Consider the following 283,644-nt stretch of genomic DNA (forward strand, 5'->3'; position numbering starts at 1 on the left):
GACAATAAGTTGGGATTATTTTCTAATAGATATTTTTGAAATCTTGCTATCTCACAATTAAAACCTTTCTTATTGTCTTTTAAAAATATCATTTAGTTGGTGAAACTCTAACCAATCCATTAATAAATCCCTTATCTCCTCATAGTGTTTTAGTTTTACTTGGTGTTCTACTTTGGTTAACAGCTCTTTATGTCAGCCAATTACTTCTCATATTCAGTTTTTTCCTGAGATATTGCTTCTAAAGGGGAGAGCCACCAAGGTGGTTTTTTTGTTCTAGTAAGTTTTTATATTTTCCCCATAACATAAAAAATGATTTTCTTATTAAATGATTCTGAAAATCTTTGTGTACCTTTGCTTTTTCATACCATAAATATGCATGCCATCCAAATCTATTATCATGTCCTTCTAAATCTAAAATATCTGCATTTTTCAATGTTATCCATTCCTGGATCCAGCAAATTCAGGATGCCTTATAGTAGAATTTTTAATCTGGTAAGGCGAAAGCATCTGTTAGCAATTTATATTTTATCCTTGGTTTCTTCCCCTGCCAAATAAATCTAGAAATATCTTTTTGCCATTCCTTGAAGTGTCCTGCACTGCCGATCACCAGTATCGACTGAAATAAAAATAACATTCTTGGCAATACATTCATTTTTATCACTGATACTCTTCCCCAAAGAGATAAATTCATCCTACCTCAAATCTCTCTTTGTTTCTTTCAAAGTACTTTTAAAAGACATCTGAAGGCAGCCCTGTTTAGGGAAGTTTTTAATGTTTAATGCTGTATTTTGTTTTTAATATTTGATTGGGACCCTCCCAGAGTGGCTGGGGAAACCCAGCCAGATGGGTGGGGTGTTAATAAATTCTTCTTCTTCTTCTTCTTCTTCTTCTTCTTCTTCTTCTTCTTCTTCTTCTATTTATGCCCTGTTTTTTCCTTAGCTGCCATGCTAGTAATTTACCTGGCTTATTGGCACATTCAAAAATTTGCTGTTTCCTCCTTTTTATTTTGCACTCTATTTCCAGATTTATTATAATTGAATATTGTGTTTGTAGCATCTTTATTGTTTGTTTTATTGACTTTCCCTGGTTTTTTAACCAACTCAATTCTTCCAATACTTCTTTCTTTTCTCCTTCGCTAATTTTTTTCTTATTGGCATTTTGTTGGATAAAGAATCCTCTCTACAGCTTTACTAGCATCCCAGACCATCTTTCTACCTGTTTCTTGATTTAAATTTAGCTCAAAATATTCCCTCAGGGCTTTTTCTGCTTTTTGTAAGATGTTCTCGTTATCTAGAAGTCCCTCATTTAATCTCCATCTACACAGGGTATTTCTCTCCCTTTAATTCAAGCATTATTAAATTATGGTTCAAAAGTGTTCTTGGTTGTGTATCTACCTTTTAGGCCTGTATCGATAATTCTCTCGAGAGCCATACTGAGTCAATTCTTCCACTGCACTGGTGTGGTTCTGGAAAAAAATGTGAATTCCCTATCCAGTGGGTGTTTAAATCTCCAAATATCTATCAAACCAAAATTCTCCACCATTTTTAAAAAGGTTGTGGGTAGTCTCCCTTCCTTTGTTTCCGATTTTCTTATTGTTCTGTCCATCTCTAGGGAGACTACCCCATTTGTATCTCCCATTAAAATTATCTTCTGGTCCATATATTCCAACATATTATCTTCTAACATTTTTTAAAAATTCTGACTTTCTCTCATTCGGTGCATATATTCTAATTAAGATTATTTTCTCGCTTTGTGATGTTATTTGTACTGCAATCATTATTCTCTTCACATCCTTAAATAATTGTTTTGGCTCCAGTTTGGGTTTTACATATGATACCACTTTTCTTTCTCTTATCTGAGTTACAAATTCCAATTCAATTATTTTATTTATCAAGACTCTTCTATGTTTTTTTTAGCTACATGAGTGTCTTTTAAGTAAATTATATCTAAATTCTGTTTTTGCAACACATGTTCTATTTTATTTCCTTTTGCCTTACCATTAAGGCCATTTACATTCCAAGTTAATACTTTTAAATCTACCATTCTGATTTGTTTTAAAATTTTATTATTTCTAGTTATCTAATTACGAGTCTTGTTGCTTTTCTACCTCTTCTTGATTTCGCTCCCCTTCGCCTTCTGTCAAGGGCTTCACTTCTAATTCTTTTTTATACTTTCTCCAAAATTTCTGTACCTCTGATATGTCTCTGTACCTTTGTTTCTTACCCTTATATGTAAAGGAAACTCCTTCTGGGAATTCCCATCTATATGGAATTACTTTTCAGAGCATATGTCAGAAATTTGTAATTAGCTAGTTTTAAAAGTAATCCAATAGGTATCTCCTTCAGGATGATTGAATTCTGTTCTCCTATTTGTAATCTTTTTTGATAATTTGTAATCTTTTTTGATAATTCATTTTTAATATTGTATCCTTTATTACACATGGATTAAAAATTACTAGGCAATCTCCTGGCAATCAAGCATAACTTGATTTAACTGTGAAGGCTCTGTCTATCGAATTTCCCACCAATTCTTCCTGAATCCCTGTCCATTCTGACAGCTCCTTAATTAATTTGGAATTCAGGCATGGCCAAACTTGGCCCTCCAGCTGTTTTGGGACTATAATTCCCATCACCCCTGCCCACTGGTCCTGTTAGCTAGGGATGATGAGAGTTGTAGTCCCAAAACAGCTGGAGGGCCAAGTTTGGCCATGCTTGATTTAGATCCTATATCCTCCTCTCATTCTTCTGGAATTCCCCGGAAGCACATTTCCAATACTGCTATTGCATCCCAAGCTGATTCCTGCAAGGCCCTCGCTTCTGCAAACCCCTTCCTCTTGATCTTTTATCCAGTCTTTTCCCTCTGCCTGTGCTTTCTTTGTCTTTTCTTTTAAACTTTGTGTCTTAGTTTTAAGCTCCTGTACTGATATTCCCAAAGCTGTCATCTTATTTGTCAATTCTTTAATTTGTCCTGTCAAGTCTAGTACAAATTTTGTATTCTGATCCAGTTGACCCCCCCAATGTTTTTGCATTCTCCCTCATTTCCTTTCTTAAATCCATAATCATCTCTGCAATATCAGTTTTTGGTTCTAATTCCTGGGCGGAACCCCTTCTCCCCTGTCCTGGAGTTGCCACCGAGGCTCCTGTTGGAATGGGGGGGGGGGTTGCCGCCATATCTAAATATTTATAATTCTATGGTTTATTTCTATTAATTAACACAATCTTTCCGAATTTTATCACAAGTTTTATCGGATGTACTTTTTTCTGTCTGCTAGGTGTCACACTTTCTCTTTTCAACAGAGAAAACAAAAAAATAAATAAATCCAGATGCAATTACAACTTCCCATCAACAGATGTCCTCCTCCCCTCTCCTCCCCTCCCCTCCCCTCTCCTTCTATCTCCCCCTGTTTAAAAACACTTCTTCTGTTTTGCTGACTGTCCTCAAAACAAAGTTCTGCTCACCCAAAGGGAAAGGTTATTTATAGTTTTTCCTGTCATTCTCTGTAACGAAATACACAGGGGGAATGGAAGAAAGCCTGGAAAATGGCTTTACTCTCTGAGCTTTTCTTAATCCAACCAAACAACACCTTAAAAGGCAAATTCAATCCCCCCCAACAAGAAAAGGGAAAGGGTACCCTTCACTCAGGAATCAAATCCAATGTTAAACTCGCAGGATAAAAGTAAAAATAAAAAATGATAAAACCAGAGAGCCAGGAATCCAGTTTCCAGAGGAATATTTCTTCAGCTTCTTAAAGCCCAATCCAGGAGTGTTCCCAGGCTTTTTTTTAGTTTGTTCCCCATAGGCCCAAATCAATCTAGATAATGATAATGAGGAAGAAATATATTTTAAAAATTGAATTATAATAGCGAAGATTCCATTTTTTTTGGCAGGTCAGGTTACAAGATGTGTATTGGATATCTTATAATTAATGTCTAAAATGATGATCAAGCCAAGTCATTCAATATTATTCACAATTCCCTAGCAGAGAGATCAAATTCAGTGCCTCAACTTTTTTGCTAAAATAAATACATAAATCCAAAATTTATGTCTCCAGTTCAATGCCTCAACTTTCAAAGTAAAAAAGTAATTTTTTTAAAAAAAGAAATTAAAAATTGTTTAGCAAGATTTCACCTCCCAAAATTGACCTGGGTGCTCAGTTCCCCAAGAAGGTTACTCATTTCTAAATAACACAAAGGAATGGTTTTACCTTCATACCACTGCAAGATAAATTTTAAAAATATGGGGGGGGGGAGGTGGACTTGAAACCAAGTCCCCTATCTAATCTTCTTAATTAATCAATCCTTTAGCACTTAATCATTAGCAGGAAAAAAAGAAATAAAAGTCAAAAACCATAAAAAATAAAAGTAAAAACTGACCTTATAAAATTATATTAAATAAGGTCAAAGTCAAGTCCTCTATCTAAATTTTCTCAACTATTTAATCTTTTGGTAGTAGGAGAAAAGAAGTGAAAGTCAGAGATCCTCTTACACTTGCAGAATGTTCCCAGGCAGAGCAAAGGAAGCCACGGCCGGGATGGACTTCCTTTTTAACACCCCATCGCTTTGCCATATCAATCCAATTTTTCCAGGTATTCCAAATAACCCAGAAGTTTTTTATCTTCAGCTTTACAGTTTTTGGGAAAGGTAAGCGCTATTGGCTGGCGCTTGAGGCTTTTCTTCGCTGGAGCCTTTGTCCGGCGGCTCGAACTCGTCCCCTCCCCTTTTCAGAGCAGCGGGGGAGAGCAAGAGACCTCACGTCTCGGACAGCAGGACCCCGAAGAGCCTCAAATGAATCCTTTTAGGTTTTTTTAAGGGGTACGCATCATCTTTGCACTTCCCCTAACCCCGAGCCTGTCAGAGAGAGCAGGCTCCGGCTCCGTCCACCATTCGGCAGCACCCAGAAGTGGGAGTGCTTAATTTTTAGGGGCAATGTTCTAATTGGGAGTAATTTTGTTTTTGTTTATACACATTGCAGCTTGATCCCTTGTGGAGTTCAGTGTGGTTAAAAGTGTGCCCAATGATTTCAATGGGCTTCCTTACAGCATTCTTCACAGGATTGGGCTGCTGGTGCACATTTGAGGGAAACTCTGCAGAGTCAACAGTTGGAATCCTTTCATGCCAACATCATGGTGAAATTCAGGAGTAATCAGACGTGTGGCTGCAAGCTCTCAAAGCAGAAATAACTTTAAGCAGCAGTTTCACTAAACTGTATTTGGTACCATTATATGCCCTTCCTGACTTGATAGAATCCTGAGAGAAAGAAATCATAAGCTGTATGAGGAGGTAGTGGAGTTATCACATAGTATGAATTAAAAGCTGATGATTTTCTAGGGTTCCAGCCTTTTCCCATGCTTGGGCTGCATATGCCATACATTTAAAGCACATAGCTTTCCCTAAAATAAACCTTGGAACTGTACTTTGTTAAGGGTGCTGGGAACTGTAGCTCTGTGAGGGGTAAACTACACTTCCTGGTATTATTTGGGGAGAGTAATGTACTTTAAATACGCAGGGGTGTGTGTGGGGGGGGGCCTACCCTCCTTTGCTTATTCCCAACTCTTTCTCCAGCCTTGTAAGCTGAGCAGCTCTTGCACTTCCTGAGATTGGAGCTCCACTGGTGGATGAGAAAAGAAGGAGTTTTCTGATGCACTTCCCCCCTTTTATTGGGGAGTCAGGAAGAAGCAAGAACCAGAACCAGTGCTTTCCCCCCTGGGTACGCATACCCCTAAATATTTTGGGAATCTAACGGGAGAAGAAACTAAAAAAAAAGTTCTGCTGCTACCCCTGATGGCGGCCCCATTTCCTGGCACGGTGTTTCCTGAGCCTTAGACAGAAGCGAGCGTTTAATGTGTGAGGTAGGAGTTGGAATCTAGCATGGTGATGGTCAGTTTCGTTGTTACCACCTCTGATGGTGGCTTCATTTCCTTTCCTGGCGATTTTCTTGAGTTAAAATAAGAGTACCCCTACCTAAACATTTTTTTTAGAACCACATTGTTTCCTTTCTTCACCTCAGCTGAGGCCCAACCCTTCCATATATAGCCTCCTTTACGTCTCCCAAACTAACTGATCCCTTTATGTTTCATTGACATTTGAATAAAGCAACAATGGGGTACCAGGGAGTGGCTGTTATTATATAGAGAGACTAGGTAAAATCTCTGTATAATAGGCATGACGGGCAGAAGGTGAAAATTGCAGACCTTTCTCCAACCTTACCAGCTTCAATTTGCTAAGTGAAGAAGCTGGTTTAACTTCACTGGTAATTACAATATTGTATAAAGCTGCTAATAAACAAATATAATAATTGTCAAATTTCAAAGCTACGTCTGTTGGCCAGTGTGTCTGTTGAGACAGGGCCAAGCAGAAAAGTCAAGTTAAAGCAAAACAGAGTCACAGTGGGTAAAACCTTTTTGGTTGTGACTAATAAACTGAACTGAACTTAACAGTCTCGTGGCTTACAATATTGCCATACATGCTTTTAAAGACAAGTCATGAAATCAAATGGCGTCTAATGAAGTGAGTTTTAGTCAATGAAATTTTGCGCTGCACTAAATCTCTCATGGTGTTAAGGTGCCAAGAGACTTTTTGCAAAGCTTTGTTGAGGATGTAAGATCACATCTTGACCATGTCTAAATGAATAGCCTCTGGATGTGGCCATAGAGTAACGTGTGCCCAAGAGAAGGGAATGTGGTGTCTTCCTCTTTTTAAAAGGCTTGCACCAGTTCTCCCTGAGCCTCACATCACATTCAGACTGGGCTATGGGGAAGGGACTTGTACCATTGATTCCAAAATAATTTAATCTAATATATAGGAAGGGAACTTGCTGCAGTAACTAACAATTGTCCGTGGAAAGAAGTGACTTTTTTTTTTGCCTTCCTCGCTTGAACATGCTTCTGTTTGTATTTGAGGACTTGTCAATTTTGTTGGGTCTGTGCTGTTCAGGATTTCTCTTTTTATCTCAATGGCACTTTGAGTCCTACAGAGTGCCAATGTGGCAGGGACTGGTTGAGACACATGGGAAGACCCAGGCAAAATCCAGGGATTTAGCACTTTGGTCTGAAGTAGATAATCTGCTGGGATCCTGCAACATGCTGAAGTAGATGTGCTGCAGTTTCCCCCTTCCTGATCTTCTTCATTGTTGACCTGGTCTGGTGCCCTGAGCCAGGGGTGGTGGGGGTCTCTTCCTCTCTGGTTACCTCTGCACTGGGGCTTGGATCCTGTTTTATTTTTTATGATGACTCTCTCTGGGATCCTGCCCTGTAAATAAATTTATTTTTCAACAAAACCCTTTCATTGTTGACTCTTTCTTTTTTCCTAACTGTTTCCAGATCCTTTAGTCTCTTGGAAGCCTCTTTCTCCCTTGGGCTACTTAATGTAAACCACACAAAATGTCACTCTTTGTGGGAGTAGTGGCACCTACCTCAATAACCCAAAGCCATGTTACTCTGGAAGTGTACCCCAATGCACATGCTCTGGATCGGGGGCCCGGGGGCGGGGGAGACTCATTCTGGACTGGGATCCTTCCTGCAGCTAATGGCTCCTGGACAGCAGTGTCCCTCTCTACAACTTAATTTATTGAATAGAATTGATAAATTTCTCTGTGTCTGCCCCCCCCAACATGCAAATCCTCTCAGTTCTCTGCGGTCATTTCCCAGATAGCCTCAGCCTGTGCTAATATTGCTAAAAAGTGGGGGGGGGGGAGATGTCAACGGAAGAAGGTGATAAAGGGTTCCCTTTCTGCTCCCTTTCTCTGATGCAAACCATGTCTTCTTGATATCTCTCTTATGCCAAGTTGCTGCTGTGTGATGTGCAGTTTGCCCTTGTAGGGAGAGGAGTTATGAGGAATTTCTAGCTGTGGTTTTGCAGCTGATTCTTCAGCCAGGCATGGAGAGCAGAGGGAAACTATAGGCAACAAAGACACACACACCGTTTTTCACAGGGGACGCAGAGCTCTCACTACAGTTGCTCCTACCTTAGTCCACGTGAGTGTGACACAGCAATCAGGGCAACGGAGGAACCATGGGGTGGAAGCCTATCAGGGCTGCCCCATGACATTCTGCTATGGGAAGCCAAAGAGCAAATGGCTTTCCCTTCTACAAGACAGAGGAGTATCCAGGGCTGGCCAAGCTAGTTTGGAGCCGAAGGCAGAAAATTTCCTTTCCCACCCCGGTAGTAAAAATACAAAAAGAATTCATTAAATAACTAACCATTTGCTGCCATTGCCTGACACTCAAAATCAGCTGCCTGAGGCAGCTGCCTCAGCTTGCCTACTGATAGGGCTGACCTTGAGTGGCTGTCTTGCACACGTGCCTGGAGTGACGTGGCAGTAGCAGTTAGAGATAGGGAGGTTTGTTAATTTCAGTTCTCTCGGTTTCCCATTTTTCTAATCTTAAATCCAGTTTCCTACATTTCTGCTGCAAGTTGAGCATAAGAAAAACAATACAACATCCTCGTGATAATTCATCAGCATACTACACACATTTTTGTCTGCCATTTTGACTAATGTACACCTTTTTGGAAGCAATTTCCCCTAATCTACATTTAATTTTTTTCCACTAATATGTTCTTTTAATGCACACTTTACTGTAATATGTGCATTTTTGTAAATGCATTGCTTGGAGAATTAAAAAATCTGGATAACTGAATTCTGAAGGATACCTATTTTGGGTTACATATTGTTTGGGAGAGTGTGGATTCAATAGGTTTGTCTTCAAAGGCAAACAGAATCATTTCTCCCCCATCCCCAAGAGCAAAAGCTCCTCAGAGTAGAACATGTCAAGGAGGGTGGTTGCTTCCTCCTCCTCCTCTGCCTCCGTCTAGTTGGCTGAAGCCAGCAGGGCAGGAATGACGAAGATGGAACCACTGAGTAGCTGGATTACGCACACGCAGTTCCTAAAACAACTGACTTTGGGCCAGTCTAGAAAGTGTTAATTCAATATTTCTGTGTTGCTTTTCCACAGTGAGCTATGCCCAAAGCAGCACTTTCTGCTTCTTCCTTAGCAAAAAGCTAAATATGCAGAATTGAAAAACAAAACACCTATGCTAAATGTGGCTGCATCTCACTGATTAACAGAATGCTGCTTCATTTTTTGTGAATCTCTATAACTTTGACCATTACACATTTCTTTCATGCCTTAATACGCCTTGACTCAAGTATATATGCGCAATGATCTAGGAGTTTTCTCCCATTCTGTGTATTTTCTTTGGCCAGTCTCTTCTCCCCCACCCCCCCAAAAGGCCGAAGTTGGTGAGTTTGAACCCAGAGAGACGTGGCATAGTTCAGACAAACTGCTGCTCCTAAATTGCACCCAGCTCCCTATCTTGGCCACCTTGTCTGAGAGGCCTTTGCTTCGCCTCACGACGATGGTGGCCTTGAGGAGCAGAAACCATCTACAGTAACTCTTGAACAACCTTCATCTATTGCAAAGGAAAAAATAGTCGTGCTGTGTTCCCCACCACTACCTCAAAACCTAAAATTTCTTTCTCTCTTGAGAAGGGTTCCCTTTATATAATGGAGATGACACCTGAGGCAAGAAGCAGCCCTTAACCAGCCTTGCTAAAGTTTCTTTCTCAGGGCCTAACTGACTCACATTACACTGGTCAACAACAAATTTGTTGTCTGCATTTTTTCAGCTGCTTTAGGATGAATCTGATGCGCTGAATCCAAAAATCACATTGGTTTTGCTCAATCAGGTCAAGTTTTTAAGCTATGGCCACATGTCTTTTTTACATTTTTGTTCACATGTACGCTTGTGTGGAGCATTTTAGAAGAAGTTGGTGGGGGTAAAATGCCATGTCGAATAATTGTTTTGATTGGAAATGATTATTTTAATGACAAGAAGTATTCAGGTCCGATAGTTCTGGGTGATTATGTCGAAAAGGGATCAGTTTGAAGTCATAAAACCTCGAAATCTTCCATAAATTGGTCCAGCAAAGCATAAAGTTGGGGGATCAAAACTAAGTTAATGGGGCAGCTGCCCCACGAAGTATCCTGATCTTCAATCAGCACGTTGTCCTGTAGCTCATTGTGATGAAATTCCAGTGCCTATCTTCGGAGAACTTCCTGACATTAGTGACGAAGATGCCTCCAGTGTTGAAGGACATGAAGAAGAAGAAGTGGTTCTTGAAGATGATGCTCCACATCCATTTTCCCAAAAGGAGTTGAATGATCTAGTTTATGACCTCAGCTTGTCAAAAGACTCTGCCGAACTGTTGGCATCCAGATTGAAGGGGAAAAACCTCCTCTCTGACAGTGCTCGGATCAGCTTCTTGCGCAACAGGCATCAAGAGTACCTCTGTTTTTTCTCAGAAGAGAAGGACTTGGTGTACTGTGCAGATATTGCGCAGCTTCTGCTCAAGCTTGGAGTGCCACAGTACGAACCCAAAGATTGGAGACTGTTCATTGACAGCAGCAAGCGAGCACTGAAATGTGTTCTGCTACACAACGGCAACCAGTTTGCCTCTATACCCCTGGCTCACTCGAGTACACTGAAGGAGAACTATGAAGCGGTGAAGTATGTGCTGGAGAAAATTGGTTATGATCAGCATAAGTGGTTTATTTGTGTTGACCTGAAGATGGTAAACTTTTTGTTGGGACAACAGTCTGGCTTCACCAAGTAAATCTCAGAAACCTTATCAGGAGGGCTTTAAACTGACTAATGTGGGGGAGGGAGACAGTGCTCCTGAAGGTAGGAGTCTATCAATTAATGAAGATGATCATCCAAATGTCATAGACCAAATGGAGCAAACAGCACGCGGACCTAGTGGTGGGAGGAAAAAATCCTTAAATAAGAGACACGGGGGAATGATTAATGGACTTCAATGTCTGTACACTAATGCGCAAAGCATGGGAAATAAACAAGATGAGCTTGAGCTCTTGGTACAGCAAACTAAATATGACATAATAGGCATCACTGAAACCTGGTGGGATAAGTCCCACGATTGGAATGTAATAATGGGGGGATACAATCTATTTCAGAGAAACAGACCAGACAAGAAAGGAGGAGGAGTGGCGTTATATGTCAGGGATGTGTATACCTGTGAAGAGATCCAGGATTTAGATCCTCAAAGCCAAAGTGAGAGCATTTGGGTCAAAATTAAGGGAGAGAAGAATAACAGAGACCTCATTGTGGGAGTTTACTATAGATCCCCAAGCCAAACGGAGGACATAGATGATGCCTTCCTGGAACAGATGGCCAAGCATGCAAAAGGAAGGGAGATAGTAGTAATGGGGGACTTCAATTACCCGGATATTTGTTGGACGTCAAACTCAGCCAAGAGCATAAGGTCAAACAGATTCCTCACTGGCCTTGCAGACAACTTCATTGTCCAGAAAGTGGGAGAAGCAACAAGAGGAACAGCCATTTTAGATCTGGTCCTAACCAATGTTGATGACCTGGTTAGTGGGGTAGAAGTGGAAGGATCATTAGGCGCGAGTGATCATGCTCTTCTGAAGTTTACTATACAGCGGAAAGGAGCAGCCAAGCATACTAGGACTCAATTTCTTGACTTTAAGAAAGCCGACTTCATAAAACTTAGGGAAGTGCTGGGTGAGATCCCATGGACAACAATACTAAAAGGAAAGGGAGTTCATGATGCCTGGGAGTTTGTTAAGAGGGAGATAGTAAAAGCACAACGTCAGGCAATACCAATGAGACGGAAACATGGAAGGTGCCTAAAGAAGCCAGGGTGGCTATCTAAAGAACTTTTAACTGAATTAAGATTAAAAAAGGATGTGTACAAAAAATGGAAAAGGGGGGAAACCACCAAAGAGGAATTCAAACAAATAGCCAGCACGTGTAGACACAAAGTCAGAAAAGCTAAAGCACAGAATGAACTCAGGCTTGCTAGAGAGGTTAAAAGCAACAAAAAAGGCTTTTATGGGTATGTTCATAGCAAAAGGAAGAACAAAGAAACAATGGGGTCACTCAGAGGAGAAGATGGTGAAATGCAAACAGGGGACACAGAAAGGGCTGAACTACTTAATGCCTTCTTTGCCTCAGTCTTCTCCAATAAAGAAAACAATGCCCGACCTGAAGAATTTGGAGCAAATGATTCAGCAAAGGAAACACAGCCCAGAATAACTAAGGAGATAGTACAAGAATATTTGGCTAGTTTAGATGTATTCAAGTCTCCAGGGCCAGATGAACTGCATCCAAGAGTATTAAAAGAACTGGCAGATGTGATCTCAGAACCACTGGCAGTCATCTTTGAGAATTCCTGGAGAACAGGCGAAGTCCCGGCAGACTGGAGGAGGGCAAATGTTGTCCCTATTTTCAAAAAGGGGAAAAGAGAGGACCCAAAAGGGGAAAAGAGAGGACCCAAAAGGGACGCGGGTGGCGCTGTGGGCTAAAGCCTCAACGCCTAGGGCTTGCCGATCGAAAGGTCGGCGGTTCGAATCCCCGCGGCGGGGTGCGCTCCCGCTGCTCGGTCCCAGCGCCTGCCAACCTAGCAGTTCGAAAGCACCCCCGGGGGCAAGTAGATAAATAGGTACCGCTTACCAGCGGGAAGGTAAACGGCGTTCCGTGTGCGGCTCTGGCTCGCCAGAGCAGCGATGTCACGCTGGCCACGTGACCCGGAAGTGTCCCCGGACAGCGCTGGCCCCCGGCCAATAGATGTGAGATGGGCGCACAAACCCCACAGTCTGTCAAGACTGGCCCGTTCGGGCAGGGGTACCTTTACCTTTACCTTTACCTTTACCAGTCTGACATCAATAGCAGGGAACATTCTGGAGCAGATCATTAAGCAAACAGTCTGTGAGCACCTAGAAAGGAATGCTGTGATCACCAATAGTCAGCATGGATTTCTGAAAAATAAGTCATATCAGACTAACCTGATCTCATTTTTTGACAGAATTAGAAGCCTGGTAGATGAAGGGAACGCAGTGGATGTAGCCTACCTTGATTTCAGCAAGGCATTTGACAAGGTGCCCCATGATATTCTTGTAAAGAAGCTGGTAAAATGCGGTCTTGACTATGCTACCACTCAGTGGATTTGTAACTGGCTGACTGACCGAACCCAAAGGGTGCTCATCAATGGTTCCTCTTCATCCTGGAGAAGAGTGACTAGTGGGGTGCCACAGGGTTCTGTCTTGGGCCCGGTCTTATTCAACATCTTTATCAACGACTTGGATGATGGACTCAAGGGCATCCTGATCAAATTTGCAGATGACACCAAACTGGGAGGGGTGGCTAACACCCCAGAGGACAAGATCACACTTCAAAACGACCTTGACAGATTAGAGAACTGGGCAAAAATAAACAAGATGAATTTTAACAGGGAGAAATGTAAAGTATTGCACTTGGGCAAAAAAAATGAGAGGCACAAATACAAGATGGGTGACACCTGGCTTGAGAGCAGTACATGTGAAAAGGATCTAGGAGTCTTGGCTGACCACAAACTTGACATGAGCCAACAGTGTGACGTGGCAGCTAAAAAAGCCAATGCAATTCTGGGCTGCATCAATAGGAGTATAGCATCTAGATCAAGGGAAGTAATAGTGCCACTGTATTCTGCTCTGGTCAGACCACACCTGGAGTACTGTGTCCAGTTCTGGGCACCACAATTCAAGAAGGACACTGACAAACTGGAACGTGTCCAGAGGAGGGCAACCAAAATGGTCAAAGGCCTGGAAACGATGCCTTATGAGGAACGGCTAAGGGAGCTGGGCATGTTTAGCCTGGAGAAGAGGAGGTTAAGGGGTGATATGATAGCCATGTTCAAATATATAAAAGGATGTCACATAGAGGAGGGAGAAAGGTTGTTTTCTGCTGCTCCGGAGAAGCGGACACGGAGCAATGGATCCAAACTACAAGAAAGAAGATTCCACCTAAACATTAGGAAGAACTTCCTGACAGTAAGAGCTGTTTGACAGTGGAATTTGCTGCCAAGGAGTGTGGTGGAGTCTCCTACTTTGGAGGTCTTTAAGCAGAGGCTTGACAACCATATGTCAGGAGTGCTCTGATGGTGTTTCCTGCTTGGCAGGGGGTTGGACTCGATGGCCCTTGTGGTCTCTTCCAACTCTATGATTCTATGATTCTAAGTACCCATGTTTTCTGTGCATGTGGGATAGCAGGGACCGTGCTCAGCATTACACGAAGAAAGACTGGCCTGTGCGGGAGGAATTGGTGCCTTGCAAAGAAAGGAACGTCATCAACGACCCTCTGGTGGACAGAGACAGAATACTCTTCCCACCGCTGCACATCAAGCTCAGCTTAACTGTGACTGCTTCATTTACTTGTGCCAGGCTTTTCCAGGATTGACCATGGAGAAGTTGAAAGCTGGCATCTTTGACGGTCCTCAGATCCGTCAGCTCATCAGAGATCCAGAGTTCGGAAACTCAATGAACGAAGTGGAACTGGAAGCGTGGAAGGCATTTGTTCTGGTAGTGAAGAACTTTCTTGGCAACAATAAGGCCAGAAACTACGCAGAACTTGTCAATAACATGCTGACTGCTTTCAGAAACCTGGGCTGCAACATGAGCGTCAAGATGCACTACCTATTTTCACATATGGACCGGTTTCCTGAGAACCTGGGTTCAATGAGTGACGAGCAGGGGGAGAGATTCCATCAGGACATGAAAGAGATGGAGACCAGGTATCAGGGTTGCTGGGATGCAGTCATGATGGCTGACTACTGTTGGACTCTGAAGAGAGACCTCCCTGCTGCTGAGCATTCCAGGAGTTCCAAGAAACAGAAGTTCAAGCCCTGAAGTTTGAAAAATGGTGAAGCAACATGCAATTTACGTGTACTTACTTTATCAATGCCCACCATTCAGTTTACAGAAAACCTGACCTGATGGAGAGAAACGGATGCCATTTCCTGATTCAGCAGTGCAAAAATACCCTAAATCAGTTGTAGAAATCTAGACAACATTCAAAAAGTAAAAAATTGTTGCCCAGTGTTATCAGCACCTGCAGAGCTCCCTACAGCACCCCAAGAAAAGCTGCTTCAGGAAAGGGTGATTGGAAGCGGCTAAACAATGAGGTGGAAGAGAGTGCCTGGGCAGGTACATAATGTGTGTCCTCAGTAGTGTTGCCAAGCCAACACACACACACGTAAAGCCAGTGTCACTGGATTTTCTGCTTTTGGACCTGTTTCCAGGAAGACACTGAGTGAGGCCTACCCACCCTCCTGTGCTTTTAGATGTGCATCTAGCATGAGTTTTTGTAGCAGGATTCACTCCAAGATGTCAAAAACTATTGGGCACTGCTTCTCCCCCCCCAAAAAAAAACCCCTTGGGCTTTGCTGTTGGACTCACTGTATTTTTTTTATTTTGAGATTTAGCAGCCCTAACACTCAGCCTGGATGGACCCGCAGTTGCTGCACTCATTTCCCCCACTTTGAAGTTTTAAACTATTGTGTTCTCCTTACATTCACTGGAGGAAAGTAAGTCCTGTTGATTTCAAGTTTGCTCAGGTGGACTTGTGAATTTTATTGGTAGGCAGAAGTGCAGTTCAGTCGGTCTCCAGAATTTCAGAGGGAAACATGGAGCCCTTCAGATTAACACACACTCCAGATGGCGCTCCCCACGCTCAGGGATGTGTGTGGCACAAAGGAGCCACAGGTCTTGCCATAGAGGACAGAGGCTGGCTGTCCAGAGCTGCACTCGGCATGTGCTTCCTGCTGCAGAGCACCACCCTAGAGGCCTACTGAGGTACATACAGTCATAAGACCCTACCCTAAGAACCAGCCATGGGTGGTCCCAGGACTGAGGAATACCATTCCCTCTCCCAGTTGCTACCACCTGCTGTAAAGCATGGCACCTGCATGGGCAGCACCCTTAAAGGGGTGAGGCGGGACTCTTGCCCTCCCTAGTTACCTCTCTTCAAAATGCCCTTCTAGTAACTGCTGACTGGGGAGGGTGCCGTGTTGAGAGGGTGGCTCCATCCCACACTGGTTTCAAACACTGTTGGGAACATCCATTGACTAGGGTCGCCATATATACCGGAAATTTCTGGTAATGTCTGGAGTGTGTGGGCTAAATTGGAGCCCGGGGGGAATTTTCAATTAATAATAAATGTCCGTGATTTAGTTTTTCCCCCTGATGGAAGCGGAAGTGCTGTGCAGTGGTCGCTTCCTTGTTGCCTCCTAGATGGCGAGTTCAGAAGTGCACTTGCCATGCCACTGTCTGATTGCCCCAAAAGCCCAACAACAACAACATTTTGGAGCAACTGTGTCTGGATTTGTACCTCTTGAAATATGGCAATCTTGCCATTGACAGCACTTACATCTATCCATTGGTTTGTGTTGTTCATTTTTTAAAAATGTATGAGCTTATGGTATGTATGCCAAAGGCAGGAAACCCATCACTTAAAAAATATATCCTTTCATGTGTTAAAGCAACCTTGCTGTTGTTATTCTGGGGTTTGAATGTCACTGCTACCAATGCTCTTAAAATATCCTACTTTTTATTTACAGTTAATTAGTCAGGCCTCCTCTAGGGTTGTCAATTCTCATTTGGGGCAAGGCTCCTGTGCCTTTAAGCTGTGCAACCACCAGAAATTCAGCTAACGAATCTCCTTCTGGACTTGCTGTTGCAAGACTGCAGGAGTCTTCACTTGCTGAACTTCTGTTTCTGAACTTCAACTGGCCATGCAGCTGTTAAAACCTAAGCGGAGAGGCCTGTCAGCAAATAGCAGAAAAGTTGGTAATCTTGGGCCTAATGAGTGGGTGAAACCCTCGCTCCTCCTCTTCCTTTCTCCAAAGCACTCATTAGCTGTTTGCTTTAAAAGTAGCACAGATTTGTGGTTGCCATAGCCATTCTCTTTGTTCCTTAATGCACGCTGATCTATTTCTGGCTGACTGCAGTGTTGGCGGGATGTGGGGGTGGAAGCCAAATTTGGCTGCCAAGATAAAGGCCTCTACTCTCCTGGGGCTCTCCTTCATTCCAGCACACACACCCCCCCTGGCCACCCCTAGCTCCACAGTCTACTCTATCTAAAATCTTCAGTGAAGGAGATCTTCAGAGAGGTGGTGTAGCACTGTGGGGAAGAGGCTCATTCAAATCTCATTGCATACCCTCCAAGTCTCCCTATTTCCCAGGGACAGTCCCAGAATTATGAAAGCCACCCTGGCTTCTGATCTGATCCTGTAACGTTCCTAATTCCCCTGCCAGCACTAGCGCTTGTCTTGAGCAGCAGTGGCTGTGAGGGAGCATCCTGGGGGCTCTCCAAGGTCTCTCCATGGCTGCTGACCACTGCTGGCCTCCTCCCTTGGGCAGCATGTAGCGGCTGCTGGAGTGATGATAAATAACACGGGGGGGGGGGGCTTCCTGAGATGACATCTCATTGGCTGCTTAGGGATTACTTGCAAGGAGACTCCAGCTACAAGTTCAGACATCTTTCATGAGTGACTTGCCTCTGTCCCGGATGGAACCACTCCTCCTTTGTCTGGAGATTTCCTTCCTGGCCACAGGACATAGCTCCTCCTCTGTTAGGCCATGAGTGTGACTGCACCACAATCTTCTTTCTCCTTGGCTCAGAAGCACCCCATTGCCCCCAAGATTGAGGGGCCCCAGTGTGTGTTGCATGTGCATGACGTCACGCACGTCTCTCGACACTGCACAGGTCAGTGCAGCCTTCTGCTAGGCTGCACCAGTTTCTGCAGTGCCCCCCAACACTGAGGTGGCCAAAGGCACCTCGGCCCCTTGGACTTGGCACACCTTCAGTCCCATGTCTTCACCAGGTTTTTCAGCCCACTTCCTACTCTGCCCCACTTCCTGTTTATTTTAGACTTCCTCCTCCTTGGTAGGGTTGCCATATTTCAAAATGTAAAAACTAGGACAAGCAAGTTGCTGAGCTTTTTTTTTTTTTTTTTTACAAAAACACCAAGAGACCACGATTTTTCACTTGACTTGCATAAAATCAGGGGAAGTGCCACCTGGATTGTGGGATGTAATCCATGGGAACAGTCAAGTACTGTACAACATTCTTTATTTCCCCAGTGGGCACAGGGAGTGGGATGCTACTCCAGTCAGTGTAACTTCCTGTTCTGCTGGTCTGGAGCATCCTCCCTGCATGTGACCTGGGAGATGGGCGTGGCCCTGGCTGACTCCATAAAGGAGCCGAGTCATGCAGCCATTTGCTCTCTCTTGATCTCCCTCTCGTGCTGATCTCTTGCTACCATTTTGTTCTCTTAATGTAATTTTGCTGTCTGCTGGTTCTTAGCCAGCAACACATGAGCTCAATCTCCATGTGAAATGAACTCAGTTTGTTATGTAACTACTAAGTAAAGCCTGCCTTTCAGGGATCAAATCGTGAACTGAAATGTGAGTAAACTTCTTGTTACTTTTAAGGAAAGACTCTTGTGTCTTTATTCTTTTAAGAGGGATCAAAGGGGACACCAGGAATAACCCATCTGGACAAGCCAGATTAGATTACTCAACTAAAGAGATCCAAACAAATCTGCAGACCAGCTCCCTACTATATTCCCCTGCTATATTAAGGGGAATCTGCTCTGCTACATCACTCACTCCTTCACTCGTGTGAGTGAAGGAAGGAGAATACTTATTCAATATATCCTTTCCTTTTCCTTAACATTCCCACATGGATGTCAGTTCTGCCTTTGAAATTCTGGTAATGGCCGGGGAAATCCGGATGTATGGCAGCCCTACTCCTTGGTACCTTCTGTATCCTTCTACCCCCCACCCCCCAAAGGCAAGCTGATCTTAAGAATTTAGAGATTTCATCATCTGAAGCCCCTCTCTCATTAGTCCCTTTCCTTGCCTCAAGTCTTGTCCTTGGCCTATCCTTTCCCCAGGTTATTCGTTCTTATTCCATTGCTTGCATTTGACCCTTTCTTTAGCCGTCTTGCCCCTTGGCTCCCTGCCCTATACTTTTCTACCACTTAGCCTGCCCTACCAAGGTTCTTCCTGTACAATATTTTTTTATTTGCATTTGAAGTGACAATTTCCCATTACCTCGCAGGGTTTGGCCTGCAAACACCATGTCAGCATTGCTGTCAGGATTGTGATGTTGTGTGCCAGTGGACTAGCTGAGCCAAACAGTGGCTTCAGTGCTGCAAGCGCAATATCCTATCAATGGCCATATTACAGCACTCTGCATTCTGGTGTTCCTGAAGAGCAGAAGGGTGTGTACTGAGACAGCATGGTCACACTGTTGCAGCAGAAAATGCATGTTCCCCTCTGAAATTATGCATAATGTGAACCCCTGGGGTGGCCGTTCCTGTTTCTCCTGCTTCCGCCATAATGTTTTGTGAGTGGAGCATGAGACTTAATCTCGGGGTCGTGTGTTTGAGCCCCACGCTGGGCAAAAGATTCCTGCGCTGCAGGGGTTGGACTGGATGAGTCACATGGCCCCTTCCAACTCTACCATTCTACGATTCCAACCTTTTCTGTAACCTGGATTTGGTGTGAGAATCATCTTCAGTTGGTCAAGGAATTTCAAAGGACTTGAAATGATTGGGGAAATGATGACGATGGGGCCACAGGATTAGCACTCAGCAACTGCCAGCTGTCTTCTGAGGAAGCTCAGCCAACTCTCAATGGTAAAAGATGGTCAGGTCCGGCTGACTCATCACCTTCTGACAAAGAGAGTCTATGGGGTTTGGCTGAGGCTAGCCAGAAGCCAGCCAGTGGAAAACAGCATGGAGAAAGCTCACAAGATTCAGGGCTCAAACTGCAAAACCAGTTTTTAATGCCATGGCTCATAGTCCTGGAACATGAGAAGTAATGCCCTTTGAGCAAAGTGCCTTTTTTTTTGCCACTCAGGTAAGCACCATCTGTCCTTGTATGCCTGGGATCAGAACAGAGGACATACAGGCCAGAGCATGGGATTGCTGTTAACGCAATGTTGGATTATCCAACAGGCAGACTAAGCATGTGTTTAGGGCATCAGAAAAGCAGGGGTACCAAACTCCCCCTCCCCCCACACACAAATGAGATTTTTAAAAAATAAAATGACATTTGATGTTTTTTTAAAAAACATGTGAAAACTCAGAACTTTGTTAGGCTTCCTTACACTCTCCTGGGCACCCTCCCCCCATTTCCTGCTCTCTTCCTAACACCCACCTAAACCAGGGGGGGTCCTGCTACAGTAGATCACAATAATGCGGTTGCACGGGACCTATATGCTTGTGCATTTCGGCATATGTGTAACTTTTGTGTCATTTTGAAAAAACAAAAATATATTTTAGGGGATTAGTGTTGTTTTTATTTTTCATCATGAATTTGGGGGCACCAAACCCCTCCCCCAGTGCTTAGGGTCTCTAAAGGCCATGGATGCCTTGATCTGGACAGGTCTCTCTCTCCTCCTCTCTCCGGTCTGAAACTGAAGCTGCAGTCCAGCCCAGGAGGAGAAATTGGCCTGTTAATCCCCAAATGCCCACAAGAGGGAAGCATCTCAACCTTAGTTTCTAAAAGCAACTTATTTTTTACTTTGGGTAAGATGGATGCATTTCACAGCTTGCACAGGGATGTTCTGTGCTGGCTTCCTTTCCAACCAACACACCCAAACACTCTCTGTGTTCTCTAATGCCACAGCTTTATTCAAAAACTCATCTCTCCCCCCTTGCCCCCCAGGGGCTACACTGTCCCAGTTGCTCTGTCATCCACCTGTCACGCTCCCCTCCTTATTTGGCTACGACTACACAGTGAGACCTTGACTAAAGAATAAACATCTAGCTTCCTGGTGCTCTCTAGAGGCGGTGTGTGCAAAGCTGGGTGCGCAAGGAAGAAAAGTGGGAGGAAAGGGCATGGATTGGGAAGCCCCATACCCTAAAATCCATGGGGAAGGGAGTTCTCCCGCCAGGAGCAGGAGGCAGAGGTGTGTGTGCCCACCTGCCACCTGTTTCCTTCACGGCTGCTGCCACAGGTAGGTCTTGGACGTGTCAATCTGGCCTGGTGGGGGGGGCAGCAGGAGAGGGTGCCCCCCTCCTGTGGCTGGAGGAGGGGGCGGAGCTGACATGGGCGGAGCCAGTTGCGCCAGCGGTGCCATGGGCAGGGGCGGGTCCCCCTCCGCATCCCACAAGCTGATGAGGGGCGGGTAGACCTCGTTGAGCGGGATGGCCGCCGCATGCTGCATGTACTTCTTGAGCGAATGACGGCAGCCTTTCTCCTTGAGTCGCCGCGAGGCGCAGAGAAGCAGCAGCACTGCGCTCAGGGCGGCCAGCAAGGAGCCGGTGGCGGCAGCCAAGGCTGCTCCTCCAGCCCAACCTCCCATCCGTTCCACTGCGAGCGAGGCCTCCTTGGTGGTGACATTGAGGCAGGAGCGCTGGGTGCGGGGCAGCTGCAGAAGAGGCGGAGTCATGGCAGAGGTTGGCAAGGGGCTTGTTGGGGGCGCCGAGGAGCCCTTGGAAACTGCCAAAGAAACTGTGGTTGTCAGGTGACCCACAGAAGAGGCGGAAGACCCTTCTTGGGTTGCCCAGGAAGCCAGAGAAGTTGCTAAGGCAGCTTCCAAAGAGCTGGTGGAGGTCACCAAGGATGGGGGGACATCTGCGTAACCAGCAGCTGCCGAGGACCTGGGAACGGAGGACACAACAGTAAGGCAAATCTCATAGCGGGTGGCTGGCTGTAGGTGCGTGAGGTTGAACTCCTTGATGCCCACAGGGACTCGTGCTGTGTAGCTCAGGTGGGGGTTATGGATTCGCATGGTAGCTGACGACCACGGCAGCAGTGGAGGCGGTGGGTGGGCTGTGGAGGACTCATCACTCCTCTCACTCTTCCTCCCCTCCGCAAAGGATGTCGTCCACTCCACCACCACAAAGTGTGACTGAATCTTCTTAGCAAGGACCAGCAGCCGGATGGGGACAATGGGTCTGTCTTCCGTCACAGCAAGGACCACACTGCGGCTGGTAGAGCCCAGCCCATTCCACGCCACACAAGTGTAGACTCCTGAGTCTGCCGGGCTGGTGGCACTGATCTCTAGAGTTCCCCCTACCCTCAGATGGAGCCTCCCTGACCCTGTGGTCACTTTCCCCCCCGATGGCGTTATCCAGTGGAACTGCGGTGGTGGCTCCGAGCTGGCTGGGCAATCCAGAGCTGTTGTTGAGCCGGCCGATACCTCCAGCCTCTCGGAGAGAGCCTTGGAGGAGATTTCTGGCAGGCATGATCCTCCCATGACACCTTTCAGCTCTTCTTGGAGCTGTTGCCCAGCGGCTTCCAAGGGCAGGGTGCAGAGCGTGGTTTGGGACTCAATTAACCGGACATGTCCCGTGGCCAACGGCTGCCAGGCTTCTGGGCAATCACAGCGGAGCGGGTTTCCATAGAGACTGAGCTCTGCCAAAGCTGGCAAGGCCCCTGTGAGGCCTAGAGGGAAGAGGCTGAGGGCCGCATTGCTGGCCAGAAGGGTGCGAAGAGCTGGCACCTCCCGGAAGGCTCCAGGATGCAAGTAGGAGAGACGTGGGTTGTTGCACAGCTCGAGCTTTGCCAACTCTGGGAGATTCTCAAAAGCGTCTTTGTGGATGCCGGTCAGATCCTCCATGCTGTTGAGGCTCAGCTCCTCCAAGTGCAGCATGTCCTTGAAGTCCCCTGTCCGAACTTCTGCGATGGGGTTCTTGTTGAGATCCAGGAACTTCAGGAGAGGAAGGCCCTTCAGTGCCTTGGTGGGAACATGTGGAAGATGGTTGTCATAGAAGGACAAACTTTCCAGGTAATCCAGCCCTCGGAAAGCATCAGCGGGTACTTCGCTTAGCTCCATCCCAGCCAAGACGAGGCTGTGAAGCCGTCCCAGTGGCTGGAAGCTGCCCCCTTCTAGCTGCGAGATGGGGTTCTCTCCAATCATCAGGATCTCCAAATTGGGGAGAGGAAGGAACCAGCGGTGGTTAATGGCACGGAGATGATTGGCATTGAGATGCAGCCGAAGTAGGCTGCTCAAACCGGCAAAGGCCAACGGCTCGATGGAAGAGATGCGGTTGTGGTTTATGTAAAGTTCCTCAAGTGACGTGAGGTCATGCAAACAGTGGTCAGGTAGCTCCTCCACCTGGTTCTCCTCCAAGTAAAGCGTAATGAGGCGCGAGAGGTTAGCTAGCCCAGCATCGCTGATTCTGGAGAAGTGGTTCTGCGAGAGGTCCAGCTCCGTCAGGTTGAGCAAGTGCTGCAGCTCCCCGCTGACCCTGGAGATCTTGTTGCTCTGCAGCAGGAGAACCTGGGTGTCCGAAGAGAGATTCCCTGGCACTTGGGTCAGCAGCAGGTCATTGCAGTCCACTGTACGGGCCTCGTGGTAGACTGACTGTGGCGTGAACCACGGGCGAGTCTCGCAGACGCACTGTGGCGGGCAGGTGAGAGTGGCAGGCAGCAATCCTGGCAGGAGCAGCACCAGCAGAGTGCGGAGCAGGAAGGAGGGCATTGTGTCCTCCCCAGACAGGCCGGGTCCAGCTGGGGAGAAGATCTGTCAGATGTGAGCTCTAGGGCAGTCCATGGAGCAAGCTCATCTCTGGAAGGCAAAAGAGAGAATGAGTTGGACCAGAGGTTTCCAAACTTATTTGGCCTACCACCTCCATTACAGAAAAAAATTACTCCCCCCCCCCCCGGAAATCTACCTTCTTTAAGAAAGCAAACAGAAAGATGCAGTGACAAATTTGTGATCTTTTATGTGTTTATATTGCTACCTATGCTCTGCAACACTTCCCACTTTCCAGGCCTGGGTGAAGCTGGAAAGGGAGAAGCCCTTGTCTCTAGCCTCACTGCCAGATCCAGGGGAGGTACTGTTGCTGTCCTGCAATGGTGCCTGACTTGTCAGTAAGTGTCATTACACAACAGATGAAACTGTTTTTACAAACTGTTTTTCAAAATTTTCTTCTCCTCTCTTCTTACTGTATGCTTCCACTGCCCCCTTATTCAATGTCCTCCATTTGCACCCAAGGCTACTACCACTCCTGGGTCATTCCAGCGCCCCCCCCCCCGGGGTGGTGGTGGTATTGCCCACTGTGGGAAACACTGGGTTAGACAGATATGAAAGTGGGGTTTCTCAGAGCAGGCATGTATTCTGAGTTCAAATCTAGCCTCCTGTCTCTGGCTGTATTCTGCTTCCTGTTGAGACTTCCTGTATTCTGCTTCCTGTTGAGACTACGAGGCTCTCGGCAGGAAATTGAAGCAACTAAATGCACAAATTGTCATCTAGTCTGTCCTCCCAGTTGAACGACGTGGCCCAGGGAGAGAGGGGAAAATAGTGGAAGTGAACAGCTGGCTTCGCAAATGGTGTAAACAGGAACGGTTTGGATTCTTAGATCACGGACTGCAGTTTCTTGAAGATGGACTTCTGGCAAGTGATGGGCTGCACCTCACAACGGTTGGGAGAAATGTTTTTGCCAAAAATCTCAGAAACCTCATCAGGAGGGCTTTAAACTGACTAATGTGGGGGAGGGAGACAGTGCTCCTGAAGGTAGGAGTCTATCAATTAATGAAGATGATCATCCAAATGTCATAGACCAAATGGAGCAAACAGCACGCGGACCTAGTGGTGGGAGGAAAAAATCCTTAAATAAGAGACACGGGGGGATGATTAATGGACTTCAATGTCTGTACACTAATGCGCAAAGCATGGGAAATAAACAAGATGAGCTTGAGCTCTTGGTACAGCAAACAAAATATGACATAATAGGCATCACTGAAACCTGGTGGGATAAGTCCCACGATTGGAATGTAATAATGGGGGGATACAATCTATTTCAGAGAAACAGACCAGACAAGAAAGGAGGAGTGGCGTTATATGTCAGGGATGTGTATACCTGTGAAGAGATCCAAGATTTAGATCCTCAAAGCCAAAGTGAGAGCATTTGGGTCAAAATTAAGGGAGAGAAGAATAACAGAGACCTCATTGTGGGAGTTTACTATAGATCCCCAAGCCAAACGGAGGACATAGATGATGCCTTCCTGGAACAGATGGCCAAGCATGCAAAAGGAAGGGAGATAGTAGTAATGGGGGACTTCAATTACCCGGATATTTGTTGGACGTCAAACTCAGCCAAGAGCATAAGGTCAAACAGATTCCTCACTGGCCTTGCAGACAACTTCATTGTCCAGAAAGTGGGAGAAGCAACAAGAGGAACAGCCATTTTAGATCTGGTCCTAACCAATGTTGATGACCTGGTTAGTGGGGTAGAAGTGGAAGGATCATTAGGCGCGAGTGATCATGCTCTTCTGAAGTTTACTATACAGCGGAAAGGAGCAGCCAAGCATACTAGGACTCAATTTCTTGACTTTAAGAAAGCCGACTTCATAAAACTTAGGGAAGTGCTGGGTGAGATCCCATGGACAACAATACTAAAAGGAAAGGGAGTTCATGATGGCTGGGAGTTTGTTAAGAGGGAGATAGTAAAAGCACAACGTCAGGCAATACCAATGAGACGGAAACATGGAAGGTGCCTAAAGAAGCCAGGGTGGCTATCTAAAGAACTTTTAACTGAATTAAGATTAAAAAAGGATGTGTACAAAAAATGGAAAAGGGGGGAAACCACCAAAGAGGAATTCAAACAAATAGCCAGCACGTGTAGACACAAAGTCAGAAAAGCTAAAGCACAGAATGAACTCAGGCTTGCTAGAGAGGTTAAAAGCAACAAAAAAGGCTTTTATGGGTATGTTCGTAGCAAAAGGAAGAACAAAGAAACAATGGGGTCACTCAGAGGAGAAGATGGTGAAATGCAAACAGGGGACACAGAAAGGGCTGAACTACTCAATGCCTTCTTTGCCTCAGTCTTCTCCGATAAAGAAAACAATGCCCGACCTGAAGAATTTGGAGCAAATGATTCAGCAAAGGAAACACAGCCCAAAATAAATAAGGAGATAGTACAAGAATATTTGGCTAGTTTAGATGTATTCAAGTCTCCAGGGCCAGATGAACTGCATCCAAGAGTATTAAAAGAACTGGCAGATGTGATCTCAGAACCACTGGCAGTCATCTTTGAGAATTCCTGGAGAACAGGCGAAGTCCCGGCAGACTGGAGGAGGGCAAATGTTGTCCCTATTTTCAAAAAGGGGAAAAGAGAGGACCCAAATAATTACCGCCCAGTCAGTCTGACATCAATAGCAGGGAAGATTCTGGAGCAGATCATTAAGCAAACAGTCTGTGAGCACCTAGAAAGGAATGCTGTGATCACCAATAGTCAGCATGGATTTCTGAAAAATAAGTCATGTCAGACTAACCTGATCTCGTTTTTTGACAGAATTACAAGCCTGGTAGATGAAGGGAACGCAGTGGATGTAGCCTACCTTGATTTCAGCAAGGCATTTGACAAGGTGCCCCATGATATTCTTGTAAAGAAGCTGGTAAAATGTGGTCTTGACTATGCTACCACTCAGTGGATTTGTAACTGGCTGACTGACCGAACCCAAAGGGTGCTCATCAATGGTTCCTCTTCATCCTGGAGAAGAGTGACTAGTGGGGTGCCACAGGGTTCTGTCTTGGGCCCGGTCTTATTCAACATCTTTATCAACGACTTGGATGATGGACTCAAGGGCATCCTGATCAAATTTGCAGATGACACCAAACTGGGAGGGGTGGCTAACACCCCAGAGGACAGGATCACACTTCAAAACGACCTTGACAGATTAGAGAACTGGGCAAAAATAAACAAGATGAATTTTAACAGGGAGAAATGTAAAGTATTGCACTTGGGCAAAAAAAATGAGAGGCACAAATACAAGATGGGTGACACCTGGCTTGAGAGCAGTACATGTGAAAAGGATCTAGGAGTCTTGGTTGACCACAAACTTGACATGAGCCAACAGTGTGACGTGGCAGCTAAAAAAGCCAATGCAATTCTGGGCTGCATCAATAGGAGTATAGCATCTAGATCAAGGGAAGTAATAGTGCCACTGTATTCTGCTCTGGTCAGACCACACCTGGAGTACTGTGTCCAGTTCTGGGCACCACAATTCAAGAAGGACACTGACAAACTGGAACGTGTCCAGAGGAGGGCAACCAAAATGGTCAAAGGCCTGGAAACGATGCCTTATGAGGAACGGCTAAGGGAGCTGGGCATGTTTAGCCTGGAGAAGAGGAGGTTAAGGGGTGATATGATAGCCATGTTCAAATATATAAAAGGATGTCACATAGAGGAGGGAGAAAGGTTGTTTTCTGCTGCTCCGGAGAAGCGGACACGGAGCAATGGATCCAAACTACAAGAAAGAAGATTCCACCTAAACATTAGGAAGAACTTCCTGACAGTAAGAGCTGTTTGACAGTGGAATTTGCTGCCAAGGAGTGTGGTGGAGTCTCCTACTTTGGAGGTCTTTAAGCAGAGGCTTGACAACCATATGTCAGGAGTGCTCTGATGGTGTTTCCTGCTTGGCAGGGGGTTGGACTCGATGGCCCTTGTGGTCTCTTCCAACTCTATGATTCTATGATTCTATGATTCTATGACTGTGAACTCCCTGTGTTTCCAGTGCTGGTGGAGGAATTCAAGGTAGCACCATGGCAAGCCTTCTGTCCACGCCAGCTTTTCAGCTTGCTCCATGGAATGCTGCCCCCATGTGCTTCTGGAGACATTAAGCCATTCCTAGCTCATCATCTCGAGGGACGCAGGTGGCGCTGTGGGTTAAACCACAGAGCCTAGGACTTGCTGATCAGAAGGTCGGCGGTTTGAATCCCTGCAACAGGGTGAGCTCCCCTTGCTCTGTCCCTGCTCCTGCCAACCTAGCAGCTCGAAGGCACGTCAAAGTGCAGGTAGATAAATAGGTACCGCTCTGGCGGGAAGGTAAACGGCATTTCCGTGCAGTGCTCTGGTTCACCAGAAGCGGCTTAGTCATGCTGGCCAGATGACCCAGAAGCTGTACATCAGCTCCCTCGGCCAGTAAAGCAAGATGAGCGCCGCAACCCCAGAGTCGGTCACGGTTGGACCTAATGGTCAGGGGTCCCTTTACCTTTACCTTTAGCTCATCTCTAGACCAGGTGTGAACCCCTCTTCACAGAGTAAAGGCAGCCAGTGCCCCCTGGAGTGCACACAAATAGAAGAAAATGAAGCACAAGAATGTGAACAGCTGGGTGTGGGGAGAGCAGTGAAATGACAAAAAAACCCCCAAAAAAACCCTCCGCAACAACTTCACTGTGCTCTAAAGGAGTAATGTGAACACACTCTCTGTCTCTTTTTAAGAGTACATTTCTAGTTCTCAGTACTGTAGTGGACAATGTGAGCAACATCTGGTCTGAAAATCACTAGTAGGAATTTAGCTGTGGTCAGGACGTAAGCAGCCCGTGCCCTGTGCTGCTCCTTGCAGCTCTCCCCTTCCCTGTCTCTTGCCCCACCCCGACTTTTTCACATAACTATTTCTCAACTCTTCTCCGATCATCACTATTTTAGAACAGAATAAATCAGAGTAAGAAAATGTGTGCAAATATCCGTAAAGAACTTCCTGCTGCTCTCTACACAAGATCCCATTCTGAGCCCCAAAGTCTATATTCTATTTCTTAACTCAGGTTTTCTTAGTAAATGGAATTTTAGGAGCTAACAACAACATCTGTGCACACGGCACTTTTGCAAAAATGGTCACAAAAGGGCAAGACCTGATGAAAACACAGACTATACAAGCCATTGGCTAAGGCATTGCAATGTCACAGCCACGAGAAGGTCCAAGTTGGTGTCAGTTGGGAAAAGATGGAGAGAGGTCAGCAGCAGAGGGAGGGGCTCCCATGGCGCTCTCATCCGTTGCAGTTCAAAGTGGGCATGTCCAGGGCAGCAACATTTCTGGTCCTCTCCTCCACCACTCTTAAAAGGTTAAATCTGACTTCCCTGCTAAGAGGTCTATCTGGGAGAATTCCTCTTTAGGTGTGCGATATGTGCCCTTTGTTGGGAAAGCGATCGGAATTTCAAACCAAGTTTTCTGCGGTGTGTCGCTGGCGGCAACTCCTGGTTTGCTGCAGTTCAGCTGTGTCTGCTCCAAGCACACCCCCCATCCCCTTCTCTTTTTTTTATTTGTCTTGGCCATAGGCTAAAAAGTAATGAATGCCAAAGTCAAAAGTGTGCAAGGAATGTATCTGTAGAAATGTATCTGTAACTCAATACATCAATCAGAGATCAAATATGAGATGAATTATGTGTTTATACACCCCAAGAGCATTTGTGAAGCACATTGTCACTGCTGCAATCAATCACATTCATACTTATGAAAATCCTTAAGAGCTTTTGCTGCTTGAAAACAAAGTCACACTCCTACTTACATGGTTGTCTCTTCCATTTAAGAGGAATTTGATCTGGCCCAAAGCAGGTAAATTCTTGTCTCTATAAGCTGGATGACCAGATGCAAAAAAAGGAAGGGGGTCTCTAATAAGATGGAATTTTAGCAAGTGCAGCTTCTCTCTCTCTCTCTCTCTCTCTCTCTCTCTCTCTCTCTCTCTCTCCCCCCCCCCCATAACAAGCTGCACCTACTGAAATGTCCTCTGCTTTACTACCCTTAGAAGGTACCAGAATCCAGGCCAAGTACATGCCATACATTTAAAGCACATTCTCTCCTCCCAAAGAATTATGGGAACTGTGGTTTGTTAAGGGTGCTGGGAACTGTAGTTCTGCAAGGGGTGTAAACTACAGCTGCCAGGATTCTTTTGGGTTGGGTGCTTCTGATTTGTTTGCATAAATAGCAGATTAACAAAGGGACGCTCTTCCAAAGAGCCCTAGATTGTATCCAAAGAACCAGTCCTTAATTGGAGGAAGAAAAGGAGCAAGTCTTCTCAAGGAACAGGGACCTGATTGGACTTTGAAGTGGAAGGTCAGAGACTGGTGTGGTCAGCTGATGGGCTTCAGAAAGGAAGTTTAATGCCAGGTCCTTCTTTTGTGAGACAGGGGTCCATCAGAGTTGATGGAAATGGATGGAGAGCTCTTCAGAAGCAGAAAGTACTGTAGAAGGGATAAGGAAAAGGCGGAGAAAGAGGGAAAGATGCCGCCTCTGGGGTATCCAAAAGGTTCCTAGCTAGCAAGATGAACAGCATCACCTCCTATGCCTGAGTCAGGCTCAGAAATTAACACAGTGTTATGAGTTGGTGGGGGTGGGATAGGCTGTATGCAGAGACTCTTCTAATTCCTGGATATAGCAAGTGTTAAAATCTAATTCAAATTGCTGAAACAGCCAGACAAGTCTCTTGGTAAGGGCCCTCTAAGTATGGGCCATTAAGGTAACAAAGGAAATGGCTCTGTGCCAGATGATTGGACCTCCCTCCCTCAACTTGCTGGTAGTTAGAGAATCAAAGGCCAGAGCTGGGAGCTCAGGTGTGTTTGAAGTAGAAACTAGCAGGCTGCCGACTGGGCAGCTGGGAGACAGAGCTATGCCTGATTTCTGTTTGAAGCCAAGGCTGCAGCTCTGGGAGAAGCAAGACCCTTTTGGGGGGTTTAATGCTGTAAACCCCCCTCCATCGTAGGCTCAGATTCGATATATGTGTAAATAAACCATATATCCTAAAGACACCACAGTCTCCGCTGTTCCTTGTTCCAAAAGAAACACAAACTCTAGGGAAGCTCCTGGAAGCCCTGGAATCTCTCACCTCTCGATAGATAGTAAATCCTGTCTTACTGACAGTCAGTGGGTGTAAAAAGTTTTAAAGTAGTGCCAGCTAGGAAGAGTTCGTCCAATTTTTTTGGTGTGAAATGGCTTCTGTAAAAATCTTATTCTGTTTTCCAGGGAATTTTATTTGTAAGCCTTTTAGATGTTTTGAAATGTATCGTAGTTTTAGCGTGATCATTTGTTGCTGGTTTTTTTTTCTTGTTTGCCTGCTCTGGGATCTCTTTTAAGATTGAAGAGTGCAGCAGAAATGCTTGCAGCTTAAACAAACGAGCAAATGAAATATACCTGGAATGTCTCTCACCTACAGAAGATCACCTTGTTTCATGTGGGAACCAGTGACACTGCAAGCAATAGCCTCCAGAAGATCAAAAGAGACTACGAGGCTCTGGGCAGGAAATTGAAGCAATTAAATGCACAAATTGTCATCTCATCTGTCCTCCCAGTTGAACGACGTGGCCCAGGGAGAGAGGGAAAAATAGTGGAAGTGAACAGCTGGCTTCGCAAATGGTGTAAACAGGAACGGTTTGGATTCTTAGATCACAGACTGCAGTTTCTTGAAGATGGACTTCTGGCAAGCGATGGGCTGCACCTCACAACGTTTGGGAGGAATGTTTTTGCCAAAAATCTCAGAAACCTCATCAGGAGGGCTTTAAACTGACTAATGTGGGGGAGGGAGACAGTGCTCCTGAAGGTAGGAGTCTATCAATTGATGAAGATGATCATCCAAATGTCATAGACCAAATGGAGCAAACAGCACACAGACCTAGTGGTGGGAGGAAAAAATCCTTAAATAAGAGACACGGGGGAATGATTAATGGACTTCAATGTCTGTACACTAATGCGCAAAGCATGGGAAATAAACAAGATGAGCTTGAGCTCTTGGTACAGCAAACTAAATATGACATAATAGGCATCACTGAAACCTGGTGGGATAAGTCCCACGATTGGAATGTATTAATGGGGGGATACAATCTATTTCAGAGAAACAGACCAGACAAGAAAGGAGGAGGAATGGCGTTATATGTCAGGGATGTGTATACCTGTGAAGAGATCAAAGACTTAGAACCTCAAAGCCAAAGTGAGAGCATTTGGGTCAAAATTAAGGGAGAGAAGAATAACAGAGACCTCATTGTGAGAGTTTACTATAGATCCCCAAGCCAAACGGAGGACATAGATGATGCCTTCCTGGAACAGATGGCCAAGCATGCAAAAGGAAGGGAGATAGTAATAATGGGGGACTTCAATTACCCGGATATTTGTTGGATGTCAAACTCAGCCAAGAGCATAAGGTCAAAAAGATTCCTCACTGGCCTTGCAGACAACTTCATTGTCCAGAAAGTGGGAGAAGCAACAAGAGTAACAGCCATTTTAGATCTGGTCCTAACGAATGTTGATGACCTGGTTAGTGGGGTAGAAGTGGAAGAATCATTAGGCGTGAGTCATCATGCTCTTCTGAAGTTTACTATACAGCGGAAAGGAGCAGCCAAGCATACTAGGACTCAATTTCTTGACTTTAAGAAAGCCGACTTCATAAAACTTAGGGAAGTGCTGGGTGAGATCCCATGGACAGTAATACTAAAAGGAAAGGGAGTTCATGATGGCTGGGAGTTTGTTAAGAGGGAGATACTAAAAGCACAACGTCAAGCAATACCAATGAGACGGAAACATGGAAGGTGCCTAAAGAAGCCAGGGTGGCTATCTAAAGAACTTTTAACTGAGTTAAGATTAAAAAAGGATGTGTACAAAAAATGGAAAAGGGGGGAAACCACCAAAGAGGAATTCAAACAAATAGCCAGCACATGTAGACACAAAGTCAGAAAAGCTAAAGCACAGAATGAACTCAGGCTTGCTAGAGAGGTTAAAAGCAACAAAAAAGGCTTTTATGGGTATGTTCGTAGCAAAAGGAAGAACAAAGAAACAGTGGGGTAACTCAGAGGAGAAGATGGTGAAATGCAAACAGGGGACACAGAAAGGGCTGAACTACTCAATGCCTTCTTTGCCTCAGTCTTCTCCGATAAAGAAAACAATGCCCGACCTGAAGAATTTGGAGCAAATGATTCAGCAAAGGAAACACAGCCCAAAATAACTAAGGAGATAGTACAAGAATATTTGGCTAGTTTAGATGTATTCAAGTCTCCGGGGCCAGATGAACTGCATCCAAGAGTATTAAAAGAACTGGCAGATGTGATCTCAGAACCACTGGCAGTCATCTTTGAGAATTCCTGGAGAACAGGCGAAGTCCCGGCAGACTGGAGGAGGGCAAATGTTGTCCCTATTTTCAAAAAGGGGAAAAGAGAGGACCCAAATAATTACCGCCCAGTCAGTCTGACATCAATAGCAGGGAAGATTCTGGAGCAGATCATTAAGCAAACAGTCTGTGAGCACCTAGAAAGGAATGCTGTGATCACCAATAGTCAGCATGGATTTCTGAAAAATAAGTCATGTCAGACTAACCTGATCTCGTTTTTTGACAGAATTACAAGCCTGGTAGATGAAGGGAACGCAGTGGATGTAGCCTACCTTGATTTCAGCAAGGCATTTGACAAGGTGCCCCATGATATTCTTGTAAAGAAGCTGGTAAAATGTGGTCTTGACTATGCTACCACTCAGTGGATTTGTAACTGGCTGACTGACCGAACCCAAAGGGTGCTCATCAATGGTTCCTCTTCATCCTGGAGAAGAGTGACTAGTGGGGTGCCACAGGGTTCTGTCTTGGGCCCGGTCTTATTCAACATCTTTATCAACGACTTGGATGATGGCCTCAAGGGCATCCTGATCAAATTTGCAGATGACACCAAACTGGGAGGGGTGGCTAACACCCCAGAGGACAGGATCACACTTCAGAACGACCTTGACAGATTAGAGAACTGGGCCAAAACAAACAAGATGAACTTTAACAGGGAGAAATGTAAAGTATTGCACTTGGGCAAAAAATATGAGAGGCACAAATACAAGATGGGTGACACCTGGCTTGAGAGCAGTACATGTGAAAAGGATCTAGGAGTCTTGGTTGACCACAAACTTGACATGAGCCAACAGTGTGACGCGGCAGCTAAAAAAGCCAATGCAATTCTGGGCTGCATCAATAGGAGTATAGCATCTAGATCAAAGGAAGTAATAGTGCCACTGTATTCTGCTCTGGTCAGACCTCACTTGGAGTACTGTGTCCAGTTCTGGGCACCACAGTTCAAGAAGGACACTGACAAACTGGAACGTGACCAGAGGAGGGCAACCAAAATGGTCAAAGGCCTGGAAACGATGCCTTATGAGGAACGGCTAAGGGAGCTGGGCATGTTTAGCCTGGAGAAGAGGAGGTTAAGGGGTGATATGATAGCCATGTTCAAATATATAAAAGGATGTCACATAGAGGAGGGAGAAAGGTTGTTTTCTGCTGCTCCAGAGAAGCGGACACGGAGCAATGGATCCAAACTACAAGAAAGAAGATTCCACCTAAACATTAGGAACAACTTCCTGACAGTAAGAGCTGTTTGACAGTGGAATTTGCTGCCAAGGAGTGTGGTGGAGTCTCCTGCTTTGGAGGTCTTTAAGCAGAGGCTTGACAACCATATGTCAGGAGTGCTCTGATGGTGTTTCCTGCTTGGCAGGGGGTTGGACACGATGGCCCTTGTGGTCTCTTCCAAATCTATGATTCTATGATTCTACAGTCTGCAGTGGCAGCCTCAAATGCTTAATTTGAGGGGTGATCTGTGCATGGGTAGGTACACCAGCACATTGCTTGAAATAGCTGATTAGTGTGCTTGTTTGTGAGCAAATTTACTTGTAGGTTAATAATAATAGTCGTTATTTAGTCGTTTAGTCGTGTCCGACTCTTCCTGGTCCATGGGGTCACGAAGAGTCGGACATGACTAAACGACTAAACAACAACAACAATTATTATTATTATTAACCTACAAGTAAATTTGCTCACAAACAAGCACACTAATCAGCTATTTCAAGCAATGTGCTGGTGTACCTACCCATGCACAGATCACCCCTCAAATTAAGCATTTGAGGCTGCCACTGCAGACTGTAGAATCATAGAATCATAGATTTGGAAGAGACCACAAGGGCCATCGTGTCCAACCCCCTGCCAAGCAGGAAACACCATCAGAGCACTCCTGACATATGGTTGTCAAGCCTCTGCTTAAAGTAGTAGTAATAGTAATAGTAGTAGTAATAATAGTAGTAGTAATAATAATAATTTATTTCTACCCCGCCCATCTGGCTGGAGCACTTCTCCAGGAATGGAATTGTTTGTAAGTTCCCAACCATCATGTCATTATAAGTGGCAAATTTGAGGGCAGAACCATTTTCCCTGGGAGGTCTCTGGAGATGAAAAATGTCATAGGTGAGCATAATACATCTATGAGGAAGCAGTTATGGCCATGAAATAAACCTGGTTTGGTACCCTGATCAGTGCCAATACAGCAGATGAGATGCAGATTATACCAGCTTTTCTTGGGTTGTTCTGGGACTAATCCCAAGGAAAACAGCTGGGGTAGATGTTGGCGCTTCTGTTCCTGCTTTGGGGGCTTGAGGGGGGTGAGCTGTATTCTCCCAAGCTTCCCCTCCTCGTCCCTGGGAGCAAAAATCAGTGACCGGCTCCTGAACCCTGGGTGCTGTTGATCTGTCCCATCTGTGCAGGATGGGATTTTCTAGACAGTGGTGCTGGCAGCAAGAGGGCCTGTTGGGTAATTGGTGACCTAGATAAACCACTGTGTGGAACAGCTGGAGCCTGACAAGCCTTGCAGATCTCTGGGCGGGGGCACGGGGGGAGAGAGTCAGGGGACAGAAGATGAGAAAACATGACTGTGTGGATCAGGGGACTTGGTGCGATATGTGAGGAGCAGGGCAGGATTTCATAGAATCATAGAATCATAGAATCATAGAATCATAGAGTTGGAAGAGACCACAAGGGCCATGGAGTCCAACCCCCTGCCAAGCAGGAAACACCATCAGAGCACTCCTGACATATGGTTGTCAAGCCTCTGCTTAAAGACCTCCAAAGTAGGAGACTCCACCACACTCCTTGGCAGCAAATTCCACTGTCGAACAGCTCTTACTGTCAGGAAGTTCTTCCTAATGTTTAGGTGGAATCTTCTTTCTTGTAGTTTGGATCCATTGCTCCGTGTCCGCTTCTCCGGAGCAGCAGAAAACAACCTTTCTCCCTCCTCTATGTGACATCCTTTTATATATTTGAACATGGCTATCATATCACCCCTTAACCTCCTCTTCTCCAGGCTAAACATGCCCAGCTCCCTTAGCCGTTCCTCATAAGGCATCGTTTCCAGGCCTTTGACCATTTTGGTTGCCCTCCTCTGGACACGTTCCAGTTTGTCAGTGTCCTTCTTGAATTGTGGTGCCCAGAACTGGACACAGTACTCCAGGTGTGGTCTGACCAGAGCAGAATACAGTGCCACTATTACTTCCCTTGATCTAGATGCTATACTCCTATTGATGCAGCCCAGAATTGCATTGGCTTTTTTAGCTGCCGCGTCACACTGTTGGCTCATGTCAAGTTTGTGGTCAACCAAGACTCCTAGATCCTTTTAGATTTGTGGAGGGCAGGAGGAGAGAGCAAAGTAGAGGCATGGGTTTAGGATGATGGGAGCAGTAAGTCATATCCCAGCAGGAAGGATGATGGATTGCCAAATTCAGACCCCATGGGAGAGCTTTTGTCCATCTAAGTTCCGTCTGGTGCCCTTCCTCAGACTACAGCTCCCATCAGTCCTGGCTCCTGGCTCTGCTGGGAGGGGAGCTGAGTGCCACAAGTTAGCCACCTCTGTCTTGAGGGTTGCATAGAAGAGAGAACTTCACCAGGTGTGATTTTTTTCCCATCTTGGCACCACTAGGATAGGAGATGCCTGTTTATATTCACTCTCCTTTGCAATCCTTGAAGGTGGTACAGGAGCAACCAAAGCGATGGATTCTGCCTGAGGGATATTGCAGCCTGCATGTAGTCCCTTGAATCTCCCCACCCACAATCAGCTTCTGCTTGTTGTCTGCTCTGAAGTGCACAGCAATGCTGTCCCCTGCCCATATTCCCCTTGGATGACTGGACAATAGGAAGATGGGGCAAGGACTGAGCAGAGTTAGGTGCCTCTGGCCAATCTCAGGCTTCTCTCTCCCTCTTAGGATTGCAAGATGAATGCTCATGGTCATGAATCAGAACTACTGCTCAATAAATACCACACACTGTCTAGCCACCATGTGCCGTAACCTTTCTGCAAGCACCTTTCTTCTAGTCCAGCAGCTGTTCTCCCAGTGTCCTCCCAGATGCTTACAGGGAAACCCCCAAGCAAGACCCAAGCCCAAGAGTCCTCTCCTCTCTCCTGAGGTTCCCAGCATCTGGCATTCAGAAACATTGCAGACCCTCCTTTATTTCCCAGAGACAGTCCCAGATTTACAGAAGCCATCCTGGTTCCTGATTTGATCTTGGAATGTCCCACTTTCCTTAGGACATTCCTATTTTCATCAGAGACATGTTGGAGGATATGGAGTTACGCCACCCCTGAGTTAAGGAGAGGAGTAACTGGACAACTTTTAGAAGACATTTGAAAGCAGCCCTAGTTAGGAAGCTTTTTAATGCTTAATGTTTTGTTATGGGTTCATATATTCTGGAAGCCGCTCAGAGTGGCTGGGGAAACCCAGTCAGAAGGGTGGGGGCATGGTGATGACAACAACAGCAGCAGCAGCAGCAGCAACAACAACAACAACACTTTAATAGTATTTTCATTGGGGAAATGTTAGGAGGGTATGGCATTGCAGAGCCAGTTTTAGCCTTTTGCTCAATAGCGGACTCCAGTGACTGGTCCAAGTCCAGCCATCCGGCTTCGAGGCCCCCAAAGCCTCCTCAGTCCTAGCCCAATGACCAAGCCACTGTGCCACATAGGTGCCTTCCACAAGGTGTACCACTAAGCAGAGGGCCGGCAGAAGCTGGGGGATTTTTGAGACTCCTCATTCCCTGCCCCTCCTGCCCCCCTCTCCCCTGCAGCCGCAGAACTGGCGCCAGGCCTGGAAGGTACTGCGACTGAGGCATGTGAGGCAGAGCGTGAGCTCATTTGCACGAGGGCCGAGAGCAGCAACAGCAGCCAAATGCTGCCGTGAAGGGGAAGCTAAAAATAGAGATGTGTCAAAGAGAGAGAGAGGAGAGAGAGAGAAGTGGCGGACGGGGCGGGGGCGGGGGGAGGTGGAGAGTAGAATTTGTGACTAGGACTGTGACTTTAAGAGGACTTGCATTAAGGGTGAGCAGCACTGGAAAACAGCGGATGGAAGTTGTCAGCGACTCAGAACAGGCATGACACACAGATCCTGGCCCTGTGTCCTCACCTGGGTGCTTCCCTTGTTCGAATTGTGGCAGTGGCAAGGTGCAGGGCAGGGCGGTACAACTGTTCAGGATGGCTGCTTGCTGTCGCTGACAAGGCCTGTGATGAAGGCATGTTTCCCCCTCTGTCACTGATGCTCTTAATCCTGACCTCACATCCCTTCTTGTCCCCGGCTCTCTTGTTCAGAGCTGCCAGCTTTGCAGGAGAACATTGCTTTGTGGCTGGTCACTAAAGAAGAGCAGCTTTTTAAAAAAAGGTTTTGTTTTTTTTAAAAGGGAGATCTATTTAGGGAAAAGGGACGCGGGTGGCGCTGTGGGTAAAAGCCTCAGCGCCTAGGGCTTGCCGATCGAAAGGTTGGCGGTTCGAATCCCCGCGGCGGGGTGCGCTCCCGCTGCTCGGTCCCAGCGCCTGCCAACCTAGCAGTTCGAAAGCACCCCCGGGTGCAAGTAGATAAATAGGTACCGCTTACCAGCGGGAAGGTAAACGGCGTTCCGTGTGCTGCGCTGGCTCGCCAGATGCAGCTTGTCACGCTGGCCACGTGACCCGGAAATGTCTGCGGGCAGCGCTGGCTCCCAGCCTATAGAGTGAGATGAGCGCACAAACCCCAGAGTCTGTCAAGACTGGCCCGCTCGGGCAGGGGTACCTTTACCTTTTATTTAGGGAAAGTGTAGTGCTGTGCAATGTTGAAATTCCCATGAGTTCTGCTCTGGCATTCCATGGCCAGAAGTACTCCCCCTTGAGACTCTACACAGGCTGCTAATGGGCTGCCCACCAGATGAACCACAACTCCCATCAGCCCCAGGCAGCATGGCCAAAGGAACAGAGATGATGGGAGCTGTAGTCCAGCACAAATATCTGGATGGGACCCTGTTGGCTGCCCCTGAGTCACAGGGTGGGGAGATCCACACAAAGCTCTTTCAGGGTTGCAAATGTGCGTTCTACACACATTGCACAGAGTCATCTTCATGGAAGCCAAAAGCCCCTTAGTAAACCACAGGAACTGACTCTTGCCAGTTACAGCTCACAACTTACGCATTTAACTTGTGCACATTCAGCTTAACACATGTGGTAAATAATAATAATAATAATAATGATGATGATGATGATGATGATGAAAGGAAGTGGAGTTCCAGGAAAATGCCTGCCTTTGGCATTCCTGCCTGCCATTTAACCCAATGAGTTTTGACTATACACGTGATTCCTGGAACATTGTTGTGGGCTTTCTGTCCTACGACTGTTTGGTCCTTCTGCTTTCATGGATATTGTGTGTGTTTGTGTGATGGGCTTGCATGCTGCTTTAAAGATGACTTTTAGTTGGTGGAATGCTCTTGGGGCAACTAGTTCTGGGCTACGTGGCCTAATAGTCTGACTCCTTGCAAGCCACATTGCATGTGCCCAGCACTCAGCATGGTCAAATGTGTGTACACATAACATATTCCTTATTTCACATTCAAGTGCTTTGAGAACAGGCAAGTTGCCTCAGCTGCAGAAACAACTAACATCCTTCCCCCATGCCCTGCATTTTTTGTACAATGGTACCTCGGTTTACGAACTTAATTCATTCCTGAAGTCCGTTCTTAAACCAAAACTGTTCTTAAACCGAGGCATGCTTTCCCTAATGAGGCCCCCGCTGCCGGTGCCTTTCCACCATTCAGCTTCCGTTCTTAGACTGAGGTAAAGTTCGCAAACCGGGACACTATTTCCAATTTTGCGGAGTTTGTAAACTGACTCGTTCTTAAACTGGACTGTTCTTAAACTGAGGTACCGCTGTATCAGGTTGAGGTAGACTTAATAATTTGGCTTTGCAATCACAAAAAGTGACATTTTTGTAGAACAGTCATACCTCGGGTTGAATATGCTTCATGTTGAGCGTGTTCAAGTTGCACTTTGCGGCAACCCAGAAGTAACGGAGCGCGTTACTTCTGGGTTTTGCCGCTCGTGCATGCGCAGAAGCTCAAAATGACGTCACACGCATGCGCAGAAGCGGTGAAAAGCAACACGCGCGTGCACAGACGTGCCGTCGTTAGTTACGTTTGCTTTTGGATGCGAACAGGGCTCCGGAACGGATCCTGTTCACATCTCGAGGTACCACTGTAATGGCATCTCATGAATGATGAATTTGGGCACTCAAACCACTTTTTGAGTTTGACATCCCTTTGACATCTCTGTTTAACTACACTGCTTGTGAATATGGCAACTGGTGTTTAACAGGTAGAATGACGAAGGCTGGAGGAATTTTGACTTCTGCCAATTTGCAGACTGATCTGATCCACATCTCCTGGACTAATGTGTGATCAGTATGAAGATATATTTCAGACACTGCTCTTCTCCAAATTTTGTGATGTAGTTCTTGGCTCAAAAAGCAAACAAAAGTTTTTTTTAAAGCATATATAAGTCTATGTTTTAAGATAAAATACATTTAGTAATGTGTATTTTGTGAGAAAGCATACATTTAAATACAGTTTTGGGGAGCATATTTCTTTAAAACAGAAGATTGACACAAAAAGGGGATGAAGATTTATCAATGTGAAGTACAGTACTGGAAATGGACTGGATCTAGACTTATCCATCTTTCCCTGAGTAGAATGTGATCCAGAACTGGATTGAGGCTCGATTTAAAGTGGTTCACACAAGAACTGCCATGGCAATCTTCGGGAGAGAAAAGAGAGAGGAGACAGATAGACAGACAGACAGACAGAGGAAGATCTTACAGAAATTAAAGTGGGTCATACATTGCAAGTTTGACTTAAAGGTCAGTCTTTGATCTGGAAAAGTCAAAGGCTGGTGAGTCTGAGGACTAATCAGATTGAAGTGATTTTGAATGTGTGCCTAGGCTGATGGTTTCCAGAGGTACACAATCAGTGCTGTGTGCTACATGCAGAATTGCAACTGACATGAAGATAAGGGAAAGTTCACCTAGCATTCAATTTTTTTTCAGTTTTGCTGAAATTTTAAATGATTTTTCAAGTTGGCACTAAAGAGCTTCAAAAGACAACTGCTGGTATGTTTTACTTTGGTATTGTTAAAAACCAGAAGGAAAACTTTTAAAAAGCAAATACGATTCAAAAATTACACCAATAAATAAGGCAATATTTTTGGCCAAAAATGAATAAATTCAAAACTGCACTATAACATATTTAGCCATGAATACTTAGCTTTTCAAAAACTATATAGCTGAAAAATACAAATTAAAATATCAGGGTTTTTTTTAAAGAAAAACTCCATACACCTAAAACGATCCTGACCAGAAACATAACAGTGAAAGTGCACCAAGATATATGGGTTCACCCACCTGTTGCCTCGTTGCACATATCTAAGCCACAACTCTTAAGAAAGAGAAAGAAAGAAAGAAAGAAAGAAAGAAAGAAAGAAAGAAAGAAAGAAAGAAATAGAAAGAAAGAGAGAGAGAGAGAGTGCACTTGATCAGGGATGAGGAACTGGTGGGTCCCTCCAGAGGCTTCTAGACTACAGCTTCCACCATTCCTGACCATTGGTCATGCTTGCCGGGGCCGATGGGAGTTAGAGTACAACAACATTGCTCATCTCTGCACTAAAGCAATCTAACTTTTAGAAATGGCGATAAGGGCTCCATTCTCTTGACAGCAATGAAAAGAAAGTCTGCCTTCTGCAGTCTGAGAAAAGACAGAGGAAGCACATGGGACACTCCAATGATGCTGTGTCTCATTTCCCATAGGAAGTGAATGAAGACACATACACACCCCGTTCTGGCTTGGGACTAGCGTGTGAATGGTCTTCTGGGGCACTTCCTTGGCAGATTTGTTCCCTGCATGGAAGTGTGCCTGTAAACTGTAACCTTCAACATCCTCTGATCCACAGATTTTTAATGGCTGCACAAATGGTCCAGATTGCAAGGGTCACAAAGCACAAGGCTCAGTTTGAGCAGCAGATGCAACACGACAACCCACTGTTTGGCTTGCCTTTTTTTGTTTGGTAATTGCCTGCCATTATAAGAAAAAATGGCCTGTGGTGACTGGGCTGAGCAGGCACAACTCCTGCAGAAGAGCTTTGGCAGCTGCAGTTTGTGCTAGCCTTGGCAGAGCAAGCTGCACCTGCCCAACCGCTTCCTACCAGGAAAAGCATCACCTGCTGCGTCAGCCTGCTGCTGCTCAAGCCTTAGCAATAACAAATGAAAACAAAAGAGGGGAAATCCCTGGATCTGATGCAACTGAACTCAGTGGCGTAGCGTGGGTTCTCAGCACCCGGGGCAAGGCAAGTAATTTGCGCCCCCTAACCCGTGGATTTTAGCACTCGAGTCTCTTCCGCCCCCCCAGATGTTGCACCAGGTGCAGCAGGCCCCCCTGCACCCCCCACACTACGCCACTGCTCCCACCACAAGTCTTCAGGACAGCCATCCGAAGGCTGGCGCGGGGAGAAGGTCTCTCCGCCCCACTGCCAGGCTTCGGAGCAGCCATCTGAAGGCTGGCGCGGGGAGAAGGTCTCTCTGCCCCACCGCCAGGCTTCGGAGCATCCTTCCGAAGGCTGGCGCGGGGAGAAGCTCTCTCCGCCCCACCGCCAGGCTTCGGAGCAGCCATCCGAAGGCTGGCGCGGGGAGAAGGTCTCTCCGCCCCACCGCCAGGCTTCTGAGCAGCCTTCCGAAGGCTGGCGCGGGGAGAAGGTCTCTCCGCCCCACCGCCAGGCTTCGGAGCAGCCTTCCGAATGCTGGCGGCGGGAGAAGGTCTCTCCGCCCCACCGCCAGGCTTCGGAGCAGCCTTCCGAATGCTGGCGGCGGGAGAAGGTCTCTCCGCCCCACCGCCAGGCTTCGGAGGAGGTCTGAGGACAGTGGGGTTCCTGCTTCTTCGAGGAGGGCCGGCCAAAGCGCCCCCCAAATGTTGCGCCTGGTGCGGCCGGCACCCCTGGCACCCCCCACGCTACGCCACTGACTGAACTGTCCCCCTGTTTGCCATAGCCTGGTAGGGGAAGGGACATTTTTTGGCTTTGATCTAAAGTAGGCTTGCCAGCCTCTCGGATTCCTACACCTGTGGCTTTAAAAATAGCATGATCAGCAAACATTAGCAAGGGATAAGATTTGTCTCACGGCCTCTCTCAAAGGCAGCTGATCCTGTTAATTTAGTTCACAAAATCACAGAGTTGTAGAGTTGGAAGCGACCCCCAGGGGTCATCTAGTCCCTCCCCCTGCAGTGCAGGAATCTCAACTAAAGTATCCATGACAGATGGCCACCCAACCTCTGCTGTAAAACCTCCAAGGAAAGAGAGCCCCCCACTATCAAATAGCTCTTACTGTCAGAAAGTTCTTCCTGATGTTTAGTCCGAAACTCCTTTATTGCAGCTTGAAGCCACTATTTGAGTCCTAGACTCCAGAGCAGGAGAAAACAAGCTTTCTCCATTTTTTATGTGAAAACCCATTAGATGTTTGAAGATGGCTATCACTGGACCATAAAGAAGAGCCAGTGTGGTGTAGTGGTTAAGAGCGGTAGTCTCGTAATCTGGGGAACCGGGTTCGCGTCTCCGCTCCTCCACATGCAGCTGCTGGGTGACCTTGGGCCAGTCACACTTCTCTGAAGTCTCTCAGCTCCACTCACCTCACAGAGTGTTTGTTGTGGGGGAGGAAGGGAAAGGAGACTGTTAGCCGCTTTGAGACTCCTTAAAAGGGAGTGAAAGGCGGGATATCAAATCCAAACTCTTCTTCTTCTTCTAATCGCCCAGGAATTGATGCTTTTGAATTATGGTGCTGGAGGAGACACTTGAGAGTCCCATGGACTGCAAGAAGATCAAACCTCTCCATTCTGAAGGAAATCAACCCTGAGTGCTCAATGGAAGGACAGATCCTGAAGCTGAGGTTCCAATACTTTGGCCACCTCATGAGAAGAGAAGACTCCCTGGAAAAGACCCTGATGTTGGGAAAGATTGAGGGCACAAGGAGAAGGGGACGGCAGAGGACGAGATGGTGGGATGGTGTTCTCGAAGCTACCAGCATGAGGCAGTGGAAGACAGGAGTGCCTGGTGTGCTCTGGTCCAGGGGGTCACGAAGAGTCGGACACGACTAAACGACTAAACAGCAACAACAATCATATCTCCTCTCAGTCTCCTCTTTTCCAGGCTAAACATACCCAACTCCTTCAACTATTCCTCATAAGGCTTGGTTTTTTTGACCCTTCATCATCTTGGTCTCCCTCCTCTGCACACCTTCCAGCTTGTCAACATCCTTCTTAAATTGTGATGCCCAAAACTGGACAAAGGACTCCAGATGTGTCTGACCAAGGCAGAATAGAGTGGTACTATGACTTCCCTTGATCAGGACGCTAGACTTCTGTTCAGGTGTGCCGACTTGCCCCTGCAGTTGAGGGGACCTGCGCTGTGTGACATGAGCACTCTGTGCGATATGCTGATGTCACATCTGCATGCTGTGAGATGTGCTGGCCTGTCACATGCAAAAAAAAAAAAAAAGTCACAACAGGAATCCTGGATTATTCTCAGTGGTTCCCAATTGGTGGTCTGCAGCCCCCAGGAAGTCTGTGTAACCCTTGCAGGGGGTCCATGACACTGTTTGCATAACACAAACTACCATAGAGATATCATTTTTTTTTTCAAAAGTAGGGGGTCCATGGCTTGGATTTAAAAACAGGGGGATCTGTAGCCCTTAGCTTAGTGGGACCCATTGCTCTCGAAGACTAAATTTTAGCAGATAAGGGCATGCAGCAATGAGAAACTGTGTGCGTATGTGTGTTGAGCAGGGGGTTAGACCCGCAGCCACAACTAACAAAGACAAGGTTGCTTTCTTTTTGATTTACGCTCTTCTAGTTTTCTCAAACATCAATGTGACATGCAGAACATTTTAAGCTAAGTTCTTCCTATCACTTCCTCTCTGCACTCAGAAACTCTCCGCCTGCTAAATTGCTGCATGTCAGGCTGTCACTGCAAATACAAGAGCAGGGCCCTTTTATTTATTTATTTTAATGAAAAAGGCAACTTTACTAATTATGGGATAGATGCTCCACTCTCCTTTGCATCTGATTACTGCAGTGACAGAGAAGCAGGATTATATATATATATATTAACCAGCAAGCAGCATTGTAAGCCGCTGACAGGGAAGTTGGGCCTATTTTCTTACAAAGTCTGCCTGCCACATGGAAGCAGAATGTGAGGACATCCCCGCCCCCTAGGACTGTATGGATGCCAAAGAAGAGATATTTGGGGCAAGTATAAGAGAGGGAACGCAAGGAATTGCAAGTGGCAGAGAGCCAGGACAAACTGAAATTGCAGAGTTATGACAAACTTAAAGAGAAGGTGCGAGACTGGTTACATTATTTTCAAATAAGAGAGGTTTATAACTTGGATAAAAAAATTGGTTTCCAGTTGGAAAAATCAAAGTTAGAAACAGAATTGTTAGAACCCAATGCTAAGATACTTTCAAGAATGTACAATCTGCTGTTGAAATGGAATACTGAGGAAGAAACGGTAAAATCTGCAATGATAAAATGGGCACAAGATATAGGATATAATATTATGTTTGCTGACTGGGAGAAGTTGTGGACCACCGGGATTAAATTCACGGCATGTAATGCCCTAAGAGAGAATATTATGAAAATGATGTACAGGTGGTACGTGACTCTAGTCAAGCTTGCAAAAATATATCACTTGCCCGATAACAAATGTTGGAAATGTAAAGAAACTGAAGGTACATTCTTTCACCTTTGGTGGACGTGCCCAAGGATCAAGGTTTTCTGGGAAATAATACATAATGAACTGAAAAAGGTATTTAAATATACTTTCCCGAAGAAACCAGAGTCCTTTCTCCTGGGCATAGTTGGCCAATTGGTGTTAAAGGAGGATAGAATTTTCTTTATGTATGCTACAGCAGCAGCAAGAATTCTCATTGCAAAGCATTGGAAGACACAAGATCTACCCACTCTGGAAGAATGGCAGATGCAACTAATAGACTATATGGAGTTGGCGGAAATGACTGGCAGAATCCGAGACCAGGGAGAAGAGTTGGTGGAAGAAGATTGGAGGAAATTTAAAACTTATTTGCAAAAATATTGTAAAATTTTTGAATGCTGATGACATTGAAATGAACTGCAGGGGTTCCAGCAACAAGGTAAAATGCAAGATTGGATTAATAATAGATAAACTAACAGGACATGAATTTGCTGAACCAATTTTTAAAAGGGATACAAAAAATGGGAGACGTGAGGAAGTCAGGAAAGTAAGTTAACTAAAGATGAGAAATTAAGAAAGAGGGAATTTTTGTTTTCTTTTATATGTGTTTTTTCCTTTTCTTTTTTAGTGTTCAATGTCTGTATTTTTGTATTTTGTAATTTTGTATCTTTTTCGTTTTTTGTATTTTTCTAAACTTTTCTATTGACAAAACCCAATAAAATATTATATATATATATATATATATATATATGCAGGTTTTGGTGTCTTCGGGTGTCTTCCCGTGTAAGAGTCGGGGTGTCTGGGCGACGTTTCGACGAGGTCTCACTCGTCATCTTCAGGCTGGTGCTTTCGGCTTCTTGTTACTGGAACAGAGCAGAATCTGGTGTTTGAGTTCCTATAAATACTGTTGAGGGGTGTGGTGTATAGCCTCCAACGTTCTGGGCAGAGAGGAAGTTCCTAGATTAGTGTGCCTTTACGAAAGCAAATATATATATATATATATATATTTGCTTTCGTAGATTTTCACGGGTACAGGAATGCAGGTTTTGGTGTCTTCGGGTGTCTTCCCGTGTAAGAGTCGGGGTGTCTGGGCGACGTTTCGACGAGGTCTCACTCGTCATCTTCAGGCTGGTATATATAGGCTGGTATATATAGCAAGTGGCAGAGAGCCAGAGCTGGCAACATGGTGGTGACCCCCCCCCCGGGCCAGCCCTGTCATGAAGAAGGGCATTTTGGCACCTGAAGCAAACCACAAAATGGCGCCCCGCCACCAGAGAAGAAGGGGTGAGTGAAGATCCACACTTGTCTAACAGGGAAGGGGCACCATTTGTCCCCTGCACGACCCCCTAGAGAGCTGCTACCAGTCCCTAATGAGCTTAGATAGACCTAATGGTCTGAACCAGTCTAAGGCAGCTTCCCATGTTTCTATGTTCCTTGGTCTGAGGACGCTTGTTGCCAACCACTTGTCTCATGTAATTGTTCCCAGCTGCAAAGACCCTGGCGTTTGACAGCTGAGCTGTTAGCGCATCCAGTACCTGCCTGTTTGCTTCGTTCAAGGATGGGGTACCTGTGGCCTTCAAGATGCTGTCGAACTCCCATCAGCCCCAGCCAGCATGGCCAATGGCTAGGGATGATGGGTGTCACAGTCCATCAATCTCTGGAGGGCCACAGGTGCCCCATCCCTGGAAATCTTGCTCCGAATGCTCTCACCACTGGAGATAAGCAGATGCAGACTCTAGATAAGGCCTTTTCTTAGCATGCCTAAATTTCTGGAACATCATCTGCAGAGCCATCCACACCAGACATTTAAAGCACACTTACAGTGGCTGGGTTCCCCCAAAGAATCGAGGAAACTGGTTTACCCCTCACATAGCTACAATTCACAGCACCCATAACAAACTACAGCCCCCAGAGTTCTCTTGGGGGGGGGGCTAGCCATGTACTTAGAATCATAGAATCATAGAGTTGGAAGAGACCACAAGGGCCATCGAGTCCAACCCCCTGCCAAGCAGGAAACACCATCAGAGCACTCCTGACATATGGTTGTCAAGCCTCTGCTTAAAGACCTCCAAAGTAGGAGACTCCACCACACTCCTTGGCAGCAAATTCCACTGTCAAACAGCTCTTACTGTCAGGAAGTTGTTCCTAATGCTTAGGTGGAATCTTCTTTCTTGTAGTTTGGATCCACTGCTCCGTGTCCACTTCTCTGGAGCAGCAGAAAACAACCTTTCTCCCTCCTCTATGTGACATCCTTTTATATATTGGAACATGGCTATCATATCACCCCTTAACCTCCTCTTCTCCAGGCTAAACATGCCCAGCTCCCTTAGCCGTTCCTCATAAGGCATTGTTTCCAGGCCTTTGACCATTTTGGTGGCCCTCCTCTGGACACGTTCCAGTTTGTCAGTGTCCTTCTTGAACTGTGGTGCCCAGAACTGGACACAGTACTCCAGGTGAGGTCTGACCAGAGCAGAATACAGTGGCACTATTACTTCCCTTGATCTAGATGCTATACTCCTATTGATGCAGCCCAGAATTGCATTGGCTTTTTTAGCTGCCGCGTCACACTGTTGGCTCATGTCAAGTTTGTGGTCAACCAAGACTCCTAGATCCTTTTCACATGTACTGCTCTCAAGCCAGGTGTCACCCATCTTGTATTTGTGCCTCTCATTTTTTTTGCCCAAGTGCAATACTTTACATTTCTCCCTGTTAAAATTCATCTTGTTTGTTTTGGCCCAGTTCTCTAATCTGTCAAGGTCGTTTTGAAGTGTGATCCTGTCCTCTGGGGTGTTAGCCACCCCTCCCAGTTTGGTTTCATCTGCAAATTTGATCAGGATGCCCTTGAGTCCATCATCCAAGTCGTTGATAAAGATGTTGAATAAGACCGGGCCCAAGACAGAACCCTGTGGCACCCCACTAGTCACTCTTCTCCAGGATGAAGAGGAATCATTGATGAGCACCCTTTGGGTTCAGTCAGTCAGCCAGTTACAAATCCACTGAGTGGTAGCATAGTCAAGACCGCATTTTACCAGCTTCTTTACAAGAATATCATGGGGCACCTTGTCAAATGCCTTGCTGAAATCAAGGTAGGCTACATCCACTGCGTTCCCTTCATCTACCAGGCTTGTAATTCTGTCAAAAAACGAGATCAGGTTAGTCTGACATGACTTATTTTTCAGAAATCCATGCTGACTATTGGTGATCACAGCATTCCTTTCTAGGTGCTCACAGACTGTTTGCTTAATGATCTGCTCCAGAATCTTCCCTGCTATTGATGTCAGACTGACTGGGCGGTAATTATTTGGGTCCTCTCTTTCCCCCTTTTTGAAAATAGGGACAACATTTGCCCTCCTCCAGTCTGCCGGGACTTCGCCTGTTCTCCAGGAATTCTCAAAGATGACTGCCATTGGTTCTGAGATCACATCTGCCAGTTCTTTTAATACTCTTGGATGCAGTTCATCTGGCCCCGGAGACTTGAATAGAATCATAGAATCATAGAATCATAGAGTTGGAAGAGACCACAAGGGCCATCGAGTCCAACCCCCTGCCAAGCAGGAAACACCATCAGAGCACTCCTGACATATGGTTGTCAAGCCTCTGCTTAAAGACCTCCAAAGCAGGAGACTCCACCACACTCCTTGGCAGCAAATTCCACTGTCAAACAGCTCTTACTGTCAGGAAGTTCTTCCTAATGTTTAGGTGGAATCTTCTTTCTTGTAGTTTGGATCCATTGCTCTGTGTCCGCTTCTCCAGAGCAGCAGAAAACAACCTTTCTCCCTCCTCTATGTGACATCCTTTTATATATTTGAACATGGCTATCATATCACCCCTTAACCTCCTCTTCTCCAGGCTAAACATGCCCAGCTCCCTTAGCCGTTCCTCATAAGGCATCGTTTCCAGGCCCTTGACCATTTTGGTTGCCCTCCTCTGGACACGTTCCAGTTTGTCAGTGTCCTTCTTGAATTGTGGTGCCCAGAACTGGACACAGTACTCCAGGTGTGGTCTGACCAGAGCAGAATACAGTGGCACTATTATTTCCCTTGATCTAGATGCTATACTCCTATTGATGCAGCCCAGAATTGCATTGGCTTTTTTAGCTGCCGCGTCACACTGTTGGCTCATGTCAAGTTTGTGGTCAACCAAGACTCCTAGAATACATCTAAACTAGCCAAGTATTCTTGTACTATCTCCTTAGTTATTCTGGGCTGTGTTTCCTTTGCTGAATCATTTGCTCCAAATTCTTCAGGTTGGGCATTGTTTTCTTTATTGGAGAAGACTGAGGCAAAGAAGGCATTGAGGAGTTCAGCCCTTTCTGTGTCCCCTGTTTGCATTTCACCATCTTCTCCTCTGAGTGACCCCACTGTTTCTTTGTTCTTCCTTTTGCTACGAACGTACCCATAAAAGCCTTTTTTGTTGCTTTTAACCTCTCTAGCAAGCCTGAGTTCATTCTGTGCTTTAGCTTTTCTGACTTTGTGTCTACACATGCTGGCTATTTGTTTGAATTCCTCTTTGGTGGTTTCCCCCCTTTTCCATTTTTTGTACACATCCTTTTTTAATCTTAACTCAGTTAAAAGTTCTTTAGATAGCCACCCTGGCTTCTTTAGGCACATTCCATGTTTCCGTCTCATTGGTATTGCCTGACGTTGTGCTTTTACTATCTCCCTCTTAACAAACTCCCAGCCATCATGAATTCCCTTTCCTTTTAGTATTACTGTCCATGGGATCTCAGCCAGCACTTCCCTAAGTTTTATGAAGTCGACTTTCTTAAAGTCAAGAAATTGAGTCCTAGTATGCTTGGCTGCTCCTTTCCGCTGTATAGTAAACTTCAGAAGAGCATGATCACTCGCGCCTAATGATCCTTCCACTTCTACCCCACTAACCAGGTCATCAACATTGGTTATCACCAGATCTAAAATGGCTGTTCCTCTTGTTGCTTCTCCCACTTTCTGGACAATGAAGTTGTCTGCAAGGCCAGTGAGGAATCTGTTTGACATTATGCTCTTGGCTGAGTTTGATATCCAACAAATATCCGGGTAATTGAAGTCCCCCATTACTACTATCTCCCTTCCTTTTGCATGCTTGGCCATCTGTTCCAGGAAGGCATCATCTATGTCCTCCATTTGGCTTGGGGATCTATAGTAAACTCCCACAATGAGGTCTCTGTTATTCTTCTCTCCCTGAATTTTGACCCAAATGCTCTCACTTTGGCTTTGAGGTTCTAAATCTTGGATCTCTTCACAGGTATACACATCCCTGACATATAACGCCACTCCTCCTCCTTTCTTGTCTGGTCTGTTTCTCTGAAATAGATTGTATCCCCCCATTATTACATTCCAATCGTGGGACTTATCCCACCAGGTTTCAGTGATGCCTATTATGTCATATTTAGTTTGCTGTACCAAGAGCTCAAGCTCATCTTGTTTATTTCCCATGCTTTGCGCATTAGTGTACAGACATTGAAGTCCATTAATCATTCCCCCGTGTCTCTTATTTAAGGATTTTTTCCTCCCACCACTAGGTCTGTGTGCTGTTTGCTCCATTTGGTCTATGACATTTGGATGATCATCTTCATCAATTGATAGATTCCTACCTTCAGGAGCACTGTCTCCCTCCCCCACATTAGTCCGTTTAAAGCCCTCCTGATGAGGGTTCTGAGATTTTTGGCAAAAACATTCCTCCCAAACGTTGTGAGGTGCAGCCCATCACTTGCCAGAAGTCCATCTTCAAGAAACTGCAGTCCGTGATCTAAGAATCCAAACCGTTCCTGTTTACACCATTTGCGAAGCCAGCTGTTCACTTTCACTATTTTTCCCTCTCTCCCTGGGCCACGTCGTTCAACTGGGAGGACAGATGAGATGACAATTTGTGCATTTAGTTGCTTCAATTTCCTGCCGAGAACCTCGTAGTCTCTTTTGATCTTCTGGAGGCTATTGCTTGCAGTGTCATTGGTTCCCACATGAACCAAGAGGAAGGGGTATTTGTCAGTGGGTTTTATGATTCCTTGCAGTCGTTCTTGTCAGGCCCACAGATCACTGCTTCTGTTCCCCTCAGTAGGGAATCCCCTATCACCACTACACGCCTCTTCTTAGGTTTGGTCGGGGTTCTTGCGTGAGCTGTCTGTTCCAAGGTCGCCTGCACATTCCCTGAGGACTGACTTTGCTGCTCGTCTTCATTTACCTGATCGACTGAAATAAGGGAGAGATCCTCAAATGGAATCTGCTCTTCGTCTTCCATGCTAGGGGAGAGGACCTCAAAGCGATTGTGTATTTCTAAACAATCAGAGCGAACCCTGGGCCTCCTACTTCTTTGAGTCACGTTTCTCCATATATCTGGCTCCTGTGTTGGTGAACTAGCCTCCTTCTCAGGGGAGTCCCCTGTCTCCTCCTTGGTGGAGACGGTGTGCTCTGTTGCTTCCAAGAAGAGCTCCAGCTCTCTAATTCTTTGGAGCGTAGCTACACGTTCCTCCAGTTGCTGGACTTTGTCTTTTAAGAGGGCAATCAACATGCAATTGCTGCAGGTAAAGCTGCCTGCAACCTTTGGCAAGATGGCAAACATTGCGCAGGAACCGCAGGCGACTGCAGCTGTTCCCTCCCCCTCCATCTTGAGAACGTGTTGTTGGGGGTGGCTACAGCGCCCCTCCATCATAAAAAGCGTGAAGACAGGACAAATAACTCCCCCCACAAAAAAACCTAGGTCTCCCCCAACAAACGTTTGAGACTAGCTCCCCTAAATCTAAAAGATGGATCAAACTGCGCGCGCCACTAGGCGCGTGCTGCTGCCCTGCTAGGTCTGATAAGCTCCTCCCACAGCTAATCACCTGACTCAACAGAAAGCCTGCCCCCTCTGACCTTTGCACAGGGAGAACAGCTAATCAGCCACAAAGAAACACACAGACACAAGAAAACCCTTTTTGCTCCTTCTTCAACTGATGCCCTGCAAGCTCTGATAAGCTCCTCCCACAGCTAATCCCCTGCCTCAACAGAAACCCTGCCCCCTCTGACCTTTACACAGGGAAAACAGCTAATCAGCCACCAAGAAACACACACACACAAGAAAACCCTTTTTGCTCCTTCTTCAACTGCTGCCCTACAAACTCTGATAAGCTCCTCCCACAGCTAATCCCCTGCCTCAACAGAAACCCTGCCCCCTCTGACCTTTACACAGGGAAAACAGCTAATCAGCCACCAAGAAACACACACACACACACAAGAAAACCCTTTTTGCTCCTTCTTCAACTGCTGCCCTTCAGACTCTGATAAGCTCCTCCCACAGCTAATCCTCTGCCTCAACAGAAACCCTGCCCCCTCTGACCTTTACACAGGGAAAACAGCTAATCAGCCACCAAGAAACACACACACACAAGAAAACCCTTTTTGCTCCTTCTTCAACTGATGCCCTGCAAACTCTGATAAGCTCCTCCCACAGCTAATCCCCTGCCTCAACAGAAACCCTGCCCCCTCTGACCTTTACACAGGGAAAACAACTAATCAGCCACAAGGAAACACACAGACACAAGAAAACCCTTTTTGCTCCTTCTTCAACTGATGCCCTGCAAACTCTGATAAGCTCCTCCCACAGCTAATCCCCTGCCTCAACAGAAACCCTGCCCCCTCTGACCTTTACACAGGGAAAACAACTAATCAGCCACAAGGAAACACACACACACAAGAAAACCCTTTTTGCTCCTTCTTCAACTGATGCCCTGCAAACTCTGATAAGCTCCTCCCACAGCTAATCCTCTGCCTCAACAGAAACCCTGCCCCCTCTGACCTTTACACAGGGAAAACAACTAATCAGCCACAAGGAAACACACACACACAAGAAAACCCTTTTTGCTCCTTCTTCAACTGATGCCCTGCAAACTCTGATAAGCTCCTCCCACAGCTAATCCCCTGCCTCAACAGAAACCCTGCCCCCTCTGACCTTTACACAGGGAGAACAGCTAATCAGCCACAAAGAAACACACACACACAAGAAAACCCTTTTTGCTCCTCCTTCAGCTGCTGCCCTGCAAGCTCTGATAAGCTCCTCCCACAGCTAATCACCTGCCTTAAAATATATGATGTCAAGGTTCTCTCAGCACCTAGGTGAATTGTCAGAGGAAGACTATTTTATTTGCTCTGTCCTTTGTTTAATGGGTTTTTTTATTTACTGTTTTGCTGCTGCCTCATTTAGTATTTGTTGTCCCCCCCCCCCCGGTAGTTTTACTTAGAATTAAAGGTAGGCAATGCAGACATGCTGAACAGAGAAGCACTTGCACATGCCTTTTAAAGGTTTGCCACATGGCAACAGTGATTCCACTGTGGTCACAGCCCCTGGCCATGCTGCCCCCCAGTGGCTTGGAAATTTGGGAAATCTTGTACAGTAGTTGCTACTCAGTAAGGTTTTTAGTGACTCCTTTGCTCCTGCCGATTTTAATTAGTGTGTGTGAGGCTTTGGATTGCTGGTTTACCCATTTGCCCAAATATGAATCCTGACCGAGTGGTTCACTGTAAGTCTCTCTACAGCAAAGCTTTAGAACTGATCCCAGAGCACTTTGTTCAGCCTTCTTTGGAATCCCTGCAACTGGTTCCTTTGGGGCCCCAGCGATCCACTCACCCAGGTCTACATTTGGGTCTGTGGGACAGAACATGCGCAAACATAGCTTTTCTTACTCTTAATTAGGGTCATTTCTTGGGCCAAGGTTGAGAGCCCAGCTTAATGGACAGATTATTAATTCTGGGACTATTGGGTTGCAAGTACTGGGATGGAACTGCTCTTCTCTCTGCCCTGCAACACACAAACACAGCATATTGATGCTTGCTCTCATTTCCCCTCCTTGTCTTTGACAGTTTGGTGCCGGAGGTTTATGAATATTAATTGGGCCTCTTGAATAATTGATCCCCACACCCATCAATCCCGAACTTGAACTGACCCTCTTTGTACACACTCACATGCACAGCGCATCATGCCAGGACGGACCTGGCTCTAGAGTGTGTTGGTGCAGGGCCTCACATAGTTGGGGGGGGTGCACTTGTGACTGCCCACTGATGATTGTGCATTGTGGTTATTTGCATGTGTTTGCAGCGGCTGCGCTGGCAGGTAACTAGATGCAGAGAAGAACCAGGCTCCTTGTCAAATGGATCTATGAAAGCAGGGATTTTGGCAGGTGCAGCTGCTCATCCCAAAGGGGAGGAGAAAAAAACAAAACCTACCAACATTCTCTCATCCAAGTTACAGGAGCACTGCCTTCCTTTGGACCTGGTCACTTTTTATACGATAAAACAACATTACATTTACATTAAGGCATTTGAAAAAGCCCCTAGAACCAATATCTGACTGAACTAAGTCAGAGAGAGAGAGAGAGATAAAATCTTTCATCTGTTTTTCCCTTGTGTCTATTTTTAGATTGTAAGCCCCTTGGGGATCTGTCTCCCCCACTGTTTTCTTTTTGTTTTTTGCAAAACAAACAAATGCACTGTACATCTCTCCCTCAAGAACCCCAGATAGTTAGGCTGCTTCTATACCATCCAACATTTCTCATAGTGATTCCCTATATAATAATAATAATAATAATAATAATAATAATAATAATAATAATAATACTTTTATTATTTGTAGTCCACCCATCTAACTGGGCTGCCCCAGCCACTTGGGGGGCTTCCAACATATATAAAAACATAATAAAACATTAAACATGACACAAAACAGGGCTGCCTTCAGATGTCTTCTGTGGTTTAACTTTTATGTTGCCATGATACAGCATGATATAGCAAGGCTGACAAAACAAAGCTATGGTTTGTTTTAAGCAGAATTTGTTCAACAAACCATGAGTCACCTCACAGAAGAGCAAACCAGCCATGGTGTGCTTCTGCAAAGCTCGGCTTGTTTCCCCCTCATGCCTCTATAGTTTGGTGAGCATCTGGGATGGGGTGATCAAACAAACTGCAGTCAAGCAAGGCTGTTGGGTTCAGGCATAATGCCAACCTATAGTTCAAAGAAGCCATAGTTTGTAAGTCAACAACAAACCATAGTTTCACATCATAATTTGTGCTGGAAAGGTGCCAAGGTTAGTTTGCTGAACTGGTTTCAGACATTCAAACAAGCCACACTTTGGCTAAACAAACCATGGCTTAGTTTTATGAGCAAACCAAACCTGTAGTTAGTTTCCCTTGCCACTGTTCCCCCACCAGAGCCGTAGCTGGTGATCTTGCGCCTCTGGCAGAACCGTCCAGGTTGCTCCCCCCAGCCATGGACAAATTAGCTCTTCTTTCCTCCACTCCTCCAACCCCCCCTTCCACCCATTCAATTCACCCTCTATTTAAAACCATTTCTTACGAGGCAATAATCAATATTTATATTTATGGACATATTTTAGCCAATTTTGTGCCCCCCCCATCGCCTGCACCCCTGGTAGGGGCCTACCTCACCACCCTCTAGCTATGGCCCTGCCCCCCAGACCTTGCACAAGTAAAGGGCTTGTTCTAAGGTGTAATGTAGAAGTTTCAGAGTTTCAGATCTCTTTATTTCATTCATTTTCATATGTGGTACTTTAGCTTTTTAAAATTGTACAGCTGGCTGGGTTTGGAATCAAGAGTTTGCATATTTTATCTCAATATTGTGTAGTTCAAAATGTGTCTTTGTGCACTAAATATGTTTCCTTTTTGTGTGGATGTTTCACTTGTGTAGGATAGGTGATCTAACAGCATGAGCTTATTTGATGGGCATTTGTAAGACATTTTGAATGTTTTTGGGTGATCTTCCTTAAGCCCTTGAGGACAGAGGCAGGGTTTGTAATATGTCTACAAAATATTTTTTAAAGTTGTTTGTCTGTTCACCATGTATTTGGATATTTAAGATATTGTAACCAAATCTTGCATGATGGTTCCTCAGATCAAGGAGCATGTTTTTGTCCAAATTTGTATATAATTGGATGCCATTAAACAAGATGATGGGCTGAACCTTTCAAAATTGCAATGATTTTAACTCTGTATTGATTTTGTTTGTTTGTTTGTTTCTTAGAATTCTCAAGCAACACTGGGTATGAGGTTTCTTGTATAATATAAAAAATGCAACTCACGCTTTAATGAGAAGGTGCTACCTAGTTAGTAGCACAATTTGTAAATTTCTTTAAATAAATGAGCATATGTACATGAAAAGTGATGATAATGACAATGGCATGTGTGTTTTGTCCCCTTTTGAGAGAAGGACAGCCTAACTGATAAGCGAATATTGTCTGTGTGTTCCTGTTTAAACATATCACAGTCTTGAGGTTTCATTGCCCAAATGAGGGTTCTGTTATTTTGATAGTTGTTACCCTGAGGCTAATCCAGCGGGAGAACAGCTGCCAGGAGAAATTTATAGGCCTAAACAGTAAGGTCATTGCTGCAGAGGAAGAATTCTAGATCTGGAGTAGAAACTCCAGAAATAATGGAGGGGGAAAGGGCACCAGAGTTGTGGAAAGAAGCATATATCACACTTGTACTGAAAATAGAGACTGAAAAGACGCAGCTTAAGAACTATCGCCCCATATCATTGCTTAATGCGGATTACAAATTTTTTGCAGATATTTTAGCTAAAAGATTAAAAAGAGTCTTAGTGGAAGAGTCAAAATAAAAAAAATTCCTTCCAGTAGCACCTTAAAGACCAACTAAGTTAGTTCTTGGTATGAGCTTTCGTGTGCATGCACACTTCTTCAGATATTAGTGGAAGAGATACATAAGGACCAAGCAGGCTTTCTCCCAGGAAGACATCTATCTGATAATGTGAGAAACATAATTAATATTTTAGAAAAATTACAAGTGAATATAAACACTAAGGCAGTTTTAATTTTTGTGGATGCGGAGAAAGCCTTTGACAACATTTCTTGGATTTTTATGAAAAAAAACTTACAGGGTATGGGGGTAGGCCAAGGCTTTGAAAATGGAAGAATGGCAGATGAAAGTGATGGACTACATGGAATTGGCGGAAATGACTGGCAGAATCCGAGACCAGGGAGAAGAGTCGGTGGAAGAAGATTGGAGGAAATTTAAAGACTATTTACAAAAATATTGCAAAATTAAGGAATGTTAGAATGATGTTGGATTGAAGTTAAGTGGTTTCTAGCTGTAATGGTTTAAAAGAATATGGAAAAATTGAATTTTTAATAGGTAAAAATTTAATGTTATAATATATTAAGATTAAAGATCAGGATAATAAGGAGGGAAAGGAATTGCTGAACTAATAAATTGAACTGGAATACAAAAAAGGGAGGTATGAGGAGGTCCGGGAAACAAGTAAATGAAAGATAAGTGATGTAAAGATGGAATTATTTTTAACTGTTTTTTATTTCCTATTTTTTTCTTTTTTCTTTTTCATTATTGTCAGGGTTGCTTCCAGATCCTAGCTCACAGAGGATCACGCCAGCCAGCGATCATTAAATAAAAGTCTTTATTGAGTTACAGTCTCCATTCTCAAGCTGCTGCGCGCAACTCTACGTCTTATGCTTAGATCGGCGAAGCTCCGTCTGAGTCTCCGCCCCTTGTGCACCAACTTAATATCCTAGCCCTGCTCCACCTTTTCCGCCTGACAGTTCTCCTCTGGGTCCCTCTGCCCCCCGGGGTCTCTTCCTTCCGGGATTCTTCTGACGCTGACCCCCCGGACCCTTCTGTCTCCTTGCGCCGGGCTTTAGGACCTGGCTCCCTTTCCGGGCTGCCTACTGCGCCACCTTCCTGTGCATTTGAACTTGGCGCGCGCGCCCAACCTTCCACTTTCCGTCTAACCGTCTCTTCGCTCCCCGATGGAGGTGTGGCCACTCCTGACTCGTGCCCTCCCTCCTGTTGTGAGCTGCCAGCGCTTGATCCCTGGCGCCCTTCCTCATCCCTGCTCTCTGGCGGTGACGCTGGTCCCGATTTCCAACTGCTCCCCTCTGAGTCCCCTCTGGCTCTATCTTCCTGGGGTGTCCCCCTAGTCTCCCCCCTTGCCCTGGCCACTGGTGCTCCTTTTTGTGAATCTTCTGATTCACTGGAAAGACTCGGAGATCTCGGGTCGTCGTCATCACTCATCTTTTCTTCTGCCTCCTCCCCTTCGCTCTCTGTTTCCTCCCTTTCCCTCGCCTCTGCTCCTGAACCCCTGACATCCATCCCCCCCTCGAAGCCCCCTCTTCCCCCCTCCCCGCCTTCCGGTGCTGGAGCTGGGTGCTGCCGTGTCAAGGGAACGAATGTCGGGTACAGTTCGCTTCCCGTGGCGGGCCTCCATCTGAAGTCTTCCGGTTCTTCCTCCCTGCTCTCGTCGACGACGGTCACCTCTGCTTCCATCTCTGTGCCGCCGTGCTCGAAACCCTGGTCGTCCCCGAAAACGTCCATGTCCGTCTCTCCCTCGCTTCCTTCTGGAGGCGTTGCTCGTCCTGGACCCTCCAGCCACTTCCTGCGCCACTGCTCCTCTGGTCGATCATCCCACCAATACGAGGGTTCTGAAGCAGATCCCGAGGGCGACCCCTCCGGGGAACTGGCGTCTCGTGTCGGTTCCTCATCCGAGTCGAACCCCCGGAACGTGCTGGCTGAAAGCGTGGGCGTGAAAAGCCAGTCGTCGAAAAAGTCCGTTGGCATTGGCCTATGCGGGAAGAGGGCATGAAACTCTTCCTTGAGCAGAGGTTCGTCTAAAGCGTAGCCCGGCACCCAGCTGTTGGCACTGGCCGGGGTGCCCTCCTTAGCGAGAAGGTATTCTACCCCCTCTTCCCCCCATCTGGAGTCCAAAATCTCCGTGACTTCGTTGATGCGCACCTCCTGTGCCACTCCCCGTTGCCCGGTTCCCTCTCGGAGCGGACTCGGCGCCGTTCCTGGTTCCTGAAATCTGTGAGGTGCCTTGTAGGGAGTGAGCACCGATCTGTGGAACACCGGATGCATCCTGGAACCCTCCGGAAGCGCCAGCCTGAAAGCCACCGGGTTGACCTGCTCTTCGACTTGGTAGGGCCCCAGTTGCTTATGCCCTAGTTTCTTCTTGGCCAACGACCTGGCTGGCACTGCGTGGGCTGCTAACCAGACCCAGTCTCCCACATGGATCTCTTTGCCAACCCTTCTGTGTTTGTCTGCCTGCACCTTGTATGCGTGTTTGGCCAGCTCCAGGTGCCGCCGCAGCTGATCGTGGACCTCCTGCAACTCCGACGCGAACGCATCTGCTGTCTGCGGCTCCCCCTCCACCATTCTTTCCAGTCCCGGGAAGGTTCTGGGGTGCCTCCCATTGTTGGCGAAGAACGGCGTGACCCCCGTGGACACGTGCTTCGTGTTGTTGTAGGCGAACTCGGCGAGCGGCAGGTAATCCACCCACGTCGCAGGCTGTTGATTCGCATAGCATCTCAGGTACTGCTGCATGATGGCATTGACCCGCTCCGCTTGCCCGTTGGTCTGCGGGTGTCTCGCCGACGCCAGGTTGATCTTGACGTTTAGGAAGCCCATCAGCTTCTGCCAGAAATTCGAGATGAACTGCCGCCCGCGGTCGGACAGAATAGACCGTGGCAGACCGTGAACCTTGAACACGTGGTCTATGAACAGTTTGGCGGTTTGTTCCGCCGTGGCCACCTTTGCACATGGGACGAAATGTGCCATCTTGGAGAACAAGTCCACCACCACCAGCACAGCCGTCTTGCCCCTCGAGCTGGGCAGATCCGTGACGAAATCCAGGGCGACTCTCTCCCATGGTTCGACCGGAGTTTGCAGCGGTTCCAACAGTCCGGCCGGCGGTCTGTGCACTGGTTTGGCCCTCTGGCAGGTGTCGCACCTCGCCACGTAGTCCGCGACCTCCCCTCTCATTCCGGGCCACCAGAAATCCCTGGCGACTAATTCCACCGTCTTCTCCTTGCCAAAGTGCCCGGCAGTGGGCGCGTCGTGCAGCTGATGCAGTACCTTGGCGCGAAGTTCGTCTCCCGGCACGTAGATGGCCCCTTTACGGATGAGCAATCCATCTCTCAGCTGGAACCCATCGGTCGCCGCCGTGCCCCTTTGCATCTCTGCCATCTTAGCTTGCGCGAAGGAGTCATTCTGCAACGCTCGTCGCACCGCCTCCAGGTCCACTGTCGCCGCAGCGCACGCCCACACTGTTGGTGCGAAGATGTGCATGGCGGCCGCTGGCGTGGCGTCCTCCAGATACTGTGGCTTACGGGAGAGCGCGTCCGCCAAGATGTTGGTGTCCCCTGGGACATACTCTATTCGGAAGTCAAAGTTCGCAAAGAACTCAGCCCAACGTATCTGCCTCTGGTTCAGGAACTGTGCCGTGCGCCAGTGCTCCAGATTCTTGTGGTCCGTGCATACCTGCACCGTGTGCTTGGCGCCGATCAGGAAGTGCCTCCACGCTTTGAATGCTGCATGAATGGCCAGCAACTCCCTGTCCCAGATGGTGTAGTTCTGTTCGGACTTGCTGAGCTTCCTGGAGTAAAACGCTCCCGGCCTCCAAACCCCCTGCGGGTCCTTCTGCAGCAGGACGGCTCCGACGGCCCTGTCTGAGGCGTCTGTTTCAACCCTCATCGGCCTGCTGGGGTTGATATGAAGCAGCTGTTCTTCCGACGCGAAGAGACGCTTGAGTGCCTGAAAGGACTGCTCCGCCTGCGCTGTCCAGATGAACTTCTTTTTCTTGGAGCTGAGCGTGTCCGTGATGGCCGCTGTCTGCATAGCAAAGCCTTTGATAAACTTGCGATAGAAGTTCGCGAAGCCGACAAACCGTTGGACCTCCTTCCGGTTGCGTGGGCTTTTCCAATCCAACACCGCTCGAACCTTGATGCTGTCCATGGCGAGCCCCTTGTCAGACAACTTGTAGCCCAGGAAATCCACCTCCGTTACGTCGAATTGGCACTTCTCAAGCTTGGCGTACAGCCTATGTTGCTGCAGCCTGCTCAGCACTTCCCTGACGTGTCTGTCATGCTCCTGCTGCGATTCCGAAAAGATCAGGATGTCATCCAAGAAACAGACGCACGTCTTGTAGAGGAGCCCCGCCAACACGTGATGCATGAAAGCTTGAAAAACGTGGGAGCCATTTTGTAATCCAAAAGGCATAACTCTATATTCGTAGGTGCCCAGGGGCGTGAACATGGCTGTCTTCCACTCATCTCCTTCCCGCATGCGAATGAGGTTGTACGCCCCTCGCAGGTCCAACTTGGTGAACACGCTGCCCTTGCGTACTTTTGCGAGGAGGTCGTCGATTCGGGGCATGGGGAAGTCCGATGGCTTGGTCACACTGTTCAAAATGCGGTAGTCCACCACGAGTCTTTTTTGGGGCGTGTCTCGCTTCTTAACAAAGAATACCGGACTGCCCCCCGCTGCCCTGGACTCTCGGATGAAACCGCGCTCCAAATTATGATCTATGAACTCTTTGAGTTCCTGCAGTTCGTCCTCAGACATGGAATACAGCTTCCCTTTGGGCAGCGCCGCCCCCGGCAGCAGGTCAATCTTGCAGTCATATGGTCTGTGGGGGGGTAGCCTGTCTGCCTCCTTCTCGCAGAAAACCTCCAAAAATTCTGCGTACTTGTGGGGAATTGCTTGCAGCGTGCCTAGCAGCAGCTGCGACTCCTCTTGCTCCCCTTCCTGCCGGGGCATGATGCAGTGTTCAGCACAAAAGGAAGAGCCGAAGGTCAGCTGCCTCTGGTACCAAGCCAGCACCGGGCTGTGCTTGTCCAGCCAACTCATGCCCAATACAATAGGCGTGTCCGACAGTTGAGTGACGTTGAAGCTGATGATTTCCTTGTGATTTCCAAGCCGCAGCACCATAGGTGGCGTCTGCTTCACCACTTGCCCCCCTAGCAGCTCCCTGCCATCCACCGTGACAACCTGCAGGGGCAGCGTGGCAGGCAGCAACTGTATAGCGTGCCGGTCGACAAAGTCCTGCCCTATGAAGTCTGCATTGCTTCCCGAGTCGACGGTGATTGGCACGTCCATGGTGATTCCATTGGGTAGCTGGAGCGATGCGGTGAGCCTCACTACTGGCTTGGGCGGGAGGGGGTCCATGGGCGGTAAATTCCCTGGGGACTGCTTCACTGACACGTCTGGCTGGGCCCCAGTGCCTCTTCCTCCAGCCAGACATCGTCGTTTCCCTGCTGCGGTTCTCCTTGCTGCGTTGCTGCAGTCACCATTGCCGAAGCTGCAGTGTGCTTGTGGAGCCTCCGGGGACACTCTTTCGCCATATGCCCTGGATCCTCGCAGATATAACACTTCCTGTTCCCTCTAGGAGGCTTCGCTTTCACTGCTGCCGGTGCTAGGGCTCTGGCTGCTGACTGAGCCCTTGCACTCCCAACCTCCATCGGTTCCACCCCTCCCCCTGTTGGAGGCGTGGATTGCGCACGCGCTGCTTCTCTGGGAAGGAAGGAGGAGCCCCTGGCTGGTTCGCGCCCGCTGCGCCCTTCTTCCCTGCTCCACGGACGTTCTTCCAGCCGCACCCCCACCGCCAGCGCCCTCTGAACAATCTCCTGCGTGGTCCGGGGTCTCTCCCCCCTCGCAATCTCATCTTTAACCGAGCTGTGCAAGCCCTCCCAAAAAAGGTCTCTGACAGGAGCCGAATCTCTGTCCCATTCCAGGGCACTGACCAAAGCGAAAAAGCGGGCATGGTACTGCCTTACGCTGGCTCTCCCTTGCCTTAGTCCATGCACCTCCTTCCGGGCAAGATCCACGTCAATGCTTGATAAAAAACACCCATCCATCGCTTTAATAAAGGCGTCCGCATTTTGGAGCGCAGGATCCTTATCTCTCCACAAATTGCGCAGCCATGCTTTTGCGTCTCCATGCAAATGGGACATGATGAACCCCACTTTCTCTTGTTCATCTCTAAAGTCTTTGTGCAGTAGTTGCAGTGCACACATTACGTCTGCTCTAAAGTTGGGGTACTGTTGCAAATTCCCATCGAAGTGAGAGACCAGACCGCCTGTGCGTCTCCCCAACCCAATCCCCTCTGATTTGGGTGTCTGTTGCCCTTGCTTCGTAAGCACGTCCAACCTGACCTGGAGATCCCTGTAGGCGGCAGCTGCGTCCTCCTCTCTCTTCCTGGATGCCAGCGCCTCGGCATTCAGTCGTGACACTGCTTCTCTCAGTTCCGCTATTTGCTGTTCGGCCGTCATAGCGTCTGCCGTTCGTGAGCTCTCTAGTAGGCACCCGCTTTCTCTCCTCTCCGCGAGGCCGTGGATGCCCACAATTTGATGAGACGGAGCTTACTGTCAGGGTTGCTTCCAGATCCTAGCTCACAGAGGATCACGCCAGCCAGCGATCATTAAATAAAAGTCTTTATTGAGTTACAGTCTCCATTCTCAAGCTGCTGCGCGCAACTCTACGTCTTATGCTTAGATCGGCGAAGCTCCGTCTGAGTCTCCGCCCCTTGTGCACCAACTTAATATCCTAGCCCTGCTCCACCTTTTCCGCCTGACAGTTCTCCTCTGGGTCCCTCTGCCCCCCGGGGTCTCTTCCTTCTGGGATTCTTCTGACGCTGACCCCCCGGACCCTTCTGTCTCCTTGCGCCGGGCTTTAGGACCTGGCTCCCTTTCCGGGCTGCCTACTGCGCCACCTTCCTGTGCATTTGAACTTGGCGCGCGCGCCCAACCTTCCACTTTCCGTCTAACCGTCTCTTCGCTCCCCGATGGAGGTGTGGCCACTCCTGACTCGTGCCCTCCCTCCTGTTGTGAGCTGCCAGCGCTTGATCCCTGGCGCCCTTCCTCATCCCTGCTCTCTGGCGGTGACGCTGGTCCCGATTTCCAACTGCTCCCCTCTGAGTCCCCTCTGGCTCTATCTTCCTGGGGTGTCCCCCTAGTCTCCCCCCTTGCCCTGGCCACTGGTGCTCCTTTTTGTGAATCTTCTGATTCACTGGAAAGACTCGGAGATCTCGGGTCGTCGTCATCACTCATCTTTTCTTCTGCCTCCTCCCCTTCGCTCTCTGTTTCCTCCCTTTCCCTCGCCTCTGCTCCTGAACCCCTGACAATTATGTAATACTGTGAAAACTTTAATAAATATTTATATATATATATATAAAATTTCCTCCCTTAATAAAACTGCATTAAATACTGAAAGAAAAAAAAACCCCATATCATGGAAGCCATTCATTTAACTAAGCTTCCACACCCCCACACCCTGCCCATTTTCAGTTTATTTTTGTTTCCTCCACAGGCAAAAACAAAAGTCCAGGATTCAGTAAATCTGAATTGGGAAAACCTAAGAAAAAGGAGCAAGCAACATTTTGCAGAAACCTACGGGTATGTGGGCAGAGACACACATGTGAATTTGGTAGGTTTAATGGAAACTGGTGAAGACTTTTTATTTACCGTATTTTTCGCCCTATAGGACGCACTTTTTCCCTTCCAAAAATGAAGGGGAAATGTGTGTGCGTCCTATGGGGATGCATCCTATGCACACTGACCCCTCTTGCTCTCCAGGCTTCAGGAAGCTATCCGCAAGCCTGCAGGCTGCCTGCAGCCCGAAGCCCGGGGAGCGCGGCACTGTGCACCCCGGAGTTAGGGCAGCTATCTGCAAGCCTGTGGCGCCCAGTGGGAGTTCCCACCGGGCGCCGCAGGCTTGCAGATTGGTGCTTGCAGCCCGAAGTCTGGGGAGCGCGGCACTGCGCACCCCGGGCTTAGGGCAGCTATCCGCAAGCTTGCAGGCTTGCGGATAGCTGGCCTAAGCCCGGGGTGTGCAGCGGGCTACAGCACAACCTTGCCATCGCTCCCGGACCCGTTCTTTATTCCCCCCCCAAAAAAAAATAAGTGTGCCCTATGGGCCGGTGCGCCCTATAGGGCGAAAAATACGGTATTTCAGAAGGCTTTTGGATGCTAACAGTGAGTGATATTATGTTACTTAACTCTATTGACCATTGAGTTTTTTGTGTTCTTAGGATTTAGGGGGTGCAGAGAGTGGGGGAGGAACTATCCTTCAGGACTATCAGGACTACTTTAAGAGCCCCACCCCAAGGAGCTGTATAAAGCCCTGCAAGTTTAGCCCGTTAAGTCAACCAGCACACATATGGAGCCTGAATGCCATAGTCAACGGTCAACAGGTAGCAAGCAGCATCAGCCCTAAGCAGGGTCAGACTATGTGTGAGGCCAACACCTGGCACCCCCAAATGCATCTTCTCAATTTTGTGCCCCCTTGGCTCAGCACCCTATGCGAAAGAACCACCCCCACTGCACTGAATCTGGCGCTGCCCCTAAGGTGGCAAGAAACCCTGGGCTGGCTATGTCTGTCCCTCAACCCACCTCACCCAACCAAGTGGAGGAACCCAGGAAATTCCATCTGGTCTTTTAGTTCTTCTGCACTACTAGAGAACAGGAAGTTAAGTGCTGTCCATGAGGACAAATGGAGCACTGTCCCACCATAGAATCATAGAATCATAGAGTTGGAAGAGACCACAAGGGCCATCGAGTCCAACCCCCTGCCAAGCAGGAAACACCATCAGAGCACTCCTGACATATGGTTGTCAAGCCTCTGCTTAAAGACCTCCAAAGTAGGAGACTCCACCACACTCCTTGGCAGCAAATTCCACTGTCAAACAGCTCTTACTGTCAGGAAGTTCTTCCTAATGTTTAGGTGGAATCTTCTTTCTTGTAGTTTGGATCCATTGCTCCGTGTCCGCTTCTCCATTGCTCCGTGTCCGGAGCAGCAGAAAACAACCTTTCTCCCTCCTCTATGTGACATCCTTTTATATATTTGAACATGGCTATCATATCACCCCTTAACCTCCTCTTCTCCAGGCTAAACATGCCCAGCTCCCTTAGCCGTTCCTCATAAGGCATCGTTTCCAGGCCCTTGACCATTTTGGTTGCCCTCCTCTGGACACGTTCCAGTTTGTCAGTGTCCTTCTTGAATTGTGGTGCCCAGAACTGGACACAGTACTCCAGGTGAGGTCTGACCAGAGCAGAATACAGTGGCACTATTACTTCCCTTGATCTAGATGCTATACTCCTATTGATGCAGCCCAGAATTGCATTGGCTTTATTAGCTGCCGCGTCACACTGTTGGCTCATGTCAAGTTTGTGGTCAACCAAGACTCCTAGATCCTTTTCACATGTACTGCTCTCAAGCCAGGTGTCACCCATCTTGTATTTGTGCCTCTCATTTTTTTTGCCCAAGTGCAATACTTTACATTTCTCCCTGTTAAAATTCATCTTGTTTATTTTTGCCCAGTTTTCTAATCTGTCAAGGTCGTTTTGAAGTGTGATCCTGTCCTCTGGGGTGTTAGCCACCCCTCCCAGTTTGGTGTCATCTGCAAATTTGATCAGGATGCCCTTGAGTCCATCATCCAAGTCGTTGATAAAGATGTTGAATAAGACCGGGCCCAAGACAGAACCCTGTGGCACCCCACTAGTCACTCTTCTCCAGGATGAAGAGGAACCATTGATGAGCACCCTTTGGGTTCAGTCAGTCAGCCAGTTACAAATCCACTGAGTGGTAGCATAGTCAAGACCGCATTTTACCAGCTTCTTTACAAGAATATCATGGGGCACCTTGTCAAATGCCTTGCTGAAATCAAGGTAGGCTACATCCACTGCATTCCCTTCATCTACCAGGCTTGTAATTCTGTCAAAAAACAAGATCAGGTTAGTCTGACATGACTTATTTTTCAGAAATACATGCTGACTATTGGTGATCACAGCATTCCTTTCTAGGTGCTCACAGACTGTTTGCTTAATGATCTGCTCCAGAATCTTCCCTGCTATTGATGTCAGACTGACTGGGCGGTAATTATTTGGGTCCTCTCTTTTCCCCTTTTTGAAAATAGGGACAACATTCGCAAATGGTGTAAACAGGAACGGTTTGGATTCTTAGATCACGGACTGCAGTTTCTTGAAGATGGACTTCTGGCAAGTGATGGGCTGCACCTCACAACGGTTGGGAGAAATGTTTTTGCCAAAAATCTCAGAAACCTCATCAGGAGGGCTTTAAACTGACTAATGTGGGGGAGGGAGACAGTGCTCCTGAAGGTAGGAGTCTATCAATTAATGAAGATGATCATCCAAATGTCATAGACCAAATGGAGCAAACAGCACACAGACCTAGTGGTGGGAGGAAAAAATCCTTAAATAAGAGACACGGGGGAATGATTAATGGACTTCAATGTCTGTACACTAATGCGCAAAGCATGGGAAATAAACAAGATGAGCTTGAGCTCTTGGTACAGCAAACTAAATATGACATAATAGGCATCACTGAAACCTGGTGGGATAAGTCCCACGATTGGAATGTAATAATGGGGGGATACAATCTATTTCAGAGAAACAGACCAGACAAGAAAGGAGGAGGAGTGGCGTTATATGTCAGGGATGTGTATACCTGTGAAGAGATCCAAGATTTAGATCCTCAAAGCCAAAGTGAGAGCATTTGGGTCAAAATTAAGGGAGAGAAGAATAACAGAGACCTCATTGTGGGAGTTTACTATAGATCCCCAAGCCAAACGGAGGACATAGATGATGCCTTCCTGGAACAGATGGCCCAGCATGCAAAAGGAAGGGAGATAGTAGTAATGGGGGACTTCAATTACCCGGATATTTGTTGGACGTCAAACTCAGCCAAGAGCATAATGTCAAACAGATTCCTCACTGGCCTTGCAGACAACTTCATTGTCCAGAAAGTGGGAGAAGCAACAAGAGGAACAGCCATTTTAGATCTGGTCCTAACCAATGTTGATGACCTGGTTAGTGGGGTAGAAGTGGAAGGATCATTAGGCGCGAGTGATCATGCTCTTCTGAAGTTTACTATACAGCGGAAAGGAGCAGCCAAGCATACTAGGACTCAATTTCTTGACTTTAAGAAAGCCGACTTCATAAAACTTAGGGAAGTGCTGGGTGAGATCCCATGGACAACAATACTAAAAGGAAAGGGAGTTCATGATGGCTGGGAGTTTGTTAAGAGGGAGATAGTAAAAGCACAACGTCAGGCAATACCAATGAGACGGAAACATGGAAGGTGCCTAAAGAAGCCAGGGTGGCTATCTAAAGAACTTTTAACTGAATTAAGATTAAAAAAGGATGTGTACAAAAAATGGAAAAGGGGGGAAACCACCAAAGAGGAATTCAAACAAATAGCCAGCACGTGTAGAAACAAAGTCAGAAAAGCTAAAGCACAGAATGAACTCAGGCTTGCTAGAGAGGTTAAAAGCAACAAAAAAGGCTTTTATGGGTATGTTCGTAGCAAAAGGAAGAACAAAGAAACAATGGGGTCACTCAGAGGAGAAGATGGTGAAATGCAAACAGGGGACACAGAAAGGGCTGAACTCCTCAATGCCTTCTTTGCCTCAGTCTTCTCCGATAAAGAAAACAATGCCCAACCTGAAGAATTTGGAGCAAATGATTCAGCAAAGGAAACACAGCCCAGAATAACTAAGGAGATAGTACAAGAATATTTGGCTAGTTTAGATGTATTCAAGTCTCCAGGGCCAGATGAACTGCATCCAAGAGTATTAAAAGAACTGGCAGATGTGATCTCAGAACCACTGGCAGTCATCTTTGAGAATTCCTGGAGAACAGGCGAAGTCCCGGCAGACTGGAGGAGGGCAAATGTTGTCCCTATTTTCAAAAAGGGGAAAAGAGAGGACCCAAATAATTACCGCCCAGTCAGTCTGACATCAATAGCAGGGAAGATTCTGGAGCAGATCATTAAGCAAACAGTCTGTGAGCACCTAGAAAGGAATGCTGTGATCACCAATAGTCAGCATGGATTTCTGAAAAATAAGTCATGTCAGACTAACCTGATCTCGTTTTTTGACAGAATTACAAGCCTGGTAGATGAAGGGAACGCAGTGGATGTAGCCTACCTTGATTTCAGCAAGGCATTTGACAAGGTGCCCCATGATATTCTTGTCTGAGTCTGATTATGGGATGACACCACAGGCACAGGGAAGGTGCCTAAAGAAGCCAGGGAAGCCATGGAAACATGGAAGGTGCCTAAAGAAGCCAGGGTGGCTATCTAAAGAACTTTTAACTGAATTAAGATTAAAAAAGGATGTGTACAAAAAATGGAAAAGGGGGGAAACCACCAAAGAGGAATTCAAACAAATAGCCAGCACGTGTAGACACAAAGTCAGAAAAGCTAAAGCACAGAATGAACTCAGGCTTGCTAGAGAGGTTAAAAGCAACAAAAAAGGCTTTTATGGGTATGTTCGTAGCAAAAGGAAGAACAAAGAAACAATGGGGTCACTCAGAGGAGAAGATGGTGAAATGCAAACAGGGGACACAGAAAGGGCTGAACTCCTCAATGCCTTCTTTGCCTCAGTCTTCTCCGATAAAGAAAACAATGCCCAACCTGAAGAATTTGGAGCAAATGATTCAGCAAAGGAAACACAGCCCAGAATAACTAAGGAGATAGTACAAGAATATTTGGCTAGTTTAGATGTATTCAAGTCTCCAGGGCCAGATGAACTGCATCCAAGAGTATTAAAAGAACTGGCAGATGTGATCTCAGAACCACTGGCAGTCATCTTTGAGAATTCCTGGAGAACAGGCGAAGTTCCGGCAGACTGGAGGAGGGCAAATGTTGTCCCTATTTTCAAAAAGGGGAAAAGAGAGGACCCAAATAATTACCGCCCAGTCAGTCTGACATCAATAGCAGGGAAGATTCTGGAGCAGATCATTAAGCAAACAGTCTGTGAGCACCTAGAAAGGAATGCTGTGATCACCAATAGTCAGCATGGATTTCTGAAAAATAAGTCATGTCAGACTAACCTGATCTCGTTTTTTGACAGAATTACAAGCCTGGTAGATGAAGGGAACGCAGTGGATGTAGCCTACCTTGATTTCAGCAAGGCATTTGACAAGGTGCCCCATGATATTCTTGTAAAGAAGCTGGTAAAATAGCCTCAGCCTTGATTATTCTGAGCCAACCTGTTGCCTTCTTGTCTGCAACCAGCCCTACGGAGGCCCTGGCAATCAGCTCCCACCTCCATAGTCTCATGGCTGCCATTGTAGGCATCAGGGGGCAGAGGATGGGAGAGGAACAAGAATTAATTGCCATTGTCTCTGGCTCCCCCTACTGTTGGCCTCCTGACTTCTACCCTAAAAGTACCCATGGAAACCAGCCACCCCCGGTTAAGTACCAGTCTGGGCAGAGTCAGGGACAAAAGCAAGTGCATGGATGTAACCAGGCTTTATTTTCGGAGGGGGGGGGGAGAAGAGGCTTTATGGGGGGGGTGAACTGAATTATCTGCCACACAATCAGTCAGTGAAGTATTTTTATTTATTTACTTGATTTGGGGTGGGGGGAGCAGCTGCCCCCTGATTCGTCCATGAACAAGTGGGGTTTGCATTATTGTAGTCTTGCTGGTAACCAGAAGGAGGTGATTTGAGCTCACCCAGGGATGGCTGTGGGCAGGATGCCTGCCTTGCAGGGGGTTGGACTAGATGACTAGATGAAGGGAACGCAGTGGATGTAGCCTACCTTGATTTCAGCAAGGCATTGGACAAGGTGCCCCATGATATTCTTGTAAAGAAGCTGGTAAAATGCGGTCTTGACTATGCTACCACTCAGTGGATTTGTAACTGGCTGACTGACCGAACCCAAAGGGTGCTCATCAATGGTTCCTCTTCATCCTGGAGAAGAGTGACTAGTGGGGTGCCACAGGGTTCTGTCTTGGGCCCGGTCTTATTCAACATCTTTATCAACGACTTGGATGATGGACTCAAGGGCATCCTGATCAAATTTGCAGATGACACCAAACTGGGAGGGGTGGCTAACACCCCAGAGGACAGGATCACACTTCAAAACGACCTTGACAGATTAGAGAACTGGGCCAAAACAAACAAGATGAATTTTAACAGGGAGAAATGTAAAGTATTGCACTTGGGCAAAAAAAATGAGAGGCACAAATACAAGATGGGTGACACCTGGCTTGAGAGCAGTACATGTGAAAAGGATCTAGGAGTCTTGGTTGACCACAAACTTGACATGAGCCAACAGTGTGACGCGGCAGCTTAAAAAGCCAATGCAATTCTGGGCTGCATCAATAGGAGTATAGCATCTAGATCAAGGGAAGTAATAGTGCCACTGTATTCTGCTCTGGTCAGACCTCACCTGGAGTACTGTGTCCAGTTCTGGGCACCACAGTTCAAGAAGGACACTGACAAACTGGAACGTGTCCAGAGGAGGGCAACCAAAATGGTCAAGGGCCTGGAAACGATGCCTTATGAGGAACGGCTAAGGGAGCTGGGCATGTTTAGCCTGGAGAAGAGGAGGTTAAGGGGTGATATGATAGCCATGTTCAAATATATAAAAGGATGTCACATAGAGGAGGGAGAAAGGTTGTTTTCTGCTGCTCCAGAGAAGTGGACACGGAGCAATGGATCCAAACTACAAGAAAGAAGATTCCACCTAAGCATTAGGAACAACTTCCTGACAGTAAGAGCTGTTTGACAGTGGAATTTGCTGCCAAGGAGTGTGGTGGAGTCTCCTGCTTTGGAGTTCTTTAAGCAGAGGCTTGACAACCATATGTCAGGAGTGCTCTGATGGTGTTTCCTGCTTGGCAGGGGGTTGGACTCGATGGCCCTTGTGGTCTCTTCCAACTCTATGATTCTATGATTCTATGATTCTATGACCCTTGGGGTCCCTTCCCACTCTACAGTTCTATGAACCGCTTTTTCCCGTTGTACTACTCCACTCCTCCTTGGAGTGCTGCATAAAATGAGGCTGAGGGTCGCAGACAATTGTCTGCCTGCAATGACCCTCCCCAGATAGAGAAGACAAGTCCTTTCTTTCTTTCACCAGAAGTCCACCTGTATGACACTAGCATCTCACACGGGCACAAATTTTAAAAGGCATAAATAGAGACGATTATATCGCAGAGACAAGCATCAGAAAATATGGACATTCCCTGGTGAATGAGGATATCTGGAGGCTCTGCTATGGATGACAAGAATATGCAGTTCTCAGAATATTTGTAAATGAAGCAGCAGCACAGAAGACTGCACCTCAGCATGTGAAGGGTGCATTTCCTTTCCTTTATTTCTGAGTCATATATCCATGTAAAGCAATTTTTTAAATCCCACTTTTCCTCAAAAACACTTTAAGACAGCTGACAACAGCCAAGCTAAACAACACAGAAGATGTGCAAAGATTAAAAGTAGCCAAGGCTGAAGCAATCTAAAGGCATCAAATGAAACAATTAAAACAGCTTGCAACTGAATAACCCACAAAGGAAAGGCTTTTTTCTTTGCAGCGAAAGATCTCTATAGAGGTGGCAAAGTGGCCTTCCCTTGGGAGGAAGTTCACGGGGTCAGGCACCAGGCACCAGTTCTTCTTCTTTGGCAATCCCTCCTGGCTGAGTAAGATTGTCTTCCATGAACACGGTTTTAACAGTGAGTCCGTAAGTGACTGTGGATCCACACATCCTTCCACAGTGGGGACATTGGTTCCCAGGCAGGAGTTGATCATGGTGTGGATTTGCCAAGTGTGCCTTCCACTTAGCATGTTTCTCCCTTGTGTTCTGAGTTTGAGTGTCTTCAAAGTCCATGACACCTTTGGTAAAGGCTGTTCTTCAACTAGAGCGCTTGCAGGCCAGTCTTTCCCAGTTGTCAGTATTTATACTACAGTTTTAAAGATTTGCCTTGAGAAAGTCTTTGAACCTCTTTTGTTGACCACCAACATTACGCTTTCCATTTTTAAGTTCAGAATAGAGTAGTTGCTTTGGAAGACAATAATCAGGCATCTGCACAACATGACCAGTCCAACAAAGTTGATGTTGAAGAATCATTGATTTGACACTGGTGATTTTTGCTTCTTCAAGTACACTGGCATTAATTCGCCTGTCTTCCCAAGTGATATGTTGTCAGAGCTGCTACCAGGTCCCAGCTCACATAGGACCACGCCACACAGCGTCCACTTTAAAAGAGTCTTTATTGAGTTACAGGTTTCATTTCCGAACTGCAGCGTGCAGCTCTACACCTTCTGCTCTAGGTCGGCGAAGACCCGTCTGAGTCCCCGCCTCTTGCACACCAGCTTAATACCCTAGCCTTGCTCCACCTCCTTCGCCTCTCCCTACGTCTCTGGGTCCTTCTGCCCCCCTGGGCCTCCTCCCTTCTACTCTCCTCTGACGCTGACCCCCCTGATCCTTCTGCCTCCTTGCGGCGGGCTTTAGGACCTGGCTCACTCTCCGGACTGCTTACTGCTCCAGCTTCCGCTGCATTTGAACTTGGCGCGCGCGCCCAACTCTCTACTTTCCTCTTAACCGTTGCCTCGCTCTCTGAGGAGGGCGTGACCACCCCTGACTCGTGCCCTCCCTCCTGCTGACAGCCTCCGGAACCCGAAGCCTGGCTACCTTCCTCCCTGCTGCTCTCAGTCTTGAGCGTGGGTCCCGACTTCCAGCTGCTGCCGCCCTCAGTTATGAGCGTGGGTCCCGACTTCCAGCTGCTGCTCTCTGAATCTCCTCTGTTCCCTTCCTCCTGGGGTGTCCCCCCGGATCCCCCCCTTGCTCTGCTCACTGGGGCTCCCTTTTGGGAGTCCTCTGACTCACTGCTTAGGCTTGGAGATCTCGGGTCGTCATCATCACTCATTCTCCCTTCGGCTTCCTCCCCCTCGCTCTCTGTTTCCACCCTTCTCTGCGTCTCTGCTTCTGAACCCCTGACATCCATCCCCCCCTCGAAGCCCCCCCTTCCCCCCTCCCCGCTGTCAGGTGTGGGTGCTGGGCGCTCCATCATCATGGGAGGGAATGCTGGATACAGGTCGCTCCCCGTGGGTGGCCGCCAACTGAAGACCTCCGAGTCTTCCCCCTCGCGGTCGTCGACGTTGACTTGTTGCTCTTCCATCTCTGTACCGCCGTGCTCGAACCCGAGGTCCTCCCCGAACACGTCCATGTCAGTCTCTGCGTCGGTCGCTCGACCTGGCATCTCCAGCCACTTCCTGCGCCATCGCTCCTCTGGTCGATCGTCCCACCAATACGAGTTGCCTGATGCCGAACCTGCCGGTGAACCTTCTGGGGAACGGGTGCTCCGTGCGGGTTCCCCTTCTGAGTCGAATCCATGGAACGTGCTGGAAGAAAGTGTGGGTGTGAACAACCAGTCGTCGAAGAAGCTCGCTGGCATGGGTTTGTGTGGGAAGAGGGCATGAAACTCGTCCTTGAGCAGGGGTTCCTCCAAAGCGTAGTCTGGTACCCAGCTATTGGCGCTGGCCCGGGTGCCCTCTCTGGCTAAGAGGTATTCGACTCCCTCTTCCCCCCATCTGGAGTCCAAAATCTCCGTGACCTCGTTGATGTGGTCCTGGTGCTTCACCTCCCGCGTCTCCGTCCGTTCCCGGAGCGGACTTGGCGCCGTCCCTGGCTCCTGGAACCTGTGAGGTGCCTTGTAGGGAATGAGCACCGACCTGTGGAACACCGGATGCATTCTGGAACCCTCCGGCAGCGCCAGTCGGAAGGCTACCGGGTTGATCTGCGCTTCGACTTGGTACGGACCGATCTGCTTGTGCCCCAACTTCTTCTTGGCAAGCGACCTGGTCGGCACTGCGTGGGCTGCCAACCAGACCCAGTCTCCCACTTGGATCACTTCGCCAACCCGCCTGTGCTTGTCAGCTTGCACCTTGTAGGCGTGCTTAGCTAGCTCCAGCTGCCGTCTGAGTTGATCGTGGACCGCCTGCAGCTCTGACGCGAACGCGTCCGCCGTCTGTGGTTCTCCTTCCCCCACTCTCTCCAGTCCCGGGAAGGTTCTGGGATTCCTCCCATTGTTGGCAAAGAACGGCGTCACTCCTGTGGACACGTGCTTCGTGTTGTTGTAAGCGAACTCGGCTAGCGGCAGGTAATCCACCCACGTCGCAGGCTGTTGATTGGCATAGCATCTCAGGTACTGCTGCATGATGGCATTGACCCTCTCTGCTTGCCCGTTGGTCTGCGGGTGTCTTGCTGATGCCAGATTGACCTTGACATTTAGAAAACCCATCAGCTTCTGCCAGAAAGACGAGATGAACTGGCGTCCGCGGTCGGACAGGATAGACCGTGGCAGGCCATGCACTTTGAACACGTGATCTATGAACAGTTTGGCGGTTTGTTCCGCCGTGGCCACCTTCGCACACGGAATGAAATGTGCCATCTTGGTGAACAAGTCCACCACCACTAGCACAGCTGTCTTGCCTCTCGAGCTGGGTAAATCCGTCACAAAGTCCAGGGCCACCCTCTCCCACGGTTCAAACGGTGTTTGCAGCGGTTCTAACAGTCCCGCCGGTGGTCTGTGTACCGGCTTGGCCCTCTGGCAGGTGTCGCACCTCGCGACGTAGTCCGCGACCTCTCCTCTCAGCCTGGGCCACCAGAAGTCTCTCGCGACTAATTCCATCGTTTTCTCTGTGCCAAAGTGACCGGCCGTGGGTGCGTCGTGCAACTGTTGCAGTACCTTGGCGCGAAGGTCGTCTCCTGGTACATAGACCGCCCCTTTGCGTAGGAGCAAGCCGTCCCGCACCTGGAACTCGTCCGTGGTAGCCGTGCCTCTGAGCAGTTCCGCCATCTTGTCTTGCGCGAATGAGTCGTCCCGCAATGCACGTCGCACCGCATCCAGGTCTACTGTAGCTGAGGCACACGCCCACGCCGTCGGTGCGAAGATGTGCATGGCCGCCGCTGGCGTCACCTCTTCTAGGTATTGCGGTTTTCGGGACAGTGCATCCGCCATGATGTTGGTGTCGCCTGGGACGTACTCTATTCGGAAATTGAAGTCAGCAAAGAACTCCGCCCAACGTATCTGCCTCTGGTTCAGGAACTGAGCCGTGCGCCAGTGCTCCAGATTCTTGTGGTCCGTGCAGACCTGCACCGTGTGCTTGGCGCCGATTAGGAAGTGCCTCCACGCCTTGAAAGCTGCATGAATGGCCAGCAACTCCCTGTCCCAGATGGTGTAGTTCTGCTCCGACTTGCTGAGCTTTCTGGAGTAGAACGCTCCCGGCCGCCACACCCCCTGCGGGTCTCGCTGCAGCAGGACAGCTCCCACGGCTCTGTCTGACGCGTCTGTCTCTACCCTCAACGGTTTACTGGGGTCGATATGCAGCAGTTGCTTCTCCGATGCGAAGAGATGCTTGAGCGCTTGAAAGGACTGTTCCGCCTGCTCCGTCCAGATGAATTTCTTTTTTTTGGAGCTGAGCGTGTCCGTAATTGCTGCCGTCTGCATCGCGAACCCCTTGATAAACTTGCGATAGAAGTTGGCGAAGCCGACAAACCGCTGGACCTCCTTCCGGTTGCGCGGGCTTTTCCAATCCAATACCGCACGAACCTTGGTGCTGTCCATGGCTATCCCCTTGTCCGACAACTTGTATCCCAGGAAATCCACCTCCGTCGTGTCGAACTGGCACTTCTCCAGCTTGGCGTACAGTCTATGTTGTTGCAACCTGCTGAGCACCTCCCTCACGTCTCGGTCGTGAGCTTGCTGCGAGTCAGAGAAAATCAGGATGTCATCCAGGAAGCAGACGCATGTCTTGTAGAGGAGTCCCTCCAACACGTGATGCATAAAAGCTTGAAAACAGTGAGAGCCATTTTGTAATCCAAAGGGCATAACTCTGTATTCGTAGGTGCCCAGCGGTGTGAACATGGCCGTCTTCCACTCATCGCCCTCCCGCATGCGGATGAGATTGTACGCCCCTCGCAGGTCCAACTTGGTGAACACGCGTCCCTTGCGCACCGTCGCGAGGAGGTCGTCAATCCTGGGCATGGGGTAATCAGACGGTTTGGTCATCTGGTTCAAAAGGCGGTAGTCCACAACTAGTCTTTTTTGGGGCGTGTCTTTCTTTTTCACGAAGAAAACGGGACTGCCCCCCACTGCCTTGGACTCTCTGATGAAGCCACGCTCCAGATTATGCTCGATGAACTGTTTGAGTTCCTGCATTTCATCTTCAGACATGGAGTATAGCCGCCCCTTCGGCAGCGTCGCCCCCGGTAGGAGGTCAATCTTGCAGTCATATGGCCGGTGAGGGGGTAGCTTGTCCGCCTCCTTCTCGCAGAAGACCTCCAAAAAGCTCGCGTATTTGTGGGGGACCGCTTGCAACGTTCCCAACTGCAGTTGTGATTCCTCCTCCTCTCCCTCCCGTCGGGGCAGGATGCAGTGTTCTGCGCAATAAGAGGAGCCGAAGATCAGTTGTCTCTGGTACCAAGCCAGTGTCGGACTGTGCCTGTCCAGCCAACTCATGCCCAACACAATGGGCGTGTCCGACAGTTGGGTGACATTAAAACTGATGACTTCCCTGTGGTTGCCAAGGCGCATCACCATCGGTGGCGTCTGCTTCACCACCTGCCCCCCTAGCAACTCTCTGCCATCCACTGTGACGACTTGCAGGGGCAGAGTGGCAGGCAATAGCTGTATAGCGTGCTGCTCCACAAAGCTCTGCGCTATAAAGTCTGCGTTGCTTCCAGAATCCACAGAAAGCGGCACTTCGATAGTGACGCCGTCGGGTAGCTGGAGAGATGCTGTGAGCTGCACTACTGGTTTGGGTGGGAGGGGATCCGTGGGCTGCAAGATTGCTGGGGACTGCTTCACAGATGCGTCTGGCTGGGCCCCAGTGCCTCCGTCTCCAGCCAGACATCGTCGTTTCCCTGCTGTGGTTCTCCTTGCTGCGTTGCTGCAGTCACCATTGCCGAGGCTGCAGTGTGCTTGTGGAACCTCCGGGGACACTCCTTCGCCAAATGGCCTGGATCCTCGCAGATGTAACACTTCCTGTTCCCTCTAGGAGGCTTCGCTTTCACTGCTGCCGGTGCTAGGGCTCTGGCTGCTGACTGAGCCCTTGCACCTCCAACCTCCATCGGTTCCCCTCCCCCTCCTGGCGGAGGTGTGGATTGCGCACGCGCTGCTTCCCTCGGAACGAAAGAGAAACTTCTCGCTGCTTCGCGCCCTCCACGTCCTTCATCTCTGCACCATGGACGTTCTTCCAGCCTCACCCCCACAGTCAGCGCCCTTTGGACCACCTCCTGCGTGCTTCGGGGCCTCTCCCCCCTTGCAATTTCATCCTTAACCGCTGAACTTAGACCCTCCCAGAAGAGGTCTCTGACAGGGGGCGAATCCCGATCCCATTCTAAAGCACTGACCAGCGCAAAAAATCGGGCGTGATACTGCCGGACGCTCGCCCTCCCTTGTTTTAGTCCATGAATCTCCCGTCTGGCAAGATCCACATCAATAGTAGACAAAAAACACGCATCCATCGCTTTGATAAAGGCATCTGCATTCTGAAGCGCCGGATCTTTATCCCTCCACAAATTGCGCAGCCAGGCTTTGGCATCCCCATGCAAATGGGACAATATGAACCCCACCTTCTCTTCCTCATCTCTAAAGTCTTTTGCCAGCAGTTGCAGTGCGCACATTACGTCTGCTCTAAAATTAGGGTACTGTTGCAAAGTCCCATCGAAGTGAGCCACGAGCCCTCCTGCTCTCCGTGCCAATCCCACGCCCTCCGGTCTGGGTCCCGGTTGCCCTTGCTTAACAAGCATTTCAAACCTGGCGTGAAGGTCTCTGTAGGCGGCTGTAGTCTCCTCCTCCCGTTTCTTGGAAGCCAATACCTCTGAGGACAACTGGGTCACTGCCTCTTGCAGCGCGGAGATCCTCTGTTCTTCCGTCATCTTGCTAACCTTTGTGAGCTCGCTTACAGACACCCCTCTTCCTCCCCTAGCGGCTTCTGCTCCCGCTGCGAGGTTTCAGGTTTCTGAAGCTTTGAAGAGACGGGTCTTACTGTCAGAGCTGCTACCAGGTCCCAGCTCACATAGGACCACGCCACACAGCGTCCACTTTAAAAGAGTCTTTATTGAGTTACAGGTTTCATTTCCGAACTGCAGCGTGCAGCTCTACACCTTCTGCTCTAGGTCGGCGAAGACCCGTCTGAGTCCCCGCCTCTTGCACACCAGCTTAATACCCTAGCCTTGCTCCACCTCCTTCGCCTCTCCCTACGTCTCTGGGTCCTTCTGCCCCCCTGGGCCTCCTCCCTTCTACTCTCCTCTGACGCTGACCCCCCTGATCCTTCTGCCTCCTTGCGGCGGGATTTAGGACCTGGCTCACTCTCCGGACTGCTTACTGCTCCAGCTTCCGCTGCATTTGAACTTGGCGCGCGCGCCCAACTCTCTACTTTCCTCTTAACCGTTGCCTCGCTCTCTGAGGAGGGCGTGACCACCCCTGACTCGTGCCCTCCCTCCTGCTGACAGCCTCCGGAACCCGAAGCCTGGCTACCTTCCTCCCTGCTGCTCTCAGTCTTGAGCGTGGGTCCCGACTTCCAGCTGCTGCCGCCCTCAGTTATGAGCGTGGGTCCCGACTTCCAGCTGCTGCTCTCTGAATCTCCTCTGTTCCCTTCCTCCTGGGGTGTCCCCCCGGATCCCCCCCTTGCTCTGCTCACTGGGGCTCCCTTTTGGGAGTCCTCTGACTCACTGCTTAGGCTTGGAGATCTCGGGTCGTCATCATCACTCATTCTCCCTTCGGCTTCCTCCCCCTCGCTCTCTGTTTCCACCCTTCTCTGCGTCTCTGCTTCTGAACCCCTGACATATGTAAATTTTTTTGGAGACACCATTGATGGAATCTTTCAAGGAGTTGGAGATGGCGTTTGTAAGTGGTCCATGTTTCAGAAGCATGCACTAAGGTTGATAGTACAATAGCTTTGTAAACAAGCATTTTGGTTTCCCTGCAAATTTCCCGCTCCTCAAACACTCTGCACTTCAATCAGGAAAAAGCTGCACTTGCAGAGCTCAGGCGATGCTGGATTTCAGCATCAGTGTCAGCCCTTGTGGAGAGATAATTGCCCCGGTAGGAGAAGTGATCGACACTTTCCAACCTTACTCCACTGAGTTGGATTTGTGGCGCTGCAGAAGGGTTATTTTGTGCTTGTTGGTGCAGCACTTTGGTTTTTTGGATGTTGAGTGATAGGCAAACTTTTTGTATGCTTCTACAAAGATATGCTCATGCCAACCTAGCAGTTCGAAAGCACATCAAAGTGCAAGTAGATAAATAGGTACTGTTCCGGCGGGAAGGTAAACGGCATTTCCATGAGCTGCTCTGGTTCGCCAGAGGCGGCTTGGTCATGCTGGCCACATGACCCGGAAGCTGTACGCCGGCTCCCTTGGCCAATAAAGCGAGATGAGCTCCGCAACCCCAGAGTCGGCCACGACTGTACCTAATGGTCAGGGGTCCCTTTACTTTTACCTTTTACAAAGATATTGGACACGGGTGGCGCTGTGGGTTAAACCACAGAGCCTAGGACTTGCCGATCAGAAGGTCAGCGGTTCTAATCCTCGCAACGGGGTGAGCTCCCCTTGCTCGGTCCCAGCTCCTGCCAACCTAGCAGTTTGAAAGCACGTCAAGGTGCAAGTAGATAAATAGATACCGCTCCAACGGGAAGGTAAATGGCTTCCATGTGCTGCTCTGGTTCACCAGAGGTGGCTTGGTCATGCTGGCCACATGACCCGGAAGCTGTACGCTGGCTCCCTCGGCCAATAAAGTGAGATGAGCGCACAACCCCAGAGTCGGCTACGACTGGACCAAATGGTCAGGGGTCCCTTTACCTTTACTTACAAAGATATTAAGGATGGTTTGGAGGTCATCCTCTGAGTGTGAACACACTACGTTGTCATCAGCATACTGAAGCTCTATGACAGAAGTTATGGTAACCTTACTCTTTGCTTTCAGCCTGCTCAGATTGAAGAGCTTACCATCTGTTTGATATATTTCTACCCTGGTGGGGAGTTTCTCTTGGACAAAGTGTAGGATCATGACAATGAAAATAATAAATAGAGTTGGGGTGATAACACAACCCTGTGAATGGTTCACTCTGAGAGCCATTGTCAGGCGTCAGTATCATGGCATTGGTTGAAATCCTGCACTCCTTTGTGATGGATTTAGCTAAGACTCATTTGTCTCTGAAATGAATCATGTTCAGAGTCAGATGCCATTATTTTAAGGATGCTGAAAGGAAAATGGTCTCACCCTCATATAAATTAATGCCACAGAAGACAGAATTGGGATTTGAAAGGACTTTAACAAATTGGAGAACTAAATGGGCCCAAACTAACAGAATGAAATTCAATAGGGATAAATGTAAGTTTCTACACTTAGGCAGGAGCAGCCAGCTGCACAAATATAAAATGAGGGGTTGCCAGTAGTACGTATGAAAAGGATCCAGGGATCTTAGTGGATCACAAGCTTAGCATGGGCAGCTGGGTTGATGCAACAGCAAAAGACCCTAATGCTATTCTAGGATGCATCAGCAGAAGTCTGGTGTCCATATCAAGGGAAATCATAGTCCTGCTCTAGTCTGCCATGGGCAGACCATACCTGGAATACAGAGGGCAACCAAGATGATCAAGAGTCCAAGCCTCATGAGGAATGGTTGTTTAGCCTGGAAAAGAGGAGATTGAGAGGAGATGTAGCCATCTTCAAATATCTCAAGGACTGTCACATGGGAGATGGAGGAAACTTGATTTCTCCTGCTTTGGAGGGTAGGACTTGAACCAATGAATTGAAATTACAAGAAAGGAGATTTCGGCTAAACACCAGGAAGAACTTTTTGAGAGTGGAACCTTGGGAGGTTGTGGACTCTTTCCCTGGAGGTTTTGAAGCAGAGGTTGGATGGTCATCTGTCATGGGTGTATTAGTTGAGATTCCTGCAGTGTAAAGGGTTGGGCTAGGTGACCCTTGGAGTCCCTTCTAACTCCACAGAGCTATGGTTTTATAATTCTATAAGTGAATTCACAGATTGTGTATAGCAGGGCCTTATTTTTGGGAGCTCCCTTCCCTAGGAGCAGAAGATGACATCCTTCCTGTGTGTCCCAAGTGGGCAACTAATATTCTAACAAGGACCATATTTTGAACTGAGCAAGGTCTGAAAGGCCAGCGACTTTGGCTGTGGCCACTGACTCACTCCAGCATGAGCCAAATGTGGATAAAAGCCCTGCTGTCCTGCTCCCCCTCCCCACTACATTTAGCCTGAGCAGGTGAGGCATGTACTACTGAAATCATAAGCACAGGAAGATTGAGAAAACCCCACTGGCAAACTCCACCAGCAATAACCATGGCGTCTGCCAGATCTTCAACTTCTGGAAAGAAGTCGGTTACCTGGTTACCTGGCAAACATGACCTATGCTCTGATTAGCTGAATTAAGGGGTTTGATGGCAGTGATTCCTGGGTAGTTTGCAGATGCGACAGGCCTGCTTTGCAAGGCAGTTGTGCAAGGCAGAGTGTAAGCAGGCTCTCCTTGCCTCCCCCAAGAAGCACAATCCAAAGGCACTTTCACCCTCCCATGGCCAGGCCACTTTCGATAAGCATCTCAGACACCATTTACCTGAGCTTTGCTTTGTATATGCAGAACACAAGGAACTACATTTTGTCATCTATTGAAGGCATCTATTGAAGTGGTGATAGGGGATTCCCTACTGAGGGGAACAGAAGCAGTGATCTGTGGGCCTGACAAGATGTCTCGGGAAGTGTGCTGTCTCCCCGGGGCTAAGATCCAAGATGTAACTGAACGACTGCAAGGAATCATAAAACCCACTGACAAATACCCCTTCCTCTTGGTTCATGTGGGAACCAATGACACTGCAAGCAATAGCCTCCAGAAGATCAAAAGAGACTACGAGGCTCTCGGCAGGAAATTGAAGCAACTAAATGCACAAATTGTCATCTCGTCTGTCCTCCCAGTTGAACGACGTGGCCCAGGGAGAGAGGGGAAAATAGTGGAAGTGAACAGCTGGCTTCGCAAATGGTGTAAACAGGAACGGTTTGGATTCTTAGATCACGGACTGCAGTTTCTTGAAGATGGACTTCTGGCAAGTGATGGGCTGCACCTCACAACGGTTGGGAGAAATGTTTTTGCCAAAAATCTCAGAAACCTCATCAGGAGGGCTTTAAACTGACTAATGTGGGGGAGGGAGACAGTGCTCCTGAAGGTAGGAGTCTATCAATTAATGAAGATGATCATCCAAATGTCATAGACCAAATGGAGCAAACAGCACGCGGACCTAGTGGTGGGAGGAAAAAATCCTTAAATAAGAGACACGGGGGAATGATTAATGGACTTCAATGTCTCTACACTAATGCGCAAAGCATGGGAAATAAACAAGATGAGCTTGAGCTCTTGGTACAGCAAACTAAATATGACATAATAGGCATCACTGAAACCTGGTGGGATAAGTCCCACGATTGGAATGTAATAATGGGGGGATACAATCTATTTCAGAGAAACAGACCAGACAAGAAAGGAGGAGGAGTGGCGTTATATGTCAGGGATGTGTATACCTGTGAAGAGATCCAAGATTTAGAACCTCAAAGCCAAAGTGAGAGCATTTGGGTCAAAATTAAGGGAGAGAAGAATAACAGAGACCTCATTGTGGGAGTTTACTATAGATCCCCAAGCCAAACGGAGGACATAGATGATGCCTTCCTGGAACAGATGGCCAAGCATGCAAAAGGAAGGGAGATAGTAGTAATGGGGGACTTCAATTACCCGGATATTTGTTGGACGTCAAACTCAGCCAAGAGCATAAGGTCAAAAAGATTCCTCACTGGCCTTGCAGACAACTTCATTGTCCAGAAAGTGGGAGAAGCAACAAGAGGAACAGCCATTTTAGATCTGGTCCTAACCAATGTTGATGACCTGGTTAGTGGGGTAGATGTGGAAGGATCATTAGGCGCGAGTGATCATGCTCTTCTGAAGTTTACTATACAGCGGAAAGGAGCAGCCAAGCATACTAGGACTCAATTTCTTGACTTTAAGAAAGCCGACTTCATAAAACTTAGGGAAGTGCTGGGTGAGATCCCATGGACAGCAATACTGAAAGGAAAGGGAGTTCATGATGGCTGGGAGTTTGTTAAGAGGGAGATAGTAAAAGCACAACGACAGGCAATACCAATGAGACGGAAACGTGGAAGGTGCCTAAAGAAGCCAGGGTGGCTATCTAAAGAACTTTTAACTGAATTAAGATTAAAAAAGGATGTGTACAAAAAATGGAAAAGGGGGGAAACCACCAAAGAGGAATTCAAACAAATAGCCAGCACGTGTAGACACAAAGTCAGAAAAGCTAAAGCACAGAATGAACTCAGGCTTGCTAGAGAGGTTAAAAGCAACAAAAAAGGCTTTTATGGGTATGTTCGTAGCAAAAGGAAGAACAAAGAAACAATGGGGTCACTCAGAGGAGAAGATGGTGAAATGCAAACAGGGGACACAGAAAGGGCTGAACTCCTCAATGCCTTCTTTGCCTCAGTCTTCTCCGATAAAGAAAACAATGCCCGACCTGAAGAATTTGGAGCAAATGATTCAGCAAAGGAAACACAGCCCAGAATAACTAAGGAGATAGTACAAGAATATTTGGCTAGTTTAGATGTATTCAAGTCTCCAGGGCCAGATGAACTGCATCCAAGAGTATTAAAAGAACTGGCAGATGTGATCTCAGAACCACTGGCAGTCATCTTTGAGAATTCCTGGAGAACAGGCGAAGTCCCGGCAGACTGGAGGAGGGCAAATGTTGTCCCTATTTTCAAAAAGGGGAAAAGAGAGGACCCAAATAGTTACCGCCCAGTCAGTCTGACATCAATACCAGGGAAGATTCTGGAACAGATCATTAAGCAAACAGTCTGTGAGCACCTAGAAAGGAATGCTGTGATCACCAATAGTCAGCATGGATTTCTGAAAAATAAGTCATGTCAGACTAACCTGATCTCGTTTTTTGACAGAATTACAAGCCTGGTAGATGAAGGGAACGCAGTGGATGTAGCCTACCTTGATTTCAGCAAGGCATTTGACAAGGTGCCCCATGATATTCTTGTAAAGAAACTGGTAAAATGCGGTCTTGACTATGCTACCACTCAGTGGATTTGTAACTGGCTGACTGCCCGAACCCAAAGGGTGCTCATCAATGGTTCCTCTTCATCCTGGAGAAGAGTGACTAGTGGGGTGCCACAGGGTTCTGTCTTGGGCCCGGTCTTATTCAACATCTTTATCAACGACTTGGATGATGGACTCAAGGGCATCCTGATCAAATTTGCAGATGACACCAAACTGGGAGGGGTGGCTAACACCCCAGAGGACAAGATCACACTTCAAAACGACCTTGACATTATTTTTCAGAAATCCATGCTGACTATTGGTGATCACAGCATTCCTTTCTAGGTGCTCACAGACTGTTTGCTTAATGATCTGCTCCAGAATGTTCCCTGCTATTGATGTCAGACTGGTAAAGGTAAAGGTAAAGGTACCCCTGCCCGAACGGGCCAGTCTTGACAGACTGTGGGGTTTGTGCGCCCATCTCACATCTATTGGCCGGGGGCCAGCGCTGTCCGGGGACACTTCCGGGTCACGTGGCCAGCGTGACATCGCTGCTCTGGCGAGCCAGAGCCAGAGCCGCACACGGAACGCCGTTTACCTTCCCGCTTCCGGAGAAGCGGACACGGAGCAATGGATCCAAACTACAAGAAAGAAGATTCCACCTAAACATTCGGAAGAACTTCCTGACAGTAAGAGCTGTTCGACAGTGGAATTTGCTGCCAAGGAGTGTGGTGGAGTCTCCTACTTTGGAGGTCTTTAAGCAGAGGCTTGACAACCATATGTCAGGAGTGCTCTGATGGTGTTTCCTGCTTGGCAGGGGGTTGGACTCGATGGCCCTTGTGGTCTCTTCCAACTCTATGATTCTATGATTCTATGATTCTATGAAGGCTTTCCCCCCCAGGGCTGGTGGTTTATTAGTGCCAGTTGGCTTTTTAAAAAAAGTATCTTATTTTTGGTGTAGTTTTTACTGTGATCTTTTGTTGTTGTTGTTGTTGCTGCTGCTGCTGCTGCTTGTTGCTTGTTTAAAAAACCTGTTTGCTTCTCTTGAGTCCATGGATAGGAAAGGCAAATAACAAGTATTATTATGAACAGATGGAAATAACGCAGTACAGCCAGCAAGCAGTGTCAGCAGCTGATCAAGGGACTCAACTGCTACTTTGTGCAGGGAGAACTGTGGCCTTGAGAGATTTGCCACTGCATCAAGTAGAGATAATTTTATCCCAAACCTTTCTGGATGACTGTGTATCCAATGGTCCTCCAGCAACTGGGACCGATTTTTGGTAGCAGGAAAGTTGTTGTTTTGTTCTTGCATTTGATTTGGTCTCCAAGCTCCCTCTCACTGACCCCTAGGCGGCCTCAGGGAGTCCTGGGCCCCATTACAGTGCACGTCTCACAGAGCTAGTAATTTCTTCACAGAAGCATTCCTCATCCCAATGTAAAAACTGCCCAGTTCCCTCAACTTTTCTTCTTTGCTCTTTGATTTGAAGCTCCCTTCTCGGCTGGGAATCTTTCTAATTTATCTGTTATGTGCTGACCTTCTTTTCTTATGGACATGACCAAAATCCTCCAAAATTAACCTAGACGAGGGCATCCAGGCAAAAAATAATAATTCATAAATGAGCTCAGTTGCATTAAGAAGAGGAAATGGGGACCCGGGGGGGGGGGGATATGAATGAATCAGTGGACAATTAGTGAATGACCACATCCAATGAATCCTAAACGGGGGTCAAAGGGAGACTGCCCAGAAGAAGCCACCACAGCTGTGTGCAACAAAGAGCTCCTCTAACTTCTCTTTCTCTTTTGCCTCTGTTTTGTTTACCCGGTGAGGCGGCAGTTCTTGTCTGCTCAAGGGAAAGCATGGTTAGTTTCTCTCCTTTTTTCTGATGAGATTGCTCCCCCCCCATCCCAGAAGGTCATCTCTGGGGAAGGACTGGCCTTTAGCAAAGGACAGCCTTTGCCCTTCATACTCTGAGCTGTGCCTTCCCCATGTGGAATTCGTTTTTCTATTCTGTCGCAACCTGTGCAGGGTGATTACAGGATGACACTGAAAAGCAGAGAAGGTGCAGATGAATGGGTGGTTCCCATCTGCCCGGTGTCTCCAAGACTTCTGCTTCTGTCTAGAAGATATCTTAGGGGGCTGGACGTGGGACCTGCTCTCATCCAGTGCACGTTCTCCTTGGGAAGCTGGGGCAGGACAAAAGAGTCCCATGGAGGAGGGTGGCTTCTCCCAGCGAAACTTTGTCCTCCACTTGGAGTTTCTGCACTGCTTCAGAGTCTCTGTCCAGGCTCTCAAGAGTTGCAGTGAGCAGTGGAGTCAGACTGTTGGCTCCTCTACACTGACTGGCAGCACCTCCTACAGCTTCAGGCAAGAAGTCTCTCCCAGCCCCACCTGGAGATGCACCTGGGCAGGTGCTTTCTTCCTGAGATGTGCTCCCCTTTCCTGTGGTCACCCTCAAAGAGCTTTCCTTCTTTGCTGCCATTTTAGAGGCTTTTAAGGCTGGGAACAGAGCAAGAGCACTTCAACCTCGCCATTCCTTGAATCAAAACATAAGTGACAGCACAGTGAAGTAACACAGTAGAGCTAAACCTGCTGCCAGTTGGCACACCATGCACTTCAGTACATATTGGGGCTGTTCAGTTAATTCCAAAGCACTTGGAATGAAACTAGGAAGCAATGTGTTGATGGCTACTGGCTGGTTGGAGGCAGGCAGGCACGGGGAGTCAAACTAACCCTTAAAAATGGCACGGCCTGCTTGGCTGCATTGAATGTGCACGGGGATGGAAGTCTGTGCCCCCAGATAGTCGAGTCCCAGGGTTCCTTCATCAACCTTCCTGGCTATGGTGGGTCACCTTAAGCCCTGGCTTCCAGCCCCACCTCACCTGCCTGTGCAATTTAGGAGGGGAACACTCCAGGGATGACCCAAGGAGTTGTTTCTCTTTTTTTTTTTTTTGCCCATTCCTAGATGTAGCATGTACCATGGTGACAAAAGAAGGGCAGCTTTAAAAATCACTCCAAATACCACAAGCATAGCATTTTCCCTTTTGTGCCAGAATCAATGATTGCTTGGACTGGATTTGACTTTAGATAGCTGGGAAAGGTGGTCTGCAGAACTCCTGGCTTGCTTATATCCTCCACCCTAGGTGGGGAGTGGGATGCTAGGGAAGGTGGGCACCAGGGAATCCCTGAGGTTTTTGTCCCTGGAGCAGGAACCAGGATGGGGGAATAGTGCAGGTCGCTGGATGGACCCAAGTGGATGCGTTAAAAAGAAGAAGCGGGGATGGCCAGATGGGCTGGGAGAATGGTGCTGGGATTGAGGAAGGGGAGCTGAGGAATTAGGTCAGTACAGAGGACGAGATGAAGCCGGGAAACTTTCCGCCTAGCTGCTTCCCCACTCCGCCCCTTCCACCTCCTGCATCCCGTCTCCCGCAGCAACCGCATCCTTCGACCGTGGGCTGGGGGACCCAGGCTCACTCACCCGCTGCCTTGCCTAGGGCACAGCCGGAGTCCGGCTTCTTTTGCTGGGGTCGGTAGGTACACAACTCCTGCTTCCAGCTGTCACGCTCTGAAGTCCCAGATTTCAAGGGGGGGGCGTTGTAAGGAGAGCAGCGTGGGGGCCGCCCACTTCAGGGAATGACGGACATAGCTTCCTAGCCAATGGAGAGGCGAGGGACCGCCCAGATGGAGATCACCACTCCGTGGGGTGGGCAGGGGACAGAAATGATGTCATGATGTATGGAGGAGAGGTAGGGGGAAGATGTTGGGATGCTGTTAGACTGACTTCAATCTCCGCCGCCGCCGCCTTTTCTGGAAAGCGGACCACTAGCTCGGCTGGTGAATAATACCTTGGCGAGGTTTCCTCTCCCTTCTGGGGCTCCGCTCCAGGCTGAGCAGGGGAACACACAAGACCAGAACACCCGGGCTGGCTCTATGGGCTGGAAACGCGTCTGTTAAGTCTTGGGGGCCAGACTGGGGAAGGAGAAATTTCCTAAGAAATTGGGGATATGCTTATTAGGCATAGAAGGGGCTGACGGAATCCCTTCTGCTAGAGCTTGTGCAGCTTGGAAGGCTGCCGTCCGATGCATACCCACTTTGGAATAAGCCTCACTGAACCCAGGGGAACTGACTTCCACGTTTACCTGCCCAAGTGTGAGCTAGGAATCCCAAGTTGAGGCACTTTAATAGCCATGGGAAATCCTGAGCAGTGTGGCTAAGGGTGCTGAACTTCCAGAACTACAGTTCCCAGCACCCTTAAGAAGCTACAGTTCCCAGGATTCCCCATGACTGTCAAAGTGGCATGATGATAGTGCTTTGAATGTACTGTGTAGGGGTGAGGCGACCTTAGACAAGCTCCTCTTCCTCGGTGCCTTCCCAGTCTTTAATACGGGGAATGGTGTCAGAATCGCAGAACTGTAGAGTTGGAAGGGAACCCAGGAGTCATCTGGTCCCTCCCCTGGGTGGGCTCAAACACCCGCCTTCTGGTTGACAGCCAGATGCACTGGCCATACTGGTCCACCTTACAGGGTTGCTAGAAGGATTACAAAGAGCTTTGAACATTTGAAGTGGGCTTTTATTATTCTCAGATCAAGAACCAGATGAGATTCTTGTTTGATGTCGGGGTCTGGGGGGAGGATGAGGCCAAGACACCTGCGCTCCTCTAACACCACATTCATAGGATCACACTGATATTCCCTGCGATGTCTCATATTCAAAACATTTGTCGGATTGCGAATGGGTGTTTATAAACTTGTGAGGGGCTGCTGAGCCTTACTGTCCAAGAACAGACTGTCTTTAATGGATATGGGAAGGTCAAGGGGTGAAAGACAGGGAATAGGGGCTCCCACATCCATTCTCTGCTTCTAGTGGGGGCACATTTGGGCAGTTAACTATGTCAGAAACAGGCTGGGAAGAAAATGTGCTACTGGGGACCCTGGTGATGTCACCCTGCAATTTATAAAAATACAATCAGCTCTGATACCTGAGGGATAAGTGGCAGTTGGAGGGCTGGAGGTGATTTCATACAGATGACATCACCAAAGGCTGACATTCCTCTCCCCTCTGTGTACCCTTTTGATAAGGGCATGATGGAAATGCTGGATGGAACAAGCTCTTAGATGGTGAGTCGATATGGCTGGGACCTGCCCACTTTAAAGTGTATTACACAATAACACTTTAGATCTGGTTCACAGCTTAATCAATGAAGCAGTACAAACAATTGTCACAAGGAGTTGAGGGCAGACCTGAAAAGGGTTTCTGGGACCTGAGTCATCTGCATTTCCTAGAAAGAAAGTACAGCTTTCATGTGTGTGCCCTTCAGATGTTGCTCATGCCCTCAAAGTCCCATCTGCTGCATCCAGCCTGGCCAAGGTTCTGGGATGATGGGCGTTTGTGTGGTAGCAAATGGGAGGGAGGCTGCGGTGGGGTGTCATTATACTGCAGGTGACCAACTTTTCTAGCCTCAGTGACTCCACTGATCTTTCAGAAGCTGGGAGCATATGGTGTCCTGCAGACTAAATTCATCTCCCAATGCTAGCAGCCACAGCACACGATGAATCTGGCAGCGTCTAGCAAGAAGAGCTTTCCAGCTATGGAGCTCTTGCACCCAGCTCCTACCTACTGCCCTCCCCTCAATGTTTCAGTCTCATCGGTTCCAGTCAGCAAAGACTTACTGGCTGGAGCTGGTGAGAGCTGTATTCAAAAACACCTGGAGGCCACCAGCTTGTGAAAGGCTGCACTATTGAGAAATGAGGTGCACTGACTTCTTTCATAGATGCTGCCTGCAGAATCTGAAAAGAGAGATGCACTATCTAAATCAGGATCTCCCAAATTTGGGTCTCCAGCTGCTTTTGGATTACAATTCCCTTCATCACTGACCACTGGTCCTGCTAGCTAGGGATGATAGGTGCTGTAGTCCCAAAACAGCTGGAGAGAGACTCAAGTTTGGGAAGCACTGATCTAAATGGACAGACTTCCCATGCCTTTAACAGTAGTGCAGAAGAGAGAGAAGTACATCAGGTGCAGCTTTGCTATGTAGGTGAGGGGCAAAGCCACAAGGCTGGATTTCTCTCTTCTAAAGGTAAAGGGACCCCGGACCATTAGGTCCAGTCGTGGCCGACTCTGAGGTTGTGGCGCTCATCTTGCTTTATTGGCCGAGGGAGCCAGTGTACAGCTTCCGGGTCATGTGGCCAGCATGACTAAACTGCTTCTGGCGAACCAGAGCAGCGCACAGAAACACTGTTTACCTTCCCGCCGGAGCGGTATCTATTTATCTACTTGCACTTTGACGTGCTTTTGAACTGCTAGGTTGGCAGGAGCAGGGACTGAGCAACGGGAGCTCACCCCATCACAGGGATTCGAACCGCCGACCTTCTGATCAGCTTCCTAGGCTCTGTGGTTTAACCCACAGTGCCACCCGCATCCCTTTTCTCTCTTCTAGATCACTATTAAAAGTTTGGGGACCCTGTCCACCAACAGAATGTTCCACTTTATTGCTCATGGGGTCAACCGTGGAGATTGGATGGTTAGGATATTGAGGCCTCTAAGACACTCTTCAGCTTAGCTTCTTCTCATCACACCTGGGCCCCAGCATCAAATAAATGTGGCTCCCCTCATTCTGCAATGGAGATGTTGTGCCCGTGGATGATTTCCTAAAGATCATGGCATCAGCTTTGGTGCTAACATCAGAAGAGGGGCCTTAGAAATGTGCCCAGGTTTTTTGAAGGGTAACCTTGCATGATGTTTGAAAAGCACTACATTACCATGGATTCAGACTATAGGAAGATGTCTTATAGTGAGTAAATGGATTATCCCATCTGCTTCACTATTGCCCACCTTGACTGGCAGTAGCTCTCCAGGGTTTCAGACAGGAGACATTCTCAGCATCACCTGGAAATGTTTAAACCTGGGACCTTCTGCATGCTAAGCATGTGCTCTGAGCCTCTGATATTGAACTATGGCTTCTCAAAGAGACAAGAGATCCTGGTGGAAGAGCTGCTCTGAAACGCGTCTCAGCCACTGCAGCTGGGCTTCAGCAGTAATGGGCAGCTGCAGACAAGGGTTGAGTATCTTCTAGATCAGGGATGTCCAGCTTCCTGGGGACCGTGATCTACTCACACAATTAAAATCTGGCAGTGATCTACCCCTTTGGGGGGGGTTCAGGTAAAAGTTGTTGAGCTTTTAGGGAGGAATTGTTTGTGAATTTAGGGGCTTATGTCTATTAAATAAAATAAGGCACTCACAAAGAGATCACTAATGAGACAGTCAGCCTCGCTGCGATAACTCCAACTTCCGCTCTAGCAATCTAGAGGATAGGGCGAGGGGGCGGGGCAGGATGGAGGAGCCAGTGATCTATCATGATCTACCAAAACCTCCTGGGGATCGACCAGTTGATCCCAATCAACCTGTTGGACACCCCTGTTCTAGATCACATGTGATAATGCCCCAGAACGTGCTCTGGAAATTTTTGTCTGCTCAGTTTCCAAGGTGAAAGAAATGCCATGGTCTTATTCATGGGAGCAAGCAGCCAGGCAGCCAGGCAGGCAAGTGTCACGTCAAGGAAGCATCAGGACCCTGGGATTCTCTCACTCCGCGAGATCTCAGAGGAGCACTACCAGAGCAAGCAAAAATTTGTTTCAGCATTCACTGTGGCAGGTGGACATGACTTGCATTCCAGGTGCTTAGAACAGTTCTCTGTCCATTACTGTCCACTATCTAGTTTCCACCTGTGACAGAGATACATGGAAGACTATGGGATGGTGCATTTCCCCATTTTGTACAGCACAGCATCACAGCAGCATGACTCAAGATGCTGTCATGGGGTGGAAAGCATGTTTAGCCTGAGGCAGTGGTCTCTTCTGGCAGATCCTCCAGTAATGGGAAGGTCCAGAGGCCAAAATGCTCAAAACAATGAATGTGAATTGTACCTTTGTACAGCAGGGTAGTTTACACACACACTCTCTCTGTCCATTCAGGTGTTTATGGGATGTTATTTTGAGTGTTCAAGAACACAAGACATCGGGGCAACCCACCCGCCCCCACAACTCTCAAGGCATGTGAAGCAAGGGCAGTGTGTGTGTGGGGGGGAGTCCCAAAGAGCAGACAGAGACGCAAGGGAGCGGCATTTGTTCCCTGGGCTTGGACTTCCCCATGACAAAGGGTATTTTGGCAATTATCTGAAAGGGAGATGCATGCTGCTTGCTTACCACTGTACTCTGAGTTGTTGTTTCAAATTTGTATTCAACAAAGGCTGTCTTCAGACCCTTCAAGTGTCCTTATTTTCCAGCGACAGACCCAGAATTACAGAAGCTGTCCTGCTTTCTGATTTGGTCCCAAAATATCCCACTTTTCCTTAGGACATCCTTATTTTCACTTGAAAAATGTTGGAGGGTATGGAGTCATGTGACGCCCGAGCCAAAGATTTAAGTAACTAGACAACCTTTAGAAGACATATGAAGGCAGCCCTGTATAGGGAAGAGTTTTAATGTTTAATGTTTTGTTATGGTTTTATATATGTTGGAAGCCATCCAGAGTAGCTGGGGCAACCCTGTCAGAAATGCAGGGTATACACATAAACATAAATATAAATGAAGAATAGCTGTCCCTATTTTCATCAAAGAAATTTTGGAGGGCATGTTACAGTATTTGCCTCTGACAGAGATCTATCCCTTCCACTTTTCAATGAAAATTGTTCATGGAAGCTAACAGTAAGGTCTGCAACAGAAAATAAACAATTTGCAAACTGTATTATGCAGTAACACAATGTAAACATCAGAGCATATGGGAAAGTGTTTTTTTTAATGTAAGGCAGTTAAAAACGTATTTAAATTGCAAACATGGCAGCAGAGGCGAACAAGCAGCCTAGAGCAGTGTTTCCCAAACTTTTTTGGGCAACGGCACACCTGTTTAATGAAAAAAATCTCGCGGCACACCACCATTACAGCCCCGTGACGTCAGCGCGCAGCGTCACGCCGGGAGGGACGCACGAAAGTGAAAGTTTTTTCCCTCCCCCTTGCCAGGGAACCTCCAAGCTTTGGGGGTGGGAGGAGGCAGCAGAGCGAGGGACTGAGGAACGGCGGCAACTGAGGCGGCAGCGGCTGTTGTGGTGGTGGCGGCGATAGCGGGCGGAGGAGGGGGCGGTGGCGGGGCTTGAGGAGCCGTCGCCGAGAGTTGCTGCTGCTGTTGTTGCTGCTGCTGCCCGGACATGCCGGCCTCCTCCTCCTCCTCTGTCTCGCGCTCCTCCCTTTTGCACGCGCTGCCCCGCCGCTCGGCACCACCACCGCGGAGCCGCCCCCGGCTCGACGCGGATCCTCGCCGCCGCCGCCTCTCACCGCCCGACTCGCCCGCCTCCCTCCCACGGCACACCAGCCAATGTCTCACGGCACAGTAGTGTGCCGCGGAACACCGGTTGGGAAACACTGGCCTAGAGCACCAGACAGACCTCGGTGGTCAAACACCTGTTTTATTTAAAAGTGTTTGCCTGCCAGCCGGAGTTCTCGAGTTCCCACACTTGGGATATTCCAGATCCCCGACTCTGCCAGCGCACCAAACCCCTCGCGGGGAGCCCCCCCCCCCAGCATCTCATTGATTGCTGCACATGGTGTGTTGTTGTGGTTTGGTACCTCCCTCGTGTGGCCAGACATGGCTATTACACACCCATTAATTCTTACTTTTCTTTTTTTGTTTAAGTGAAGCCAACAGAGAGAGAGAACATGAGGGTGGGGACAAGCAAGCTCCTTTAATAACTATCTTAATAATTAATAATTCATTTTTGTAAAACTATTTTGAAAAGTGCAATATAATAAAACAACAACAAAACAAATGGTTACTGTACAGTATGTGATTTGAAAGACGTGCAAAGCATTATCGATGCTCATCAATGGTTCCTCTTCATCCTGGAGAAGAGCGACTAGTGGGGTGCCACAGGGTTCTGTCTTGGGCCTGGTCTTATTCAACATCTTTATCAATGACTTGGATGATGGACTCAAGGGCATCCTGATCAAATTTGCAGATGACACCAAACTGGGAGGGGTGGCTAACACCCCAGAGGACAGGATCACACTTCAAAACGACCTTGACAGATTAGAGAACTGGGCAAAATAAAACAAGATGAACTTTAACAGGGAGAAATGTAAAGTATTGCACTTGGGCAAAAAAAAATGAGAGGCACAAATACAAGATGGGAGACACCTGGCTTGAGAGCAGTACATGTGAAAAGGATCTAGGAGTCTTGGTTGACCACAAACTTGACATGAGCCAACAGTGTGAGGCGGCAGCTAAAAAAGCCAATGCAATTCTGGGCTGCATCAATAGGAGTATAGCATCTAGATCAAGGGAAGTAATAGTGCCACTGTATTCTGCTCTGGTCAGACCTCACCTGGAGTACTGTGTCCAGTTCTGGGCACCACAGTTCAAGAAGGACACTGACAAACTGGAACGTGTCCAGAGGAGGGCAACCAAAATGGTCAAAGGCCTGGAAATGATGCCTTATGAGGAACGGCTAAGGGAGCTGGGCATGTTTAGCCTGGAGAAGAGGAGGTTAAGGGGTGATATGATAGCCATGTTCAAATATATAAAAGGATGTCACATAGAGGAGGGAGAAAGGTTGTTTTCTGCTGCTCCAGAGAAGCGGGCACGGAGTAATGGATCCAAACTACAAGAAAGAAGATTCCACCTAAACATTAGGAAGAACTTCCTGACAGTAAGAGCTGTTTGACAGTGGAATTTGCTGCCAAGGAGTGTGGTGGAGTCTCCTGCTTTGGAGGTCTTTAAGCAGAGGCTTGACAACCATATGTCAGGAATGCTCTGATAGTGTTTCCTGCTTGGCAGGGGGTTGGACTCGATGGCCCTTGTGGTCTCTTCCAACTCTATGATTCTATGATTCATTAAAAGAGCCCCTCCCTAATACTCTCAAGAGAAGCGTTTATGAAAGGGGAGAATGGAGTTCATACAGAGTCAAATGGATGAGACGCAGTTTGGCCCTTTACTTTCTCTTCACTTTCCACATATCTTGCTGATCTTTGAGATCCTTGAGGGGCAAAGAGGGTGGAGAGAAGGAGGGAAGCAGGTGAGTCAAGGGGTGCCCAGAATGCCCACCTTTTGCTGTGCCCTTTCCAGCAGCCGAGCCCATGTGCTTTAGCAGGTGAAGCCGAGATGGGGCAGCTGCAGGTGGCCCCTCCTTCCTGACCCTGGCCATGTCTGCGGGGGGGGGGGGAGTCAGAGACCAGTCGCATATGGGGGCCACGGCATCTCCACCCCTCTGTTACAGGCAGGGGAGCAGGGCCAATGGAAACGGTGGCAATGCCAAGAGGGCCAACAACCTATCAGCACCTTTGGGAGAAAGCAGAAGCCAGGGAAGGGACTATGACAGAAGGAAGCTGTGTTCTCAAGCTCGCCTGTGTGTTTACAGGCAATTTGGGGTGATTTAATCTGGAGATTGCGTGCCCTGGGGGATATTGAATTCTACCTTAAGTTCTTGGGGGGAAATTGGTGAGAACCACTGAGACCAAATCAGAGTTTGAATAAAACAATTTATTTATGTACCTATAATCATGCCAGTCAGGGGTGTAAAATGGCTTTGTGCCTTGCAGGGCCAAATGTAGTGTGGCCAAATGGCCAAATGGTCACACACAACTTACCTTCCAAGCCCCCATTGCCTGGACCAACAGCATAGATTTGCCTCTGAAACTGATAGAAGCAGGCAGAAGCAGAGAGCCTCATGGTTGCGGCATGATAAACTGGGAGGGGTACAAGAAGCTGGTGACTTGAACTGGAGTCCTAGATGCATCAGGGGTTGGGGAAATACTTGAATGCATGATTCACATTTCAGGCACATGGGGAGCAAAAAAGACAGCCCTTTTTTTGGAAATGGAAACGACAGAGAGAAAGGGAAATAATAAATCATGACTTGGAATAAACTGTTCCAAGGAAAGGGGAAGAAGATGAAGCAATTTCCTGAATGTCACGGTGACCTGCGGGCATTGCAGTTGTATACTGGAGTTCTGGCAAGTGCCAGGCAACAAGTCTTTTGAATGTATGACAGTCTGCAGATAATAACAAGGAGACTGTGTATTGTTCAGAACATTGGCTGTGATGGAGTGGCTGAACACATAAGGCTGGCTTTCTAGGTTACCCTTAAGCCCTGGGCTCTGCACTGTCCTAGCAAGCAAACTGAGCTCCTTAAAGGTAAAGGTAAAGGGACCCCTGACCATTAGGTCCAGCCATGGCCGACTCTGGGGTTGCGGCGCTCATCTCACTTTATTGGCCGAGGGAGCCGGCATACAGCTCATGTGGTCATGTGGCCAGCATGACTAGAGCTCCTTAGGACCTCCCAATAATAATAAAAAAACTATTTAATGGTGAGCATGAGGCTTCTGTCGTGTTCCTTTCAGGGTCCTAACTAGCCCAAAGAAAGCAATAAATACAGAGAAGTGGCAAGGGAAGTGATCTAGCTAGAGCAGGAGCAGTCTGCTCTCATGAGGTCAAGCCACTTGAGCAAAGCCCAGAGCAGCACAGAGAGATAGAGAGAGATCTAGGATCCCTAAGGCAAAAGATGAGCTCTTTCAATTGCTCATTAAAAAAAACTGCTTCATGATACCAAAAATCAGCAATATCTTTGCCACACGGGGTTCCATTGGTTTCCTTTTTTTAAAATAAGATGTTTATTGAGATTTTCAAGAAAATACAAAATAAAAATAAAAAATAAAAATAAAAAATAAAAATAGTTAAAAACAATTCAGTCTTTCCGTCACATATTTTTCATTTGCTTATTTCCTGGACCTCCTTACGCCTCCCTTTTCTGTATTCCAGTTCGAATTGTTAATTCAGCAAATCCCTCCCCTCTTCATTCATCTTGATTTTCAATTTTAAAATATTATAACATTAAATTTTTACCTATTAATAACCATTTTCTCATATTCTCTTATAACAAGGACTTAGAGATATGGTCAAATTTGAAGCTTTCCTTGTTAGGTCGAATTGCTGTTATAAAGATGAATGTATTGCCAAGAATTTTATTTTTGTTTCAATCATTGCAAATCTTGGACAAAATGGACTGTTTCAAGAAGTGGCAGAGAGACATTTCTAGATTTGTCTGGCAGGGCAAGAAGCCCAGAATAAAATTTAAAATATTAACTGATGCAAAGGACAGAGGTGGATTTGCCCTGCCAGACCTTAAACTTCATTATGAATCAGCAGCATTTTGCTGGCTGAAAGAATGGCTGCTTCTTGAGAACACAGACATTTTGGATCTAGAAGGTTTTAATAATGTTTTTGGGTGGCATGCATATTTGTGGTATGACAAGGTTAACGCACATAAAGCATTTAAAAACCATATTGTCAGAAGAGCATTGTTTAATGTTTGGACAAGATATAAAGACTTATTTGAAAACAAAACCCCAAGGTGGCTATCAGCGATGGAGGCGAAAGCTCAGAAAAAACTTAATATGGAGGCCAAATGGCCAAAATATTGGGAAATTTTGGAACAAGAAGGAGACAAATTGAAATTGCAGAGTTTTGGAAAATTAAAAGATAAAGTGCGAGACTGGCTTCATTACTATCAGATAATGGAGGCATATAACTTGGATAAGAAAATTGGCTTCCAGGTGGAAAAATCAAAATTAGAAACAGAACTGTTAGAACCTAAAACTAAGATTTTGTCAAAGATGTATAACTTGCTGTTGAAATGGAATACTCAGGATGAAACGGTCAAATCTGCTATGATTAAATGGGCACAAGATGTTGGACATAACATTATGTTTGCTGACTGGGAACAGTTGTGGACCACAGGTATGAAATTTAAGGCATGTAATGCCCTAAGAGAGAATATTATGAAAATGATATACAGGTGGTACATGACACCAGTCAAGCTTGCAAAAATCTATCATTTGCCCGATAATAAATGTTGGAAATGTCAAGAAACTGAAGGTACATTCTTTCACCTTTGGTGGATGTGCCCAAGGATTAAGGCCTTCTGGGAGATGATCTATAATGAAATGAAAAAGGTATTTAAATATACCTTCCTGAAGAAACCAGAGGCCTTCCTCCTGGGCATTGTCAGCCAATTGTTGCCAAAGAAGGATAGAACTTTCTTTATGTATGCCACAACAGCAGCAAGAATACTCATCGCAAAGTATTGGAAGACACAAGATCTACCCACCTTGGAAGAATGGCAGATGAATGTGATGGACTATATGGAACTGGCAGAAATGACTGGCAGAATCCGAGACCAGGGAGAAGAGTCGGTGGAAGAAGATTGGAAAAAGTTTAAAGATTATTTACAGAAATACTGTAAAATTAATGAATGTTAGAATGATGTTGGATAGAAACTAAGTGGCCATTGGTTTCCAATTTAGCAGTCTCTGCCTTCAAAATCTGCATCTGTCTCTTTAAGAAAGACGTGCTTTCCCCATGCTAAGGAATGTAGTTTCAGTTCTGCAACCAGCGCTCACAGAAAGGACGGAGAGTTAAAAGTAATATAAAATAACAATTCTTAATAACCCGAGCATCCTTACCTGTTTATAATCTTTCTTAATGTCAGATAATTACAGTGGTACCTCTGGATGCGCACGGGATCTGTTCTGGAGCCCCGTTCGCATCCTGAGCAGTGTTACCGGAAAAATCCGAGGGCTCCCTTGGAGAAAAACAAAGACACCAACCAGGATAACTTGGAGCAAAACAGCAGCCTGTAGGCTTGGCCTTTATTGAACTGTTGCAACAGGGCGCTCCCCTCACTTGCAGGAGAGAGGAAAGACCCAGAAAGATGGTGTGCAAGACCTTATAAAAACTTTTGAAATTCCCCTCCTCTAGGTCAAGCCCACCCCCAGAAACATCATGCATACATTACAGAAAGGAGGGGTTGACATCATGCATACATTACAGAAGGGGTTGACATCATGCATACATTACAGAAAGGAGGGGTTGAGGGAGGAGTTGTGGTGGTAACCTGAGTGTCCTGTCACCTGGCTGGTTCCTCCTTTCCCCCTGCCCATGAGTCACTTCCAGGAGACAAAGGGGAGTTTGCAGTTTCCTGCCCCCAGAGGGAAGATCTGATCATTGTCCTTTGTTTCAGTCCATGCTGAATCCACTCCCATATGCAAATTCTTTGTGATCCTGATTGTCTTCTGTCTGGGATCATCAGGGTTGACATAGCAACTGGGCAGGGCTCCTGTGGATGTGCTGGGATGGTGAAGGGATTATGGCTGACCAGAACCAAGCTACCCCCCTTTGATAGTCCTTGTCATATGGAGTAAAATAAAAATGGAACAGTGCAAATCTGATGTATGGTTGATTTTCTATGAATTTATAACAGAAATGTGGCGTATGTAGTGTGTGAGTGTGTGTGAAGTTTGTACGAACAGAATGATTGGGGTGGGGGGGTTCCTGCTACAGTTGAACGCAACCTGTGTCTGCCCATGCGCGGGTTGCGATTTGCCACTTCTGCGCATGTGCGTGACGTCATTTTGAGCATCTGCGCACGCGCGAGCGTGAAACCTAGAAGTAACCCATTCCGTTACTTTCGATTTGCCGTGGAACGCAACCTGAAAACACTCAACCTGAATCATATTTAACCCGAGGTATGACTGTAGATGCAATTTTTATATTATTTTTCAGCCTGTTAGTTAATGTATCTTCTTATGCCAGCATACAATTTGTGTTCTAGGTGAAAATTAATTGACAGACAGGTCACCCAAATCATAACCTGATGCCCTGAGGCCTAACCTTCACGGCTGGACATGATGGAGACTCCTCACTCCAAGATGCTCCCTTCATCCCAAAACCTATCTTAGCTCTTTGTGATTTCCAATTCATGCTTTCCTTCTGTGTTGATTTCTGAATTTCCCTATTTTGGATTAATGCAGATACACACAGGAAGGTGATAGACAGGAGAGGAGGGGCCCTGCCTGACAGACAGGGCAGAGAGGATCTCCCTGGGTGGGAGGCTGGGGGAAGAGGGGGGAGCTCCCAGGGGTGACCTGGGAGGGTTCACTCTTTTGTGTGTGGAATAAACGCTAATATATAATGGTGCTAGAGGGCTTTGTATGTACTTTTACTTTTACTCTTTATTTTCTTCCTTTTCTTTTTTTAAAAAATAAATCGTTTCACATTAGATTAGCTTGGCTTTTATTGCATTTTGTGTGGGAAACTTTCAATAAAAATTGATTTAAAAAAAACCCTTCAACCTTCTGATTGACAACTGCACAGCAGGCCTTTGACTTACATTGTGGGGATTTGTGCACAAAGGTAAAATCTCAGAAGGCAGAGTCAGGAAGACCCCTAGAACTGCCCCACCTTGTGACTATCCCTACATTGCCAGGCTGCTGTGAGAAAACCAGCACAGAAGGAGCTCCTAAAGCTGACTGGGACAACCCCTTCTGACTGTTCCCCCCACCACTCTCCATTTATCCGTTCCCCCACTACCCGCGCAAAGCTGTGCTATAGAAGAAATTGGGGTTGGCTTTTACAGTTCGACTCTCCATCAAGGGACTCTGTGTCCGCTAGAATTCAGTGAAAGCAAAGTAGAGCTTTATTTTTCCATGGCAACAGTTTCCCCACTGCATTGCAAGGAGGTGAAGACCCAGAGCAAAGGTGTAAAAGAACCTTTAAAGACTTTGGAAATTGCCCAGCCCCTTAGCCGAAGACCACCCAAAAAGCATCATACACAGAAAGAGGTGGTCTGCAGCAGAAATTTGAGAGTGTGGCTTGTTTCCTGTCTGTTAAGATAATACTTGCTGGTTGTCTGGCCATTCCTCTGAGATGGCAAATACTTTAGTTCTTGAATCCAGGTCACAGGATTCATACTGTATTCATACACAAAATATTCCCTTAAGGATTTGTAGGTGAAATAACTATTGGGAAAGGTTTCTCCAAGATACAGTCATACCTCCGGTTGAAGTAGCTTCGGGATGAATATTTCCAGGTTGCACTCTGCAGCGACCCAGAAGTAACGGAGCGTGTTACTTCCGGGTTTCGCCGCTCGTGCATGTGCAGATGCTCAAAATGTTTTGTTTGTTTGTTTGTTTTAAATTAACAATGGGGCAATCCCCTGTGTGTCCTCATGAGTTCAGGGGGCTTAGTTTCATATGGAAGTGTGGATAGGATTTGCAGCCCGAATCAACACATTTACAATGCAGGAACAGCACAACAGTATCCCCAGGAGACCTGCTGAAAACATGAGGCAGAACAGCACAGGAGAAACAAAATGATTCCACATGCAGGAAATGTTGCTGATCAAATTATGGAGCCCTTTATTGTGTGAAAACAATTGAAGTTCCTAGGTTCACCAGGATAACTGTGTGTTTTCTCCAGAACTGATATCAACCCATGTTTCAGGTTCCATTTCAGGGTTTCCGGAGAATTCGTGTCATGTTATTGTCAGGAAATACCGTAAGCTTCATGACGCTATTTCCCATCATGCATGTAAGGTCTATTTTATTTATTACATTTCCGGCCCACCCTTCCTCCAAGGAGCTGAAGGAGCATCTATGGTTCTTCCCCTCCCCATTGCTGGTGGGTTAGGGTGCAAGATTGTGACTGGCCCAAGGTCACCCAGTGAGCTTCATGGCTGAATGCTGGTCTTCCAGCTCCTAGTGTGACATGCCAGCTGCTATGTACTGAAGTTCTCACCCTGGGCCAGCAGGGGGATACTGTAGATAGTTTTCACTCAGGTCCACGTCAGTTATTTTAGGCGGGAAACCCTGGGTTGTTGTTGCTACAGTGTTGACAGCCGGCTGCCTATAAAAGCAGGCCGGCTGAGCTGTTGGCTGTTCAGTTCTGTCCAGCTTACAAATAAAGAGCTGCTCTGGAGAAATCGCTGCGTCGTCTGCTATGTTCGCCCACAACTTAACACCAGCCACTACAGATAAGCTGAGTGGGGATTTGCACCCTGTTCCCTAGTCCCACACTCTTAACCCCTGCACTGCCATACTTCTTTCTCTCGGAAGAGAACCCTATTTTGAATGATATCTCAGTAGCAGATTTCCACGTGTGCTAGCAAAGCACTATTATCCACCTGACTTGCTCTTCAGCCTAGTTGTGTCCCTTTTCCTATTTACATTTTCAGAGCCAGTGTTACGTGTTTCTTCTAAAGTTTGTTTTTGTGCTGAATGTAGCACAAGGGATCAAAAAGGGGAACAAAAAAGTGGTTGAAATGGTTTCTTTGGTGCCTCCAGTGCAACCCTGAGCTAGTGGGAGAGAAGGGTTGGGGTCTGCAGCTTTGCAAGTTTGTCTGAGTGGAGCTCACGCTCAGCTCCAGGTGATTCCCCCTTCGCTTCTCTCAGCTGCAGAAAAGGGATTCGTCTAGGGCTGCCAGATGCCTGAATTTCCCAGACGTCACTGGGATTTCAAAGGCGAAATTGACTTCAGGGGACGGGGGCAGGATTTCCGCAAGGTGGTGTTTTGTCCTGGATCTTAGGCAAGTCAATAAAAAAATCATGTTTTTGGTGTTTTTGTAAAAAAAAAAAAAAAAAAAAAAAAAAAAGCTCAACAATTTAACAATTTTTGAGTGACCTGGTTTTTCCTATTTCAAACATGGCAGCCCTAGATTTGCCAGAATTAAAGTGTACTTGCCAGTGGAGTGGAACAATGCACTTGCATAATTTAAGCATAGCCTCAGAGTCATAGTCACTTCCCTAAATACATTTAATGAATGTGTGTGTGTATTTGTTCACTACCTTATAGTATTTGCAAAAACAACCCCTCTTACTTGACAGCACAATATTTACCATGTCTGTCCAGCAGTAAGTTCTACTGAATTCAACCTCTTGCTTCCAGGCTTCCAGAGTGACTGTTTACTGAGCACTCATCCTGATTTGCTTGCAGGGAGATTAGAAAGCAGTTGGCTGTTTAAAGAGCATTCACTCCGATCTGTTTGCAGGGAGATTAGATGACACTTGCGTCAAAGCAACTGTTACCCCACTGTTATGGGGTAGCTTGGATCCTAGAATGCAACAACCTGATTGGCCTGCAGGAGCAGACCATCAGGCCCCTGGAGGAAGTTAATCAGTCTATTAGGCAGGTAGGATCCTAGAATGCAACAACTGGAGGCTCCAGGAGGGAAGCAGAATCAGCCAGTCAAACGGGACCCATTGTGTAAATCAGTGTTTCCCAACCGGTGTTCTGCGGCACACTAGTGTGCCGCGAGACGTTGCCTGGTGTGCCGTGGGAGAGAGGCGGGCGAGTCGGGCGGCGAGAGGCGGGGCGGCGGCAGCGAGGAGAGGCCGCCCAGCGCGGGGCTCTCGCCGTCTGCCTGCCTGGCTGCCTGCGTGGCGCTGACGTCACGGGGCTGTAACGTGCCCCACATAGGCACACGCGGGGCGGCGAGCGAGCTCCCTCCCACATCCCATCGCCGGCTCTGCACCAGGTGGTAGAGCTCGGCGAAGTCGCCGCGCTGGAAGGCCAGCAGCGCGCGCGCCTTGGCCAGGCTCTCGCCCGCCTGTGCCTCCAGGCACGGCGCCTCGGCGTCGGGCGGCAGCGAGCCCAGGAAGCGGCCCAGCCGGCCGGGGTCGCCCGCCTGCAGTAGCGCCTCGCACACGCACAAGACCTGCTCCGCCGAGAAGCGCGGCGAGCGCGGAGGATCGGCGCGGCGGAGGCCAGGCCCGCGCTTGGAGAGGACGCAGCAGCCGTCGCCAAACCCGATCCTCCTCCTCCTGCTGCGCCGCCGTCCTCTGGCTCTCGGCCGGGAGGAGCCTGCGGCGACGGGGCGGGCGCCGAAGTTGGCAGAAGTTGGCGCGCCTCCTCGGCAGCGCCTTCGTCCTCCTCCTCCTGCCTCTGCTCTCCTCCGGCGGCGGGGGCGTGCCGCCCTCCCCGGCCGGGGGGCTCGGCGGGGCCCGCGGGGAAGGGGGCCATGTTCGCGGCGCGCGGGATCGCGGCCCCCCTCGCCCGCCTCCAGCCCGCTCCCCTCCCCCTGCGCGCTGCCCTAGCCGTGCGGGTCTCCTCCCCCTGCGCCGCCATCCCCTTTCCACATCCTAGGAGCCGCGGTCCGCCTTCCGCCCCCGGGCCGCGGCGCGGCTCCCAGCCCGGGCTGGCCTCCGCCTCCTGGGACGCGCGCCCACCCCCGCGGCCCCCCAAACTTCGGAGCAACTCTCCAGACGCTTCTCCCCCGCCTCGGTCTCCCTCCTTTCCACTTCTCTTCCCCCCTTCCTTCCCTCTTTCTTTCTCTTTCTCTCCCACCCGCCTTTCCTTCTATTAACTTTCCTTTCCCCTTCCCATGTAGAACAGTCCCTGCAAATAAAAACCTAGCATATGGAAGAGGGATGCTAGCCTAACCATTACCTTCTATGCTGTTACTATTTTTTTATTTTTTTTTACATAAGTAAAAAGTGACCTTTCCCCATCTGGCATGGTGGTGTGCCTCGAGATTTTTTTCATGAAACAAGTGTGCCTTTGCCCAAAAAAGGTTGGGAAACACTGGTGTAATTAATGTATATAAAGCCAGAGGTTTGGGGGGAAATTCAGTCACTGTTTTACGAGCTGCAATAAAGAGCATGAAATCACTATGCGACTCCGAGTATATTTCACCCACACTTGCAGGTGCCTTTTCCTGGTGCTTTCCTTCTTGTGACAAGTCTGATTACTTTGGTGAGGTGGCTTTCTTGCACCAGAGCTGCCAATTAACAACAACTGCACACCTTGATTTTTTCAGTATGAGATTGGGATCCCCCCCAATAGTAACAGTCTGGAGGTGCCCCTACAATGGAACTGTGTTCACAAAAAGACAATAAAGCAACAAAAGCTGACAAGCAGCCTCTTCCTGTCAGGATGAGCACTGCAGGATTTTAATTGGAATATAATGCCCTTCAGAACCACAGCTATGATTCTGCTTCTCAGCAATTGCAGAACAGTAATGATTCAGCACAGTGAAGGGCTGTAGTGTAAAACAAAGCAAAACGCACACAAGTTGGGAAAATGGAATGAAACACGGTCCCATTCTTTGAGTGGCTCTGATGTTATTTATATCTGGGTCACCCTTTTGCCAGACTTCTGCAGCCACAAAAGCCAGGGTGACTCATAAAACAGACAGGATTATGAGATGGTAACTGGACTGTACCACGTCAGAAGGTACAGTAGGTGGGGCAAATCACCTTTTATTAATTATTCCCTTCATCACAAAGCCACATCAACTCTCTGCAAGCCAGCCAGCTTGGCACACCAAGGTGAAAAGCTCTTTCCTGCACTTCTTTTCAACTTGAATGGAGCATTCAAAATATCAGTTAAGACTGAAGCGATATGCTCTACTCTACCATTTCAGAAACCAACTGGCGTCACTTTCAGGTGAACTGGTTATCAAGCATTAATCCTGATTTGTTTGCACAAAAATTTCCTGGAGCTTAGATTACGAGGAGCGTTTATTGAGCATTCATTTCCCTATCACATTCTTTATTACAAAAAGAGAAAAAAAATAAAGGGGGGAGGGGGAGAACAAGTTTGTTGTGCAAGATCTCCAAATCTGCTGTAATTGCACAACCCGAATTAGCTAGTATGTGCTTGAATTCCACCTGAAAATAATGGGAGTCTGGAAACGGCCTGCCTCATTCACAGAGTTGCTTCACAGCTGTCTGACTTTACAGAGGACACTGTGTGGAAAAATGGATGGTGGGAAGACTAGAACCCAGAGTTTACCCAATGGAACCAGAATGCTGGTATATTTAAGGCAGGTATAAGGAAGTGCTTCAAACATAGTGTGTGGATGTGATCATTATCCCAAGGAAGGGGGAAAGGACTGCACTGGGATTTCATGGTTTGCAGTGGCTCAGGTAGGATCGTCAACTTATTGTCCTGCCCTTGCTGCTATGTCATTAAACAGCAGCTTGATTTGCAACAATCAGCAAAATAAGCCTTTCAGGGTCTTCTATGCCATACAGGCCTGTTTCTGCACACACCTGGGAATGCTCACTAATGGCACTGTGCATGCACACCATTTGAATAGCTATGCTCATCAACTCTGTGGGGGCCCGGGCCCCTCAAATATTTTATTGCAGAGGCCAAAGCACCCATTGCCCCTAGGAGTGGGCTCCTATGCATGGTGTGATTTACTGACTGCCAGCTTGCTGCTGAAAACCACCATGTCAGGAGCATGCCCCATGGTTTTGAATGCCATCTCCCATCATCCCTGACCATTGATCAGGCCGGCTGGGGCTGATGAAAGTTGTGGGTCCAACAGCCTGGCCTTAAAAGTGTGCTCTCCAGGTAGGAGCGGCCAACAAATAAATACCGTATTTTTCGCACCATAGGACACACTTTTTCCCTCCTAAAAAGCAAGGGAAAATGTGTGTGCGTCCTATGGAGCGAATGCAGGGGGAGGCAGGCGGGAAAAGCCTCCAAGAGCCGCACACAAGCTCCGTGCGCTCTTGCGGGCTTTTCCACAGGAGGGAGAAGGGACTGACTGGCCGCATCAGTCCCTTCTCCCACCTCCCAGGAAAGCCAGGAGAAGCCGCGATCTCGTTAAAGGAGTTGCACGGCTTGTGCAGGCTTTTGCGGGAGGTGAGGGAATCCCCCCACCTCCCAGGTAAGCCAGAAGAAGCCGTGCAGCACTTTTAAAGTGCGCGCGGCTTCTGCCGGTTTTGCGGGAGGTGGGGGAATTCCCCCACCTCCCAGAAAAGCCAGGAGAAGCCGCGATCTCTTTAAAAGAGTTGCACGGCTTCCGCAGGCTTTTGCGAGAGGTGAGGGAATCCCCCCACCTCCCAGGTAAGCCAGGAAAGCCCTGTGCAGCGTCTCCCGGCAAGGAGAGGCTGCGTGGGGCTAAAGGGGAAGCCTAAACAGAGAGTGGGATCCATCCTGCCCCCTGCCTTGGCTTGCTCCATAGCTGCGCGCAACCCCTCCGGCAGGGAGAGGTTGTGCACAGCCTGTACGCTGCTCTTTGGGGCTGCGGGGGAAAAAAAAGATTTTTTTCTTGATTTCCCACCCTAAAAACTGGGTGCGCCCTATGGTCCGGTGTGCCCTATGGTGCGAAAAATACGGTATGTTGTAATTGGTCCCCACATCTTTGGCAGCAGCTTGAGCTGCAGACATTAGGAAGGAGCAGCCCTCATCTCCTTGGTGTGCAAAGCATCTCTTTGCTGCTGCGGTTCTGTGGGGGGTATCAGCCCCAAAGCTGCTTTATACCATTCACTGCTTTGTTTGAGCTATGAAGAGGTCCCATCTCTTTCTTTTTGCAGAGCAGAGATTTATCTGCCAAGGAGATTTTACTCCCCGCCCCCCTCTCTTTTGGTCTATGCTAGCTTCCTCATTCTTCCAATAATGTGTCTTATTTCCTTGACTTGAATAGCTCTTCCAATCCCCTTTCAGTTCTTAAGAAGAAGTTAAATTTCCAGCTGCAGTTTCAGCCTCAGCTCTTGCCTCTTAATTTAGATCATTATCAAGGTTGTTCCCAGAAGCCATTGTGCAAGACAGAAAAGAAAAACCTCTTTTCCAAATGCTGTGTGGTGACATTTTAACCCCTTTTTTGCCCAAATATTAATAAACAGCACTCGTTGTTATCAGCTCTTAAGAATAAATGAATGAATGAATGAATGAAGACTAATTACTAATACTATTATCAATAAAACAAACAACAGCAATTATAATATTTGAACATTTCTCAATGTTCCTGGAGCATCTAACGAACCACAAACCACAAAATGCCCAATAAACTATAACACAGCAATAACAATTAAAAACAACCCATTACACATGCTGTTTAAACTTAAAGACATTTGCTAAAATGTACTAAAATGTAACCACCAGAACAAAGTAGGTACCAGCCATGCCTCCCTGGAGAGAGCATTCAATAAACTGGGCAACACCACTGAGAAAGGTGCCTTTGAGGAAGATCTCAATGTACATGTACATGGGCTGGTTATTAGAGAAACCGAGCCTTGAAGACTGGTTTGGCAATATAACAGGCCACTTACAATTTTGAAAATCTCTCAGTGGTGTACGCTATTGGAGGGGAAGGGACTCATTAAAATACAGTAATGTAAAAACCTATAAAATCATTACAACAATATTAAATCAAAGTAGAAGTTCATAGCTGGCTGGTATGGACAGTAGGCCAAGCTAAAAAATGCTTATGCAGATAGGAGCATGTTTTTATTAACCAATGAGAAGGTGCACATGTGCTGATCACACCTCAAGCAGCCAATGTGTATTCATAATAGGTTGTGTTCACATGAAACGTGGTCTCTTCCAACTCTATGATTCTATGATTCTATGATTCTATGGTAGAACAATCATATAAATATGAACTTCGTGCCTCTTTATGGTGCGCAGACAGCTCTTACTGTCAGGAAGTTCTTCCTAATGTTTAGGTGGAATCTTCTTTCTTGTAGTTTGGATCCATTGCTCCGTGTCCGCTTCTCTGGAGCAGCAGAAAACAACCTTTCTCCCTCCTCTATGTGACATCCTTTTATATATTTGAACATGGCTATCATATCACCCCTTAACCTCCTCTTCTCCAGGCTAAACATGCCCAGCTCCCTTAGCCGTTCCTCATAAGGCATCGTTTCCAGGCCTTTGGCCATTTTGGTTGCCCTCCTCTGGACACGTTCCAGAAGCGGACACGGAGCAATGGATCCAAACTACAAGAAAGAAGATTCCACCTAAACATTAGGTAAGAGCTGTTCGACAGTGGAATTTGCTGCCAAGGAGTGTAGTGGAGTCTCCTACTTTGGAGGTCTTTAAGCAGAGGCTTGACAACCATATGCCAGGAGTGCTCTGATGGTGTTTCCTGCTTGGCAGGGGGTTGGACTCGATGGCCCTTGTGGTCTCTTCCAACTCTATGATTCTATGATTCTAGAATGTTCCCTCGGCCTCCTCTCCCCTCTCCTTGGGAGTCCTCTGGGCAACTGCTGATGCCACTCCTGGTCTCTGAGCTCCCCCCCCCCCGCCCCAAAGAGAGGTGCCTCCTCCCACTGCCCCACAGGGGCCTGGGAAGCACCCCCTGACCAGCCCCAGAAGCACCCTTCACCTGGGGAGCTTGTAGCCAGGGAAGCTGCAACAAACAGCTGTGCAAGCTTTTGGGAAGCAGAGATGCCAGAGGACATCAGAGGGGAGGAAAGAGGGCTAGTGTTGCCCGCAGCACCCCTGACCATCATTCAAGGCACCCCAGGGAACACTGGTTGAAAACCACTGGTCTATATGTTCTCACCTTACTTATATTGGTGCAAACTTGAGATCTCCGGGGGGGGGGTCTTTGCTTCATGGAATCATAGACTCACAGATTTGAAAGGGACCCCAAGGATCATCTAGCCTAACCCCCTGCAATACAGGAATATGCAGCTCTCTCACATGGGGTTTGAACCTGCCACCTTGGCGTCATCAGCACCACACTCTAAGACATGGAGCTCTCCAGGCACCTCCTCCTGAGTGCTTTCTTGCTCTCCTTGGACTCCGTCCTCTTCCGCTGCAGGTTTCTGATCAGGGTGCTGCCCCACCTATCAGGGCTGAGTCACTCCAGGGGACTATTGCAGGAGGGGCTGACCAGGGACTTCCCCTGCTCCAAACTTCCCCAATAGCTGGCCATGTCATCTCCTCTCTCTCGGTTCCTTTCACTCTGCTCCAGAGGCAGCCATGGCTGGGGGGAAAGAGTTGCGGCTCCTGGTGGCGGTGTCTTGGTGGTTTGGGGTCCTGGAGGCTCCTGCAGGTAAAGGGGACAGGGATGTTTTGGTAATGAGTATCAATTGTCGGCGGGGTGTGTGTGTGTGTGTGTGTGTGTGTGTGTGTGTGTGTCTTGCTTCACTTTGCATTTAAAGGCTGAACTGCCTAATCTGCACTCTCGGAAACAATATGTGAATTGAAATGCAACTATTCTTTGAAATCTAGGATTCTCCAAATTTTGCAGGGCAGTTCTCCTGCCAAGTAATGTGTACAATGCTGCATATAACAGGGTGAACTGTGCACAAAAAATGCATATGTGAAAATAACATGCATCAGTGTATTTGGGGAAATTGTTTTGCAAGAATGTGTACCTTAGGCAAAACTGCATACAAGAATGTCTATAACAGTGACAGCTTGGAGGTTTTTGAAGTGTTAACTGGTTTATAAATGCTTCAGAATAAAAATAAAATATTAGGAGAAATATGCACCAACATGAAGATTAATTTTCATGAGGAATTAAAAAAAATCATTACAAACTGATGTGGAAATATGGAGAACTGAATTCAAGATCAGAAAACTGAGAAATTAGAGAAATTGAAATTGAGAAATTCACCCACCCCTAGTAGTGAGGGAGAGTGGCCACCATTCTTTGGCAGGGCCTGTTCCTGTGCCTGCAAAGCAAGCACAAATTAAGCCAATAATGTCCTCATGCGCACAGACTCCTCTGAGCTGCATTCTGGGGAAAGCTTGATGTCCTTAACTTTTGTGCACTGGTAGCTAAGTGACAATCCTGGACATAGGTTGTGTTTAGTTGCCACTTTTTATTTCCGCAGCAGCACTGCCCTGCCTTTTTACCAGCTGCGTAGCAGGCAGGAATTCTGTGCACACAATCCTTTCCCCAGTATATGCGATAGGGAATACTTTGCCTATTGGATTTCTGCCTGTCATGCAGATGCTAAGCCCAGGACCCTCACCATGGGAAAAGGGTAACAGACTTAGGCGGCATCTGGGGTGCTTGGGGACGTGGGTGGCGCTGTGGATTCAACCATAGAGTCTAGGACTTTGCCGATCAGAAGGTCGGCGGTTCGAATCCCTGCGACGGGGTGAGCTCCCGTTGCTCGGTCCCTGCTCCTGCCAACCTAGCAGTTTGAAAGCACATCCAAGTGCAAGTAGATAAATAGGTACCACTCCGGCGGGAAGGTAAATGGCATTTCCGTGCGCTGCTCTGGTTCACCAGAAGCAGCTTAGTCATGCTGGCCACATGACCTGGAAGCTGTACGCCGGCTCCCTCGGCCAATAAAACGAGATGAGCGTGCAACCCCAGAGTCGTCCACAACTGGACCTAATGGTCAGGGGTCCCTTTACCTTTACCTAGGGGTGCTTAGGAAGCTTTCAGGCCCCTTTAAGCCACAGATTTGGCTTAAACATTTCCATGCAACCTGAGATGTGAAAGGTCCCGTAAATAGTGCGAAACCTGCCTATTATGTGACCAAAGTATCCCACGGGTATAGAACTTACTTATCGCTTCTTACCAAATCTTCCCTTGGAAGGGCTTGGATTCTCGTGTGGTTTCAGCAGAGACCTTTTGTTGCCCAGGAGGACTGATGCAGAACAATCCCTTTATAACTTGAAGCATTTATTTAAATAATAAATATGTTGCTATTCAGCAATATATAAACAGCAGGTCACAAAATTAGAATAAAATACCCAAACCAAAATACAATGCAGTGGATCCTTTCCCTCAACCCAACAGTTAGTCTTTAACGGCAATGCAGCGCAGTCTTCACTGGGCTTTTGGGGCTTCCCACTAAAGCTTTTTTCGTGCTTTGTCATGCATCCATCTTGTGCATGGGTAGTGCTGTTTTGGCTACATAAGCAGCACCACTCACCTCTGAACACCAATAACAGAGAGGGGTGCAGCAAAACAATAAGAACCAAGGAATACTAGAACATAGGGAGCTGCCCTAATACTGAGTCAGATCCATTTAGATCCATTTCTTGATCCATTTAGATCAGCATTGTCAAGCAACAGGCTGGGCTTCAGGCACCTCCTCCTTGCAAATGCCAGGGATCAAACCAAGGAGCTTTTGCGTGCCAGGCCGCTGTTCTGCCAGTGAGCGATAGTCCTTCCTATGCAAAGATTATAGCTGTTGGCTCTCAAGGGTCAACTGAAACAACAAAGGTTTTACCCATACAGTGGTACCTCTGGTTAAGAACTTAATTTGTTCTGGAGGTCCATTCTTAACCTGAAACTGTTCTTAACCTGAGGTACCACTTTAGCTAATGGGGCCTCCCGCTGCCGCCGCTGCACAATTTCTGTTCTCATCCTGAAGCAAAGTTCTTAACCCAAGGTACTATTTCTGGCTTAGCGGAGTCTGTAACCTGAAGCGTCTGTAACCCGAGGTACCACTGTAGTTGAAAAATTGCCCCATCCTTCATAGGGTTTCCAGGTTTCTCTCCTGGTAGAGGTTTTGTAAAAGTAATAACAGCTTCCCAGCAGGGAGCTTTTGAGTCAGAGAAACTTTTTCTGGCCTGAAGCAATGAGAAATGACAAGTGAGTCCCGTGGCTTCCTGATGTTTACTATGGCACAAGTGGTCATGGGCAATTGGTAGTTTCGCCAGATGCATGCTAGCAAAACAGTTCACCTCATTAGGGTCTGCAGACCTGGCAGCTGCATGAAGCATTAACCTCACTTGGCAGACGTCCATAAGCAGTGTTAGAAACTCAGATTTATAAGCTAGGCACCAAATGGTTCCTTAAACCAAGGTTACAGTCACCAAAATGCAGTGGCGGAGCTTCATGCTTCGGCACCGGAGGGGGGGGGAGCAGGTGGGGGCGGGGCTGACGCACGTCCTGGGGGCGTGGCATGTGTCCTGGGGGTGTGGTGGCCAGCGTGGGAAGGGGGCAGCTGTGATGGCACCCCACTGGGATGGTGCTGCCGGGGGCAATGCACTCCCCCCCCCGCACTCCTCTGCCAGTGCCAAAATGGAACATCTAGTTGCCATTTTGGGGCAAAACGGTTCTAAAGTCTTGTTTTCCAAATGTTGGACTGACTCTGATCGATTCTCAGTTAAACATCTGGCCAGTTCAGATGACAACCTTGAGCTAAGTTAAGAGCTTTGAGAACTTAAAGAAGAAAAGTCACTTGCTCCAGGGACTGTCCACATATATATTTGCCTGTTCTGACCTATTTTTCTTAATGGTGACATGGACCATTCACAACGTAGGAATATTCTTCACAACTGTGAGCAGGGCAGGGGTGGGGGGACAAAGACGAGCTACTGCAATCACTATAACGCTGTTCCCTGCTCTTGCTCAGGCCGCACAGAAAAACATTTTGGTTCCTCAAATTCATTCTGATTGTGCAGATAAAATATAACTGAAAGAATTCTACAGGATGTGGTATTAGTACAGTGGTACCTCGGGTTACATACGCTTCAGGTTACAGACTCCGCTAACCCAGAAAGAGTGCTTCAGGTTAAGAACTTTGCTTCAGGATGAGAACAGAAATCGTGCTCCAGCAGTGTGGCGGCACCAGGAGGCCCCATTAGCTAAAGTGGTGGGAACAGTTAAGAACAGTTAAGAACAGTTTCAGGTTAAGAATAATAAATAATAATAATAATAATAATAATAATAATAATAATAATAATAATAAATTTTATTTATATCCCGCCCTCCCCAGCAGAAGCCGGGCTCAGGGCGGCTAACAACAATAAAACAGTACAAAGTACAACACAAACAACACTCTAAAATCATTCATTATAAAATTAATTCAAATCAAGCCACTGGCAACCATTGGGCCAGGGCTCCGTGAAGATTGCCGAGGGAGGGAGTCAGGCTGTGCCCTGGCCAAAGGCCTGGTGGAACAGCTCTGTCTTGCAGGCCCTGCGGAAAGATGTCAAGTCCCGCAGAACTCCGGAACGAATTAAGTACTTAACCAGAGGTACCACTGTATGTGAAAACAGTCAAGAGCCAACGACCTAAGCAGTTATGTGGACTTCTACAATTTCTCCCTCCAACTGCAAGTTCTCAGGCTTTTAGTACCAGTTCAAATGACATGGAGGAAGACACATGGTCCTTTGGATCTGCCACCATGTGCTCTCTTTTCTTATTATAAAAATTAAAAAATTAAAAAGTTATCTAGTTAAATATAATACTATTCTAAGGTGGAGGAAACTGGCCACCAGTTGCTGCTATGGGAGGGTGGGTGAGGTTGCTCTAGAATCATAGAATCATAGAGTTGGAAGAGACCACAAGGGCCATCGAGTCCAACCCCCTGCCAAGCAGGAAACACCATCAGAGCACTCTTGACATATGGTTGTCAAGCCTCTGCTTAAAGACCTCCAAAGCAGGAGACTCCACCACACTCCTTGGCAGCAAATTCCACTGTCGAACAGCTCTTACTGTCAGGAAGTTCTTCCTCATGTTTAGGTGGAATCTTCTTTCTTGTAGTTTGGATCCATTGCTCCGTGTCCGCTTCTCTGGAGCAGCAGAAAACAACCTTTCTCCCTCCTCTATGTGACATCCTTTTATATATTTGAACATGGCTATCATATCACCCCTTAACCTCCTCTTCTCCAGGCTAAACATGCCCAGCTCCCTTAGCCGTTCCTCATAAGGCATCGTTTCCAGGCCTTTGACCATTTTGGTTGCCCTCCTCTGGACATGTTCCAGTTTGTCAGTGTCCTTCTTGAACTGTGGTGCCCAGAACTGGACACAGTACTCCAGGTGAGGTCTGACCAGAGCAGAATACAGTGGCACTATTACTTCCCTTGATCTAGATGCTATACTCCTATTGATGCAGCCCAGAATTGCATTGGCTTTTTTAGCTGCCGCGTCACACTGTTGGCTCATGTCAAGTTTGTGGTCAACCAAGACTCCTAGATCCTTTTCACATGTACTGCTCTCAAGCCAGGTGTTACCCATCTTGTATTTGTGCCTCTCATTTTTTTTTGCCCAAGTGCAATACTTTACATTTCTCCCTGTTAAAGTTCATCTTGTTTGTTTTGCCCCAGTTCTCTAATCTGTCAAGGTCGTTTTGAAGTGTGATCCTGTCCTCTGGGGTGTTAGCCACCCCTCCCAGTTTGGTGTCATCTGCAAATTTGATCAGGATGCCCTTGAGTCCATCATCCAAGTCGTTGATAAAGATGTTGAATAAGACCGGGCCCAAGACAGAACCCTGTGGCACCCCACTAGTCACTCTTCTCCAGGATGAAGAGGAACCATTGATGAGCGCCCTTTGGGTTCGGTCAGTCAGCCAGTTACAAATCCACTGAGTGGTAGCATAGTCAAGACCGCATTTACCTGCTTCTTTACAAGAATATCATGGGGCACCTTGTCCAATGCCTTGCTGAAATCAAGGAAGGCTACATCCACTGCGTTCCCTTCATCTACCAGGCTTGTAATTCTGTCAAAAAATGAGATCAGGTTAGTCTGACATGACTTATTTTTCAGAAATCCATGCTGACTATTGGTGATTGCAGCATCCCTTTCTTTTCTTTTCTTTTTAAAGATATTTATTAAAGTTTTTAAAGTACAGTGGTGCCTCGCAAGACAAAATTAATTCGTTCCGCAAGTCTCTTCGTCTTGCGAGTTTTTCGTCTTGCGATGCACGGTTTCCCATAGGAATGCATTGAAAATCAATTAATGCGTTCCTAGGGAAACCACCTTCAGACCAGGTCCGGGGACAGTCTGTCCCCGGACCTCTTCTGAAGGCTGGGGGGGGGACAAGGGCTTTTCTTCCCACCCCCAGCATTTTAAAAAACCCCGGGACAGCGGAGGACTTCTCCGCTGTCCGGGGCGATTTAAAAGCCCCTGGGAAGGCAGGCAGGGGGGACAAAGACTTTTGTCCCCCGCCAGCCTTCAGAAGAGGTCCTGGACCTCTTCTGAAGGCGGGCGGGGGGCGAAAGTCTTTGCTCCCCCCTGCCTGCCTTCAAAAGCCCTCCGGGACAGGCAGGCAGGGGGGAGCAAAGACTTTTGCCCCCCGCCAGCCTTCAGAAGAGGTCCTGGACCTCTTCTGAAGGCGAGCGGGGGGCGAAAGTCTTTGCTCCCCCCCGCCTGCCTTCAAAAGCCCTCTGGGACAGGCAGGCAGGGGGGAGCAAAGACTTTTGCCCCCCGCCAGCCTTCAGAAGGTGTTCCCGCCCCCCCCCGCCCCGCTTCGGAGCAGCGTTCCGAAGCGGGGCGGCTGGGGCAGGTGTTCCCGCCCCCCCCGCCCCGCTTCGGAGCAGCGGGAGAAGCGATCTCCCCGCAGCCCCTTGCTGCAAAAGAGGTCCGGGGGCAGCGGGAAGTGCTTCCCGCTGTCCCCGGACCTGGGGCTGCGGGGAGAAGATCGCTTCTCCCCGCCGCCCCTTGCTTCAAAAGAGAAGACCCGCTGTCCCCGGGGCAAGCTTCGTTTTGCGAAGCAAGCCCATAGGGAAATTCGCCTTGCGAGGCAACTCGAAAACGAAAAAACCTTTCGTTTTGCAAGTTTTTCGTCTCGCGAGGCGTTCGTCTTGCGGGGTACCACTGTATAACAGTAAAAATGAAAAATACAAAATAAAAACAGTTTAAAAAACACATTGATTTTCCATAACATATCTTCCTTACACTTATTTCCCCGGACCTCCTCATACCTCCCTTTTTTGTATTCCACTTCAGTTTGTTAGTTCAGCAAATCCTTACCATTAAGCTTTTACCCTTTTGCAAACCTTTTTCCTATCTCTTAAAGCAATACTCTGGTTTCTCTTCAGATCGTATAAATCTTTTGCCTTTTTTACACAGCATTCCTTTCTAGGTGCTCACAGACTGTTTGCTTAATGATCTGCTCCAGAATCTTCCCTGGTATTGATGTCAGACTGACTGGGCGGTAATTATTTGGGTCCTCTCTTTTCCCCTTTTTGAAAATAGGGACAACATTTGCCCTCCTCCAGTCTGCCGGGACTTCGCCTGTTCTCCAGGAATTCTCAAAGATGACTGCCAGTGGTTCTGAGATCACATCTGCCAGTTCTTTTAATACTCTTGGATGCAGTTCATCTGGCCCTGGAGACTTGAATACATCTAAACTAGCCAAATATTCTTGTACTATCTCCTTAGTTATTCTGGGCTGTGTTTCCTTTGCTGAATCATTTGCTCCAAATTCTTCAGGTCGGGCATTGTTTTCTTTATCGGAGAAGACTGAGGCAAAGAAGGCATTGAGGAGTTCAGCCCTTTCTGTGTCCCCTGTTTGCATTTCACCATCTTCTCCTCTGAGTGACCCCACTGTTTCTTTGTTCTTCCTTTTGCTACGAACATACCCATAAAAGCCTTTTTTGTTGCTTTTAACCTCTCTAGCAAGCCTGAGTTCATTCTGTGCTTTAGCTTTTCTGACTTTGTGTCTACATGTGCTGGCTATTTGTTTGAATTCCTCTTTGGTGGTTTCCCCCCTTTTCCATTTTTTGTACACATCCTTTTTTAATCTTAACTCAGTTAAAAGTTCTTTAGATAGCCACCCTGGCTTCTCCTTTTCTTTTTTTTTGAATGATATTTATTAAAATTTCAGAAACAAAAAATTACATAGTTAAAAATAAAAGAGACAAGGGAGAATATAGAAAAAAAACTATACAAAATATAGAAAAAACACACACTTAAAAACAGATTAATCCTTCCGTATCTTACATTTCATTTCCTTGCTTCCCTGACCTCCTCTTACCTCCCTTTTTTGTATTCCAGTTCAATTGGTTAATTCAGCAATTCCTTTCCCTCTTTGTTTTTGTCTTAGTTCTTTAACTTAATATTTTATAGCTTTAGATTCTCACCTATTAACCGGCCATTTTTTCATACACCTTTATGACATTGCTGCTAGAACCACTTAATTTCATTCTAACATCATTCTTCATTAATTTTACAATATTTCTGTAAATAGTCTTGCCACCCTGGCTTCTTTAGGCACCTTCCATGTTTCCGTCTCATTGGTATTGCCTAAAGTTGTGCTTTTACTATCTCCCTCTTAACAAACTCCCAGCCATCATGAACTCCCTTTCCTTCTAGTACAGTGGTGCCCCGCAAGACGAATGCCTCGCAATACAAAAAACTTGCTAGACGAAAGTTTTTTCCGTTCGCGATTTGCCTCGCAAGACGAATTTCCCCTATGGGCTTGCTTCGCAAGACGAAAACGTCTCGTGACTTTTTTTCTTTGATTAAAAACAAAGACATGTTTTGTTTATAAAGTTAATTTATTTTCCCTTAAATTTTTGAACTGCTCTTTACAGTATGTGTGACTTTAAAGAGCAGTTAATAAACTGTTGTTGTACCAAATTTGGCTTTGTTTGGACTTTTTTTGACCATAGGAACGCATTAATTGATTTTCAATGCATTCCTATGGGATTTTGTGCTTCGCAAGACGAAAAATTCGCTAGACGACAAAAATTGTGGAACGAATTAATTTCGTCTTGCGGGGCACCACTGTATTACTGTCCATGGGATCTCACCCGGCACTTCCCTAAGTCCCCTATGGGTCTAGGTCAGGGCTGGCCGAGCTTTTCTTTCTTTCTTTCTTTCTTTCTTTCTTTCTTTCTTTCTCTCTCTCTCTCTCTCTCTCTCTCTCTCTCTCTCTCTCTCACACACACACACACACATTTTATTAAAGATTTCTTGGTTTACAAAAGTATGTGCAATGTCTCTTTTTTGAAGTTACATTTTCTACAGATCAGTTTCATTTGTTGAGACATTAGTGTTACCTTAGGAGGAAAATGGGGAAAGGGGGGGGAAGGTGAGTGGGTGCAATGCTTCTCTTCTACGTGGTGTATATGTGGGGTTTTGTGTCAGCGTCACGTGTGGGTTCCCTTTACTATTCACTTGTATTTCTTTGGTGGGGAGAGAAGTTGGGGTTGGCCTAGGGTGTGGTTGGTTGGTTGTGATTGGCTGTGGTGAACTTTGTTTCCATGTGTGTGTGTTTTTGGATCACAGATTAGCCAGATTGCTGTTGGTGGGTTCTTGTTGTCTTGTTGGGTTGTGAGTGTGATAAAGGGTGAAGGCGTCTTCTTCTATTTGTCCCTGTGTCAGTTTCAGTTTGTTGGTTAGTTTTTCTAATAAGGCTGTTTCCCATACTATTTGATACCATTGGTGTTGGTCCATGTTTACTCCTAACAGGTCTCTCCAGTGTCTGGCTTTGAGGCTTCTGGCTGCTGAGAGTAGGTGGGTTATGAGCTCTTTGTGGTGTGAGTGGGCATTATTATCTTGGAAGATGTTTAGTAGGGCCAGTTCTGGGGTGACTTCTAATACTTGCTTAGTTATTTTGCATATTTCTTGTATGATTGTTGTCCAGAATAGTTGGTTTTGGGGGCATTCCCACTACCTGTGGATGTATATGCCTATGGAAGTGCATCCTCTCCAGCATTTTGGGGACGTTCCTAGGCGTATTAGTGCTAGTTTCCTTGGTGTTAGGTACCATCTGTAAGTATGTTTCAGAACAAGTTCTTTTCTTTTCGCTGATATGGATTTAAAGGGCCATATTAGACCATATTCTAGTCCACTGGGTGGGGTTAATGTCGTCCTCCCAATTTTTTTGATTACGTCTAGGGGGTTTGTGGGATTTTGGAGTAGTATTTTGTACATGGTGGACACCATCCCTTTGCCGTGTCCCTTTGTTGTTAGGAGGAGGTTTTCAAAGGTTGTCAGGGGCCTAGTTGCTGCTGATTTTAAGAGGGCATGTAGTTGGTGTGTTAGCCAGGGCATTCGGGTGTCACCTCGTTTGTCTTGCATTTCTTGTGTTGATAAGGGTTTGTTATCTGGCCGACCTTTTCAAGCCTCACCTGGGACTACCTCCCAGGGGTGATGGATGGGGCCCAGATGCAGAAACAGGCACAGCACTGGATGCAAACCTTACCTGTTGTAGGGACACCCCAACTGTGTCAAAGCCAGAGATTCCTATGCACACACCTCTGTCCATTCGTCTTCCAGGCAAGCGGGCGGCACCAAGGAGGGTGTGGCCTGAAGGGAGTCCCCAAGGCCACATAGGGAACTCACAGCTCCCCATTTGTGCTTAGGAGGGGGATTCCTATCCTCATGCTTGCAGCCTGCTCTCAGCTGGGTTTTCTCATTTCAGGAGCGCAAAATGTTTTCTGCTACGGGGCATTTGATGTGACTTCAGGGAAGTGCAACGACCTGCTGGGGGAAGCGGTTGCCCAGGACGATTGCTGCCTAAACCACCAATACGGCTTCCAGCTGGACAGGAATGGGCCTTGCCAGGCCTGTCAGTGAGTGTCACACCAGAATCTTATCACTAACCACTGTACCCATGTTTCACTCAGCACCTTCTCTAGCTCACCCAATTTCTCCTGCTGGAGATCCCCAAATACCTTCTGTGGCTACGAGCCAGAATGGCATACTCTACCTCCAAAGAGCAGTTGCTCGCCATCACAAGTAGGGAGAATGCTGTTGTGCTCAGGACTCACACCATATGCTCATTTAACACACGGATTTCCCCCCAAGGAATCACAGGAACTATAGCTTGCTAAGGGTGCTGAGAACTGCAGTTGTGGTATGAGGGGGTGAACTATATTTCCCAGGATTGTCTGGAGGAAGCCATGTGCTTTAAATGTGCACCAAATTTGCTGTCAATGGATTGTGTAGAAGTGGTTACAGCATGAAGCTCACTTTTTTTCTTTCTCCCACCCTAGCCGAGGCACCTGGCAAATGCCAAGGCCCCTGGGCTCCAGAGGGCCAAACACTGGCCTCCCTTAAAAGTATGTTTGGATGCTCAGCTGGTTCAGCCACCAACCTCATTATCCCCAATGGGACTCCCTCCCCCCCCCAGACACTACGCCAGGGGTTGGGCCTTAAAGCACAGGGGATAATTACATACCATAAGTCCCTGGTGTGGCTGTAGCTGCCTTGCCTAGTACCAGGCAACATGGAAGGGGGGGATCCCTGTAAAGGTATTGTCCTGCTGTTAAATTTGGAATGTTGGTTAATCAACCAGCATGACATCCTCTGCTTTTCGTGCAGCTTTTGTGAGACCACAATTTGACTGTGATAGTGTGTGTGTTAAATGCAAATAAGCACTTTGCTACAGGCAAATATTTTCCCCGCAACGATATGGCTTCCTTGTGAACAGAAAATCTAAGTAGGGTGCTGCCCTCATTGCTGTCTAACTAGTGTGTTGGGAATTAGCTCACCGTAATACAAATTTGCACCTAGACTTTGTGAGTGCGCAGCTAAGGGAGGAATTTAGTATAGCCTTAGGCAGATTGCTCTGTCAGCACCAGCAATCCTGCTGGCCTGAATCTCCCATCTCCTTCCTGCTACATGCTGTTTGGGGAGTTCTCCTGACCCTCCAGAGCCCATTTGGGGTAGCAGTGGTGGTGGGCATGGGGAGGAGAAGCTGGTGGAAGTCCTTCCAGAGTCTTTGGCCCTGGGGCTCTCTGCAGGAAGCAGAGCTTCAACTCCAGTTGCGGGTATTTTTGGATGCGGTATTTTTTGGTATGGTTTGAAGAGAGAGCGGGAGAGAGGGCTTTTGAAGGGTGTTTAGAGGGTGCTCCCCACTTAAGGCAGTTTCACTGAAGTGTGTGGGGGCCTACATAACCCCCATGCAAGTGGGGAGTCACTGTACTTCAATTCTGCCCTGGGTTATCTGCGGAATTTCCCTGGGGGATTTTTAGGACTCCCCATAGCAGGGAGGACTCGTAACCTCCTCCTCCTCTTTCTTTTTGCACAGGGCAGCCCACTGGAGTGACTGGTCCCCCTGGAGCCCCTGCTCTGTTTCCTGCCGGGAAGGCGTCCAACGGCGCAACCGGACCTGTCATGGGCGCAATGGCCCGGCCGGCTTTTGTCAGGCCAGCACCCGCCAGTGGGAGATGCAGGCCTGCAGCCTGATGGCCTGTTGCCCCAGTAAGCATCTTGGCTCTCCTACTGTGGCTCTTTTCTCTCTCTCTCTCTTTTTTAAAAAAACTTTTTAATTCAAAATTAAAACAAAACAATTCCCCCCCATTTTTCCTCCCTCCCTCCCTCCCACCCCCCAGCTTCCCTCAGTTCCAGTCTTTGATTTCTCTAAGAAAGCAGTTTTCTGCATGTTACACAGTTGTATAGATCCTCAAACTATTTAGCTGATTATCATCAATAGAAATGTTTGTGAATGTTTATTCAAAGCCAGCCAAGGAGTCCGGTTCGCTTTGTTGCGTCTTCAAATACTTTGTAAAGGGTTCCCATTCATCTTTAAAGTCATAGTTATCCTTGTCCCGTAGCTTATATGTCAATTTTGCCTGTTCTGCATAGTTCATCAATTTTTCTTGCCATGATTCTTTGGTGGAGTTTCTTCAGTCTTCCATCCTTGTGCTATTAGAACTCTCACGGCCGCTGTCACATACATGAAGATGTTTTTCAGCTTTTTGGGCAGATCTTTCCCTACAATCCCTAACAAAAATGCTTCAGGTTTTTTAAACAAATTTTAAATGGAACATTTTCTTCAATTCATTGTATATCATTTCCCAATTTTTTTTAATTACATTGCAATCCCACCACATATGATAAAATGTCCTTTCCTTTTCCTTACACTTCCAACATATATTTGAACTAGTTTTGTACATTTTCCCTAACTGCACTGGTGTCGTGTACCATCTGTACATCATCTTCATGTAATTCTCCTTCAGTAGGGAACAATCTGCAAATTTTAAATCAGTTTTCCATAATTTTCCCCAATCTTCCATCATAATGTTGTGATCTACATCTTGTGCCCATTTAATCATAACTGATTTTACCTCTTCATCTTTCGGCTCCCATTCTAATAATATTCAGTAATTTCACTTTCCCTTCAATCACTTCCATTTGAAACCTAGATCTTGTGTAACTGAATTCTTTTTCACTGTCTTCTTTATGTGTTTCATATAGTTGTTGATAATGCAACCAACTCTGAAAGTGGTCTTTGATCTCATTGTCATCTCTTAATTTCCATTTTCCATCATGGTCCTTTAATAAATCAACATATGTGAGCCACTTCCCTTTCTTTCCAAGTGGTTTGAGCGACTGCTTCATGTGGTGAAAGCCACTACGGGGTCTTTTGTTCCAGTAAGTCTTTGTATTTCTCCCATACTCTCATTAGTGATTTCCTAATTATATGGTTGTAAAAACTTCTATGAACCTTCCCTTTCCCGAACCATAGGTATGCGTGCCAGCGGAATCTGTTGTCATGTCCTTCTAGTTCTAATGCCTCTTGCTTGTCCAATCTCATCCAGTCCCTGATCCAAACCAAACAAGCAGATTTAAGGTCTGGGAGGGCAAACCCGCCTCTGTCTTTTACGTCTGTAAGTATTTTATGTTTTATGCTTGGCCTTTTGCCCCCCCCCCCCGATAAATTTTGAAATCTCTTTCTGCCATTTTTAAAAACATTCATCTTTCAGAATGACTGGTATCGTTTGAAAAAGAAATAGCATTTTTGGCAACACATTAATTTTAATCGCGGATATTTTTCCTAACAATGAGAGATTCATTCTACTCCATATTTCTAAATTTTGTTTAACCTCAAGCCAAATTTTTCATAGTTATTTTTAAATAGGTTTATATTTCTTGATGTTAACCAAATCCCAAAATATTTAACCTTTTTATGGACTTCAATCGCAATGTTTTGTTCTAATTCAGTTCTTTCTTCTTCCTTCATGTTTTTAACGAATAATTTAGTTTTATTCCTATTTAACTTAAATCCTGCCACCTCCCCAAATTTCTGAATTTTTTCTGTTACTTTAGGGAGTGAGGTTTTAGGTTCGTCCACTGTTATCACTAGGCCATCTGCATACGCTTTTAACTTGAATTCACTTTTCCCAGTTTTTACCCTGTGATCTCTTTATCCGCTCTTGAACTTGGGGTGAAGCCAGACATCACCTTGAAGTCACCCAGGGTCCTTTAACTTGGGCTGAACACAGCTTCCTTTCAGCTACAGAGTTTCTTGCTCAGATATACACTCTTGTTATCAGGTTGTTTTCCATTCCATCTGGTCTTTAAGAACTATTATGGTATGCTAAGATCTAGGGCCTGAGTTTTCTTGTTTTCCTCTTTCCTCCTCATCCATTTCCCCCTTTGTATTGTGCTTTTTAGTTTGTAAGTCTTCATCAGGGGCTGCCTTGTTTTTATTTACCGTATTTTTCGCTCCATAAGATGCACCTGACCATAAGACGCACCTAGTTTTTAGAGGGGGAAGGCAAGAAAAAAAAAATTCTGCGCAGAGCATGTAAGTGGCTCTTGCTTTTCTTGCTTTAAACCCTTCCGTCGCTCCTCCTGCTTCACTGAGAAGCCAGCAGAGCAAGAGCGATAGCTGCACAGCGCCTCTTGTTCTGCTGGCTTCCCAGCAAAGCGGGAGGAGCGACGAAAGGGAGCCCTTACAAGGGAGCACTGAGCAGAGCCTGGCAGCGGCTCTGGCTGGCTTTTCTGGGAGATGTGGGAAGGGACAGAGGGCAGCCTGTCAGTCCCTTCTCCCACCTCGCGGAAAAACCCCCAAGAGCCGCACACACGCTAGGCGCAGCTCTTTAAAGGGAGCGCTGAGCAGAGCCTCCCACCTGCTTTCACTCTATAAGACACACACACATTTCCCCTTACTTTTTAGGAGGGAAAAGGTGCGTCTTATGGAGCGAAAAATACGGTATCTTATACAAGCTTCTCTGGGAGACTTTTTGACTAAAGAGCAGGGTAAAAATGCTGTAAATAAATCATTAATATTTATAATTAAATCCACATGGAAACCAGTTGCTTCTCTTCCTTATCTGTAAAACCAAGGGGTTTTTGTTTGTCTTAACATTTTGTAGGGACAAACGGGACCAGGTAAAATTTACCCATAACTAGAATCCAGCCCACAAGTTGTGCATCTCCAACCTAAAATTTCAGTTCTCATATAGTGCAACCTTACACCTGTCTGCTCACAAGTGAGTTCTCTGTAAGAGGCTCCCAGGTAAGTGTGTTAGTACAGGTGGGGAGCCTGTGGCTCTTCAGATGGGGCTGGACTCTCAGCTTCCATCATCCTGACCCCTGGGCCTGCCAGCAGGAACTGTTCTGAGCTGGAGTCCAACAACATCTGGAAGACCACCAATTCTCCATCCATGATATATGCAGTGGTGGAGCTTCATGCTCCGGCACCGGGGGGCGGAGAGCAGGTGTGGGCGGCGTGCATCCCAGGGTCGTGGTGTGCCGCGTGGGCGGGGGGCAGCCAAGATGGCACCCCCCCCCGGAGCACGCTGCCGAGGGCGGTACACTTCCTCCACCCCCATCTTCCTCCGCCAGTGGATATATGGATTGCATCCTGATCACACCTGTAGCTCACCTGTTGTGCTGGTCCCGGAGGGAAGGTTACCATTGGTGTAGTCAAAGTCCGGTCCTGGGTCACTGGGCTGGAAACAGTTCACAAGGAGCGAGGTGAGGTCCGAAGCAGGAAGCTGGGCGGGGACAGGAACACTGGGGGAAACAGGACTGGATGCTGGCCGAAACAGCTCATCAACGACGTTGCTCCCGCAACCTGGGACCGGGCTGACTGGCCTTTATCTTCTCTGAGGCCAGGGGCGGTCCCGGCCCCCAGGAGACCCGCCTCCCCTGGCCTTAAGGCGAGCACTCCTCCTGGGAGAAACCAGTTCCCTTTGCCTCTCTGCCCTGAGCCTCTGCAGTTCAGGAGAGGCTGAAGGGTTACTGGACCCAGGGGGAGACTCACCTGTAGGCACTGAGTCCTCAACCACCTCTGGAGCCAGAGTGGATTCACCTGGTGCCTGCTCCTGAGGATCCAGCACAGGTGCAGGCGCTTCAGAATCAAGGCCCTGCCCCAGTTCAGCCGGCCCTGGAGGCGGGGACTCCTGTGCAGGCTGGGATTCCTCCGGTTCAGCCTCTGAATCGGATTCCCAGGCCATCACACCTGTCTGTTTATATGATGATAATTTCCCATTACTGTGGATTCTTGTAGCTGCTGAATTCCTCTCCCACCCCACTTTGATTTGATTTAAATATATGAGATGAATCTTCAGCTTTCAGCTTCGCTAATAGCTCCCGCTTTCTGTCTTCTGAATATATCAGCGATCTGGAGAGTGGCTGCCAGTCAGTCTGTGGATAACAGTGGGTTAGATGGGCAGGCTTGCTTGCTTCCTAAGAGCATTTCTGCAGAAAAGACTGGGCTTCATGAAGAGAATTCAGGGCATGTCAAGGAAGCTATTCATCCCAGTCTTCATGGATGCTGCCCCTTATTTCCTTGCAGGGGTGGGAGGCTGGTCAGCCTGGGCTGCCTGGAGTCCCTGCTCTGTGACTTGCCTCAGAGGGCTGCAGACAAGGAAGCGCACTTGCACCAATCCAGCACCAGACTGTGGAGGCAGTTGCCTAGGAGACGGCGCCGAACAACGGTCCTGTGACACCAACCAGATCTGCCCAAGTAGGTTTTTGACAGAAATATTGGAAAATAAGAACTGGGTCAAAGGATGTCAGGAAGGGAAGGAAAATGGATTCAATGAGAGGTCAGAGAGTTGAAATGGAGGAGGGAGCAAGGCTGTACATGTAATATGGATTAATCAGCTACTGTCAGGGCCTCAGGAACAGAGGCACAGGGGAGAGAGGAAATGGAGAGCGAAGGGGAGGAATCGGAGGGCAGTGTAGGGGGGTATAGCAGTGACCCGAGAGATTCCATGAGCTTCTCCAGCGAATCAGAAGATTCCCAGAAGGAGGCGCCGATGGTCAGGGCAAGGGGGGTCCCAGGGGAGACACACCAGAAACAAGGGGCCAGCGGGGACTCCCAAAGCAGCAGCGGGAGATCAGGACCAGATTCCCCACCAGAGCGAAGTGGGGGGGAAGGGTCCCAGGTGTCAGGACCAGCGTCTCCTCCAGCAGGGAGAAAAGATGAGTCGAGACTGACCACGCCTCTATTGGAGAGTGGGGGAATGGAGGGGAGGTCAGGTCCAGCTAGCCTCCCCGAAGGGGGAAGCAGTGACAGGAGCAGTGTAACAGTCAGGAGGAAGGTTGCCGGCTGGGCGCGCGTGCCAAGTTCGAATGTACAGGCGTGTGGGACAGCAGAAAACCCGGATTGGGAACCAGGTCCTAAAGCCCGCCGGAGGCAGGGGGAAGACTCAGGGGACTCAGCGTCAGAAGAGTCTAGGAAGGGCGAGACCCCTGCTGACAGGCGGACCCAGAGGAGGAAAGAGCAGAGGAAGAGGTGGAGCAAGGCCAGAGTCTTAAACTGGTGTCTGGGGGGAGGAGATTCAGACGGAGCTTCAGCGGTCTAGAGGTTAAGACGTAGAGCTGCACGCTGCGGCTGTAAAAACGAAAATGAACTTCAATAAAGACTTTTGTATATAACAACGAACCAGCGTTGGTCCTTTGTGAGCTGGGACCTAGGGCAGCTCTGACAGCTACATATATAGTTGATTATTGCCTTCCCCAGAGAGGTCACCTGGTGTCTTTTTTGTGGTCTTTCTGGTACCTTTTTATTCACTAAGGTGAATGAAGCTTAAGCTTGTGTTTCAAAACAAACCCTAGGGCTAGGCCTTCACAGTTTTAATATTGTTTTAAATAACGCTTATGCTCGCCATCTTTCAGGGAGAAATCCTATGCACAATAAGCCAGCATAAGTTAAGCTCATGTGCAGCACACCAGATCCAAATTCTGTTCAGGAGCAGGGCTGCTACCAGCTGAGCTGGCCTAAACCTGGCAAACAAGCCTTCAAAATAGTCTTTAGAGTTCAGAGATCCACTGGATCCTAACCACACTCATCCTGGTGGATATTTCTATAGGATCACTCTCTTAGTGGGGTTTTGAAATGAGCTGCAAATTTTTTAATTCTGCTTCTTCTAGGATTTTTTGGGGTGTTGCTGTGTTTATTGACTTTTTGTTTTGTTTCAATTGTTGTTTCTTGACTTTTAAAAAATACTATTTTTAAAAAATACTATTTTGTAAGCCACCAAAAGAATTTCACTGGTAGGTAGCCATACAAAATGATCCAAGAAATGGTTATAGTGGTGTTTTTTTAAAAGGCTGCTTTACTTTTGGGGGAGTTTTTTTTTTTTTTACTGTGGTACAGTACAAAAAATGAAAATGATAAAATCAATCTTTCCTTCTGTCCATGAGTGGCAGCATTTATGTATAAGTTCTTATAGATAAAAGTGTAAGTTCTTACACTCCTTTGATCCGTTAAAAAGGTGATGGGAATGGAAGGAGGAGAGGGAATCAGGGTGGGGGGTTGGGGTGCTGAACGCATTAAAGCAAATATGGCTGGTAGAGCTTTGCTGGGACCGGATAATCTGATGGAGAAGAGAGACGGGACAGTCTGGAGCAAGGATGGAGGGGACACAGGTCTTAGGGAGGTGAGGTTTGCTTCCCTTCTTTCTGCACAGCCCATCCTGACCCACACCGCCTCCCCCTCACACCCCTCATCTTTCTGTGCTTGCTTCTCTTTTCACACAGCCCATGGAAACTGGGGCAACTGGGGCAACTGGGAACCTTGCCCTGCCACCTGCGTTCCCGAGGGCTCGGGGCCACAGCCCAGGCAGCAGCGCCGGCGTCAGTGTAACAGCCCCTCACCTTCCAGAGACCCCCCTGGAAACCCCTGCCCTGGAGCTGACCAAGACTACCGCTCCTGCAGCGGACTGCCCTTCTGTCCACGTAAGGAAAGAAAGCTGCCTCATTTACCCAGCCCTCCTCCTGCAAGCAGCTTGCGGGTGATGACCCTGTTGCCCCAGAAGAGACAAGCCCCCCCCCACCTTATGGATTTATTTAGTGTGTACCTATTTGTGCCAGTTCTATATCACAAAGTGTATTTTAAAAATATCTCTTAGCGGTGTACAGATAACTAAAGCAACAACAATGCAAAGAGCAGAAAATATTACAAAAGTACAGCTAACTTTTACATTAATGCATATGTGAATGTTAGATTCTTTGCTGTCTCTGGCCAGCCGGATGGTGATCCAGAAAGGAAATGAGCAAAGAGACTGGCCTGTCCCAATGCTTTCCAAAGCGACAGACCTAGTTTATAGGCTGGGGATGGATGTAGCAGTGAAGACCCCTTTAACCCTTGACCATTGTCCATGCTGAAGGCTGGGGCTGCTGGGAGTCCAAGAAACTCTCAACGACCACAGTTTTCGTAGCCCTGCTGCAGGGAGTTTCCAAATGAATTTCTGTTGTGTCCTGGACAATGTAGTTCCACACTTGATGGGCCACAGCGATGCCCATTTAGAGCTTGCGCTTGTCTGAGCAAGTCTGGCTGGGGGTCCAGAGTTCTTTGTGTTGCCCCACAGAGGACGGCAGCTGGGGCAGCTGGAAGCCCACTGGCTCTTGCTCGGTGACCTGCGGGGTTGGCCGAACGGTGGAGAAGCGTCTGTGTGACAGCCCTGCGCCAAAGCATGGAGGGAAGTTCTGCCCTGGTCCAGACACCCACACCGACACCTGTAACACCAGGACGCCCTGCCCAGGTAATGGGGAAGGAAGGAGATATGGCAGGGGCAGCTCTTGTGGGTGGGAATCTAGAGCCAGACCGCAAAGCCTGCCCCGCTCACTTGCTCCTGCCTGGCTGCTTCCATTCCCTCCAGCCCCCAGTGCCCACTGCCATCTGCGGCCCTCCTGCTACCACTTTCTGGCTTTCTTCTGCTGGTGAATATTGCCCCTTCTTCAGAAGGCTTGTGTCCCTCGTGTTGTGGAATTCAGGAATTGAGAGGTGAAGGGGAGCCCCCACTTATTCCCAAACTAGCCAGAAGAACTACATGGAACCTCCGTGTACAGAGGCCGTATCGCTTTGAATAAGGTGCTTTGGGATTGTTGCCAGATCCAAAAAAAACTCTGGCCACTCTGAGCTGTCACATGTTGAGGAGACTGTGGAGGTCTGTCTGTACATCTCTGGGCTGTGGCCAGGCTATTCAGCTTCCCTTTAAAAAGAGATCATGCAAATACTCTGCTTAGCTGCTTGCTAAGAAGTCAGCCCGCTCCTGCCTGCTGACCAATGAGGATGACGCCTGGCCAGCTCCAGGTTTGAGGGGGTCTCCTTTGCCGGTGGGCCGCTTCTGTCTCCCTTGCCCTGTCTGTGGCTACGTCTGGGAACTGCCATGTAAATTTCCTACCATGCCCTGAAGTGACACTATTTGGGGGTCAGGGCAGCCAACATGGGGGTGCTGCGGATGGATGCTGCATGCTGACTCCGGGCCTGGTATATTTCGCAAACATCTGGATAGCTGGAATTTACATTTTATTTAATTAAAATCTTAATAGAATATAATAACACGGGTGATAATGAAAAGGGTCCAGCTGTTTATTCATGAAAAGTTTCATGCCATGGAATCTTCCTGCTTTGCTGGGTCTGCTTACGGGTTGTGGTCATGTGTTGTTTCTGACTTTAGGCTATATTTTTGTAACTTGATGAACTCTTTTTATAATTTGAACAATCAATGCTTTAAAAGTTAGTTTTAAAGTTCAGTTGGTAATTTGGGGTGGAGGTACACACTTAACAACTACATATATGGATGTGTGTGAAACAGCGTGCAATTTCTTTGATCCATACCTCTAGGAAATAATTTATATTTAATTATAACCCTGGTCCCAAGGGCTGCTCCAAGTCACAATACCCCCCCTCCCCCTCCCTGTGAATCTGCTTGACATCGAGGTGGACAGCTTCAGGCCTTGGGCCAAATGTGGCCCCCAGACTTCTCTGTCTGGCCCCTGGAATGCTCCAGCTGCACCCCACATAGCTCCTGCTCTGCCCGGAACATGCCCCTTCTTTTTCCGTTCTCTCCTGCAGCAATTTTTGCCTGGCTGTGTCCTTGAACTGGGATGGTGACTCTCATTTCCCTGGATGGGGGGGGGGGTGTCTGACTACGGTGGGGGGTGGCCCTCAAGTCCCATCCCCGGACTGTGGGGCTGGCTGCCCTTGCCCACCGTCAAAGCTGGCTGGCATTCTTCTTGACCCTCCTCCTTCTCCCGCAATGCCACACAGTGGACGGGCGCTGGAGGGAGTGGTCCGAATGGAGTGTCTGTGAGAATAAAGCCAGTAATATCAGGATCGCCTGCGATGAGCTGACTGGACTTCAGAGGAGAACCAGGACATGCGTTGGACGGGCGCATGAGGGCAAGCGCTGTGTGGGGCCAACCATGGATATCAGAAGCTGCTACAATGTCCAGTTATGCTCTTGTGAGTATTGGGGATAAAAAGAGGTGGAAGGAGCTGCCCTTATGAAAGGCTAAGCTTCAGAAATGCCTGGAGGATGGGAGGCTGCTGGGAGCCCTAGATAATCTGAGTTTTCTTTTTGTCTTCCTCACCCACAATGTGATGGCCATTTCTTGGGTGGCTTGTTTAGAAAGAAAGAAAGAAAGAAAGAAAGAAAGAAGAATTAGGCACTTGTTTTGAGTATAGGTCACTCTGTTAAAAACTAGCCAGGATATTTAAATGGAACCTCCATATTAAAGAAGCCGTATTTCTTTGAATAAGCTGCCATAGGGGTGTTGCTAGATCCCCCAAAGACTCTGGCCCACAACACACCAGCACATGCTGATGTATAGATGTGCACGGATGTGAGCACTGAGGGAAAGTGGCCTTATATATATATTAAAAAAGGATTTTCAATTCAGGTAGAAGGGAGGAAAGTGCCAAGCACCGGGGGCTCAGGCCTCCTGGACAATACTCCTGAGGTGCTGGGTGTGTCCTGCTTCCGAGAGCCAAAGGCTCCTCCACTGGAAGCAGAATGCTGGGCACAGATGGTGCAATCTAATAAGGCCATTCATCATTCCTCTATCATGTGGATTTTTAAAAACAATAGCAACAAAGATTCTACTTTCTGATATCTCTTTCCTTTTTTAAAATAATTTTTATTGGATTTTACATTTTTATCACATTGCCACATATCAAAATCAACAAAATACATTCCCTCCATTTCCCCCCGACTTCCCTCAACTTCCTTTTCTGGTCGGTCCCCCACCCCCCATTAAACCCTGCCTGCTTTCAGATATTGTACATATTGTCCATATTGATAATTATTATTTCTGTTGTTAATTGTAAATGTTTACTCAAATCCTGGAAGTGAGTTTAGATCTTTACATTGTTACATTGTTTCTGTAAGTACAATATGAAAAGTTCCCATTCTTTCTTAAATTCTCTCTTGAGTCTCTGAGACTTTCTGTTTACTTTGCCATTTAAGCATATTCCATTAATTTTTGTAGCCATTCTTCCTTAGTTGGTATTTCTTCGCTTTTCCATCTTTGGGCTAATAACCTCCTAGCTGCAGTTGTAGCATACATAAAGCGTTTCTTCTTTTCTCTTAGTAAATCTTAACCTGTAATACCTAATAAAAAAGCTTCTGGTCAATTTAAATATTTTCTTAATTTCATTACAAATCATATCCCAATACTTATTAATCAGTTTGCAATTCCACCACATGTGAAAAAGTTGCCTTCATTTTCTTTACATTTCCAACACTTATTTGAACCTGTTCTATACCTTTTTGCTATTTTTTTCTGGTGTAATACTCTGCTCCATGGGGTCACGAAGAGTCGGACACGACTAAACAACTAAACAACAACATCATTTTCATATAATTCTCTTTTATTAAAATACAATCAGTAAATTTCAAATTTACTCTCCATAATTTTCCCCATTCTTCCATTTCTTTATTGTGTCCTATATCTTGCACCCATTTAATCATTATACTTTTTACCTCTTCATCTTTTGTTTCCCATTCTAATAATAAATTATTTGTTTTCTTCAACAATTTGGTATTATCTTCTATAATTTCTCTTTGGAATCTTGAAATATTCAAGCTAAAACCTTTTTAAAATCTTCTTTAGATACCTCATTTAATTGACGATATTGCAGCCAATCATACACATATTCTTTAATCTCCTCATATTCTTTCAGTATTAACTTCCCTTCCTTTTCTATTAGCAAATCTCTATATGTAGGCCATATTTTCTCCCTATTTATTTTTTTGATTGAAATTACTTCTGTAGGGGAAACCTACCATGGGGTCTTTAGTTCTAATAGTTCTTTATGTTTTCCCCATGCCCTTAAAAGTGATCTCCTAATTATATGATTATAAAATGCTTTATGTATTTTCCCTTTGTTGTACCACAAATACGCACGCCAACCAAATCTATTGTTGTGCCCTTTCAAATCTAATAAATCTGTGTTTTTTAATTTTATCCAGTCCCGGATCCAAGTTGTGCATCTCCATCATAAAATTTCAGTTCTCATATAGTGCAACTTTACACCTGTCCGCTCACAAGTGAGTTCTCTGTAACAGACTCCCATCTCTTAGGCCTTTTGGTTAAGATCAAGTGTAGTATCTGATATCTCTTTCCAAACAGATACAGCCTAGTGAGCTGTAGACATGAGGCACGATGGCAGAGGGTAGGTGAGCCAACCGCCTCTCCCCACCTGATTGTTGCCCCTTGCTTTTGAATGCCTGGCCCAAAGCCACCCTGTGTGCTTCAGGTTGAGCAGGGCTGCATCTACACAACTATAAGAAATGCTCTGAATTTTTTTTAAAAGCTCATAATGGAAAATTTTATAGTTCTGATTCCAGCTCTACAGCACCATCCGGTATCACATGTTATAATGCATTTATAACATTTTATTTTTACCATGCAGCTGAGTCCCATGTCTTTCTGGTCCCTTTCTGAGGCTCTCACTGGCATGCCCCACTGGTTCTTCAGACACTCTACTTGTCATATTGACACCATATTGATACTCCTTTAACAGTTGTAATGCTTTCCCCCAGAGCATCCTGGGAGCTGTAGTTTGTTAAGGGTTCTGAGAGCTGTTGGGAGAACCCTCACAGAGCTACAGTTCCCTTCATGGTAGTTGTTCAGTAGGCAGAGGTGGAGTCCAGGGATGCCAGGCCTGTGGGTCTGATTTGTGTGGCTTCTCTCAGTGAAAGGAGCCTGGACAGAATGGAGCCCATGGGGCCTCTGCAACCCGCCCTGTGGGGAGAAGCCCATGAAATCTCGCAAGAGGGAGTGCAAAGCCATCTACCCCAATTACCCGTGAGTATGAAATGAGGGAAGGGCAGTGTGTGTGTGTGTGTGTGTGTGTGTGTGTGTGTGTGAGAGAGAGAGAGAGAGAGAGAGAGAGAGAGAGAGCTGAGTTGAGGGAGAGAGAAATAGGGAGTTGTTTCATTTTTGAAGGGCAAGCCTGCGAAACCACTTTCTGACTTGCTTAACTGGCCAGCTGCAGCTAGTGCAGAATTCATGAATTTATCTGACAAGAGTTAATAGGCAAAAACTACTTGGCAGTTTGCATAAAACAATAAAGAATGTTCACTAATAATACTGATAAAAATCACACATGAAAAACAAATGGGCATACAATTTATCAAAATAAATAAAATCAGATTGGAAACAGATAGGCTGTTGTGAGTTTGAGCAGGGAGGGGTTAGGCTGTATGATGACTGAGTCCCTTCTGATTCCTGGGGTCCTGGATGCAGCAAGGGTTAAAATCCAATGGAGGATTCCATTGCTGGATTATCCAGGAAAGGGTCCTAGTTACCCCCTAAGTCATGGCTTCCTTAAAAAAAACCACAACTCTTGGTAACTGAAGTGTGCTAAGCGTACTGAGAGTTGTTAGGACAGTCAATTGGTCTTCCCGGGGACTCTGGGAATTGCAGCTCTGTGAGGGGAATGGGGTAGGGTCTCCTACAAGCGCTCCTTGAAAAACTGCAGCTCCCAGAATTCTTTGGGGGAAACCATGACTGTTTATAGTGGTATGGCACAGCCTTAAATGTGCAGTGGTACCACACGCTGTGTTGGGAGGTGGGGGAAGACATATCCTGCTGGAGTTGTCGTGTTGTTATTGTCTCAGAGAAGCCAGTTTGGAGGAACAGGGGAGGGGAGTGTGACCTCCTAAGCCAAGCAGCCCCTTCATTGTGATCCTCTCTCTCTCTGGCTTGCAGAATGACAGTGGAAGGAGAGAACAGGAAGGTACTGAACGTCAGCTTCTGGGGGCACCCAAAACCCAACTGCCAGCCGCTGGATGGACAGGGGCTGGTGGTGGAGGAGCAAGCACCATGCCAAAATGTGCCCCCCTGTGAAGGTGAGTTGGTGGCGATCTTCTGGGGAGGAGAAAACGATGGGGGAGCCCAGCATTTCCCCTGGATTTAACCACGTTTCTCTCTCTTTCTCTCTGCCCCCCACCCCCAGACTGATTTTGAGGAAACTGTGGGTTTCAGTGCTGGAGACTACCAGGAGCCAGGCTAATGTCCGCTTCCTTTCATCTTTGCAACCCCCAATAGCTGCTTCCTCTTTTTGAAATGGTGACCTTGAGAACTGAGGAATAATCAGTACAATAAGTTGTCCTATATGTCAACACACTTACATGTCAGCACACGGTGTAATGTGGGTATTAATTCATATAAGCTTTCCCCCATTTCATAAGCATTTTTTCATTTTCACATAGATATAATACATTGTATGCTTGTTGGTTGTTGTTTAATATATGATTGTTATTTTTGAAATTAAAAAAAAATGCTTAGCATATCAGGCCAGTGTGTGTCCTAGGTGGGAGATTTTAATCACATTATGGATTCTACTGTTTTCATTTACTGTAAAAGCAACCACTACTCTGCATCTGGATGTTTTAGGCTGTTTGTTGAGAGCTCTGCTTGCAGACAGATGAATATGGTGTAAAAGTATGTACCTCCTAGTGGTGCAGCAATAAAACTGCTCGCACATTTGCAAAGCTAAGCAGGGTCCAGTATGGTTAGAAATGGGATGGGAAACCATGTGTTGAGATTCCTGCATTGCAAGGGGTTGGACTTACAATTCTATTATTCTATGTAGATTTGCTGAAAAATAGTATCTTTGACAAAATGCTAAAAAATTAGTAACAATGACAGGAGCTTTGTAAAAAAGGCAATAACTTCTCTAGCTATTTGCTTGCCTGCCCTGTTGTCCTGGAATGCTCTTAAAGGTTCTAAGTGTTCCAGAGTGGAAAGCATTTCCTGGGCTGGGCTGTGTGCTGAGGTTGCAGAGGTAATAGTAGGGCAGTACATTCCATTGTAGTGATTAGCTGAGTAGGAAGGGATGTCCTGGTAGACAATCATCTATTTGGGTTGTTGCATCTGGACTCATCTAACACACATATCCCTGACACAATAAAGTGGAGACCTCTGGGTTTTGCATCAGTCTCTGTTAGGCCTCTCAGTATATATAAACTAGAATTCAGGGCTTGCTTTCCCCATGGTAATGGAACAGGCTTAACAGGACTAAAACATTAGGTTTAATTTCGGGCAGAATTGGCAACAATTACTTCTACAAAGTGAATGGAGATCCAAGGCTGGTTACCAAACGTGAACCCTTTACCCAGAGAGTGTTTTGAGGCCAAAAAACCCAAAAGCACCACAAGCAGAAATCTTACTGCACACACAAGACACAGTTCAACGCTACTTTATTGACACTCATGAATTAGAGAAATATAAAATGATGTGTTTTTTAAAATGGCTCTCCTCCACTTCAGGGCTGAGTCCCACGTAGGAAAGGGTCCATATTTTGTCTTAGTTTGGTTCCTCTGTCAGAGGCTACTTGTGATTCTTGGATCTTCCTATGAGTGCTGGATCGGGCACTATTTCTTCTTCTCTTGTACTTTCTTGGAATTTATCTGCTTGTTTGCACTGGGGAAACCAAGGTGGGAAGTTTCTAGCCATCACCTGCTGGCTACACATCACCTGGACTCCTGGAGTGTATGAGGTTTTCAGACTTTCCGTTCTCAGTTCCAGTTCCAGTCTCTGTGCACAGCACAGAGGCTGGAATTTTAGGCTTTGTACACATCACCATTCTGGAACCCGGGTCACTACAGGGCTCTTGCCTTTGCACCTGCTCCATCTTCACTTCCCAGGAGCACTGGCCTGGCTCCTGCTGAAAGCAAAATGGGACTGGAATGGACCCTCCGTGGTATCTGACCGGGCAAGAGCAATTCTTGTGTTAAAGGAGCATGCTGACTTAGAAGTCAGTTCCATTGGAACCAGCAGGGTTTTCACATAAATGGGTTTGAGACAGGAAAGGCAGTTCAATTTGTAGGTCTAGAAGGGGAATAAGAACACAAGGTGTAGGGAAGGAGGGCACTGAGCCAGGGACATGGTGTAGGAATATGGACAGCTACTTGGCCATAAAAAGGGATGGGGGTTGGGCTTAGGGGTCCAAGGATAGCCAATACAGATGGGCAGGGAACCTGTGGCCCTCCAGATGTTGATGAACTGCAGCTGCCATCGTCTCTCCCTGCTGGCTCCCCTGCCTGAGGCTGATGGGAATCGGGAGTCCAGCAACATCTGGAGAATTCCTCATTGCTGGACAACAGGGACACAGGAGGGACCTGCTAGGTCAAAGCCAAAGAGCTTCAAGCGCTGGGGATGGGATTCTTGTCTGCACGCTGGATTCTTTGCTTAGGAGATGCTTCTCTGCTGACTTGTGCTGAAGGCCCCACAGAGCCCGTGGTCCATGCATGGAGCCTCTGTGGGGGGGCAGGATCAGAGCTCGTGCTCCTGCGGTCTGATGGGGTGATCTGTTGGGAAAAAACAGGTTTGGTCAGGAAATATGGGCTTCTGATGACACCTGCAAAAAGCCATAACCTGGCCTGCTCTCCTGCCCCCTTAGCATCTGGTTCTGTGCTCATAATCCCGTATGTGAATTGAAAACCAGGCGGTGAACAGATGTATGGAAAGCAACCCTCAACCTCTCCCCCCCCCCAGCTGTGAGAGCAGCAGGGTGGTTAAAGGGTGCTCTGTGGGGGGAGTAACTCCTCTGTGACTTCTCCTCTAGGTCCTTCTCTACCATCCCCTCTCTGCCTTCCAAATGCACAGCACGCTTATCTGAGCAAATATATATGGGAATTGTGTGTGAATTAGAATCAGGACTGCATGTACTCTGCACAAGCAAATATTTGACATTATGCTGTAAAAGGGGGCCTCATATACAGATTTTGGGAATTCCCTGGGAAATGCAGTTATGTTGAGGGCCTGGCAAAACTAGGAGTCTCTAACAGATTTCTCAGCAGTGTGACCAAACTACAATTCCCATAATCCTTTGGGAGAAGCCATGACAGTTACAGTGACATAAAAGTCACTCCTGGTTTTTTGTTGTTTTTTTATAATGATATTTATTAAGCATTTTAAAATTACAAAAAAAAAACAAAGAGACAAAGAAGAAGAAAAAACAAGGGAAAAACAAACAGCAATCAAACAATGCAAATCGATAAAAATCAAAATCAAAAAGCAAAACCAAAACACATAACACATCAAAATCAAAAAACAAAAGTAAACCACAAAAATTTAAAAACAGATCCAATATTCTCAAATCCTTAACTGTCATTACCTAATTTCATTGACCTCCTCACACCTCCCTTTTTTGTATTCAAGTTATTAATTATCACAGCAAATCCTTCCCATTTTTCATAATATTCTGTCATTAAATTACCTTAATCTATTTTAACCTTATCTTACTATAAAAAACCCTAAAACTTAAAACTTAAATCTTATTTATACCAATTTCTCATAACCATAACATATTCTTGCATAGTCCTTTTTAACATTTCTGCTAAAGCCAAATAATTTCGTTCCAACATTTTTCTAATACTCATTAATTTTACAAAACAATCCTAAATAATTTTTTTAAAAAAACTTTCTTCCAATCTTCATCCAACGTCTCTTCCTCCTGGTCCCGGGTTTTGTCAGTCCTTTCTATCCCATCCATCTAGTTCATTAACCTGGTAATCTTATGTCCGAGGTCCTTAAGTCTCCTCCATGTCCCTTCCGCAGATCTTCTTCATATTTATACCTGTACTTTACTTTGTCTCCTGGTCTTTTCATTCGTGGAAACTCCAACTTGACAGTATTTTTGTCCCTTCTCGACAGATCAGCCCCTTTTCCATAGTCCACACTGAACTCCATGTGGTATTTAAAAGCATGTTTCAAGGTCCCTCCAGAGTTGAGGACCCCCACAACCCCAAACTCCTCACGGCCCATTGCCAGACTTGAAAAGTCAAGACATCCCTGCATAGGGGGGTCTATCCAGCCCCCCATCTCCACACCAAACTCAACTCTATCTCTCCAAATCTGGCTTTTTCCAAGTTCATTTGTCAGATCCAACAACTCATGTTCCTGCTGGGCCACAGCTCCCTCCATCTCTGCCACCCGAGGTCCAGCAACAACCTCCTCCCTCATCTGATCTGTCAGAGCACACTCCTGAGTTGATTCCTGGGTGGGCTCTATATAGATACCCACTACCTGTCCAAAATTTCTAATCGCAACAGTCATCAAATCCGTCTTCTCATGTAACTGTTCCAATAAAGCACTTGTCTTGCAGAAAGCATGCACCAGAGCCTCTGAATACATTGTTATGCAAGGTCAGAAGTCTGTTCCCACGATCTTAATCTGTTTGCAGCTGCGAAGCTCCCCAGTTCAAATTTAATAACAGTTTCACAAGCTCCCTCTAGGGGAGGAACTTCTATTTGTATCAATCTAACAACAAAGTTTCCTTTTTCAGATATTTTGTCAATATTTGATCCTTTAAAATGCGAAAGAGAACAATGGAATCACTAGGTTTCTCTTCTTTTAACTGTCTGTCAAAAACATTTGTCTATAGTCAATGTACTTCCCAAAAACGTCTGTCCTGACACCCCGCTCCCAGGTTCAAGACGGTGGAAAATTACTTTTCTTTACACTCTCTTCTGCAGGTTTAAACAATCCGGAAAAAATCCCCCCTCTTCTCCTGCTTCCGAAGGGGGTTCAGTAGTTTTAGATGATGAAAGTTGATCCTTTCTAAACTCTAGTTTGCCATGTCTTTGCTTTAATCTATCTACAAGAAACGGAAGGCTGACTTCCTGTTTAGACCTTCCTGCTTCAGTGCCAAATTAAGAGGAATTTCTTAATCCAATTTTCCGTTCTACTCACAGATCGTTGTTTAAAGTCCAATTGTCCAAATTTGATCTGCTCACGAGTAGTTGTTTTTGTAGTCAAATTGTCCCAGGAAAAAGGTAGCGCTCTCCGGCAACGGCTGTGCGGCTTCGCTCCACGGAAGAAGCAGTTGACTCTCAGCACCGCACCACTAACCCCTCTTTGCTCCGTAGCCCGTAATTGGGTTCCTTTACTGATTGGGGGCGCGCGAAAGGTGCCCGCCGAGTCCCATGGTCACAGGCTTCATCCACCTGTGATTTTTTTAAGGGTCCCTGCTTCGCCGTAGCGGAACAGACCTGTTTTCCGTGGAGCCAGTCCCTCCGGATCAGAGGGAATCCGCCATTACCGATGGCGCCACCCCGGAAGTCCCAGGCAGCTCCTGTTTTAGGGTTGGGTTCAATCACATACAGTGGTACCTCGGGTTAAGTACTTAATTAGTTCCGGAGGTCCATACTTAACCTGAAACTGTTCTTAACCTGAAGCACCACTTTAGCTAATGGGGCCTCCTGCTGCCGCTGCGCCGCCGGAGCACGATTTCTGTTCTCATCCTGAAGCAAAGTTCTTAACCCTAGGTAATATTTCTGGTCGCACCATTATAATTGATTGGGAGGTCTTGCGCAACAAACCCACTTAAGAGATCAGATTTTTTGCAATAAGGAAAGTAGCAGGTCAGGAATTTGATGGTTTGATGCAACCATCCTCTAATCTTCCCACAAATAAATGAGAATGGATGCTTACTAAATATCCAACATTGTATGATCTGCCTGCAAACAAATCAGGATGAATGCTCAATAAGCAGGTCATTTGGTGTTATAATTGGCATCTCTGTTTTATATACATTATAACATGAAATAATAATGTAAAACTTTACAAAAATAGAATGAAAATAAATAGAAGCACCCCCTTCTTCCTGCCTAAGAAAACCTTAGTTCTCTGTGGCTTGGACTACAACCATCAATCCTTAGTCAGCAGGTTGGGGAAGAGACTGCGAGAGAGGAGAGAGAGAGAGAGAGAGAGAGAAGGGGAAATGGGGACTCACTGCAGGGCTGGTGCTTTCAGGTTTCTCTGGCCGGCTCCGGCGGGGTGCACAGGTGATAACTGAAGGCCGCATCTGAAAGATCAGGGAAAGAGGTGTTTTGAGCTGGAGATGAGGAACAACACAGTGAAGGTGGAAGGAGCGCTTAGCCAGGACTTACCTGCTGCAACTGGGAGACAGTGAGGGCTGGCTCCAGGAGGGGCTTTCTCAGGGGGCATTTATGTGGGCAGGATGGGTGAAGCGCTTGAGAGTCTCTGCAAGGCTCAGGTCTGGACGTGGTGACACAGGGAACAGCAATTGGGATCTGTGCAACAGGAGGAACCCTCTGTTCCAGGGAGCTGAAGAGAGAGATAGAGAGCATCACCTATACAGTATATCGGAGGTTTCCAACCTTTCTGAGTCCATGGCTCCCTTGACCCCCTTGTCCACAGAACTGGCAGACCCTCACCCTTTTTCAAACACCCTCCCTTGTGGAGTGTTCCCTCAGCCTCCTCTTCTCTCCTTGGGAGTCCTCAGGGCAACTACTCCCCCCCCCCCGCCCCAAAGAGAGGTGCCTCCTCACACTGCCCCACAGGGGCCAGGGAAGCACCCCCTGACCAGCCCCAGAGGCACCCTTCGCCTGGGGAGCTTGTAGCCAGGGCTGCTGCAACAAACAGCTGTGCAAGCCTTTGGGAGGCAGAGATGCGAGAGGGCCTCAGAGGGGAGGAAAGAGGGACAGAGGCCAGTGTCCACCCTGGACCATCATTCAAGGCACCTCAGGGTGCCATGGCACACTGGTTGAAAACCACTTCAGTATGGAGGGTGCGTGCGCCGCTCTGTGCACCCGAGCAGCTATCCCACACCTGGGAGGCCCCCTCTGTGCCTCGCCTCCTCAGGAGTGCACCCGCCCTGGGCAGTGCAGGCATATGCTCCGCCGCTGTACAAATGATACTGGATTACAGGGCTAGATTAATCCATATGTGAAATCTGCTCCTGCACGGAGCCGCAGCCTATTTGAGGGCCAATTGCCATGCTGTGAACTGCCTTGGGATCTATGGATGAAAGTTAGCATATTTGTTGTTGTTTAGTCGTTTAGTCGTGTCCGACTCTTCGTGGCCCCCTGGACCAGAGCACGCCAGGCACTCCTGTCTTCCACTGCCTCCTGCAGTTTGGTCAGACTCATGTTTGTAGCTTTGAGAACACTGTCCCACCATCTCGTCCTCTGTCGTCCCCTTCTCCTTGTGCCCTCCATCTTTCCCAACATCAGGGTCTTTTCCATTGGAGCCTCAGCTTCATGATCTGTCCTTCCAGTGAGCACTCAGGGCTGATTTCCTTCAGAATGGAGAGGTTTGATCTTCTTGCAGTCCATGGGACTCTCAAGAGTCTCCTCCAGCACCATAATTCAAAAACATCCATTCTTCGTACATTTGATTAATTAATTAATTAATTAATTAATTAATTAATAATCTAGAGAGTCTCTCTTTGGAATCTGGGGTCTTAGCCTCACATCACAGGAAACAGCAGTGAAGAAGTGGTGCAAAGTGCTCTCCCCTCACCCACCAACCCCCCACCCCTCACTTCAGGGATTAGGGATGGAGCGTCATGTTTCTTCCTTAAAGTCTTGCACTTTGTCACTTTCCCTGTGGAAGTTAAGCCCTGTCTGCAATGCGGAAGGAGGCATGCCTGACCCCACACTAGATCTCTTGGCAATTCTCTGCCACTTGGATGCCAGGCTAAGCAGTGACCTTGTGCTAGAACTTGCTGGTCAGGAGGTGGCTAGATGAAGCTCTCTGGGAGACGTTGGACCAGTCCCGTTTCTCAGCCTGATCACAGGGTTGTTGTGACAATAAACTGGGAGGAGAGCAGAAACCCATGTCTTCTGTTAGTCTTCATGCACTGGCAGAGGAGAAGGTGGCATCTGGAGAGACGAGACTTCAGAATATGGCTCAGAGCATCTTGAAGAGGCCACCCAGTAATGTGGGTGTCACCCTGTAAGTCATTTTAACTACAGCTTTATACCCACAGACAGAACTACGGCTTGTATTCATCCCTACCCCCAGTTTTGTTTTAAATATAAGCACAACCTAAACAATTAATATAAAATAGTCTATACAGCTTATTCATTCTACACTTGAGGGACTGAAGCTGAGAAATTAATGAGTTGCCCAAGGCTCTTCCTTCCCAGTTAAAATGTGCCTGGTCCCCATGGAACTGGGACCATTTAAAAATAGGAAACCATCGTTTCCAGACAATTGGCATGCCTATAAATATGTGCACCCTTAGGCTTAACTACAGAAAATATAATGCCTAATTTACAAAAGAAATTTAGTCTTCTACTCTGAATACATTTGATAAAGTTGTGCGTTTGTACATTTGTATGCCACTGTTCCTCCAAGAAGCGCACTGTGGCAAACATGACTATCCTTCTGCGCATTTAATCTTCACAACTACTTTGTGAGGTAGGTCAGGCTGAGAGATTGGGACTGGCCTGAGGATGACTAGTTAGTGAGCTTCATGGCTGAGGGAGGATTTGAACCTTGGTCTCTCGGGTCCAATACTCTAACCACTGAAGAGTGGAAATATATAAAAAAATTAATTGTCCAGAGGCACCTAAGAGACCAACGAAGTTTGTTCTTGGTATAAGCTTTTGTGTGCATACACACTTCTTCAGAAAGCTTATACCAAGAACAAACTTAGTTGGTCTCTTAGTTGTGCCTCTGGACAATTTTTATTATTTTTTTTATATATTTTGACTGTGTCAGACTAACACGGCGACCTAGACTGAAGAGTGGGAATGAGCATGGCTTTTTGGTGCCTTTGCCATGCTAAGAGAACAATAGAAAAATAGCACTGGGGATAAGGAAGGGCTTTTCACTTTCTACACTACATTTATATCTCCCCCTTCCTCCAAGGGCCTCCGGACAGTGCACATGGTTTCTACAGAGTACAGCGTCCATTTTATCCTCACAACAGTCCTGTGAGATAGGTTAGTCTGAAAATAGGATGGGCCCAAGGTGACCCAGTGAGCTTCATGGCTGAGGGAGAATTTGAACCCTGGTCTCCCAAGTTCTAGTCCAGCACACTAACCACTGTGCTGCACTGCTTCTCTCACATTTATCAGTGCATCGGGGATTCTAACGTATGCCAGCAACTGCAGAGCTCTAAAAGCAGATGTTAGAGCAAATTAATTCAGAATAAAAACATGTTTTGCAAAAGTAGTGGCCTTCAGTGCTCATTGAAAGATGGACCAGGTGAGGGCAAATCATGATCTCTGGACTCAAGGCTCATTTTCCCCATCTATAAAATGGGAATAACAGTGACCCTACTCCACAAGAGTAGGAAAAATTGGATAAAGCATTAGGAGAAATTGGATAAAACATGGTAAAGCTGTCTTCATAATTATAATAAATCAAATCCTGTATGTTCATATATCTACACTTTTACACCCATTTTGCTTCCTGCGTTGTCTTCTCCTAACAACGTCCCCACTACACATAGCTCCACCGGGACTGCAGACAGTATTTTCTAGGCGCGGTTCAGAGCTTTAGCTGTTCAACCGTCAACCTGGAAGTGGCAAGAATCTGTTTGTGACTTGGGCAGCACCAGCACAGAGCACCCAGAAGGCACACAGGAAACCCTGCCCTGGGACTGTGCAGTGTGGGCTCACTCTTCTTGCGCAACGGGGAGCTGGCGGGATTAGAGGAAGTGCCACAGCACCCGTTTTGCATGCAGAGACCCCTAGTTCAGTCCCAGCATCTCCAGGTAGGGCTGGGAGAGAATAATAGCATCCCGAAGTGGTGGGTACCCCAAGGGTCATCTAGTCCAACCCCTGCAAGGCAGGACTCTCAACTAGATCATCATACAAGAAAAGGATCATCCAACCTCTGCTTAGAAAGCTCCAAGGAAGGAGAGTCCACCACCTCCTGAGGGAGACTGCTCCACTCTCAAACAGCTCTTAATGTTAGAAAGTTCTTTCTGGTGTTAAGTCAGAACCTCCTGTCTTACAACTTGAAGCCATTGTTTCTGCCCCTACCCTGGCAAAACCAGCAGTTTTCTATGGAGAACCATTTGCTCTGATTCACTGGTAAAACGGGGGTTTTCCTAGGGGAAGTGCCAGGGCAAAAACCCAAAGCCTCTTGGACATGGAGCTTTAAAGAGCGAAGCTGTGCCTGGAGACTGTGATGCAACCGGATGTCAGAACCCTATAAATCAGCAAGTCTTTTGTCACCCTTGGCTGGCCATGAGCACCATGGTGTGGGGCAGACTGACACACCTTGCAGGGCTGTTTTAAGGGTTGCCAGAGGCCGGAGCCCAAACATTTCAAAAGTTGCTTCAAAAATGCTGAGCCCTTATGCTACAACGCCCCCTGGTGGTCCTCAAGGTCACTCACGCTGCCACAGGCCCGCAAGTCGATCGCTTGACTTTCGACGCCCTCTGCCCATGCAAGCTCCGTTCAGGGCTTCTCACATCCACACTGGGCTTGCGTTTGATGGCATAGACAGGCAGCCGATGGGCTGGGAAGCGGGGGAACCTCGGCTCGTTCTCGAAAGACGACTGACCTGGAAAGAGAGCGCCAATGAAACATCTTGCAGTGCAACTTGACAGCAGGGTGGACGGGAACGCTTGCGTGGGGGTGCCGTCAGGGATGGCTCACCCACGAGGCAAGGCAAGGCAACCGCCTCAGGCAGCAAGGTCCCCGGAGGCAGTGGATCCCGCTGTAGGTCTTTATCCCCCAAGGCTCCTGGTGTTGAGCTTCACTCCTCCCTTCTTTCCTGGTGAGAAGGGGGCACCATTTTGTGGTTCACCTCAGGTACCAAAATGTCTGGGGCTGGCCCTGGGTGTTGTGGGCATGAGAGCAAGAATGGACCTGGCACTGGCAGGAAGCAAGTTGGCTGGTTTCCCATTATGCAATGGTGACTGGGCAGAAGTCATGGAGACCCAGAGAAGGTCAAGGATCCTGCATCACGGACTCCCTGCCTGAGCTGCTTCAGGTCGTGATGGATGTGCTCCTGGAGACACCTAGTTTGGTTGTCCTAGGGTAAGGTTACCAGATTGTTTTCAATGAATCCGGGGACACTAGTCAACTTCAATGGATTTTGTATGGGGACTGATTTGTAAATCCAGGGACTGTCCCCGGGAAATGGGGATGCCTGGTAACCTTATCCTAGGGGATTTTAACATCCATGCCAACACGACCTTACAAGGGGCCGCTCGGGACTTCGTGGAAAGCATGGCCTCCATGGGGCTGTCCCTGAATAAGTTTGGCTCAACTCATAGCCGCGGACATGCCTTAGACCTGGTGTTCACCTCTATGGATGTTGGTGATCTGACACTAAGTAAAAGCAAAACAAAAGAAGTGCCATGGTCAGATCACTTCCTGGTGCAACTGGATTTCTCTGAGACCCTTCCCCTCTGCAGGGAGGTGGGACTGATTCAGATGGTCTGCCCCCGCCACTTAATGGATCCAAACGGTTTCCAGAGAGTGGTAGGGGATGCTTTATCCCATGTCGATCGCCTTTCAGCTGATTGCCCGGTGACCCATTGGAATACGGAGTTAACCAGGGCTATTGACTGGCTCCGAAGTGTCTTCTCCCTCAGTTTCTCCCGGAGCTGAGGGTGATGAAACAATCGCTGAGACGGCTAGAGCGCTGGTGGCGGAAATCGGACCAGATCACGGGTTAGAGCTCAATGTTGAGCCTACCAAGTGGCGACGGTGATGGCAAAGAGGACCTTCTTCATCGCCTCTATTGCATCTGCAGAAAACAGCCTTATAGCAGGGCTTCTTAAAACATTGCTCAGCATGAGACAGCAACAGCTGTCAGTCTTTAAGGCTGAACCCCCTTCTCAGAGCCTCTAGAGCAAAGAATGCTATTGCACTCCAGCTCCCATCAGCTCCCACAGTTATGGCCAACAGTCAGGGGAAATGGGAGTCCAGCAACAGTGCAATCCTACACGTTGTCTCAGCAGTAATCCCCATTGAATTCAATGGGACTTACTCCCAGGTAAGCAGGTTTAGGACTGGAGGGCCTAAGGAGTAGAGGGCTGGATACATCTTGATTCAAGCGCTTGTGCAAGTACATGCATGAGCATGAATACTAAAGTGCTGCTTCACATACTGCACTGGGGGAAGTCAATTTTGAACTGTTGATAACATCCTGGGTAATCGGCTATATCCATAACCAAAAGGACAAACACCACCGGGGCTTTTGCCCAGAAGAGGCTCTCGCAGAACAAATGAAGGCAGCGGGCAGACTAGAGCCTTCAGCAGTGTACAATAATGTCAGGCTTTGTGGCTCTGGCAGGGATGCTTATTACGAAAAGCAGCCGTGTTATAAGCGTGTATCTGTTTTCTTGAGTGTGTGCCTGCCATGATTCCACAGGAGCACAGCAAAAGCGCAGAGCATGGCACTGAAGAAGAAGAAGAAGAGTTTGGATTTGATATCCCGCCTTTCACTCCCCTTCAGGAGTCTCAAAGCGGCTAACATTCTCCTTTCCCTTCCTCCCCCACAACAAACACTCTGTGAGGTGAGTGGGGCTGAGAGACTTCACAGAAGTGTGACTGGCCCAAGGTCACCCAGCAGCTGCATGTGGAGGAGCGGAGACACGAACCCGGTTTCCCAGATTACGTGACTACCGCTCTTAACCACTACACCACACTGGCTCTCCTAACCACTGGGCACCACATCTGGAGAATCTCTGCTTTCATCTAAAAACAGGTGTGAGCAACACATTTGGAAATGCCAGAGAAGTGGTTAACCTTGATTTCCTGTGGTTAAAAGTGGTGCCTGACATCGCTCCTCCCCATGACTAGAAACTATGCAGGAAGGGAAACACTGAAGAATAAATTATGCTAAATGAGAGTCTAAAAAAAGAGCACAAGCAACATATCAGGCATCAACATTCATTTTTTAAAATGTAGGATTCAGATTGTCTGGATGCAGAATTTTATTTTATTGTTTAGTGTGGAGGTCACAGAGCCCTTGCTCTGGTGTGCATGTCTCTCTCTACATGGTGTGGACTGAATGGTAGCAGCTGTCCTGGAGGGGTCTTTCTAATCTTGCTACCAAGAATCCTTTAATCAGAGATGGCTGGAATGAAAGCTCTGGACTTCCTAGCAGTCGGGCTTCCTAGCTCTGGACCTCCTAGGACTGAACTGCCTCAGGGTGCAGATCCCATTCTGAATGCCCCTCATTCAAAAAAGAAAAAGAAAAAAAGGAATTAAAAATCCTATACCCATAAAAAATGAGCACATTTGGGAAAAGAGCCTAGCTGAGCCATGCTAGGTGTCTATGTGCAGGGAGACTTGGCTTTCATTCATTCATTGATTCATCCATTTATTTATTTATTTTAAACAGGGATGAGGGATGGGGAACCTGTAGCCCCCCCCCCCCCGAGGTTGTTGGGACTCAAGCTCCCGTCATCCCCTGCCAGCGTGACCGAAGGTCAGGGGATAATGGGAGCTGTATTCCAAAGGCATCTGGGGGGCCACAGTTTCCCCATCCCTGATATCCCTTTTAAGGCCAACCATTCAAAAACATGCGCAGTTCCCTCCATCTGCATTCTGTGTGCAGCTCTAGGTCGGCAATGCCACTTGCCTTTTCTGAGCGCATAAGTCTGGACCTCAAAGAAAATGTCTGGGCTGAATGCTCCTTCCTTTTTTCAAAGTGGGTGGAGCAATGGCATTGACTAATGGTTCCTGTTCAGACAGGTACTGGTGTGGCCCCCGACACCATTTCTGTATGCAATGTGCCTCTAGACCTGCGGTCGTAGGTTGTGGGATTAGTTAATTAGCAGTGCACCTTGTCCCATATTCATGCCAGTTCTTGCTTGTTTCAGAGCGCTTGCCCAGATGTGTGGTGGGGAAAGCTATTGGGGATGAGAGCCAACTTCACATCATATGCGTGAAACTGAGGACAATACTGCCTGGATCTGCCAAAGTGAGTTCAAGTCCATGAAAGCTACTGATGCAATACATCCGATAGGTCTCAATGTGCCAAGAGACCCTTTTTTGACCCCCTTCCCTAGCTGAACCCCACTGTTCCTGCTCTAAGACAGAACACTTCCCCCACCCAAAGGGGATTCTAACACCCCTTATTTTTGTGGGCTGCAGTCAAGATGAGCACATGGTGTGTTACCATAATCACTGTAAAAGACAGAAGCCTCTGCCCCAGAGAGCATACAATCCAAATGTGAAGACAACAGTGGGGGAAGGAGGATAGACACAGACAAGAGTAATGTGTGCAAATCTAAAAGGAACCACCAGCTGGTGGGGATAAACTGTTTTCCTTTTTCAAAAGGCAGCCTATAAACCTATAAAACAAATAAAAATAAAAGTATGCATATTGAAAAATCAGAAGGAGGTGAATGTGTGAACGAAATACTGCAAGCAGATTCAAATTAAAAATGGAAAATTTTCTCTCCCCCAATATACTTCCACTCTAATATGCACCTCTAAGGGTGAATCGGGGGTGGGGGGTGGGGAGCAAGGCAGTGTTAGAGTGGCCGGCCCTGTGAAGTGGGCCACTGAGGGGAATCGAAGTGGGGACACCTGGAAGAGCCGAGATGGTGGCAGGCAGGGGGCTGCCTCTCCCAGGCCAAGCGCAGCTGGAGCCTGCAATTGCTTTTCATGCCCTCAGGAAATGGCTGATCCGATCCGTGTGCAGCATTAGGCTCAGCACTCAGCCAGGTTAAAGGGGATGTGCTCATTTTAACTGCTACATCCCACTGCCTCTGCGGCTGCAAAAGGGGGCACTGGAAGTTGCACACAAACTGCATTAAAGGCAAGGGTTTGTGGGACTCACCTTCCAAGATGTAGACCTTGAATCCACTGCTGATGCCTGTGGTATAGTGAAGATCAGCCAAGGCCATCTCTGCTGGGAGGTCCTCACAGGAGAGTTGCCGCTTGTTCGAGAGAAATTCGCTGCAGAAATCAGGGCCACCCTGAATCTAGATGTTTAATCTGCTCAAGCTGTGGGTATTTCGAGATCTTTCCCTGCTCCAGCAAAGGGAGGCTCTGAATGCGCCCCCTTTTCTCCCCAGGGCTGAAGGGGACCGCCAGTTCTCTGGACCCAACAGGTTGTTCTTCGAAGAGTGCAACTTTCCGTCACCACCCACAGCATCCCTTCTTGAACTTTTGGATTTCTACCTAGCAGAGGCAGAGAGGTGGGGCTAGAATTGGCCAGTTCTAACAGGCCCGACGCCCTCCTCTCCCCTCTCTTGTTAGCCCCTCAGGGCAAGTGTGTGTGTGTGTGTCTGTGCACTATGTCACACCCTTGTGGGGAGGGGGAAGAGAGTGCAGGGCCCCCCAAAGAGGCAGGTGTGCAGCAGATGGCGGCGGCGGGGGGGGGATATTCCAAGGGGATGAGCTGTACAGAGCTTCCATTGACAAATTCTGGAAGAGCAAGGAAGCACTTGGGGGGGGGATCAGGGGTTTGAGCATAAATTTGGGGAGATTCTGATCTGCTAATCTCAGTGTCTGTGGGGGTGTTACAGTTTGCATTTTATACTTTGATTGCTGCTTTGTACATCATACGGTTGATCTCAAAACAAGCAATTTACTTGTTTCACACTTTTTAAAGCCTATATCAGTTTTCATTTCTAATTTGGTATTAGTTGATCAGTCAAATACAGTGGTACCTCTGGTTACGTACTTAATTCGTTCCGGAGGTCCATTCTTAACCTGAAACTGTTCTTAACCTGAAGCACCACTTTAGCTAATGGGGCCTCCTGCTGCCACCTTGCCACCAGAGCACCAGATTTATGTTCTCATCCTGAAGCAAAGTTCTTAACCTGAGGTACTATTTCTGGGTTAGCGGAGTCTGTAACCTGAAGTGTATGTAACCCAAGGTACCACTGTACATAAAGGGACGGATGGCAGGAAAGGGTCTCAGAGGTCCATCCTTTGAATGCATGAAGAATTGGGAGTGGGCATGGGCGTAGCCAGGACCTCAGTTAGCTATGTATTTTTATTGATTTTTATTGATGGGGGCAGCTGCCCCTCCCTGCCCCCTTTGGCTATCCCCATGGGAGTGGGTATGGCATTGAAGGCTGGGAGAAATGTTCGAGATGTGTGCTTCTGAGAATCTAGAGGGGATCAGAGCAGGCACGAGGATTGTGTCAAACCAAATTCAACCCCAACCCCCCCGTAATCTGCTCTGAGCTAAGGCATGTGCTATGCGTCCCCCACCCACCACTTAGGTAGTGATGAGGTGATGGGAATGTATGTAATGAGGTGGAGGCAGGGTTGAATTCTGGGTGGAAATCTGGGGTGCTACTGAACTGGGAGAATAGAGGTGCGTGTGACAGAAAGAGAAGAGATCGGAGGAGAGAACAGAAGTTGGCTTACGCTCTGTGGGAAGCTTGTGGGGTACCTGTATTTTGGAAACTGATTTTTTTAACTGTACTGCAGAATGTTCAAGCGGCTTTTCTTGCATTATCTGGTTGCAGCCTTCCCAACAACCCTGTAAGGCAAGACTCTGCACCCACAGCAGCTGGAGGACGGAGGCGGAGAGGGAATTCATGGCAGCGGACAGGGTCCAAGCAGGGGGAGGGGGCTCCCTGGTTCTTAGCTCAGGGAAGTTTGTGGAAACAGCCCAGGAAAGGGTGGCAGGCTCTGGCAACAGAGAGGTTAAAGGGAGGGGGCCCCACCCAGTCCTGGCGTGAGGGAAGCCACGAGCCAAGCGAGCCCAGTGACTTGGGGCGCGTGTCAGGGCTGGCTGCCCCACACCCTTGGAAGCAGTCAGGCTGCATTCCACGAGCCTTCTCCACCCTGGCTTGCCTGAGGGAGGGAAGATGGCAGGCCTGGGTTGGACCAGCAGGCCTGTCTCCCCTGGCACGCCCCATCCTGCCCCAGAGGCAGCTGTTTTGTTAGGAAGGAGTGGAGTCTAGTGGGTGAGGGTGAGGAGTCTGGAAGTCTGGACTTCTGAGTGGACTGGGAAGGAGGTGGGGAAGGGAGCCAGCAAGTTTAAAGCAGCAGGCTGCGGGGCAGGATTCCTGGGCTTGCCCAGGTTTGCCCCAGAGGCACAGATCCAGAGATTTTCTTCTTCATCTAGCTTCGCTCCACCTGCATGGCAGTTTCCTTTTCAAGAACAAAATCTCCCTCCAGACATGCATGAGGAGGACTAGCGAAGAAGATCTGCCTGTCTGAATGCACAACCAGGGAGGCAGAGAAAAATAGCAGTGAAATTCTCCCTCCTGGCCAGCACTTAAATACGCTTTGTTTCTGCTACTAACCTGGAGACTTACCCTTTAAAAACAAGAAGCAAAAGTGCCCCTACCTCCCAGAGCCTTTAGCAGCAGCAAGATCTCAAGATCTTAGTTGGGGATAAAAGGCTGTCTCAAACAATATCTCTCCCGATTTGGCCTATGATGTGTGGAGGGGAGTGAGGTTGTGCCTGCTCCACTCTTGAGACCCCTGATGGCCACACAAGGATGTAACATTCACGTACAACATGTGTAGGCATATTCCAACATATTTAGGATTTCTCTCTCTTTTTGGTAGAGTGGATTTTCTGAATAAAGTATGGTAATCTAGCAATCATCTGGGCCTATTTGTTTTTGGATTTTATGTGCATTTTGAAAATCACACCACTTACATAGTCAGGAGCCCTGGGCACTTTCCGTGCTAAGGCCTGAATCCCAGAAGTTTGTTGTCTGAGCCTGGGGTTCCTCTTCCATTTTGGCAAGTGCAGTGAAATAATGGGCAGGTGAGCTATGGGAAGAACTCCAAAATAAGGGACACTCAGAGAGATAAAAGAAAATGACTTTTTAAATGTGTCAGAAAACTAACAGTACTTGTCTCAGGGGAAGAGACGACAGCTCCCATTTTCCCAATTAACTTGAAATGAATGCCGCATTGTCACAAGGCACTGTCCCGAGAAGGAAAGAGCAACAGATAAGCCTTGCCTACTTTGAGAGCCTCCAGACTGTCAGTGCATACCAGAACATTACCGGTAGGTTTGAAAGATTAAAGTAGATTGCAGGGCTGTGTCACCCAGGTGCAACAAATCCATTTAAAGCAAACAGATGTTTGGGGGTTGGAAAATGATGAGGAATTGCACAGAAAAGTGTGGGACTAAGGAATTACTAATGAGAACATGTGTAAACATCCTGCAAACAGATCAGGATGAACGCAGGCTGAATGCTCACCGCCATATAACAGCCCAGGAAACAAATCAGAGCAAATGCTCAATGAATATTGGATATAATGATGTAAGAACCACATAAGCTTTGTGTAAGTAAATCAGGATGCATGAATAAACAGGCCATATGTTAAAGCTCTTAGGCACACCTTCACTATTGACCAGAGCTGCCATACACCTGGGATTTCAAAGGTGGGAGGATGTTGCGAAAAAAGCTTAACAATTTTGGGGGTGTCCAGATATGCCAACCCTACTATTGACACAATGGTGCCATTTTACTAGGGCTTTTTCCTCAAGCTTTTAAAACACCTTTTGCCATTTTTTTTTAAAAAATGAAATATTCACAGAATAGTGTTTAGGTGAAAAAGCACTCTGGTACAAATTAAAGTATTGCCTTCTTAAAGCACACTTCCTTTTCTGGTTTTAACAGCCAGTGCTGTTTTGTCACTGTTCGCCCCTTCTCCATCCATAGAGATCCACAAGTGTGTAACCTTTTAAGAGGGTGTTACAGTGAAATAGCAAGCGAGCGAGCAAGTGAGTGCACACACAGTGTGCTACCCCACGCAAAGTGTGGAAAGTCAGTTGCAATTCCACACGCAGTTTACAGCCGGAAAGTAGGAACAAAGTAGCTCTGGGAGACACCAGTTTGGATGGATCCTGAGAGTGCTCTGGAATCACATACAGTGAGTGAGTGAGAGGGAAGAAGAAGGGATCGTTAATGGTTTCTTGAGTGGCACATATTGGCACCCGATGGAGACTCAAGAACAGATCTTGGAAGGCAAAACTGAGCTGCCTTCTGCTTGTCCTTCCCCCTCTTTAAGTGAAACTGCCTCTTCCCTTCCTTCTGCCGGAGTCTCCCTCTCCCAAGAGGAAACCCCCCTCGAACACACCTTCAACAATCCCTGCCCAGCGGCAGCTGCATTTTTGCACTCCAGCTGGTGCCGCCTGGGCCTCTGAAGCATCTGGGAGGCTTGTGGTGCATCTGGGCCAGGAGTTCATGCCGGGCTTGTTGCAACTAGCTGGGAGTGTGCTGCAGTGGTCTGCGTTCAGGCCTGCCTTGCTCCTCCCTGGTGGCGCTACAGGTGGAAGCACGAAAAACAGTGAGGCGCTGAGGAGCTGAGCTGCTTTGTTATAGCTCAAGGAAAGGGTTTAGCGTCACAACAGAAGTCACCGCACAGAAGGAATGCATTAGGATTGCTTTGGGTGTTCCTGCCTCTGCCGCCATCTGGAATTATGTCCCTTTAAAGACCTTTAAAGAAGGTATCCCACCACAGCACACATTAACAGGGTAGGAAAAGCTTCACTTTCTGAATTTCCACTTGTCACACCTTGCCCTTTAAGGGCTCACGAGCAAAGCCAGAAATCAACCTGGCAATGCTAAATCCTGCATCGCTCCATAACTGCATATGTCCCAGACTGTCTCAGTGTTGGGGTATTTGTTTCAGGCCCCACAATGAGTGTCGGCCAGCTTTTTGTCACCCCCCCCAGTGGTGACACCCGGGGTGGACCACCCCTACCACACACCCTTCCTCCGCCCCCCCTGGCTTTCAGCAGTGGTTGTGGACAAATTAACAAGATTATACCAAAGAAGCCTGAGTGAAGAAAAATGCCTTCAGCATTTGTCAAAAGCACAAATGGTAGGATCCTGGCATATTTCAAGGGGGGGGGGAGAGTTCCAAAGATCTGGTCCCACAACTCTGAAGGCCCAATTCTTTGCAGAGGTCAGCTGGGTCTCTTCAGCAACCCATGACAGAGGGGCCACGTTGTAGCCGGAGTGTTGGTCTCTTGGGTAACCGAGTGCCTTGCATATGCATGGAATCCATGTTAACAAAGTTTGAGTCACTCAGAAAAGGACACAATGAACATGTCGGGGTAGATTTTCTTCATTGCCTTCATAGATACATGGTAGGCAGAATAATCTGCTCCAACACGTGTTTGATCAGGTTTGCAGTGACCCTTGCACCATCTGAGTTTTCATTGCACACAGCTCCATACCCTCCAACAGATGAAAATAGGGACATTTCTCACTCCTCCAACTGACCCTTCTCACCCCCCATTCCCCCCACCTGCAGAGCATTTCCTATCAGAAGAAGGGCGAGTGCCACCCCCACTACCCCAACGGGACATAGTACCCATGCCCTGAGAAAACTCCTTAATCCCAATTTTATTTTATTCTTTGGTAGATTTACAAAAAAAACAAACACACACACATACACACAAATAAATTTTAGAAAGGGGCAATATAGGATGTGGATGCACAAAGCATTTTTAAAATAATAATAAAAAACTAGACTCCTTGCGCTCTGCTCTGCTTCCCCTTTCTACCTGCCCAAGGTGGCCCAGGGCTGGGCCCTGGCGGCTGCAGCCCCTCCTCACCCACAGCCGCCCAAGCGAGGAGACTGGCAGCAGTGGCCATGGAGAGGCCAGAGGATGCTCCCTCACAACTGCCACTGCCCCCACCATGGCTTGGGCCAAGCACCAACTCCTCCTCCTCCTCCTCCCTGAGCTCGGTGCTGGAGGAGCTGGTGGGTGAAATAGGGGCATTCTCGGATCAAATCAGAAAGCAGGATGGCTTTCACAATTCTGGGACTATCCCTGGAAAATTGGGGCACTTGGAGCATATGCAGTTCCTAAGGCCTGAATAAAATATTTGGGGGGCCAAGTAAGCACTGCCCTGCACAATTGACCACATGATGCAATGCATGGATACCATTTGAATGGCAATGCTCATCAACTTGGGGGGGAGGCCCCCTCAAATATTTTACTAGGGCACAGGGACGCGGACTTATAAAAAATATTGGGGGGGCCGGGAAAGCTCGTGAAATGTAAATAAGCTCATGAATATGCAAATAAGCTCATGAATATGCAAATGAAGTGGCGCCGCCCCCTCGTGAGCGAATAGGGGAGAGCGTGCTGCTGCCTATTAATCAGCTCCGGAACAGCTGATATGCGGGAAACCTGGGGCTAGAGGCAGAAGCCCCCGCCCCCGGGGATTCCCCTGTTCTCGCGGGGGACGGCCGGGGCTCTCCAGCTAGGGCGCGCGGCTGGCTGGCTGGCTGGGGAGGGAGCAGGTGGGGAGGAGGCGGGGGACGGCAGCAAGGGCGCCCGAGATTATTGGGGGGGCTGAGCCCCCCCAAAAATTTTTTTGAGGGGGCTCAAGCCCCCTCAAGCCCCATGGAGTCGGCGCCTATGCTAGGGCACCAAAGACCCTTTGACCCCTGGAGGTTGGCTCCTATGGGGTCTATGATAAGCTGCACAGTAACACAGGATCTCAGCAGGATTGCCAGTTCTCTCTACTAGAAAATACCTCAGAGCACACAAGGATCCATCATATTCTATTAGGTCACATCAACACCATACGTTTAAAGTACATGGCAGCCCCCCACCCAAGAATCCTGGGAACTTTAGTTTGGTTAAAGTTGCTGGGAATTGTAGCTCTGTGAAGGGCAAGCTACAGTTCCCAGGAATCTTTGCAGAAAATCTGTGTGTTTTAATTGTGCTTTAAATGTAAGGTGTGGAGGTGACTTTAGTCTTCAGGGTGGGATTGCAGCCTTGCTGTACACACGCACACACACAAGTCCTTCTCTTTTCAGGCCACCTTGAAATGAAAATGCATCTTGGTTTTGGTGCACACATTTTCAGAGCATGGCTTCCTTTCCTCTAAAACGATGGCATTCCTTCTCCGGAGAGGTCTCTTGGGATCCCTCTCTTCCTGTGCTTAGGCAGGCACTTAAAGCACATTTACTTCATCAGGCTGTGCTGATGCTTGACAGGTCCTCCCCATGTTTAACCTGGTTGCTTGTTGCTGTGTCTTTGTACATTATAAACCCTTTGCACTGTATACTTCTATGTTTTCATTGCAATGTTTGAATGAGTTGATGTTTATACTTTTATTTTTTAGGTTTTGTAAGCCATTTTGAATATAATTATTTTGTAGAGCAAAACAGGATCTCTATATTTATTTCTCTCGCTCTCTGTCTATGAAAAACTCCCACCCACAACTGCCATCAACTTGTCACATAACAAATGCTTGGAAACTATTCTGAAAGTACAACCAGATCCACTGTGACTTGAAATGGTCTATAAATTATTCGGCTTCAATCCTATACGCACTTATCTGGGAGGAAGAACCACTGAACTCAATTGGCTTGCTTCTGAGTAGACATATATTGGGATTATGCTTCTCTCTGTTGTTTTTTTTAAAAAATGATATTATTGATAATTTTAAAATTACAAAGAAAAAAAGAAGGAAAAAACAAGAAAAAGAGAAAAAGAAAGACAACAGTAGATAAAAGTAACAATCAAACAATACAAATCAATAGAAATCAAAATCAAAAACAAAAAACAAAACACACAATACAGCACAATCAAAAAACAAAAATATACAACAAATTTAAAAACAAATCCAATATTCCCAAATCCTTAACTTTCATTAACTTATTTCATCGACCTCCTCACACCTCCCTTTTTTGTATTCTAGTTATTAATTATCTCAGCAAATCCTTTCCATCTTTCGCAATATTCTGTCATTAAATTACCTTAATCTATTTTAACCTTATCTTACCATAAAAAACCCTAAAACTTAAAAGTTAAATCTTACTTATACCGAATTCTTTTAACCATAACATATTCTTACATACTGTAATTCTTTTTAACATTTCTGCTAAAGCCAAATAATTTCATTCCAACATTTTTCTAATACTCATTAATTTTACGATACTTTTCTAAATAAAATTTTTAAAACTTTCTTCCAATCTTCATCCATCGTCTCTTCTCCTGGTCTCGGGTTTTGTCAGTCCTTTCTGTCCCATCCATCTAGTCCCATCCATCAACCTGGTGACCTTATATCCGAGGCTCTTAGGTCTTTTCCATGTCCCTTCCGCAGGTCTTCTTCATGTTTATACCTGTACTTCACTTTGTCTTCTGCTCCTTTCACTCTGGGAGACTCCAACTTGACAATATTTTTGTCCCTTCTCGACAAGTCAGCCCCTTTTCCATAGTCAACACTGAAATCCATGTGATATTTAAAGGCATGTTTCAAGGCCCCTCCAAAATTAGGGGGCCCCACAGCTCCGAGCTCCCCCCGGCCTAAAGCCAGACTTGAAAAGTCAAAACATCTCTGCATCTCTCCATCCAGCCCCCCATCTCCAAGCCAAGCAGAACTCCATCTCTCCAAGTCTGACTCTTTCCAGGTTCATTCATCAAGTCCAACGACTCATGTTCCTGCTGGGCCACAGCTCCCTCCATCTCTGCCACCCGAGGTCCAGCAACAGCCTCCTCCCTCATCTCATCTGTCAAAGCGCATTCCTGGATTAATTCCTGAGTGGGTTCTATATAGGTACCCACTGCCTGTCCAAAAATTCCTATCGCAGCTGTCATCAAATCCATTTTCTCATGTAACTGTTCCAATAAAGCACTTGTCTTGCAAAGGGCAAGCACCAAAGCCTCTGAGCACATTCTTGTTCAAGGTCGAAGTCTGGTCCCACGATCTTTAATCTTTTACAGCTGCAAAACTCCCCAGTTCGACTTTAAAAACAGTTTCACAAGCTCCCTCTAGGGGAAGCAATTTCTATTTGTATCCGTCTTTTTTTCTCCTCTTTTTTTTTTAAAGGCAGATTTAGCAACAAAGTTTTCCTTTTTCAGATATTTTGTCAATATTTTGTTCCTTTTAAAAGCGAAAGGGAACAATGGAATCAATATGTTTCTATTCTTTTAACTATCTGTCAAAAACGTTTGTCCATAGTCAATGAACTTCTCCGAAACATCTGTCTTGACACCCCGCTCCCAGGTTCAAGACGGTGGAAAATTACCTTTCTTTACTCTCTCTTCTGCAGGTTTAAACAGTCTAAAAAAGGTTCCCCCCTCTTCTCTTGCTTCCAAGGGGGGTTCAGTAATTTTAAATGATGAAAATTTAGTCCTTTACAAATGACTTTCTGAACTCTAGCTTGCCGTGTCTTTGCTTCAATCTATCTACAAAAAGCGGAAGGCGGACTTCCTGTTTAGACCTTCCCGCTATCAGTGCCTAATTAAAAAAAAATTCACAGTCCAATTTTCCGTTCTACTCACGGGCAGTTGTTTGACATCCAATTGTCCACAGGAGAAAGTCAGCGCTCTCCGGCAACAGCAATGCGGCTTCACTCCGTGAAAGAAGCAGTCGATTCAAAGCACCGCGCCACTCACCCCACGTCGCTCCGGATCCCCAAAACAGGGTTTCCCCGCGAGTGGAGGGTGCGCAAAGGTGCCAGCCGAATCCCACATCCACAGGCTTCTCCCGCCTGTGGTTTTTGATGGGTCTCTGCCTCGCCGTGGCGGTTCAGACCCTGTTTTCCACAGAGCGGGTTCCTCCCGATCGGAGGAAATCCGCCATTGACAGAGGCGCCAACCCGGAAGTGCCGGGCTTATGCTTCTCTCTGAAGGGAAGAAAAATATGAGTGATTTATTGAAGCAGCCAGTGCAGAACAGGACTAAAGCAGATTTAATTAATATTAATTTATTTACATGCATTACATACCTCTCTGGGTTTCCAGAGCTGCTAACAATTAACACAATCAGTTTAAAGCAACAAATCATCACATTAAAACATGCCCCCTGTGGTGAAGTGCCTTCAGCAACATTTGATGTGGGAGGGTGTCTTTGGTGTGAGTCTAGTGATGTTGCAAGCATGCACAAGTGTCCCTATTTTCACCAGTGAGAAACTGGAGGCTGTGCAACTGTATGCAGGGAGACTACAGTGGTACCTCGGGTTAAGTACCTAATTCGTTCCGGAGGTCCATTCTTAACCTGAAACTGTTCTTAACCTGAAGCACCACTTTAGCTAATGAGGCCTCCTGCTGCCGCCGCGCTGCCGGAGCACGATTTCTGTTCTCATCCTGAAGCAAAGTTCTTAACCCAAGGTACTATTTCTGGGTTAGCAAAGTCTGTAACCTGAAGCGTCTGTAACCTGAAGCGTCTGTAACCTGAGGTAGAAGAAGAAGAAGAAGAGTTTGGATTTGATATCCCGCCTTTCACTCCCCTTCAGGAGTCTCAAAGCGGCTAACATTCTCCTTTCCCTTCCTCCCCCACAACAAACACTCTGTGAGGTGAGTGGGGCTGAGAGACTTCAGAGAAGTGTGACTGGCCCAAGGTCACCCAGCAGCTGCATGTGGAGGAGCGGAGACACGAACCCGGTTTCCCAGATTACGTGACTACCGCTCTTAACCACTACACCACACTGGCCACACTGTATATCTTTCTTTGGATGATAATCTCTGTATTTGAGGAGCATTGCAGTTTGGGTGGGGAGGGAGCAGGAAGCCAGCATGGGAAGCCTGGAAGAGGGCTTCGTGTTGGGGGGGGGGAGTGCAGCAGGCTGTTTTGAGAATACCAGCAAAAGCCACAAAGGGTCTCAGCAGCAGTATGAAATATGACAGATATAGATGGCCAGGTCAGGCTTCTTTTTCCTTCATAGAATCATAGAATCATAGAATCATAGAATCATAGAGTTGGAAGAGACCACAAGGGCCATCGAGTCCAACCCCCTGCCAAGCAGGAAACACCATCAGAGCACTCCTGACATATGGTTGTCAAGCCTCTGCTTAAAGACCTCCAAAGTAGGAGACTCCACCACACTCCTTGGCAGCAAATTCCACTGTCAAACAGCTCTTACTGTCAGGAAGTTCTTCCTAATGTTTAGGTGGAATCTTCTTTCTTGTAGTTTGGATCCATTGCTCCGTGTCCGCTTCTCTGGAGCAGTAGAAAACAACCTTTCTCCCTCCTCTATGTGACATCCTTTTATATATTTGAACATGGCTATCATATCACCCCTTAACCTCCTCTTCTCCAGGCTAAACATGCCCAGCTCCCTTAGCCGTTCCTCATAAGGCATCGTTTCCAGGCCTTTGACCATTTTGGTTGCCCTCTTCTGGACACGTTCCAGTTTGTCAGTGTCCTTCTTGAATTGTGGTGCCCAGAACTGGACCCACTAACCACGTCAGCGAACCTTTAACCCTGGCACAACAGACTGAAACTCAGGGAGATTATTTCCCATGCTCTGGACTGGAAATGTTGACATGGGCTTCATTTATGTCCTTCTGTCCTTCTCTGCACCTCGCCCAACCAGGGAAGAAGGAATGAATGAAGATCTACATTAGGAACAAGGGGGGAAGAAATATCATCATTGGGAAGAAGGGTGGGAGAAGACTAGCAGACCTCCTATGTGTCAAGAGGCCACTGCACAGGTGGCATGGGGGGGGTGCCAAGGAGGAAGCAGATCTGGCCTCCAAGGAGTGGACCACAGCTGTTCTTGCCACTGGGGCAGCAGCAGGTGGTGCAGTCCAGGGAGACCAGCTCTGCTGCCCCTGTGGATCCCGCACCTTGCCTCTCTGGCGGAACAGCCCTACCCCTGAGGCACCTGGGAGAAGATAATAGTAATGATAATAATTTATTACTTATACCCCACCCATCTGGCCGGGGTGGGGAACCTGTGATCTTCTGGGTAGTGTTGGAATCCAGCTTCCATCAGGCCCAGTCAGAGTGGCCAGTGGTCAGGCCTGATGGGAGTTAGATTAGTCTGGAGACATCGTCATGGTTACAGGCTTCCCACCCCTGGGTTAAGGGAAATATCTTGGGATATCTTGCCCCTTTCTGAGTGGAATGAAATCAAGACGGCAGCGACACCTAGTGGCACATCCTAGCTAAATTGGGCCCCAGCTGATGCTCAGGCTAATAAGGGGAAATCTACCCTCTTACCTCCTAGCTTTATCCTAGACATCCCCATAGCGACTGGAGTGGTCAAGAGCTTCTCTTTAGCTGCTGTTCTTTCTCTGTTCCCTCCATCACCCCCCCCCCCCGCTCTCAGCACTGGGAAAGGCCAGGATTGGCCTAGATGAAAGAAAGGGATTTCTAGGGTTCTTTCAGTGTGGTTGTCATGGTGATGCTAGAGCAGAAAATCCTCTAACCCCTCTCCATCTCTCCCTCCCCCCTGCACTACTGCAGCAGCCCAAGTCCTCACAGTTTCTGAGGCTGCCTCATTTAGTCATCACCCCTCATGTGAAAATGTCAAGGGGCCACGAAAACAAGCAAGCAGACCAGGAGAGGCAGGCCATTCTGCGTTGGGGCAAATTGTTGCAGAAATATACTAATATGCAGGAACACATACAGAATTGCACTTTTGATGCTGGCAAATATGACAACTCCAGCTTTATTTATTTGTTGAATTTAGGACCTTGTGGAATGCCCAAGGCAGCAAAACCACAAAATATACAAAAACATGCACATTAAATCATTAAAACAGAAACCATCATACCAAGTCATGCATGTTTGCAATTTCTCATATAGCCTGAAACAGGCCTGCCAAGCCAAACGCTGGCATGTCCTTGCAGACTTAATACACATGAGCAATGTATATGTCACATTCAGTACTTTATCAGGGATTTCCACAAACATCTATAGGTAGATACATGTACATTTGCGTTTCCACATGCAGAAGTAGGAATTGGATGGTACACAGACTTCCAATAGGTCTTTTCCTGCCCCCTCCTCTTCAAAGCAGTACAATTATGTTCAGCGAGACTGGAGCAGCATGACAAGGTGTAATTTAGAATACAGCCGGGCCCTGCAGATATGCAACCAGGCGAGTGTGTTATTAACACCTAAAGAACCCCTGGCAGGTCTGGAACTGAGACGTGCAATTACAGCACTTAGCAAAGAAAGAGGAGACAATGCCAGAACAAGAGACTATTTCCACCAGGTCTGTGGGAGATGCAGTTGAATTTACCCTCAACATTTACTTTCTTTTAGAATCAAAACCACAGCAAGTTCAGACACTTTTTGACCTGGCTCCATGCTTCAAGAAAAAGGAAGAAGAAAAGACACACAAAATTCTGTGCTGAGAAATTCACTGTGCTGAGAAATTCACCATGGGGAAAGTTTATCCTCAGCACGCGTGCACACACACACACATGCCAAAAGGGGAGCACACATCAGTGACTATTCAGAATCTGGTGTGAACAGCATGAATTGTCCCAGATACATCCTGAAACACAAGCTAGTGGTATGCCGACACCCTGAGGGCTGAGAGGGTAGGGACCCTCTGTCATAGTTCTAGTTAGGTCTGCAGCCTACTTATTCAATAGCAAAAAGAGAAAATAAGATGTAATCCTCCCTCCCTCCGAATTATTTTGGTAGAGAATGTTTGACACCGAGGGCTTCGAGGGCTTTCATTTATATTTGATGTATTTGAGCTTATTCCAGTTTCAGCAAATGTTGAAAGGGAGATGTGAGTCATGATGGCTAGGCATGCACATCTTTGCTACATATTACCAAGGGCAGTGTCACATTAACTGGCCTTTTTTTGGGTGGAAGAGGGATATGTTAAACATCTTCATAAAATTTATATATGGATCCTGGCCATTTCCCTGTACTTCAGATCCAATAATAATTTGAAGTGGGGGCCAAAGCAGTCAATGCCCCCAATCCTCTCTTCTCTTTCTGTAAAGATTTACAGATCTCGAAGTTGCACAGGTGAACCTGGGATCTGGATGCTGAGAGGAAATAACTGACTAGAACACTAATCTGCTATCTTGGCAACTCAACATTTAAACCCCCTCTGAACATGCAAAGAGCACCAGCCTCACCTTGATTCATTACATTAGTCATGAGGCTTGTATGGAGAAAAAGGATAGTATTTATTGAGTCAAAGTGCACTGGATCATCTTAGATGTGGGGGAGTTAAAAGTGTCTTTGCAGCTGCTGTTTTGAGAAGGAGCTAGGAAGTTGTTGGTATCTGTCGGTCTTAAGAGACAATGAAGAGGGCCTCCGGGGTGAAGTCAAACTGCTGTGTTAGCAGCATCGAAGTGACCTCCCCGGGGCACAAGCCTTGGCTGCCCATATGACAAGACTCACTTCTCAGCCTTGCTGATGTGGCTCAAAGGAAAGCAGAGCAATAGGTCTGGCACCACTCAGCTGCGGGAGTTTCCAAAAGGAGGCATACAAGGTGCCACCCAACCCTCTCAGGGACTCCGCTCTGGATTTGTGTGGCGGTTATTCCATGGAGTTTCCTTCTCTTGAAGATATTCCACAAAGCAGCCGGGGTTTAGGACCAGAGTTTTCCTTCTTCTAGATGGGCTCCCTTCCCAGCTTGAGGAGCCCCATCTGCCCCTCACTTCCCTCCACAGCAGGAGTCAGCAAACCTTTTCAGCAGGGGGCCGGTCCACTGTCCCTCAGACCTTGTGGGGGGCCAGACTATATTTTTTTGGGAAATGAACGAATTCCTATGCCCCACAAATAACCCAGAGATACATTTTAAATAAAAGGACACAGTCTACTCATGTAAAAACACGCTGATTCCCGGACCGTCCGTGGGCAGATTGAGAAGGTGATTGGGCCGAATCTGGCCCCTGGGCTTTAGTTTGCCTACCCATGCTCCACAGCATATGCAGGGTAGAGCATAACTGTAAGGTTCAATCAGCACCATGGACAAAGGCACAGCATCTTCAGGACTATGGACAGCACACCCATCGTGATAAATATTGCCTGGTCAAACCTTATGCCATTGTCCTGCCTCCAGTGCTGAGTGGCGGCTGGTGCCCATTGGAACTGCTAAAGTGGAAGGCTGGGAGGCCAACAGCAGGTGGAGCCAGGCTGAGTCAACTAATTCTAGTTTCCCCCCCAACCTCCTCCCTGCTGTGATCTACAAGGGCAACACTGAGACTAAGGAGGAGGAAGCCAGCGGGAAATGCCAACCCTTAGACTGGTTAGTGGGTAGGAAGGAAGGCAGGCAGGTGGCGCAGGCTGAGGGCAGGCTGAGCTTAGTGGAGCAGGGCTCTAGTTGCCCTCTGCCCGCCCGCACTTAGGGCATTATGAGTTCCAGGGACGTTATGGACTTGTTTAAGCCCTTTCATTCACCCCCCCTCCCCATTTCTGGCACTCAGAGAAGGGGCAGCTTTAGTATCAAGTTGTCTCCAGTGGGTATTTTGTCTAATGATACAGCCAAGCCACAGGAGAAACTTTATAACGCATTCACCTTTTCAGCATTCTGTCCTTACAAAGACTGAAAATTCTAGTCATCATAACATCAAGATGCTTTTTTCTGAAATATGATCTACCGGGAAAGGGGAAAAATCTGGACACATTTCAGAAGCTGTTGATAAATAATGGCTGTGTTGCAGCTTCAAATATTGTTTTCTGGTGCAGCTGTCCCCTGCTTCCTACCATTTTGGGGGGCCCTCAAACTGTGGCATCATACCAGACTTTTAAAGCAGTATGATACCACTTCAAAAAGCCATGGCTCCCTCCTCCCAGTTATGAGAGCTGTCATTTGTTAAAGGCACTGGAAGTTATTCAGAGACCCCTCTTCCCCTCCCAGACCCACAGTCTGCAGAGTCCCCTGGGAAGGATTGATTGTTAAATCAGTTTCAGCACTGTAGCTCTGGGAGGGAATAGGAATCTCCTAACAACTCTCAGCACCCTTAACCAACTACAGAATGCTTTTGAGGAAGGCTTGACTTTTAAAAGTGACATCATAGTGCTTTAAACATTTGGTGTGAATGTGGCCTAAATCTTAATTTTCTCTTTTAGTAGGTTGGAGTTGCCAGGTTCAAGGGTACTGCAAAGGTTCTCTTTGTGTTGGCTTGGTGAACATCTGTGTGTATTCTTAATATTATAAAGTCTCAAAGGTTTCATTTGCAATAGGTTATCTACATAAAGGCACGTTTATATCCCGCCCTCCCCAGCCGAAGCCGGGCTCAGGGCGGCTAACAACAATAAAACAGTACAAAAGTACAGCATAAATTATATTCTTGCTATGGTTGTTCAGCATGGATTTCTGAAAAATAAGTCATGTCAGACTAACCTGATCTCGTTTTTTGACAGAATTACAAGCCTGATAAATGAAGGGAACGCAGTGGATGTAGCCTACCTTGATTTCAGCAAGGCATTTGACAAGGTGCCCCATGATATTCTTGTAAAGAAGCTGGTAAAATGCAGTCTTGACTATGCTACCACTCAGTGGATTTGTAACTGGCTGACTGCCCGAACCCAAAGGGTGCTCATCAATGGTTCCTCTTCATCCTGGAGAAGAGTGACTAGTGGGGTGCCACAGGGTTCTGTCTTGGGCCCGGTCTTATTCAACATCTTTATCAACGACTTGGATGATGGACTCAAGGGCATCCTGATCAAATTTGCAGATGACACCAAACTGGGAGGGGTGGCTAACACCCCAGAGGACAGGATCACACTTCAAAACGACCTTGACAGATTAGAGAACTGGGCCAAAACAAACAAGATGAATTTTAACAGGGAGAAATGTAAAGTATTGCACTTGGGCAAAAAAAATGAGAGGCACAAATACAAGATGGGTGACACCTGGCTTGAGAGCAGTACATGTGAAAAGGATCTAGGAGTCTTGGTTGACCACAAACTTGACATGAGCCAACAGTGTGACGCGGCAGCTAAAAAAGCCAATGCAATTCTGGGCTGCATCAATAGGAGTATAGCATCTAGATCAAGGGAAGTAATAGTGCCACTGTATTCTGCTCTGGTCAGACCACACCTGGAGTACTGTGTCCAGTTCTGGGCACCACAATTCAAGAAGGACACTGACAAACTGGAACGTGTCCAGAGGAGGGCAACCAAAATGGTCAAAGGCCTGGAAACGATGCCTTATGAGGAACGGCTAAGGGAGCTGGGCATGTTTAGCCTGGAGAAGAGGAGGTTAAGGGGTGATATGATAGCCATGTTCAAATATATAAAAGGATGTCACATAGAGGAGGGAGAAAGGTTGTTTTCTGCTGCTCCAGAGAAGCGGACACGGAGCAATGGATCCAAACTACAAGAAAGAAGATTCCACCTAAACATTCGGAAGAACTTCCTGACAGTAAGAGCTGTTCGACAGTGGAATTTGCTGCCAAGGAGTGTGGTGGAGTCTCCTACTTTGGAGGTCTTTAAGCAGAGGCTTGACAACCATATGTCAGGAGTGCTCTGATGGTGTTTCCTGCTTGGCAGGGGGTTGGACTCGATGGCCCTTGTGGTCTCTTCCAACTCTATGATTCTATGATTCTATGATTCTATGATCACTGCCAGATTAAAGCTTCCCAGATGGAGCCTGATTCCCAAAAGAAAAATGGCCCTTGCCAGAGTGAGCAGGCAGCAGCTGCAGAAGACAGAAGATGTGGGAAGGGAAGTTGTTGCAGATGGATCTGTGTTTGTGAAATGCTGCTTTGTGTGTGTTTTCCTGTGAATTGCTGCTGCAGGTATTCATATGTGAAGTGGTTTTGCCAATGTTTGTGTCGCCATTTTTTACTTTTTTCATTAAGGCTTTTAAGTTGCAACCCTAATCCTGTTTATTTGGGAGTATACCCCTTAAATTCAATAGGATTTACTTTTGAGTAAATAGCATTATCCTCTAAAGCACTATTTGCACACACACAGGCAAAGCTTAATGCCCTGGCTGCTACTTTAACAGGCCAGTTCTTGACATGTTTACTTAGAAGTAACCCCATCTATATTCAGTGGGGCTTACTCTCAGGTGAGCTACATAGGAGGCTGCATTTTACTTGTTATCTGCTCGGGATCATTCCGCTTCCTCAAGGAAATTCTCAGACTACAGCTGTGTGCTTGTATAGTTCCATATGAAATGATGCTGCATGTAAAGTGCTTTTGCTTGTGTGTTTTATTTATTGTTTTTTTATTTTTTAAATGTATACCCCAGTTCATTTTAAAATAAAAAATAACAACTGTAATAAAATCTATAACAGTTTTCCCATTCCTAACAAAATTCTCAGCAACAAATCTCAAAACAGACCCCCAAAACTAAAACATTAGAGGTAACTCAGCAGAAGCGGGGGGAACCCAGTTAGTCAAAAACCTTTTAAAACATTTTTACTAACAATGCTGTGATGGGGACTGAGGCTTCTCCTCCCACCCCAAAAAAAAAATTCTAGCCCTGTTTACTGTCAGCCACACCTTATGGCTGTGCTATGCATTCATTTTCCTTACACATTTGCTCTTTAATTTTTTTTTAAATTATTTAAATATATGCAGTTTTAACCCTGCATACTTAACCTCTTCAGTTTGTGTTGGGAAGCCACGGAGAAAAACCATCTGAATGCCTCATGATCATCTTCTTGCCTCAAGAGTGTGTCTGCATCTGCTTTTGCAGCATGGGGCCATGCTGGAAAGCCCCTGCTAATCACAGGTCCCTCTTGTTATGTGAGCCTGAGATAAACTAGATACCTGTACAGTCTTTAAGGTTAAGAGCTTAATAGAAGGCACCATTATTTCTTTTTCCTAATGTTGGTCTGTAAAGCACTGATAGTGCCATGTAAGCAACATACAAACAAATAAGCAAGGGCCATGAACCTTTTCTCCTTCTACCCCTGTGGACCAGGCAGAGGGCCTTCTTGGTAGTGGCGTCCACCCTGTGGAATGCCCTCCCATCAGATATCAAGGATATTTGCCTCAGTCTTCTCCGATAAAGAAAACAATGCCCGACCTGAAGAATTTGGAGCAAATGATTCAGCAAAGGAAACACAGCCCAGAATAACTAAGGAGATAGTACAAGAATATTTGGCTAGTTTAGATGTATTCAAGTCTCCAGGGCCAGATGAACTGCACCCAAGAGTATTAAAAGAACTGGCAGATGTGATCTCAGAACCACTGGCAGCCATCTTTGAGAATTCCTGGAGAACAGGCGAAGTCCCGGCAGACTGGAGGAGGGCAAATGTTGTCCCTATTTTCAAAAAGGGGAAAAGAGAGGACCCAAATAATTACCGCCCAGTCAGTCTGACATCAATAGCAGGGAAGATTCTGGAGCAGATCATTAAGCAAACAGTCTGTGAGCGCCTAGAAAGGAATGCTGTGATCACCAATAGTCAGCATGGATTTCTGAAAAATAAGTCATGTCAGACTAACCTGATCTCGTTTTTTGACAGAATTACAAGCCTGGTAGATGAAGGGAACGCAGTGGATGTAGCCTACCTTGATTTCAGCAAGGCATTTGACAAGGTGCCCCATGATATTCTTGTAAAGAAGCTGGTAAAATGCGGTCTTGACTATGCTACCACTCAGTGGATTTGTAACTGGCTGACTGACCGAACCCAAAGGGTGCTCATCCATGGTTCCTCTTCATCCTGGAGAAGAGTGACTAGTGGGGTGCCACAGGGTTCTGTCTTGGGCCCGGTCTTATTCAACATCTTTATCAATGACTTGGATGATGGACTCAAGGGCATCCTGATCAAATTTGCAGATGACACCAAACTGGGAGGGGTGGCTAACACCCCAGAGGACAGGATCACACTTCAAAACGACCTTGACAGATTAGAGAACAGGGCAAAAATAAACAAGATGAATTTTAACAGGGAGAAATGTAAAGTATTGCACTTGGGCAAAAAAAATGAGAGGCACAAATACAAGATGGGTGACACCTGGCTTGAGAGCAGTACATGTGAAAAGGATCTAGGAGTCTTGGTTGACCACAAACTTGACATGAGCCAACAGTGTGACGCGGCAGCTAAAAAAGCCAATGCAATTCTGGGCTGCATCAATAGGAGTATAGCATCTAGATCAAGGGAAGTAATAGTGCCACTGTATTCTGCTCTGGTCAGACCACACCTGGAGTACTGTGTCCAGTTCTGGGCACCACAATTCAAGAAGGACACTGACAAACTGGAATGTGTCCAGAGGAGGGCAACCAAAATGGTCAAAGGCCTGGAAACGATGCCTTATGAGTAACGGCTAAGGGAGCTGGGCATGTTTAGCCTGGAGAAGAGGAGGTTAAGGGGTGATATGATAGCCATGTTCAAATATATAAAAGGATGTCACATGGAGGAGGGAGAAAGGTTGTTTTCTGCTGCTCCGGAGAAGCGGACACGGAGCAATGGATCCAAACTACAAGAAAGAAGATTCCACCTAAACATTAGGAAGAACTTCCTGACAGTAAGAGCTGTTCGACAGTGGAATTTGCTGCCAAGGAGTGTGGTGGAGTCTCCTTCTTTGGAGGTCTTTAAGCAGAGGCTTGACAACCATATGTCAGGAGTGCTCTGATGGTGTTTCCTGCTTGGCAGGGGGTTGGACTCGATGGCCCTTGTGGTCTCTTCCAACTCTATGATTCTATGATTCTATGATTCTAAGGAAATAAACAACTACCTGACTTTTAGAAAATACCTGAAGGTGTTTTTAATGTTTGATGTTTTATTGTGTTTTTAATATTTTATTGGGAGCCACCCAGAGTGGCTGGGGAAACCCAGCCAGATGGTTAGGGTATAAATTATTATTATTATTAATATTAATATTATTGGTTTGGTTTTTTCTTTTTGCTTGGTGGTGTGCACCTTTCCCTTCTCTGCTTATTTTCATAGCTTTTAGGTAAATTGTTATTTATTTATTTTACAGATTGATAAACTGCTTAAGAACACAAGATGAGTCTTCTGGATCAGGCCAATGGCCCAATCAGTCCATGGCATCCTGTTCTCACGGGGTCCATCGGATGCCTGTGGAAGCCTGCAGGATGGGCATGGAGGCAGCAACAGCGCTCGGCTCACTTATGCTTCCCAGGAACTGGCATTCAGGGGCAGAATGCCAGAAGCTGTTGGAGTGGCATTTGATAAGCTAAAATAAGATTAAATGCAAACAATCAAACTACCTCTAGAAACAACCAATGCCACTTCTACAATTCTACAACTAAAAGTCCACATAACGGCCGGGTCACACTTCAAGCAGGTAGGAAACAGACCTCCCATTTCTCTTCTTTCTCAGAGTCCTGGGTGGTGGTTGGCTGTCTGTCTCTGGCCCATTCGTTGAAGGATCAAAATATGGGCCAGAGGGAAGTTCCGCCTCTCACTGTGACTGTGTCCCATTCCCTGCAGCACTGAAGGGAGGCTTTCCACTTATTCCGATATCCATTGATATATCCTACAGTGCAGTGGAACCCAGTGGCGTAGCGTGGGTTGTCAGCACCCGGGGCAAGGCAAGTAATTTGCGCCCCCTAACCCGTGGATTTGCGCCCCCTAACCCGTGGATTTGCGCCCCCTAACCCGTGGATTTGTGCCCCCTAACCCCCAGATGTTGTGCCCGGTGCAGCCGGCCCCCCCCTGCACCCCCACGCTATGCCACTGCACCAGGGCGCTGGCCTCTCAGGGGCACCCCAGGGAGTGAGGGAGCTGCGCGACTTTGCCGGCGGCGTCCCTTTTCCCTGCAAGCCCAAGAGCTGTGCCCCATCCATAGCTGTCAACTTTCAGATTTGAAAATAAGGGATCAGCAGCCTCTAAAATAAGGGATCAGCAAGTCACCTGTCTACGGGATATCTAACAATCCGGGATAGCAGCAGGAAACGGCGCTGAAATAAGGGTAAAGGTAAAGGGTCCCCTGACCATTAGGTCCAATCATGGTTGACTCTGGGGTTGCGGCGCTCATCTCGCTTTATTGGCTGAGGGAGCCGGCGTTTGCCCGCAGACAGCAGACTAAGCCGCTTCTGGCAAAACCAGAGCAGCACATGGAAACGCCATTTACCTTCCCACCAGAGCGGTACCTATTTATCTACTTGCACTTTGACGTGCTTTCAAATGACTAGGTTGGCAGGGAGCTCACCCCGTTGCGGGGGTTTGAACCGCCAACCTTCTGATCAGCAAGTCCTAGGCTCTTTGGTTTAACTCACAGCGCCACCCACACAATTTTCCACAAAAAAGGGAAGGTTGACAGCTATGGCCCCATCAGCCATATGGCTGGCGGGCATGCAGCTTGCCTCCCAAGCCTCCACGGGAGGAGAGCGATCCCTGCAGAGGCTTGGGAAAAGGTCAATAACTCTGGGAAATGGGGGTCGCCTGAAGGATCTTTGCACCACAGCGCCGGATGTGCTTAATACGGCCCTGGCAGGGAGCTTAAGAAACCATAGTCGAGGACTGCTGTGGTCGCTCTGGCTCAGTTTAGTGGGCGGCTGGCAGAAGCTCTGGAGGGGCTCAGCCTGGGTGGGTTCAGTCCGAGTCTAGGTTTGGGCTCATGGGGTGGCTGCTCTGACTGCGCCCCTTGCTCCCTGCCAGTGGTGTAGTGTGGGTTGTCAGCACCCGGGGCAAGGCAAGTAATTTGCGCCCGCCCCCTAACCCGTGGATTTGCGCCCCCTAACCCTAACCCCTAGATGTTGCGCCCGGTGCGGCCGCCCCCCCTGCACCCCCCATGCTACGCCACTGGTGGAACCAGTGGGAATATAAATCAGCTTTGGGATTTCTTGCCACCAGCTTCGTGACATCATCGACACTGGCACCATGACGTCAACCTCAGCATTAAGGGCAGTGGCACCACCAGCATCAATTCCACCGGAGCGCACAGCATCATCAGCATCCTTCTGCCTCTGTCCCTGCATCTCCGCTGTTGGGTACCGGGCCGTACCATTCACACCCGCCAGGGAGGGGGGCGGAGGAGAGAGCAGCCGAGCTCCTCCCCTTCTCCCGTCGCCTAATGGTCCACCCCGGGATTCGCTTCGCAGAGGCAAGGCGCCTACCACTGCAGCCGCAGAGGGGGGAAGGGAAGCATTTGGGCGAGTCCACGCGCAGGAGCGCCGCTTAACTGGGCAGGGCTGGTTGCTGAGGCTCGCAGAAGGACTTGGGAGGAGCCGGGCCGGGCTGGCTGTTCCTTTCTCTCGAGCGATCTCCCGCTCCCGAAGCGCAGGGGAACAAGGGCACCCACCTTTCCCTATAGATCCTTTCCCCAGGGGACAGGCGCGCCGAGAAAGCGCTTTGGAGGACCCTTTCCCGGCTAGAGAGAGAGATCCCTTCAGAAGCAAAGGATCCCAGAGGGCTAAAAGGAAAATAGCAGCCTCATCTTCCCTACAGGAGACAGATCTGCTGCAGGGAGGGAGCCTCTCCCCGTTAGTCGCCCCCCCCCCTGAGAAGTCCCTGGCAGGCTGGCCGTTCTCTGGATCCTCCTTTAGCTGGGCAACCCCTGAGATCTCCGCAGCAGCCGTCCGGGGGCGGGGGTGGTGGGGATCCCACCTGGAAGGCTTAGCAAACCCCACCCCACCCAGAGACGCAGCGCTCGAGGGGGTCCCCTCCCTAGGAGTCCCCCTGCCCCCCGCCGACCCCCTGCGACCCCCCTCCCGGCGCCAACATGAATTACCTGCGCAGGCGTCTCTCGGACAGCAACTTCATGGCCAACCTGCCCAACGGCTACATGACGGACCTGCAGCGCCCGCAGCCCCCTCCGCCGCCCCCCAGCGCCACCTCGCCGTCGCCCGGCAGCGTCTCGCCCGCCGAAAGGCCGCCGTCGGCCCCCAGCCCGGGCGCGGGCAGCAGCAGCGGCGGGGCCGGGGGCTTCTTCTCCTCCCTCTCCAACGCCGTGAAGCAGACGACCGCGGCGGCGGCGGCCACCTTCAGCGAGCAGGTCGGGGGGGTCGCCGGCTCCGGAGGGTCCTCGGGGCGCAGCAAAGTGCTGCTGGTGGTGGATGAGCCAGGGACAGACTGGTAAGGAGCTGGCAAGGGGAGATGGGGAAGCCGCCCCTCCCGCCCCGCTTATCCCTCCATCTCTCCATCCATCCACCCTTCCTTCCTCCTTCTGCCTGAAGGAGACAAAGGATTAACTACTCCCCCCCCCATCACCGCTCCCAGTTCTCCAGAGGGGGCCAACCATCTCTATTATCTCTCCCTTCTCCCAGCCTTGGCCACTTCGAGTGTCGGGGCACCAAGATGTGGCAGATGCTTCCTCCAGGCCGGCTTCCCCCCACCCAACTGGCACCTTTGTGTCAAGCATAGGGCAAGCTGGCAAACTGGTAGCAGCTGCTCTTCAGCCCCCTCCTGCCCTCCAGGAGTTTCAGGCTGTGGCTTCCATTGGTCCCCAGCCAGCACTGCCCAAACATCTGGGGGGCACCAGCTTGGAAAGCTTCTTAAACCCTGCCGCGCCCCCCCCCGTTCTTTTGTCACAGCGCACAACGAGGCCGGCAGCTCCTTATCATGCATGCGCTGCAGTGCCTCTCTTCATTCCTGCCAGTGTTCTCACTTTTGCAGGCTCCCACCTTCCTTTAGAGTTCACCCATCCATCCCTCTTCCACCTCTTCATCCGACCTGTCATTCCATCCCCAAATCCATTCCCCCCTCAGCTATTGCATCACCCCCTCACTTTCTCTTCTTATTTCCCCTTTGCACTTTTCTGCTGCCGCATGCCCCCCCCCCTGGTCTGTGCTGAGTATCTATTGCCCGTCTAACAGGGCTGTGAGAGGTGACAAAGAAAGGGATAGGAGGAGGAAGGTGTCAGACAGCAGGTGGACCTTGATGGCCACCAGGCTATGTACCCTTTGGCCTGCACCAGAGGTGAACTCAGCCCAGGGCCATTGTAGACCATGTTTTCATTAAGAGGAGGAAAGGGGAGAGATTTCCAGGTGAAACAGGTTGGTGTGTGTTGAAGTTGTGGGAAAGAATTGGTGCTTTGTTTTCCTAACACAAACGGTTAACCAAAAGAAAAGAAAAGAAAAGAAAAGAGGGGATGGACAGCCAGCATTTGCCTTGCAGCCCCAACCTGTATCAGGCTGAGAAGTCAAAATGCCAGCTGGGTGACGAGTGCCAATTTGGCTGCCCTCCCAGTCTGCATCTTGGGTTGGCTGGCCTTGCTAAGGTATGGAGGAGGTCTGAATAATTGAAGAGGAATTTCAGGGAGTTATCTGGGCAAAATGGAAGATGCTTCTCTCTGTGTCTGCCTTTCCCCCTCCCCAGGCTCATGGAAGATGAAGGGGAAGGGGAACTGTCTGGGTTCATCCTTCAGCTTTTTGGTGAAACAATTTTGCACTTCCCCAAGGAGACTCCCTTAGGGAATGATCACAACCAAAAGCCAGGATTGTTCTTAAGGCTGCATGGTCTAATTTTGTTCCAAGTCTCCAGAGAATGTGTGACTCTCTGGTTTGACACACCAGTCAGACCCAGTCCCTCCAGACTCATCTTCCTGCCCCCACCATGCCTTCACCCAGATTCCCCTCCCTTCAGAGGCTACAGCACAAGCACCAGTTGTCTCCTGGCTCTCCCAGAGCCTACACTTGTCCTCTGCCTTCTTTCCCCCCAACCGTCCGGCTTCCTTGGCTGGGTGACCTTCTCTACCCACAGCTGTTGGGCCACTCTGGCCAGTAAGTGGCATGGTTGTCTAGTTTTCCAGAAGCCAACATGAAGAGAAGGCTCCATTTACCTGTGGTTTCTATACAGGGACTCTGAGACCCAACAGCCAGAGAGCACAAGCCTATGAAGGCATCAGTCCCTTGAGCATTGCTTCCTGTGCCAAAATCCCAGGCTGGACAACAGCTGGGGACAGGCATGTTATATGGCATGGAGCTAAATCATGCCTAGCTTCCTGTGCTAGGCATCCCCCGAGAGCCTTCTCTCGCCTGCCCCTGTTTTCTCTATCGGAGCAACATTACAGGGTGAGAATGGACTCTGTGAACTCTCCCAAGGGAATCATGATTTTGAGAGGTTGTGATAACCAAGAAGGGCTAGTTGAACAAGACTGATGGGTAAGAAGATGGAGAACTCAATGCTTCCATTATGAATGGGATCAGTCCTTGTGCATGGAATTGGATCAGATGAAATGAGCACATGCGCACATAATGTAAAATAAATAGGGATTTTAAACTAGAAAATACAGCACTACTGCTGAGCTTTGGAATTGAATGCCCCAGAATATGCTAATGGTCAACTGTATAACTGGATTAGAAAATGAGCTAGACAAATTGATGGCAGGCAGGAATATTAGGACAGCACCAGTTTGTAGAATTGTGTTTTGTTTTTGTTTTAATGTGGGGAAATCAACACAAGTGGGCTGAGTCGGGACCTGCAAGCTCAGTCCATCTCAGAGGATTCAGGAGGATTGCCAGTGCGCCATAATCCCCTGGAGGGAGGAAAGGAAAAAGCCAATTCATTGTGACTTCTCCATTAGTTAAACAATGGTTTTGTGAATGATGATCTAATTAACCTGTAGAATGGGTGTAAACCGAAGGAGTGTAAGCTGTTTTATATACCTCTTTTATAACACCTGATACTGTCAACTGTCCATAACAGGATACTGGCTAAAATAGATAATTGGTACCTTCAATAGATAATTGGTACACTTCTATGATTCTATGAATTCTACCAGTTTCTCGTGCAGCATGTTTATGTCCCAGTGGCCCACAGGAAGCTGCATTTCCCAAGATCATTCAAGGTTTCCCAGCCCTTTCATGCCTTTGAGTTATACATTGGGTGTTATTCATAAACAGAGGAAGATCTTCTGGAAAAGAAATATATATATTTCTGGCAGCTGTGGGGCTACTCTGGTCTGCAACCTCAATGGTTTTCAGTCCTCCATCATCCCTGCAGTTGCCAGACAGAGCAGGTGCCGGCCTTGCTGCCTCTTTGTCATTGTTATGGACTGTTCATGTTTCAAGAGCTCTGCCTGTTCTCCATGTGTTTGTGTGAAGGCAGAATTGGATGTGCAGATTAACTCAAAACAGTCCTTCACTTTCAAACACTTGAGGGAAAAGGGGGCATCTGTTTGTAAGCAACAAAGAGTGACTGCAAGCATGCGCCTTACCAAAAAACAAAAAATGAACTGAATAAGGAAAGCTGTGTTATTGTTGATGTTGTTGTTGTTGTTGTTGTTGTTAACACCTCCCACTGCAAAAAATAGGCTCCTAAGCACTTTAAAAAACTAGCATAAAGTATAAAAAACTAGTTACACAGAAAATTAAAATGTAAAGAACCATAATTTAAAGCAGTGCTTTTTTTGGTTAAAAACAAAACAAAATCATAAGGTGCTGGTACTCAGATTTTGATAAACATGCAGTGGGTGCCAACACCCAATGGTTGTCATGAACAGCAAAAGGAAAAAGAAAAGAAAAAGAGGTGGCTGAAATTCAGTTCAGTGAGTATTATCACATATAAAAATAATTGATTAAAATACAAAACAAAATAATCGTGTTAAAACATTGAGCTATAGATCCATAAATTAAAATTAAAGCATACCTGTTAAAACAATACAGCAATTGAAACAGGAGACTTGGGTTGAGACATCAAAGGAATGCCTGTGTAACCCGGTGTGTCTTCAGAGGCCAACAGAATGCCAATACAGATGGCGGTTAACTCTAATAACTATTGACCAATGGAGACCTACCTGGGTTCCAGCTTGATCAATCTCTGCCACTTTCTAGTCACCTCACCATCATGGCTATGGCAGAGCCCTATTTCCTTCTGTGTCAGAGAAGGACACTGTGGCTTGGGCACACACACATTCCTAGGTGGTTCACTAGACAAGCTCCCAATCTCAGGCCATGTGGTTTCTCTGTTCAAGCTCTACATCCCAGGCACAGGCAAAGGAAGTCTTGGTAGAAAAACATTGGTAACCTTAGGGGAGTCATGGTGCATCCATGCAGAGCTGATTGCAGGGGGCTCCTTAATTCACACTTCTTTTTAGTGGATTTTTTATTGTTCATAACCTTGGCTTGTTTTAACTATGGCTTGGCATTATATGTGAACCCAAAACCAACCCACCTTGGGCCCTTGCCAGGCTACAAAGGCATGAAGCAGAAGCAGTTGGAAAAGAAAAGAAATGTTGGAGATACAAGCCATGGTTTATTTGATCATCTGTGGGACAACTTGTGGTTAAGGCAAGGCTGAAATAAACCAAGGGAAACCATTGGCAAGATTCTGTGCAAACACAATGTACAAACCATTTTAAAATCCTGGCTTCAGTGAGAGTGTTTTTAAGCATATTTTTAACCATTTGACTTCCAAGAAGGAGGATTTAGTATCCTGCTACAAGTCCCTTAAGCAAAAATGCTGATTTATATATTACCAGATCATCCTTTTATTAATAGCCTCTAGTAGCCATTTGATTTCCTGCTGGCTCTATCTCACTTATGACCGGCCTTCACTCACCTGTGATATATCAGGTTTGGGTATCTGTGTTTTGTGATTGCCTGTGCATGGCAGAATATGCTGCTACACTCAGCTATCCCCTTTCTTCTCATGGTATAGTCTCTCCCACTCGCTCTTTCACTCCACCCCTGCTCCTTCTGTTCCCAATTGCACAGGCCCCCCAAACCCATCACTCCAGCATTGCATGGTCCATGTGCCAGTTGCCATCCGGAGGTTTTGGGCATGGGGATGCCAGCCCTTGTGTGGTTGCAGTTGTTGTTGTAGGTATGTGTGAAGGTGCGTGAGATTTGAGGAACCTCACTTAGACAGAGGTCAGGATACTCAATAGGGAAGAATGTAAACATGCATGCCAGTTAAGTTTATTATGTGAATTAGCAAGATATGATTTCTGCAGCCTGAATGTGTCAAATCCCAGGCTGCCAATGTTGAGGATTGTCACAGTAGGCCAATTGGCCATCTGTTGTGAATTTGCATCCCTCCCTCCCTCCCTCCCTCCCTCCCTCCCTCCCTCCCTCCCTCTCTCATCTATCTATCATCTATCTATCTATATCTATCTATCTATCTATCTATCATCTATCTATCTATCATCTATCTATCTATCTATCTATCTATCTATCTATCATCTATCTATCTATCTATCTATCATCTATCTATCATCTATCTATCTATCTATCTATCTATCATCTATCTATCATCTATCTGTCATCTATCTATCATCATCTATCTATCTATCATCTATCTATCATCATCTATCCTGCAAGCAAATAGCATAGAAATTCCAAACTTCTAAGTAGTTAATCAGTTACCTCCTTTGTACAAATGTAACCTACAGAATTCTGTGCTGCAAGATGGAGTGGATGATGGCATTTGGCTCAACAAAAGGATGAGACAGATCCATGGGGTTGGGTGGGAATATGTTTATCCACAGCAACTAGCCATGGTCAGGAAATGGAGACCCCATGTACAGAGGCAGTATACCTGCATAATATAACAGATAACAGTGATCAAGAATAGGGGAAGGCTATTGCCTTTAACTCCTGCCTATGAGGTTCTCAGATACAAATTGCTGGCTGTTATTGGAAAACAAAATGCTGGCCAAAATGGGATTTTCATCTGATTTGTTCTAATATTCCTAATGACATACATATCACATTTTCCCCCATTTGACATGATTCAATTTGGTGGACAATTGCGCAAATACTTCTTAAGGTAAGAAGCCCTCAATAAAAGGAAAGAGTCCTTAATAAAAAGCACAGAGTAGCATTCTCTCTTGTTGGAATGGCTGGTTCTTGTAGAGCCTCTCTGGGTTTCTGAGGCCAGCTGGTTAACAGGGTGACTCAGAAACACCCCAATGGCATCACCAGGGTTATTATAATAGCACAGCAAGTTAAGTGCCTAGGCTTACATTCAGATCCCAGCAGAATTGAGGCTGGCTAATGTGGTCCATGTGCATGCTGGGGAAATGAGCTACAAATATATTTCCCTTCTAGGGACCTCTTATGCAAGCAAAGAAGGGGGTTGAAGAGCAACAGTATCTGGCTGAAGCAGGGGCAATGTGGGGTGGTAGGTGGTCTGCCCTACTCACTCCACTTGACTTCCTCCGCATCGCACCCCCAAGCGTAGTGCATGCTTTGGGCATCCTGCTTTCTCCTAGAGATTGCAGCTTCAGTATGCATGCGCCGTAGGGAGCATGGATTGGCGATGTTTGTCGCAGGTGGCTCTGGATCCCTGCTGGGGATGATGTGTCAGGATGCAAAGGCTGTTGTTTCACGGCAGGGCAAGATAGAGGGTGTCAGTGCCTTGAAGGCTGCGGCAGACACACAGCAGCCCCAAGCAGCTGCAGCCAAAGCCCTGCTCCCCAGCTGTCTCCCACTGGGTGTGCAGCACCATGCTGAACAGAAGATCAAAAGGCTGCCTTGTATATGCTGCCATCTCTTGCACCCTTCCCTGAGCTCATTGTCCTAAGCCACAGCCTCTGAGCCTTGTTTGAATCACCCGGGTCCATGTGCTCCGGGCATCACTTTCAATGGAATGAATGGCCTGTTGGTTTGCAAGGATACCTGCCACCCAACTTGACTTTGACTGAACCACTGCATAGTTCTCCTTTCTACTTGTTTTAATTGTTAGCCAAAGAGGCAGCCATGCCAGTCTCTTGCAGCAGCAAAACCAACGAACACTTTGTGTCATCTTAATGCAGAGATGGGGAAGCTACCCCCCACCCCCCGGATGCTGTTGAACTCTCATCAGCCCCCGTCATCATGGCCAGTGCTCAGGGATGAAGGGAACTGTAGACCAGAGACATCTGGAGAGAACAAGGTTCCCCATTCATTCTAGCATCACCTATCCTTTGCCAGCATGCTGGCAGGGGCAGAGGGGAGATGTAGTCTGAAACTCCTGGAAGGTGCCAGGTTGGCAAAAGTGGTTGCAAAGGGTCACTGTGTTTGCTTGCCAAACCTTTCACCTTGAATTTTATTGTCACAAAATGCCCTTTTTTGCATTTCTTTCCCCGTAAACCCCAGCCATTACGTCCCCTTCCCACCCACTTTTATACTCACATGGATATATTTGTGCCTACTGAGGATTACACTTCATCCATCTATGGACTCAGCGACCACCAAAAGCTTGTGCCATGGCAGAGCTGTTAGATTTTCAGACGCCACAAGGCATTTCCACGCTTCTGCTACAACTGAAGGCAGGCATGAGCAGGTGTGTGCTCTGATTCCACAGTGTTGTGAATGTGTGCGCTACACATCCTGAGTGGTTGGGAGGAGGGATGGGGTACAAATCCATTTTTATTGTAAGATGCTTAAATGATTTTGAAAATTATATTAAGAGTCTTTAAAAAATATTTTAAAAAATCATATTCCAGTTATTCCTATTTACTAGGGGCAGCTTTTATTTTCTGCTTTCCTGTCCCAGGTAAACCAATGCCCCCTATTTTTGCTTTTTTTGGGGGGGGGTGCCTTTTAATATTTTTTTTTAGTAGAATATGCAAGAGCTATAGTTCTGCAGCAGTCTCCCCTAAGCTGTGCTGGGATCAATGTGAGCTATAGTTCAAAACAGCCGGCAGGCACCAGGTTGGTGTAGCCTGTTCTGCAGTGTTGAGTTCCCTCCCCAGGCAATCTAGGAGGGAAATCTCTGAGCAGAGCATATATCTTGTCTCTAGTGCACATGTGATGGCATGTGCACGCATGAACACTAAGTCACCACACAGCCTGCTGTTCCATCCACTGCACCTGCTGAAGTCTATTTTGAACTGCCAATGACTTACTATAGAACAAACAGGTTTCTTTCTTTCTTTCTTTCTTTCTTTCTTTCTTTCTTTCTTTTTCTACTGTATTTGTAAAACCAAAAGAAGAAACACCATCTTGGCTTTTAAGTCAGTGCAGAGCAAATGGATACAGCAGGTGGCAGGCAGAGAAAAGCCTTTGGCAGCGTGGAATGATGGGTGCAGGGAGGATAATGATGCATGCCATGAAAAAACAGGATGTGAGGGGAGAGGATTGCAAGCCTGGCCTTGCTTCCTTTTGTGAACTGGCGGAGAGTATACTGGCACCATTTCTGCAGGAGGCATAAGGCAAAATGGCAACAGGGAGCATTGTTTCACCAAGGATGTTCAGGTAGCTGAAGGAAAACCCTGAGCTTCTTCCCTCGCAGCCATCTTGGCCACCTGCTGTCTTCTGCCAGGGCGGCTTCACAGGCAGTGCAGCAGTTTGGGTACCAAACTCCCCTGAGAGCAGGATGCCAGGCACCACATTCCCCAGCACAGCCAGGCAGTTGCTGGGCAGGCAGCAGGGTATTCTGCTCACAAATGACACTCTGCTCATGCCAAGAGGGGTGGTGGAAGAAACTCTGCGGCTGTTCAGAAGCACTCACCCCTCCCATATGCTAAAATAGTTATAGGCAAAATGTGACAACTCTACTGCTGAGCACTGAGGCATGGGAGGGGGCTGCCTTAGAGTAGAAGATGTTTCTGGAGGAATTTGTCTATAATTATTGATCATTCTTCCAAGGAACCTCTGATAAACACGGAAGAAATCCTACAGTTCCGAGAAAGACTGCTTGAAACCCGCAGAGCTAAGAGGTATCAACCTGCAGTCTAAGGCCCTATTCCTGTAACAACCATTTAGTTGTGCCACAGCTGTGTGCAAAAGTTTATTATTCCTAGTGTTTGTTCACATTCCTGCCTTACAAGAGACATTGTCCCCACCCCCAAGCATTGCACAGGTCTTTCCCCGCTAGCTGTTCACATTAGCACGGCTTCATTAGGGTCAGATTTGTTGCTGCTGCTTGTGTACGCTCCAGGGCACCAATGTGTTTACACAAGGTGTTCACATCTTGGCTATCAACAAATTAGGATCAGCTAAGGACCTCAATTAGCATGAAGCTGGTTTGAGAAACAACATGTCAGACAGCAATATTTTATAACCGTTTGGGATAAAGATGCAGTTTGTTGTGTGAACAGGGCTTAAATCTCCAGAACTGGAAATGTAGTGAGGGCACAGTAAACAGGAGTGTGGACACAACCATGGCCTGTAAAAAGCACTGGCTGACATGGGCAGAGTTTGCTTTCAAGCACTCACTGGGAGGTGCTTGCCTGGGAAATGAATCTTCCCAGCATGTGGTTAAGAAGACAAGTCCTGCATCTGTTGGCAGATGCGCATGGGGCTGGTTTTCCATAGGCAGGAAGTCCACACTGCTGAAGTGGTAGTGAGAACCGGCCTTGGCTCTGAAGACTACAATGCCCAGGATGCTCCAGGAGAGGAAGCAGTGATGGGGGGTGGGGAGAGAAAATGTAAGGTTATAAAGGCTGTGGAAAGAAAATAATAATTGGGACTAGAGCTTCTCTGTCTGGAAGACATAAAAGGCTTCTATATCCCAGCTCTGTGGTTAAGGCTGCACGCAAACCATATATATATAACGTAGATGGCTCCACACTGCAAATAATAATGGGAACTGTAGTTTACCACCACAGAGCTACAAGCACCCTCAACAAACTATGGTTCCCAGGACTCTTTGAGGGAAGCCGAGACACGTAGGCAGCCCATGCTTGCCAAGGTTAGAGTGGCCATTTTTATTTTAAAAATAATGATACTTGGGTGGGGAAGCGGGGAAGCCTCATGCACAAGAGCAGAAGCAGCAAATATATTTAAATAATAATAATAATAAAACAACTCCTATGTCTGGTGCTGGTAAATAAAGTGGACTTTATTTTAAAAATATTTTAAAGTGGACTCTAGGGACTTAGGAAGCTTCTTTGAACTGTGCCAGACCATTGGTCTGTCTAGCCTGGTACTGTCAGCACTGACTGGCAGCAACAAAGGAGATGGGGGTGCTGGGGACTGAGGCTGGGACCCTGGACATACAAAGCAGCTGCTCCAGTGCTGCAGCCATTGTTGCGTTCCTGCGTAGAATTTGTTGCAGGGTGAATGAGCTGTGCAAAGAGATGGTGGTTAAAGTAACGCAAAGTAAAGTAAAGATGCTCTCTTGCTCTGTAACCCACTCATCCTACCTTGGCCTTAACAGAGCCCATGGAGGGTTTTTATTATAGGAGGGACCACACTCATGCACCCCATCTCTTTCGTGTAGCCATGAGGCAGAGTGAGGCTGCCAACTCTGGCAGCAGATGGGGAGGGAAGCAGGCAAAATGTTGATGCAGAGCTGCGCATGCCCTGAAGAGCGAGCTTGCTTCCGCTCTAGCGCAGAGGATGCTGCTGTCCCCTCACCAGTGCTGAAGTAAAATTCAGCTGCCCTTCCAGTTTAAATGTGGGTGGAGTGAAGGATCTTGTCTTCAGCCTCTGGCAGCAACATGTCTTGGGCTGCTCTGCATGCAACCATTTGTGAAATGGCCTGTTGGGGCTGAGCACAACCATGTGGATCAATCTTCTAAGCACACATAAGTTGTGCCTTTACTCTGACTCTGTCTGTCTTAATCTGCCCCCCCTTCTTCTTCAAAAAGTCCCATCTTCCCTGACCTTTGGCCATGCTGACTGAGGCTGATGGGATTTGGAGTCCAACAACATATCAGAGGCCACAGGTTCCCCTCTCCCTGATCTAGGCCAAATGGGTGTGATGCAAGAGATCCATATTGGATCTCCTGGTGTTTTTCTGTTGTTGTTTTTACTTGACTGCAGCCACAGGAGATCTCTAATTTTGATGGTGTTTTAGCCTGTTCCATGCTGTACCCTTTCCCTCACCAAACTCATGCCCACCTGAAGCTGGGCTATATAGTGGCAGGGGGGTGGGCATCTAGGACAGGGAAACACCACTGTGGGGATGCAGGGGCCAAACAGCTCCACTCAGTGCTGCTGCACAGATCAAAGTGGGAGCTTCTCTGTGGCTATTTTAAAATCCAAGCAAAAAACAATATACTGAGCCTCTGTGTCCCCTTCCCCCTTCTCTTTTGGCCCCCCGCTTCTCTTTATCCATCTTACCCATCCATCTTAGAAGAGTGACTAGTGGGGTGCCACAGGGTTCTGTCTTGGGCCCGGTCTTATTCAACATCTTTATCAACAACTTGGATGATGGACTCAAGGGCATCCTGATCAAATTTGCAGATGACACCAAACTGGGAGGGGTGGCTAACACCCCAGAGGACAGGATCACACTTCAAAACGACCTTGACAGATTAGAGAACTGGGCAAAAATAAACAAGATGAATTTTAACAGGGAGAAATGTAAAGTATTGCACTTGGGCAAAAAAAATGAGAGGCACAAATACAAGATGGGTGACACCTGGCTTGAGAGCAGTACATGTGAAAAGGATCTAGGAGTCTTGGTTGACCACAAACTTGACATGAGCCAACAGTGTGACGCGGCAGCTAAAAAAGCCAATGCAATTCTGGGCTGCATCAATAGGAGTATAGCATCTAGATCAAGGGAAGTAATAGTGCCACTGTATTCTGCTCTGGTCAGACCACACCTGGAGTACTGTGTCCAGTTCTGGGCACCACAATTCAAGAAGGACACTGACAAACTGGAACGTGTCCAGAGGAGGGCAACCAAAATGGTCAAAGGCCTGGAAACGATGCCTTATGAGGAACGGCTAAGGGAGCTGGGCATGTTTAGCCTGGAGAAGAGGAGGTTAAGGGGTGATATGATAGCCATGTTCAAATATATAAAAGGATGTCACATAGAGGAGGGAGAAAGGTTGTTTTCTGCTGCTCCGGAGAAGCGGACACGGAGCAATGGATCCAAACTACAAGAAAGAAGATTCCACCTAAACATTAGGAAGAACTTCCTGACAGTGAGAGCTGTTCGACAGTGGAATTTGCTGCCAAGGAGTGTGGTGGAGTCTCCTACTTTGGAGGTCTTTAAGCAGAGGCTTGACAACCATATGTCAGGAGTGCTCTGATGGTGTTTCCTGCTTGGCAGGGGGTTGGACTCGATGGCCCTTGTGGTCTCTTCCAACTCTATGATTCTATGATTCTATGATTCTACCCCTCTCCTTTCTTAGGAAACCAATTAAATATTTTTTTAGTTGGCTAATCACCCGCCTTTTAAGCAACTGAACAATTAATTACAAAGTTCAATGTAAATAATTTCAGTGGTAAAAACTGCTATTTAAGGGCCTTTCTGGGCTATTGAGGGAAATGAATGAATTGAATGAATAATTGAATAATTGAATGAATGAAGCTCTCTGTTTTACTGTTTCCTTTTGGAAGGCAATATTTGCTTTTTGTCAAGCCTGATTACAGAAACATCCCAAAATCAAAACAGCCTCTTAAAATAAATATGTTCCTTCAGCTCTCAGTCCTAACTAAATTTGAGCCCCCCCCCCAGTTCATAACTTTGGTATGGGGAGGGGGTGGCAACCTGTGACACTTCATATATATTGCTGGACTGTCTCTCCCATCCTCCCTGACCATTGGGCATGCTGGCTGGGACTAGTGGGACTTGGAGTCCAACAGCATCTGGAGGAGACCAGGTCCCCCATTTTTACTTTAGTTGATATGCCTGCTGATTTAATTTGGAGTCCTTCTTTTTGCTTTCTCTTTCCAAAAGATGGCTGTGGTAGCACAGTTCTTGAAATCCTGCCTTAGGGCAGGCTTTGTGACTCACCAGTAAAACCAGTGCACACTCCCTTCCTACCCTCATTTTACCTGGCCTAATAATAACTAAAGCATTGCTTTGCTTTGTTTATTGCTTGCCAGTTGCACCTGTTGAATTTCTGTCTGTCAAAGAGGCAGGAAACTTGAGGGGAGGAGGGGAGGGAGCTGCAGCAGATACAACAGCAGGATGCATAAAGCCTTCTTTGAGGGGACTAAGATCCCATACATCTGCTTTCCACATGCAGGTAGAACCAAGTGGGGAATAAGCTAGTGGAATCCAATGGACTGTGCCTCTTCAGTCTCTGGATGGACTGAAGGCTCCCCCATGTGAAAGATTCCCTGTAATTAGAAAACTAATGTTGCAGTGGAAGTTTTGGAGTTCTATGGGTTCAGAAACCTCTCTTCTGATATCAAAGTTTTCTGAAGGCCCAGTCAAACTCCATACCTCTTCAGATTCCCCAAGGAAAGCTCTCCTTTTGTGGGGAGGCATAGCTAGAAGGAACCCACCGCTTGTTTCAAAAAAATCCCCATTGCGCCCGCCCTGTGGAAGGCCCTCCCATGAGATGTCAAAGCGATAAACAACTACCTGACATTCAGGAGACATCTGAAGGCAGCCCTGTTCAGGGAAGTTTTTAACGTGTGATATTTTAGTGTATTTTTGGTTTCTATGGAAGCCGCCCAGAGTGGCTGGGGAAACCCAGCCAGATGGGCGGGGTACAAATTAATAATAATAATAATAATAATAATAATAATAATAATTATTATTATTATTATTATTATTAAACAGTGCACCTTATCTCCATCCAGCCAACTGGAACAGCAGTCTAACTAGATCGCTTCAGCCTTTCCAGAGCACCCCTCCTTCCTGCCTACTTGCAGAAACAGAATTCCTGTCTACACATGCTACAGAATGCGATGATGGAGGTGATGGAGCAAATTTATGAATGGTCCCTTAACGCTCTGCATATACAGTGATTGCCACCCTTTAGGTCTGTGGGCACAGGTGTGTGTTTGAGTGAGTGCCTTGGGTGCCACCCCCTCTCTAGTTACTGCTCGCTAGCCAGTGAGCCCCCTGCAGAGAGACAGAACGTGCATGCATCCTCACGTCACTTTCCCAAGGGATCTCCGTAAAACCTGGATCTAGTAGAACTAATCTGCTTGAAAAGCCCATAGAGTTGAAAGCGTAAGTGGGAAAGAGCACCACTCTCCCAGCTTCCTTCTTCAAGGGAGAAAAGGGTAACCAGCCCCACCCCACATGACCAAGGGGGCAGTGAATTGGGAGGACTCAGAGGTTCTAAGGCAGGCATTCCCAAACTCAGCCCTCCAGATGTTTTGGGACTACAATTCCCATCATCCCTGACCACTGGTCCTGTTAGCTAGGGATGGTGGGAGTTGTAGTCCCAAAACGTCTGGAGGGCCAAGTTTGGGAATGCCTGTTCTAAGGGGTACTATCTTGGCACCTAAAGTAGCACCTCTGCCTTTTCCTGGAAGGGATAATCTGTCTTTAACAGGTGTGACAGGAAGAAATTCAACAGGCAAAACCTTTCCAGTAGAGGAAAAGCTGTTCTTGTGGCAACATACCTGTTGCACTTCTGTCTATCACAGAGTTGTTATAGGCAAATAAGCCCCCTCCCTAACCAATTCTGCAGGATAGGGAGCTTCTTGCAGTGTAATATGGGTGGATATGTGTGCTTTTTCTCAAAAAGTGAAGAGGGCATTTTCACGTTAGAGTCAGGCTTTGAATAATAGTGCATGTGGCAGCCAAACACTGACACAACACTCAATTTCTATTAAGTAAAGTGTCACATCTTCCAGCATGGAATATGTTCATTCTAATTCCAAAAACAGACAATTTCGCAGATGGGTGATATTTGGTGTGGAGGGAAATGTACTCAGCACATGCTCAGAGGTACTTTTATTATTGTTCCTTATGTTTCAGGTGTGAGCTGGGGCATTTAAACAGGTGCCAGTTTTGAATCCAGGGTAAAGCTCTGATCAGCAGGGTTGCCAGATGCCAGAGAGGACAGAGCTCCTGCATCTTTAACACCTCCTGAAATTTCCTCTTCTGCACAATTATTAGACATTTTGGAAAGCCCTGTCCTCCCTACTGTATCTGCAGGAGAGTCTCTGCTAGTCTCCCTGCTCTGAAGACAGTAAAATGCAGCAAAATGTGGCTGTAGATGTGAACTGAAGAGAATGTTACTTGTGAGGAACGTTGACATAAACAAGATGAATTTTAACAGGGAGAAATGTAAAGTATTGCACTTGGGCAAAAAAAATGAGAGGCACAAATACAAGATGGGTGACACCTGGCTTGAGAGCAGTACATGTGAAAAGGATCTAGGAGTCTTGGTTGACCACAAACTTGACATGAGCCAACAGTGTGACGCGGCAGCTAAAAAAGCCAATGCAATTCTGGGCTGCATCAATAGGAGTATAGCATCTAGATCAAGGGAAGTAATAGTGCCACTGTATTCTGCTCTGGTCAGACCACACCTGGAGTACTGTGTCCAGTTCTGGGCACCACAATTCAAGAAGGACACTGACAAACTGGAACGTGTCCAGAGGAGGGCAACCAAAATGGTCAAAGGCCTGGAAACGATGCCTTATGAGGAACGGCTAAGGGAGCTGGGCATGTTTAGCCTGGAGAAGAGGAGGTTAAGGGGTGATATGATAGCCATGTTCAAATATATAAAAGGATGTCACATGGAGGAGGGAGAAAGGTTGTTTTCTGCTGCTCCGGAGAAGCGGACACGGAGCAATGGATCCAAACTACAAGAAAGAAGATTCCACCTAAACATTAGGAAGAACTTCCTGACAGTGAGAGCTGTTCGACAGTGGAATTTGCTGCCAAGGAGTGTGGTGGAGTCTCCTACTTTGGAGGTCTTTAAGCAGAGGCTTGACAACCATATGTCAGGAGTGCTCTGATGGTGTTTCCTGCTTGGCAGGGGGTTGGACTCGATGGCCCTTTGTGGTCTCTTCCAACTCTATGATTCTATGATTCTATGATTCTATTCTAAGAGGAGGCAGCATGTGGCAATCCAGGAGGTGTTCATAGAATCCTAGAGTTGGAAGAGACCACCAGGGCCATCGAGTCCAACCCCCTGCCAAGCAGGAAACACCATCAGAGCACTCCTGACATATGGTTGTCAAGCCTCTGCTTAAAGACCTCCAAAGTAGGAGACTCCACCACACTCCTTGGCAGCAAATTCCACTGTCGAACAGTGTTGATGTGCTGTCTTCTCCCTGAGGGTGGTGCCTAATGCTTCCATAATGTGTTAGAAGGTATAAAACTACCCGCAGTGAAGACTCTTTAGAGCAGGAGAGTGGATTGCAATTTGATAATGAAGTCTAGGTTAGAGGGTAGGGTTGCCAACTGACATGACCTGCTTCTCTGCCTTTAAAAGCAGATTGATCTGGAGGAAATGGTAGGCCTTGCAATTCATAACATGGAGCTAAACATCACTGCTGGCTAATGCCTCACGTTAAGCTGCTGTTTGACGGTGTAATTACCGTGGCAGTTTGAAAAGCTGGCAACTCCAGTTGAGACAGCATATTGAAAAAAAATGTTATAGTGACTGTCTTGACGTCTTTGCTGCAGGGAGAAAATGTAATGAAGATGGACAAGGGTAGGCTACAACATCTTGTTTCATTGCATGGGATTGTTGCTTGCAGTTGTCACACAGATAAAGCATCACAGAACATTGTTATATTTAGAGGTGGGGCTTGGACAATTCAGAGAGGTGGTGCTCTGTATTTCAGGAGAGTTCTTCAAAGGCAACCCATTCAATTAAGCAGAACTACATAGTAAAATCTTTTTCTGGACTGTACCACATTACACTGCAGCTGGGGTGTGTGTGTGTGTGTGTGTGTGTGTGTGTGTGTGTGTGTGTGTTTTGAATGCACCCCTGTTAAAAGAAACCAGGCTCTCTGCAGGGGTTAAACTGAACAGTTATAAGAGGGTGGTTTTCCATGTGCAGGGAGAGATCATTCAGACATTTGACCCCATCTGTATCTTGAAGTGCTGCAGTCCTGGAAATGCACCACTTGATTCTGCAGGTGTGGAGTGTTGTGTGGTTGGCAGCAGTGTTGCATGGAGGTTGTGCTTTGCCAATGTGTTCCACCTGGAGTCGCCAGGTGTTTTGGGGCTCAGTGGGCAGAGCCTGGAAATGAAAGGGTGGTCCTGGCAGTTCAGGTTGTACCTGGAGCTTCAGGTGTGGAAACTGATGGGCATAGAGCAAATAAACGAAAGCTCTCCAGCCAAGCAAAAAATGCCATGTCCCCTCAATTCTGCCCCCCCCCCTCTCTCTGCTGCTTCCCTCCTTCCCTTGGAGATCCTGAGAAGAAGATTTGAATCTGCAGGTTCAGATCCACCCCTGAGACCCAGCAGACATTCACAGAGTGCTTGGCTTCTTCCCCACAAAATACTGAGAAATGTAATGTGCCAAGGGGGGCTGGGAATTGTAGCTCTGTGAGGGGTAAACTACACTTCCCTGCTTTGGGGGAAGCCATGTGCTCTGACTGCATGGTCTCGATGTGACACTAGTCCTGTTGATGTGGGGGGCAGTTCCTCTGCAAAAAGAAGCTGCCTCAGATTTGTAAGCTTGGGTAACAGATGCTTCACCTCAAGAGGACACCCGTCTATCTATATGTCTAAATGCACCATCTCCTTCCTGGATGGGATGGATTTCTGGCCAGGATGTGGGGAATTAGTGGAGCACCGAGATGTGCTCCTCCGTTGTGTGGGCAGCAGGCACATCAAGGTGCAGCAGAGCAGAGAGGAAATCTGGTTTGCAGCAATGCAGAGACAAGGTCCAGTCTACAGGAAAGCAGATCAGTGCTAGCACGGTGGATTTGAGTACCCGTACAAGACTGCAGGGACAGTGTGGTGCATTGCAGAGGGCAATGGTTTTAGCAAGCAGAAGTCAGAAGCAAAAGGCAGCTATATTATCAGGTTTTGTACAGTAAAACTCTATCAAGGTAGATGCTGGGGGAGTTGCATTGCAGTCTTATTCCTCCTCTGATTTTGCTGCAGAATTGCAAGGAGCAAGATGTGCATCCAATGACTATTTCATGATAAGCAGTGCTGCTTGTTAGCAGTGTAGAATGCAGTGCCCTGCAGTAAGAAATAAATTTTCTTATCAGAGAACTAGGAGCTGTTAGCTAAAATGAATTTTACAGGTGCAACCAGAAATTCTTGCTTTGTGAACATTTGTTGGAACAGGTGGATAACAAGCCAGGGAGGGAAAGAACAAAGCAGAAGGCTGGAGAAGGTGTGGTGAGCATTTTCACTGTTTTCCTGTTTTCATTTGTACTATTGTGATCATCATCATTGCCTTTTAAACAACCATCTTAAGGTGATACATGAGAAATATTTATTTATTTTTAAACCACCCTTCACCCATAGATCACAACATAAAAATGCAATATAAAACCACAAATTACATAATAAAAACAAGAACAACCCCCCCAAAACCAAAAAACCCCTTCACCACACCCTCACAAACACCTTTTAAAAAGGTATAAGATATTAATCGATGGGATGCGGGTGGCGCTGTGGGTTAAACCACAGAGCCTAGGGCTTGCAGATCAGAAGGTTGGTGGTTCAAATCCCCGCGACGGGGTGAGCTCCCGTTGCTCGGTCCCTGCTCCTGCCAATCTAGCAGTTCGAAAGCGTGTCAAAATGCAAGTAGATAAATAGGTACCGCTCTGGTGGGAAGGTAAATGGCGTTTCCGTGCGCTGCTCTGGTTCGCCAAAAGTGGCTTAGTCATGCTGGCCACGACTGGACCTAATGGTCAGGGGTCCCTTTACCTTTAAGATATTAATCAGCCAAAGGCCTGGTTGAAGAGGAATGTTTTCATCTGGCTCCTAAAGGTACATAATGAAGACGTCAGCTGAACCTCCCTGGGGAGAACGTTCCACAAATGGGGGCCACCGCAGAAAAGGCCCCTTCTCGTGTTGCTCCTCTCGTGGAGGAGGCGCAGGAAGAAGGGCCTCAGAGGATGATCTCAGGGTCTGGGTCGGTTCATATGGGGAGAGGCGGTCCTTGAGGTATTGCAGTCCTGAGCCGTTTAGGGCTTTATAGGTCAAAACCAGCACTTTGAATTGGACCCGGAAACTACTGGGCAGCCAGTGCAATCAGGCTAGGATTGGTGATGTATAGGTATGCTCTAACCATCTTCCCCCGGTGGGCAACCTGGCCACCAAATTCTGCACCAGCTGAAGTTTCTGAACCATCTTCAAAAGGTTTTTAAAGATTATTAAAAGCAGTTAATTTTAAAGTGCCCTTACATCTTCTTCTTAAAGAAGCCCACTTTGTTCCTTTCAGTGATATGTGCATGTGTGGCTACACTCTGCACATGTTCAGAAACACTCAGCCTGACAAACCATTTTTTTTGAAAACTGGAGTGAGCATTCATTGGAAGACTAGGGCTACATGGGTGTTGTCTGCACTTGGCCCTTGGGACTGGGCCCAGGCCGCACCTCACACTGGTCCTGCTTTCCCTCCTCTTTAATGGCTTTGCCTGCCTGGAATAGATCCTTGGAAGTCTGATCATGCATTTTGCTTGCCCTGTGGGAGGACAGAAAGATGTGTGGGTAGAAACCAGCCTACTGTACAAAGGTAAAATCCACATGACTTTCTCTTCCAACTTTTGCCTCCCAGAATGGAATGTGGCTCCCAGAAGAAAATGTGGCCCTTGGGGTGAAAAGTCCCCTCACCTCTAGGCAACTAGTAAGCATGTTCCAGTGTAGTTTTCCATGCACATTTAGCAGGCAAATGTTGCTGTGTTGTTTGTCAGGCATCAGAACAGACTCCATCCACACAACTTGAGGCAGTGTGCAATGGAATGGCTGTAACCCAAGCAGCATACAGTGGTCCTTCGGGTTACAGACGCTTCAGGTTACACACTCCACTAACCCAGAAATAGTACCTCGGGTTAAGAACTTTGCTTCAGGATGAGAACAGAAATCACACAGTGGCGGCAGCAGGAGGCCCCGTTAGCTAAAGTGGTGCTTCAAGTTAAGAACAGTTTCAGGTGAAGAACGGACCTCCGGAACGAATTAAGTTCTTAACCTGAGGTACCACTGTACAATCATGGAATTGTAGAATTGGAAGGTACCCCCTGCAATGCAGGAATCTTTTTGCCCAATGTGGAGCTTGACCACATGACCCTGAGATTAAGAATCTACCAACTGAGCTGTACACATTTTGGGAGCTTTTGAGGGTTTGAGTTGGATAATACAGAATAGGAGCCTGTAGGAACATGTTGCAGTCATGCAGCAGAAGCTGTCCATGTTGCAATGCAGATGGTATGCGTGTTTGCAAGGTGACTGCTGCGCCGAAGATGCAGCACTGTGTAACAAAGCAGTCTGCTATGTTCTGTAAGCAAATAGCATCCTTTCCAGCAGGGCTGCATCCTGCAGCAGAAGAATAGGGTCCTGCCTCCTGGAGGGTAAACCCAAAATTTCAATGCAGGGCTTTGCATAAATTGAAGGCGTCAGGAATGCAGTGCAGGCTACCATAGGATTTTGCAGTTTTCTTGAGGAGTCCGGAAACAGGTGATTTGGAATGGTGCAGGATTTTGCAGCCTACCTGTGAAATGCTTTTTCAGAAAGCTGTTGCCATCTGCCCTCCTGAGAGGCCCATTAACTTTCTAAAAACTGCAGCGAAAACAGCTCACGTCCCCTTGCTAGCTGTTTTCGCTGCAGTTTTTAGCAAGAGACTCTCCGTCGGGCAGATTTCAGTAGCTTTCGGGGGGAGTGATTCATAAGTAGGCTGAAAAATCGTGAAGGGAGACGAGGTCGCGTTTTGTACAGAAAAGTGCATCTACGGAAGAAACACGCATCCGTAGCACCGCAGGCTGCAGTCTCCCGAAGGTTCACACGTTCTGTCTCCCCGAGCGCAGTTTTCCATTGCTGCAGAGAGATCGGGGAAGGGAATGCGGATTTATTTAGCAGAGACAGCTGCACTCTTCGACACGCAGACTTTAGATGCAATGCGTACGTGTGTGTATGCTTCCGTATGGATGAGTTTGGGGTGGTGGCTGTTGTTTTGCGATGCGGAAAAGTCTGAGTTTTAGGATGCAACCATCGTTGGCCGGGGGAGAGAAAGGGGTTTTGGTGCAGAGTTCGATGCTAAGAAGGGACCACTGTGCTTTGCAAATGCCCTGCCAGGCCTTCCTTCCCACCGATTGCTGGCCTTTAGCTTGGGAGTTCTGCAGCCGCTCGGGCTCCAGAATAGCTCGCGAGGGAGATGGTCTCGCACCGCGGGGGGAGGGAAGGAATGCGCTAGGCAGGATCTTGTGATCCGCAGAGAGGAAGCGCTCAGGCGCTCAGCTCCTCTCGCGGTGCGCCCGGCTGAAGCATCCTCGTCTCTCTCTCCTCCCTCTCTCATCCGACTGAGTCAGGAGGTTGCGGGGGCGCCTCAGAGATGTTCCAGCCACAGAATGGAGCGGGGTCCGGGATCGGAAGCTGGAGGAGGGCACGCCGTAGCATCGCAGCCCGGTCGAGAGGGGTAATCTCTCTCTGCCCCCTCCAAATAGCCGCTTCATAGGATTTAAACATAATCTTTGCGCCTAGGGCAGGGGTCTGCAACCCGCGGCTCCGGAGCCGCATGTGGCTCTTTTACACCTTTGCCACGGCTCCGGGCGGATACTAGCGAGGGGAGGAGGCGCATTGTGCGCCCCGACACTCCCCACTGTGGCGGGCGCTGTACTGGCTGTGACGTCGCATGGGGGCGGTGCCTGCGTTAGTCCATACGTCACCTTCCCGCCCGCTGTCGGATCGCGGCTCTGGAGATATATTTGTTTTAAATGTCACAATGGTTTTGCGGCTCCCAGGTTTTTTTTCCTTCAGAAACGGGTCCAAGTGGCTCTTTCTGTCTTAAAGGTTGCAGACCCCTGGCCTAGGGGATCCCGGAAGGGGAGCGGGGCATAGTTCACTTCGCTGCCCCTCAACTCAGAGAAGCCTGGGGAACAATGGTCAGAGTTCCCTGCAAAGAGGCTGTGAAAGCACTACGCGAGTTGTAACTCTCTGAGGGGAATAGGGTGGGGTGGTCTCCCCACTCTCGTCACTTCTAACACTCGCATCGCCAGGACACTCTGGCGGAAGCCCAGGCTGCTTAGAAATGGCGTGGCGCTGCTTGAAACATGCTGTAGCGCGGAAGCAGAGCCATATCTGGGCTCCCTGGCGCCCTTGGCGAGGAGATGTGGGGCGCACAGGCCGCTAGCCACTCCGAGCCAGAGTGGAGAGGGTTTTGTATGCCCCCCCCAGCCTGTGCCCTTGGTGGGGGCCCCCATAGCCAACCCCTCGGTCTGCCCTGTGTGCGGAAGTTGGGAGTCAGAGGAGAAAGGCGCAAAGGGTGCTGCGGGTGCAGGAGTCGGCTCTCTCCCTGTGAAGAGAAAAGGGCCTGGTGTGGCGGGGGAGAAGGGCAGGGGCACTTGAGAGTTGGCGCAGGCAGGTTTTTTTCTCCAGCAGTGCCCTGTGATCCGGAAGGGGGGTGGCTCCTGGGTCGACCCTGGCTCTAATTGCAGAGTAGGGTGTTGCTGAGCCAGAAAAAGGGGCATTTATCGGGGCAGAATTCAGCCAGAAAGAGGGAGGTCAAATAGGACTGACTGGAACATGCCCCCCCCTGCAAAAAAGGGGGTGGGGGTGGGAGGGAGCCCAATGTGTGCCCTAGAAAGCAGCCCAGAATCATCTGCCGGGTGTCTGAGTCTAGCTGTAAAGGGAGGCACTTTGAGAATCTGTGGTCTCATGATTTGAGAGGAAGAAGGGTCATGAGATTCGCAGCCCAATTCTGACAGGAATGATGCCTGGGCGTTTTGGTGGGCTACCTGTTCCCAAACTGGGAAGGCAAAGCTCGACTTGGTGAATTGAGGGAGTCAGGGACTCCTAGGTTCTCCTCTAACTGTGCTGGAAATATGGGGTTTAGGGCAGGCTTTGCCAACATGGTGCCCTCCAGCCATTTGGGGCTAAACCCCCACCTGCCATAGCCATGGGCACGCTGACTGGCGAGCAGCTACAGTGCCAAACCACTGCAAGTGGGCAAAGGTTGGTCTGCGGGGCTGGAATGAGCAGAGGGTGGGGAGACCATTCATTCTGACCCTGCTGGGCACCAGAGCTGCACAACCGTTGCTGAAGATCCCTGGGGATGACAAGTTCCAGTAGCATTGTCAGGGAATGCTTTCAGGTGCGCTCATGCTTGGACGATGCGCAAGCCCCTCTGCTGGGTCCTGGCTTTCCCCTTCTAAGCTGTGGGTCTGCAGCCAGGCTCCCTCGCTGCTGCTGCGTCTTTCAGTTTGCGCCGTCCTGTCCCTGCTGGGCATTTGGTTGCTGAGAGGAGACTGAGCTGTAAACGGAGGGGAAAGCTTCTTATTTTTAGCTGCTGTGTGTCTAGACTCCCTCAGAGCTGGAAGCAGAATTCCAAAGGTCTTGCTGCCCTGCCCGCCTACCCTGACCATTTCCCACGAACCTGAATGTTTGCGTGTGGGCACGAGGGGGCGCCATATTACAAGAACTGGATTTGCTGAAAGGGGATTAGAATGGGCTGCAAAATGGACCCCAAAGCCAGCTGTGATTGTGCCTGTGGGTTAACTGCCTTTGCAGCCATTGATGGCCTCAGTAGGAGGCCAGGAGAGACAAAAGGAAATATTGCTTCACAGAACATGTAACTAGCCTGTGGAATTCATTGCCACTAGGTGTGGTGGATTTCACTACCACAAGCCTCTAGGTTAGGTGGCTGTAAAATAAGATTTAACAGAGTCCTGGTTTTAAAATATGCACACTGCAAAGTCCTGTGGTACCTTAAAGACCAGCCTATTATAGCATCAGTTTTTGTGGACTAAAGGACACCGCCAGGGGATTTAGTCACCCAAGCTGATGAGAACATAGGCGAGAGTCGAGCGCCCTCTTCTCACAGGGGCCAGCCAAGTGCCTGTGCAAAGGAGAGAACTCGACATTCAATTCTCAGCAGCTGGTATATAGCGGTGGACTGGCTCTGACTGTGAAGGTAGAAAATACCCTTTGTGGCTCTTCATGATTCCACATTAAAGACATTTGTGATGGCTAACTCTGGAAACAGTGGCAATGGAAGGTCCGTCGGTGGCTGTTTGCCTTGATGGCTGCATGGTCCTTCCATGTACACAGGCAGTCAATCCTTGAGTCCGGTCAGGGAATGAACCTCCGTTTCATGCATTGTTTGTGAAAGTCCAGTGGCATCGCTGACTGCTTTTGGAAACAGAAGGGTTGTGAACTTCTATGAGGCTTGTGTGAATGTCCTGGTGGATTCATGAGCCCCATGTTAATGAGTGGAAGGCGGACCACCATTTTAAAATTACTATTATTATCATTAGATTTCTTATCCACCAGCAGGCCCCAGGTCGCAGCAGTAGAGAACACAGTATTAAAACCAGCTGGAAACAAATTATAACCATGACTAGAGTGGGTGCTAAAAATATGTGTACCTAGAGTGTCAAATTTTGATTTTCCGCTGCAGGCAGCAAAATACCAAGAGTTGTGGGGAGATTGGAGCCTGCCATAATTTGAACAACCACACTTTACACAGCAGTTAAATAAATAAATAAATAAACAACAGCAATATGGGAAGTGGGAGGAGGAAGGGAGAGTTTCATTTCCCCAGGAACAAAATACTGAGCTTTGATGATGTGACATCCCCATGCCAGGAGCGCTGCGGGGAGAGAATACGTCTGGTTCCTTGGTGACAGATGACTAAGTACTGCACATTTAGTGCACCCAACCATCTTTACATTCTGGAAGGCCGTGATGCGTTTTGGAAGAGATGGAGGCCGTCTTCCATAGGTTTCTTTGGGTAGGAACCGATCTCGAAGATAGAGGGATTCTGTTTTAAATGTCAGTAATACAATAAAGCAGCGCAGAGCAGGCAGGAATGATTGTGCTCAGAAAAGATGCTGACCAAGGCTGGAATATTCTTTAACAACAGATAGCCACACACATTCATGCTCCATCCTTGCTCAAATTCAGTTTCCAGGGTCAGGATTGTACTAAGCCGTCCTGTCAGCACAAGGATTACCACTGGGCAGCAGGATTTCCCCTTCTCTTCCAGCTGTCTGTGCCTTGAGTCCACTCCAGATCTGCTCTAGAGGGTTGGAGGGAACCCCTAGACTAGATTTAGGCTGTGTGAAGGGGGGGGGGCTTCCATTGTGCTGCAGAAATCCTTTTGCTGACAGAACTACTTCACATTGCATATCACCCCAGGACTTCTGTTCCCTCCAGTTCAAGGCAGGGAGAAACCTGGGGTTCTGCGGAGGCTTTTGGTCTCCAGCCTCCGCCATCCCAGACCATTGGGCATGCTGACTGATGGGAGTTGGGGATCTAGCAGCATCTGGAGGGCCACAGGGGCCCCACCTCCGAGGAAGCGGGTCTTGTGCTTTGAACTGGATCAATACTTTTTGGCTTCATAGGCCTAGCTCGGATCCAGCCCTGTTGTACTGTGGCTGTGTTGTGGCTATGCAGACAAGATTAGAATTGTAGAATCGTAGAGTTGGAAGGGACCATGAGGATTGTCTAGTCCAACCCGTGGGACTCGAACCCACGACCCCAAGACTAAGAGTCTCCTGCTCTACCAACTGAGCTGAATGTGGTGTTTTGCTTACTGCCAGAGACATTAACAATGCCTTTCTTCTTCTAGGGCAAAATATTTCAAGGGGAAGAAGCTTCATGGGGAGGTGGACATCAAAGTTGAGCAGGTAAGCCAGTGTCCAGTGTGGGGGGCTCAAGCGCCAAAAGCCTTATGTGCTCAGGCTGGAAGCTAGTGAGGACTCTCCACAGGCTCTGACAAGAATAGGGATGTGCGCCATCTTGGCACCGGGACCGGCAGGCGGAGTGGAGCGGTCGACTTGGCTTTGCTTGCTATCATTGGCCTGGCCTTGGCTAACAGGATGGTGTATTCTGTTTGCTGTGGTTGTAGCTCCTCCATCTTGAGCTGGAAAGCACATTTGTCTAGACCCAGAAGCAGCACCCACCTTTGGGCACCTATGGCAGCCCTCGACCTGCAGCCTGGTCCACTGCTGGCCCCTGCTCTACCAGCCCCACCCCAGCTGGTGCTTCAGTCAGTGATGGGTGGCTCGGTCCGGGAGCTGCCATTTTAAATCTCCACAATGTCCTCAAGGTAGCATCTTTTGTGGCATTGTGGGAAATATAAATGGCTGCCTCTTGGTGTTGCAGCTGATCCAGAGCACTCCTTGGGGCCAACCAAGGGTGCTAATGTGACTAATATATGGGTGGGCCAGCTAAGCCCCACAATGCATAATTGTTCATGTGATGTGCACACACATCGTTTGAATGGCAATGCACATCAAATTTGAGCCTCCCCCAGCTCCCTATGGGGCCAACTGATCTAAGAGCAGAACTCCTCAAACCTGTGGTCCTGTTTGTGACCCCAGACTGACACTAGTCGCTTGCATGCCCATCGCCAAAATTTGTCACTGAGGAAGCTCACATTTTAAACCCTGAAGACACCATGTGTGTCTGCAGTTGGCAATAGGTGAGCACGCTGCCCGTTTATGAAAGAAGCTCCAGCCTCATCCTGACCCTCTCTGTCCTCCCTGGGGGAGGCAAAGTTGCCGTTCATTGTTCACTCTCTTCCCCCCGGCCGGAGGCTGAGCCCAGGGCAAGGTCCTGAGGCGGCTTTTGTGGCTGAGCCACTGGCGCAAACCTCTGCCTGACTCAGAAATAATGGACGCAACAACCACAGTGAGAGCAGGAAGTGAAACTCAGGGCTGATGGTTTAGGTCAGTCAGTCTTACTTTCTGAGAATCCTTTTAACATCACTTTGTCCCCCCCCCTTTTTTATTTCAAAGGGGAAACAAACAAGCAGACTCACACATACAAAAACACACAACATGCAACGGAAAGAAGACCTATGTAAATCCCTATAAGAAAAGTGTTCAGCTCAAACAATTGTGCATCATATTCTGAATCTCTTCTGAAGATTGATAGATGCATTGGCATTTAATTGTTGGTTTGTTGTTGGAGGAACCTCTGTGCATTATGGTGAAGTCTGTTGTGTTTTGGGTGCACACTGAGTTCATGCAGGGCGGTTGCTTAGGTCTTGGTTTACCCATGTGAACTGGGAATGAGCCTTGCAATGGGGGAGGTGGAATTCAGGCTGGTTGGAGCTGCTTTCTTCTTTTACTTGAACCCCAAAGTCTACTGACCATGTGCAAAATGCACATACACCATTTATTCATTAATTTTAAAATGGGCTTCTTTTAACTGCTGCAATGTGAAATTGTGCTTTTCCCCCTTGGACCAGGCATGATTTTTTTTAGCTAATACCCAGGGCCGTCTTTAGCAGATGCGGCACAGGGGTGCAAATATCCACCCAGCGCCCCCAAATTACCACAGATAGTGGGGGGATGGCGAAGCTGTGCACTGCCAGCCATCGGGAGGGCAACTCTCCCCCATGCCGCTGCGGGAGAGCAATATGGCAGCTGGTGGGTGTGCAGGGAAAGCGGAGGCTGCCGGCAAAGCCGCACAGCTCCCCCCCTTGCTGGGGTGCCCCTGAGAGACGCACCACTAATCCCTATGGGAAAGATGGCTCTGCTAATACCAGTCCAATGCCCTTGAGTGAGGGGTGTGGTAGCTTTTGGGTTCTATATATTCTGTTGTAGCTGCACTGGATGAGTGTACACAGAAAGGCAGTCTAAAAACATTTATAAAGAAATAAAATTCCTGATCTTCTTACTGAAGAGATTCTTGAAAGGACCACGGGGTTTCCTGGGACTTAAGTCAGCACACGAAACCATTCCAGTTGCGAACCTGCGAACTGTCCTGCCTATGTCTTTCAGGCTTTCTGTGTATCCCTGGTCCCTCCATAGAGTCAGGAGGGGGGCTGCTGACTGTACTGTGTGTGCTGCTTGGTCCATGACTAGGTCTTGTGGGTGTCTCCTGCAGGCAGAGTTCTCCGATCTCAACCTGGTGGCTCATGCCAATGGCAACTTCTCCGTTGACATGGAGGTTATACGCAACGGTGTTAAGGTAGTCAGGTAAGTGGCAGTGCCTGTCCTTCGGTGGCTCATTCAGCTTGTTTTGACTCAGGTGCCCAAGTGTTTTCTCTGCTCATGTTTCAAGGCACTTCCACACAGTGGGTATTTTAGAGTGGGATCCAATCCCACACAGCAAATAAAGGTTGGTGGTCTGTCATCTAATCTCCCTGCAAACAATTCAGGATGAATGCTCCTTAAATATCGAATGTCACCTAATCTCCATATAAACAAAGCAGGATGAATGCTTACAAATCAGGTCATCTGGAAGCACCCTTGGAAGCGCTTTCCTTTCTAAGATGAGGCAAACGTGTATCTTAAACTTTTCTGTGCACACACCTTGATCTACCCACACGTACTTGTTATCCCTGAGAAACGTAAATAACAGGATATATTTATCTGAAAGTCTTCAAACTTACACGACCCTTTAAAAATTAGCTGGTGAAGGTGAATACATCGAAACAGGGCCCTGTCCTGGTTTCTAATCCATAATTGACTTCTGACTTCTGCTCTATGCTTGAAACTGGGTCTCCATCTGCAAGCTGATAAATTATAAGGATCAACATTATTGTTGAGTGAAAAAGAGAAAATCTTTGTAACGAATTATTGTGTTATACATATCTTTATGAGTTTGAGTTTGTAATCTCTGTTAGAGTTTGTAATCTCTATTTGAGTTTGTAATCCTTGTCAGAATACATACTTTTGAATTGATTAGTTTTTGTTACTATTGACTATTGATTGAGGGACCACTCCCACTATTGAAACTTATATTGGCCTGAGTTCTTGGTGTGCTTTTTTCTTGGTACATTTAATAACAAGAACTCCAACTTATTTAAGGTTGGGAGTTCTGCAATGACAAAGTTCAAAAGATGTGTGTTCAGCTCCCTTTGTTGGCAATCTGTTCTGGAGATACACTGCAGTGCATACTGCGTCTGCCCACAACTTATGGGGCAGGGATGCATCCTTTAACACGCACCTTGTCATCTCCATGATGGACCTGAACTTTCTCTCAGCTATGGAGTTCTGTTGTGGGGTATCAGGAATTGTGGTTACATGCTCAATTCCTTCCTTCGCTAGGAGAGATTGCATGTCATTTGAACAATATTCACCCCCCATTGTCTGTCATTAGCATAGCTGGAGCTCTCTGGAATTTGTTCTTCACCATTGCAAGTTAGTCCTTGAACATTTCCAGCATTTCACTCTTTTCCTTGATGAAATAACACTGCACAATACTTTGAAAAATCATCAAGAAATATTGGTATGTACCTGTTCTTCCCCATTGAGGGAACATTCATAGGTCCACATAAGTCACTGTAGACTATGTCAAGCACTTTGTTGCTTCTCTGCTCGGTCCAAAGAGGAAATGGAAGTTTAACTTATACAAAGAGTGTTGCTCTTTGTTACCTGCAGTCCCCTTGCAAGCTCTTTTCTGTAGATCCAGAATGGTGTTGGTGTCTCTGTGTCCAAGTCTTCTGTGCCACAGCTCCAGGTCCGCCTCATGCTTATGGTTTGAGTGTGCCACCTTAGCAGACTGCTTCTCTGAAAGATCAACCTCATATATGCCATTTATTAGCTTGGCTTGAACAAAAACTTCACCATTCTTAGTCGCATTACATTCTCCATTACCAAACGTTATTTGAAAACATTTTCTGTCCAAACTAGACACACTAAGCATATTACAACTCAGTTGTGGAACATATAAAACTCTTTCCACAATAGTATCCATTGCTTCATTGTTTATATTACATTTCAAAGTTACAGAACCTGCACCTTGAGGTTTAACAACATTGCCACCTGCAATTTCAATATGAGATTTAACAATATCATTAATATCAGTAAAATAGTCCTTTTTATATCCAAAATGTGAAGAAGCTCCAGAGTCAACAATCCATTTGTTTGATTTATTTTCATGTCTCTGAACAGTTAAACTCTTTTCTTGCAAAAGTAAGGTGTGTTCACATTTCCCCTTCTTTTCTTTTTCTTGTTTGGATCCTTACAGTTCCTTGCAATGTGGCCCTCTTTGTTATACTTAAAGCACACAACCTTCTTGGGTGTGTCTTTGGCCTTTGTAAACTGTCTAGACGCATAATTAGTGTCTTTACTCCTCACATTTTGGACTGGAGACTCTGCTCTTGCTTTGTATTCCTGTCTCAAATATGCAGTCAGATCTTTAAAAGTTAAACCTTCTTTATAATCAAGCAAATACATCAAATTTGGATCCTAATGATGCTAGGAAGAAAGAAGTCTTCATATCTTCACTGAGTGGACTTTCCGTGAGTTGAATCTTTTGTACTATAGCAGTAAACTCATTTATATGCTTTGAGAATTCTGCTTTATGGTTCATCCTCAGTTTAAAAAGCTCACGCAACAGCATCCTATGAGAGCATTTCATGGTATCTCCATACTGTGGGAATGTTCAGGGATGCAGGAGAGGATATATTGTCTGATTATATCCTTATCCAACTTGTGTTAACAAGTTCCACAATTTCAGCAGAGTAACATTCCCTTCTTTTAAATTTGCAGTGGCTACATTTGCTCAGGCTCGCTAAAGCCTCTATAATAACTGTTCTGGTATTTCCCCTTATTCACTCATAAAATATAAGAGACGACACAGTCTTTTACAAAAGTATAAAAATAGTTTACTCACATTCTGTTCACAATCAGATCCCAGAAGGCAGACTTAGCTTAATGAAGTAACATACACTTGGAATCTATCTTATAAGAAGACAGTCCCTTTGTCCTCTCTTGGCTGGAAGCCAAGAGGGCATCTTTGGCTAAGCAGATGTTGCTTCTTCGATGCATGTAGTGAAAGAGAGAGAGATGGCTGCCCTGCCCTGTGCTTTTGTCATTACCTGCACAGGTGAGGCCACACCCACCTCTAGTCACATGCAGAGGAAGTCTGTCCCAGCCCAGAAGGAAACAGGAAGTTTACCTGCTGGCTGGACAAACATCCCTCCCCATGTGTAAACATGTTCACTCTAGGAATGTTGTACTTGACTGCTCTTGTGTTTCACATCCCACACATACATGCACTCTAAATCATTTAAAATTTGAGACGCATCAGCTCTGCAGTCAACCTGTGATAACTGTTCATTTTTAAGTCCATCAAAAATAATAGTCTTGGCTTTGCTATTTTGTAGCTTCCATAATCTAATTTTTGCTAAGTCCTCTTCACTCGAGCCACTAGGTTTAGGACTTTCAAAAGCATCCAAAATCTCTTGATTCTAGGAGTACTATCAAATGTTGCTTCCAGTGAACAAAATTATGTTCATTCAGCTTAGGCATTCTTGGCCCTGCATCTTCATCAAAAACCACACTAGCCATCTTAAAAACCAAAAATTTCAAAAATATTCAAAATTTCAAAAATTTGCCAAAATTTCAAAATTAAAATCTCAAAAGTAAAAACAGCTCTTTACTGTCTTAGGTACTGTGAACTCCAAGGGAAGGAGGTGTGCTTAATTCCCTCACACAATGGAGCAATAGACCATGTTCTTACCAGGAAATAGACAAAGAAAAATACTCTTCAGCTTAGGATCTCAATCCTTTGCAATCCTTCAAAAATACGCAACACTGGGCCAATAACCCTTTGTGGGAATATTGTGGGTAACAGGAGAGGATATATTGATTAATATTATCCTTCCTAACTCACGATAGCAGAGTGCATTCCCCCTTTACACAACAGGTAGCTGGTTGCAGATTCGTTAGAATCTCTTAAGTTCTTTTATTCCTGGTAAGACCCCCTTTATCCCTCCTAAAAGAATAAAGACACCACAGTCTTTATTCATAAATAACAAAAATAAGTTTACTCAGGATCAGGCAGAGCACAGTGTGATCCTTGAAGGCAGGCTTACGGCTTGAGGTTACAAATAAGTACAAATAGGTTTACCCCATATGAGAGATAACCCAGGGACTGGTGGCTGAGAGCAGCAGTGCAGTCCAGGTGAAGCAGGAAGCAGACAGGACGAAAAAGAGGGGAGGGAGGTAGCTACGTGACTTTTACCAGGTCTGGAAAGGTCATACCCCCTTCTGGTCACATGCAAAGGAAGGATGCTCCAGCCAGGAGGAACAGGAGGTTTGACTGGCTGGACCAACATCCCCTGCATGACCACTCTAGCAAAACAAGTCATGTTGTACTTGACTGCTCCAGTGGATTACATCCCACAGAAAGGAGATAGGAGGGCTGTAGGATAAAAGAGAATATGAGCTGCCCGTTGTACTAGACAACACCAATGTATGGACTCAGCAGATGCATTCTGGTTGATTTAGCCCTGGAAAAGAATCTGTGGCTCCTTCAGTGGTCAAAGGAAAGCAAGCACATGGTCCAAGAGAACACCTGGTCTCATCTTTGAGATGCAGCAGATTAGAGATTACAGACCTGCGAGCCGAGATTCTGGGATCCTGGTGTCTCTAGGAAGCAGGCCTTGTGAGCAAGGATGGGGGGAGAGTGGTTTTCCTGGCCACCCTTGTTCTTCATTATCACTCTTCTTCTTCTTCTTCTTCTTCTTCTTCTTCTTCTTCTTCTTCTTCTAGGAGCCTGAAGCCCGACTTTGTGCTAGTCCGTCAGCACGCCTTCAGCATGGCCCGTGGAGGAGACCATCGTGGCATCGTGATAGGACTGCAGTATGCAGGAGTGCCCAGCGTCAACTCCCTGCATTCTGTGTACAACTTTTGCGACAAGCCCTGGGTGGTGAGTGGGGGGAGCCGATGTTTGGGGCAAGGACTGTGACTGTAGGCTTTGGACTAGGTGTTGACAACAAGTGGAGTGTTTATTGGCATACCCACAAGTTGAAGGACTAGGGGTGTGTACACACTCTATCTTTAAAGCATACTCTTCCCCTCACAGAATTGTGGGCACTGTTGTTTACCCCTTAGAGAATTATAATTATCCAAAACCCTTAATGAATGAAGAAGCCCAGGATTCCTGGAGGGACTGGATGTGTTTTGAATGTACTTTACAGGTATCATGTGTACACAGGGCTCATTTGCTCATTCTCTTCCCATGGAACAATCACTAAATTAAAAAGAAACTGACATAAAGCTGAGACACTAAAACTTGAATGGCCAGTGAAAACCAGTTAAAAGCCTTGGCTAAACAGGAGAAGTGTTAACTAAATTGTGGGCAAGAGGCTTGGCAGGATTCAAGCAGAGAGGCTGTTCTAGAGCATAGATGACACCATTCTTGGAGGATAAGGCTTCCGGGGCTACTAGGCATGAGGGTTATATTGCCTCCAGTATTGGAGGAACTAAGCCTCTAAATCCCAGTGGGTGGAGAACCTGTGAGGAGAGTGCTGTGCTGTTCTGCTCCGCTTATGCTTGCAGGATTCTCATGGGCTTCTGGCTGGTTGCTGTGGGAACTGGATGTTGGACTAGAGGTACCTAATCCTGCATGGCTCTTCTTACATTGCTGTAAGCTCACCAGATCCAGGCAAGGATATGGCAGCCTGCCTCAGGCATGGAGCAGCTATTGGGATGCCATGGGCGCAATGCACAGGCAGTGGCCTGGTTGGCCACTGTGGGAGCAGGATGGGGGAGGACCTCTTGGCCTGACCCAGCAGGCTTCTTCTTATGTTCTCATGTTCTTGCTTCATAAAGAGAAGAGAAACAGAGCAGAAGGTCATCAGAAGGAAGGCTAAGGTAATGACCACCACTTTGATTTTGGCCTGCAGCTGATGGGCAGCTGGTGCTGCTATGCCCAAAGGGGACTTCTGGTGGTGGCTAGGCAGCAGCATCCTACATCAAGTGGAGTTTCGAATGTCTGCCTGTGAAGGCAGCAGCAGCTCCCAGAGGGGAAAAGGGGTTCAAGGAAGCAATAGAGGCAAATGGGAGAGTTAGAACAGAAGCGAGCCGAGAACAGATTTAGAAGGTCTCTTTCTTGTTCTGTCTCTTACCTGTGGTGTCCTCCTGACAGTTTGCCCAGATGGTTCGCCTCTTTCGCAAACTTGGACCGGAAGAATTCCCGCTCATTGACCAGACCTTCTACCCCAATCACAAGGAGATGGTAAGTTGGGCTGGAGTGTGGTGGGAGGGCTAGAGATACCATATTTCTTCTTCCTTTTTTGTGCTAGATCAGTGATCAGAGAGGCTTGAATAATAGATTTGTAGAGTTGGAAGGGATCCTGAGGGTCATCTAGTCCATCCCCCTGCAATGCCGTAATCTCAACTAAAGTATCCATGACAGATGGCCACCCAACTTCTGCTTTAAAATCTCCAGGGAAGGACAGTCCACAACCCCCATAGGGAGACCATTACACTGCCAAACAGCTCTTACTGTTCTTCCTAATGTTTAGTTGGAATCTCATTTCTTGTAACTTGAAGCCATGGGTTCAAGTCCTACCTTCCAGAGCAGGAGAAAACAAGGTTGCTCCCTCTTCCATGTGACAGCCCTTCAGATATTTGAAGATGTCTATCATATCTCCTCTCAGTCTCCTCTGTTCCAGGCTAAACGTACCCAGCTCCTTCAAGCAGTCCTCATAAGGCTTAGTTTCCAGACCCTGGTTCATCCTGGTTGCCCTCCTCTGCACACGTTTTAGCTTGTCAACATCCTTCTTAAATTGTGCCAGAATTGGACACTGGACTCCAGGTGTGGTCTGACCAAGACAGAAGTGAGTAGTACTATGACTTCCCTTGATCTGGACACTATACTTCTGTTGATGCAGCCAAGAATAGCATTAGCTTCTTTTGCTGCTGCAGCACCCTGTTGACTCATGTTAAGCATGTGGTCCACCCAGACCCCCAGATCCTTTTCACATGTACTGTTAGTAAGCCAGGTTTTCCCCATCCTATATTTGTGCATCTGGTTCTTCCTGCCTAAGTGCAGAACCTGACATTTGTCCCTATTGACATTCCTTTTGATGGTTTTGGCCCATTGCCATTTTCAAATTGGGCTGTCATGGACTTAAATGTTGGCTGGCTCTCATTGTGCACTGGATTTAAATGACATGGGGTGAGATCCCACAGCTTTCAGATTCAAAATATGTCACATGCTTCCTTATATGGTATTCCCATGGACACACCTTGCTGGTCAAGAGACTGCGGCTAGGACTTTGAATAAGGGCTTGGACTGGGGTTTCCCAACCCATGGTTTGCATTTGCTGTTACTGGAACTAGGGTCACGACTGCTAGCCACAATGGCTTTGTGCTGCTCACACAGTCAGAGGTAGTACACCTCTGAACACCAAAAGCTCCTCTTCTTTCTTGCTTTGCTTTGCTTCAGTCATTCCTCTTTCTTTAGCATCTGCTATCATAATCTAGCAACCCTTCCCAATCACCCTTTCCTTCTGTTTCCTCCTTGCCTTTAAAACAATGAACTACAGAGCTGCAGACAGGGAGTTTTTATTTTAAACTCTTCTTTCAACGCCTAGTATAATTGTTAGGCACAGTGGTGGTGCTGGGGGGGGGGGACACTTCCAAACAGTCTATTGCTGTAAGCAGTTGCTCCATTCCTTCCTCTTCAAGCTGAGCCACAATCTGCAGGGAACAGTCCTCCACTGCCTGTGCTTGAGACCCTGCAGAGTGGCCTTATTGCCTTCGTTTCCTCCTCCTCCGAGGTTCTCTTGAGTACACTGCAAGCCCCTTAGCTACCTCTGTGGCATTAGGAGCCGCATTTGAACAGCTTGGAAGCTACATGGGGCTAATGATTAGTATTGAAAGCAGATGCTTTGGCAGGGGGCAGCATTTCAGGTTTATGGGGAAGAGCCAGGAGTCAGAGGGCAGTTCCAGACTGTCACTATCTGCTAGTGGGATTCAAACACATGATGGCCAATTCAGGTTGTGCAGTTATGGTTTATGGGGAGATCTTGCGTGACAAGCCTACTCTCCCCAAATACTGGGCTTTTTGCCTGAAGAAGTGACAGGGAAATGCACTGAAAAGTGGTATAACGTTTGCTTTGGTACAAACAACTCCTTCAATAGCCAGGGTCAGCTCATCTCCCTGCAAACAAATGAGGCTGGAGGCTCAATAAACAGGTCATCTGGAAGGGCCTGCAGAAAATGTCAAGGTGGGAAGGGCTCTACGGCTCATTTTGAAGAAGATTCTCTCCCTGACCACTGAAGAACAACATCTACAACTTCCCCTGGCTCTATGCCTTTTGCAGAAAACGTTTTGGCTCTTCTGGTTTTTCTTCCAGAAAAAGTACTAGAGGCTTGCTCTTAACAGAAACTTCAGATTTTCCAGGCAAAGAACGAACAAGGAAGAACAGGCGGGGGCAGAGAAGGTGGTTTGGAACTGATGTTTATTTTTAAAAGAAACAATCCAGAGATAGGGAGGGAAGGGTCCACAAAGAGATCACTGCCTCAGGAGAATTTTGCGAAGGGAGCCCGGCCCTTGAGTGCTCAGCGACTGCCAAGTGCAGAGGCCGATGCTTTCGCCCCGGGGCAGGCAAGCCAAGCGTTTGGCCTGGAAGCCATCCCATATCCTGGACATGATCCCATCTGTCCACAGGCACTGGTTGTCAGAAGTGATGGAGCACGGCATGGAATTGCAAGGCACAACCTTTTTTTGAAGGAAGAGTGACACACAGAAACATGAGTGGACAGACCCCCCCCTCACGCATCATAGCAACATCCCATCCCCCACCTCTGTTGACCAGTGGAAGCTGGTCCGTGAGGACAAGACGGGCCCAAGACATTTTGGCACCTGAGGTTAGCCAGAAAATGGCACCCCCTCCCCACCAGGGAAGAAGGGGGAGGGGGAGATCTACATCAGGAACAAGTGAGGTGGGATAAGATCCATATCTGGATCTGCTTCTTCTGTGAATCGTCTTGCCTGAGGCAGTGACCTCACCTTGCCTCATGGGTGAGCCGGTCCTGCAGGAGGGCAAATGGGGCACTGCTCCACCAACCTCATTCTGCCCTCAGCCAGCCCCCACTTGCCTGGCTTCTTACTTACATTTTGGAAAAATGAAGATCTGGATGCTGCCTCCATCCATTCTTCTTTGGTTGTTAATGAACTATAAAATTTAACATCCTATTGGGGGTCTCTGTGCCTGTCATTGGCTCTGGCGCCACCTACTGTTGGTCTCCCTGCCTCCTGCCCTACCAGTTCCGCTGCACCCCAGACATTGCAGCGGGGGGTGTGCTAGCTCTGCCTTGCCCTAATCGTGAGGACTCACGCTGCCCCACAGGGCTTTCCCATGGGGAAGCCCATAGTTCCCAACAATTCATAGTCATTCTCTTCCACTCAGGGAGATCAAATGGGGGAGAGTTTCGCCAAAGACTCCCTTGCTCTCCACACTGGAGAAAAGGGGATGAAGGAGGGAGCCCTGAGTCATGTCAAAGAGGGTGAATGGGTGGAGTCAGTGCTGCTGACCCCTCAATCCTTGCTCAGTTTAAAATATGGTTCCTGTTAAAAAATAAATTAGGGTCCAAATAGGGTTGCCATATTTCAAAAAATAAAAACCAGGACACCCCAGGACAAAGCGCCACCTTTCGGACCCCCCCTCCCCCCACATCAATTCTGCCTTTGTAATCCCGGACGTATGGCAGCCCATACGTATAACAGATAAGGAAGCACGTCTTTCATTATACCCTTTGCTGCCAATGACGTTGGCTTTTGAGCTAGACAGAGCTCTTCAGAGGGTGCATGCTTTCTGCTGGAGGGCCTGCCCCGTCTGCAAGCATATGCCCTCCTGTCCCTGGGGTCCCTCTGAAAGGGTCTGCTGGGGGCCAGGTACTTACTGTGCAGTTGCAGCCCTTGCTGTAGTCTGAACTCAGGCCTCGCTTCTGTGCAAAGGACAGCTGAGACCACGGCTCGATGAAGGAGCAGGCCGTGATCATGGCACGGTCACCTTCCAGCATGCCTGTTGGGAGGTGAAAAAACAGGTAAGACAGAAAAGTTAAGTGTAAATATGGAGGAAGAGAATATAGAGGACTTGCTCACAAGGCCTTGTCACCCCCAGACCTTGCTTTCATAACTAAAATTGTAACCTGATGAGAGGTTTGAAGGTTTATCAATAACTCCGCGCATCTTTGCAAGCATAAGCAGGGTTGTGCATAATCTGCCCTTCGGTGTGTATGTGTGTAATAAAAAAATCTTTTCCTGGACAAATGCAAATTCCATGCTCCCCAAAAATTGAATTGTGTGACCTGAGTACATAATTCATATGAGACCATTTTGTATGAGTCATTTTTTTTGCATCATTTGTTTAGTTTTGCCTGATCTATTCTGACTTTGGTAGTCATGGCTCAGGTTAGAAAGCCACGTGAGGTACTGAACCCCTTTGAGCATCTCATTCAGCCTTCCCTCTGCTTTTTGAGATTTCCGCTGTCATAACAGATCTTTAAAAATACAAGGGCTAGAAACCTGCTGCCACTGCTTCTTCTTAATTAAATGAAAGCTGATATTCTCAGTCAGTTGAATTTCATGCCCCAAATGACATTATGTGTTTTCTTGTGTTTCTTTGGAATCATGACCCATAGCTAAAGTATCCCTGGGAAGAAAAGAGATTTCACTAGTTTCCTAGGCAATCTACTCTGTTATTAAGCTGCCCTTTCAAAAAGACATGCTGTGTTTATTTATTTTGGGGGGGTTTTGGCCACTAGAGCAGAAAACATATTGTTCACATTCTTTTGTTACAAGCAGCTTTGAGGCCAGCCTAGGCAAGCGCTCACTGTGAGATAAAACTATTCCTGGGTGGTGTCATCTTTGACTGTAGGGGTGCTCACATTCTTGATTACTCATCCATTTAAAAGAACAACTCACTGACTGCACATAGAAAAATTGGCTGTTGGCGGGAGGAGGCATTCTGGCCTGCCCCAAAACTATCCATGAGATGCTGGCATCCTTTGTGCAGCAACTATTCCACCTGCCTCCATGGGAGAGCATTCAGTTGACCAATCCCGCTCCTGTATTCTGAAGAGGTGCTGTCCACATAGGAGTGCATGTCCAAAGTCTGTTTTGGGGGCCTAAGCTGGCCCACCGGTCGATTTAATCCGGGCCCTGTTGCAATATATGTCCTTGGGGTAAAATCCTTAAAAAAGCTCATCAAGTTTGGGGTTAAATCCTAGCTCAACAACTTCAATCCTATAAAAAAAGCTCAACAACTTTGGTCGGCCCTCATGCCTGTTCACTTCATCAAATCTGGCCATCTTTGAAAAAAGTTTGGGCACCCCTGAATTAAGCTGTTGGTCTAGATCAGGCCTGAGCTCTCTGACAAAAGCTGGGACTAAAATGTTCAAAATCTACAGTATAAGGGCTACTCTGGATGCCCTTTTCCTTGGGTATTCATGGTGATTTGTGCTCATGACGGTATCAGGGAGGTTACACAGGATTTCAATATGATTTGCACCTGGAAAGGTTTCAAGACTGCTTTGTTTCTGATTGGTGATTCTCCGTAACGTCCTCCTGAAATCTTGTAACTTCACAGCCTTCCACTGAAAAACCTCCCCAAACCCGTTTTTGTGAGCTCCTGTCCAGAACCCAGCGCTCCCAAGGAGGTCTTGCATGAGGCTGACTTGTTCTTCCTCTCTTCTAAGAGGGGAGCTTTGTGAGTGACACAGTCCTGGGTGTCACGAAAGCCCTGGGCTGGTTGTGGCTGGTCCAGAAAGAGGAGAAGATTCAGATGGGTGTCAAAGCAACCGCAGAACAAAACCATTCAGGATATCGCCAAACCCTTACACTGGTTGGCACTTTCTAAGAACATAAGTGGAGCCCTGCAGGATCAGGCCCATCTAGCCTAGCATCCTGTTCTCACAGAGGCCAACCAGATGCAAACCAGGCAGCAGCAGCCGCAGCTGAGCAGAAGAGTCTTCTCCCCTCCTGCACTTTCCTGCAACTGTGATTCAGAGCCTGCCAGTGGTCTGACCAGAGCCATCCTGGTTAGTAGCCACTAATGGCTTCATTCTCCATGAGTTTGTATAATTCTCCTTTAAAGCCATCTGACTTGGTGGCCGTCACAGCCTCTTCACCCCTGTATTTCCCTATTCTCTCACTCGTGGTGGTTCAAGACATTTAGACACCTGAGAGAGAAAATTCATTGGTGCCTGCTCCTGTCAAACAGCATGCAAGCGACAATTTGCTCCTTATCAGTGGGAACTTCGAACCTGCTGCCAAAGGCTTTTGTTCCTGTGACGGGGCAGGCCCTGATCCTGGAAGGGCCCTAGAGCTGTCTATCCTTCCTTGTGCAGTTTGGCAGGGGGTGCCTCTGAGCATGTGCAAAGGGTACCATAGCCACTCCCCACATATCTAGACCTCGGTGACATGGTGCTCCTCTTGACAAATCCATGCTGCCCTCAAATGACTGTGAGCAGAGTGCGCATAGGCCTGCCTTCTTTCACTCAGGGTTATTTGTGAGTTTCAATTTGCCCCAAGTGCTCCCTGGCAAAAAGACGGCGCACCATACCTGCAATGACATATTCTTCTCCTTTGAGAGGACCCTTGTGTTCATAGCCGCAGAGGCTTTCCATGGCAGGAGTGTGGAGGAAACGGACATCTTGCATCTCCTCAGGACCCTTGTACACCTGTGCAGGGGGGGGGGAGGTGGGTCAGTGACCAGGAAGGGGCCAATAGAGGGACAGGTGCAGGGACAGGACTCTTCCCGGCTCTTACAGAAGTGGGGAAGAGGTTGTAGCTCAGGCGGAGTACATGTCTTGCATTCATGATTGTTCAAGCCCCATAAATTTAACTGATGATGATGATCATCATCATCATCATCATCATCACCTTAATGCTGAAGAAGGGTCTACTGCTGAGAAGGCTCAATCTTTTGCCACCTCATGTGAGCTCAAGGGAGTAGCTGTCAGTGTGTTGCGGAGGCCTCGGGGTGCAGACAGCCTTCAGAGGCAGGGAACCTGAGGGCTGCACGCCACGAGTGGTGGGGCCAGAGGCAAAAGCATCCTTAGCCATGTACATTTTGCCTTTGTGCTGCAGGCTGTTTTCCTGCCAGACAAGCATCCTCAGAGCTCAAGGGCACCTTGCAGCCCCCCCTTCCCATCTAGTGGGTGTTGCAGGGAGTGGGAGGTGAGGATGAAAACAAAGGAAAGGGGGGGGACCCAGCAGTTCTGAGAATGCGTCCTGGGTGGCAGTCCAGAGCCTGGACAGCTGCATCTCTCTGCAAAAGCTTGCAAGGAAGAGAGGCAAAGTGCTCACTTTGCATGGGAAGTTTGTAGGCTCAGCAAAGGCAGCATCTTCAGGGAAGAGGGAAGGAGCTGCTGAGGATGAGGAACACATGACTGCTGCATTTTGTTGCTGCGTAGATCCCAGCAGGCTCGCTGGCTGTGGAATGGGATCTCCACCAGCTTGTCCTGCCCACCAGCATAAGGGCGGCTTTAGGGGATCCCACTGGCGAGTCTCTGGGTTACATTATAGTAGCGGGAGAAGCTCACCTTGGTGGTTTTGATCTCGTGTCGCATCCACCACACTGGTTCCCCTATGGAGATGTTCACCTGCTGCTTGCTGACTCCCACAAATTTACCCCGGATCACTGCAGAGGAAAAAACGGTATTGCATCACAGCTTTTCTTCCATTCTCCCCAGCTCTCCTGGCTTTTGACCTTGACTTTCATACGCCTCTCTCCCATTATGCTATACCCTAAGGAGGGATGGAATCGTGTCACCTCGGCTATGGTTTCTTCTGTGATTTGTCTGCTCTGCAGCCTCAGAGTTACACCCAGACCTGCAGCAGGGAACCCCTGGCCCTCAGATGTTGCTGCACTACAACTCCCATCTCCCCTAAGTCTTGGCTCTGCTGGCTGAGGTGGATGGGCTTTGGAGCCTGACCACATATGGAGGACACCACAGGCTCCCCTTCCTCACACTCGATTTCCCCATAAAACTACACTCTCTTTCTCTTGTAAGGGTCAGAGTTTTGAAGTCCAACTTCTAACAAGGATGCCTCCCCTTGGAGTTAAGTCAGTGATGCCCTCCATACAGACTACCTCCCATCATCTCACCTCTGACTGTGCTGGCCATCTGATATCAAAAGCCCCCTGAACACAAAAAGTGGAGAGCGGGCTGTGACCACCTGGTGTTTTTAATGTAGACATTTAGATTCTGCTCTTTCAGTGCAAAATGTGCCACTCTGAGCAGCTTACAACAATAAACTGCATTACAAACAGCAATACAAGGGCTCAATGAAGAAGGGGGCAAATTCAGCCATTAAAACCAAATTATAAAAACAAAACAAAAGCTTGCTGGAACAAGGAAGTCTTCAGTAGTTTGGGGGGGGGATCCTGGTGACGCTTTTCAGAGTTCCTAAAAAGCCACTGGACAGATTCCTGCAGCTGTGTTCATGTACTGGAGTTGTTGAAACACCACTTGCATTTTAACACTCGGCTGTAGATCATTCACATTTTTGTCATAGATCTGCTAGGAAATGCAAAGTGAGATGTAATCCTCTTTGTAGGCTCTCCCATAACCTCCCTCCAAGCAGGCTTTTGGAGGAAACTGAGCAGGAGGAGGGAGGGTGTGTGTGTGTGTGTGTGTGTGTGTGTGTGTGTGTGTGTGTGTGTGTTTTGATTGGACTGCAAGTGGAAATCCCACTCTGAGCTTCTCCCCCTAGTCCAGCCAGGGAAGCTGCTTTCTCTGTGCTGTGTTGTGAGTCTGCAACCAAAGAGGACTCAAATTACTACCGCTTTGTGATGGGCCTAGCTAGTGCTCTCCTCTGATTAGGTCCTTGGAGGGACTGTCGCTGGGGGCAGGGCATCTGCTCTGCATGCAGAAGGTTCCCGGTTCAATCCCCAGCATCTCCAGGTAGGGCTGGGAATGTCCCATCTCTGAAACCCCAGAGAGCTGCTGCCAGTCAGTGTGTAGGCAATGCTGAGCTAGATAGTGCAGTACTCTGACTTGGTATAAGGCAGCTTCCTATGTTTGCATGCAGGAGCTCCCAAAGTCAGTCTCTGGTGCCTCCAGTTTAAAAGGATCAGGGAGCAGATGATGGGGGGAAACCCTCCCTGGAAAATTGCTGCCAATCAGAGTAGACAATACTAGGCAAGGTTGGCAAATAGTCTGACCCAGTGCCTTTTTCTAGAAAAATAGGTGCTGGCACTCACCATGAAGTTGTTACAGTAAGTGTCACACTTTTTAACAACAACAAAAGAGGTGCCGGCACTGTGTCCCCTTGAGGACCCCCTGAAAAGCACTGGTCTGACTTGATAAAAGACCTGCGATTGCAATTTTTGTTACTAGTGGCATAATAATATATTGATAGCAGCTGAGATCAGGGTTTAGAACATGTAAACCAAATAAGTTCTGTTGTATTCAGTCACACTGGTGATATCTGTCTGCAATTGCCCTCCTGCTCCCCACCTCAGTGTTATATGAGTCCTGAGCCTCTTTCAATCCCAACCACTTTATTTCATTCAAGGAAAGAACAGAAATCTTAAAAATTCAAAGGGTGAATCACCTAAGGAGCCCCTTCAGAGGAAGCCCTGTGCAAGGACTTCTGCTTGCACAAAAGAGCTCCCCACTTCTCCTTGGAACTGGCTGGTGGCGGGGAGGCTGGGAGAACTGCAGAAAAGCAGACGGAAGGGACAAGAGGGGGTGTCATTCCATCTGGCTGAAGTGCTTGTGCAGATGGAAGATTTGTAATAGTGGGGCATTGCATCCCACCCCAAATTTAGAATGTGTAATAAAATAAAACAGCCCAGAATCATTTTATGTTAAAAAATCTTTTTTAAAAAGAGACAAGAAAAGAAAGAGGCACTTTTTTAAATTAGACTCTAGCCTACCAGCTAAACATGCCCATTTGCCTAATTTATTTCAGTGACAGGGTCAAAGTTTCCTGGTGACAGTTCTGGGGGGCGAAATTAATTGCCGGATTCTATACCGACTGTAGCTGAGGTACATTAGGGAAGACGTTATCGATTGTATACTGCCAGCAGGGGGCAGTGCAGGGCATATTTACTTATTATCAAGTGTGCACTATTGCAGGACTTAAAAATGCTTCTGAAGCCCTTTTAAGGGGGTGTTAGCAAGCACAAGTATTGAAACAGTTCCAGGAGCGTTTAGAGGGGATAAAACCTCAGCATACCATGATATATGACCAAGTTTCCATTTGCGCTGCCAACCTTCGGTTTGTGTGGTGTTTGGGTTCCTGCACTTCTAACAACTGCCTGGTTTGCAGAAATTTCGCATGTGAAGCTTTTTCTGGGATGGAGATGAATTGTTGGGGGAAGGTTCAATTGCCAAACTTATCCAGGTGAGGTAGCTGAAGATGAGGAAGACCCAAGAGCCCTGCTAGAATCCTCATCTTCAACATCCTCATCACCATCTTGGGGCGCTTCCAGATAACCTGTTTATTGACTCTGTGTCCTGATTTGTTTGCAGGGAGTTTAGATGACACTGGCTATTTAATGAGCAATTATTCAGAGGCTTCTGTGAGGATGTTAGATGACAATGCACCAAAGTGAGGGGGTTCTGTGCTTTCCAGCGCATTTCCTCCTCACTTTCCTACCTACAAACTTTCAACTACAACTGTGCAACCAGAATTTGCCAGTCTCCCATCTGAAAAGAATGAGAGTCTGGAAGCCCCCCTCAATCCAATTGCCCTAGGCATGCCGAGATGATGGGCGGTTCTTCTGGGTATAAGCGCTCACCACAGGGAAGTGATCCAGAGTGAAAGCATTGCTAGTGACTTCAAATCACACTCCTGAAGTCTGACTACTCAAGTGGCACTGGTATGCCATCAAACCCTTTAAATGACTGGATGCGAACACACAGGCTGTTGGTACAGGAAGGGGGGAATGTGTAGATTTGCCAACTTAGTTACTAGCCTGTTTATGCACCTATATAGTTTGTGGCCTGTCTACAGCCTAATGTAGCCTGAGACATGTTAGAGAACAATGGTCTTCCCTTTTATAAAAAATACCTTTGTATTAGGTCTACCAGGCAAGTGGCTATTTGCAACCCTGGGGCATAGTGGTGAATTTCAGTTTATGGGAGTGATGGATAGAATTCACAGAATCATGGAATCATAGAATTATAGAGCTGGAAGGGACTCCGAGGGTCATCTAGTCCAACCCCCTGCAGTGCAGGAAACTCAACTAAATCATACGTGGCAGATGACCAGCCCACCTCTGCTTAAGAACCTCCCAGGAAGGAGAGTCCACCACCTCTTGTGGGAATCTGTTCCACTGTCAAACATCTAGGACAGAGGCAGACGACCACATTACCTCATGGACAACCTTCTTGGGGGCTGCATGACCTAGTGGTAGGAGGGACTAGAGGTAAAAGTGGGCGGGGCTTGCCTTTTTACAGTAGGTTGCATTCACACACTTCTAGCCAGGCAAGCAAGAGGCATTACGACTGTTTAAGGAAACAGAATAGCCAGGCAAAAACATGTGAGGAATACGTGGAGCAGGACAAATGAGGAGTGTGGTCCTGGGAAGAGTCCAGAGGGCTGACGAGGGCCACATTCAATGCCTGAGCATGAGCCCCCCCCCAATGCAGGGACAAGGAAGAGCATTAGCAGTCAAAGGGGAAGCTGTGCCCCAAAGGGCAGAGGAAGTCAGACAGTGCCCAGAGGAGGGCAGTGCATGGACGTAGCAGCGTCCAGAGACTCACCAACATCAGCATAGCAGTATGCGGATTGGGGGTGCCGGGGGGCACAGGAGCAGGCTGCAGTTGGATCCCCCAGCAGAACCAGAAGGAGGAAGCTGGCCGTCAGGAACCCACACACTTTAGAGGTGTCCATTTTTAACCCAAGGAGAGAAGTGACTCAGTCGTGACCTGGAAGGCACAGAGAGAGTTAGAGAGAGAGAGAGTTGTTTCAGGAGAGGGACCTTCAGAAAAAGGGGTGGGAACATCATCCACAGAGTAGCACCTGCAAGGCAGTTCTCTAACCCTGGCTGAACAAAGCTCTTTGTGTCCCGGTTTTGTGGGTTGGGCAGGATCGAAAATCAGGGGTGGGAGGAGAGAAGGATCACTTGGCATGGGGAGCAGTGGCGTAGCGTGGGTTGTCAGCACCCGGGCAAGGCAAGTAATTTGCGCCCCCTAACCCGTGGATTTGCGCCCCCTAACCCTAACCCCCAGATGTTGCGCCCGGTGCGGCCGGCCCCCCCTGCACCCCCCACGCTACGCCACTGATGGGGAGAGGCGGGAAGGACCCCAGGGGCAGCTCCCTCCACCCTGGGTGGGTGCCACCCAAGCTGTGCAGTGGATTCCTCTCCCTATGGGGACACCCCCCACCCGGGCTGGGGCAGTGGGTTGAAAGGGGGAAGCCTTAGCAGGAAGGGCAGTCAAGCGCCTGAGATTCCTGGGCCAGCGTAGGAAACTGCCGGGAGGAACCGGGGCCGGCAGAAGAGGGCGCCTTGGGAATCCGCAGACGCGCGTCGGCTTCCTTCCCCCACAGGTCTGGGGGCTGAGGGGTCTTTCTGCCAGGGGCCCTTCGCTCACCTTGCTCTCTGCCGCTGCTCTCTGGCCGTGCGCTGCCCGTTCAGCCTGCAGCTCCTGGGCTTTCGGGCTGGTATTTAAGGCTCGCCCCACTTTCCCTCGCCTCTCCTCCCCCTGCCTGGGCTGCCAAATGGGCGTGACAGCAGCAGCAGCCGCCTGTGGTTTTGAGCGAGCCAGGCCAGGGTGGAGCGCCTCTTGCCTCAAGAATCTTCCTTCAGGGAGAGACGGGGAAGGCGGAGGGAGCCGCTGCAGCCCCCACCCCCCACCCCACCCCCACCCCAAAAAAAAGGGTGAGCGGAAGTTTGGGATTACTCGCTTAATTGAAAGAAAGTGATGGTGGTTGTTTCGACGGCTGGCTTCTAAGACGCGCATCCCTCTGGAGCTCCCCGAGTGTTACTCTTGTACTCTGGACTAGACTCTTTCCTTCTCGGTTTGATCACTGAAATTTCCTCCTTCGTTCTTCCGGTTTACAGTGTGTTGGTAACTACCTTCGTGTCACAGAAATTGGCATACTGAATAAGTGAGATAGAATCATAGAACTGTAGAGTTGAAAGGGACCCTGAGGATCATCTAATTCCAGAGTCCAACCCCTTGAATTAGCAGGAATATGCTGCTGTCCCGTGCAAGGATCAATCCTGCAAACTTGGATTATCCGCACCAGGCTCTAACCAACTGAGCTATCCATGCAGATGGCATTTCTTACTGAACGAATCAGTCTGTGATTTTTAAGTCTGGGCAAGCTTCTGAGTTTCACAGAACTTCTCTTTTGGTAAAATAAGCATTCCGATGACAGGAGATTGCAGGAAGCAATTCATAAGGGAGTGAGGCAGATTTCTGCACCTCTTGGAGACTCTGAAAGCTCCGTTTGCCTCCTCCTCCTCCTCCTCCTCCTCTTAATTAACTGCCTTTCGCATATATGTCTCAGGGCGATGTACATAGTATAGCAAAAACAGCAGAGAAAATAACTGCAGGTGAACTGAAACACAATAAAAGGAGACAACCATGGCAGAGACAACCATTCACCCAGTTGGGAAAGCTGGTCAGAACAGAAATGGGGTAGTTTGGAAAATAACTTGGCTACAAGATGAGCTTTTGCACGGAAACAAGCCAGGAGCTCCGGGTGCAAGTCTGGCAACATGCAAATGGGCTTTTTCAGGGTGTTCCTTGCTTTGGAGTGCTTTCCCCAGGGAGGCTTGCCTGCTGCAACCTTTATTTTTAGTTGCCAGGCCCTTAAGAATTTCAAGTCCTTGTGGCCTCCTTTAGTGGGGCAGGCTCTCTAAGTTATGTCTTTTAATTGTATAGTTGTGGGGTTCTTTAAGGTTTTCATTGGGTTTTTTGTAATTAGTTTTAGAGTTTATATTGTGTTTGTAAGTTGCTTTAGGTCACTTGTGGGAAGAGTGACTACTAAATATTATTATCAGTAATAATAAGTCTTAAGATGTTTCTGGAAAGTGCAGAAGAGTGTTGAAGAGCCCTGTGAAAATAATTCTATGCAAACACAAAAACTTCCACCTCCTTTGAGCTCCTAGCTTTCTTCAGGGCCAAAGGTCACACTGGCAGCTAAGTTCATTTCCAAACCACCCCATGACGTCTCCTCACCTCTGCTACTCCTCTTCTGCTGTCTCTCAGGATGAGCCTCAAGACTATCCCTGATCAAGCTGGAATGTGTGTGCAACTTCTGTGCCATTCATAGAACCTCACAAGCATGTCTTTTCAAGTTAGCTAAGGTCACAGCTACACCTACCTTTGAATCCCTCTTATACCACTTTAGCAATCGTGGCTTCCCTCAAAGAATGCTGGGAACTGTAGTTTGTTAAGGGTGCTGGAAATTGTAGCCTCGTGAGGGGTCTCCTAACAACTCTCAGTACCCTTAACAAACTTCAGTTCCCAGCATTCTTTGGGGGAAGGCAGGACTCTCTCTCTCTCTCTCTCTCTCTCTCTCTCTCTCTCTCTCCCTCCCTCCCTCCCTCCCTCCCCCTCTCCCTCTCCCTCTCCCTCTCCCTCTCTCCCTGTGTGTGTGTGTGTTTATTGCAGGTATATTCTGCAACACGTAATTGACTCAATATTAGTGCATTAATGATAGATGGCTTTCTGACTGCACATCATTCCGCTCTGTTATTTGTCCTATGATGTTCTCCAAATGTTACTGTGTTACTGCTGTTTGGAGGCGCCCTCTTAGTGCAGCAAAAGTGGGACAAAAAATAAACCGGCATTTTTGTGGTATAAAAAGGTGACAGGATTTTAGCAGGAAGTGACGGGGCATGCACCAAATAGAAATGAAGCGGTGTGATCACCTGAAACATTTGCAGGTGTAAATGATAATGGAAATGTGATTGTGTATAATCTCCCCAATAATGTTTTGATATGTGAAATTAAAAGGACTTTGCATTGTTTTGTAAGACGCCTTGGGAATCCTGTTGGAACCTGAAAGTGCAGGATGCTAATTGCTGTAGAAATAATATGAAAAAGTGGTGCTTGCGTAGCTATCCCTGACCTTGGTTTGGCCTCAGTGATGGCTCAAGACTAAGTTCCTCTACAGCACATGTTGCTGCTACTGACTTTCGTGTTCCCCCACTCCTGGTGCTGAGCTCAAGGACCACGCAGAAGGTCACCGGGTGGCTCATACAATTGCACACTGGTGTGTGACTCAGGAAAGGGGATCCTAGGTCTTTTCTTCACCACTGCTCAGAAGTACAACTCAGCAAATAAAGAGCCCTGAATGTTGCTCCATTAGAGTGTGGGGATTCTGGGGTCACGTTTCCTATCTTGGCTCCAAAGTTGGGTGCAAACCTTCCAGTCTCACCTGCTTTCCAAGACCAGGACTAGAAGATCTGGTTGTAGGAAACTGAACGGGCAGGCCTGGGCAAATGAACTTGGCAAGAGTTCTCCTTCAATATGCAGACATTTCTGCTGCAAACACGGAGGCTCAGTATGGATGCTGCCCAGTCTTCTAACCACAGCTAGGAAAGTGAGATCACCCTGAGGGCATTGGTACTACTCCCGCTTCCAACGCTCCCCTCCATTTCCAGAGCTACCCATGGGTAGCATTGCTGGTTTTTTCCTAAATGTGGTTTGTTCAAAACTACAACATGGAGGTTAAGCATGGTTCTCAAGCTGCAGTGCAAACCTAGCAATAACCACTGTTTGCACCAAAAATAAAAAAGAGTGTGGAATTAATTTGCAAGAGTGAAGGGTGCATGAGAAGTGTGAAGGTCCCCAATGTTCTAGTTTCATGGTTTTAAGAGATTGGGCAGCAGACACTGAGATCTTGCTGCGAGGGCCTTCTGGCGGTTCCCTCACTGACAGAAGTGAGGTTACAAGGGTGACAAGAACAACCTCTTCATCCATGGACTACACAGATGACACAGCCTAAGGTGCACTCCATCCTGCCGTGAGCTTGTGGTGGTTCCAACTGGGTGAAGTGGGGGATGGCACAGAATGTTCTGCTCGAGGAACAAAGAAAACAGACTGTTTGCAGTCCAGCTTGTGTGAAGGGGGGAAGATCTGTCCTCTTGGCTGGAATTCAAACTCACCGGCCAGTTCTTTGGATTGTAGGTATCTACTAGTCACAAATTTTCCAGCATGTCTCTGGGATCTAATGGGCCAAAGTAGACTGGGTTTGGAAAAAGAGCCACCTGTGTTCTATTTCTATCCTGTGTGTCTCCATGGTTTGAGGAGAGAAAGGTCAGGAGGAAGGCTGTGGTCAAAGAAACGGCTGAATGAAAAGGGAAAGTGAGATTTTCCATTCATCACCAGCAGGAAATTAGGCAGTGTTTTTGTTTATGTTTGATTTGCAGTGTTTAAGGATGAGTAAAAGTTATTGGGAAAGTGAGATAGGCAGGGAAGGCCCCTGGTGATGGAGCATCATCAGCTCCCTCCTGCTTCCTCACTCCCCATCCCTCCAGGGCTTCTGTCTCCTGCCTGGTTTGCCCCCATTTCTCTTTTGCAAAGCCCCCTCAGGGCATCAGGAGTCAGGGAGGAGCTGTGACTTAAGGGGAACAGAATGGGAACCAAAAGGTGAAGGTCAGGAAGGAGGAGGAGGAGGAGGAGGATAATGGGCCCACACAGTGACTGTTGAATGGGTGGGGCAGAAGCTGAGTGATGTGTGTCGTGCCTCAGGCCATACTGCATATTTTCGCAATTCTCATCCTCTCACCCTACTCTGGTCTTACATCATGGTTATCATTAATAATGAGGAGATACTTTGCATCTATACAACATTTTAAGGGGGTTGACAACACCTTACACCCACCAACTTAGTAGGCTTAACAACTATTTTTTAAGGAAGACTAGTATCATCCCTGGGACGTGTGTGGCACTGTGGGTTAAACCACAGAGCCAAGGGCTTGCCGATCAGAAGGTCAGTGGTTTGAATCCCCACAATGACGGGGTGAGCTCCCATTGCTCGGTCCCTGCTCCTGCCAACCTAGCAGTTCAAAAGCATGTCAAAGTGCAAGTAGATCAACAGGTACCGCTCTGGCGGGAAGGTAAACGGCATTTCCGTGCGCTGCTCTGGTTCGCCAGAAGTGGCTTAGTCATGCTGGCCACAGTCAAGCTGTACGCCGGCTCCCTCGGCCAATAAAGCGAGATGAGCGCTGCAACCCCAGAGTCGGCCACGACTGGACCTAATGGTCAGGGGTCCCTTTACCTTTACCTTTATAGTATCATCCCTCTATTGCAGATGCAGGAAATGGAGGCCAGGAGAGGAGCCGTTTGTTTAAGGCTGGTAGCTACCATGTTCATGGTGAGCTCATGTCTGTGGTGAGACTTGGGAGCAGTTAAGGACCCCCCCTGCAAGTGAAGACAGGCTCTGGCAGTTTGGGCAGACAGGACTGATCGTGGGTCCACCAGTCAAGAAGGTGGTTTCTGCCCAGGCTGTAGAGGGATGTGAGGGGCGGGTGCGGCTCATCACCTGAGAAGGAAGCCCATCTAGGAGAAGAAAAACTCTGATCTTAGACCTCTGCTGCCTTGTGGGATATCTTTGGGGTAATAAAATGCTAAGAAGTAAACCCTGCACAAATCCAGAGTGGAGTCCCTGAGGTGGTTGGATTGTGCTTTGGCTGCCTCCTCTCAGCAACTCCTGCAGTCAAAGCAAGTGACAAACATCTTGCTCTGCTTTCCTTTGGCCCACAGCAGCAAGACTGGGGGGGGGGTCTTGTTGTCTGGCCAGCCCAGAACCTCCAGACACATGGCCCAGGCGAAGGTGACTTCGGTGCTGCTAATAAAGTGGTTTGACTTCACTCCCAAAGACGCACTCCATTCTCTCTTGAGAAAGACGCATACCAACAATATATTGGTATAACTATACAAGTATATACATGTGACATATACAATGTACACAAATGTTCTCTGTAACATGCTCATTGGCCTCTTCTTCCAGACTGTTTTCAAAAATGTCGGTTTGCAGCCAGATGCCTGTCAGTTTGAGGGGCTTTGCCAGTGATTGTCATGACAACCAACAGAGGCCCTGCAGGGAACTGGTTGAGTTCCCTCCCTGCATTCCTTCCATGTCCCTGCCTGGAGGGTTGCGGCTGCCACCAGGGAGAAGGAGGTTTCTCTCTGGTGGCCCTCAGGCCCACTGAGAAGCTGGTCCCTCCAACATTACATGTTTTTAAGTGTGTTTTGAAAAACGTCATTCATTGTTTAAGAACTATCTTTTCTAAAACAAAGTCTCTCAGTGCCACAGGTTTTAAATGATTGAACTGTTTTGCAAATACTGCTTCTATGCTGCTGCTTTATTTTATTTTTAGGTAAATTGACTTAGATATTCACAAACTGTATGGTGTTTCATTATGTTTTTTAAAATAATAATAATAATAATTCATTAGTCTCTTGAGTTGCCTTGTGAGGGATATGAATGCTAATGCTAAGAATTCTAATTCATAGGCCACCTGGTGATGGGAGGCACCTCCTAGGCTACTTGATAGTGCAGAAGTCTAGCGGTTCCAACCTGCTTCCCACATTCAGCCCTAACAGGCTCACTAGTTCCTGCCCTCTGCTGACTTCATCCGTGAGAGCTTGGGGTGCCATCCCTTGAAATCTCAGCTGGAGCAACGGCTGGCTCACGAGTGACCATCAGGGCTTTGGGATGCCTGTTGAGTGAGCTGTCTCCACTCCTCCTTTAGCTACGTCCCATCATGTTATGCTCCGTCTCCATCCATATAATGTGTGGTGTAGTGGTTAGAGTGTTGGACTAGGACCTGGGTTCAAATCCCACTCAGTCATGAAACTGGCTAGGTGACCTTGGGTGAGTTACCAGCCTCCCTCACAGGGCTGTTGTGAAGATAAAACGGGGAGTGGGAAAACCATGTGTACCATCTGAACTCCTTTGTGGAAAGGAGATAGAATCATCATCACCATCATTCATAGTAGTAAAAGAACATAACAGCAGGTGAAAAGCCCTGCTGGGTCAGACTAGTTCCCTACTTCTCACCCCAAGGCAGGAGGCGAATGCGAGATCCCTTCTCTCTCTGCTGCTTCTTCCCCAGAGACTGGTGGTCAGTGACGCGCTGCCTTGATCTAGGAGGCGGCCTGTAGCCAGCATGACTAGTAGCCTTTTGTAAGAGCAAGTCTCCTTCCTCCATGAGTTGTCTGGTCTCCCTTGAAAGCCATCTAAGCTTGTGGCCATCCCCACTTCCTCTGGGCACCAAATCCCACAAGCTGGTTAATGCCTTATATGGAGGGGTGACTACATTCATGCCTCCCAAATCTGTTGCCAAATCAGTTTCTAGTATTATGGGAGAAGGACCATTCTATCTCTGCCTGCTTCCTTCCTTCACATATCATGTTTATCATATCTCCCCACCTCATTGCACACACACCCATAAACTAAAAATCCCCAAACCCTTTCATATGCAGAAAATTCTCTTCCAACCCTGTGGATTATTTGCCATTTGCTGTACCTTTCACTTCTTTTTGCTATCCTTTCTAAAGCAGGAGAGACAAACAGAATTAAAAATGGAACTGCTCCTCAGATCTCTATAAGGACATTATAATGCTGCCTGTCTTATTTTCAAGTTACACATGTTATGAATGTACATTTCAGGAAATGCAATGCCTTTGCATTCCCCTGCGTGGATGCTTTTGCTGACGCAGTGCTGCAACCCACGCCCACGGATGGTGCAGGCAGTGACCTTGTGTCTTTGCAGCAGTCAGTGCTGCTTCCCTGGACTGTGGTCGAGAGAGAACTGTGCAGTTATCCCTCTATGTCCAGTGGGACCTGTGATTCTTGAGCATCAACCCCACTGCACAGCAACACGCTTTCGAAAAAAATTTTTTTTGGGGGGGGTCCAAAGCAGCATGTGATGTGCATGAATGCATCTGTTGTTCAAGGGGTAGGGAGAAGTGGCATGTCTCACTGACTCTTGACCAAAGCTGTTTTCTTTTCTTTTTTTAATTGCTTTATTAGTTTTAAAAAGAAAAAACAGTCAACAAACGAAAAACCAAAGGGTAATACAAATTACTAAAAGTAAATAGATTTCTTACAACACAGTTTCTATTATGACTGCCAGTCACACCATCAAAGGACCAGAGCTGTTTTCTAGAGTCCACAGTGACTCATAGGAGCCTGCCTGATGGGCTCTCCCTGATCCAGGGCCCCGGGAGGGATGGAAAGGACCCTACATCAGCTTCGATGAAGCACCCTTCCTTTCCACTTCAAGAACTCATGGGCTTCTTTTGTAACTTAAGGCTCTGTTTATTATATTTTTGGTCTGCCTTACAAATGGGCCCCTTGGGGAAGTCAAAGGAAGGGGCCATCTTCCCTCCCCATCTCCATATTTCTGACTTTATGTGATGTGTTTCATCGTTACAGAATAAGAACAACAAAATGTTCTTGGTGCGCTTAAAGGCTTTCACTATTTTTGATGGGATTCGGGGCTCATTCATACTCACTTTTTGCTCTGTGCTTTCTAAGCAGAGGTCCACACTTTCAAGCTCAGTGTCAGAGTGCTTTTTTAGTCTTCGTCGCCCCCCCCCCATTCTTTCCCCAGGAAATCCTGCTCTTTAGTGCTGAATGAGATCAAACACCTATTTGGGGTTTCAGTGAACTGCCAGTTGTTCCGATTTAGCGATAAAGAGCAGGTTTTTGAGGGGAAAGCACCGGGGTAAAACAAAAACAGCAAATAAACAAAACCCGCGTGGACATGGAACTTTAAAGCACAGACGTGTGCCTAGAAACGCAGCCCCAAAGGAAGTCTGCCTGAGCCCTTTGTCACCTGCTGGCAAATGCAAGTTGCACAATTAGATTTGATTGAGGGGTCTTGTGTTTGCCCCAAAGATCAGACTTTTTGCAGTAATAAAAGTGACAGGAAAATGTGCTGGGACATGTGGGGTACCATTAGGAACATGAGAAGAACCCAGCTGGATCAGGCCAATGGCCCATCTAGCCCAGGATTCTGGTCCTCAGAGTGGCTGTGGGAAGCCTGCAGGCAGGATCTAAGCACTTGCTGGATTTGATGCAACATCATCTCACCTCCCTGCAAGCAAATCAGAATGGATGATCACTTTAAATAGCCAACACCTTCCATTCCCCCTGCAAAACAAATTAGTACATATGCTCAGTAAACAAGTGGCCTGGAAGTGTTGTTAAAATATGTTAGTGTGGGGTGGTGGTTGTTTTTCTGCAATTTAAACCCTGGTTTGAGCCATGCTGTGAATCCCCCTGCTACCAAAATATCCAGACTTCTTCCCCGCTCCCTGTCCTGCTTTATTAGCTTTGGGTCGGCAATTGCTTGAATACATGACCTAGATTTTATGGAAAACCTGAGTAGAATGAACTGCATTGATTCCTGGAGAAAACAGCTAATATGGACTGGAGGGATTGGAGGTGCTCAGCTGACAGGAGGCTCATGACTGGAGAATGCCGTCTCAGGACCAGTGATGATGAGCGGCCCTTGCCAGTCTAGGATCCCTGCGCTTGCAAGATGAATGGATTGCCTCCTGGGGTCATTTATTTATTTAGGCATGAGCACCTGCTCATTTTTATATGACAAAAGTGAAATAATTAGAGTTTTACTTCCAGTGTGATGTAGTGGTTAGTGTGCTGGACTAGAATACTGGTGGTAGGTGCAAGAAAACAACAGCAACAGCGGCAGCAGTAAGCAAATTAAACTACTACTGTACTGCTCTAGTAGTAGTAGTTTACCATACTTAAAAAAGATATTTTAGTATTTCAATTACTGTTATTGCTACTAATCCTATTTAATAGCTGTTGTACAGAATTGCACCTCATCACTGGATGAGGCATCGCTGTGCATTTTTGTGTGGGTGTTCTACTGCTCCACCCTAGAGCTGGCTGCAGGTTTTGCTCTGGGCAAAAAAAGATTTGGCCTTTAGTCATTTCTGGACTGTGTCATTTCCGATGCAGCTCTAGGACTTTGAGCAGGAAGCTGCCTGCCCCTGGTTCTTCAGGCTCTGAGATGTAAACCTTGCTTTGGCCTTCAAGATCTTGTTAATTAAGGCGCATAAACTCTTTCTAAGAAGTTGTAAAAGCCAAAGCCTGGCCTGCTATCCAGTTGCAACAGTACATCACGAAACTCATATAAATGACTCAGAGTACCCAGGGAATACCATTTTGGATTGCGCCAGGTGTGGTGTTGTGCTGACGTAAAAGTGTAATGGAGAGCTTTGTTTCTGCAAGTGTCATTTGACATCTAGGGCCTGGTTTCTCTCCCCCCCCCCAGTTCATATTTATTGGTTTTTAACAACAGAATTGCTTTCTAAATGGAAGATCACAGTATAAAGTTTCAGTTTCTTGTTGATGTACATGTGTTTCTAAATCATAATAAAGAAAAACAAATATATATTCTTAATCATTTGACTCATTAATATTCTAATTACTTCTGAATTCCCACCCCTTCTTACTTGGATCCTTTATTGGTAACCAATTTTTCACTACTTTTTGATGTTTCTCATTTACAAGAGTTAATCTAAACCAGTCAAAAAAATTAATCCTCCACAGTGGTCTTTCAGGTATTGTTTAAATATATTCCAGTCTTTTCTAAATTTTTGTTTCACTTGATCCCTTCTCTGTCCTGTCAGTTTATCCATCTCAGCGTATTCCATCAGTCTAATCAGCCAATCTTTTTTTGATGGTATCATCTCACTTTTCCAATTCTGTGCAATCTAAACTCTTGCTGCCATGGTAGCGTACATAAATAATTTATTTAAATTTCATGGAATTTCACTCCCAATAATCCCTAAAAGAAATGCCCCGGGTTTTTTAGGAAATGAAATTTTGAGTATCTTTTTCAACTTGTTATAGACTGAATCCCAAAATTCCCTCATTCTTGTACAGGTTCACTAGACATGGTACATCCCACCACCTCCTTACACTTCCAACACTGGTCTGAATTATTTTTGTACATTATCGCTAATTTCCTCGGTGTTGTATGCCAGCGATAGAAGACCTTCATGTAGTTTTCCTTAATAAAATAACATGCTGTGAACTTAAGGTGTTCCCTCCACAATTTTTGCCATTCTGAGTTGTATGTTATGACCTAAATCTCTTGCCCACTTTATCATGGCTGATTTTACCTCCTCGTCCTTCACTGGCCATTCTAATAAGATTTTATACATTTTGGACAATATTTTCTCATCGTTATATATCAAATCTCTTTCGAACATTGGAAGTTCTTTGCTAAAACCCTTTTTGTCTTGTTTTTGATGGTACTGGAACCAATTGTTGATTCTACTTTTTATTTCTTCAAATTTTTTGTTTTAATTGGTTGCCTTCTTCACAAAGAATGTCTTTATATGTAACCCAATCATTCATCATGTTGACCTTTTTTACTGTCATGGCTTCCATTGGTGACAACCACCAGGGTCTGTTTTGTTCCATGATACCCTTGTTTTTTCTCCAGACAGCATACAGAGTGAAGTGCTTCTTATTACATGATTCATAAAATCTCTGTTGGCTCTCACCTTGTCATAGCATAAGTAAGTGTGCCAGCCAAAATGATTATTAAAGCCCTCTAGATCTAATATTTCAGTGTTTTTCAATACTAGCCATTCCTTGGTCCAAGATAGGCATGCGGCTTCATAATGCAACTCAAGATTTGGCAGTGCAAAGCCTCCTCTTTCTCTACTGTCTGTCAAAAGTTTATAATTTATTCTCGGCCTTTTGCCCTGCCAAATGAATCTTGTTACGTCTTTCTGCCAGGTCTTAAAATGTCTTGCACTGTCCACTACTAGGATGACTTGGAATAAGAAAAGTATTTTAGGCAACACATTTATTTTTATTGTGGAGATCCTACCCCAAAATGATAATCTTAACCTGTCCCACATTTCCAAATTTCTTTTTATCTCCTTCCAAGTTGGTATATAGTTGTCTTTATATAGATTAATGTTCTTTGCCGAAATCCAAATTCTTAAATATTTTATTCTCTTACTAGTTGTCAGTCCTGTAAGGTGTTGTAGTTTTCATCTATCCTCTTCTCTCATATTTTTGACTAACATTTTGGTTTTTTTCTTTATTAAGTTTAAAGCCTGCAACTAGCCCAAATTCTGTAATCTTTTCTATCACTATTGGCACACTTTCTTTTGGGTCTTCCATAGTTATAGTCAGGTCGTTGGCAAGGCTTTTACTTTGAAAGTCTTATTTCTGACAACTATACCCTTTTTGTTCTTTTCTTTTCTAATGTTCATATTCAAAACTACCAACACCAGTATGAATAACAGAGGGGATGAAGGACACCCCTGTCGTGTACCTCTCTTAATATTACAGTTTTCTGTTAGGCTATTATTTATAACTAATTTAGCTCTTTGTTGCGAATATATTGCATTTATACCTTTATAGAAATTTTCTCCCACTCCTATCATCTCTAATGTGTTTTTTTCCATAAACTTCCAGGAGACGTTGTCAAATGCCTTCTCTGCATCAATAAACAGCAATGCTGCCTGTTTTTCATTTCTGACTTCCAGATACTCTAGAGTATCTGTTACATATCTTATATTATTTTTCATATGATGTCCTGGAAGAAATCCTGCTTCGTCCGCATGAATATAGTCTTTGAGTATGCATTTCAATCTATTTGCTAGAATATCTGCAAATATTTTATAGTCGTTATTAAGAAGAGATATAGGTTGGTGGTTCTTCACTGATGTTGGATCTGTTCCCTTAGGAATCAGGGTTATGTAGGCCTCCTCCCATGATTCTGGTAGTTTGCCTTTATTTAGAATGTTATTCGCTACAGTTCAAGAAGGAAACTGACAAACTGGAACGTGTCCAGAGGAGGGCAACCAAAATGGTCAAAGGCCTGGAAACGATGCCTTATGAGGAACAGCTAAGGGAGCTGGGCATGTTTAGCCTGGAGAAGAGGAGGTTAAGGGGTGATATGATAGCCATGTTCAAATATATAAAAGGATGTCATATAGAGGAGGGAGAAAGGTTGTTTTCTGCTGTTCCAGAGAAGCGGACACGGAGCAATGGATCCAAACTACAAGAAAGAAGATTCCACCTAAGCATCAGGAAGAACTTCCTGACAGTAAGAGCTGTTCGACAGTGGAATTTGCTGCCAAGGCATGTGGTGGAGTCTCCTACTTTGGAGGTCTTTAAGCAGAGGCTTGACAACCATATGTCAGGAGTGCTCTGATGGTGTTTCCTGCTTGGCAGGGGGTTGGACTCGATGGCCCTTGTGGTCTCTTCCAACTCTATGATTCTATGATTCTATGATTCTATGATTCTATGATTCTATGATTCTATTCCCTGCCAAGCAAAGCAGAGAGCTTTTAAGCTCCTCCACCTTGTATACTGAGCTCTGGGAGACCCTTGCATGGGCTTTGGTGAGATCTCACAGGAACTCAGATGGCTTTGTGAGATCTTGCGAGAGCCTCCCAGAGCCTAGTAAGCGCAGGGTCCATACGGAGACACCACGGGACTCCTTCAGCCCTGATGTGCCTAGGATGCACGAGAGGATGCGTGGTGTTGGGGGAGCCCACCCTGGCTGGATTCTGTGGCTCCTCTATTCTCTTGCCTCTGGAAGCACACCTGGATCAGAACCTCCCCCAAGTGCAACCTGAGCCTGGTCTGGAAAAGCGAGTCTCCTGGCTGCAGCAGCAACCCTGAGAGAGTGGGAGGAGGAAGCAGCGACTGGAGCTGCACCCGCTCCAACCACGAGGCTGCCTCTTCCACACTGCCCCAAATCCGGCGCTGAGCTGTACTATTCAGAATCTGCGTTAAAATGTCTGCTCTGCTATCCTGAGTGGTGGGGAGAGATCCCAGCAAATGCAATGTGGAGGCTTTGCTCTTAAGCCCTATCCTTTGAATGACTACATAATTGCAATGGCTCATAGAGTCAGGCCATTAACCAATGCCTGCACATTTCCAGACATTTCTCAATGACTAATGAGAGCTAGAAACTTGATTTAAAAATAAATGTCAGGACACAATAGGTTTCTCAAACTTGCTGGTCCATGGAATAGACTTAGCTCTTATTTTGACGGTTCAGGGTGTATGTTGGCTTAAGTCTCCAATCTGGCATGTGCTTAAGCAAGGCATTTCCACTGAACTCATCAGGGTGTACCTCTGAGTAAGTGTGGGATACAGTAAGTTCAATCAGTACATGGTGGTGCTGGGAACCAAGGTTAGAGTGTTCTCCTCCAGCTCTGTGAGTGAAAAGCAGATAGAGCAGACTGTTAGTTAATCAGTGCCACCTCTGATGAAAGGGGCTGTCAGGCACAGAAAGGGTCTTTCCCATCACCGGCTTCCTAATATTTATGACTTGGGCCCCACCTGCATTAAAAGCAGGATCATACCACTTCTAACAGTCATGATTTCCACCAAAGAATCCTGAGAAATGTAGTTTGTTAAGGGTGCTGAGAATTGTTATGAGACCCCGTTGTTGTTGTTGTTGTTGTTGTTGTTGTTGTTGTTGTTGTTGTTGTTGTTTTATACCCAGCCTTTTTCTCCTGGCAGGGACTCCAAGTGGCTGACAGATAAAATAACAGCTAAACCATAGAAAAAATAATACTTCACACACACACACACACACACGTTGGCATCCATCTGTCTCAAAAGACAATGGGAGTGAAATCAAACTAGAGTGTTAGCAAAACCACAGTGATCTCCCCGGGGTCCAAGCTCTGGCAGTGTGTATGGAGGTTCTGGGCTGCTCAGAGGATAATACTCCCCTCTTGGCCTCACTGATGTGGTCCAAAGGAAAGCAGAGTAAGATGTTGGGCACCAGCTTGGCTGCAGGGGTTGCCAGAAGGAGACGTACAAGATGCCAGCAAACAAAGTTTGAAACAAACAAAGTTTGAATCAAAGATCTGCTCTCTGAAGCCCGCATTCCCAGCATGTTTGCAATGTCTACACTGGCTTGGTCATGTTCACAGAATGTAAGATGGCAGGATCCCAAAGGATGTGCTTTTAGGGGCTTCAGGCACCAGGCCTACTGGCAGACCAACTCTGTGTTAAAAAGATGTCTGCCAATGTGACACAAAGGCTGGCAACATTAAACCTGCCATATGGGAATTCTTTGCAGATGACCAGAGTGTCTGGAAACAGTCAGGTTGTGCATCCACAGCAGTGACCAGAGGAAAAATGACCTCTGGGGGTGAGAGCTGAGAGATGAAATGTCATGGTGCATCTGTAACAGCACGATAGGGGTCTCTTAACACTTCTTAGCCCCCTTAATAGACTACAGTTCCCAGAATTCTTTGGGGAAAGCCATGACTGTTTAAAGTGGTGTGATACTACTTTAAGCGTAGTTTGAGGATGGGGCCTCAGAGGGCCAGGGATTGAATCCAATACCTTTTGCACACAGAGCATGCCATTCCCCTTGTGAGTAGGGACAGGGTTAAAAAGCAGGATAGAAATCCCAAATCCATAGAGTAAGTCACAGGGTGGGACTGGAGTTTCAGAGCTCCCCCTGACTTCTATTCTTGCCTTCTGCGTGGGCTGGCCCTGGCTGGGTCCAAACCCAGGAATCCCAGGTCCTAATCTTGGCTACCGGTGGGCAGTGAGGTTAGAGAGAAGAAAGCAGAGGTGGCTGTTTGCTCCCTGTGGAGTGTTAAATAAACTCACTCCACTTTGACGGAGGGATGGGGGAGCAGCTGTCCTTGGGGAAACAGAGTGAAACAGTCTGTGAGTGTGTTTATTGTATGGGGGCGATCCACTTTCCCTTTTCCTGAACGCTCCATTATTCCTGGAAACTGTTGCCCAGGATTGGTGGGGGAGCGAAGAGCCAGAGCTTTGGCTAAGTGGGGAAACCACGCTGGGCTGAGAGCCAGGCCTTAGTTGGAACCACATGCCTCTCTCACCCTCAGAGGGAGCGAGAGCCTGCCTAGGCTCCTGTGTGTGCGTGCGTGGGCATATTTGGGTGGGAAGGTCAGAGTTGCAACAGAGAGGCTGAGACAAGGGAAGTACGGGGGCTGGGATTTGGAGATGGGGTGATGCACCAGAGGATGGCGTCACTTTGGGAATGGGGCCAGGGATGCCAAATATGGGATAATGGCACAGAGGGGAAGATAATCAGTGGGGCTTTTGTGTATATATTTCTGCTTGTGTGGGCTCCTCTCTGGTCTGCTTGCTTGGGTCAGATGGGATGTTGTGACACAGCAACCCCAGTTTTGCCGAAGCAGATTCATTCCCTCACCACCTTTTCTCTGGAATCCTGGCTGCCCCAGCTGTGAACCTTCTGTCTGCTGGAAGGCTGCCCATCTCCCCCCTCCCCACCCCAAATTCCTTCCCCAGCCAATACTGCACTTGAGCGCAGAGGCCAACAGGCACCGCCAACAGGCTGGCACCGAGCATCACCACCCTGAAGGGAGCAGGGAGGATGGAAGGAGGCATGGCAGAGAGCATGGCAGGAGCCCGGAGCCTCTCACAATGCCCGGCACTGCACTGTTTTAAGCAGATTTATTGCACTTTAACAGTCATGGCTCCCCCCCCCCCCACCAAATAATCCTGGGGAGCATAGTTTACCCCTCACTCAGCTACAATTCCCAGCACCCTTAGCAAACTACTGTTCCCATGAGTCTTTGTGGGAAAGCCGCATGCACTAAATGCGGGGTGTGGGTGGCTCTCCAAACATGCCTCTGAGCTCCTGCCCCTTTGGCTCCCATCCCCATTGGCCTTTTATCTGCAGCTCTCCTGCCTTCCCTCTGCTCTTTCCCGGCAGGATCCGTACTTTAAAGCTCTGTGTCCAAGCGCTTTTCCTTTTCTCTAGAGCTTTCCCCACAAAAACCTTCTCATTCCAGCTCAATTGGAGCAAACAGCAATCAGCTTAAAAACCCAAATTGGTGTCTGCTCCAATTAAGTGGGTTTTTGTGGGGAAAGCTCCAGGACAAAAACAAAACGAAACAAAAAACCAACCAGACTTGGAGACAGAGCTTATAAGTGGGGCAAAAGGTAAGTTTGATAAGCCCTCTGTGGCTCTCATTGGGCATCGACACAGCAGACAGAGCTGAGACATCCTTGCCCAGGGCAGGTGATATGGCCAGGGAGCAGCAGGGCAGGACTGAGTGGCAGAGCATCTGCCCTGTGAGCAGAAGGTATGGGCTCAACCCACAGCATCCCCAGGCAGGGCTGGGAATGTCTGGAAGCCTTGAGGTCTGCTGCCAGTCAGTGTAGGCAGTACTGAGCTAAATGACTTTATTCATTGCCTGCATGTGTCCACTGAGCACACAAATGAGATCCTGCTTGCGCTCCTCTGGGTGCTGCGTGTGGTGCCACAAATCTAACCATGTGCAGAGAGGCTGCATCCTGCCCAGCTGTGCACAAATTTGATGGTGTGACAAAAAGAGTAACCCCCTCTGCTTTCTAGAGATGCCACAATACATCATGAGCAGGATTGGAGCTGTGAGTAACAGAAATAATTAGATTATAATATAATGGTTCTGATTTAATAGATAGAAGATAAGGTGCAGCAGAAGGAAAGAAACAGGGTGAGAACGGATCTGGCAGAACGGATCTGAATTTGCAGCCCTTGAACACAAAGGAGGTCCATTCCTCTTGGTTAACCCTCTTTATTTTAGCAGTGTGATTTAGGTGGGGAAAAGTTGTTGGAGAAATGAATAGGAGTCAGGAATCCTTGCAGATCTACTGCAAAAGCAAACCTAGAGAATATTCCCTGAACAATCAATAGATACAAAAGAGCAAATAAAGCCAAGGAACTAAATGAACATAATTCTTTCTTATCACATAGATACAGTGGGATTTGAAAACTTAACAAAGAATGATTCAGACACTGTGTATCATCACATCAATGTATTCTAGATACAGCTATATATTTTAGAATACACTGATGTGATATTATGCACACTGCTTTTCAGTGTTGTGAAGTCACATGCAATGGTTGGTCATTATTGCATATTCCGTAGGTCAGAGATTTATTGTAAACTTTTCAAATCCTTCCATATCTATGTTATTAAAAATGGTTGATTTACTTTTTTGCACCTTTTAGATTTATTCCAGGCGCAGAGATCTCCCAATAGATCTCAGTCTTCCTTCTTCTGTACAATTCAAGCACAAGCACTCAGTGACAACACTGATGCTGATTTTAAGCCCCAAACAATCTCCAAAAGCAAAACAGCACTGTGGGCTTTGATGCAAAACGCAGCCTGGACATTTAGAAAAGATTTGCTGGACCAGTTTTGGTCTGGTCAGCCAGCACCCCTTGTTGGTCTGGATGCAACCAGAGAAGGTTTCTGCTCCTTATTTGGAGTCCTGCGGTGGAGAACGTATCTTCCTTCCACTGCACTCTGAGGTGTTATAAACTGTGTCTGGTTTCCTGGCTCCTAAGCTGAAGCAATGCCAAGCAGACGTTTGGCACCAGCTGGTTTCTAGGCCAAAGCTGAGGGCTGGGAGAAGGTGTCTGGTGTGGCAGAGGAGGCACTCAGTAGGACGGCAGAAGGGAGAGCCATGGGCAGCACTGCTCTGAATGGGAATGAGTCGAGTGAGGTGGGGCCCCAGCCTGGGAGAAGGGAAGCTTTGGCAGAAGGGGCTGCTGGTAGGCTCTGCTGGCTGAGATCAGGTCCTCTCTCTCTCATCTCACTTCCCATGGTGCTTCCAGCCACTAGAGTTGCCTCAAGCAATTACCACATGAAATGGATTATGCATGTAATGGGACTACATTGGGGTCTTGTAGGGCTTCCTGTCCAGCTATGATGGCCAGTGGGAACCAGCATGGGAATTTTCAAGCACTTGGGGAATTCAGCTCTGATGCAGCAGAGAGCTTGTGAAACTCAAGCTCAGGCGAAGCTTCGCGTTAAATGCATAGTTTGGCTGTGCCTGTTTTTTCTTTGTTGGTTTGGTTTGGTTTTTTGTGAATAGCATCCCCAAGGCGCTTCCAGGCAACCTGTTTCTTGAATTGTTTCCTGATTTGTTCGCAGGGCGTTTGGAGGGCTGTTGTGGCAAGCAAGGGTTTCCCCACACTTTCTGGTGCATTTTCCATTAGTTTTCCTTATGGCAAAAGAACAGAAGGAGTAAGGTCTGATCTTTTGGAGAAGCTGGTTTGTTGTGCAGGAAGTCCAAGCCAGCTTTAATTGTGCAACCTTCAGTTTGTGGGGAAAGAGTTGAGTCCTACCTGAACATAGTGATGGTCTGAGGAGCACCTCCAATATCTGTGTGGTGGGTCAAGACTGGGGCTGTAGAGAGAAGGGAAGCTTTTTATTGACCTTTACCCCTGTGACTAGGGAATATGGGGTTCTGCCTGGGATCATGTCAGCTCAGCACTGTCTAATCCAACTGGCAATGTCTTTCCAGGGTTTGAGGCAGCAGCCTTTCCCCAGCCCTGCCTGGAGATGCCAGGAATTGAACCTGGAACCTTCCACATGTAGAACAGATGCTCCACCACTGAGCTGTATGGCCCTTCGCTGTCCAGGGGTCCAAGCAGCTATTTGCATCAAGAGAGAAGCTGCCATTGCCTCCTGGCGCAAATAGCAGCCCCCGTGGGTTGGCGAGGGTGGTTTTCATTTGAGCTGTGGCATGTTGGAAAAGATTAAAGACCACAGACTTATAGTGTGGTCTGGCTTTGAATTCCCCCACAGTTGCTTTTAAAAGATAAAAACAAAATACCTCCCAAAGGACACACCAGCAGTGCAACTCTACACAAGGACTCCTTAGAAGTAAGTCTCATGGAGCTTGGAGGGAGCTTCATGTGTACAGGTGGGATTGCCTCGCTGCACTACTGTGCACTGGGAGCCAGTGTGGTGTAGTGGTTAAGAGCGGTAGTCTTGTAATCTGGGGAACCGGGTTTGCTTCCCCGCTCCTCCACATGCAGCTGCTGGGTGACCTTGGGCCAGTCACACTTCTCTGAAGTCTCTCAGCCTCACTCACCTCACAGAGTGTTTGTTGTGGGGGAGGAAAGGAAAGGAGAATGTTAGCCGCTTTGAGATTCCTTCGGGTAGTGATAAAGCGGGATATCAAATCCAAACTACTCTTCTTCTTCCTCTTCTTCTTCTTCCTCTCCTCCTCCTCCTCCTCCTCACCCATCTGCTTCCCAGGATGTTCACCCACTGGTCTTCCTCTCTCAATTTGCGCTTCAGCTCCTGAAACTCCTCCTTACCTTTGGGGTCCTATTCCTATGATGAGCCGCCATTTCCCCAGTTTGTGGTAGATGGCTGAAGGCAGTGTCTTCTCTGCTCATCGTAACTAGAAAAAGAACAGGGACTGAATGGTACTGGCAGGAAAGTTGGATATGATTAATAGCCAGTATCTGGTAGGATTGTGCCTACCTACCAGACTGGTGACACCACAGATGCGGGTGGCGCTGTGGTCTAAACCACTGAGCCTTTTGGGCTTGCCAAACCACTGAGCCTTTTGGGGTTGGCAGTTCAAATTCCTGTGATGGGGTGAGCTCCTGTTACTCTATCCCAGCTCCTGCCAACATAGCAGTTCAAAAGCACGCCAGTGCAAGTCAATAAATAGGTACCGCTGTGGCGGGAAGGTAAATGGCATTTCCGTGCGCTCTGGTTTCTGTCAAGGTATCCCGTTGAGCTAGAAGCGGTTTAGTCCTGCTGGCCACATGACCCGGAAAGCTGTCTGTGGACAAACACCAGCTCCCTCAGCCTGAAAGCGAGATGAGCACCACACCCCACAGTCACTTTTGACTGGACTTAACCATCCAAGGGTCCTTTAGCTTTAGCTTTTTAACCACAGAGAGATGCTCATTCTGTCCAAAGGGCTGGCGGGTTCTTAGAATAGCAACCACCCTTGGGACATCTTATTTTTTAACATGGCTTAAATTTTAGTATGCTTAAGTCAATGTCTGGCACCCCAGAATTAGAAGGGAGATCCAGAATTAGACGGGGAGTCCAGCCCCCCCCCCCCCACTGCTTTACATTTGCATTGCAGCTGTGTCCCTAGATTTCCAGGAAGTAGGGAGCTATAAGCCCTGATGCCCACTGGAATATAATAATAGAATGGCAGTTCATAATAGCAGCATCACTACCTGACACCAACAGTGTGACTCCAATGTTGCATATGATTCCTTTGACACTTGCATTTTTGTTTTGTTTTACTGTTCTCTTGGAAATAAATCTGCAATTTCATTGTCATTTATCTAGCTATTAAAGGTGGTGCTGACACTTTCAGGCGCCAGGGCTGCAGAGTTGCTGGTGCTAGAGCGGCTCAAGGGGGCTTTCCTTCTTTTACTCTCAAGCCAGGGGTGTTGCCAAACAAGAAAACTACCACCAATGTGTCACTGCCCCCGGTGGTCAGAACAGGGAACAGTCAAATTGCAGCCTGTGTTGCTTCACTGTCAGCTGATCTGGATCACATCTGACTCCACCACATAGGTCCAGGTGTTTTATAGTCTGAGCACTTTGTCAAATACCATGATTGCTTTCCAAAACTGCTAATTAACTACCTATTGTTGGATCGGTTTTCTGGACCCACTGATGACAGGGATCATTAGTATTATGTTAACATGTGGGTTTCAAAATTGCTGCCCTCAAAAGAATGTCTGGTCTTGATGGGAAATTCCTTGTTTCTCTGAGCAGCCTGTGATTAATCCCTTTCCGTTTTTAAGAACTGGCAACTTATCTCCACTTGGAATGTGTCCTACTTTAACCCCCAGGTTAGGACTCACTTACTTTCCTTTTGCTGAAAAAAAGGGAAAAAAACAAATAGGAAGACAACCTTTGAAACAGAAAGTAAATGAAGGGATTCTGAACAGACAGGACATGAAACCTGTCCATAAGAGTGACCCTCTTTGAATTTGGATGATGAATATCCTCCAAATGTGTGGGCACTCAGCTATTATTTTGTATTCAATATTAGGATTTGACATTGATCAGCAATCTGGTTTATCACCAGTGCCAGGCAGTGGTGGTCCGTATTTACCAGTATGTGACATTTGACATGGGGCCCGTCCACACTCTGCTTTTCCTGTGTTTTCTAGGCACAGGGTCTGAGCAGGTTCCCCCTTGCCCCACTCCTTCCCCAGGGAAAGCCCACTCTTTAGTGCTAAATGGGAGCAAACGGCAATCTGGAGAAAACCCGAATTGCCATTTGTTCCAACTGAGTGCTAAGAATGGTTTTCCCCAGGAGAAGCAGCAGGACCAGAGGAAGGGTGAATGAGCCCTTACAGTTGCTTTCAGTGCATTTTGTACAAACCTCATCCATCCTTTATTCAGTCCTTCATTCATGCATCCAAACAGGAAAACATTATCTTGAACTGGTTGTTGTTTGTTGTTGTTTAGTCGTTTAGTCGTGTCCGCCTCTTCATGACCCCCTGGACCAGAGCACGCCAGGCACTCCTGTCTTCCACTGCCTCTCGCAGTTTGGTCAGACTCATGCTGGTAGCTTCGAGAACACTGTCCAACCATCTCGTCCTCTGTCGTCCCCTTCTCCTTGTGCCCTCCATCTTTCCCAGCATCAGGGTCTTTTCCAGGGAGTCTTCTCTTCTCATGAGGTGGCCAAAGTATTGGAGCCTCAGCTTCAGGATCTGTCCTTCCAGTGAGCACTCAGGGCTGATTTCCTTCAGAATGGAAAGGTTCAATCTTCTTGCAGTCCATGGGACTATCAAGAGTCTCCTCCAGCACCATAATTCAAAAGCATAAATTCTTCGGCGATCAGCCTTCTTTATGGTCTAGCTCTCACTTCCATACATCACTACTGAGAAAACCATAGCTTTAACTATATGGACCTTTGTTGGCAAGGTGATGTCTCTGCTTTTTAAGATGCTGTCTAGGTTTGTCATTGCTTTTCTCCCAAGAAGCAGGCGTCTTTTAATTTTGTGGCTGCTGTCACCATCTGCAGTGATCATGGAGCCCAAGAAAGTAAAATCTCTCACTGCCTCCATTTCTTCCCCTTCTATTTGCCAGGAGGTGATGGGACCAGTGGCCATGATCTTCGTTTTTTTGATGTTGAGCTTCAGACCATATTTTGTGCTCTCCTCTTTCACCCTCGTTAAGATGTTCTTTAATTCCTCCTCACTTTCTGCCATCCAAGTTGTGTCATCTGTATATCTGAGGTTGTTGATATTTCTTCCGGCAATCTTAATTCTGGCTTGGTCAAAATCCTCAAATGGTTGACTGCTGTATTTTGTACGAGAACCATTTATTTTGAAACATGACTGTTAAATTTTGATACCAAATCTTGAAACCTAAACCTCCATTTTAAGATCTGAATAATTCATCAAATTTCAAACACTGTTAGCATTTTGTTTCTGTTCTAGATCTGAGCTATGCTTGTTGTTTCTGGCAGGCAATGATTTGTGCACCATGTGTGACATACCAAATGCCAAGGCTTAGGATCTAGCCGGCATTTACGGGGGTGAAATAGACCATTTATGATATGTGATAGTGGAGATACAGGTTTCAGGAATCATGTTCGTCATAGGTCTTGAACTGATTACAAAGCAACCATTTTCGGAATGACGGTGTTCCCAACATAGGCGCCGACTCCATGGGGCCTGAGGGGGCCTGAGCCCCCTCAAAAATTTGTTTGGGGGGGCTCTGCCCCCCCAATAATCTCAGGCGTCCCTCCAGCAGAGCGCCATCGCCGCCCCTCCCCCAGCCCAAAATGCACAGGGTCGGGCTGCCTGCATGCCTCCTGCCCTCCCTCCCGAGCAAAAGCTCCACCCAATTTCCTTCGGAGCTGATTAATAGGCGCAGCACGCTCTCCCCTATTCGCTCACGAGGAGGCGGCGCCACTTTATTTGCATATTCATGAGCTTATTTATTATTCATGAGCTTTCATTTATTATTCATTATTTATTATTCATGGGCTCCCCCAATATTTTTTATAAGTCAGCGCCCCTGGTTCCCAATTAACGTTACTGTGTCCCACAGCAAACCATTGTTCCAAATCAATACTGCTCTCCTGCTCCTGTGCAGCTTGAGAATCCTGGCCAGGAGCAGGAAGAGGGGGAGGCTCCCACCGTTCTTCATCAGAGCAGTACTCCTCAGCCTGGTCTCTGACAAATACCTGTGTGATGGTGCATAGATGACCCAGCCTCTGCCATCCCACACCTGCTGTGCCACCACCTCTTTCTTGGCCAGTTTGTGAGTGTGCAACGCTCTGCTTATTTTGCTCATTCCTTTGCTCCATCTTAAAGGCCATCCTAATCCCAACGGCTTTGTGGAGGTGGCTCTGCTGGCCCATTCTCATGTGTTTCCAGGTTGGCTTGTGGCACCAGCTCAATCTCATTACCGTAATAAACATTGCGAGGCCAGTTTTTGGGTAGGAATGCAGAGGGCGTCACAGTGATTATCTCCGACATCTCTAATCACTCAGGGAGAGACGCCATTAATGCCCCCATTTTACAAATGGAGGACTGACACCAAGTGCTTTGTTGAAGCCCCACCCCCGCCCTCGGTTCAATCCACTACCCCACCCGACTGCACCCTCGTTGGGGGTGTCACATTGGGGGCCGTGCCTGCATTTTAATTGCTTCCTTGCAGAAGCGCCATGTTTTTAGGACTGAGCTGAGCAGGATTCATCTAATGACCCCTGTCAGTGGAAGCTCTGAGCAAGGACTTCCACTTGCACAATGGGGATTCCCCCTCTTCCCCCCTGAAATTGGTTTGTGGGGGTTGGGAGAACCCCCAGAACAGGGCATGGGCTCTTCGGTCTGGCATACAGAAACGCTTGCACAGATGAAATGTTCACCATAGTGCAATGCTGAATTCCATCTATTGGGTGGTTTTCACTGCTAGTCCTACTCAGAGTAGACCCATTGAAGTTAATGGACATGACTAACTTAGAGGCTCATTAATTTCAATGGTGCTGTGCTGAGTAGGACTAGCACTGAATACAACCTACGATTTTGCTCTAACTAGCAGGCTCAGAACAACAACTCATCTTTTACTTTCATGTTTTATTGACCTGTCAGCTCAGTACCAGTGTTGAAATCGGTTTAAAATGGTTAGACATAGTTCACTTTCACTCTTAACTGTCAGTTATCTGGCTTTGCCATCAGCAAGTGAAAGTGACCTCATGTTGATGAGCTGCTCAGTTGAAATGAGCATTGGGGTAGTTCACACAAGGGGTTTTAGGTGCACAGCCATTTCCAGGTATGGATGATGAGAAATGCATTTGGAAGCTAGCTTTGTCTGTGAGCCAGGCTTTGCTGCACCTCCCTGGGACTTCTCACACATTACTCAACAAACGGAGGTTTGCTACTGAGTGTTAGGGATGCATATATTAGGGTAAAACCTGCACATAAACACATATAATGAAATGATTTTTTTAATGAAATGATAATACAATACAGTTTGTGTAAATGCATATAATATTAGGAAAATTCCCTCGCAAAAAAATTGTGTATTGGGCAGAATTCAATATACATATAAATATATACATTAAGGGAAATTTGCATTAAGATGCTGATGAATTTTTATGAGAACATCAGAGAGAGAGAGAGAGAGAGAGAGAGAGAAGGCACCGGTTCTGACCATGAAGTTGTTACAGTGCCCTTGAGTACCCCCCAGAAGAAAGCACTGTAATATATATTACACTGGTGTGGAAGTGTGGGGAGCTGAACTGCAGCCTGGAAAGATAAGAAGCTGGAGGAAACTGAAATGGATAGATTCACCCAACCCTACTGAAGGGCCACTGGCAGGTCACACAGCACACACACCCACACACCCACAGCACACACACACCCCGCAGGCCGGCCTGCTGGCACGTCACTCAGGCCTTCTATTTGAGCAGGGCTTGTTCTGGGGCTGCACGTGAGACAAAATCCAGATACAAGAGAGCCCCATTCCAGTATTTATTTTATACAGACCGTAGAAAGTTGCAGCTGATCCTGCCTTTCTGCTGCATGTATTGCAGTAAAAATAAAAAATAAAAATGTAAGTCATGGAAATGTGCAAACGGGTTTCATACTGATGACCCTTCTGCTTCAAAATTTGGTAACAGTGCAGCCTTTAGGCCAGGGTATTCCTGAAGTCAGAATTAATAAAATTCAGAGGCCTTGTTACCTATAAATTTGATACTGTCCTAGGGAGCTGATGGAGAGTTGGGAATAAGAGGCTGTGCTGCAGAGCAGGTCTGAAGATCACCTAAGCCATGAACTTCTTAGAAGGCCTCAAGCAACTGGGCCTCTCATTCTCCCCTCCCCAAAGCTTCAGTATGGGCGGGGCTGTTAATACTGATCTACCTTAGGTAAAGGTAAAGGACCCCTGGATGGTTAAGTCCAGTCAAAGGCAACTATGGGATGCAGCGCTCATCTCACTTTCAGGCCAAGGGAGCCAGTGTTTGTCCAGAGACAGCTTGCCAGGTCATGTGGCCAGCATGATTAAACCGCTTCTGGCACAATGGGTCACAGTGACAGAAGCCAAAGCGCACTGAAACATCATTTACCTTCCTGCCGCAGTGGTACCTATTTATCTACTTGCACTGCTAGGTTGGCAGGAACTGGGACAGAGTAACAGGAGCTCACCCCTTTTCAGGGATTCAAACCACCGAGAAGGCTCAGTGGTTTAAACCATAACGCCACCCGTGTCCCTGATCTGCCTTAAAGAGTTGTTCTGATAATCCTTGTACACACAGACAGGCAAAGTTGGGGCACTCTTGCCTGCAAAATGTAGCCTGAAAGTGTATAACTTTTCTCTTTACCCCCTGTAATTTCATTTTTTTCACTCCTGATGGGTGAAGCTTTGGGGAAACTTCCCTCCACACCATGGATAAGGCTCCAATCCCATTCACACTAAACTGGGCACCTCACTTTGCCCCCCACCCCCCTTGGCACTCCAAGAGAATAGACAGAGGATATGTGATGCTGCCATCTTTGCACATCCCTAGACTGGAGACCAAGGGCACTTTTTAATATGCATTTGTGATTATTTGTGCTCTTGGTGGAGTTCAGGGGGGAGGATACAGGATCCCACTTTCAGTACTGTTTGTGCTTGCATTAGTTTCAGGGCAGAGATAATACTTCCAAGTCAGTGCATGTTCCATAATTTCCTGTGGAATCCTGTAACTTTTTATTCTGCAATGTTCTGCTTTATTTTTTGTCCTGCTTTTTTTGTGTGTGTGCGCGCGCTATAGCACTAGTAGCACCCCTCCAGAGAGCAGTAAAGCAATCATGTTTGGGAAGCATCACAGAACAATTGGTAAAGCAGAAGGGTGTGTGAACAGTCCAGTGTAAATCCACTGCTAGTCCACTATTGTTGCCCCAGCGCCAGGTTGCAGAAGGCACTGCCTGCCTGCCTGCCCCCAAACCCACCCCAGTCTGGAGGGTCCTTAAGAGAAGTGCAGAAGAAAAATAAAGGGGTCTGTTGGGGGCTTAGACACCAAGGTCTGTTGGGCAACCAACACATTGCCCCTCTTTGTCCTTAACTACAGAGTTTGGCATCTAAGCATTATGTCAGACCCTCCTGAATCACAGGCCAGCTCCTTCCTGTTTTGTGCCCTCCAATTCTTACAATCTGCTGTTTATGCACAAGCTGTTGTCAGCCTGCGCTGGGGGCTTGTCCCAGGAGGCACAGTGTCATTTGGTTTCCGTCACCCTCCTAGAGCTTCCCCTTGCTTTAAAATGCTTTGGGTGTCAATGTGATGATTGTGAAGTATGGTTGCACTGCCTTAAAAAAAGAAAGCTGAATTCAGAGTTTTTTCATTATTAGTATTACTCATGATGAGTGATGGGGCTGAATTTGTACAAAGAAAGGATGACACGGTTGCCTGGCACTTCCCACTTCCTCAAATGGTGAGAGGTTTTACGGCACAGCCTTTTTCAGCGTCCGTTTCCTGCACAGAAGACTTGTGGCATTTTCATAATATCTATTTATTTACAAATGCGCAAGTTTTCTTTATGTGCATCTGTGTTTGAGTGGGGAGGGTGCCAAGAAGCAAGCAGGCATCCAGACAGCCCATTGTAACAGCCAAATTATCAGTTCCTCAAAAGCAACAAGGGCCAAGGGCCATCGAGTCCAAGGGCCATTGAGTCCAACCCCCTGCCAAGCAGGAAACACCATCAGAGCACTCCTGACATATGGTTGTCAAGCCTCTGCTTAAAGACCTCCAAAGTAGGAGACTCCACCACACTCCTTGGCAGCAAATTCCACTGTCGAACAGCTCTTACTGTCAGGAAGTTCTTCCTAATGTTTAGGTGGAATCTTCTTTCTTGTAGTTTGGATCCATTGCTCCGTGTCCGCTTCTCTGGAGCAGCAGAAAACAACCTTTCTCCCTCCTCTATGTGACATCCTTTTATATATTTGAACATGGCTATCATATCACCCCTTAACCTCCTCTTCTCCAGGCTAAACATGCCCAGCTCCCTTAGCCGTTCCTCATAAGGCATCGTTTCCAGGCCTTTGACCATTTTGGTTGCCCTCCTCTGGACACATTCCAGTTTGTCAGTGTCCTTCTTGAACTGTGGAGAGTCACTTGGGACAACACCACTATCCAAGAGGCTGTGTTCTAAAGCCTCTCTCTGTAAATACTGAATAAAAAGTGGACGGTGAGAACATTCCTCGTCTTTGTACATTCCTGGGCCATGGGAGTTGCTGGCAGCCGCCTGACACCAAACCAGTGTATATCCTATAACTTCTCAAGAAATTGCCATATCTTTTTATACCACAAATGTTCTGGTTTATTCCCCCACAGACATTTGTTGCACCACATCTCTTCTGGACAGCAATAATATGGTAGCCTTGGGGGAGCATTGCAGAACCCTCACTAAAGTGGAATGAATCCACCACTCGCGCACTATGACTGTTTCAGGGGCATGGTGCAGAAGACACTCGCAATGAAGGACCCATCTGGAGGGACCCTTAGGCAGGTGGAGTAGCTACCAGCCCCTATAACACCTTCGGTTATCAGGCTATGCAGAAACTACAGAGAGAAGATGGTCTCTGTGCTTGGCAAGACAGAAGTCCTTCTCCCATAATTAATACAGAAGCACACAAAGCAAAATAATCCATCCTCTTTTGGAGCAAAGGATGAGTATCTGGTGGTGAGATCTCAGTCTCCATGGATCTTTGCAATGCTGCCTCCTAAATTTTGGGAGACGTTAGGGCAAGGCATCCTCAGTGGACCCTCTTCGCTTGCAAAAGATGGGACACGTTACATCGCAATGTTCTTATACACCGTCTGTCCTTATTTGGGTACAAGACAGGGCCAGGTCTTGCCCAACCTAGGCACCCTTTGGAGCCAGGCTTGCATATTCAGGGCCTGATAAGATAGGGAGACTCCCACACACACCCCACTTCAAATGCATGGAGTGCTGTAAACACCTACGCCAGAGCCAGTACAAGAAAGACGTCAAGAAGTACAGATAACTCCCTCGTTCTTGTATGCATTCCTTAGGATCTCTAAGATCTTTTACTTGGTCATCTTCCTCCTTCCTTCCTTTTGCAATGGAGATCAGCTCTTACTCTCATCTCCAGACTCTCTCTCCACTGACTCCTTTCCTCTCTGTCAGCATCTTTCCTGAACCGCAAGGTCCCCAGACTGGAACACACCGCTCTGAGTGAGGCCTTAAAGTTGTGCTGCGATTATTAAAGCAGCTCCACACCATATTCAGGAATAGCTTTGGGGGTGGGGGTGTCCCAAAGCAAGCACATAAAGCTAGGGTGGGGAAGGACCCATGGACCTCCAGAGACGTTGGTAGGCTATAGCTCCCATTGTCCCTGCCCACTGACCATTCTGGCTTGGACTGATAGGGGTTGTTGTCCCACAACACCTGGGGGGCCACAGGTTCCCTGCTGTTCCTAAAACAGCAATGCAGTGGGGTGGGGACCTCTTTAGGCAGCCACTTCTGAGGCATGGCATCAAGATTTCTCTTTGCTGGACTGCCATTCCATACTTTGCATCCTTACAATTGCCAGGAACAAAAGCCACCAAGATCTGCACCAGCTGCAATAAAACATGTCTCTTCTGTATCAGTCTCCCAATGGAGAATGGCTTGACTTTTCCTGCAACGGTGCACTCTTCCACTGTCTCTTGAGACAGACAGATGCCAGCAATAACAAAAGTGGCTTCCTAGACAGACAGACAGACAGACAGACAGACAGAGGCTGTAAATCTGGTGTGGGGAACCTCTAGTCCTCTGGATATTGCTGAACTGCAACTCCCATCAGCCCAGCAAGCAGGAATTATGGGAGCTGTAGTTCAGCAACCTTTGGAGGCCCAAAGGTACCCCTCATCTGCTGTAAATCTTCCTTGGGCAGACTGTTACCTAAAGTGTTTGTCCCTAACTTGGAGCTGATTTCTGCATGTGTGTTCATCACTAGACAACCACCACAAGTGATAACTCATATGGGTAAAAAGTTTTGTATCACCTGACTCTGTATTTTCCAGTGGAATTAGCTCACACATTCAGGCTCCAAATCCTATACCCCCGTACCTGGGAGTAAGAGCTACTGAACTCAGTGGGACTGAACTTCTGAACAGATTGCGCTGTCAGCTTGCCAGGTGCCAATGTTCAGAAATCAAACAACATGTACTGATGCATAGACTGGACCTTACATTGGTGCATTTGGTTCTGCTGTTTTTTGTGAGGCATCCTTACTAAACTGCATTTTGTTGTGATCTTTGAATGACATTTTCACCACCTTCTCTAACGTTTGCAGTCCCTTGTTTCGTGTCAGCCTGTGAATTCACATTTATCATTGAGCAGTAACGCCTGCAAACTGCTGTCCTGTGGCTAAATGTGCTGATCACCACCCCTTTTCTGACTTCTCTTTCCAGCTCACAGCCTCCAAGTACCCAGTGGTGGTGAAGATGGGACATGCTCATTCCGGAATGGGCAAGGTGAGTGGTATAACTTCTCTCCCAAGAGGCGCGAGAATGCAGCCCAGCTCAGTGCCCTTTGGTGGGACGCCTCAAGTGGGCTGATTTATCAGCTGCCCCATTCTGGAAGGACAGTTGTGTTTTGTTTCGTTTTCCCAGGCATTATGTGTATTGCACACTTAGGGTGACTTGCACTTCGGATGCTATCAGGACAGTCACATGTGAATCCACTTTCAGTTTGTGCCTGCCTAAGTTTAGGGTGCAGTCACACTGCATCATTTCCAATCCGTGCCCAACCTGTAACTTCCTGCTGAAAGTACACAACTTTTTATACAACAAATGTTCTGGTTTATTTTTGTCCCGGTTTCATTGTGCACACAGCAATAATGTGTTGTGGAAGCATTTCAGAACGCGTGAAAAAAATCCACCACAAATGCGCTATTACTGTGTCAAGAACATGTTACAGAATACACCTCAAGCTGAGCTCCTGTCTGGTGGGCCACCTTGATGAAGTAGCTTCTCTTCCCTCTTGCTTACTTCTTGAATTTCGATGCTCCAGGCAGCTCTTTGTACTGCCCACTAGACTGGCCCAGCCTTGCTTGGCATGCAAAGGCCACCATCACCCAGACAAGAGAGCTGTTCAGCTCCTCCTTTGCACTTCCTTCCAAAGGTGCTTTCTCTCTAAAGCATTGCATGGCAGAAGCAGACACCCCTGAAACTGTGGCACCTCATATAATTCCCTAGTTTGCCTCTGGGGTCCCCAAGGGCTCTCTTTCCCAGCTCAGTAGGAGAAGGGAGTGCAGCTGAGCAGGAATCCACTCTCTTTCCCTGAACCCCTCCCAGTATGAGTCTGCCCTCTTAGCAACATTTTGTAGTTGCTGCCTCTTTCAACATCATTGCCCTGCAACTCACAGGGAACTCTGCTTTTTAAAGGCTGGAAGGAGAGATTGCTCCTAGATGACCTGCTTATTCGTCCTGATTTGCTTGCAGGGAGATTGGACAACATGTATTTGCTCTAGAATTACTAGTATGATCCAAGGAATGGTGGGAGCGACCAAAGGAACCTTAACCAATTTGATGAGCCATTTGCAGTTGCACTGTAACACTTGTATGCACTAGGCATGTGTGCTTGATCTTTTAACCAGCATTTGTTTGCAGGGAGGTTTTCCTTCATTCTGATTTGTTTTGCTACACTTTCCAGTGTGTTTCTCAGCCGCTTGCCTTATTGCAAAAAGTCTGATCTTTTGGGGAAGCAAGTTTGTTGCGCTCAGTCAGCTACATTTCTGTAACCCAAATTTGCTGGCATGCAGTTGAATCCCACTTGGAAATAGCAACAGCCTGGAAGTGCCCAGATGAACAGTCTAGAAAAGAGTTGGATATCGTTTGAGACAGGCTTTGCTTCGCATGGGGCCATCTGCACACCCATTGTCACACTTTTGTCCATGGCCACTTCTGGTCAAGCAGTTTAAAAAATATTGCTGCCTTGCAGGGGTTGGACGAGATGACCCTCGGGGTCCCTTCCAACTCTACCATTCTGTGAAATCCTGTTGGCCTGAGGGCAAAAGTGGGATGAGCATGAAGACACATCAGGCCTAGTGATCCCTCTTTCAAACCACCTCCAACTTAAAATAATAAAACACGCCCACCTTTTGATTTCATCTAATTCTTTGGATGAACGAAGCTTGTGGAAAAGGGACCGCAAGTGGCTGTTGTGTGTGTGCAAGTCGAGGACAGGTTTTTAAAGGGGCAGAAGCCCCAGGAGTCGCTCACTGTTTGGGGAGTGGGCTTTGCTTGCGTGGGGCGCAATGAGGCAAGGGGACGCTTCTGTGTGTTTGCTTACAGGTCAAGGTGGAGAACCAGTATGACTTCCAAGACATTGCCAGTGTGGTGGCCCTCACCAAGACCTACGCCACTTCAGAGCCCTTTATTGATGCCAAATATGACGTCCGCATCCAGAAGATTGGCAACAACTACAAGGCCTACATGTGAGCTTGGGGCTGGGGCTGCTGCTGCTTGCCTTTCTCTGCACCCTTGGAGATGCTGCCTCTCTACGGAAGCTTCCTGGGCAGCCCCGTGATTCCCACCCCGCCCCCCCTGCCCCCCACCCCGCTTGCCTTCTCAGTGCCGGAGTATAGAGAGGGTGTGGTGCACTCCATCAACCCCAGGACAGACAGGTGCCCACAGTGATCCCTCTGTGGCATGTCACGAGTCAGTGGAGGTGCTGCTGGGCATTCTTCCGTATTCCTGTGGGTGGAGAAACAAAACCATTTCTCCCTACAGTCATTGCCTTGTCCCTTTGCCTCCCTGCTACTATCAAGTCTTTCTCTGCAACCTTCCTGACCCTAACAGTGCCTTCTCTCCCATGGCAGGAGAACCTCAGTCTCGGGGAACTGGAAAACCAACACAGGCTCTGCCATGTTGGAGCAAATAGCCATGTCGGACAGGTGAGTGGCAAAGCATCAGAGATGGGGCTCTGATTTGGGTGGAAATGACTGGAAGAATGAGAAACCAAGACAGTAAACTACAGAGTGGAAATCATTTATTGAATATTTGCAAAATTGTTGTAAACAGATTAAATCATGAGCAGGATTGATGTAAAAACATGCAGTGGTATAAAATACATATTGATTACAGTGGTACCTCGGGTTAAGAACTTAATTCATTCTGGAATTCATTCATTTAGCTAATGAGGCCTCCTGCTGCCGCTGTGCTGCCAGAGCACGATTTCTATTCTCATCCTGAAGCAAAGTACTTAACCCGAGGTAATATTTCTGGGTTAGCGGAGTCTGTAACCTGAAGCGTATGTAACCCGAGGTACCACTGTATATGGGATAAAGAAGAATTTGGTTCAATTTGGAAATGCAGCATAAGTATTATAACCATAGGGAACCACAGAAAGAGGGGGAGGGAAGTCAAAACATGCTATATATAATAATTTGTATTTTTGTCTTTATTTGTTCTTTGCAAAATGAAAATCATAAATAAAATTATATTAAAACCGAAAATGACTGGGAACTGAAGGGGAGTGGATTACATCCAGGGTCTGGCAAAGAGGAGGGCTTCCTGTCTAAAAATTGCCAGAGCTAAAGGTAATGAGGCAGAGGCTCTCATTTGCTCCCCCTCATGGGCTCAGAGTCACCGCTGCTCTCTCCCCTCCCCTGACCCCTCGATTCACCAACAGGTACAAGCTGTGGGTGGACACTTGCTCAGAAATCTTTGGTGGTTTGGACATCTGTGCTGTGGAGGCTCTGCATGGGAAGGATGGACGGGACCATATCATCGAGGTGAGGCACTGGGCACCTGGGCACCTGCCTCTGCCACTTGTCCTAAATATGAATCAGCTTGCAAATTGCTTTTTAACGGAAGCCTGTTGATTAATTGAAGACTTTTGAGTGAGCAATCTACCTTTTGTCTGTTATTTGTAACCAACACAAATGAACTTCAGACCTTTAGTGTGTAGGCCTTACCAGAGATCCAGGGTGGCATTGTGCATAGGCTGCCACAGACCATAGAATCGTAGAATTGTAGAGTTGGGAGGGACCATGAGGGTCATCTAGTCCAACCCCCTGCAATGCCGGATTCGTTTGGCCAACATGGGGCTCAAACCCACGACCCTGAGATGAAGAGCCTCGTGCTCTGCCGGCTGAAAGGCCCTGCTCCAAATCCCTGCTCAGCTGCGAAGCTCGGCTGTGGCCTCAGGCCTATTCCTGCCTTTACCAGACCTCATAAGGTTGTTGTGAGTTAAAGGAGGGTGGCTCCACGCAGTCTGGCCTGAGCTCCACAGATGTTGCCTGGGATAAAACTGCAACCCCTAAAATGCATGTTTTGGAGATATTAACTACTCACAGTTTGAAACTACCATTCATTCTTAGAATGAAAGACCATTTTTGTTCTTCATTTGCTATTGCATAAACACACAAGAACCAAAATAGCTCCCCATAGACTAAGATGTCCTTAATTTGCTGCCTGCCCCCCCAAAATTTGTTTTATGTTAAAAATGCATTCATTGAATAAAATGGGACCACACAAATGAAAGCTTGAGCTGTTTAATCTGCTGATTAAATCTATTGAAGGTAGCAGGTCTTGTTTTTTACCCCATGTGGTTAAACCTGTGCTTAATGTGCTGTCCTGCTTTGGAGAGCTCTGCTGCACATTGAGAAAACCCATTCAGCTGCCCAGTCCATTGGATGCCATTGCAGCCGCATCCATCCTTGAGAATGACCAGAGGTGGTGTGTCCCTCACTCTGCCCCACACTGCCTTTCTCATGTGCCTTGGGGGGGGGCACTTGCGCCCTCTAAAGGCAACAAAGTGCTAAAAGTCAGCGGGGCCACAGTGGATCCCAGCCAGCGACTTCTTGGCTTCCTGGATCAGGCTGCATTTCTGAGTCACCACCCGTTGCCTCATGCGGTTCTGTTAATACTACTGCTTAGTGCTTTTATACATATTTTCTCAGTAATCCTTTCCTCAAATATCCTGTAATGTGGCTTATCATCACGATCTCCAGACTTGGAGGGAGGGATAGTGTGTGTGTGGCCCCCTCAGACGCGTGATTTGAACTGGGAACCTTTTGTTTTCAGCACAGCCTCTTTGCTACTGTGCCATGATAAGCCTGGCTGTATTTGACATCCCTCTTATTTCTTATTTCCTGATTGTCTCCATCTACATGTTTGGCTTTGAGCCTTAGGAAACCCCATTGTCTGTGTGCTGGGTGTATCTTACATAACTCATTTAAAACAGGGGTGGGGAGCCTGTACTATTGGACTCCAGATCCCATCAGCTCCAACCCAACATGGCCCATGGTGAGGAATGATGGGAGTTGTAGTCCAGGAATGCCTGGAGGGATGCAGGTTCCCCACCCCTGACCTTTTGCAAAAGACCCTCCTGCTTCCCCACTCAGCCTGATTTGGGAAAGGAGAACACCGCCTGCTCTTTCTCCTTCTTATCTCAGGTTGTGGGATCCTCCATGCCGTTAATTGGAGACCACCAGGATGAAGACAAGCACCTGATAGTGGAGCTGGTGCTGACACGCATGGCACAGGCCATCCCTCGCACACCTGTGCCCTCGCCTGTGCGCTCGGCCTCAGGACAACATGCCCAGGTATTGCACCTCCTTTCTCTTCCCCTTTACGCTCCCCAAGATGAGGCTTTCACTGCACAATCCCCAGGCATCTCTTACCAGAAGTAACTTTCATGAACTTCTGCAGAGTTGCTTTTAGGTGAAGTGGGGATAGGACTGCAGCTTTCACCTCATCACCACAACTGTGTGTGTCCGTATATGGAATGATTATTCATCACTTCCTCAAAAGCAAAGGAGAAGGGACCATAGGCAGAGAGGTGGAAGAGCAGGGGACTGTTCGGAAGTGTGTGTTCACTCATGGCTGTGGTTACCTTAGGGCTCTGGCCTGGGGTCTCTGTGTTACAGCTCCGTGGAGCAGCCCAGTGCATGTGCCACTGCTTGCAAGGCCCCTGACATCTTCCCAAGTCAAAAGGTTGCTGGGTCAAGATGACGTAGCGCTCAGGATATGGAGACCCCAGAGACGCGTTGCCAGTCAGAGCTGACATTCACAGTCACAAACTGTCCTGCTGGATCTGACCAAGAGACCACCTGGCCCAGTGTCCTGATTCCAGCCTTGGACAGCCAGATGCCTCGGGGAAGCTTACAAGTGGAGTCAGAAGCAGCATCCCCAGCACCTGGGATCCAGAGCTCATAGCTACCTCCAGAGGTTCTGTCAACGCACGGTGGCTCCTTGCTACTGGCAAACCTGTTTGCCTCTTCAAGTCCTCTCAGCTAGTCACTGGGTGTCTGCACACACACAGCATGAGCATGTGCATTTGGCACTCAATGCAGGTGCCTTTTGGGGGTGCTGTACACATCATCCCTTCATCACCCCATTCCCCCGCTATTTTGCTTTGCGCCAAGAATGCACTTCTCAAGCGCTTCCTGCCTATGTAAGCCCACACAGAGAGAGCGCTTTCTCAGGGCGCCTCCAGCTGGGACAGAACTACTGATGCTGGAGGGCTGCGCAGCTCCCCGCACCATGTTTAACTTGTCTATGAATGAAATAGGCAAAGCAGGAAGTGGTAAACTTATCTGCCTCTGTATACTGAAAAATATCCTCGGTGCATCAGGAAAGCAACGCTTTCAAAAGACTGGGAGTTTGTTTGTTTGTTTTTGTTTTTAAAAACAAGGTGTGTGAAAACACTAAACAAGAGGAGGGGAATAGAGCACACTGTTGCACACTAGTTGGAAATATGCCCACCTTTGTGTGCAGACAACATGGAAGTCACTGTTGCTTTAGATAACGTTATCGTACACAGGAGTGCACAACTGCAAACTGCTGTGTTCAAAAGTGCCATGTGAAGAAACAAAAGTCCTGTGCTTTTCAAAGGTTAGGTGTGTACACAACCTTTGTCACCCTATTGAGTGAGGGGGACTCAAGTAGCTGAGAAGCACTGCTTGGCTGCAGGATGGGGGCGCTGGCGTGGAGACCACCAGGTGCTCTTCTCGGCCCCGGTCTTCATGCCCAATGGTTGGGGATGAGGCAGTTGTGGTCTTCACAACTGGAGAGCCCCTGCTTCCTCCATTCCTGCTGTAAACCCTTCCCTGGCTGAGCCATGTGCCCCCTCAGGCTCAGTGGAGGGCCTTAAATCCTGCTATTAGGAGAAGTGGAGGAAACCAGGTCTTCCTCTCTGACAAGTAGATGGTTGCTCCACCTCAGTCTTTCCCAACTTGGTCTCTCCAGAGGTTGCCCAGCATCGGCCAGCGTGGCCCAGGGTTCAAGGGCACTGGGAGGTGTAGTCCCAACCACGTTGGGCAGGCAAAGGGCAGTGCTGTGGCACCATTCTGGGGAGAGGCTGTTCTGACTCCACAGAAGAGCAGCTTCTTTGTATTTTACAAAAACAAGAGAGAGGGGAAAGGTGTCTCCCATGGCTCTTTCCCTGATTATGGGATGTTCTGTGTTCTGCTCCACTTGCTGATGGGGGCCTGCCCAGGAGGTCCAATGGAGCAGAAGTCCCATGGGACCCACCTGCCCATGTCTCTTCTCTTGGTGTGCTTGGTCAGGTGGGCATCCCCAGACGGTGCTGGGCGTGAGCAGCCCCATGGAGATGCTAGGGAAGGATTCACAGCCAGGAACAAGACCAAGACCACAGTGGCCGTGGTGGGAGCTGTCATCTTCACAATGTTGGGAGGCCATCAGGCTCCTCCAGCCCTGCTTGAGAAGCTTGCCTCTGTTGGGCAGGGGGTGATTGGCGAAACACACATGGAGAATGTCCAGCCTCTGAGAGAAGAAGATGGGAGTGTGGTTCTGACCATTCCCTGCCATTAATCTTTCACTTTGGTTCTGTCCTCAGGCTCAGCCAGCTCCAGCTGGCCAGCGACAAGGCCCTCCAGCCCAGCAGAGACCCCCACCACAGGGTAAGGACCCAACACCAAGAAGGCCAGGGAACTGGGGCTCACACGAGGGTGCAGAGGGGCTCATAAGTCTGGAGCTGGGGGGAGAGGCTTAGAATCCTAGAATCGTAGAGCTGGAGGGACCCCGGGGGTCGTCTCATCCAACCCCCTGCAAGAACCCACCACCTCCCCAGGGAGTCTGCTTCACTTGGGAAGTTGTGGGCTCTCCTTACCAGAAGCCTTCTGTGTGTGCGTAATCACTGGGTTGGGATTTCTGAGGACCCATTTCAGCTGTGACAGGTTTCTTCTCTCTCCTTCTCTCTCCTGCCAGGAGGCCCGCAGCACCCGCCTCCGGGCTCCCAGCGCCCTCCTTCTCAGCAGCGCCCTCCCCCGCAAGGCCAGCAGCTCTCGGGCCTCTCCCCTCAGCCAGGGGGCCCCCCAATGGGCCAGCGCCTGCCCAGCCCCACCACCCACCAGCCTCCGCCGCAGGCACAGCAGCGCCCGGCGGGGCAACGCCAGCCTGGCCCGGGGGCCCAGCAGCCTCGCCAGCAGGGCCCGCCGTCCGCACCACAGTCCCCCCAGCCCCAGAGGGGTCCGAGCCCCAGCGGAGGCGGGCAGCAGCCGTGGCAACAAGGGTCCCCTCAGCAGCAGCAGCAGCAGCAACGGCCTGGGGGAGCAGGCCCACCCAAGGCAGCCTCCGGGGGGCCCCCAGGGCCACAGCAGCAGCAGCAGCCACCACAACAGCGCCCCCCAGCGGCTGGAGGTCAGCCACGGCAACATCCGCGGCAGGGCAGCCAGGGGGGCCCACCTCAGCAGCGCCCTCCGGGGGCAGGAGCACAGCAGCAGCGCCCAGCGCCTCCCACAACCCAGCAGCCAAGGCCTAGCACTCAGGGGCAGGGCCCCGGGCAACAAGGCGGCCGCCCTCCACCAAGCCAAGGCAAACCACAAGTGGCCCAGAAACCCAGCCAGGACCTGCCTCCCCCCCAGCCCCAGCTGAAGTAAGCGGTGGACTCCGGGGCTCCTTGGGGGGGGAGGGAGGGAGGGGCAGCTGGAAGCAGTCATGGCTCCTTGCCTGTGTTGCTGGCTTAGCTGGGGGGCAGCTGGGTGTGGTGACTTGGCAGGATGCTGGGGGGGGCAGTGGGGGCCAGCTTCTCAGGTGCTATGGGGCCTCAACCGAGCTGTGTACACCTTGATGCCACCCTAATGCTGTGCAGAATGAGCTACGCAAAGTAAGTGCATTTGCATATAGCTGCAGAATAGTTTCTGCTTTTGCCCTCTTACCAATGAATCTGAAATTCCTGGGTGGAGGGAGGGAATTGCACAGAGATGAGAGAGAATGGAGTGGCGGGGGGGGGGCTGGGAATGAAACTCACTTGCCCACAGGAAGCCCTTCCCCGCTACCCTCTCACAAACCTCCAGGGCTCCTGGGTCCAGCATGTCTCCAAACTTCCCTCTGCTATCAGTGAGAGCGAGGAAGCTCCAGGTGGAAAGCCATCACACCTCTGAAACAGAGCTGAGTTACTAGGCTCCCCTGTTCATGTAATCACCCTGCTAAAGAGCAACACTGCTTTCAAATAATGATTTGTTCAAAATGTGACATTTCAGAATTAACATTGTCCATGTTGAATTTCAGATTTTGCTTCTGAAAATCAACTTTAGAAAGCCAAGTGCATAGCTCCGGCCTGATGGAGTTTTAAGCTGTGGCCTTTGCATTAGGTTAAGTTAAAACCAGGGTCGGTGGGAGCTTTTCATGAACACTTGAGCTGCGTGTGAAAAGGACGCCTCCAGCCCTCCAGCCGAACTAAGGCGAAAGTGAGGGAAGTGCTGCCCTGGCTTTGTAATGACAATAGCTGAATTTGATTGGCTGTGTGGTGCCATCCATGGGCCTAGCTGGGGGGGGCAGCTGTCCCCCCTAAATCAAGCAAATAAATAAAAATACTTAACTGACCAATTGTGTCACAGATAACTCAGTTCTGCCCCTGCCCCAATAAATCCTGGGGGGTGTGCCTGTGGTGTCATCCCATAATCAGACTGTTACATGACCCCAGGGGTCACAAAAGATAAAAGAGGGTGAAGAGGCTGCTGGGACCAGGGCAGCAGACAAACCCAGAGAGCTGAGCACTTGGGGTTTCAGGGGACAGCCCACCTCTCCACCCCTCCAGCCTGACTTCCTGCCAAAAATGTTTCCTTGCACATCTAGCGCATCCCTTAACAAAGCCAGCAGCCCTGGGGCTTCCTCTCACGTTTCTGAAGGCAACAGGTTCTACTTGAAATTGGAAAAGCTGCAAAAAAACACACACCTTGATCTGGAGAAGGCTTGCATCCGAATCAGAGGGATGCGCCTGAGAATTCACTCCCCAGACGCCTCTCCGTTTCGCGGAGCCGGAGGCCATTCCCTGCTCTCTGCTTCCCCCTGCTGGACATGCCGTCCTTGGCCCTTGCAGTTTCGAGGGGGGCGGGAGGGGCGGGGGGCGCAGAGAACTGCATTCCCCCCCCCACGTGCCTCCTTCAGCGCGCGGTGCTTGTTTCCTTCACTCTCCCAGGGAGGAGGGGGGATGCTTCCCAAACGCAACCCCCCCCCTCTGTCTCTCTCCCTGCCCCTCACCCCCGCCCTGCATTTCTTGAAGACGCAAGTTTCTCTTGCCTGGCCTGATATTAATAGTGTGTTTCTCATTTCTCCGCCTCTCCTCCCCCTTTCCCCCTCCCCGCTTTCCTGCCCCCCCCACCCCTCCCTCGCTGCCCCGTAGCAAATCCCAGTCTCTGACCAATACCTTCCCCCTTGCAGAGGCGCCGGTGCCGCGGGGGAGCCTTAGTCAGGACGAAGTGCGAGCTGAGAGCATCCGCAGCCTCCGACAGAGCTTCGCCAGCCTCTTCTCCGACTGAGAGACTCCCCCCTCCACGCTGGGACCCCCCCCCGCGCCCCCTGCCCCCCTCTCCCCTTCCTCGCTCCTGCAGCCCCCCCCCCGTCCCCCGCAGGAGCCGCAAGGGACGCACAAGCCCCTGTCATCTGTTCGCCTTGGGCCAGGGAGAATCCGGGGGGGGCACGGGGGGGCCAGCGAGGGAGCCCTTGGCAAGAGAGGGGCGCCTGGCTCCCTGGCGCAGGTGAGGAGGGGGGGGGGCTCCTGGCCGCTCCGAAGTAGCGCCCATGGCAGACCCCTGGGTACGTCTCTGGCTGGAAAGGCAGCCTGAAAGGTCACCATACCTGCCAGAATGGATCGGGGCCAAGTGAATGGCAGGGCTTTGTGTGTCCAGTGATGCTTCCGACTGCGGAGTCATTGTTGAAAATAATTCTATACATCTCACAAGTCTATCGTCTGCAAAGCTGGATTCTGAAATATTTTCCCACCCCACCCTAAATCAATTTCAAGAGCTCCACTTTCCTGCAGAGGGAGCCTCCGATAAAAAAAAAATTGCCAATGAATCCCCCACCCAAACCCAATTTGTCCCAGCTCCCTGTTTCATCAAACCAATTCTCCGTATGCTTTGCTGCCTCCTCCCCATGAAGGGGAGCCCACCCCCACAATTAATGCTTCCCAGCACACACCCTGGCAGTGCGCATCTCCCTGCCTGCATTCCCCGGAGTCCTCCTTGAACCCAAGGCTGGAGATTTCTCAAGTCCACGTCTCCTCTAACATGAATATGCAAACTCTGCCCGGCTCTCTTCTCCTGGCCCCGATGCTGGTGGGGGGCGGGGGCGTCCCCAGAGCGGGGTCCATGGGAGAGGAGAGGGGTCTCCGGGGATCTCTGTACATAGCACGAGGGAGGGGACCCCTCCTGGGCCATGTCTGTGTTTGTGGCCACAAAGGTGTTTGTGTTGCTGTTTGTGAATAAGCCAACCTAGCGCCAATGCGCTCCCCTCCAACCCACCCAGTGTCCCTCTTGGTAGCTTCCCCAGCTGCCAGCCACCACCACCTCGGCTACAGGTCCCCCCCCTTTCACACAGACCCCTTAGCGATTGGCAGCCTCCCCCCACCTTCCTTCCTTCCTTCCCTTGGGAACAGTATACTTGGCAAGCCTTAAACCCGGTTTACCTACCTACCCCTCTTTACCCCTAATTGCAGCGTCCCCATGACTGTTGTGGTTTGAGGTCCACTTGTTGCCAGGGAGCTTCCAGGCCCTGGGCAGGCCCAGCCGTGCTCTCCCTCCTGGTCTGAGCTGGATGCTGCCCCTGTGGCTCGGAGGGCCAGCTGGCCACCGGTGGGGAGAGAGCGTCAAATCACAGCATGGTGGAGCTGGGCAGGCGCCAAGGGTCCTCTAGTCCAATTCCCTGCAGTGCAGGAATCTCAGCTAGATCGTCCCGGACAGGTGGCCTTCCAAGGAAGGAGAGCCCGCCACTTTCTCATGGGAGTCCCGATGTTTAGTAGGTTTCTCCTCACTTCTAATTGGAACCCAGATTTGTTAACCCCACACCCCGCCTGGCCGTAGTCCCTCATCCCCACTCATGGATCCGACCTTCTCAGAGAACAGCCATACTACTGCCGCTGTAGCCAAGGGTTGCTTTCGCCATCTTGGGTCAGTGGCTGAAAGACAAGCACCCATTGGACATTTGAGGGGGCATTTTTTATTCAATGTTCAAAACCCAGAGCTTGATTCCTCCCACTCCCTATTTGTACATAAACTCAAGAGAGAAACTCCCCACTATATTTTTGTGATTCCCTTTTCCTCTAAAGTTGTGTCGCCTGCCCCCTGCCCCCCTTTGAAAAAAACACAACGAAACACTGGGGCGGGGAGAGGGAATGCCACTCAACGCGTGATGGTCTGGTAGCTGCAAAGTCGCGTGTCGTAGACGTGTTGTGACATGACGCTTTGAGCTGTGTTTGCAACCTATTGCCAGGGTTGGGGAGGGAGAAGACTAAAGGGGTGTCCAGGCAGCCCCTCCGTAATGCACCCCTTTTCTCTCCCTCAACCTCTTCTCCCCAGGCAGATGCTCCTTCCCCACTCAAGGAATCTGGGGAGGGCAATTTAAAGTGCTAACTTGTTATATCTTTGTTATTTATTCTTGTCTGGAAAGTGCAACCCCTTTCCCACACTCTTCCCATGGGGATAGAGGCCTTTCCTATTGCTGTGATTCTGTCTCTGTGTGGATCAAAGTTTCAATGGATCAGTGGTGTAAAAGACAAAAATAAATATATTATATAAATATAAAAAAACAAACACCCTCAAACCTGCTGAAAAAATGCACACATTTTGTGGCTGGAAAGAAACCAATAGAAAGATATATATAAATATATATATATATATATTATGCAGAGAAAGAGAGTTATATATGTACCAAGATATTAAACTGGAGAAATGATAAGAAGAAATTTGTGTATTATTGGAGGTGTGGGACAAAGGGGCGAAAAGTACCTCTGGAATAAGAGATTCTGCCCTGTTTCCAGGGATGGCCCAAGGTGTTTTCAGTGACTGCAAATGGCACCCTCTGGTCGAAACCACCCCCCCATACTACTATCCCACCTACCTGCAGGGATGCCTGTCCACAGTTGTGTTCACATGTCATGAGCCAGAGCTTTTGGCTTGCCATGGTTTACTGGGAGCAAGCCGTGTGCTGCTGCCCCCTGGCCAATGGCTCCCGCTCTCCTCCGTTCCAGGTGAGCGCAGGATAAGCAGGTGGCCTTGAACTCCTGTTGCCTCCAAAATGGGGGCTGCAGCCTGTTTCTCCCCAACAAGCCACACTTGCTACTCAACCTAAAGCTACGTTTTGTTATGTGTGAATGGAGCCTGTGTATCTGTTCTGATAATTTTTCAAAAAAACTTTTTAAACTAACAGATTGGATGTGGGTTTTTTAAAAAATCAGTTATTGTGTCTCTGAAAAAACATAACCAGGCTTAAAATGAAATCTTGAGTTTAATACAAACATGTTAAAACCTTCACTTACAATCTTTTAAATCTGAATCATAAGCATTCATTAAACACATTAAGTTAAAGTCTATCTATCTATCTATTAAAAAGATCGGGGGCAGGGAGAGATGTTCACAATTTGAGATATGAACATATTCTAGAGCTCAGGTAGCTGCGGGTTATAACGCAAAAGTAGAGTTTCACCCACGCGATAAATAGGATGGCTTTTCCTGTTGATTTTAGTCCCTGGCTCCAGGAAGAGGCCCACAGTAAAACACAGGGCTTACTGTGCCATTTATTGTTCTTAACCTTCAAAGTCAGGTATTTGTAAGTCTCCTAACCCCAACAGCCCAGATGCTGACTTTCTACCCCATGGAGAGGTCCTTTTTAGAAGTTCTGGGCAATGCTGGTGATTTGCAGCAATGGCCTGGATTAAAAACTTAAAGAGTGAATCTGGTCCGCTGACTATCTACCCACCTGACTTCTCCTCTGCAACTGGTTTGCTGGCCCAGAGGGGAAAGTGATGCTCCAAAGCGCATCAAGGGGAGCCTCCCAGTCAGACCACTGGTCCAGCTATCTCCGGATTTCCCCCACTGACCTCTCCAGGGTTCTCTCCAGGGTTTCAGGCAGCCCGACTTGGAAATGCTGGGGTTGAGCCTGTGACCTTGATATGCTCTGCCCCTGAGTCGTGGCCCCTTCCCCAAAGCGCTGCGGCTGCGGCCTGGGGAACCTGCAACCATTTGCCGAAAAGCAACCCCCGCCCTCCGTACAGCACCAGGCCGCATCAACCCCCTTCCCTGCTTGAGGGGTCCCTCAGTTCCTTTGGGGCATCAGTACCTACCTACGCTGTTTCCTGGCACCCCAGACTTTGAGCTGACCTCACAGCCACACGCCAAGGAAAGTCAGGAAGCCAGGGAGGAAAATGCTTCATGTCGAATGTGGGCACACAGAGGCAAACCACCATGGGCACAGCTATGGCATTCAATTCCCCCACTGCTTGGGGGTCGCTTTACAAAAGCACTTGGGCACCCTTTGGCACTGGGGCGGGGGAACAGTGGCCCTCTGGAATTTGTGACTGTGGGCCATGCTGGCTGGGACTGATTGGGAGCCCAAGAGCACCTGGGAGGACCAAGGTACACCCCCCCACACACACACTTTAGAACCATAGAGTTAGAAGGCGGGACTCAAACCCTTGAGATTCAGTCTCATGCTGTACCAGCTGAGCTATCCCAAAATCTGCCCCCACTCCCTACATAGTTTCCTCTCATGACTTTCAGTACCCAGGCAATTCGTTTGCAAGTCAAAGGCAGAGAGAGATCGTTCTCAGGGGCTCCTCTGAAGATATGGCACTCCTGGCTGCCAAAGCTGCAGCGTACCAGAGCTCTAGCCCTGCGCATGCCTGGGAAGCACAAGGCAGTGTCCACGTCACCCCTGCATTTATGGGGCTGATGTGCAGCTTTATGGGTAGATTGCCATGCAGAACAACCATCGCAACCCCATGTCCTTTGCTGCGTGTACATGGGGGTGTGCACACAGGTGAGACAACTGGAAACCAGAGGGATGATGTGAGGAAGAGTGTGTCCACCTGAACTGCCAGAAGGGCTGCCATCCCACCTTCCTCTGAGTTCCAGGAGTCCTTGAGGGCTAGATACATGCCCCCTTTTGTGTAAAGGAAACTGACTCCCCACAAGCCAGCAGAACAGCAGGCCTTCTGTGATGCAGCTCAGATAGGTAGGTTGTGGTTTGGCAGGCCTGGACAGAGGGAGGAGGACATCATCCAGATAGGGCGTAGCCTTTTTATTACACCAGCTCCAGCTCCTTTTCCACAGACCACCGTCCTTCTTTCACCCCTCCCATGCTTCTCCTCTCCTACTGAAGTTCCCAAGCAAACAAACAAATGACACCTACAACATCCTGGAAACAGGATAAGCCCCATAAAAGAATACACCTGGGGACAATGAAGCCAAAGTCATTGCAGAGCAGGGATGTTTCAATGTCTTTCCTGCTTTGGCGACCCCCTAGTAGGACTGCAGGCTTTGGAGTGAGAGTGAAATCCAGGTGGACACCCCAGCCCCAGCGTCTCTCTGCACACAGACCTGGGCGATACACCCGGATGCCAGGGATGCAGCTGCCCCCTGGGACTGACTGGCTCCTGTCCCCCCAGGGAGGGCCGCGAGTTGCACCCTGGCCTCGAGGCGTCGTGACCTTTGGTAGCAGTTCCAGTCTCGCCACGTTAGCTGTGGAGCCGCAAGGCAGCGGGGAAAGCGAAGGGAGTCAGCTCTTCGTTGTGACCCACCCGATGGAGGGTGGGCTCAGAGGCACTGCGCTCGATCTTGGGCAAAGAGCGTTGGAGCGACTCAATGGAGGCCAAAATCTGGAAGAATGGGAAATGGAGATCAGACCAGAACTCTGCCCCTCCCCACCAGACACTACCTTAGCAAGCCCAGGTTCTGGACTGTGGGGGTTTAGGCCTAAATCAGCAGTGTGGGGAACTGCAGAGTGTCTCAGGGCCCCTGCAGGACTCGACTTTGGCCTTTTGTTTTGTTGCAAGCACGTCTCTGGCCCTTATTGCTGCAATGGTGGCCTTCAAAGCAATGGGGTGTGAGCTGCATCCCTCCGAATGTTTCGGGACTGGCTCCCATCAGCCCCAGTGAACCCGGCTGGTGGTCAGGGATGATGGGGTTGTAGTTCAGCACCTGCACAGCCAGAGACTTACCAGCCCTGCTTTAAAATTGCAGGCAACCTCAGATGACACCAGCATGGCCACCTCAGGATTTGCTGTGTGTGTTTGTGCTTCAATGCGTAGCTCCTTCCCACTTTTCATAACTAGCCAAAGCAGAATGACATTTGCAAACGGAAGTAGTACACGCAGATCTTAATTTGCCCAATTTGTATAGGAAACATGCCTGCGTTTTGCAGAATTATTATTAAATGCAAACAAACGGAGGCTGTCCAAACTAAAACCTAATCAAAGGAAGGAAGGAAGGAAGGAAGGAAGGAAGGAAGGAAGGAAGGAAGGAAGGAAGGAAGGAAGGGGTATATGTGTCAGGAGCAGGTAAGGGTGCACCTGAGTACATGCAAAGTTCCTTGCCATTTTCCTGGAGGATCCTTACCAGTACCTATATTTCCTGACTTGTGGTTCTAAAGCAGTTTGAACCTTAGGACTCTCTCTTTAAAACCACTATGTGTACATCGTTGTTAAACAGATGTGCTGAGTGCACGCAGCAATTCTATGGGAGCCATAAAACATGGTGACGTTGGCTGAGGAATTAGTTCCTCGGGTTTAATACTTTTAAGTAAAGTTCCTTGAGGTTCTCAGAAGGTGGGATACAAATGTGACGATCTGTCAGTCAGCGCACACGTCCATGCCTGTATCTGCCTCAGACTCACCTGAGGAAAGAGGGGTCTCTCTTCACGCTTGAATTTAAGGCAGTCGCCCATCAGCCTGCGCATGGCCTTGGGGCAATTGCTGGGCACCTTGCTTGGGTCAGGAGACAGGTATCCCCGGCCAACCATGAATATAATCTGGAAGGAGGGAAATAAACCACCCATTACAAAAAGAAAGGACCCTCTCTTGGGATACAAGGCCCCCCTTTCCCCCCACCTCTTTAAGCCCAGTCAGAACCACCACCAGCTCTGGATAAACCTCTTCCCTTTGGGCGCGTTTGATTGGCCATCCTGAATAAGGAGTGCGACAAACCCGGGGAGAGATTTGGGAGGGTTTCTTGGCCAGCCCCCCAAACACGTCTTCTGTCCTTACCTGGTCCCGGTTGTTGATGTGGCTGTAGGGGAGGGTCCCGGAGAGCAGCTCGTAGAGAACAACTCCATAGGAGTAGACATCTGACTGGAAGCTGTAGGGGTTGGGGTCTTGCATTCGGATCACCTCAGGGGCCTGTGGGAGGCCCAGAGAGGGCAGGCATTAAAGTCTGCTGGGACGGGGGGGGGGGGAAATACTGCTGCTTCGCTCCAACCCCTTTTCTCCTCTGGCTTCACAACTTCCCCCTGCCCCAATTCCAGCCAGGAGCAGCCCCCGACCTTGGCAAAAGCTCACCATCCAAAGTATGGAGCCACTGGGCTGCTCCACCTGCTGCGAGCTGCTCCAGCGCGTCTTCACGGTGGCAAGGCCAAAGTCGCCGATCTTCACGGTCAAGCCTTCGTGCAGGAAGATGTCTGAGGGCAGTCGGGTGAAGGAGCGTCGCGTGGGATTCTGCCTGGCGGGACCTGCCGCTCCATTTGCCCCAGAGCAGGGAGGGCTGAGCTACAGAACTATCCTACCCCCAAGCTCCATGCTGAAAACCTCCCTTCTATTAGCGGGGCACCTGCCATTTTGGAAACACCCTCCAGCTGTGCAGGTCAAACCAGCACAACCCCCGCTCCCCCGTCCACTGCAACACCCGTCCGGGAGCCCCGTGGGGCAGCCAAACTCCCTGCCACAAAAGGCGAGGTGGAAGGGAAGGATACTGTTGGATTTGAGGTCCCGGTGGATTATGTTCTTAGCATGCAGGTAACTGGGAGAACGAGAGAGAGATGGAGTGAGATAGTTCATCAGCATCCTTGGCTTGCAAGCTCATTCGCAAGGGCACCACACCTGCCTCTCACATGCCAGCATGCTCAGAGGGAGGGAGAATTGGAACCATCAAGGGCTGTTCCCAAACCATGTATATTTTCCCTTTCCCGTATCTGGCTGCCCTAGTTCCTAATACCTCTCTCTTGCCCGGGGGAGGATGCAGAGCACCGAGTGAGCGAGCAAAGAAATCTGCCTCTGGTACAAAGGTAAAGCCGGCACCCCTTGCTCTGCCAGCTTTTGCCTCTGGCTCCACCCACTGCTGGCATTGCCCCAGAGGTTGCCCAGAGGGGCTGGTAGACCCCTGGCTGTAGACCCCTCTTGCAGCACAAATCCCGCAACAGGGCAAGGGTGCCTCCAGCCCGGATACCATACAGGGCATGAAGGCAGCAGCCCTCTCTGCTGTGCTCCAGAAGCCACCCTGCCTCTGACTCGGGAACTTCCGCCAAGGGCCCCGGCCTGCACACTCACGCCATGCCCTGGGCCGTCTGCCGGGCCACGTCAATGCGCTGCACCATCTCCAGGGGGGTTTCTTGCACATGCAGGTGCTGGTACAGGCTGCTGCCTTCGCACCACTGGGTGATGATGGCAAAGCTGGGGCGGGTCATGAAGCCCATGAAGAGCAGGATGTTCACGTGGCGCGTCTTCCTGCAAGGAGAGGCCGGCGTCAGAGGCCTCCTGGCCAGCATCACCTTCCCCTCCCCACAGGTTCCTGCTTACCTGAGCACCTGCATCTCGTTCTTGAAGGCCTGCACCTGCTCGCTGGTGGGGTTGCTCACCTTCAGGATCTTGACCGCCACATCCCCGTACCAGCGGCCCCGGAAGACAGTGCCAAATGACCCAGCGCCTATGCGCTTCAGGATTGTCACCTCGGTATGGCAGACTTCCCAGTAATAGCTGGAGTCCCGGTAGCCCAGGGATTTCTGCAGGGAGGCAAAGGCAGGCCAGGGACAGGGAGAAAGAGGGTCAAGCCCTTCCACAAGGAGGCCCTGCTCCCCCGAGCCCCCTGACACACCAAAACCTCTCTGCCCCCGCAGCTTAGCCACACGTTTCCTGACAGCAGCAGGTCCCAAACTCTTTTCCCTCGGGCACACTTTCAGAATAAACATTTGCTCACCCCACACTGAATTTTTTTTAATTGATTAGAAATACACGGGGAAACAAAAAGAAGCAATTCCTTGCACTGCTTGATTTATAACACAGAATAGAACTACTCGGGGCATCCAGGAAGTATAAAGCGGTGCAGTTACAGAAGAACGTGAATCCTTCCAAAAATATAGTTATAAATATGCCTCTCCTTATGTATATACACAAATTCAGTGAGAGCTGTGAGCTTGCTTTTGCCAGGGAGTCTCATTTATAGTAGCTCTAATTTAAAACAAACTAACCCTCATCTCCTCATCAACCCAAGGAAGCCCTTCTCTGTTCTCATCTCTCATATCTGTCAGAGTTGAAAATCCCTGTTCACAACGATATGTTATGGAGCACTGCAGAAGACAAGCCCATGCTCTTGAAGAGAGGCGGGGGTGCTGTTTCTGGCAGAAAAGCCCCCAAAATATATTTTGATACTATATACTACACTGAAATGTTTAAATGCTTCTTTGAGTGTCCTTGAATCTTCCCTCCACCCTCGGCCCCCTCTCCTGCCACACCAGGGGGGCGCACCAGACCCTCTGAGAGCCACTGATCTGGGGTCACCTTCCGTCATGGCAACGAAGCTCATTCTCTTGCCCCACAATAAGAACATTTGGTAGCCCTTTGAAGTGCCCACGGCACATCCGTTAGCCCCATGTCAAAGTGCCACCCCCCCCCCGCACTCACAGGTTTCTTCTTGTCTTCGGCAGGGGCCTTGCGCTCCCTGGGGGACTCGCCAGGGGACTTGGGGTGGGGGGAGCGTCGGCCAGACGAAACAGCAGCCATGCTGGAAACGGGGGGAGCCGGCGGGGTGCAGGGAGGCGGCTCAAGCGCACCTGGGCCTGTGGCGAGAAGGAGGGTGGGCTTACTGCGGGATGCTCCCTCGCAAGCAGGTGGACAGGAGACCCTTTCCTTACAAAGTGCTTGGGGGCTTCCAAATGCAGAGTTCTGATAAAGGTGGGTAAAACAAAATGCGGTGTGTGGAGAGAGGGAGGGCAGATTGGAGGGTCACCAAGGAAACGGACTGACTGGCGCATCAGGACTGACAAAAGGAAGAGGCCTCTTCTTCTTCACGGGGTGCACAGGCAACTTATATAGAATCTGCTGCCACCGGACGTGGTGGCGGCCACGGGCATCGCCTTTCCCAGCAGGGGTGACTCACCTTCCCTATGTGGCAGGACTACAATTCCCATCAGCTGCAGCCAGAACACCCGGCGGTCAGGGATGGTGGGAGTCCAGCAACATCTGAGGGAGCCCCGGTTCCCCCACCCATGGATCTGTGGGGCGGGAACTGAGCATGGCACTCGTGCCGAGGGAACAGTGGGGGCCCAACCTCTCTGGAACCGTCAGGCCAGTCAGTCATCTTGGCCAGGCCTGCCTCCTCTGGCAGGAGGGGGCCTTTCCTGTCCCCCACTAAGAATCCTCTAGCACTGGTCCATCCCCCCTGTGCTAGTCCTGGCTGGCACCTCCCCCCATGGCGCCCCCAATCAGCGCTGCCCTGGGAGATCTCTGTCCCGGCTCCCTCTCCTCCTCCTCCCCCTCCAGGCTGCCCCTGCCCACTCCCACCAACCTTCCCCATTCCCAGCAGACACTCACCCTCTGTGTTGTGATTCCTGCTTAGGAGCTGGAAGAGAAAAGGCAGAAGATGAACAGCTCTGCAGGCAGGCATCTCTGGAGAAGAAAGCGCTGGGGCAGAGAGAGGGGACTGCCAGCCCCTTCCCTTTCTCCGGGGGGATTTGGGGGCAGCTCTCAACTTTTTCAGAGTGCTCACATGACTGAATGCTTTTCCACACAACTCCTTCTGCCGCCCCATCCATTCACAGATAAAACCAGCACCTGGTGTTCTAGCCTGGCTCCCCCCCCCCCCGGCACACTAGTTTTCTCTGTGCAGAGATTCATTCGTTTGTTTGTTTGTTTGCATGGAGAAGCATTCCATCAGACCTGGTGTCTGAAATGGTACACAGAATCATAGAATTGTAGAGTTGGAAGGGACCCCGAGGGTCATCTAGCCCAACCCCCTGCAATACAGATTTAGCATCTCTGTAAGAACTAGCCCACCATCAATGACCAACCCAGTATTATTCCAGGCTGGGACAGAATTTTCCCCTAGGTTACATTTGCTCCTGACCTGGGAGACTCTCTCTCTCACACACAAAACCTCAGATCACTTGTGGCATTTCTCCTCTGTGTATTTAAAGACTGCTCTAAATCCAGTTTAAGGGCCACCTGGGAAGCGTAGCTCTGTCGCTTTGTGGGCACTGCTGTGCATACGGCCGGGGCTACATCTCTGAATGCCAGCGGGGAGAGTCCTGGTTATCATTTATTAAATTCCTATACTGCCCTCCGTCTGAGGGTCACAGGGTGGTTTACAACATAAAAGCACTAAAGCGCCTCACATGGTAACAAACAAAAGCAAGAGAATGGTAGACTTGGAAGGGACCATGAGAATCATCTAGTCCAACCCTCTACAGTGCAGAAATCTTTTGCCCAACGTGGGGCTCAAACCCACCACCCTGACATTTAGTCTCCCGCTTACTGCCTGAGCCACCCCAGATGCAAAAGTGGAGCAAGGCCAACACCTGGAGTGTGACGGGTCCCGCCCCCCCCAAGGTAAAATATGTGCTCTACCAATGAGCCAGGACAGAAACTTCAGAGTGAAGTTCTCCTCCCCCCACAACAAAGTGCCTCACCTCAAGCATGCCGCTGTCCACGGGGCTGGTGGTACTGACCATGTGGACATTTGGGGTGGAGGTTGAGCGGTGCCGTTGGAGCTGCTGCCCACCCCCGTGGAGGCCGAGGAAGCCGAAGGCATCTGGGCTGAAGGGGGGCGGCTTTCTTGGGCTGCAAGAGGAGAGGAGGAAGGGATGACATGGCATCCAAGCTGGGGGGGGGCACACTAACCCTCCAGCAGTTCAGGCGCACAGAGGATAATCAGGTCTAATAGCAGATTTATACTTAAAAAGAAGAGGCAAAGTGACTTTTCCTTGAGTTTATCAAGCACAAGTCATTGCTTGATAGTTATGCCCTGGACATGGTGGCTACAGCTGCTCTCCTCTCAGAGTGCGGGTATGCTTTTCTATACTTAAGGACTAGTCCCCCATACTTAAGGACTATAAACTTATCTCCCCTGCTTTTTAAAACAAAAATTAAGCTTTCCTTGAAGAGCAAAGAAAACTGCCTTATATAGGCAGACCACAGAGTCCATCTAGCCAACAAAGACTCCCCAGGTTTTCTGAAGGCTCTCTTTTCTAGTCCTTCCTGGGGATGCCTGGAATTGAATCTAGAACCTTTGACATGCAGAACATGAACTACAGCACTGGGAGGACAAAACAACCTGGGTGTGTGATAGCTTAATGCTTCCAGTTCAAATGTCTCCTGCACAATAATGCAACAGGGATAGTCTTGCATCATATGCGTTGTGAGTGGCAGATTTAGCCTGGTGCCCGACTCTGCTCCGCTGTGGGTCCATGTTGCTGCTGGCGGCTATTTCTAGATCATGATCCCTTGCACAGGTGGGGAGCGAGCAAGGCTCTTACCCAACAGCATGAGGGGTCTCTGGTTCGTGACTCGGCTGCACTGGGGTAGTCGGGACACTGTCCTGCCAGAATGGAGGGTGCTGCCCCGGATCATGGCTGTAAACACTACATGAAAAGGAGAAAGGGGTTGTTGAGACTGGATACAAGGGGAACAGGGACCGAAGCAGGTGCTCCAACCAGGGGGAGGGGTTGTGGAGAAAGGGGATACTCACGGCTTATGCGAAGTGGCCAGGTCCAAGCAGACCGTAGGCACTCGGCTGCTGCAGTGCTCGTGGAACTTGTAGCCACAAGTCTGGCAGCGGAAGCCATGGAAGAGGAACTTAAGGCAGAAATCGCAGAAGACCAAATTGAAGTAGGTCTTCCGCACCTGCCCAGAAGAAAGAAGGTGCAGGTCAGAGGAAGGGGAGGAGTTGGGGATGGGATGTTCCCAATATGCCTGTGTGTGTGTCTGTCAACAGGCTGCGTGGACACCCAGCAAGGCGCCCAAGTCGCCCGCATGCAGAAAACACGCCCCTTTGGTGTAACAAGTGTGGCCTGTATTTCCAAGCCTTTGCTCCAGGGGGGACAGTTCTGCTGTGCGATTCCACTGCACAGGCAGGGCAGCCTCTGGGTCTAGTGCATTCCTGTAGGGCAACGTTCCCCATTCGGGTGCCCACCAGGGTGTTTTGGACTACAACTCCCAGCATCCCTCACTGGTGAGCATGCTGGCTGAGGGCTGGGGGGGGGGCGTTGAAGCCCAGAACATCTTTGAGGGCACCAGGCTGGGGGAAGCGGCCGCGTGATGCTCTGGAGTGGGGAAGGGGCGGCTGGGTGTCCACAGGGCTAGGGGTGTGTCTGTGTTTGTGTGTGCTGGCAGGGAAACGTGCTGCTGGAGGGCCTCCTGTGACTCACAAAGTTGTGCATAGTAAGCGGCAAGTCCTCCAAGACTTCCACAGAGAGCTCGGCCCCCTCCAGGTCGACCAGGTCCGTCTCCCAATCTGTGATGGTCTTTCGCCTACAGAGAGAATCGACGCATATGCAGCTGTGACCCAAAGCCCGCCACCTACTGCAGCTCCTCCCTAGAGACAGCCACAATGCTCCTGTAGCTGATCAACTGCACGGGGGGGGGGGGGGACATGGGGACGACAAACCCCATGAAATTTCTCCCCACTGTGGTGAGTTCCAAGTCGACTGCTAATGCTAACCACCACACGCACACCAGGTTAATATACTGCAACACCTAACATAATGCAACGCTGTAAGAAGCAAGAAATCAGCCATTTTCCATAGTGGGGAAGATGGACACAAAGGTGATGGTCTCGCACCATCCCATTGCCTCGTTCCTGAGGGAGTCCTTGCACTAAGACAGCAATCTCTCCGCCTCTGCTCTGCACTGGGCTTGGGGCAATGAAGCATCCACCACTGGTGGGCAGAGCTGGGAACGAACATTTAAAAATATTCCAACAGCTCAGGCAACAAAACCTTCAGCATGTTTAGAGCCAGATTCTGAGTGGAAAGGGGAAGCTGGGATTGAAACTTTGCATGGACCCTAGAAGACACTGGTGTAGCTTTTTGGGGCAGGCTGAGGAAGGGGACCATGCAGAAGGGTACGTGAATAGGCATTCCTCTGGGCTTGAAAAGCCACAGTCCATTTCAAATTGGATTCCAACCCACAGGAAATGGTGCTCACCTTCTGCCCCACCTGAGAGCTCTCCTTTGCCAGTCCACCCACTCCCTTCACTGTTGAAAAGGGCAGCCCACAAACCTGTAGCACTGCTAAGGGTGGGAATGAGTCTGGCATGCTACCACTACGGCAGCAGGCTGTCCCACCTGAGCTCTGCAAGCATCCTGTGCAGGAACTCGCAGAACCCCTTCTGGTCTAAAGCCTTTTCTTTTCCGGAAAGGGCTGCTTGCTCATCTTTTCAGAGCAGATGGAGAGAGGAGACAGGGAATTGGGCAAGGGAGCTTTGGCGGACACAAGGGCCTTCGAGCTCTGACTGGGTGGGCGTGGCCTATCCCAGCCCTGCCACAGCCCCACCACTGTGTCTGTCTGCGGAGACCTGGAAAGCCTTTGCAAGTTCATGTGTAAACTCCAACTGTGTAAAACATTTCAATTGGAAAAAAGATCAAAAGGTACAGCACATCATTAAAAAACAAAACAAAGCTAAGTAACTGCGTCCAGACCCCTGTCCAGCTGGATGAGCTTCCTGGCAGGTTTGCAGGAGATGCACAAGACAGAACTCCTAATGCTGCCTTCCTCAACCTGGGATGCTCTTCCATGCGCTTTGGACAACAACGCCCACCAGCCACAGCCATTATAGCTGGGTTGACCATAGCTGGGGCTGATGGGACTTGTAGTCCAAAGCATCAGGAAGGGGGGGGGGCACGCCAGGTTGGGGAAGACGAGACCTCCGGGTTCATCTAGTCCAGCCTCCTGTTTTCGAAAAGGGCCAGGGTGATGCTTCTGAGATTCTGCCACAAGGGCGTGAAGGCAACAGCCTTCCCTACTGCTGACCTCGATCTACACTGGCCTCCAGAGATGGACCGCTTTGGATGACGGACTAGATGCATGTAAAACTCTTCAGATCTGGACACCCATAATGCAGAATTTCTGCGTGTGGCTAGGGCAGGCCTTGGGTTCAGTGTGCTACATTTCGTTTGCTCTTTCCTATACCCAGCCAGCTTGAGGACCCTCAGCTCCCTGCCTGCCTTCCCTCGCTTCCCCAGCCAACCTCAGCAGCCACCTCCTCTCCCTAACGGGAGCCACTCACCCATCACTCTTTTTCCTGTAGACCACACAGCAGTCCTGGTTGAGCCCACGGACCTTCAGGGCCTTGTCTAGGGAGCTGTAGACAGTTGTACCTGGCCGGACAGTCACCTGAGAGGAAGGAGGGAAGCAACCGGTGTGTGCAAGACAGGATATAGACAGTTGGGTGAAGAGGGAGATGGTGCTGAACTGACCTTACAGACACTGTTCTCAACATGCAGCCTTGAACTCCACTCTGTCTCTGCCTTCCTCCCATTAGTCTGAAGAAGGAAGGCCCAATATGGACCAGTATAGAATAGAATAGATTGCCAAGACTTAGAGCAATCTGGTTAGTATCGGGGCAAGAAGCAGGATCCTTTGATTCTGGGTGCCACTGGCCCCATGTGGCAAGCTGTAAGATGCAGCTTTGAGCATCTTCCTGGGGCAAGAACTCTCAGGCCCTGGACTGACCACTGGGCTCTCCTGGAAAAAAAGGCCTGTCATTAGGCTTCCTGGGGTCCTGGCTGAGCAACACAATTTTTCTGGCTCTGATCCTTGGTTTGGTGCCTGCCTACTTGCTTTGAGACTTACTACATGGCAACAAGTCAACTAGGATCCGTGATAACTGGTTTCAACAAATCCTCCGCCCCTGAACCAATTCTAAATCCTCCTCTGCGGCTTTTATTATCAAACATGAGCCATATCTGATACGCTGCTATATATCATCTCAGCATTTGTTTTCAATTTTCTGTACCGTTTGACAGCTGACATAGAATGATATTCTTTTGAAAGATGACAAGAAATAGCTTTTTAGAATGCAAGAACACTTGTTGGAATTTCTGATAGTCTTTGACAGATGTTCCATCTTTGGTTAAAATCCAGTCATGGCGGCCTCTGAGGCCTAGACCCAAAAAGTTTTGGGCTCTACCACCTCACAGAATTACAACTCTTAGCAACTTTCAGCAAACTAAAGTACCCATAATTCTTGGGGGTGGGGGTGGGATGTGCTTTAAAAATATAGTGTGCACACATATTCAGCTAAGTCCTATTCCAAAGAACCCCACTGAAATTAGTGAACCTAGAGTAGTCATGTCCATTAACTTCAGTGGGTCTGCTTTGAGTAAGATGTTGAGTAGTGTTGAATACCCTTCTATGATATGATAGTCCAGTTAGGAACTCTTCAGGATATCTGAACTCACTACATGGTCAGTCCCAGCCTCAGTTCTCCCACCTATAAAATGGGAATAAAAAAACTCAACTTGGAGATTTATTAAAGAACCCTAATTACATCTATTTTAAATGAATAAATAAATAAATAAAATCCCACTTTTCAATACAGATGTTCCAAGGCAGTAGTCCTCAACCTTTCCAAACCCAGGATTATGTATTTAGTATGAATATTTATACTCTGCCTTTATAGTTCAAAACTGAACTCCTCAAGCACATTAAAAACCAACCAACACCAGAATGCAATGAAAATACAGCAAAAGCAGATGATTAAACAAACAAAATCACAACAAACCAGCAAAATTTACCTGGAAACCCAACCTGCAAACAACGGGACCTACTTTTATTTATCTTTTTCTTTTTTTACCATGCATGTCTTCCTTCCTCACTTTCATGCCTTCTCTTTGCTTTTCTGTTCCTCCCCCTTTCTGCTCTTTTCCTGCTCTCTCTCTCTCTACCTCCATCTCTTTCCTTCTCTTAAAAAAAGTAAGCAAACATGAAAAGAATGGTGATTCTGTTGCCCTGAACTGTGGCGCACTTTAGGTCAGTGCTTGACCCAGTTTTGGGTTGTGATCCGGCAATGGAAGACGGCTGCCCTAAAGCAAGAAAGGGCCCTGGGAAACCTGCGCTCCTCTTGCTGGACTCACCCTCAGCCCTGCCGGAGGTCCAACAACACCTGCAGGACCACAGCTGCCTCACCAGGTGCTCTCTGAATAGCTCTGATCACACACAGCCTCTCACGGCCAGAAAGTCTCGCTCACCACTGTGCGCTGTTGATTGGGGAGGTCCACCTTGATGGTGCCCCGAGGCTCGGCCATGGCTCTGCCTCCGAGCCTTTTCCTGCGAGAGGCAAGCATCGTCGTCATGCTGTGGGAGAGAGGCAGGAGGTCTCCCCTCCCACCCCCACCTGAAAGGCCGGGGTCTGGAGAGGAGGAGGAGGAGAAGCCATTCGTGAGTGGGCCGCAGGAGGAGTTCTGACTGCGCCTCATCCAGGGGCCTGCAAGGAGGAAGATACCAGAGGCAAACGAAAGGGGTGACCTCCAGGTCCCTGTCGCAGTATGCATGCTTTTTAGCAACAAATATAAAAGAACAGACAGAAGTGCACACCCACAGAATTTTCATATGGAGCACAATCTGCTACCCAGCACATGAAGCTGGCGCCCACAGGCTCCCAGATTTAGCTTTCGAACAAACAGCAGTTTCCTAACCCCTCATGATTGTCTGACGCAATCTCCTGGAACAGCATATTGCTGGCAGCAGGTAACAAGCTCACTGTGATCACTTTATATGTTTTGAAACAAGACTTCCTTTATGTGAAAGAGACCCCTGCCCCCCCCCCCCCGCTTTTGGGGGTCATCCCTTGCATGACTGTTGTTGTGGAGCTGTTGTTGTGGAGCGTGTGCTCACACAGTGCTGAGCTAGTCAGGAAGACAACACTTCGTTTGCACCCCGATGAGTCATGCTAACAGAGGACATTTTCTTATTGTGTTCCCAGCTTGAGAGAAGCACATTCTCTTTTGATATAGAGGAAAGTAACTGCATTCTGAATTAAAGTGTAAGCAGCCCCAGGGCGGCAGAGTATTAGCAAATACCTGGTCTTCTCACAGCACCAAGTTTCACCAAAGAAATGTGTTGGACATAAATGTTTTTGTGCTTGAAAACACACATATAAATGTTGTTTCTATAATGCATTTTCTGCTCCTGTGCTGCATAGTACATTTTGCTGAGCATGCCAGTGCCATTTACCATAGAGAGGTAGACTCATGCAAACCCCACAACAGCCAATTTTGTTTTGCTAAAAAAGCATTGGAAGATTGCAACTTCGGGAACGGCAGGGGTCTGAGAAGGCACAGCCTCCGTTATCCTGAAATTTCACTATCTAATTTCACAATCCCCATCTGCTATGCATTTGGCTTCACCACAAGACTTCCCTCACCCCTTGCAGCACAAGCCAATCCTGTGAGTTTCTAAGCATCCCTAACCCTGCCTTGGTTCTAAAGCCAAACAGCCATATTTGCTTCCAAGCCACCCCAACCTCCCAGCTAAGCAAAACTTTCCCATGAGCCCACTACCTCCACCCTCCCAAGGTAGGGGTCAGGGGAAACTGGAAGGGCCAAAATTCCCCACTCCTGTTCTAAAGAGAAGTTTCTGTCACATAAAATCACCTAACCATTATTTAATTACATGATGCTCCTTTGCTCAAAGGCCTGTGGGGGCCATAGAATTGTAGAGTTGGAAGGGACCCTGAGAGTCATCTAGTCCAGCCCCCTGCAAGGCAAGAATCTCAGCTCAAGCAGCCATGACAGATGGCCATCCATCTGCTTAAAAACCTCCCAGGAAGGAGAGTCTCCACCCTCCCAAGGGAGACCATTCCTCTGTCAAACAGCCCTTACAGCCAAAAAGTTCTTCCTGATGTTTAGTCGGAATCTCCTTTCTTGCAACTTGAAGCCATTCGAGGTCTACGCTCCAGAACAGGAGAAAACAAGTTTGCTCCTTCCTCCATGTGACAGCCCTCAAGGTATTTGAAGATGGCTATCATATCTCCTCTCAGTCTCCTCTTCTCCAGGCTAACATACCCAGCTCCTTCAACCATTCCTCATAAGGCTTTTTTTTTTAATCCTTGATCATCTTGGTCGCCCTCCTCTGCACATTGTTCCAGCTTGTCAACAACCTTCTTAAATTGTGGTGCCCAGAATTGGACATAGTATTCCAGGTGTGGTCTGACAAAGGCAGAATAGAGTGGTACTATTACTTCCCTTGATCTGGACACTAGACTTCTGTTGATGCAGCCTAAAATAGTATTAGCCATTTTTGCTGCTGCATCACCCTGTTGACTCATGTTAAGCATGTGGTCCACCCAGACCCCCAGATCCTTTTCACATGCACTGCTAGTAAGCCAGGTTTCCCCCATCCTATATTTGTGCATCTGGTTCTTCCTGCCTAAGTGAAGGACCTGACATTTGTACCTACTGAAACTCATTTTGCTAGCTTGCGCCCAGTTCTCCCATCTGTTAAGGTCATTTTGAATTCCAATTCTGTCTTCTGCGGCATTAGCTACCCCTCGCAAGCTTACCCTTCCTTTGCCCAAGTCATTCGCAGCTTTTCATGAACCCCATGCACACAGCCATTCACCGTGAAGGGCCTGAAGATGCTGAATGCTACCAGCATCTGAAGAAGTGTGCATGCACACGAAAGCTTATACCAAGAACTACTTAGTTGGTCTTTAAGGTGCTACAGGAAGGATTTTTTTTATTTTGGCTACCAGCAAAGTGAGGAGAAAAACCGAAGGCAAGTGACAGCAAACAAGCTTTTCCTCCTTTTTGTGCAATAATGTTTGAGCAGGAATAGTACCCTGGAGCAGCGAGAACTTGACATTTGAGCAGCTGTACCCTGGATAATTTCATCTGCTCAGTTCCAGGTTTTTTTTGGGGGGGGTGGAGAGAGAATAAACATTGGGGCTTCCTGGAGTTGCCAGTATCAACTTGCTTCAGGTCCACCCTCAGGGAGTCTTGGTGGCTTCAAGCTCCACTCTGCAGCTACATCATCATTCCAGCTCCAGCAACAGCAGGCTACCTTCCATCAGAATAAAGGGGTGTCCCCAACCCTCCCCACTTGGCTGTCAAACTGTTCTCTGATAGACCTCAGAGGCTAGTGTGGGAGGGTTGTTCACAAGGAGTGTGTTCTTTTGAAAGAAATAAATTAGCACTTCCGTCACTCAGGCGCCAATTAATCACAGGCATTAGGCGCATCATGCTGCTACTGTCCCAATATTGAAACAGAAAACACACGACACAGGTTTGCAGCTGGGAACTGGGATTATTACAAGACTTGTGAAGTGAGGATGTAGCAGCTAAAATGAAGCTGGCTCTGGGATCCCTTGACCTTGAAATACAACTTCTTTCAGAGTAGGCTAGAGGACACCTGCAGATCTTGAATTTATCTGAATGAATTTATTTATTATCGAACCTCAATTTATTTATCATGAAATTCTGCAAAAGCTTGCAGGAATAAGACTGTCACTGCCTGACTAAAAGTGAAACTGGCAAGAGGCTGCTTACTTCTATAACTTGCTTTTGAAGTTTGATCGAAACCTTGGAAGCCACTGCTCAAAAAGCTGCATCTCATGAATGCACCTGCTGCATTGCTGACAACACACACCAACACCAAAGCTGCAACACAACTGCTTAGTGTGTCTAAGATGCAACTGCCTCTTTATACAGGGGTCTCCTGTCTAACACCAAAAATGCCACTGCTTTTGGAACAAGGGCAACTGCTATATTGGATCTCTAATTTGGAGAGGAAACGCCAGTTGATTTTAGGGCAAGGGCAAGGACTGTGAAGAAAGAAAATATATCTTGCAGGTAACTGCCAGTCTTGATCCTGTAGTCCACGGGCAGCCAATATGTTGCCTCCCAGAGAGGTGGACTACAGCTGCCAATTGTCCTGACCACTGGCTCTGCTGGCTGGGGCTGATGGTTGGAGTTGGAGTCTGACAATATCTGGAAAGCATCCCCCCCCCCGCACGCTTTCTGCATGAAATGCAGCTGCGTCCACATGCCGAGTGGGGGGCAGCCTGGGGGCGAGAGGGACCCCTCATGCCGGGAAGCCCCGGCCCCGCCACCAGCATTCATCCCAGCGGAGGCAGAGGTCGACTTGGGCCTGAACCCAGCCCGGGAGAGGTGGGAGCCGAGGCTAAGGGGGCAGGACCCGCAGGGCCAGCAGGCCCCCGCTGCCCACCTCCGCTCCGCCCTTCCTCCCGCGGCCGTTTTGTGGCGCTTGGCCTCCGGGGCTGCAATGTCTCGGGCTGCCCCGCCGAGCCCCCGGCCAGCATTCCGGGCGCGGGGAGGCGGCGCCCCCATTCACCGGCCCCGCCGCCGCCGCCGCCGCCCTCCGAAGGGGAAAGGGGCCCGCGCGCGCCTCCCGCGGCTCCCCGGAACACGGGTGTGCCCCCAGGCCCCGCTCCCGCCCCGCCGCCGCCGCCGCCCGAGCCCCGGGCCAGGAAGGGAACTTCCGACCTGCCGCCGCCAAGCCGCCGCCGCCGCCATCTTGTCCGAGCCTCCGAGGTGGGCGGGGCCCGGGCGCTGACGTCGCAAGCAGAGGAGGGAACTCCCTGGGGGCGGGGCGGGGCGGGGCGGGGCGGGGAAGGGCGCTTAACCCCTCCTTCGCCGGAAGGGACCCCCGAGGGGCATCCAGTCCCTCCGCAGCCTCCTCTTCTCCCAAAGAAGGCGGCGGAGTTTGAGGAGCAGAGTCTTCCTTCCCGGGCAGACGAGCCCCATCTAATACTACGCACCAAGCCTCCCCCGTTTGGCCTGCGCGGCCAGGCTGGCCAAGCCCATGGGGGGGGGGGGGCAACTGAATCAGTAAAATTCAATACAATTCAATACAAATCTTAGGTTGTGTGTCCACCTAACAAAAGTCAGCCCCCCGTGGGGTCAGGACTTTGTTGGGGGGAGGACTTCTGTTGCGGTGGGGGGGGCAGGACCGACGTGATTGGTCAGCAAGTTAAGTATTTCTATTGTTTTGCTTAAAGGGGGGCAGTTGCCCCCTCTGCACCCCCTTGGTGCACCCCTAACAAAAGCCTGCCCCCTCCACAAATATCCTGGCTGCGCCCGTGGCAAAGCCACACCCACCTAACATCAGGGGTGGGGGGCATGAAGATGCAGCTGTGCAAAGCTTCGTGCGAGACCCGAGAGTCGCCCTGGCACGGGGCTAGGATGGCGTGGGTGGGCCCCAGCAATCAGCGCATAATGGCTGCTGAGCCACCTGGGCAGTGCAAAACCAGACCACCAAGACCACGACGACGACGATGATGAATAGCTTACCACGCTGCCAAATGGCAGAACCCTGCATCTATATATACGCAACCGAAGCCAACACGCTCTTAGTAAATGCAGCTGGTAGCAGAGCAAATCGCTTCAGCTCACCCACTGACCATGTTACGGACTAACAAAGAATGTAAAAAGATATCCTATCATCAACCTCTGTACAATGGCACTACCAGGCACGATACATTAGACCAGGAAGAAAAAAAGCACAGTGAGTTGCAAGCTAGTTCAGTTCCGGTGCTGAAACGACAGCATTGGCGGTTCAAGCGCAAAAGAAGAGTCCTGCTGGACCAGAGCAAATGTCCACCTAAGCCCCGCGTTACGTTTCTGACAAAGAGCTGCCAGAAACCTGTGGAAAAGATGCAAGCAGCTCATAAAAGGGATGCCTATTTCATTTTAGTTGTCCTCGGCACCCAGTCAGAGACAGACTTGGGGGCGGAAGTCATTTGGAGCAGAGAAGTACCTATGGGAGAGTGTCCCCTTCCACCACCCACAGTCTTTCTATTGCAAATCTCTCCCTCCCACCTGCCTTCCCCCTTCCAATATTTGCATTTATAACCTTGCTGGGTGGGAGGTGACATGGTCAATGAAAGCCCTAACGCCAGGGATTCATGAGGAAGGTTGCTGATGGTTGAAGGTGTGATACCAGGAGAGAGCTAACTTTGACACCTGAGAAAACAGAAGCACACCAAACTGCAACTCCCAGTTATTCTTGGATCTTCCTGCCAAGCATAAAGGGTAGACCATTACAGAGTGCTAGAATGACATAAGTAATCTAACGAGACAATGTGATATATGTTATTTTTACTGTACATTATATCCCGTGTCAACCTACGGGTATGGCTTCGCTTGCAAATAGCCTTAACAGGCGTGACATGTGAGTCCCTTTCAGGTTTACATGAAACCACACATCTGGGAAGGTGGATACCAGGTTATTATTTATTGAATATCTATATAACTTATGGGACCAAAGGGGGGTGGGAAATATCTATAGTGGTATCTTGGTTCTTAAACTTAATCCATTCTGGAAGTACGTTCCAACACCAAAGCCTTCCAAAACCAAGGCACGCTTTCCCATAGGAAGTAATGCAAAATGGATTAATCCATTCCAGACATTTAAAAACAACCCCTAAAACAGCAATTTAAGATGAATTTTACTAACAAGACCATTGATCCATAAAATGAAAGCAATAATAAATGTACTGTACTATAAAATAAATAAGACAGTATTGCAGATGATAATTTTTTTTAAAAAAAAATCTTACCTACAATGATGATACAGTGGTCATTCTTTGGATGGGGGGGGGAGGGCTTTATCCATTTCCACAGTCACACAATCAATCAATCAATAGCCGAACTGGGTTCCACACAGTCACAAAACAAAATACGCAAAAAATCCTCAAAAACAAAAAGGTCAAACTTAATGCATTCCAGAAGTCTGTT

General features: G+C 47.9%; 5 protein-coding genes, 1 long non-coding RNA gene and 1 pseudogene across 11 annotated transcripts; 2 read left to right on the forward strand and 5 right to left on the reverse strand.

Moving 5' to 3' along the window:
- Positions 1-17,374: 17,374 nt before the first annotated feature.
- On the reverse strand, positions 17,375-88,621 carry LOC309522496 (leucine-rich repeat neuronal protein 1 pseudogene; annotated as a pseudogene). Of its 3 annotated transcripts, XR_014224638.1 has the most exons (4): positions 88,517-88,611; positions 29,102-29,169; positions 27,814-27,876; positions 17,375-23,380 (listed from the first exon to the last, which is right to left on the reverse strand). The product of XR_014224638.1 is annotated as a leucine-rich repeat neuronal protein 1 pseudogene (transcript). The 3 variants fall into 3 exon arrangements; XR_014224637.1 differs by lacking the exon at positions 29,102-29,169; XR_014224636.1 differs by lacking the exons at positions 27,814-27,876; positions 29,102-29,169 and having other exon boundaries at positions 88,517-88,621.
- A 21,875-nt stretch (positions 88,622-110,496) lies between these two features.
- On the forward strand, positions 110,497-136,220 carry CFP (complement factor properdin). The gene is made up of 10 exons (XM_082205857.1): positions 110,497-110,650; positions 120,666-120,816; positions 122,277-122,449; positions 126,777-126,947; positions 128,969-129,166; positions 129,799-129,972; positions 131,484-131,678; positions 134,413-134,524; positions 135,431-135,570; positions 135,678-136,220. Exons 1-10 carry the CDS (start codon positions 110,578-110,580, stop codon positions 135,680-135,682), a joined length of 1,392 nt encoding a protein of 463 aa, XP_082061983.1. The 5' UTR covers positions 110,497-110,577; the 3' UTR covers positions 135,683-136,220.
- A 686-nt stretch (positions 136,221-136,906) lies between these two features.
- On the reverse strand, positions 136,907-150,588 carry LOC309522544 (uncharacterized protein). Its single transcript, XM_082205915.1, has 5 exons — positions 150,239-150,588; positions 145,828-145,996; positions 141,619-141,796; positions 141,462-141,533; positions 136,907-138,033 (listed from the first exon to the last, which is right to left on the reverse strand). The coding sequence occupies exons 1-5, from the start codon at positions 150,303-150,305 to the stop codon at positions 137,869-137,871; spliced, it is 651 nt and encodes a 216-aa protein (XP_082062041.1). The 5' UTR covers positions 150,306-150,588; the 3' UTR covers positions 136,907-137,868.
- A 10,212-nt stretch (positions 150,589-160,800) lies between these two features.
- LOC309522390 lies at positions 160,801-162,379 on the reverse strand. Its single transcript, XR_014215084.1, has 3 exons — positions 162,305-162,379; positions 161,530-161,697; positions 160,801-161,016 (listed from the first exon to the last, which is right to left on the reverse strand). It is a non-coding gene; the product is annotated as an uncharacterized lncRNA (long non-coding RNA).
- A 10,659-nt stretch (positions 162,380-173,038) lies between these two features.
- SYN1 (synapsin I) lies at positions 173,039-262,640 on the forward strand. Of its 3 annotated transcripts, none has more exons than XM_082205811.1 (13): positions 173,039-174,003; positions 199,148-199,205; positions 201,415-201,506; positions 206,034-206,190; positions 207,412-207,501; positions 249,913-249,975; positions 251,797-251,939; positions 252,324-252,398; positions 253,136-253,238; positions 254,904-255,053; positions 257,309-257,372; positions 257,680-258,346; positions 260,096-262,640. In XM_082205811.1, exons 1-13 carry the CDS (start codon positions 173,651-173,653, stop codon positions 260,229-260,231), a joined length of 2,151 nt encoding a protein of 716 aa, XP_082061937.1. In that variant the 5' UTR covers positions 173,039-173,650; the 3' UTR covers positions 260,232-262,640. The 3 variants fall into 3 exon arrangements, with proteins under 3 accessions (XP_082061937.1, XP_082061938.1, XP_082061939.1); XM_082205812.1 differs by having other exon boundaries at positions 173,043-174,003; positions 260,134-260,265; XM_082205813.1 differs by lacking the exon at positions 173,039-174,003 and adding an exon at positions 194,861-194,995 and having other exon boundaries at positions 260,096-262,639.
- Positions 209,718-219,973, reverse strand: TIMP1 (TIMP metallopeptidase inhibitor 1). Its single transcript, XM_082205911.1, has 6 exons — positions 219,831-219,973; positions 219,000-219,164; positions 214,824-214,921; positions 213,842-213,959; positions 211,179-211,300; positions 209,718-209,994 (listed from the first exon to the last, which is right to left on the reverse strand). Exons 2-6 carry the CDS (start codon positions 219,127-219,129, stop codon positions 209,788-209,790), a joined length of 675 nt encoding a protein of 224 aa, XP_082062037.1. The 5' UTR covers positions 219,130-219,164; positions 219,831-219,973; the 3' UTR covers positions 209,718-209,787.
- A 537-nt stretch (positions 262,641-263,177) lies between the features above and the next one.
- Positions 263,178-281,461, reverse strand: ARAF (A-Raf proto-oncogene, serine/threonine kinase). The gene is made up of 16 exons (XM_082205821.1): positions 281,392-281,461; positions 277,138-277,373; positions 275,175-275,281; positions 273,316-273,418; positions 272,637-272,791; positions 272,425-272,529; positions 271,579-271,729; positions 270,485-270,512; positions 269,576-269,730; positions 268,475-268,677; positions 268,226-268,402; positions 267,652-267,698; positions 267,242-267,360; positions 266,951-267,082; positions 266,581-266,715; positions 263,178-265,564 (listed from the first exon to the last, which is right to left on the reverse strand). Exons 2-16 carry the CDS (start codon positions 277,363-277,365, stop codon positions 265,424-265,426), a joined length of 1,986 nt encoding a protein of 661 aa, XP_082061947.1. The 5' UTR covers positions 277,366-277,373; positions 281,392-281,461; the 3' UTR covers positions 263,178-265,423.
- Between the last annotated feature and the right edge of the window lie 2,183 nt (positions 281,462-283,644).

This window comes from Podarcis vaucheri (assembly GCF_965113315.1).
Source record: "Podarcis vaucheri genome assembly, chromosome: 17".
In the NCBI taxonomy this organism is placed as follows: Eukaryota; Metazoa; Chordata; class Lepidosauria; order Squamata; family Lacertidae; genus Podarcis; species Podarcis vaucheri.

What these genes read in the sequence shown, in the direction of transcription:
- CFP (XM_082205857.1), top strand. Translation starts at nt 110,578, where the DNA reads ATGGCTGGGGGGAAAGAGTTGCGGCTCCTGGTGGCGGTGTCTTGGTGG. An exon ending in GGGCCTTGCCAGGCCTGTCA is followed by an intron (nt 120,817 to 122,276) that starts GTGAGTGTCACA and finishes CTTTTTGCACAG; the next exon opens with GGCAGCCCACTGGAGTGACT. An exon ending in CGGACTGCCCTTCTGTCCAC is followed by an intron (nt 129,167 to 129,798) that starts GTAAGGAAAGAA and finishes GTTGCCCCACAG; the next exon opens with AGGACGGCAGCTGGGGCAGC.
- LOC309522544 (XM_082205915.1), bottom strand. Translation starts at nt 150,305, where the DNA reads ATGGCCTTGGCTGATCTTCACTATACCACAGGCATCAGCAGTGGATTC. An exon ending in ACTTGCGGGCCTGTGGCAGC is followed by an intron (nt 141,797 to 145,827) that starts GTGAGTGACCTT and finishes CTCTCTCTTCAG; the next exon opens with CTCCCTGGAACAGAGGGTTC. An exon ending in CTGTCTCCCAGTTGCAGCAG is followed by an intron (nt 141,534 to 141,618) that starts GTAAGTCCTGGC and finishes CTGATCTTTCAG; the next exon opens with ATGCGGCCTTCAGTTATCAC.
- SYN1 (XM_082205811.1), top strand. Translation starts at nt 173,651, where the DNA reads ATGAATTACCTGCGCAGGCGTCTCTCGGACAGCAACTTCATGGCCAAC. An exon ending in ACCCCAATCACAAGGAGATG is followed by an intron (nt 207,502 to 249,912) that starts GTAAGTTGGGCT and finishes TTCTCTTTCCAG; the next exon opens with CTCACAGCCTCCAAGTACCC. An exon ending in AACAACTACAAGGCCTACAT is followed by an intron (nt 251,940 to 252,323) that starts GTGAGCTTGGGG and finishes CTCCCATGGCAG; the next exon opens with GAGAACCTCAGTCTCGGGGA.
- TIMP1 (XM_082205911.1), bottom strand. Translation starts at nt 219,129, where the DNA reads ATGGACACCTCTAAAGTGTGTGGGTTCCTGACGGCCAGCTTCCTCCTT. An exon ending in ATACTGCTATGCTGATGTTG is followed by an intron (nt 214,922 to 218,999) that starts GTGAGTCTCTGG and finishes TTTCCTCTGCAG; the next exon opens with TGATCCGGGGTAAATTTGTG. An exon ending in AGAAGAATATGTCATTGCAG is followed by an intron (nt 211,301 to 213,841) that starts GTATGGTGCGCC and finishes ACCTCCCAACAG; the next exon opens with GCATGCTGGAAGGTGACCGT.
- ARAF (XM_082205821.1), bottom strand. Translation starts at nt 277,365, where the DNA reads ATGAGGCGCAGTCAGAACTCCTCCTGCGGCCCACTCACGAATGGCTTC. An exon ending in GTGGCTCCATACTTTGGATG is followed by an intron (nt 267,083 to 267,241) that starts GTGAGCTTTTGC and finishes GGCCTCCCACAG; the next exon opens with GCCCCTGAGGTGATCCGAAT. An exon ending in AGAGACCCCTCTTTCCTCAG is followed by an intron (nt 265,565 to 266,580) that starts GTGAGTCTGAGG and finishes CCATTCTTCCAG; the next exon opens with ATTTTGGCCTCCATTGAGTC.